Genomic DNA, 288,358 nt, shown 5'->3' on the forward strand with positions numbered 1-288,358 from the left:
ACCACCTAGTAGCTGGAGAGCTCTTCTCAAACCCAAAACAGTTCACCCCTGTTAGGGCTCTGCAGGCCGGCTCTTTCTCATTCTTCAGGTCTCAGCTCAAAGGCCACCTCCTCCAAGGGGCATCCTGACCACTCTCTATGAAACAGCACCTCTCAATCGTTCCCTCTCATAGCACTCATTGCATTTCACCCCATCTGGAATGATCTGGTTTCTTTACACATGCCTGGCACATAGTAGGTACTCAATGGATGTTTGTTGACTGACAATGTTTTTCAGTGGTTGTTGCATTCAAATTAGAGTTGGCTCAGAGAATCTATATTTCATTGTATTTCAACAAATATTACTGGCTACAAAGTGTGTGCCAGGGCCAGGAAGCAAAGCAGTCAGGAATTCCACTCATTCATTCATTCGTTCATTTGGAAGATAGAGCCCTAAGTAGATAGTGATTCAGTCTGCGGTGTAGGGGGATGAGGGGCAGAGACCCAAGAAAGCTTCAGGAAGGAGGGGATTTGAGGTGGATTTTCCGTCAAAAGAGAAGCCAGGTGGAGTGGGGGAGAACGGTTCAGCATGAGGGAGCTGCGGAGCTAAGGTTTGGAAATGTGAATGTGAATGTGTTTGGAGAAGAAAGAGAGCTGTGGAGTGTGGAATTTAATTTATCCCCCCTTTGGACCTCCAGGGAAGGCAGAGAACTGGTTTTCTCTGGGGCTGCAAGGGGGACACTGTGCTTTGTTTGCTGAAATGATGGAGGCATGGATGTGAAGGGCTGAAGTGAGGGGGTGAAGTTGCTCTGTGGCCATGGAGGCCTTGAATGCCATGCTAAGAAGTCTGGATTTTCATCTAGAGGCAACAGAGTCTAAGAAAAATAGTGATGTTGAGAAGTCTATTTTAAGAACCTAGATGTCACTGACTCCTGAATTCTAGTTCTCTAGTGATGCAGGATGCTTCTGGAAAATACAGTTGCTTAGGCCCCGTCCTGGAAGAGTCTGATTCTCTGTAAGATGTAATTGGAGCATGGTCATCTGCATTTTCACAACCTTTCCACATGTTCCCATCATTCACCAGGTTTGGTGAGCACTAAGGCTCAGAGAGGTGAACGCATTTGCCCAAGGTCACCCAACCAGACAGTGGCAAAGGGGGCATTTGAGCCAGGCCCATCTGGCCCTCCATGTTTACCAGCTTCATCTGCAACTGCCCTCTGGACTAGCTCCTTTCTCCAATTTTTTTTTTTTTAATTAAGATTATGAAAACCATAGAGGATTTTTAATGCAGTGAAGCTACTCTGCGTGATGCTATAATGCAGGCACATGTTACTACACATTTAACAAAACCCGTAGAATGTACACCACCGAAAGTGAACCCTCATGTAAAAATGATCTTTCGGTAATAAGGACGTGTCAGTGTAGGCTCATGGGTTATAAGAAATTTACCACTCTAGCTCTTTCTAGTTCAAGATGTTAATAGTAAGGGAGGCTGTGCGTGTGTGGAGCTGGGGTGAGGTGTGTGTGAGTGATGGTCTAAGGCCACATCGCCCGCCTTTGGTAGAAGGGTGGCAGGCAATTTTCCGTCCTTATCCAAGGGGACACTTGGAGGGCTTTGAAGTGCACTTCCTTAAGCTGTGAGACATAGAGGACTCGTGCCCCACTCACGTCTGAGACGCTAAAGTGCACCGTGGTCAGGGATCTGAGTCCTGCCCAGAAAGTCTCGAGGGAGAGATCAGCACTGATTAATTGCTTTGGTGGTGCTTGCTGCTGCTTTGGGGTCAGGCTGCCTCCAAGACGTTGTCCCGGTGGGGGGTGCGTGAGTGATTCAAATGCAGCAGATGTGACTCCCTGGGAGCAACCAATGTGAGACTCCATCTGTCCAACAGGCCTCCCAGCGTGGGGAGGAGTCCTCAGTTGAAAGAGTCAGGAGGTGTACCTGAGAAAGGAGGTGTGTGACCACCTGCAAGAGAACACATCCTTCTGGGTAAGGGGCCTGCAGGAGGGAGGGGCACGGTGGTGAGTACTGAGGATCCCACAGAAGCCCCAACACCAGAGAGAGGGGTCAGTTGAGCCACCTGCCCGGCTCATGGGGTATGAGGCCAGCTTATGAAAAGTCAGTCCTTTCATGCCCCTTTCCCTTCCCCCCTCCTCTGATCAGGCCCCAGAGGGCCAAGTGCCCGTCATCCAGCTGGGGAAGCCATGCACACTATTAGAGAAGAAGCCAGCCACAGGCGCCTTCCTCACTGCACATTTCCAGCCCGAAGCCGAAACTGGGGAGAGAGAAATGAAAAGCAAGTCAAGTCTGGAGTTTTAATTATTATATGAGATGGGACATTTAACATTTGTATATGGGAACCCACTGTGCTTTCTGCTCAATTCACTGTGAACCTAAAACTGCTCTGAAAAATCAAGTATAAAAAAAAAATTCTTGAGGATCCCAAAGAGCTTTAGATTTTGTGGGATATATATATCAATAATTATTGTATTAAACATTAAGACAGAAATCTTTACAATATTTATTCATTCATTTAAAAATAACAATAATCAACCCATTATGAGTAAACTTAAGTAGTATATTTCTGGGAAAAATAACTGTTTACTAAGACAAAAATTTAATCAGAAGAGTAGAATTACTCTGTTTTGAAAAGCTCTTTAATATCTAGGTTGATGGAAGTCAGCTGCGTTCGCATATCCGCTCTGTATCCGACCTGTTGCACTGTGATATTGTCATTGAAATAGGGGAATAAAGCCCAGCCTCATACAGAATTGTAGCTGGAAAAGGGAGGGTCATTTTAACCATCTTTTCAGATAGTCAGGGCTATTCTTGTTTGATATTATCCCAGCACTTGACAAGTGGTAGTTTCTTACAGACTAGGTGCGGAGTGGAACCTGAAACCCGATATTAAAGAACTTCTCACTTTCTGTTGCATTTAAAATCCATTGGTCTGTCTTACCGTTTGGATGCCTTTTGACTATGCAAGATTTTGTAATGGCATGCATTAGTCATTTGGAAAATATTGGTTCACTGAATTAACAGAGGTTTTCCAAACTGACACATTTCATTATGCAATATTTTTAAAACATATTAATTAACACATAACCAATATCATCAGAAAATGTCTTTAAATATTAGGAAGCTGTGGAGGTCATGGTAGCAGAATACAAGTTTTCCATAATTCTTATTTTTACTTGAACCCTCAAATTTACTGTTGGCTGATATGTATTCTAAATATTTTTAATTTTCTGTATGTTTAGATTTTTGACATCTTAAAAAACCCTTCCGGCTGGAGAGATGCTCCAGCTTCTGGGCCTAGCCAACTCTTAGACCTGGTAAAGGGCCCACCCAGTGCAGGCCTCTTTTTTCCTCCCCAAATCACCCCCTGCACATAGTTGTGTATTTTTAGTAGTGGGTCCTTCTAGCTGTGGCATGTGGGACACCACCTCAATGTGGCCCGGTGAGCAGTGCCATGTCTGCGCCCAGGATCCGAACCAGTAAAACCCTGGGCTGCCGAAGCGGGGCGCACAAACTTAACCACTGGGCCACGGGGCCGGGCCCCAAGAGCAGGCCTTTAACAGGCAAACTAACCAGTGCAGAGCCCTCCCTGCCCATCTGGCCCGCGCACCCCCGAGGCAATAATCTTCTGCCTTAAGCATCCCAGGGCAACTAGGGACCATCCTCATAGCCCCAAACCCACCAAAATTATTCAAATCCTAAACAGTTTGCCCTGCCTGCCTGGCCTCTCCCACGGAAACCCCAATAAAGGCAGGGTCCTAAACCTTCCCCTGGCTCCTGTCTTCTACCTCCTGACGCCCTACCCTCGTGGCTTTCCCACACGGCCCTGCCTGGGTGTCTCCTGTCTCTCGGACTTATGAGTACAGTAAATTTGGTTTTCCCTGAGCCTCTCCTCCGTCGTCTCTTGTGACCACACCTTACTGACCATCTCATGAAAGAAAACAAAGCTGCTCAAATTCCCAAGTCTAAATAGTCATAGTTTTTCTGTCTGCTCATTCAAGTAAAAATGGTGTCCCACAAAAAAACAAGGTCAGCTCTTCAAACAATGGCACAAGGAGTTCTGAAACAGTCATCACGCTTAGGTGTGCAGCAGAAAGGCGTCACGCATCCTTGCCATTTTATCACAAGGATTATTAAAAAGATGTGTACTCAAGGGTCAGCATTTAATAAAATTAGTAATGTTTACTGCTTCATCAAGAACAGTCTTAAGTGAAACTGACACTCTCCCGCCAGAGGGTAGTGAGGAACTGAACGATGACTAGTACAACGCAGCTAACCACCTAGGTCTGTGCTAACATGACAGCAGTTTTACCCTGTCTTGACTTTGCACCACCGGGGCAAACGTCAACACAGTGAAAAGGCAAATAACTTCATATTATGATGAAAATAGTTTTGACCTCGCAGACCCTCTAAAGCGACTTGAGACTTCCGGGGGTCTGCACCACACTTGGAGGTCAGCTGCCCTGGAGCTCTGTCTACATCCCTGTGGTCCAGGGGAGGCAACCTCCACATCAGCCTCTTCTAAGGAGAAGAGCTAGTGAAGCAAGGCATGTATGTGTCACTTCTGCTCACGTGATACTAGTGAGAACTTGGTCACTTGGCATTAATTATTTCCAAGTAATATTCCCCCACTGAAACTCAGTGGCTTAAAGCAACAACCATTTAATGCAGCTCATTATTCTGTGGGTAGGCAATTCAGGCTAGCCACAGCTGGGTGGTTCTTCTGGTCTCTGTTGGGATCTCTCTCGAATCTCTGGTCAGTTGCAGGTCAGCTAGGCGGTTTTGCTACTGGAGGTTGGCTAACTGTCAGATGAAGAAATGAGGTGACTAGCCATGTGCCTCTCACCATCCAGCAGGCCAGCCCAGGCCTGTTCACAGACAGCAGCACAATTCCGGGAGTTAGTGATGGCACAAAAGGCCTCCTTAGGCCTGGATTCAGAACTGACACAGCATGATACACCTTGTGTTCTATCAGGCAGAGCAAGTCATGAGGCCAGCTCATATTCAAAGGGTGGGGAGATAAACTCCACCTATTGAATGGAGGGCAGCAAAGTCACACATGGATCCAGGGGAGGGAATAATTGCAGCCAGTCTGCAAGCACTCTATTCCAAATGGCCAAAACTGGCTGCCAAGAAGGGTGACAGAGTCTCAAAGGGCAGCCATAAGCTTGTGAATAGGAAGAACAGATTTAGTAGGGACAAATTAGCAGTATGTAAAAACTTCAATTCTTCCCTAATTGTAATCAAAATCACTGTAGAGTTCCTTGGGGAACTTGACAATTTGATTATAAAATTTATATAGAAAAGCAAATAGCTTTTCTAGATAAGAAGAGCCAAGACAATGCTAAAGAAGAACAAGATGGGACACTTGTCCTTGCAGATGTCAAAGCCAATGGAACAGACTAGAGGCCAGAAACAAACCCGTGCATATACGGAAACTCGATTACAAAGGAGTATGTGTTATGCATCTTTGGAAAATTAAAGACTAAAAACTTCAATGTGAAAGGCAAAGCCAGAACAATTTTAGAAGGCAATATAGAGTATCTTTATGATCTAGAAGAAATGAGAGAGCCCTTACTAAGACTCAAAGTTACCGTAAGGGGCAAGGAGGAAGGCTCTCTGTTCATCAAAGACACTATAAAGAGCTGGTGTGGAAATGGGGGAAATGGGATCAACAGATGAATGGGATAGAGCAGCAAGGCAGAAATGGCTCAGACTGGTCACAAGCCACAAACTGGGAGAGAATATTGACAGTACAAAGAATCAATAAGAGATTGTTATCTAGAATTTATGAAAAACTCATATAAAGAAAAAAAGATGGATGAGAGACAAAAACAGGCATTTCAGAGAACAGGAAATATTTATGTTGGAATAAATATATAAAAAGATGTCTAGTCTCATTCACAATTAACTGAAAAAATTAAAATCAAAATCAGATGGCATTTATGCCTCCCTGATTTTGCAAATTTTTAAATATCCCACAACGTCAAATGTCTTCATAACTAAGATGTTTAGCAACAGAAACACTGCCAGTGGGAGCACAATCCTCGTGGAAAAGTTTGACAACACATAATAAAGTTGCACGTGGCCTATTCTATACCCCAGCAATTTCTCTCCTAGGTATATGCCCTAGAGGAAGTCTTACACATATGCATGAGGAGACAGAGAAAATATTCTTAGAAACATTGCTCGTAAGAGCGAAATCTAGGGAAAAAACAAATATCTAATAATATTTAAATGGATAAGTAAATTATATTTTCATACTTTGGAACTCTATATATAGTAATTAAAAGTAAAGGAATCAGCAGGAAGGAATCTCAAAAAATGATGTTAACAACACAACAAAAAAAGACAAAAGCGAGTCATAGAAAAAATATGCTGCACAATTCCTGTCAAGATAAAGTGCAGGCCAACCTGAACCGTATATCTTCTAGGATTCACTCATAGGTGGCAGTGCCGGTTTATTCTAGTGCCAACTTGACTAAGCTAGGAACAGCAAATCCCAGAATTCCCTTCCTGTATGGTTTGACGTTAGACTTGGCCAAAAGAGAAACTTAAATAAGATGCTGGAGGCAGAAGTGAAGCAGCAACCCATGTTCTTGAAAGGTGTGTGCAGTCAAATGCGGTGAGGGCCTGATGCAGAGGCGCTGAGGGTTTCCAGCACACACGTCCTCTCTTCCACTCAACCCCTGGCCCTTCTTTCTCACCGCAGCCTCTCACCAGCTGCAGTTGGCAGTGGACTCACAGAGTGGGCAGCTACCCCGAGGCCCTCACCTCCCATAGTCTCCTCCAGCTCCGTCTTTGCAGCCCCCTCCAGTGGCTGGACATACTCGGATTCTTAGCTTTGCCTTGAGATTCTAGCTTGCCCGTCCACACGGTGCTTCAGCAGGCTGGGTAGTGGCTTTTCCTCCATTTCTCTCGCAGCCTCTTCCAGATCGTCACTGAAAGGTATAAGGTGTAATTCCTATTAAGAAACCCTGTACGCCACGTCACTCCCAGGGGCTCTGCTTTCCTGATGAAATCCTGACTAACAGAGTGACAAAACTGTAAAGATGAGCAAGGAAATATCTCACACAAAACTCAAGATATCCTCCTCTGCTGAGGAGGGGAAAGGATAGCACTGAGGGGCACACAGGGGATTCTGAGGCACTGGAATGTTCTTTCTCTTAAGATGGATGGTGGGGACACAAGTATCCATTTTGTTAATATTATTTTGTTAGAAAACAAGATTCAGCTGAGTAAATTTGAAGATCTGATGGGCTTCGTCAAACGATTCATGACTCATGCAGCATCTCATCTAGCAAACACAGAGATACTCCAAGGAGTTTTATGAAATGGAAGGCTTTTCTAGAAAGGAGGATGGGGCAAGGAAGTTATTAGCAAAGGGAAAATGAAAGTTCACTGGAAGAAAGTAAGAGTTCAGGGTGACCAGGGCTTCTCACTGGCTCAGCTGCTGTGTTTCCCATTGGCTGGGCTTGTTGCTGGGTGTGAAGAAAATCTTCCTTCCTCCTGCCAGGGTAGTAAGTAGAGACACTTTCCTGGGGGAGACACATGGTACATCTCGTCCCGGTTGAGGTAACTGACAAGGAGTGGTAAGGTGTGAAAGCTGCCTCTAAGGCCTCCCCAGCTCCAATTTTAGTTGAGCTTTCCGTTATTAATTCTCGCAATTTAAATTGTACCACATATGATACATTTTAAAATTAAAAGTTAAAAATAAACAAAAACATATAGTGAGGGGTTTCCAACCACAGTCTAAATCTTCAGGGAAAGTCAAGATGCCCTAAACTCGAAGGAGGAAAAATATCTCACTGGTCAAACAGAAAAGTAGTGTTAGCTGCCTGGGACACGGTCTGTGCGCGGAGTGAGGCAGGAGGAGTCAGGTCCAGACACCCGCGAGGTGAGATGACAGACTGCTCACTCCCCAGAGTATGGAGTGTGGGCGGAGGGGTGATCTATGAAGACAGGGAAAGGAGTGGAGGGGACTCTCCCCAGGGGACAGCCATGTACTGAAATCAGCAGAGTACCTTGATTTTACCCAGGATGGGAAGCACCGTCAGGAAAGGCAATGTGGTCCCAGGTGGATGGCCACAGCCAGAAATTGTGTTTACGACTGCAGCAATGTCCTATAGAGAAAGTGAAAGATGCAACAGAAGGAGGGATTTTTCCAAATGGCCCCTTATTAGAGACATGGAGAGGTCGGGGAAGCATGTCTGGTGAGCTGGGAGTGAGGATGAGCTGGAGTGAGGGGTGGACCTCAAGTAGGGGGAACGGGGAAGAATTATGATAATAAGACTAGCAACTACCATTCACAGAATGCTTACTTATCTGCCTGACATGTAAACACTCGTCTCTTCTCTGCTCCAACTAAACTCACTTCTAGACCATCTCGTTTGGTCGCTTGACTTTGAACACCAGCTGCTGATTTCTATTCAGCTTCAACCTTTTTCCTGAACTCCAGGTTTTCACATCAAAAGCCCTCCTCAACATCTTGCCTTGGGTGTTTAGTTGGCGTCTAAAGTCAACATGTCCAAAACGGAGGTTCTGACTGTACTACGTCTACCACCTGCTACCCCAGCCCCAGCCTGCTCCTCTGACCATCATCCCCGCCTCAGTAAATGATGATCGCATACTGACTATTGCAAAGAACATGGCACCTTTGTTGATACTTCTCTTTCTCTTTCACCCTACATGTAGTCCCTTAGCAAATTCTGTTACTCTGCTTAAGCCAGACTGGTCTCCTTGCTCTTTCACTAACCCACCAGATCCTCCTGCCTCAGGGCCTTTGTGCTGGCTGTTCCTTCAGCCTGGTATGCTCTGTCCTGAAAAAACTGCCTGGCTGGTTCCTTTGCTTGGTTTAGTCTTTACTCAAATATCTTCTTATTGAGGAGGCCTCCTGAACTACCCTAATTAAAATTGCAAACCAGCCCCTCCAGGACTTTCTATTTTTCCCTTGCTTTATTTTTCCTCTTAGCATTTATCATCATTTACTATAACATATATAAGTTCTTATTTAACTTGTTTTGTTACACACATGCACAATAGAATGCAAGCTCCAAGAAGGTAGAGACCTATGCCTGTTTGGTTCACTACTGTAATCCCAGAATAGAACCCACCTGGCGCGTAAGGGGCTCTCAATGAATACTTGCAGAGTGAATGAATGAATGAGTGAGTAAAGGCTTACTATCTGTCAGGTACTCTAAGTGCTCTGCATGGATTACCACATTGTACTCTCACGATTCCCATTTAATCATTCCCATTTTAGAGATGAGAAAACTGAGGCTTCTGGAGAGTTCATTGGACCTGCCCAAGGTCACACGGTGGTGAGTGGCAGAGCTAGAAATAAACGCGAGCGGCTTGATTCCAGAACCCTCACTCAACCACAATACTACCCTTTCCCAGGCCGACGGAGGAAGTCCAGGACACGGTCCTGAAGAGACTGAGTCAGGTGCCAGAGAGACCAGACAGAAATAAAGATCAGCAGCAGAACGATGAACGAGACACAGAGCTCCATCCTTAGAATCAGACGCGACGGGGTGGTGAGGATGCAAGTCTGGCACAGGGGACGTGGGAATGGGGCTGTGACCAGGGGCCACACCAGATGCCACAGCTCATCCCCAGAAGCTGAGGGAGATGTGTTCTCTGCATGTGTTGGGAAAAGAGCTAAAATGAACTGGATCCGGAAGCTCTGACAGATGTAAGGAGGTGCAGACTATGGATTTTGTACCATTATTGTGCTACCAGCACCCCTTCCATCGTCCCTTGTTAGGCTGTTGGCCAGGAGAAAATCTGATGTAGAAGAATGACTCGATTCACATATGAATGATCGAAGCCAGACACAGAATCCCATATAAGGGGCTAAGATTGTGTGTCTGTCTTTGTTTTTCTTTAAATAGCTTTGATTTAGAACACAATTAATATTTATTACACATATATTGGTTCTGCTGTATCTCGACTCAAATGACATGACTTTGGGAAAATTGATTACCTCTCTATGCTTGTTTCCTCATTCCTCTCTGTACCTCATCTGCATCATTAGTGGGAACAATCATAGTACAAACTTGTAGGGTGGTGAGAATTAAAGGAGAGAGACATTTAAAGCCCTTAGAACAGTGCCCAGCATTTAATAAGTACACCATAGATATTTACTATTATAATCATAATTATTATCATACGAAGTTAAAACCATGCATCACAGATATAAAATACAAAGCTGCTTTGTCTTCTGTTACACTGAGCACACCCCCCTTGAGCACGATGAAGTAACCTGTGTCATGAATAAGAGAAAAGAAGTGTTTGATGAAAATGAAGTTAAGCAGCACAACAAGAACTCAGAATAAAGTATGTAGCTAAAGTTTCATCAAACAGAGAACCATTATTTGAAAGAACATCAAAGGTTATGTGGAAAATCAGAACCAGTAAACAAGGCCATGTGGCTGTCAGGATATTTGAGACAGAGAAACATAATCCGAGAAGAATGACAAAATATCTGGACACATTAAAGGCCATCCAATCCAGACAACAGCGTGTGTCATCTGTTTGAGGGTGACATGAGCGGTCAGACTTTCACCGTGCCTGAGGTTGAGTCATTCTAACACTAACTGGCAGGAGACTAACCATTTGCATCTCCCACCAAACAGAATGTAAAAAAGAAATGTATCAGTGGGAGTCTGGAGGCTCAGAAGAGGGCCATCCAGGAAAGGAAGTCCACCCTGGCTTCCAGAAGAGCAGATCTGTGAGTACATCAAATAGAGGGAGCCCACCCAGGTCACCCGTCTTTGAGACTGCAATCAAGTACCACTGCCTACACATCCCCTGAGAAGCTGGGCAGGAGGAGGGGTGGAAAGAAACAAGGAGCCACTTGAGGAGAGCCTTTTTGAAAAATATTGCCTGGAAGCTCATTCAGAATTAAAATTCCGTGATAATTATATACTACTGCACAGTGGAACATCTTCCTACAGCAAAATACTACTGAATATGTGCATTGAGTACATCTTTGTTAATTGAGGACTAATAAAATCTGAAACCACAATCTGTGATAAAGATTAAAAATATGGTTTGGGGGCTGGCCCGGTGGTGCAGTGGTTAAGTGTGCACGTTCCGCTTTGACAGCCCTGGGTGCGCTGGTTTGGATCCCGGTTGAGGACAGGGCACCGCTTAGAAAGCCATGATGTGGCAGGCATCCCACATATAAAGTAGAGAAAGATAAGGCATGATGTGAGCTCAGGGTCAGTCTTCCTCAGCAAAAAGAGGAGGATTGGCAGCAGTTAGCTCACGGCTAATCTTCCTCAAAAAAAAAAAAAAAAATATATATATATATATATATATATATATATATATATATGGTTTTGCAGATGGATTTTCATCAAGAAAATGAAATGGCCACAGGATGGCAGTAAAAGGTAAGAGATAAGCATAGGCCATGCATTTTTTATTAACCCTTAAAAGCCCTTAAAAGTGTTTTAAGATATACAAAAGCTTTGAGTGTCTGAATAACATGTACACCATCCTTAAAATTAGATATAGAAACAACCCAAAAATCCTCAATAATAGAGTTCTTTGACTAAAATTGGTATCCCCAAGTAAGATGATGCCCAACTTATGATGATGACGTCTTCAAGATTCTGTACCGCCTATGCCTCTGTCTTCAAGTTTGAATCAATATTATTACAAGTAAACTGTAGAGTAACTAAGTTGTATTTTAAAGAGAATTCGAAAGCATAACCAAGCTTTCAGTCTCAGTTTTCCTTGATTTCTCAACTTGGTGTCCATCCTCTGCCCTCATCCCATTTCCAGTGAAAGTCATTAATCATCTCAGAAAATGTTTTAAAGGCCCTCTGCTCACTGAAAATAAGCCTTGAATTCAAAATCTTGGTTAAAGCCATCTGCTTGGTGAATTCTCCACACTGGTAAGTGTAAATGAAACTCACTGATGTCCTTCAAACTTTAACTCTTGTGAAGTTGTCCCTTCAGAGTTCATGGGCAATTAGCCAAGGAAGGAGCTTTAATTCAAAGGAAATCTTGCCAAAGAATATCAAGGACGGCCTTGACGGGGGAGCCAGGCCTCAGAGGACAAAGGTTGGAAGAAGCATGCATGTTCACGAACTCGCTCTACATAAATTTGTTAGCGTTCGCCATGTGCCAGGCAGTACACGGTGTGCTGGAAATAGTGGTGGGAAGGAGAATTTGCCCTCCAGGAGCTTGTAGTCTACAGTCAGGCGCCGCATCACGACGTTTGGGTCACTGACAGAGTACGTTTACGATGGTGGTCCCATAAGATTAGTACTACATTGCGTAGGTGTGTCGTAGGCTACACCACCTAGGTTTGTGTAAGTGCACTCTATGAAGTTCATGCAACGACAAAGTCAGCTAACCAGGCATTTCTCAGAAGGTGTTCCCATCCTTAAGTGACGCATGTCTGTGCAGCTGGAACGATAGGCAGGTAGACAGGCAGATACTACCCAGGGTGACAACTGCCAAGGCAAGAGGTCAGTGCACAGCAGGCACTCGAAGGTGAGCGCCATGAGGATAGGGATCTGGGTCTGCTTTGCTCATTACCCCAGTACAAGAACAGTATGTAGTTTGTGAGACCCAGTACAAAATGAAGATGTGGGGGTCCTGGTTAAAAACTTATTAAGAATTTCAAGACAGCAACAGCAGAGCATTAAACCAGTCCTGGGACTCTGCTGTGCCCAGGGCCCCGTGAGCCCGGCCCTGCCCCATGCCTAAAACTGCCTGGTGTACAGGAGGCCTTCAACAAATATTTCTGAAAAAAAGAAGGAAGGAAAGGAGGGCGGAAGAACAGGCGGATAGAGTGCAATAAAGGTCTTAGAAAAGGCCTGAGCCAGACTTGACAAGCCAGCCAAGATTCCTGAGACCCCTAGTGAGGGAGAGAGGGGAAGGCGAGGTAGGAGCCCCCCGGAAACAGTGTAGACCAGAAGGCTCCACTCGGATGGAAGCTTATGCGAAGTCCAGGAGAAGAGAGAGAGCCTGGCTCACGGAGGAACCAGCGGGCATGGTGGGTCATGAAAGTAATTTGGTAAGTGTGAACCCACATTTTTAAGAAAGAAGAGGAAAAAGAAGGGAAAATTGCACGTATAAGAGTACATCCTCCATTTTCCCATAAAGCTTTTATCTGATAAATTATACATATATGTGTGTGTGTGTGTGTGTGTGCGCACTGGATCACAACGTAAAATGCTGAGAATTAATTACTGGGTTAAGATCAAAAAAACATGAAAGGCCCTAGGCTAGAGCAGGGGTGTGTGTGATGGGAAGAGGAGTGGGGAGAGAAGGGGGCAGGGAATCAAAGATGAGCCTGGAGAAGCAGCAGGAAGTAGTTCAGGAGGCCTGGCAAACCTTACTCAAAATTTGGATGGTGGGTGGCCGGCCCGGTGGCATGGTGATTAAGTTCCCCCGCTCCACTTCGGGGCCCAGGGCTCCTGGGTTCGGATTGGGGGCGCAGACCTACACGCCACTGGTCAAGCCATGCTGAGGCAGCACCCCATAGACAAAACAGAGGAAGATTGGCACAGATGTTAGCTCAGGGTCAATCTTCCTCACCAAGATAAAGAAAACAATTTTAGATGTCATTCTGATGGCATTAAGAAGTCACCAAAAGCTTTTAAACAAGAGTGACATGATCAGATTGCACTCAAAAAAGATTAGTTACCACTTGGAGTAAGTTCCCGCTCGGCAGCCAATCTTATCACTCCCAGGTTAAAAACCTGAATTGCCTTTCAACAGCCCTTAGAATGAAAACGTAAATCTTCACCTGGTTTACAGGGCCCTTCTAGATCTGAGACTGAGGCCAGATCTCACTTGGGCTCCCACCTAACCAGCCTGACCCCTAAATGCTGGTCCTTCCCTTTCTTCTGCACCGTTCGGCCCCTCCCAGGGTTGTCCTGGGAACATTCTCGTCCCGCTGCCCTTCTGCTTGCCCGCTGCTTTGTGAATTCCTCCTCAAGCCTTGGCCTCAGATTAAAGACCCTCTGGGCTCCTCGGGGAGCCTTTCTCTGAGCTCCCAAGCCTTCTCTTCCCCTATAATAAGATCCTGGAAGCCCTATCACACTCATCATTTGAATGACGACTCAATCTCCTCCCTGTCCCCACTGGGCTGTACCCTCAGCGGAGGCAGAGACCGTCTGTGGGGCCCCATTGCAGCATCCTAAAGGAGCAGCCCACAGTAGCACTGGACAGATAGGTGTGTTCAAAGAGTGGATATAAACGAGTGGAGGGGAACACACCTCCTGGAAGCACGGGTTCCATTTAAAATCATTAGAGCAATGCAGGCTGCAGACCAGACGAAAGGAAGTAGGGAGGAACCGGCAGCTGCAGGAGCCATTGGGACATACAGGTGACGGAAGGCTCTTTGTCTTTCATGTTACCTGGCGGCTAGGTGCTTTCTCTGGCATAGGTTTCTCCCTACAGAACTGCACTACCAGTAAACTCCATTTAGCTAATGCAAAGGGAGAATTGTGACCCTAAAGGATTTATGAGTCAGGAGCTACTCCAGACTAATGCATCTCCTTTATTATTCTGGTGAGCCCCCAGGCAAAGCAGGAAAGAGGCCATGTGCTCCTTCTCCTGCCTCAGAAGCTAATAGCAGCTCTGACTTTGGGCTAGGGCTGGCTGCCTTTTTACTTGAGAGAGTATCTCCTTTCTCAATACCCACCCCTTGAGATGTAAAGTGCGTCCTTGAGAGATCTCCCTGTGCTTAACTGGCTCGTAATCAGAGGAACCAGAAGGAACCGAGGTACGCAGCTTGCCCTGATGAGACTGGCAGAAGACCCCGCCCCAGGACTCCGTCTGTCCCCGCGCGGGGCAGGTCTGTCTGCTCGCTGGGCTGCAGGAGCCCAGCCTCCACCTGGGACGCTCAGAGAACCTTATTAACTCCAGAAACAGTGCTCAGGTTGGCTTTGCTCCCAGATTCTCCAGCCCCCTCGAAGTACTCCACACTTTCTTTCTTACCAAAATCCCCTGAAACTCTTTCCACTCCCCCCAAACTTGTGACATTCTTTTTCTCTCCCTGCTCCTTTATTCCGTAGACTTCGCTCCTCTCGGTCTTCCCCCTTCTCTTCTTGCCCCTGGGGGCCCGTTAGCCTCCTCCGTGGTGGGGGCCAGTGCACCCACTCAAGGCTTAGGCAGGCCCTGAGGCCAGCTTGGGCCCCTGTCGCGCCGGGCGCCATGTGGGCAGCTCTGCCACCGTGGCCTTGTCTTTTCCAGCTCTGCTCAGCAGAGCCTCTTTTTGGGTTTGGGGGAGGGGAGCGAGCAGAGGTAAGCTAAGTGAGCGGACAGTTTTCCCTTTTGGGGGTGGGGGCAGGACAAAGGCTGGGAATTCTCACGTGAATCATATTGTACCTAAAACTAAGTATAGACTCCTCAAGCTTATACATTTTATGTAATAATAAAGCCAAACTTACAAATTCTGTTTTAAACACTAAAAAGCAATAAAATTCAAATTTACCACATTCATTTAATGTGAAAATTAACATTTTTTTGCTGAATGTCAGTTGCTACATCACACTTCTCGGTATGTGATGGCCGTGAGTGTGGGATTTAGAGCTTATCCCCGGGCGAGGTGACAACTCCATGTGGTCACCACGATTCTCTATTCAAACTACTGTTCTGCAAAATAATTATTCCTACAGTGCACGAAGGATGCCTATTGGCCTTCATTTGACAAGAATGCTTCGTTCACATATTGTCTACTTCTGTGTTTCTTATTACCCTAGGATGATTAAAGTGGTACTATTTAGGGCGAACATAATTATAAACACAAATATAAAAGGAGGCAAAGAAAACGAGAGGAGCCCTCAGAAGATGATTCAGGGGACCCCCAGTGTGCAAATACTAACGTTTCAGATTAGCATCAAGAAGAAAACTTAATGTTTCTCAATTTCTTATATATAACTTATGATTCCTCAGAGGCCTCGAGACCCCATTTGAGAAGCACGGCCCTTGAGTCCTGCCGGTGACTCCTTGCCCTGACGTTGATATGGCCCCTGTCTTCCCCTCCTCCAACATGACTTCCCCAGTAGTAAAAGTCACCAGGCCTTATTTGGTTGTGGGATCCAGCTTTTAGGCAGAAGGACTGTCTTCAAAATGTTCTCCAGAAGTTCAAAACTTCCATGTGGTGTCCCTTCTCTCTCTGATCTCAAAGCATTTATTGACCCTAACAGCTGGCAATTCATCATTGAAAGCTGGTCTATTTATTGCATGACCTCTTGTTCTTCCTGCATGAGTCAATGCCTGGTGGCTCCTGGATGCCATCTCTACCCGTCCCGAAGACGAGTGACCAGCCTCTGGTTCTGAAGTTTACTTGGGCCATCACACTATCTAGGGACATGACACCCATGCTGACTGATAGGGAAGTTTGTCATTTTTCATCATTTTGTGCTTTTTTGAAGGCGCCCACAGTCTTCCTCAGGGCGTCATGCAATATTGCTGTATAATTCCTCTTGACTGTGCTAATAATAATTAGCCATTTGCAATTTGGATCCTCTGAGAAGTAGACACCAAAACAGGACAAGAAGTGTGAGAGATTTATCGGAGAAAATGGCCTGTGAAGGGAAGAAGCAAGAGAAGGCAGGGAGAGCCTTCAGACCGTGATGTAAGTCTGACATTTGTGAAAAGAGAGAGAGAACGGGGGAATGGGCAAGAAGAGCCTCAGACAGAAGTGCGGTTCTTAGGAAGTCTCAGCTGGCCAGTCGGGGTCCCCACACTGAATCTGAGCTGCCCCTGGTACCCACACCATGTCAGTGATGGGCAGGGGGCAGCCTGGGGGAGTTGGGGAAGTGTGGTGCGTCCAAAGGCGTGACAGCTGGGGGGCCAGTCCACTATGTTCCCCATGGGAGGTTCTCTTAATGCGACATGGAGTGGAGCACCTCCATGGCCATCGCATACAGCCTCACAGGAATGAGTGTAACCAAAGTGTTTATGCTACCAAGGATGTTTCCATGTAACTCTTTACAAACTTCTGCATGTTAAGCTTTATCACAAATTATAAAACAAACATTGTAAGTATTTCAGAAATCTTTGAACATACGAGAGACTTGGACAAAGAGGAAATTAGAGGCCTTTAATAAACTCCTAAGACTCTAAAGACCTCCAAGGAAGAAAGAAAGCAGTCTCCCAGACTTCCTCCCCAGCCTGGAAGCATCTCCAGCCTGTGCCTAGCCCGTCTGGTCTTCTCAGCCTCCTCTTCAGGCTCTCACTCGCCAGAGTGTAATACACAACAGGTCACGTAAAGCTCAACCAGACAGCGCCTCTCCGAGGGAGAAGGAGGTTTGGGGATAAATTATTCAAGTTTTTCCCACACCAATTAAATTTACAGAATAAGTTCCGTGCCTCAACTTGATTTTGCTGCGTTGTTCAGGTACAACTACAACATGTTTCCAGTCGAGATAATTACTCAGCACCTTGGGAAAACTGACTCAATTCGTCAGCCTAAGAAAAAGTGAATTTCTCTGGCACATTTATGTGTGTGTATGTATTTGTGCTAGAAATATAAATTGTAAGAGTTTTTGAGTGAATGCTTGAGGGAAAACGTATTGGAAATGCATATTTTATTTGTTTGTTTTCTTTGACTTGTTTATTTTCTGATAATAACCCAAGGGGAGAGCGGGTCAGTGTGTTAATCAGTTGGATGCTAAAACAGAACACCATAGCCTGGATAGTTTAAACAATAAACATTTATTTCTCACGGTTCTAGAGGCTGGAAGTCCAAAGTCAGGCCCAGCATGGTCAGGATCCTGGTGAGGACCTTCTTCCTGGTTTACAGATGACGCGCCTTCTGGCTGTATCCTCACAAGGCAGAGAGCAGAGCCAACTCTGGTCTCTTCTTCTAAGGACACTAATCCTATCATGAGGGTCCCACCCTCAAGACCTCATCTAAACCTAATTACCTCCCAAATACCTTCACTTTGGAGGTTAGGATTTCAACCTATGAATGGGGGGTGGGACCTAGCATTCACTCCATAGCAGGCAGGATAACAGAAGAAAAGAGGCAGGGAAAAGTCTCAACGGTCCGTCTTAGAGATGAAGGCAAACCTAGGCCAAACAAAGCGGATGCTTTATGGGCAGCCCCTGAAACAGCACAGTTACCGAGGCTGCTCTGTTTTAGCAGCAGGAGCCAGGGGTGTAAGTAAATGAGTGAAGAATGCCTAAAGAGGTGCTTCTCAGTTCATGGTGGGAGGGGTGGAGGCTGTGACAAATTAGAATTTATCCCATTTAAATAAGACAGCAGCTATTCGGTTCCAACTTTGTGAGAATTCAGTTTTGCCACATTCCATGTTGTTTAATAATAAGAGTAATGTATGTTTCTATGCGAAGTCTCCTTATGATTAAATGTTGGTTCAAAAAAATATATAAACCACTCTTCAAGCCAAACAAACATAGCTACAATCCAGTTTTATTTCACAGGCCACTGAACTTCAGCCTCCCGCCTGCTGTGGTGCCTTCCCAGAGGTCCTTGCATTGTCAGGGCTTGTAAAACCTCAAAGGGGAAACCTCTGGCCAACTTTCAGACTAAGGAAAAGTGAGGATATTGGACATTGGATGCCTTCTCAGGGCTCCCAAATGTCAAATGTACACTACTGTCCATTCTAACTATGTTTACGACTAATCTTGGTTGGAAAAGATAGTTCAAATGAACACTTTGATTTTCTACAAGAATTACATCCATATCCCATAATAGTTTTATTCCATCACATGTAAAAAAAGTGCATAGTCATGATTTTTTGTAAGTACTCCAATTTTATTTAAAAAGTAAAGCCCTTGGCTTAAAGGAGCTTCTCCCCAGTTGGTGTATTTTAAGAATGACAGGCCTCCCAGTTTTGCCCTAGACCTCACATTTGGCTGGTCACAACTGTGCTGCCAGTCGCCAGTCACCACCCCTAATTTAAAAGGTGCCAGAATACAAGAAAAAGTAATTATCTGTTCAACGCCTGATTCTATTGCTTAAAGGCTTGAATGGCTCCCCAAAATTCCACTGGGAACCCCAGGCACAGAAGTGCTAGAACATCTCATCTTTTCTGTTGAAAAGTTAAAACAGGGCATCTTATCATCATGGTTACAGAGTTCTGTGGGTAGTCTTGGTCCCTTACCAACCAAAAGATCAGTTAAGTGACCAACAGGGACCCTGACAAGCTGCCCTGACAAGCTGATGATAGCGGGGGAGTCCACAGGCAACTCGAGGCAGCCGGGAGCCCACACACGTGCTTTCACAATACAGCACCACACAACACTCATAATCGTAAAAATCAGTGTGAATCTGGGCTGGTTTTAAAAATTAATTAGAAGATACAAGCATTCATTAAAAACATGTATAGAAGGATAATTAGCATTAATATTCATTACCTGTATTTAAGACTAACAAAATTAAATTGAACTAAGAGAAGCAAAATGTGTGGTCTTCCTTTAAAAATAGAAATGTAGATGACTGCGTCCCTTCAGCTAACTGGCACTGGGCACCTTCTATGCACTGACATGGTGCTGACGCTGCGGGTGATGCAAACAAGAAGGGGCGGCACCCCCACCTTCAAATCTCCCCTCAGCTAATGAGAGACTTGTAAAGGGAAGTTGTTAGCCAGCATACTAAGTGCTGTGTACATGTTATCTATACTTGTCACGGGGCCCAAGAGGAAAGAATTGTTTGGAGGAGGCTTCCGAGCGGAGGGGCGTTTGGGCTGGCTCTCCACCACGAGCAGGCGAAGAGCCTGTCCGAAGGCCCGGCTGGGAGGGGCGCCGCCTGGAGGCGGAGACGCAGGCAGGCCGCTGGCAGGCGCCCGGAGCCCGCACCGCCGGGGCGACGCTGGGACGCGGGGAGCCGTCTGGAGCTGGAAGACGCAAAAAGCCTCTCGCGCGGGATTTCATACCGTAGGTAACAGGGAGCCAGCGGAACTCTAGTCCGAATGCCAGATGATCAGATTTGATCTCAAAGGTCTCCTTGGCTGCCGTATGGAGACAGAACCACATCCGATGTAGAAAGCACACTGCACTGATGCACCAGCCTCCTTGTTGTTCAAAGCACTCTTCTTTCATTAAATATGTATTCATGAGAAAACTTCTGAAAATATACACAGCAACTTTCTAGTAGAATGTATCCATATCCCCAAGGATTTTATGGCTAGAGAAAGAATCTAATGTGACAACTTTCTATGGTCTCTCATTAGAGGATGGGTTTAATCAACCACTCTTTCAGAATTCTGAGACACATAGATTTGTTTGTTTGACTCTCATGCATTTTTTGAAAAGATACCCCAGCACGCAGCTCAAAGAGGCTGGGGATTATTTTAAAGACTCCTCTCTCCCCCAAATCTACAGCACTCCCTTGGAAATAAATTAATTCTGGCATTTATAACATATTCTTAGGAAGAGAAATGCAAAAAAGAGAAATAATTCTCCAGAGTGAAAAGAGGGGAAATAAAGAAAAAGAACAAAAAGGAATCCAAGAAGAGTTTGAAACTGTGCTGTGCAGTGTTCCCCGGGTAACAGTAAATATTTCTTACTTCCCTCCTCTGCCGCCACTGGCAAGTCAGGAAACCTAGACATAAAGCCTAGACAATACTTAATCACAGCTACAGTCACCACTAATCATCAATAGACACAACCCCAGCAGCTTCTGTCAGCCACAGGAGCCCGAGGCAGAAAGAATCCTCGAGAGTTACAGGAAGAGGACTGCATTCACAGCCCCGTAATCATTTCCTGCTGATTTCACGAGAGAAGGTTACTGAATTTACTCTGGGAAAAGAGACAGGGTCATGACCATATCTCCAGGTAATATGCTAACCATCCACACGCATTATCTATCGTAGCAATACAACACCCCATTTTTCCTATTTTACAGATAACGGCCCTAGAGAGCTAAGAAATGTTCCTAAAGTCACGGTGCTGGTAACTGACCCAAACAGGATTGGACCCATAACTTGATTCCAAAGCTTGTGTTCTCAATTAAGGAAAACTACCAACAAAAGGAGGAATGTCAAGTGCCAGCTGAGTAAGATGAGCAATGCATTCCACAGTTTTTGGAAGAGGGAGCCCCTGTCTGCCCTGAAGGGTCGAGCAGTCTTCATGGCGAAGGTGGCACTTGACTCTCATGTATGGACCAGTTGAAAGCTGAAGAAAGCCCATTCCAGGCTTGGATTTACTAGATCTTAAGATCTGAAGTGACGTAAGACACAAATTTGTAAAAACTTTTCCCGTCAGTAAATGTATCATGCCCTATTCTGTGGAAGATCCTGTGCTGGAGATGCAGTGGTGAGTGGGAAGTAAGGTGAGCGAAACATTTCTCTAAAAGTTGTGTTAAGAGTCCCTTCGTGGGGCCAGCCAGGTGGCGCAGCAGTTAAGTTCGCACGTTCAGCTTCTCGGTGGCCCGGGGTTCGCCGGTTCAGATCCCAGGTGTGGACATGGCACCGCTTGGCACACCATGCTGTGGTAGGCGTCCCACATATAAAGTAGAGGAAGATGGGCATGATGTTAGCTCAGGGCCAGGCTTCCTCAGCAAAAAAGAGGAGGACTGGCAGTAGTTAGCTCAAGGCTAAGCTTCCTCAAAAAAAAAAAAAAAAAAAAAAAAGACTCCCTGCCTTACCGGTTACTAGGTTGACCAATATAACTGTAGCAAGCAACTGGTAGAGAAAAAATAAGACAAGGCTGTCAACATAATTTGGAGTGAAGGTTGTGGAGTAATAAATTTGTAATTGTGATGACCAATGTACTTTTATGTCATACTTCAATATAAAATAATTGTGAAGTGGCTTACGAAGATACCATAGTGAACAGAATGAAATATAAGAATCCACGGAAATTGGAGTAAAGAAAAATAAATGTAAAAAAAAAAGATGAAGCTGGGATAGAGTCAGTCAAAAACCAAATACCTGCTGGAAAGGGCTATACATTTGGCTCTATACTTCCTAGAGTCGGTACCCATCCACCCACGGCAAAAACCATCAGTTACATGAGCCTATAAGACAAACAAACTACTTGATTAAGAAAATAAAATTTAATTTCCAGTAGTAGGCATCACAGTAATAATAATAGCTAACATTTATTGGTTATCACATGCAACTATCAGATCTTAATTAATTTACTTGTATTTTCTCATTTGATGATCACAATAACCCCATGAGACTGGCACTGTTATGGTCTCCATTTTACGGAAGAGCAAACTGGGCCTTGGAGAAGTTAAGTGGATTTTCCAAAGGCACATGACCAGTAAGAGGGTCTGACAACGTCCAAATGAGGCAAACTCTTTGCCAGCCCCAAGCCCAGGAACTGAGCCATTAGGTTATATCTGAAATAAATGTCCCGGTAAGTTTTCAAGGAAATAGACCAAGCATTGGAGAGGAGTGCAGCTCAAACCTCAGTGTGCATATAAACCGCCGGGGATTCTAAAATGCCGATTCTGATTCAGTAGATCTTGTACTGGGGGTCGGGGGCTTGAGATTCCACATCTCTACCCAACACCCAGGAGACAGTCATGCTGCTGGCCTGGACCACACTGCAACTGGCAAAGCTGTAGCGAACAGTATTCCTAGTTTCAAGGGATGCTATCTTATAGCATCCTGTAAAGAACGTGGGTGGTCTAAAACCAAAGCATTTCAGTAAAAGCATTTCTTTCTAAAATCAAAACTATATGAGAAATGTAGCACAGGAAGGGTCTGACCTAACCAAGGAATTTAAAGTATCCATAGAAAAAAATGAGTATCCTGGGGTCGGCCTGGCGGTGCAGCGGTTAAGTCCGCACGTTCTGCTTCGGCGGCCCGAGGTTCGCCAGTTTGGATCCTGGGTACGGACATGGCACCGATTGGCAAGCCATGCTGTGGCAGGTGTCCCACATATAAAGTAGAGGAAGATGGGCACAGGTGTTAGCTCAGGGCCAGTCTTCCTCAGCAAAAAGAGGAGGATTGGCAGTAGTTAGCTCAGGACTAATCTTCCTCAAAAAAAAAAAAAAAAATGAGAATCCTATTAATAATACACCTTAAGTTCATATTAGTCTGTATTCAATTGCAACAAAATTGTGGCTAATCACTTTAAGTAGGGACAGGTCCTGATGGCTGGATCTCAGTGAGGTGAGTCTTAATTACACACATGGCTGTGATTTCTTGCAAGAAAGTAAAAAAGGCCAAAGCAGAGGGAGATTTAGAGGGATAGGGAAATGGCCTCCTATTTTCATGCCTAGAAAACAGATTTTTCTAAAATAATTGCTACATGGCATCATCCAAGATAAAGAATTCTCTTTTTTATTTTTTATTTATTTTTTTTAGGAAGATTAGCCCTAAGCTAACATCTGCCAATCCTCCCCTTTTTGCTGAGGAAGACTGACCCTGAGCTAACAACCGTGCCCATCTTCCTCTACTTTATATGTGGGACACCTGCCACAGCATGGCTTGCCAATCGGTGCCATGTCCGTACCCAGGATCCAAACTGGCGAACCTCGGGCCGCCGAGAAGTGGGAGGTGCGAACTTAACCACTGTGCCACCAGGCCGGCCCCAGAACTTCTCTTTTTAATTAATGGAGAATGAGAAGGAGCTTCTGAGACTGCTGCTTCAGAACCCACAAGTTTTTAGCAAAACTGCATGTCTTCAAACACTGTTTTCTTTTAATTTAGAATCTGATGCCAAGGAAACATCAATATCTAAGCACATTCAAGGTAAATCTTCCTTCTTGTTTTTGAAGTGAATAATTTAGCAAGATAGCAATGAGTTATAGAGTTTAGTTAATTCACTAGTTTGTTGGGTTTAATCCCAATCACTGTGTTCTTGATAAGTCAGCTGGACTTCCTTATGCCTCAGTTTCTTTACCTATAAAGTAGCTATGATGATACTGTTGTACTTTCTTGCAATTTAATTCTGGGGCATGGCCACTTTATCTGCAGTATGGTTAGTCATCTCGTTATGCATGGTCAAGAACCTATAGACTCAAAGTCTTCTGTGTGATTATACTGTGTCAGGGAGGTGGAAATTCTCCCCCACCTCTCGAGTTCTTGTGGCTGGACTAATAATAAAATTGACAAAAGACCAGATTAACAGGAGAAAAGCCAATTTAATACATACGTATGGGAGATCGTAAAACTAATGCTCTCCAAGATTGGCAAAGCAAGCTGCTTTTATATCTTTTCCACAAAGAAACAATAACTTTGTGACGATTTGAACAAAGAAACTTAGGTTTGGGGTATGTAATTACTGAGGAATACAAGCAGAGTTTAGGCTTGAGGTAGTAAATTAATAAGAGTAACAAGGTTTGTTGATATATCATTTTTTGGCCCTGAATTCCTTATCACTGTTGATAGGGTGCCTCGGTGTCCTGGAGCAGGAAGGGTACCTTTCACGTGGGAGATTTACTTCCTGCTTTCACGGAGAACAGAGAGAAGAGGGTCAAAACTTTAAGTCAAAACAAGTAACTTTAATTCAAAATAATCAATATGCTATTGTGGGATGTTTGGGGGCAGCCTGCCCTGGGCCCCAACAACTGGGAAGCAAGGGGACTAGGAACCTCAATTTTCTCCCTCAGTTACACAAAGCCAATACTTGGCTTGCCAAAAGGAACCAGAGCAATGTGAGAGCAGAATGATATTTTTAAAAATCCTGTCCCTAGGAATATTATATCTTTCATGTTTCTCAGTTCCATGGTGCTTGAGAACTCAGACTCAAGGAGAGCCACAAACTGAGATGTGTCTACCAAGGTCACGCTGGGCCATCGGCTGTAGGGTAAGTGGCCACCAATGGGTGGGTTCTGGAGTGTGTTCCAGAAGTTTATACAATTTGAAAGTTCACCTTAGGAAAATAAAGCAAACTTGTAACTCCAAAAACAGGTACAAATGTATCAGGGAATAAGAAAGAAATCACAACAAATAAGTTAAAAGCTGACAAATACTATAAATATTATAATATTTATAAATATAAAAGAAAGGGGCCGGCCCCGTGGCCGAGTGGTTAAGTTCGTGCGCTCTGCTGCGGCGGCCCAGGGTTTCACTGGTTCGGATCCTGGGCACGGACATGGCACCACTCATCAGGCCACGTTGAGGCAGTGTCCCACATGCCACAACTAGAAGGACTCACAACTAAAATATACAACTATGTACTGGGGGAATTTGGGGAGAAAAAGCAGAAAGAAAAAAAAATAGATTGGCAACAGTTGTTAGCTCAGGTGCCAATCTTTAGGGAAAAAAAAAAAGAAAAATAACATAACTTTATTAACTTCCTGACATACTTCTATTCTGTTTTTTGGACTTCATGTTCCTTGAGCACCTTTTTGTATGACAATTATTTTATAATTTCTATAGAGAGAATACAAGGACTTCAGTATCTCTGTAAGTGGGGTTGTTCAAAATTTATTTTACTGATAGTTTAGAAAAGCTTTTTTTAGCTTCACAACTCATTATGGGTAACTTCATATACATTTTTAGGATTGTAGCCAAAATTGGGAAGGCTTTTATAACATTTCTTTAACGTGAGCTCTAGGGTTTGGAAGCGTTTTCTACCAGTTGCGTCTAGTTTAGTCCATATCAAACCAGTTCCTCCCCCGCCACCCACATACTTCTGATGCTGGATGCCGTCCGCATCTTCAGCAGCTTGACCACACCTATGGCTTTAAACCTGCACATATCACACTGGGCAGCTGGAGTTTTTCTAGACGCCATTCCAACACCGAGACCACCAGCAGTAACTCAGCTGTAGAAGTATGTAGAAGTGTGAGTCAAATACGCCCCATAAACCCAAGCTAAACATATTTCCAACTCAACTCTCCCACACCTGAAACCCAAAAATGCCTGCAGCCCTTCAATGCCAGTTGATGCAATGGCATATGTGATCAAGAGGAAATCAAAATGAGAAAAGAAAGTGATCGCAGCCAACTGTAGCTAAAATATCTTATTTGGAGCATGTTTGTGAGGGGTCGCTGCTTAAACGTCATTTTAAATCCACCTCTGACAGAAATGACAACTAATTTTCTCATGTCAGACAACTTCAATACATCCACCTCCAATCTGATTATTTCATGCAAAAAAGTTATGCTATGTTATTTTTAAACATTAGCTCATTTAATCCTCACAACAACACGGGGTAGTTATTATTGCACAAGTGAGGAAACTCAGGCTTTGAAAGTTAAGCCACTCATTCAAGATTGCAAAACTAGTGCCATCGTTTCCAAAGCTGGCACGCACACAAGTCCTCTGTCCTGCTTCTTTGAGAGAATAGAGTGAGTTTAAGGTGGAACAGAATGAGAACAAAACTTACTATGCTTTCTTTGGCACAAAAAGAACGTGGATAGGTATCAAAGTCTCATTAAGAATTTTAAATGCTGCGTCACTACCTCCTAGCAGTAACTTGGACCCTAGGCTAAGAATCCAAAAAGTTTATGCAGATATTGGTGCCACCTTTGGGTAAGCCATTCACCAACAGTTTAACTCAGTTTTACATGCCAAAGAGCATTTTCTCATAAAATTAAAAATGTTATTCTCATTTTTGAATCAAGATTCAGTGGACCTTACTAAATAGCATATATGTGGCCTGATGTGATATTTCTTACTAGGGCAGTATTATGGATTGTACCCTGGAACAGTCTGTGTAATAAAGCATAATTATAATAAAATTATCCTATTTGAATCCAAGGAACTAATACTTAAAATTCTCTTTGGTTTCGGCTAAGCTTATATCCCTTATACCAGAAAATCTTAAGGGGACAACGTACCACCAAAACCCTAGCTCTGTTCGCATCATGAAAGCCACCTATTTACTATTTAGGTTTGCATGTTAGTCTATTCCAAATCCCTCTGAAAATGTGGCCACACCGGAAAGCTCGCCTCCAGGAAATCACAGACAGACTCTTTCTGAGGATCTTAAAGATGGTATATGCTGCATCATGCCCCAATCCCCTTTCACAAACATTCCCAAACAGATGTGCTCTCCCTTATTATTCACCAGAGAAATGCAAATTAAAACTAGAACGATACCACTCTATACAAGGACTGGAAAAGCTTAATGACTGACAAAACCGAATGTTAACAAAAATGTGGAGAAACTAGAACTCTCAAAACTGATGGTGAGAATGTAAAATGGCACAACCACTTTGCAAAAATATTTGGAGAACTCACTAGAGCTAAACATACGCATACCTTACAACCCAGCAGTTTCATTCCTGGGTATATATCCAAAAGAAATGAGTGTTTATATCTATCAAAAGACAAGTACAAGAATGTTCATAGGCGCTTTTTCGGTAATAGCCAGAAACTGGAAACAACCTAAATGCCCATCAAAAGAAGAAAGGATAGATTGTGGTAAAATTGTGCAATGAAATACTATGCGAAAATGAGAATAAACAGCAGGCAACAACAAGGATAAATCTCACAAAGAAGCACAAATGAAAGAATTCAGACACAACAGACTGTGTAGTATAATATTTGCAACCAAATTTACAAAGAAATATGACAGCATTCACAAGCAGGCAAAACTAAACCGTAGTGATAGATGCCAGGATAATAGTTACCTGGGGGTATTGACCAGGAAGCAATGTCGGAAAGTGACATCTTCATCTGAGTGGCGGCTATTCAGGTGATATATATGTAAAATTCATTGAGTTGTAGACCTAAGATTTGTGTACCGTAAATGTCTGTCATACTTTAATGTACAATATTTTTTATACTGACATCAAGGCAGACCTGCCTTGAAAAGAAAAAGAATCAAGATGTCAACCAGCTAAACAGGAAACCTGGGAGTATACAGGAGGGAGCAGAGTTCCAACTGCTGCTCCCTGGAAGGAACATGGAGGAAGAAGGAAGGAGGGCAGCAGAGCCTGGGGTACCTCTGAGTCAATGAATATGTACAAGTTCATTCTCTCTCTGTCTCTCTCTGTCTGTCTGTCTCTCTCTCTGTCCTCCAACTTCTTTCTTATTTCTTGCTGTTTGCCCTTGAATTTGTGCCCAACTACAGAAAGAAAAGGTAGAAGCGGTTTTGGCTTCAGGGGACTCCTTATCCATCACACTCTGGTTTTGCATGAAGGGTTCTGCTTCAACCCTAATGGATGGGCAGGTCATGTTGTACTTAACATTCAAGTAGCATGAAAGTCATAGTTGAAGGGGTTTTATAGTGCATCCTTATATAGTGTTTCTAATTGTGGTTAGGCTTTATCAATTACTTTAACTACTTTACTATAGCTACAAAGAACTGTTAGAAGACTGTTGATGCAAATAATCCATAATCAAGCTATAAATCAAAATTTGGGGTGAATTTATTATGAGCTAGGTCTGAGGACTATAGCCCAGAGGGCTTCCTTCATCAAGGAAGGAAGGGCACCAAAGAAGTAGGGTGTACAGAGCAGTTATATACGGTCTTGGAACAAAGAGCACACATCACATATGACGGGAACGTCCCTTTTACAGCAGTCATGAGCTTGCTTTGCTAGCACAGCAGGTCAGTAGTCAATCCCTAGTTTCCAGGGAAAGATGCTTATCTTTAAGGAAATGTCGCTATGGGGGGAAGCAACATCCCTATCTTTAAGGGCATCATTCTTGTCTTTGAGACATTGTAAATGTTTAAAGCAGATGTACAATTCATGCTCCACAGGCCACATCAGGCCTTTCTGGAAAAACAAAGTCAGGCCAAAATGGCTTCCTCATATACTCTAATATAACCTACTGCTTGTCATTTATTTATCAAGACGTATTAGTACCCTAAAACAACCTGAATCAATGTTAGTTGGAGACGTTTATAGAAATCACCTAAAAAAATCTTTAAAAATAAAGAAATTTAGTGTCATGTAGTGGTTATTCCTATGGTATATTTCACAGTGGTAGGTTTTGTTTATCACTGTAAACAAGCCTTTCAAGTATTATTTTAAAATGCAATATGGTCAAGTGGGTGAAGGTAAAAAGTCCAGATTTACACAACGACTGAAATTATTGTGCTAGTGTTATGCAAATGATTTTTGAAAGTATTCCTGGCTTAGGATAAAATTTCTAGTGATATCTCAAACAACACAGATTGAAATGAAGAATGTGTCCTCTGAGAATATGTAAGAAAACTTGAAGTGGTTCTTGGGATGACAAAAATACTTACCACAGGTTCAAGTAAACAATTTAGTTCATGGATTTTGGATTTTCTACATCAAAGAATTTTGAATTGCTTCATAAAACATGAAAGCAGAAAAAAAAAATCCTTGACCATTTCATCTACATCCTTAAAAGTTTATGTGTTCCAGTATGGACAAAGAGAAGATTGCCTAAGATGCAGCCATCTTGCATATGCATGTAGTGTAAACTGGACACTCAAACCTAACAGTGAAACAAGTATTTAAACAGAGCTTAATCATGTTATTGCATTCTAGCCTGAGACTTCTGTCATCCTCACATCGTATTTCTGAATTTATATTCCCAGGAAAGAATCGTGCTATAATTTAAATGCAACAAGCACAGTTAACTATATTTAAGTGGTATTTTAAAACACCACTTTCATGATGTACATCTGAAAGCTATATATTGTTATAATCCAATGTTACTGCAATTAAAAAAATAATAAAAAAATAAAATACCACTTTGGAAGAATAGAAATATGTGGCTCATGTTTAAAAAAAAAAATGCAATTAGAGAATGTGGCTGAGTTATTGACTAAGGTCAGTTCTCACTATGTACTAGTAATAAACCCAAGTACCTGCTCTGGGAGCATCTTTGAATTTGTTGGAGAGGACATGTTAATGAATCAGGATAGTAATGTTAACAGAACTCGTTAAGAAGTTCAGACCCTATGCTTCTCCTCACTCCACAACCCTGCACACATTACTTAACTTCTCTGCACTTCTGTTTCCACATCTGTCAAATGGGAATGATAATACTGCCCACCTTGTAAGGCTGTTGTAACTAGTCAACGCTAGAATACTGTGAAGCAGTTAGGAAAATACCTCACATGTGGGGGCCAGCCCTGTGGCTGGTTAAAGTTCCGTGTGCGGTGGCCTGGGTTCAGGGGTTTGGATCTTGGACACAGACCTACTCCACTCATCAGCCATGCTGTGGAGGCATCCCACATACAAAGTGGAGGAAGATTGGCAACAGAGGTTAGCTCAGGGCTAATCCTCCTCAGCAAAAAAAAAATAAACTAAAATACCTTACACGTGGCAAGTGCTCAATAAACGTGAGATCTCATACTTCATCGTTTTCCCTTTTGTTAACAATATTCACAGCCTTTTAATTTTTCTCCACAAAAGACTTTGTAATACAAAGAGTGAATACAATAAGATACCATAGAAACCTAATAGAGAAGAAAATTGAAATGTAGAGACATGAAAACAAGTTTATTTTAAGCAGAATACCACATGTCATAGATTAGGCTAATGATGAGTTTAGCTCCTTCACAGTGGATCTGTGGGTGCCAGCTAACACATCCAAGAAGCCAAATCTCTGGTGTGACAGGTTTCTTCCTTCTTTCCCTCCCACTACTTCCATAATGCTCGCTGACTTGAAATTTAGCTAAGGTGGGCAGTGATGAAATCCTCATGAAATACTCCTCTCTCCAGAAGAGGTCAAACTCAGATCCCAGGGAGACATGCAAGCAACGTCTTACCTAAAGGGTTTTGAACAGCAAACTGATGATGCAGCAGCATATAAAGGACAACTAAGTCACTAACAGCAGCTTCAATCAGCAGTTCCACAAAGCAGTGCAAGGCCACAGTGGACAGTGAGAGTGAAACCCCTGTGTTCCCAGGGGGAGCACGCGGGACACATTATAGTTTATAACTCCCCATTTTTTATTTGGCAAGAGCTTGCTTTTAGTCTAAACAACATTCTCCAGAAGTTCCTGGGCTTCTTTGCATCCCATCTTGCAGCAACATTAAGGAGCATCTCTACGTCCCTGGGAGAGGCAAATAGCAGCGTAAAGAGAGTAAACCAAACCACCTGTGTGTGCACGTGTTTGGCCAAGGGCCAGGTGAACGCGTGTTTAGACTCAGTCTAAGTTCCTGAGGGAAGCACATGCTGTTTCATGTGGGTTTCATCCTGAGAGTCTTCAGAATACAATCAGAGTGACTCAGAAAAAGAGTCTCACAACATCAGAGTCCAGCTGGATTCTTTTGCCCGATTTAGAGGAGTTTTTCTCGCCAAGACTCTTAGGTAATGTCTGAGAAGCCCCTCTCTTGCAAGCCAATTCTGTATTTTGGTTTGGGAGCAGTAACTGGAGAGGGGCTTGATTCAACCTGCCCACCCATCACTTGTAAAACTGCCAACCTTCAGCTGTAAAAGACAACATATTGACTACGCCATTTTGACTTGGCTGCCTTAAAATGGTCATTTCAAAATTTCATTACAAAGTAATGCGTGCAACTAATATCCCCGAGTATTAAACCAATTTCAAGACTCACCCCATCCCTCAGCCCCTCATGGAGACTCCCTCCGAGTTTTCTCTACCCCACAGCCTGAGGTTGATTAAGGGATGGAGCTGGGAGGAGGGGGTTGTACATGTGACATGGTAATGGAATATATGTCAGTTATATTACTTAAAAAAAAATGAGCTGAAAGTTTAATGGTTTATTTTTGGGGCTCTATCAAAATGTCTCTGACTCAAAATAGCTACATAAAAATGTCACAGACTGTGAACTATTCAAAAACGTGAAGAAAAACTTCTCGAGACAAAGTAGTAGTATTTCTCTTGATGACTATGAGTAATCAGAAAAGGATTAGTCCAACAGCACAAGGGGAATTTGTGCCCAAAGGGAGCTGTCTACCTTGTATTCTTACCTTTTCCAATCTGTTTACAAGAAAATGTGGTAAGGCTGTAAAGGTGGTACTCCAGGGAGCCTTAGAAATTCACAGGAGACCACAAGGACCATGAAATAACCTGGCCTTTCATCTCAGCCTCATGGAACACCTTAAGAACTTAATCAGTGGCATCTACGCACATGTATGAATTTTGGATTCCCCTGCTTTGTGACTTTTATAACTCATAGCAATGTAAGCACACAAAAAGGCAAGAGCAGGAAGTGAGCTATATATAAAATGCTTTTGTCTGTCAATTGCAGGTAATATATGGGGGCAGCTTTAGAAGGAATGACTCTCAGCTGGAAGGGAAAAGACAGCTTAATTTCATTACCCTGCTTCCACAGACCCAGTCATGCTCCTCATTTTTCCTATGCAAGGTTAGAGAGAGCGCAGGGATGGTCCTGCTGGGAGGCTCCTCTGAAAAAGAAGAAAAGAAAGAGGAGCTGGTGATGGGGGTTGGGGCGGGGGGGAGAAGGGGAGGCAGTATGCAATAAAAAACAAGGAAATAATCCCATGAAAGAGCATCCCCGTAATAAAACCAGGGCAGAGCCAATACAAATATGTAACCATTACTGGAATCCATCACTTCCATCTTATCACATATCTAGATAAATGTTAATAAGCCTCTTTCAGTGAAAAATGTCTCTTATTTGCAACAAGTACAGTACTTCTTAAAAAACTGATGTTGTAAGAATATTTAAATCAGTTATTTACTCCAGACCCGTTCATCAGCTTTTCCAAATGTTAGAATAACTATACTCTTCTCTCCAAAATATACAGGAAATCAAAACGCAGGAGAGGACTGTCCAGGAAGGTTAGGGAATCAGTAACACGTAGCCCGATCCTTAAGCACTATTTCCACTTGCTGACAGGTCAATGTGCTGTGCTGTCCTTTCCAACAGAACTCTCTCTGAAGATGGAAATGTTCCGTATCTGCTGCCTAATACAGGGGCCACTAGTCACACGTGGCCCCTGAATACTTGAAATGTAGATAGCACAACTGAGAAACTGAATTTATTTTAATTTAAATTTAAATGGCCACATGTAGCTGATGGCCATGATATTGGATAGTAAAATTATATAATTATTGCCTTGTTATTTTGTTCTTTTCATATTAACTATGATTAGGGAAAACGGTTGCCAGAAAAACAAGAAAATGTACAAAAATTTACTATTTTTAATGCATAAAAATTTTGAAAAGTGAGTTGGAAAATAACAAAATCCAGTGTAAAAATGGACAGACTGCAAGAATGGGCAATTTGCAGGAAAAGAAATAAAAATTACAATAGATGTTTAGAAAAAATTGTTCAGCTTCACAATTGATAAAAATGAAAAAATTTAAATGAGACACCTTATGCTGTTACTCAAGTTGGCAAAGATCAACGAATGATTAAAAACAGTGTTGATAAGTCTGCGAGCATTTACACTAGAGTGAGCTTGGACGATCTCTCAGTTTGGCAATATGTATCAAAACCTTTAGAAATGATCCTTGCCTGACCCGATTATTCCATTTTTAATGAATTTTGTGGTAAGGAAACAATCAGACATGCAAAAAGATGTCTATGAAAGTCTCTTCCCAGAAGCAGTTTATGATAGTAAGAAACTAGGAAAAGGACCAAACGGGAAATAGTGAAATCTTCAAGTGAATGAAGATACATTAATACATATATTGAATGAAAAAAGTCTGGAAGAAACTCATTGAAACATCAAAAGCAGTTGTTACTATGCTATGGGATACAGGTGATTTGGGGTTTTTTAAAATGTTTTCTTCATTAGGAATAATTTATTTTGTAAGTCATAAACTGTAAATTCTTTTTTTTTCTTGGTGAGGAAGATTAGCCCTGAGCTAACGTTCATTGCTAATCTTCCTCTTTTTCTGCTTGAGGCAGATTAGCCCTGAGTTAAGATCTGCACCAATCTTCCTCCATTTTGTATGTGGGATGCCTCCACAGCATGGCTGATGAGTGGAGTAGGTCTGCACCCAGGATCTGAACCTGTGAACCCAGGCTGCCAAAGTGGAGTGTTTAGAACACTAACCACTTGGCCACAGGGCCAGCCCCCATAAATTCTATTTTTAAAATACACAGGGGCAAATCTTGCCTTTGCAATGCTTTCCCCACCCCATTCCTGACAGTGGAAGCCGTCACTGAAAGAAGGAAAGATTTTTCAAACTGAGCTTTAATTGAATTGTCCCATGTAAGGGCCTGGCTTACACAATGTTGTTTAGGGCAACACTTCTAAAACTTTGATGCATACACTAGCCACCCAGAATCTTGTTGTAATGGAGATTCTGCTTCAGTGGGGTTGGCTTAGGGCCTCGGTTGCTGCGCTTCTAACCAGTGCCTGACTAGTGATGCCAATGCTGCAGGTGTGTGGCCGACACTCCCAGCAGCAAGGGTTTCAGCCAAGCATAGTTAATCACCAACCACACTTAGCCACTCTAGAACCATGTCATCCCCTTCCTGCTTCTCAAAGGTATTTCCTCTGTTGGCAGAGGAACTTGATCAGAATATCCATTTTATGCTTCGTGTTGACCTGTGCTCCTGCAGCGGCTTCCTCTGCTGGTTCTGTGTACTCGGTAAACCTTGGTAGACTTCCGGAGGAGCGCTTTGACCTGGCTGCACGCTGCAGTCACCTGGAGAGATTTTCTGCTCAGTTAAGTCAATCTGGAGCTGTGCATCAGTGTATTACAAAAGCTCCCCAGAGGATTCTAATCTGTAGCCAAGTTTGTCAGCCACTATTCTAGAAGGAAGGAAGAGAACACCTGAGAAGGCTGAGCTCATCAATACGTGAGTAACAGCAAAGCCATAGCTGTGCTCACTCTTCTTCAGATCACCAAACACTGCTGAGGAGTGGAAGAGGCTCCGTACATCAGCACGATCCAACAGAAATACAACGCAAGGCATGTGTAATTTTCAATTTCCTGGTCGCCACATTAAAAGTTTTAAAAGAAACAGGTAAAATTAATTTAAATAATATATTTTATTTAATCCTATATATCCAACACATTACCTTTCAACATGTAACCAATATAAAGAATTATTAATGAGATAATTTATATTCCTTTCTTCATATGAAATCTTGGAAATTCAGTGTATGTTTTACACGTGCAGCGCATCTCCATTCAGACTAGCTCCATTTCACGTGCTCAATAGCCTGTGTGGCTCGTGGCTCCCATGCTGGACACTATAGCTTCAGAAAGTACTATAGAAAAATTCCATTTCAGGAGATTTCTACTTTTGAGTAAGTTGAGACTGCGTGAACCCAAAGCCAGTTGTGCATATTGAGAGAATCTGGCCTTGCACCTAACTTGTCCATATCTTCTACCACAGTGTCCATGCAGAACGGAGTTTCTAACATCTCAGAGCCTATTCACTTCCATTATCTAACCTCCAGGGCGTGAGGTGGGTGTCCAAGTGCATGTTCCCAAAGTTAGTCTTACTTCCTAAAACCACAAATAGAATATGAGACATTTTTCTGTGAGGACTCATCAGGCCGATGCTACACAATCAGTGTGGAAGATTCAGCACACTGGATACAAATCAGTTGAATAAAATTTAGGCCCCAAAATGGACTAAACAATAAGTAAGATGTATTTCTACTTTTAATTTTTAAATAATGTGCCTTTTATGGCCAAGAGCTCAAAACTTTAATAAACAAGGTAATGCTAACACAGAGCACTGTTAATAAAATGATGGATGTTCTGAATCTCGATCTAGAATGGTACACGTTCTCCAGTTTAGTTCTTTTAAAGCTAATCTGTTGTTCGCTTGCACTGTGTGGACTGTTTTTAAATGTATCAGCCACATCCCCTCGACCACTACTCCTACCTCATCATCAAGTGGAAAAAGTTGAAAAGGTACCAAGACTTTAATATTAAGAGAGCTTCTATCTCTACCTTATTTATGTTCTACGGAAAAAGCACCAAAATCATAAAGTTTTATATTTCAGCACTTGCTAAAACGATAACTCTGGAGTTTTGCTTTTGGTAGATGTCATCTTTCTTACCTAAACCCATGCATTGCCGTCTCTTCATCCTTCACCACTCCAGCTCCTGGGAAAAGCCAAAAGATATCGTAGACAAAAAGGGATTCAGTTAACTGCTTGATGCCAAAATCTTCTGTAAACGTATAGAAACAGAAATCTAACCAACAAACCCCTCCCCACCTGCCTCTCGCAGGAGGGTGAGCACCAGAGGAACAAAGAAGCTACCTTTCAGGACCTCTGGCCAACAATATGCTGGGCGCTGCAGCACCCAGAGCAAGCACAAAGATGTGCCACACGGGAGTGGGAGCTCTGGGAGTACAGCCAGATGTCAAGTAGAGAGAGCACGGTTTCTGTTATTGCCAGGAGTTGCAAAAGAGAAAAGAAAAAAGGGAACAAGAAGAAAAGTGTAGCGATCTATTTCAGATGTGGAAGGAATGAGTATATTCTATGAGAAAGGCATTTCAGGATGAGATGCATATGATCTAAAGATGAGGTGTATTCTTTATGGGTCTCTGTTGGGGAAAAAAAAAATTCACTGTCACAAGTCTTTTAACTGACTTTTAGTCATTCTGATATGTACTCTCCCCGGGTTATGCAAGACAACCGGACTGTATGATTAATTAGGATGGGGTGCTGACCAACAGGATCTTGGCAGCTTAAGAAAGGAAAAAAATGGAGGCAGAAGCAAAAGAGGAAGTAGAGAAAAGAATTTATCTGTTTGTTGTTTGGGCAGGAACACGGAGGGGGCTAAGAAACACGGAGGTGGGGGGTTCCTGCCCTGCTCCGCCACAGTCTGGAGAATCCACAGCCCTTGCCTGTCTCCACCGCCTTCTGCTGCTATAGAAACAGAAGACCTTCCGGCTGCATTTCCCTCTTCCTCTCCAAAGAGACCCAGGGAGCCAGTGGGCCTCCAGAAGATGAAAGAGGATGAGGACTCAGCCCAGATGGTCGCTGGGCTAATCTGCCAGGGCTGCCATGACAAAGCACGACAGGCTGGGTGGCTTCCACAAGACATTAGCTCAGAATCATTGTAAGTTAAATATTTGTGAAAGGTCATACTGAAGATATAAGAGAGGAGAAAATTATTATGTTAGCATAATCCAATGTGGACAAAATTTTAAGTTATAATTATAAAGATACTTATAAATATAATTATGAATTCCATATTACTTTAAGTAATATCCAGAGTACAATTTCAGTTTTGATGACATATCTCTCCCATCATTAGGGAATTATTGGTTATTCACACCAATGTATGGCAGAGTCTGTGTGTCAATCTTTTTGTGTGTATGTATGATGGTAATGTGGTTCTTTGTTTATTGTTGGAGGCGGGTTTTTTTGTTTTTCTGGTGTGTGTTAGGAGGCTTGCTTTATTTTAATTTTTTCATCCTCTTATTAGGGTATCCAAAGTCACCTCTGTTGATTCTGCTTCATGAATAGATGGTCTTTCACATATTTCTATATGTCACCAGATTTCACAGCAGACAAATATCTGTTTGGAAAGTCTTCAAATCCTTTTGAAATTATTTCATTTATTCAGTATTTATTTTGAATGTGTCCAACACTGTTCTAATCACTGTGGATAAAATAGTGAACAAAACAAGCAAAATTCACTGCCCAATTGTAGCTCATATTATAATGGGGATGGAGAAATGAGGGAACAGACAATACATAAAACAAAGTAAAACTTATGATATATTAGATGGTAATAAATGCCATAGAGAAAGAACAGGAGAATAGGAAATTTTGCAAGGCAAGGGCTACAAATTTTTAAAGGTTGAATGAAATGGGTGGGCAGAGAAAAGCAGATATGTGGTTGTGGCTTTGTTGAATGGAATGAACACAAAGAGTTTCACAGGATGCTCAGAAAGATTTGGGAGAATTATATCAGGAAAAACACTCCCGACTTTACCCAAAGGGACAGAGATAGTACAAAATGAAAAGAGGCCATTGGACCCCCAGATTTCTACTTGCAGGAAACTGGCTAAGAAAACTACTCAGCTGCAAACACATGTTACTTGTCATGAAAAAAGGAAGGACGAATCCAAGAGTGGAAACAAGAGCTCAGAGGGCAGAGCCGAGAACCCTGGAGAATTATTACAGGATCTTGAGACCCAATCAAGGAACTTCCAGTCTTTGCTGGCTGGATCTCAGAATTGCTATGGACTGAGGACACCTTCGTGACCCCCATATCTCCCCCTTTTTGAACTAAAATGTCCATGGCAGTTTTCCTATGCCTGTCCCACCATTGAATGTTGGGTGTATGGAGTCGGATAACTGTCTCTTTAGTCTCATAGGTCACAGACAGAAACTGTATTCAAGGAGTCACATTTCAGGAACAGTACATGCAGCACCTCACTCACACCTGGACCTGATTTAGAAGATGAGATTCTGAACTTTGAGGTGATGCTGTAATTGGATGCGATTTGGGGGGACCTTAGGAAGTGGTAAGTATCTTTTACACGTAGGAGGGATGTCAATTCATGGGGGCCAGAGGGCAGAATGTGGTAGGCAGTCTCAAATGGCCCCCAATGATCACTGCCTACTGATACTTACACCTCACGTAAGCCCCTCCTCATGAGTGCGGGCTGAACCTAGTGACTCACTTGTAGCCAAAAGAATACAAGAATGATAGGATGTCACCAGGACCAGCTACGTAATTGTAGGGCCTGGTGCAAAACGAAACTGCAAGGCTCTTGGTTGAAAAATTATTAGGAATATCAAGATGGCATTAAACCAAGTGTGGGGCCTTTTGAAGCACAGTGCCCTATGCAAATGCACAAGTCACACACCCATGAAGCCAGCCCTGGATGTCACTTCTGAGATTAGATTATAAAAACACAATGGCATATGTCCTTCCCTCTCTCTTCTCTGCCAGGGCCTCAACATGTAACCCTATTTCTTCTTTGGAAATAGGATCTTTGCAGATGTAATGGGTTAAGATCAACTCATACTGGATTAGGCTGGGCCCTAAATCTAATGACTGGTGTCCTTATAAGAGGGCCGTGTGAACACACAGAGACACACAGGGAAGAATACCACGTAACGACAGAGGTAGAGATTGGAGTGATGGATCTGCAAGCCAGGAACACCAAGGATTGCCAGAACCCCCAGAAGCTGGGAGAGAAGCATGCAACAGATTCTGCCTCAGGGCGTGCAGCAAGAACCAAACCTGCCAACAACTTGATTTTGGATTTCTGTCCTCCTGAACTGCGAGAGAGTACATTTCCGTTGTTTTATTTTCTGGTACTTTGTTACAGCAGCCCTAGGAAATGACTATATCTTCCAAAGCAAAGGCTAGACAGGCTTACTGTTATAAAAGATTTAGGTTCCCAAATCTCAGAGTTCTTGTCCTGTAATACAACCCACTGCATGTGCAGGTGTCACCTGATTCTCTTAGCATCCCTCGGTGGGAACTAGGGCTTGGGGAGCTGATGCAAATGCTGATTCTCTGGTTACTGCTATTCATAAACTGTCCTTGATCTCTGACCCGGCAGTCTTGTGCCTTCTGCCAGCATCCAAGAAACTGTAGCAGGCTAATTTGTTAGCTTGTAAGTAGGATAAAATCTCAGACACTTCATAGTTCTTGACAGGGCTGACAGAACATGCTGATGAATTAGATATGAAAACTAAGAGAAAAGGAAGAATCAAGGAAATCCTCCAGGCTCGTGACCTGAGCCATAGGGTGATTAGTAGTCCTACTTCCTGAGGCTGGGCAGATTGTGGGAGAACAAGGTATTTCATTCTCTTGTGCAGACGAAGCTACAGAGCGGTTGGAAAATTGCTGACAATGAGACAAGTCAACTCTTGAGCATAGAAGGAACTATATTAAAGATAATGAAAACCACATTTCTTACTATCTGAGAAGGAATTTACAACATATAAAGAGCCTGCTAGAAAGAACCCCATGGCATAGGATTGAATTAGAAGTTTCAGCATGAAATCAAGTTTAAGGCATACACACACATGCAGATAGTTACAACTGTACGGCTGTGTATGCACACACGTGTATGCAGATATATACATACACATAAATTAACTAGCTCTCTCCTCTGAAAAGGCCTAGATGCAACGATACCTCAGAAGCAATGAGCACACTGAGCACCCGGGTCTTTATTTCTGAATATGATCCTCCACTAAAGGAGACTAGGGCTTCTTCAAGAAATGACTAATTGCAGGGCTGAAAGATGGAGTGAACATAATGTTCCTGGAGCATCTTGTTATCCCTGAAAGTAATGTTCAATGAATGATGGGGATATATGAAAAGGATACAGAAGCCAGCTTGAAGGAACTCCCATTGGCCAAATCTGGGGCAATGTCTGCAATAAATAATGAGATTACCATGTTAAAAGCCACTAAATAGGGGCCAGCCCCATGGCTGAGTGGTTAAGTTTGCACGTTCTGCTTCGGCAGCCCAGGGTTTCACCAGTTCGGATCCTGGGTGCGGACCTAGCATCACTCATCAGGCCATGCTGAGGCGGCATCCCACACAGGACAACCAGAAGGACTGACAACTAGAATATACAACTATGTACTGGGGGGTTTGGGGGAGAAGAAGAAGAAAAAATATATATTGGTAACAGATGTTAGTTCAGGTGCCAATCTTTAAGAAAAAAAAAACACTAAATAAAGTTGGAATCCATGAGTCCATACTGAAACAAAGAAACAGAGGGAAAAGGGCAAGCTCTTCCTACAGTAGAATGTCAACTAATACATGTAATACTCCAGTGACGGTCAAGGTCAAGGAGAGAGAGGAAAGAGACAACAAATGCAGTGAAATGTTAACTGATCACCCACCCAGATGACGAGGATGCAAGGGTATTTGGTTTATTCTGACAACATTTCTATAGATTTGAAACTAGTTCCAAAAAACTTTTTTTGATGTAAAAAGCAATATTACGATTCTTTAAATATATATATAATTGGCTTATTAACCCAATCTGCAAGCTTTTTCTGTTTCTGGTATATAATTCCTTTGAACCAAAAGAATATATAGGCTAACCTATGGAGAGCAGCAAAGCCATTTCCACAGTCTGCTTACCCAAACGGTAATAGTGATAAAGAAATAAAAGTCAAAGAGTTTTGCTTTGTCACTTTCCCCTGTAAATTTATACCATCAGCTCAAAGCAGAGAGTCTGTGCTTTTCTCACAAGTAAATTTATGACCATTTCTATTGTCTTTTTCCAATTTTAAAAGGCCTCTATTTTCTTCTTCTTTCGTCCTTAAGGAAGATTGGCCCTGAGCTAACATCTGTTGCCAATGTTCCTCTTTTATTTTTTCTCCCCAAAGCCCCAGCACATAGTTGTATATCCTAGTTGTAAGTCCTTCTAGTTCTTCTATGTGGGATGCCACCACAGCATGGCATGATGAGTGGTGTGTATGTCTGTGCCTGGGATCCGAACCCGTGAACCCCAGGCCACCAAAGTGGAGCATGTGAACTCAACCACTACACCACCAGGCCAGCCCCTATTTTCTTCTTATAAGCACATGTTACTTCTTATATTTTCCCTTTACTATTTGACCCTTTGGTTTTTCTATATGTCCTTCTTTTATCTGGGTTCATTGGCAAATGCCCAATGTAAATATCAATCTCTTGAGAAAATACTTCACCATCTTTCTCTTCTGGATCATTAAGTCATTAAAAAAAAAGAAAGAAAGAAATTGAGCCAGGCACTAGGCTAGATATTAGGTAGTGAACAAAAGCTGATCGAAACAAAAACATACATAGCTAACGGTATGGGAGATGGATACTAACAAATAATAAAATATGCAAGTCAAATCACCACTGTGGTAAGTACTAGAATGGAACCATATCATAGGGAAGATCATAGTGTCATTTCTTTGTATCAAAAAGCAAGGACTAATTTTGGTAAGATGAGGCAGGAGAGGGAGACAGAGGGCAAATTATGAAAAGCGTTGATCGAAGGCCACGTTAAAATTTTTGGCTTCATTTTAAGAGCGAAAGGAAGTCTCAGAAATGTTAATATATACGGATGGGAGAGGATGAGGCGAATGTGGTCATTCAGAGTTTCAAGAATACCACTCTGACTGCAGTGTGGAGCTGTGCCCTCCAACGCAGAGGACGCAAGATGTTCCACTGGGAGAAAGGGAAGTCCTTGAACTTCTGTCAACACACTGTATTACAACCTAACCTTCACCATATCACGCCCAGGGGTCCCACTTGGGCTGTCATGCAATGGTCATATGTCACTTCGAGCAGGTGAGGGGGAAAGCATGAGCACCCCAGCATCGACTGGGGAACCCACACCCGTTCGTGTGTTCTCCCGTATTGGCTGTGATCGGCTGATGTGTGCCAGGTTATGGAAATAACACTAGCTTAGTTGAAGCAATCTTCCTACAGTGAGCACAATCTCAAAAAGACTCCTGTAAGAAACCATGGAATAAATACTAACATTTTAAGGCTTAGTAATCAAGGAATCCCTCTGGGTTTCTGACTTGCATGACTCCAGTCACTGGAAGGAGAGGACCAGGTTTGGGGCATTGAAGGGGAGAGGGCACAGAGGGTTGTAAACTGTTTGGATTATACTGGGCTTAAAGAAGTTCTGCAGAGCAGGATTCGGACATAGGTGTTGGCAGTTTTAAGATGTCTAGACTAAACACTTGAGTCTTCTGAGTAAAGGTGGTCATTCAGGTTACATATAGGCTTTGACAAAATCAACTTGAAATATCAAAGTCTCAATTTTTGAAAGCCTCATATTGGTCTTCCCCTGTTGCCAATAATTAGAATTTCTTACTTACTCTGATATTTTAAAAGTTACCCTTTCTAAAGTTAGGGGCAAATGTTTCCAAGCTGGGATCTTAGAAGAGAGGTCCACAGTAATTTTTTATGAGTAAAAGTATTAATGACTTTGTATACGGGTGATTGTTTAAAAGAGGCAGTTGAATCAGCTGTTGCACTTTTTAAAGTATGAAATTTCTAAACACACAGAAAATAAGTTAGATACCCATGCACCCAACCAGCCATATTTTGTAGGTTTATATTTTGCCATATTTGCTCCAAATTTTTCTTAAGGAAGTAAAGCATTGTGGAAATAAAAGCACATTCTCCATCTCTTCTGAGAGGTAACCACTGAGACGGCAGTAAGAGTGCGACATTCAAATGAATGTTTTTCAGCAAGAATAGGCTCTAGTTAACTACATCATCAGCTTTATCAAATCCTAAAAATAAACGTTAAGGAGAAAGAGGGGGCCAGCCCCGCAGCCGAGTGGGTAAGTTCACGCCTTCCTCTTCAGCGGCCTGGGGTTCACAGGTTCGGATCCTGGGGGCGAACATGGCACCGCTCATCAAGCCACGCTGAGGCATCCCACACAGCAGAACTAGAAGGATTTGCAACTAGGATATACAACTACATACTGGAGCTTTGGGGAGAAAAAAAGAGGAAAATTGGCAACAGATGTCAGCTCAGGGCCAATCTTTCTTACCAAAAAAGCAAAAAAAGGAAAAAGAGGAAGTCTGAAGTTATTTCAGCATTTCACATAGTGGGATGAAAATAATATTTAACTACAAGAGCATCTCTAAGGCTAAGCAAAACATCAAATTGCTTTACTCTTGGTTGGCAGTTTTTTCATCCAACACAGTATGTCTTTATATCATCAATGATCAGAAGACAGAGATTATTTTAAAACTGCAGTTTGTTTGGTAGAAATGTTAAAATATGAAATTCATTAAGGGAAAAAGTTTTAAAAAGATCCTTAGTGATGAAAAGACTGGAATCATTTCTGGCTTAGGATATATGCCTGATTACTCATTATTTCAGTCCTTGACTATGGTCAATTCTATAAATTTGAGGATGTAATTTGTGCCGGATTCTGTGGTTACAAAGACAAACACATGACCTAAACCTTGCTGTCAAGTATTTCAAACCTGTGGAGCAGAGATAGGAACAAATTGCGAAGCAGCGTGATAAGCGCTTTAACAAAGAGGCAGAAGGCATAAACTTCCAAGGGAAAAAGCATGGTCTCCAGCCTGCATAGCGGATTCCTTCCAAAGGTTCCGCCACTGAAATGACCAACATTTTTTGGCCTACAGAACAGTTAACACAGAAAATCACAGCGCTCTTTTCACCTGATCTCGGGGCGGAGCGCAGGGCCCGGCGCTGGCCGCAGGATGCCGCGGGCCGCGGAGCAGCCTGAGACATGGGCTTCAGCTCCTAGACAAACACGCAGGGAGCTCTCAGGTTCTGGCTCAGAGAAGTGAACAATTTTCATATAAAAAAAAAATGAACCAAATTATGAATGACTGCTAAGGCTTATCATTCCTTTATGACTGAAATACATATTTTATTACTTATGTAACAATTTTTTTTTTTTTTAAGATTTTATTTTTTCCTTTTTCTCCCCAAAGCCCCCCGGTACATAGTTGTGTATTCTTCGTTGTGGGTCCTTCTAGTTGTGGCATGTGGGACGCTGCCTCAGCGTGGTCTGATGAGCAGTGCCATGTCCGCGCCCAGGATTTGAACTAACGAAACACTGGGCCGCCTGCTGCGGAGCGCGCGAACTTAACCACTCGGCCACGGGGCCAGCCCCACTTATGTAACAATTTTATTCTCAATCCTTAGCTTTAAAATAAATTACAAACTTTGATATACACAGTTGAATACATTTCTGATTAAGCATCTGAAACCCTTTTAACTCTCAACCATACAATTCCTATATGGGTGTATCAGGGCCCCGGAGTGTCTGGTGAACATTTTAAGCAGTTGGTTCCAAATATTACAATTACATTAGCAAAAGTCTTAGCATGGCTGTCACTTCTCTACACCAGGATGCCCTGCCTTGACGCCGTTCCTAGAAGCCTCATTCTAACTCAACCCTTCTTGTCAGCAAGGAGGCAGGAGGCCAAACAGAAAAGAGCAATGGAGGAGAAAAGAAAGAGAAAAGGGGGAGGAGACAAGGGGTGGAGCCAGCAGGGAGGAAAGGTAGGAGGAAAGAGAAAAGAGGAAAAGGAAAAGGATTTGGAGCTAAACGCATTTGAGCTGGAATAACAACGCGGCCACTTTTTCATTTGCACAAGTTACAAAAGTCTGGGAGTCAGTTTCCTCATCTGTAAAGTGGGGGTGATGTGCTTTCCCGTCCCGGCTGTCATACAGAGAGGAAAAAGCACATACAAATTATTTAGTTTAGTGCCTCAGACACAGTAGGCCCTTTAAAATAGCTATTATTTATTACGATCTTGATCTTTATGCAGCCCTGCAGTATTAGCAAGGAAGACAGGCACCGGAAAGCCTTGCCGATGAAACACTCTCCTACACAGTGATGGAACTGCCAGCACCTGGGCCATGCAGCCGGCAGCCCTGGCTTCTTGTTCTGCTTCTGCCATTTACTACTTGTGTGACTTCAGACGAGCTATGTAACCCCTCTGAGCTTCATTTACTTGACGTGCTAAGTGGGGAGGATGATGTTAACCTACAGTGTAGACGTGTTAACTGAGACCACACCCAGAGCAGTCGGCACCGTGCCTGCCACGTGGGGAGCGGTCAGGCATTAACCACGGGGCTTCGCAAGCTGGGCACTCCACTCTTCTTCAAACCAACTCATAGACTCTGGAATCTGTATTTAATACCCGAGTTTGCCTTAAACTTTTGTAATCTTGAACATATCAGTATATTTCTGGGCCTCAGTCTCCTCATTTAAAAAATTTTACAAAAAGTGTAAAAATCGCATAGATTAGACAACTCGTTAAACCAATACAGAGATTAAATGAGAAAACACATGCAAAATCCTAAAGCTCTGTGCAAATGTAAGACGGCATTTGATGATGCTGGAGGGGAGGAAAAAGTTTTCCTCCGCTCTCTTAGGGTCCCTGGCTGGGTCTGAAAATTAAACTGACAAAGACAGATTAACAGGAGAAAAACATACATATTTATTAATATAGATTTACGTGACATAGAAGCCTTCGTAAGGAAAGGAAGACCTGAAGAACCAGTTAAACCTGAGTGTTTTTACACTCCGTTTGATGAAGAGTGGACAGTTATGGAGAAATATGATAGGACAAAGGGGAGTAAACCGGGGAAACTTGGCAAGGCTCGTTTATTCCGATGCTTTTCCGTGCCCCTCAGTCTTGGAGATGAGGATGCTCCTGTCCTGCGGGTGGAGGGAGGGCACCTCACATGAGGGTCACATGATCTAACTCAGGGCAGGAGTGTGGGGAAGGTCAGAGAGGCCTTCCTGCTTCTGCTGTTTTCTCAAACTCCTTCAGCTTAAGACAGTCAGTATGCCAAGGTGCCATATTTTGGGGTAGCCTGCGCTGAACCCCATCAGCGCTAACTACTCATTTCTTGAACCGTCTCCTCCCTCAATATACACGACAAAGTCTTCTTTTGTTACCCCGTAACTTTCCACGCTCCCTCAGATTCCATCAACAAACCTCCTCTAACCCCCTTCACTTGGTTACTGTCCCCCACGACCTCAATTCACACGGCTTCAGATATTACCCACACGTGAACGACACCCAAACATCTATTTCCAGAGCAAATGTCCCTGACTCAAATCTCCACTTAAAATCCCACAGGTGAATAAAATTCAACTTGTCCAAAGTTAAATTCAGCATCTTCTCCCTCACAACTCACCCCTCCTCCCTGCCCCTATTCAGTGAATTCCAAGTCCTCCCTCACCGTCCTAGACTAGACTCACTGTAACTCTAATATTTGAATGAGGAAGTTTGAGTGGAGCAGAACTTAAACTTTATTTCTGGAATTCATTGATTATCTCTAGTTCTTAGCTTTACTTCTTGAGGAAAACCAGTTTAGGACATTTAAACATTTATTGAGAAATATAAAAACATAAAATACATTGGTAGTTTATAAAACTGAAATAGCTTAAACTTACTAAAACTGATGCCAATAACTAAACGTAACGTGAGAGAGCAGTTTCGCCCCTCCCTCTGCAGTGCCACAGCGGCTGCTCCTAGTCCAAGCTGACGATCAGACACACGAGCCACAAATAGGCTTTACCCGAATGCTACATTTACTCAGCTTTATAGGAGGAAACAGCCAGGAGATACAGTAGGTGCAGCTTCCACATCTCACCAGGAAGCCCAGAAGCTGCCCCTCACCCTGTAGGGCAGGAGGTGGGTGTGGTTCCTGGGCCAGAGCGAGGCTGCCCTGATTTCTCACCTATCTTTGAGACTCTTCCAGTCCTGTCAGCCTACGGCCTGCCTGCCAATCACAGACCCCAGCCCAGGTGCAGTTGCACAGATAGACCAATGGTAAATAAAGTAAAACAGACACAAGCTTCCATGTGTTATCTTAACTCTGTAGTGGCCAAGGAAATGGTACTGTGAGGAGACACTCGTCACAGGCCAGGACCAGCCCTAGTCTGGTGCTAACCCTGTACTCACAGCCCTGTGATCCTTTCATGTCCTCAGTTCTGATAAATAGGAGATCAGCAGACAGGTAAACTGGGAGAGAAAAGATGATCTGGAGTAAATTACAAAACAATGGGGACTTATGGCTTCTCCAGTTAAGCGCCTCGCTCTCTCAATGGCTGCTGCTGTGTCTCCTACAGTACCCTACATGCCTGATCTTCCTGCGAGTGCTCTGCCCAGTAGTGATGGGAGGCACCCTGCAGTTACTTCTTGAATGACAGACCTGGTCTTCACGTTGGAGGAGGAAGCTCCCAGCAGTGCCTGGATCCGCGCTGCGCGTGCGCCCATGCAATAGAAAAGCCTGGTCCTGGTTACGGCTGGGGAGTGAACGCTCAGAGGAAACAGACAAGGCACGTTGAAAACCACTATCAGCTAAAAGGGAGCTACAATAATCAGTTACAGGAGCACTAATTCTTCGATGTCCCTTGAATCGCAATTATACTGGAAGAGGGCTAAAATATGAAATTTAAATTTGGCTTTCTCTTCTCTTTTTTTGTTTTTTTTTTTAATTTTTTTTGTTTTTTTTTTAAAGATTGGCACCTAGGCTAATAACTGTTGCCAATCTTCCTTTTTTTTTTTTTTTTAAGGATTGGCACCTGGGCTAACAACTGTTGCCAATCTTTTTTTTTTTTCTGCTTTATTTCCCAACCCCCCCCGTACATAGTTGTGTATCTTAGTTGCAGGTCCTTCTAGTTGTGGGATGTGGGACGCTGCCTCAACGTGGCCTGACGAGCGGTGCCATGTCCGCGCCCAGGATCCAAACCCTGGGCCGCCGCAGCAGAGCGCGTGAACTTAACCACTCGGCCACGGAGCCAGCCCCTCTCTTCTCTTATCTATAAATTAAAAAGTAAATTCTAGTGACTGTAGCACTTTCTAAATCACGTCAGTAGTAAAAAGGACATGTTTGTATTTTGTCTGTTGGGTGTCTTTATGGCAAGAGCATGCTACTGACATTGGAGACCAGTTTAACATTGGAGACAGGGAAGTTTCACACAAGGGATTGATTTTGTTTCTCTTTCACTCCCTTGGTAACTGAAATCATTTCCTTATCTTAAATTCTGTGCATACATTTCTAGACTATTTAATAGGTATTAATTCAGGCAGCCTTATAGAAAGTTTCCTGTAACATAATTTCATATCTGGATAATAAAAAGGACAATCCCACATCAATTGCCTATTTCCCACTGGCCTCCTATGATCTTCTTAGCCACTAGCTTTTAGGAGCAGTTAGTTCCCTCCAAAACTTCAGCTCCTTTATAACTATGAGACTCTTGCTTAAATATGGTGTAACAAACATATATTTATGTAAGCTCCCTCCTGAAACCCCACTAAATTGGCAGGAAAGCAATGAGAGAGAGAGTGAACAGAAAAACAAACAAGATAAAAGAGAATCCAAGCATCCTTCCAGGAAATCTAACTTTTGAATAATAAAGAAAGCAGAGAAAGTCAAGAGGAGAAAATTACCAAACAAATGATTCAAGAAGATTTCCCAGAACCGAAGGACAGGAGTTTCCAGACTAAAAGGTCACACCAGGATGAAAGAAGGTGTCCAGCGCAATAGGAAGAAAAAAATGTAGATAAATGTGTATCACTGAGAAACTTCAGAACATTGGCTATAGAAACAAAGATTCTAAAAGCTTCCAGGGGATGGGATGAGGGGTGGTAGGAATAAAAGAAAAGAAAAGTAGGTCACAGCAAGAAGCATGAATCAGAACACCAGCTGTCTCAGCACCAAAGCTGGCACCTGGAACATAGTAGGACGATACCTTCAAATTTTAAGAGTAAAGTGTTTCAAATCCAGGATTCTACACCATTCTAGTCTTACCATAAGATAAGTGTGATGGTAGAATTGAGACATTTTCATTTTTAGATATGCAAAGGTCTCAAAGTTGACCTCTCACACAGTCTCACAGGAAGCTAGTAGAAGATGTCCCTTCTCCACCAGAACAGGAAAGTCATCCAAGAAGGAGAAAGTCCCGGATCCAAGAATGAGGGATGCAGGACAGGAGGAAGATAAAGGAAATTTCCAGAATCATGTGACAGGAATTCCCAGGAAGGCAGCTGAGGAGGCAGTAGATAGGACAAATAGTCTAGATTGGAGCAGGAGGATGGAAGATGTGTCCTCAAGAAAATGGGGAAGCTGGGGGATTATCTGAAGTGTTAGAGTACATTAAGAAGTCAACACTTTGCAAAGCAACATGGGATGAATTAGATATGGGCACAGGGAAAACTAAGCAAATGAAAAAAAATATGTGGAATTATAACTACCTAGAAAACAAAGTTGTAAAAGAAAACAATTATAATCACGATATTGATGGGATTCAGGACATGCTACCCCAAAATATGTCACCTTGGCATACTGAATATCTTAAGCTGAAGGAGTTTGAGAAAACAGCAGAAGCAGGAAGGCCTCTCTGACCTTCCCCACACTCCTGCCCTGAGTTAGATCATGTGACCCTCATGTGAGGTGCCCTCCCTCCACCCGCAGGACAGGAGCATCCTCATCTCCAAGACTGAGGGGCACGGAAAAGCATCGGAATAAACGAGCCTTGCCAAGTTTCCCCGGTTGACTCCCCTTTGTCCTATCATATTTCTCCATGACTGTCCACTCTTCATCAAACGGAGCGTAAAAACACTCAGGTTTCACCATTTCTTTGGGTCTTCATTTCCTTATAAAGGCTCTTGTGTCACGTAAAACTTATATTAAATAAATATGTATGTTTTTCTCCTGTTAATCTATCTTTGTCAGTTTAATTTTTAGACCCAATCAGGGACCCTAAAAGGGTGGAGGAAAACTTTTTCTTCCCTTGCAAAATTCCACCTGGGTCAACTATGAATAATATTTAAATGGTCATAATAATGAAAACTGAATATTGATTTAGCCAAAAATGAAGCTGGAGCTACACTGGAAGAGGCAAAGGTAACTTTCTGTCTGAGGGGCAGGAGGGCAGCACTTAGAATAGGCACTCCATCGCTCGTACCTGTATTGAACCAGATGGCATTAAACGGATGTTATTTAGAAGTATGGCAGTAAACACCAAGAAAAAGATCTAAAAGAATTGCCAGTGGTTTTCTCTGAGGAGCCATAATCAGGGGAAGCAAGCAGAAGAAGACTGCCATTTTTCAATTATAAGCCTTCTGAAATACTTGCCTTTTGAAGCTATGCTTCTGTATAGCTTTGAAAATAAAAATTTAGCTTAAAAAGCAGAAGAAATATGATTGCGTTATCTTCACAAATTCAAATTTACTTTATAAATAATGACAAATTTATGTCTCTTAGATGGCTGGCCTAGGAAAATGAGCATAGGACGGTTTAGACATGCATCTTCCTGCTGACACATGCTAAGGGCATAATAATCCAGAGTTACCAGTCCTATAGGGATACATTGTGAGACGTGACGTGCCCGTCTTGAACACCGTCACTGCATGACCATTCTGCCAAAATTAAATGGTGCTGCTAGCTACAGCCCAGCTTGCACCCAGTGGTCTACCTCTTGGGCCCTACCTGGACCAATTTAGGTGTGAGCAGGGGATGAAAACAGTGTTTGCATCACTCACTGTCCTCATGGCATGTTTGTCACAATTGTTCCAATTTCATCCCACATTTCTAGCGATGAACTCACATAGTGCTGGCATTTAGTTAACTCTGCTGTAAATGCCAAAACAAAACAAAACTTTGGCGTTATATGAGCCATGGATATTTTGATGAGGCCTTTCTGCTGCACCATCCTGGTAGGTTTTAAATGGTTGCAAATTATAGATATCTTGGACACATTATTGATTTCAAAGAGCTTAGAACTCAAAAAGATCTATTGCCAAATTATTAACAACTGGTATTTAGACAGGAAACACAGTCATATAAATTTATCAGCACTGCACAGGAGGGAGATGAATAGCTTCTCCAGGTCTTTTTTTATCTGTGTATTTTCACGTGGCTGGTGATAACTCACCCAAAGCAGACAGGAAACCTTGGATGAAACAACAAAAAACAAAGGGTAATCTGTTTCCTTTCAGAGGCCAGGGCCACCCATATCATTCAACCTACAGGGGGGAATCACATTCACTGTACATTTTCATTTGGATTCAGCTGTAATTCCTCAACCATGACCTAATGAAACCGAGCCCATTAAAGGCGGGGCTTCCAAGGAGTGGCTATCTATCTCTGGAGGAAAGCAGTCTCTCCTACAGCAGCAGGACCACTGTGGTGTATCCAGCAAGTTCTCCGTCATCTGAACTGATAAATGGAAGCTGTTTTTCTGATCAGAATCAAAGAATAGACTTCCATTTTGTCGTTTTAGGTTGATGGAAAACTGAACCTCTTAAGTTCCAACTGAGGGGCAGAGGAGGGACTTTCTTGAATTTTGTACCACTGCATATATTACTGAAACCAGCAAACAGCTAGCCATGGATGATTAGTTGGCTAGCGACTAAAGATTTTTTGCAATTACAGCTTTTAGTTGTGCCCCCACCCGTTGTTAACTGTGCTGCTTAGGCAAGATGCTATCTGACTCCCACGGATTCCCATAGATGACATTTCCCTGGTGCCTGGGTCACCATGGTAACAGATGTTTGAGCTGTTTTCCAGGAATTAGGACCCTTTGTCCAGTTCAGGCTGGTTGAGAACACCAACCCATCAACTGAGCCTGTGCAGATGCTTGACAAGTGACTTTTTTGATGTCGAAGAACTAAAATTCCACCCTCAGGTCAGGAGGCCACCACCATTCCGTGAACATGCATCCTGTGAAGAGACATGAAGCTTGACTACGCTTGCACAGATCATCAATTACCTCACCTCGCCTCACCTCCAATCATCTATTCCCACACTTCAGACCACCTTGCTCCCTCCCCCATAAATATCGCTGAATGCCTATTTTCAAAGAGGCGGATTTGAGACTCATTCTCCAGCTTCCTCACATGGCTGCCTTGTGATCCAAATCCATTCTCTGTTGCAATCTTGTCGTCTTGGTAATTGGCTTTCTGCATGGCAGGCAAAAAAGAACCTGGGAGGGTAACGTTAACTTTTTTTAAAAGCTAAGTTTTAAAAACGTTATATGGGAGGGTACATCTTATAATCTTCATATCATTGCTTTCGCTCAGACAGTAGTGTTGCCTATTAGCACAGTAATTACAATAGTTTCTGTTCAAGAATATTCTGTAAAACTGAGGCTCTACATTAATATATTCGGTGGCTTTGTTTTCTTATGAATGCGTCACATCTTCTCCCTAACTTCTTTTGGTTTCTGGTGTGTTTGTGTGTGTGTTCACAGCTGAGAGCTGAATTTTTACGCTCCCTAAAAGTCCTTCCAGTTTCATTTCTTTGGGGCATATCAGGTGTGCAAAGTCCATTAATCATCAAGTAAGAGAAAAGAAATGCAGAGAGAGAGTGGTATCTTTATTTTTTTTTTTTTTAATTTTTTTTTTTTTTTGAGGAAGATTAGCCCTGAGCTAACTACTGCCAGTCCTCCTCTTTTTTGCCGAGGAAGCCTGGCCCTGAGCTAACATTGTGCCCATCTTCCGCTACTTTATGTGTGGGATGCCTACCACAGCATGGCGTGTGCCAAGCTGTGCCATGTCCACACCCGGGATCCGAACTGGCGAACCGCTGGGCCGCCAAAGCGGAGCGCGAGAACCGGACTGTCCCTTTGGAGAATTTTTTTAATGTGTATAATCTTGAATAAATCTATCTTCATTATATTTTCCAAGAAAACGAAAATATTTGTCTATAAACTCTTAAATCTGGAGCACGTGGAAAAACACAGCGTGGTCCTATTTTACGTAACGGTGACTTACAATTGGAAGCATTTCTCCCTCTCCCCGGGTTCTGCCTGCGTCCTGGGCTTGAGCGCCTCCCTCCCGTTTGTTCACGAACCCGGAGCCTGCGCCTTGTACTCCGCGGCAGGTTTGCTCCCGGAGCACCTACGTCGCCTGCCTGGGATCTTCTTTTCTGGATGGAGACATCAGGGCTTCCCCCGTCTCCTCCCTGGTTGGCATCTCCGTTCTCTGCGGAGGATTTTGTTTGTTGTGTTTGGCCCGCACCGGGTCTCCAGGGGCCTTTCTTCTTCCCTCCCCTGCTCTCAGTTCTGCCGGCTTTCATCCTCCGTCCGCCCAGGCGCCAGTTGATAGCTGGTTTTCCTCTTCTGAATTCTGTCTGTGGTGATGCAGCTGTCTTTTAAAGATAGGAACTAGAGAACAGAGATATCAAACAGACATAAAGAATAACTTAGAAAAGACAAAAAAAAACTCCTTTCCCTAAAAATAGCTTTGTCTTTAGCTCTTTTATGCTGAACACCTAGGTTTGTTTCTCCTTGTCCCTCTGTTTAAACAAACCAAGTCAGTCAAACTACCTCACCTGAAGAAAAATACAATAGTGAGGACACCCTCGTCTCCAGGCAGGATTTACCAAAGTAATATAATATGAAAGGGGGCTAACTTGAATCTTCTTTTTTAGTACTGTTAACATTATAGTATAATGAAAAAGGAAGTCCTTTTGCATAAAAAGAAAGAATAGGATAAAAAGACGAATCAGAAGAAAATGAACCATGAACGCCAAGGAAAATGGAAAGCAAAGTAAGCAGGAAGCAAATAGGATCCGTGGTTAGATTACACTGATGAAGTTAGCTCGTGCATCAGGACCACAAAACGGAGCCTCCCCAGGGGCCGGCCACGCCACAAATCTAAACCTAAGTCAGCCTGCATTTAGGGAAACAACTCCGTGTCTGGAAAACCTAAGGTACACTATCACAGTCCTCCAACTCCGCTTTAGCTGGCTCACCTGCCCCTGGAAAGGAGGACCTGTCAGCCTTACCGGGAAATCCTGGCCCCCAGCACCTCCCACGCTATTCCCACGTCTCCTCGCCTAACTCTAACCCAAACCCTACACCTAACGAATAAATAACTTAGAAAAACTCTAGAAGACTCACTCTTGCTTAGAATCCCTCTGGAGGAGCAGTGAGGACTGCACTCCGCACCAATCCATGGGTGGTTTTCCCTCGAATAAAGGACGTTGAACTCATTACTAAATTGTTTTAGTTTTGTCATTTGACAATACATACAGTCATGCATCACTTAATGACAGGAATTTGTTCTGAGAAATGTGTCATTGGGTGATTTTGTAGTTGTGCGAACATCACAGAGTGCACTTACACAAACTTAGGTGGCACAGCCTGCCGCGCAGCTGGGCCATAGGGTGCAGCCTGTTGCTCCTGGGCTACAAACCTGTGCAGCATGTTACTGGACTGAACACTGCAGACAGTCGTAACACAGTGCTAAGTGCTTGTGTGTCTAAACATATCTAAACATAGCAAAGGTAGCGTAAAAATACGGTGTAAAAGATTAAAAAAATGGCACACCTGTATAGGACGCTTATCATGAATGGAGCTTGCAGGACTGGAAGTTGCTCTGGGCGAGCCAGTGAGTGAGTGGTGAGTCATGTGAAGCCCTAGGACATCGCTGGACACTCCTGTAGACTTTATCCACCCTGCACGCCAGGCTACACTAAATTTATTAAAAAAAATTTTCTTTCTTCAATAATAAATTAACCTTAGCCTACTGTAACCTTTTTACTTTATTATAAGCTTCATTATAAATGTTTAACTGTTTTTTATAAACTTTTAAATTTTTTTCACTTTTTGACTCTTTTATAATAACACTTAGCTTAAAACATAAATGCATTATACAGCTGTACAAAAATATTCTTTCTTTATATTGTTATTCTATACGCTTTTTTCCATTTTTAAAATTATTTGTTTTTACTTTTTATACTTTTTTGTTAAAAACTAAGACACAAACACACACATCAGCCTGGGCCCGCACAGGGTCAGGACCATCAATATGACTGTCCTCCACCTTCACATCTGGTCCCACTGGAAGGTCTTCATGGGCAGTAACAGCGCGGAGCCGTCATCTCCTACGACGACAATGCCTTCTTCTGGAACACCTCCTGAAGGACCTGCCTGAGGCTCTTCTTGAGGGGCTGTCACTCTTTTCAGAAACACATCCATGTGGTTTGCTTGGTTTGTATTTTTTCCTCTTAGATTTGCTTGTGAGCAGATAATGCACCTTGACCGTCCCTCTCTATTAATGAAAACCTTTTGGTGTTGGGATCCATGCTTTCAAACTTTTTAAAAAGCTTTTTGAGGTCTGCAAAAGCTTCTGCTAAACGCTTTACTGTGAAGTTTCTTGCGAGTTTTTCTTCTTTTTCTTCTCCTGCAGTTTCCTTTTCTCTTGCCTCTTCTTCAACTATGCATTCCTCTTCCAGTTCCACCAACTCCTCATTGGCCAAATCCTCAGGAGCCACTCTAGGAGCTCTCAACATCATCCTCACCCACACGCAAGTTACAGTTGTTTCCATCTCAACCACAGCCTTGTTGATTTCTGCAACCTCCTCATCCTTGGCAAATCCTTGCAAGTCATGGACGAACCTCTTGAGTGTCTTCTTCCAGACGCCATTCATACACTCCCTGGAGACATCACCCTCAGCCCAAGCAAGGTTCTTGACGCCATCATAGATGTTATAATCCCTGCAAAATTGCGTGAGTGTCTTCTCTGTGTCTTCCTCAGTTGCAGCATTAGCCTGGGCAAAGGTCCTCCTCTGGTCCACTGGTTGGATCACAGAGGTGGTGTTGGAGGGAGAAACATCACTCTGATATTGGGATGAAGATGACCAATAAAAGGAGGATGTCTGGGAGCGTTATCAACAATAAGCAAAATCTTGAAAGGCTTGTTATTCTCCAAACAGTGCTTCTCCATTTCACTGGCACAGCAATTCAGGAGGGCATCTTGGAAGAGGAGCTGGGTCATCTATGACTTCTCACTGCTCCTGTAGTGCACTGACAGTGTGAGCTTACCGATGTGCTTGAAGGCCCTGGGGTTCTCACTGTGCCAGATCACAAAGGGTTTCAGTTTGTACCCTTTGACACTGCCCCACAAGCAGGACTGTTATCCTGTCCTTAGGAGCCTTGAAACCTGGCATTGTCTTGGTCTCCTTATGGAGGAAAGTCCTTTCAGGCATCTGTTTTCAGAACAGGGAAGTCTCATCCATACTGAATATTTGCTCTGGCAAGTAATTCTCCTCCACAATCAGCTTATCTAGAGTTTCCAAAAATTCTCCAGCGGCCTTCACATCAGCACTCACAGACTCAACTCTCACTTTCACATCATGTGATGAATAAGGATTCTTGAATCGGTTAAACCACCCAGAGCTAGCAGTAAATTCAACATGGTAGTTGGAGCCAGTCTTTTCTTTCAACATTGCAAACTTTTTGCTTTGGCGTGATTGTCGTGGTGTTGAGATGGATACGCTTCTGTGTCTGGTCTTCAATCCAGGTCATTAGAAGTTTCTCCATGTCTGATATAGGCCCTTCTTGAATTTTTGTTAGTCTTGTTGCCTTCAATGAAGCAGATCCTTTAATAGCTTCCATCACTTTGTTCTTATTTTTCAAGATGATAGTATGGTGCAAAGGGACATGCTTGACTGGCAAACAATACTATCACTGATTTTCCACATTCATAGTCCTTAATCACTTTTAATTTTGTTTCCAGGTCAACGACTCAATGTGGCCTCTTACTAGCAACATTAGCGTGGATTTTGTATGGTTAGGGGCCACAATGAACAAAACAACACAAGATTAAATCAAGCACAAAATGATGCAATCAAGAGACACGGTAAACACAGATGTATGAGGCTGCTGCTGGTGTAATACGGCACACTGTTTTACAGTGAACTTTTCTTCATAAGTAGAAAGCATACACTCTAAAATAACAATAAAAAGGATAGTATAACAAATACATAAACCAGTCACATAATCATTTATTATCAAGCGTTATGTACTGTACATAACTGTATGTGCTATACTTTTATATGACTGGCAGCTCAGTAGGTTTGTTTACACCAGCATCACCACAAACACGTGAGTAACGCATTGTGCTACAACGTTACTATGGCTATGACATCACTAGGTGATAGAAATTTTTCAGCTCTATTATAATCTTATGGGACCACTGTTGTATATGTGGTCTGTCATTGACCAAAAGGTCGTTATGGTCACATACTGTATATAAATTTTATATATGTATATACTTGGACGGGGGGAATAAGTTAGAGTTGAATGACTTCATTCATTGAGTAGGAGAAATCCTGTGACTCAAATGGGTAAGCAAGGTGACACTCAGGAGCAGTGGCCACAGAGGAGGCAGATGTGGAAGAGAAAGCCACTGGGGTGAGGATGGTCCTGTTATCACTTTGTTTCCCTGGATATTCCCCAAGGGAATACATGCATGTGGCTGGACTCACTCCCCTATCTGCAGGACATAAATTATAATGTAATAAAGAGAACAGTCAACATGTACTCTGCATAGGGGTGAAGTGCATGGGCTTCGGTGTCAGATAGCTGGGATTAAGGCACTGCCTGCCTGACTGCCTGCTGTGTACTATTTCATGATCTAGGATCTTGCTACTCAGTGTGGGATCAGCAAGCCAATAGTGTTGGCCTTCACCCGAGAGCTGGTTAAAAATGCAGAATCTCATTCCTCAAAAGATTAAAAATAGAACTACCATATGACCCAGCTATCCCACTACTGGGTATCTATCCAAAGAACTTGAAGTCAGTAATTCCAAAAGTCCTATGCACCCCAATGTTTATTGCAGCATTATTTACAGTAGCCAAGACATGGAAGCAACCTAAGTGCCCATCAACAGAAGAACGGATAAAGAAGATGTGGTATATATATACAATGGAATACTACTCAGCTGTAAAACAGAACAAAATCATTCCATTTGCAACAACATGGATGGACCTTGAGGGAATTATGTTAAGTGAAATAAGCCAGATAGAGAAGAACAATCTCTGTATGACTCCACTCATATGAGGAATTTAAAAATGTAGACAAAGAGAACAGATTAGTGGCTACCAGGGGAAAGGGGGGGTGGGGGGTGGGCACAAAGGGTGAAGGGGTGCACCTACAACACGACTGACAAACAATAATGTACAACTGAAATTTCACAAGATTGTAACCTATCATTAACTCCGTAAAAATTCAAAAAACAAATGCAGAATCTCAGGGCCCACCCAAGACCTACTGAAGCGGAATTTGCTTATTAGCAAGAATCCCAGGTAATTCTTTTGCACATATAAGTTTGAGAAACATTGGTCTAAGGTGGATTACCTAATCTATGCATGTCCCAGCTTCCTTATTTATAAAATGGGCATATTAGTGATACTGAACCTCTTAAGCACAAGTTCGTGTGCCCCATGCACAGCAAGCCAAACGCGGAGACATCGGCGCCTGGAGATGGAGAAAGATTTATTTGAATTGGTCAAAACGAGTAGATAGGAGCCTGGGTTTGTTCAAAGCTGCCTCCCCCAAGAGCAGAAAGCAGGGCGCTTATAGAGCTAAGGGGCTTGGTGGGAGGAGCTTCGGGGAAACAAAGGGGTCGCTCCCCATAAGCCCCTGGGCGTTCTGACTTCTGGGCGTTCTGACTTCTGGGCATTAACGGCTTCTGGAGGCCAGCCACTCGGTCCACTTAGAGGGATAACAAACGTCCATTAACTGTCAATAAAGGTAAGTCAAAAAATAAGGTTCAAGATTCTGAAATTGAATTCTAGGCTCTAGTGCACACACAGTTAAATGTAACTAAAGCTGAGTTTTAATTCTACGTGCTAACTGACTTTTATGACCATTTCACCAAATGAAATAGTCATTTTAAAATGAGTAGTTTCAAAAGGGCTATCGATACAAATGCCTGGCTAAGCAAGTCATTTTACTTTTCTGGAAATCTGTTTCCTTATCTGAGCATGACAGCAGTTAGGCTAATGTCCTTCCTGATTCTAAATTTTGATTTTACAGTATTTACTATGAAAACTAATACTCTTATGCACTGATTAATTTGGAAGGTCACGAATTAGATGGAATGGTGGTATAATTCTTGGCCTTTCTAATTTATGAGTATTTTGACTTAGAGGAAAGAGAAAAGAACAGAAAAGGGAGGATGACCAGTGTAAGACACATTCTGAAGGAGCGACTGAGAGGAGTCTTGTGGACCTCTGATTTCTTCTCTATAAATGTAAGATCTCTAAGGCTGCATGCAGTTAAATATGGTAAGCCAGTGATTCTTTTTTTTTTTTTCTTCCTTTTTCTCCCCAAAGCCCCCCGGTACATAGTTGTATATCTTTAGTTGTGGGTCCTTCTAGTTGTGGCATGTGGGATGCCGCCTCAGCATGGCCCAATGAGCAATGCCATGTCTGCGCCCAGGATCCGAACCGGTGAAACCCAGGCCCGTCAAAGCTGGAGCGTGCGAACTTAACCACTCAACCACGGGGCCGGCCCCAGTAAGCCAGTGATTCTTAATCGTCCAGGTGCATAAAAATCATGGAAGCCTCTTGGTTAAAAATACTCATTCCTAGGACCCCACCTCTTGAGATTCTGATCCAGGGAGTCTGAAAGATGAAGCCCTGGAATTTGTATTGATAACAAACACCCCAGGAAATGATGAGGCAGACAGACCACAACTTGAGAAACACTGTGCTCTGGTGACTTTTCTTATGTCGAACACAGCTGGATTATTGTATATTAGATCACGTAACACAAACGTACTTTTTACTCACGCATAAATAAATCCTTTCAGCACCCCATCCCGTTACATATGCAGAACTATTGCCATTGGGAGCGATGAAAACGATTTCCGCTGTGATTAAGTTCTATGTTGGGCATGATGTCCAGCAGGTAAGCAGATAATTTAGTGCTTATGTTTCTCTTTATCTTTAACTATAAAATAGCACTGACCTAAAAGTCTTCTTATAAGGATCACATGAAATAAGTATTTCAAAAGCTCTAAAGCAACTTTAAATGCAATGTTGATGATAACATTTCTTCGGCTCATGATTATTTTCAAGTTTATAAAGTTCTTGGGGGCAGGGGCTGCATCTTGTAAACTTCTGTAGCAGCAGCCTATTGTTTCTCCCTGCCTGACCTTCCTTCCCCCTTATTCTGGGAAGACAATCCTGACCTTCCTCTGGGAAACCTCTGTTCTTGCATTCTCGGTCCACGTTGTTAGCGGCGAGGAAAAGGCACGCACAGCCATGGGCCGTGACTGGCCTAGCAAATCAGAGCATGGCTTCCTGGCTGACCCTGTGATGGCTTCAGGACTCTGTAAGTGCCCCACGCCCGGCCAATGGGACCCAGCCCCAGATTTTGCTGAAACCATTGGGAAAGACAACCCTCTTTTTGAAGTCGCTGCACCTCCAGCTGAACAAAACCCGGAGTCATGTTTGCCATCCCAAAGAAAGCCTGGCTGAAAATGAAGCCAGCGTCAAAGAAAATAGAACCAAGAGTTTGAAAGACAAAGACTTGTCTGACGACAGGGTTTGGGGCCCTGAATCACTCACACCCAGACTTTTCCAACACGAGAGCCACCCTTCCTCATTCTCTCTCCTACCTAGGCCATTAGCCCGTGGTTGGAGGTTTTCAACAAATGTTGACTAATTTGTTTGCTAATGAAATAAAAATCCTTAGTCACAGGTCACAAGGCAAGGAGGTTGTTCAAATTCATCATTGCAGTGTTTTGGCTATTCATTCAAAAATACATAACACGTACACATATGGAATCATGAAGTTTTTTAATTCAATCAGCAGAGCAACCAAAAACATTAAAATTAGGCACTATCCATAAATTATTCTTCTTCTTTGTACAATTCACCAAATAACTTCCTTACTTGTTACCAAAAACCGTGCAGCTTGAAGGATGAGTCATAGTCCGATTGTCTGACTCTAGCTTAAAATCTCAGAGCTCAGAGCTCTCTACTCTATTGTTCCTTACTATTTGTGAGATCCGGAAACCGTCACTTACCCTCAGCTCCTGCCTCTGTAAGAATCGGCTAGAATAAGGTGTTCATTAACCAGGTAGATTTGAGGTTTTCCTCTTGTTCATATAGATTTTTGAAAATTAAAAGGATGGCTTCAAGTGAAGAATTCTTTATTCTTTTAACATGCTGCCATCATGTGGTTGCTGTGTTCATTCACATTCAAATATTTCAAAGATAACAATGTTTATAGTGACCCCTCATTCAGCAAAGTGCAAAGGAAGAAGCCCCAGAAGAAAATGAAAGGGAATCGAATACCTTCTTCCCAGAAGCTTAGTCCAGAGTATGGGAGAAAATATGTATAATTTGCCAAAGTTGTGAAATATATGTGTAATTTGCCAAAATGCAAAATGGAATGTGGTAGGAACCTGAAAAGACAGAGACTAAGTGCAAAGGAGACCCAGGGAGAGTCAGCCATCTTAGACTCCAGTCTCTTTTTAAAATCTTAAGGCTGTAATTTTTAAAAAGCTATTTAATGAAATTTGACACTATTTGTTTATAGTATTAATCCCTTGCAACATCTCAACAGTCATGTCCATTTTAATTCTGAGATGCTTGAGACCAATAGAGAATTTGCCACATGTCTGAATAACCTAAAAGCAAAGAGAAGCTCTTTGTTCATAGTTGAGTGTAAAAATACCTTGGACTTGTAGAGCTTTGTATAGTTTGCATATTTGTTTTTGAGTCCTTGGAGGTAGATAAGGCAGATGGATTAGAGAAGTTTCCATCAAAATTTTCTGGCTCTAGTACATTTCTTTACTGCATTTTGCTTTATATATAGGTACTCAAAAAATGGAGCTTCATTTGCTTGGATGAATCCATATGAAAATGCTCATGAGTTTTGAAATTTTATATATGATTTCCTATAATCAAAGAAAAATTCAGTAAAATTAGTAGGATTAAATTCTATTGCAATATTAATTGCCAAATTGTTTCCAGAATAAGTTTTAGCACCTAAAGAGAATTAGGGAACTTGTGCTTTTGTACATTACGACAAAAAAGGGGTTTTAGGGTTGAATACAGCACACATATGTACCAAATCCTACTTATTTAATTGCCCAAATCATGTCTGCAAATTATTCCTTAAAAATATCACAACGTAGATTGTGTGCTGAGAGGTCTTCTCGGGCTTGCCCACATTTGGAAATGCCTTTATCTCAGACTCCTGGCCCTCAACTTTCCTCCCAAATTAGAAGCCAATACAGCCAATGGAGTCTTGCACTGTCCTAAACAGAAATTTATCAAGTTTAGCAATGAGATTAATGTTGCTTGTGTCCCCCTCAAAATTCACATGGTGAAGTCCTAATCCGTAATACCTCAGGACGTGACCTTATTTGGAGACACGATCTTGACAGAGGTTTGTTGTTAGTGCCGTTGAGTCATTCCGGCTCCTGGCGACCCTGTGGGCAGCAGAGCGGTGCCTGCCCGGTCTTTCTGCACCACCCTCTCCCCTTCTGGTGCTGTATCAGACGATGCTCCGCTGCTATTCATTGAGTTTTCGTGGCCAGTTTTTTTTGGAAGCGAGTAGCCGGATCCTTCTTCCTACTCGTTGTCTGGGAGCTCCACTGTCCAGCGTGAGTGACCCTGCCAGTATTTGAAATTCCAGTGGCATAGCTTTCAGCCTCACGGCAACACACAGCCACTATAGTGTGACAACCAACAGAGGGGTAGTGACCAGGAAACAAACCTGGGCTGCGGTGGTGAGAGTGCAGAACCTTAACCACCAGACCACCAGGGCTGGCTCTTTACAGAGGTAAGCAAGTTAAATGAGATCATTTGGATGGGCCCTACTCCAGTATGACTGGTGTCCCTATAAAAATGATAAATTTAGACACAGAGACACACACAGAGGGAAGATGTGTAGACACAGGGAGGAGACAGCCTTCTACAGGTCAAGGAGAAGTCTGGAACAGATCCTTCCATCATAGACCTCAGAAGGAACCAACTCTGCTGATGCCTTGATCTTGGACTTCTAGTCGCCTGAACTGTGAGACATTGAATTTCTCTTGTTTAAGCCATCCAGTGTGTGGTACTTGATGACAGCAGCTCTAACAAACTAACACAATTAGCTTCGGGAAAAGGGGTTATATTAACTTTCTTTCTTTTTTTTTTTTTTTTGGTGAGGAAGATTGGCCCTGAGCTAACATCTGTTGCTTGAGGAAGATGTTGCGGAGCTAACGTCTGTGCCAATCTTCCTCTAATTTATATGTGGGACACCTGCCACAGTGTGGCTTGACAGCAGTGTTAGGTCCATGCCCGGGATCCAAACCTACGAACCCCAGGCTGCCGAAGTGGAGTGTGCAAACTTAACCACTATGCCACCAGGCCAGCCCCATATTAACTTTTTTTTACGCCATATGTGTCTTTGTGACTAGCCCTAACTTAACTGTTATAATTCTAGAAACTACAAAAACAATAAATCGCTATTTTCATCCAGAAAATGTTCTTGTGTTAAATAATTTTTGAGAAAAAATAAGTAGATGGGAAGAGATCATATAACTTAAAAATCAGAGTAAAGGATTAAAGATTGGTAACTCTAGTCATAAATTTTGGCTTTGGCAACTATTTCTCCAACTGTATCCTCCTATTTCCTGTCCCAGCCAAACTCTGATCAGGCCATGTGAAGAAAAGACCAATTATTTTCCATCTTAGCCCTCAATACTTCAGGCCAAGAAAAGAAATAAAATATTAATCTTCCTTCTTAAATGGCAGTCTTTTAAAGATCTCTGCCCAAAGAAGAAGAAAATCAGTTGAGAACTGCTATTAACAATTGTCAATCTTTTTGACCGTCCAGAATTTGAACACCCTTCCAATTAGAGAGCCTCCCCAGGTTCTGAGGCAGAGCCTGCCTCTGACTACAGGAGTGCAGAATGCCTGATACTGGCTTCCAGAGCCTCCCTCCCAGGGGAGCGTGGACACCTAATCTAGGCCACGACCAGACACAGCCTAGACTGACCACGTCAGATGCTGTGGGCCCAAAGAAGCAGGGATTGTTCTAAAGCCATGCTAGAGAAGCCGATGGCAGCCACATCCAGTTTCTGGGGTAACAGGAGCAGCTGTGCTAGCAGCAGCCCCTGGGGCTATTGTCAGTAGTGATAAGCAACAGAGGACAGTGCTCACCAACTGTGACGAGTCACAGGTCTGTAACATTACTCTAGTCACTATGTGCAGATGAGTAGCCTGGTCACTGGTCTGCCAGACATTCCCCAGCTACCTAATTTGTGCTTAAATCATCCATAGTTTCTGTTGCTTCCAGCTAAGAACTCTGACATAAAGAACGTGTATTTTTAATTTACCTTTTAGTAAACATAGAATTATCTAATTACTTTTCTTTTTAGACAATAGTAAAATCACAAAATTTTACTCAGTAAATAAATGTATATTTAAATTCTTCATGGGGGGAGGGAGGAGGGCAAAAGGTGTGACAGGGCACACGTGTGTGGTGAGGGATGGTAATTAGCCTTTGGGTGGTGAACGTGATGTAATCTACACAGGAATCGAAATATAATGGTATACACCTGAAATTTATATAGTGTTATAAATCAATGTTACTGCAATAAAATAAATAAAAAGTAAATTCTTTATGAATAGTTAAAAAAGAGAGAAGAGACAGAGGTAAATAAGAACAGGAAGATAGAGAATGAAATGCAGAAGGAGGATAATCATTAAGAATTCCTCCAAATTTTCCTTTTTAATTATTTTAAGATTAAAAACCTTCTGTCTTGACTTCTGATCATTACTTAGCCCTTATTTTACATAATTTTAAAAACCTGTGACAAACTTATCTTTAAGATACCTAAATAGAAATATTGGCAAATGATACTAACAGATAATTAACAAAAAAGGAAAAGCAAATAGCCCTTGAACACATGAAAACATGGTCAACCTCTCTCACAATAAGAGCAAGCCCAGTGAGATACTGTCTTACACCTGTCAAATTAGCAAAACCCAAAACGTTTGACAATACATTGTGTTGGAATGAGTGTGGGGAAACAGGCTGTTTCCTATTGCCTGTGGATATATGAGTTGGGACAGACAGCTTTGGCGGGAACTTCAGAAGTATCCGTCAAGATCACACATGCATCTGCTCCTTGACCCAGCAATTCCATCTCTAGGAATTGGTCCTGTGGATGGATACATAGATCCACAAAATACAAAAAGTAAGAGTGTTAATTGCAACTACGATAGAGAGCTAATCAAGTCAATTCTGATACATCCGAACAACGGAATACCGTGAAGCTGTTAAAATAAACTAGGAAGCTCTCCAAATGCTGCTGTGGCAATCAGAGTCAAGACTTGCTGGTAAGTGGGGAAAACGCTTTATTACATAGTATGTTATCATTAGTGAGAAAAACAATAATTATAATTCTCTTTATATCTATGACTATATTTGTATGTATATGCTTGTGTATGAAGGGTAGAATATCTCCAGAAGGTCTCATTAAAAAAACTGCTAATACAAGTAGTGATTGCTTCTGAATAGAGAAAATGTGTCCAGGAAACAGGGTAGACAGGTAGACTAGATGGTATGCATGTCTTTTTGCACCTTTTGAATGTTATATTTCTGTGTTATCTATTTAAAAATCATAAAAAATACTAAAGCGTACACATTCACAATATGCATATAAAATACAGTAAATCATTTTTATCTAACCATAAAGAAATGTAAGTATAAAAAGATCTATCAAACCACAAAAATAAACCAAAACTTTATCAAGAATTGGATTCATGCAGAAAATATCCATAAACTTGTTTCTAGGTAAATAACCCAAGTCTGTTGTTTTTTGCTGATACAACGTGGCAGGTAAAGTTTCCTCCCTGCATCTTTCCCTCTGACGCTAGATTTCACCCTAGGCCCAGGAGGATTTGACAAAGCAGAAATGGACTTGTGCAAAGTTGAAGAACAAAGAGGAAGAAAGTTTGTATGTGTTCAGGGAGGAAAAAGAGAGGGATACAGCTTGGAGACGGAGAGGAAAGGTCTTGAATCCACGAATCATGGTTACCCACCTGTGGCAGTCTTGGCTCTCTCAGGACTTTGGAGAAATATAGTTCAAACACCCAAAGCAAAGCAAGGATAAAGAAGGCTCTCCAGGGAATGGCAACGTGGGGCTGTGCATGCAATGCCAGAGGCACACGCAGAGCTGACAGTTCAAGCTGAAAGGGACCTTAGATTATATATAATCCATGTAACTCTAATTTTTACATGTGAAAGAGTTGAAGTCTAGGCCAAAGGCTAGCCCAGAGTCACACAATGTTAATGCCACAGAATTAGGATAACAGTCAATGTCCCCTACCTCCAAGTCCATGCTTTTCTCCCATATACACATTCATTGCCTTCTCCCCATAAATGATCCTTTTACACAGTTGCTTCTTCCATTTTCTGTCCAAGAGAGGTAAGACATAGAGGAGTATTTTCCTCCTGTTCTGGCAGTCATGTAGTCAAGGCTGCTACAATTCTTCATCTTTCAGTTTGGAACAACTCCTTAGGCTGGCCTCCAGTCCTACAGAGTGAAGTTGAGTGAAGTGAGCCCTAGTTGGGTTAATGCTGCGTTCCAGCCAAGGCTGTTTTGAGTGCAAATATCAGAAACCAGCTCAAACAAGCTCAAGTACAAGGAGAGCCAATACTGGGGATACAGGAGCACTGTTCTTGGATTTTACATAATCCAAGGACAGGAAAGAAGTAAGCATTGGTTTCATAGGAAATGGAAATTGAGAAACAAAAATGTTTTCTATACTCTTTCACTTTTGCATCTGACAGAACAAAATCTACAAGGAACAGATTAAATTCCTGCAGTTGAATCTTAAAAAGCCGTTATAGGAAAAAAGAATGGGTAAAACATGGCTCAACCAGCAGCTATTGTAAAAAAGAGTCAAGATTTTAGCTAAACTTTTAATATGAACTTAGGACATATTAATAGAAGTACAGGGCTTGGAATAAAGAAAGTAATTTTTTTGTATTACTCATACCACATGTGGAATATTGTACACCATTCTGGGCACCATGAGAGAAATAGAGAAACTAAAAATATCCAATGAGCAGTGGTCAGACTGGAAAAGATTTTGAAAACCTCATCTAGAGGAAAGACAACAGCAAGCGGAATTGATAGTTCTCTTCAAATATTTGAGGAGCATTTAGTTAAGGATATGCTGTGTGGCTACGGGGAACCAGGATGGATTAGTGGAAGTGCTGGAAATAGAATAGTCTGTGCTGGGTGGCGTTCAGTGTCACAGAGGGCTCGTGTGCAAGGTGGGATGGATAGCCATTTGCTTTATTGAATCTTTTTAACACATGGCCCAATTCAGGAAAAACAATATTTGTAGGACATATATTCAGTAGCTTTATTGAACTCCATTGGGGAAAAAGTTTTACAACTTAGGTCACATTCTTTAACACACAGCAGAATGTTGGGAAATTTGTGTACTTCTGTGTAGCTCTTAAGATGTTAATATACGGACATGCTTGCAAAATAGCAACTTTTTTAACCCCTTGCATTGGTACAGGGCTTGAGTTCACAAAGTGCCCTTACATGCATTACCTCATGTCATTCTTGAAGCATCTATGCAAGATAAACATTACTATCCCCAGGAAACAGGTTTAGAGAGGGAGGATGACTGACCAGAGAGCTTAGCAAAGGAGGTTAATATTCAAGCAGTGCTTAGTTCTTTCAAGGCAAACTGTAGTAATGAAGATGGGTAGCCTGCAGACTTGTTTTCCTTTTTATCACTGCTTAATATGAAGCTGAAAAAGAACCAACCACTGCATCCCAAGCTAGATGTGACTGTTCTTTCCATCCCCCAGAGAATTTTCAAATGAGAGTGTATTTAATGAAATAAATGAAACATACTTTGTACAACTAAAAGAAGGGTCTGCTTTTAAAAAGTGCGTAATTGCTTAACATGCTAAATAAAATCTCTGTAATATTGTGATTTTTTTCAACATTTTATGAGAAAATATTTTGTGTTTATTTTACATTTAATCCTCAAATATATTAATATTGGCACTACGCATTTGGATGGCTGGATGGCTGTGTTCCAACCAACTGATGATTAGTTTTTTTATTAACCTGGGTTCCAAGAATATGGAATACATCCAAGAAAAAAGAGGAGTGGTGATGAGCTCTAAGATTTCCAGGGTGTACTCAGCACCTAGCACATTGCTTAGCAGGTATTAGACATCATGCTAAGTGGAATAAAGCCAAACACCAAATGACAAATATTGTATGATTTCACTTATATGAGGTACCTAGGGTAGTCAAATTCATAGAGACAGAAAATAAAATGGTGATTGCCAGGGGCTGGAGACAGAGGAATGGGGAGCTATTGCTTAGTTTAGGAAGATGAGAAAGTTCCAGAGGTGGATGGCAGTGATGGTTGCACAACAATATGAATGTACTTAGCACCACTGAACTTTACGCTTGAAAATGATTAAAATGGTAAATTTATGTTATATATACTTTACTACGATTTTTAATGTAAAATAAATCATTTACTTTAGTATTATGTAATTAGAAGTTATACCCCAACGCTATGCTGACATCTTTGAGATTTAATGCAGCAATGTAGCTTAAGTTTTTAAATAATCTTTAAAAAGGAAAAATCAGTTGAGGGGCTGGCCCAGTGGCGTAGTAGTTAAGTTCTTACACTCGGCTTCAGTGGCCTGGGGTTCATGGGTTTGGATCCTGGGCACAGAGCTACATAGTGGTCATCAAGCCAGGCTGTGGTGGCGTCCCACATACAAAATAGAGGAAGATTGGCACAGATGTTAGCTCAGGGACAATCTGCCTCAAGCATAAAGAGGAAGATTGGTAACAGATATTAGCTCACAGCCAGTCTTCTTCACCAGAAAAAAAAAGAACATCAGTTGAACTTCAGGTTTCCAGTCCAGCATGTAAGAAGCATAGATGTCATCTCTACATCCTAACAACAAGTAAAAAGCTGAGCAAATGGAAAAAACCAAGAACTCTTCTTAGCTCCGTAAGAGAAGTGAGATCCCAGGGTAAACCTCTGCTCCCAAAACTGAAGAGACAGACAGGCGAATACAGAGAATCACAACTTACCAGAGCAGAAATCTCTGTGGGAACCAGGCAGGGGTAGGAAAACCTGAACTGTAATTGACTAATTACTGGAGCCTCAATGTGGACAATTCTGAGAGTTAAAAACTCCAGGGGGACCGAGTCACAGGGACCCCACATCCTTTTGTGAGTTTCACCTCCAGGAACTTGATCTGGTTCTCACAGCAAATACCAGAGAAAAATCTCCCCAAGCTTCCAGTAGTAGGAGGAAAGAAACCATTTTTAAACAGGCCAGAGGGTTCTGTTCTTCTTAGCATGGTCTGCCTTCAGGAGAAACTACTTAACCAGAGCCCGAGTGGACGGAGGGAAGGGAAAGACCCAACTCCAGCCCACTCTATCCATCCTGTCCCACCTAAAAAGAGGAAAACACTGAGACTCACATGTAAAATTCACAGTACAGAGACACGGGCTCACTAAAAGGCTGAGCTCTAATTATAGGACTATAGGACGCTTCCCCCATCCCAATACCTTGCCACCATATTACTTAAAGGCCCATTCACAGTACTTCCTTTTACCCAGTACATCATGTCCAGCTATAGAGAAGAAATTACAAGGCATACTAAATGGCAAAAAACAAAAACAAAAACAAAAAAACAGTTTTAAGAGACAGAGAAAGCATGAGAACCAGACAAAGATATGGCAGAGATGTTGGAATTATCGGAAGGGGAATTAAAAACCACTATGATTAATATGCTAAGAGCTCTAATGGACAAAGTGGGCAGCACGCAACAGCAGATGGACAGCATAAGCAGAGAAATGGAAATTCAAAGAAAGAACCAAAAAGAAATGCTAGAGATCAAAAACACTGTAAAAGAAATGAAGAGTCGCCCAAATGGGCTTATTAGTTGACTGGACATGGCTGGGAAAGAAGGTCTGAGTTTGAAGCTATCTCAATAGAAACCTCCAAATCTGAAAAACAGAGAGGAAAGAGACTGAAAAACCCAGAATAGAATATCCAAGAACTGTGGGACAACTACAAAGTGTGTACCATATGTGTATTAGGGATACCAGAAGGAGGAGAGAGAGAGAAAGGAATAGAACAAGTAATAGAAACAACAATGACTGAAAATTTTCCTAGATTAATGTCTAATAACAAACCACAGATCCAGAAATCTCAGAGAACACCCAGCAAGATAAATGCCCCCTAAAATGACATTTAGGCATATCATCTTCAAACTACAGAAAATAAAGATGAAGACAAAATCCGGAGAGAAGCCAGAGGGAAAACACTTAATTACAGAAAAGCAAAGATAAGAATTAACTCTGACTGCTCCTCAGAAATCATGCGAGCAGGAAGAGAACGGAGGGAAATTTTTAAAGTGTAGAGAAAAAATATTCCATCAATGTAAAATTCTGTACCCTGCGAAATTATTCTTCAAAGTGAAGGAGAAATAAAGACTTTCTCAGACAAACAAAAATTGAGGGAATTCATTGCCAGTAAACAAGGCCTTCAAGAAATGTTAAAAGAAACTTTTTAGAGAAAAGAAAAATTATGTACGTCAGAAACTTATCTACATAAAGAGGGGAAAAGCATCAGAGAAAGAATAAGTGAAGGAATAATAAAAACTTTTATTTTTCTTATTCTTACATGATCTAATAGTTTATTCAAAATAATAATAGCAACAATGCATTTAATTATGTAGGCATATTTATATGCTTATATATAAATGAAATGAATGACAGCAATGACACAAGGGATGGGAGGAAGGAATTAGGATTATTGCTCACACTACACATAAAGCAGTATAGTGTTACTCAAAAGTGAATTTGGATTAGTTGTAAATGTGTACTGCAGACTCTAGGGTAACCATTTTGAAAAGCTAAAAAAAGAAGTGCAACTGATATGCTAAGAAAGGAGAGAGAATGAATCATATAAAATGCTCAATTAAAACTACAAAAGACAGAAAATAGTGGAATACAAAATGGGAACAAAGAACAAGGGCAACACGTAGAAAACAGTTACAACTATGTTAGATATTAATACAACTATATCAATAATCATTTTGCACATCAGTGGTCTAAATGCCCCAATTAAAAGACAGATATTGTCAGAGTAGATCAAAAAACAAGACCCAACTATATTTTATCCACAAGAAACCCACTTCAAATATGTAGACACATCTAGAATAAAAGTAAATGGATGAAGAAAGATATACCACGCTAACACTAATCAAAAGAAAGCAGGAGTAGCTATAGTAATTTCAGACAGAGCAAACTTTAGAGCAAGGAAAGTTTTCAGAAATAAAAAGGGTCATTACGTAATGATAAAGTGGTCAATTCTCCAAGAAGATATAACAATCCCTAACATGCATGTGCCTAACAAGAGAGCATCAAAAGATGTGAGGCAAAGACTGACGGAACTGCAAGGAGAAATAAGTAAACGGATGAATCCACTATCATAGTTGGAGACTTCAACACCCTTCTATCAGAAATGGACAGATTCAGCAGGCAGAAAATCAGTAAGGACATAGTTGAACTCAACGACACCATCAATCAACCAGATATAATGAGCATCTATAGGCTAATTCATTCAACAACAGCAGAATACACGTTCTTCTCAACCTCACATGGAACGTTACCAAGATAGACCACACTGTGGGCCATAAAACACACCTTGACAAATTTAAAAGACTAGAAATCATACAATATCTGCTCTAAGTCCACAATGAGATTTAATTAGACACCAATATCAGAAAAGTAGCTGGAAAATCCCCCCAAATACTTGGAGATTAAACAACATACTTCTACATAACACAGGAGTCAAAGAAGAAATCTCAAGAAAAGTTTAAAAATATTTTGAACTAAATTAGAACCCAATTTATCAAAATTTGTAGCATGTAGCAAAAGCAGGGCTTAGAGGGAAATTTGTAGCATTGAAGGTATACACGAGAAAAGAAGAAAGGACAAAGATCAATCATTCAAGCTTCCACCTTAGGAACCAGGAAAAAAAGAGCAAATTAAATCTGAAGTAAGTAGAAGAAAAAAATCATAAAAATTAGAGCAGAAATAAATAAAATTGAAAACAGGAAATCAACAGAGAAAATCAATGAAACCAAAAGCTGGCTCTTTGAAAAGATCAATGAAATGAATAATACTCTACTTAGGCTAACTAAGAAAAAAAGAGAGAGGACACAACTTACTAATGTCTGAAATGAAAGATAGAACATCACTACATATCCCATGGACACTAAAAGGATAATAAAATATAAATATTGAATCATTACGTTGTACCCCTGAAACTAATATAATGTTGTATGTCAATTATACCTAAATAAAACTAACAAGAGAAACTGGCATGGGAAGAAATAAAGAATCAAACAGAATAAATTAGAAACAAGTCAGTTCATGGTAGAAACTTAGCGTTTGATTAAGATTAAATTTCAAATTAGTGGTGAAAAGAAGGCAAAGTAAAAATTTTTTCCTTCCTCTTTTTCTTTACTGAGGTATAATGACATATAGCATTATATTAATTTCATGAAGTAAAGATTTAAACATTAAAAATAAAACTACAAAAATACCCAAAAAAGGATAGTAAAGGAATACTATGAACAACTCTGCCCACATATTTGATAACTGTGATAGAACAGACCAGTTCCTTGAAAAACACAATTTGCCAAAACTCACACAAGAAGAAACAGACCATATGAATAGGACCATATCTATTGAAGAAATTCAATCAATAATTAATATCCTTCCAAAATAAAAGCACTAGGCCCAAATGGGTTCACTGGTGAATTACACCAAATATTTAAAGAGGAAGTGCTATCAATTCTCTACAATGTCTTTCAGAAGATAGAAGCAGAGAGAATACTTCCTAATTCTTTCTATGAGGTCAGCATTATCTCCACACCAAAACCAGACATATTATAAGAAAACTACAGACCAATACCTCCCATGAAGATGGATGCAAACATTTTCAAAAAAATATTAGTTAATTAAAACCAACAATGTATAAAAAGAATAATACACCACAGCCAAGTGGGATATTTCCCAAACATACAAGGCTGGTTCAACATTCGAAAATCAATTAATGTAACCCATCACATTAACAGGCTGCAGGGAAAACAATCGCATGATCTTATCAATAGATAAGAAAAAGCATTTGACAAAATCCAATACTCACAATAAAAAACTCTCAGTTGGCTAGCAATGGAGGAGAACATCCTCAACTTGATAAAGAATATCTACAAAAATCCTTCAGGTAACATACTTAAGGCTGTGGAACTAGAAGCTTTCCCACTAAGATTGAGAAAAATGCAAGAATGTCCCCTTTGACTACTCCTTTTCAACACTGTACTGGAAGTCTGAGCTAAAGCAATAAGACCAGCTACCCACCCACGCCGCCACAAAAAAAGAAAAGGCATACAGATTGGGAAGAAAGAAATAAAATTGTCTTTGTTTGCAGAAGGCATGATCGTCTATGTAGGAAATTTGAGAGAACTGACAAAAAACTCCTGGAACTAATAAACAATTATAACAAGGTTGCAGGATGCAAGGTTAACATACAAAAGTTAATTGCTTTCCTATATGCCAACAATGAACAAGTGAAATTTGAAAGTAAAACAAAATACCATTTACATTAGGACCCCCCAAAATGAAATATTTAGGTATAAGTCTAACATATATAAGATGTGTATAAGGAAAACTACAAAACACTGATGAAAGAAACCGAAGAACTAAATAAATGGAGAGAGATTCCATATTCATGCATAGGAAGACTTGCACTTGTCAAGATATCAACTCTTCCCGACTTGATCTATAGATTTAATGCAATCCTCATCAAAATCCCAGCAAATTATTTTGTGGGTATCAGCAAACTAATTTTACGGTTTATATTGAGAAGCAAAAGACTCAGAATAGCCAACACAATATTGAAGGAGAAAAACAAAGTTGGAGGACTGACACTATTTGACTTCAAGACTTACAGTAAAGCTACAGTAATCAAGACAGTGTGGCATTGGTAAAAGAATAGGCAAATAGATCAGTGGACCAGACTAGAGAGCCCAGAAGTAAACTCACATAAATATAATCAGCTGATCTTTTACAAAGGGGTAAATGGAAAATGGGGAAAAAAATAGTCTTTTCAAAAGATGGGTGCTGGAACAGCTGGACATCCACATGCAAAAAGAAAAAAAAAGGAATCTAAACACAGACCTTACTCTTCACAAAAATTGACTCAAAATGGACCACAGACCTAAATGTAAAATGAAAAGCTTTAAAACTCCTAGAAGATTACGTAAGAGAAAATCTAGATTACCTTGGGTTTGGTGACGACATTTTAGACATGACACCAAAGATCCAATCCATGAAACGAAGAATTGATGAGGTTGACTTCATTAAAATTAAAATTTTCTGCTTTGTTAAAGACACTGTCAAGAGAATGAAAAGACAAGTCACAGACTAGAAAAAAATATTTGCAAAAGACATATTGGATAAAGGACTGTTATCCAAAAGATAGAAAGAACTCTTAAAACTCAACAATAAGAAAACAACAAACCAATTAAAAAGAGGCCAAAGACCTTAATAGACACGTCACCAAAAAAGATAAACAGATGGCAAATTAGTAAACAGAAAAGATATTCCTCATGATACGTCATCAGGGAAATGTAAATTAAAACGATAATGAGATACCACTACACACCTATTAGAATAGCCGAAATCCAGAACCCTCACAACTCCAAATGCTGACAAGAATATGGAGCACAAGGAACTCTCATTCATTCCTAGTGGGAATGCAAAATGGTACAGCCACTTGAAAGACAGTTTGTCAGTTTCTTATAAAACTAAACATACTCACTGTATGATTCAGCAGTTGCACTTCTTGGTATTTACCCCAAGGAGTTGAAACATTCTGTCCACACAACAACTGGCACACGGATGTTTACAGCAGCTTTTTTCATAATTGCCAAAACTTGGAAGCAGCTAAAATGTCCTTCAGTAGGTTAATGGATAGCTAAATTGTGGTACATCTAGACAATGGAATAGTATTCAGTGCTAAAAAGAAATGAGCTATCAAGCCATGAAAAGATATAGAGGAATCTTGAATGCACAATACTAAGTGAAAGAAGTCAATCTGAAAAGGCTACATACTGTATGATTAGAGGGGAGGAAGGGATGAATGGGCAGACCACAGACGATTTTTAGGGTAGTGAAACTATTCTGAATGGTATTTTATTGGTGGATACGTTACAATTTGTCCAAACCCATAAAATGTACAATTTCAAGAATGAACCCTAATGTAAACTATGGTCTTTGGGTGATAATGATGTGTCGATGTAGGTTGATCAGTTGTAACAAATGTACCACTCTGGTAGGGGATACTGATAATGTGGGAGGCTGTGCATATATAGGGGCAGAGACTATATGGCAAGTCTCTGTGCCTTCCTCTCAATCTTGCTGTGAACCTAAAACTTCTCTAAAAAAATTGTTTATTAAAACTAGTCAGTTGAATTAGAAATAACTTATTACCAAGATAAGTAGAAATATCTGGCTATCAAGCATAAAAGAAATAATTATCTTTTTCCATAACTAAAAATCAAATTCTCAATATGCATAAATGCCTAATTAATTTAACATTTTTATAATTATTAAGAATTACATGTTAATACGTATTTATGGAGGGGAAAGTAAAAGCTATTTACAGAACTTATGAAGAAATTTGGAAAGAACACTTCACTTTGACGAATTGTGATTTAGTAGCATTTGAAGAATTCTCTCAATCTAATAGACATGGACCATATTTGGGTCCATGGGAAATAATCTGTTCTTCTACCTATTTTGGAAAAGGAAAAAAAGCTCCGTAGAAAGGCAGAACCAAGCGCAGGTCCAGCTTTAACACACAATAAGGTACTTTACAACAATGTGGATGGTAGGAGTGCGTGGCGTTGCTCATAGCCTTAAATAGATTGGTTGAGTTGGAAAAATATGACCTACAGAGGAAAATCAAGTAGGACAAACAGTATGCAGATCAAAGTTTCTCAGCTGGTGCCACTCAGAGGCGTGCACAGGGACTCTCCATGCAATACGGTGCTTCCTTAACAATTCAGCAGAAAGTGCTCCTCCTTCACATCCGTGTTCACCACAGATGACATGTGCATTTTCTGCAGACCCTGCCAGTCATCTATATCCACCCGTGACTTGTGGCCCGCGTGCAGTAACAATGGACACTAGGTTATTGCATGATTCTTAGCTTTCTCCGCCCAACATTTACCTGAGTCCCTCGCAGTCTAAGCTTCCTGCTAAGGATTATCTTTTCCTCTCCATTTCCCCCAATTACCTTAGCCACCGATAGTTATTATATCTCATAGTACTTATGTAATATTATGTAATCTATCATTGCCATGGCACTAAAATATATATTTATTATTTTCATCTTTTAATAGAATTTCTGAATTGTGTTTTAAAGGTATAACAATAAAATACGTGCTCAACATACTATTATTATTTAATGTCCTTAAAACTTACTGTAAATAATAAATAATTTCAGGGAAAAAAAAAGTACTGTTTCCATCATGCCACATCCAGGTTTTTGATGGGTTAGTGAAATTTGCTATAGACCAGGGGTTGGCAATCACTTTCCGTAAAGGTCCAGATAGTACCTTTTATTTTTAAATAGGTTGTAAGTAGATAGTAAATATTTAAGGCTTTTTGTGCCATATGGTCTCTGTTGTAACTGCTCAATTCTATCTTTGCAGCCTGTCATAGGCTGAGTTCCAATAAAACTTTATTTACAGAAACAGGTTGTGGGTCACAGTTTGCTGACCCCAGCTACAGACAATGAGAACTAACAGCAACTGGAGAACAAAACTCATATTTGTAGACTATACTTGGAAGGGTAGGCAATGGATAAAGTGTATTCTAGGCAGGGGCAACTGAATGTGGGGTAAGACACAGGCACAGAACTGACCGTTAGTAAAACCCCCAAACACGTCTATATGGAGGAAGAATTCACTCAGGCCCGGGGATAATAAAGTTGGCATATGTTTACACAAATATTATAAGTCATGGTAGACAAATTATTAATGGCCCTGAAAAGCTGTTTGAAGAATTTCGACATTGCAGTTTATGAAATTCTCTTTATGCCTTCATTTCATTCTAAGCATTATCAAAGCCTATGGCATCTGTTTGGAATGCCTCAGTGGACAACTTTTAAATCATAACTAAAATCTCAAGAATTCAACAGCTCCACAGATGGGCAGTAGTATATGGCAGTAGAAGCATGTGAAAATTCCAGTGCAACTGCTCTCACACACATTCTCATTTTATTTTTACAGCACCCCTGTAAGAATTAAACCGTATGAAATCATGCATCAGTGTCCCTTTATAAACTATAAAATATATAAGAAATAAGACATTTATTTATGTAGTATTAAAACAACCCTATGAAATAGGGCAAGGCTTGTGTTGTAACTCCACTTGACAGACCTGGAAACTGACACTCAAAGAGCTTGACTTTCCCAGCGTCACAAGGCCAGTGGCAGAGCCGGTACTGTCAGTGCAGTACAGAAAGAGAACTAGCTCAGAGGTCAAAAGAGGGCAGTTCAAAAATAATTGTAGTAGTAATTAACCATGTGACCTTTGGGAAATAAGTCATTTACCCTTCTGAGTATTAGTCTTTTAACTTATAAATTGCAGTTGGTAGTAATAATATGACACTACTTCTCAGGAGCCGTGAAAGTAAATTAAGATAATACATGTGTCTTTGCTCGTCCATGCTCATTTCCTTTCTCCTCTCTCCTTAACCTTTTCATTTATCTGTACCCAATAATCTGAGCAGGCATGTGGCCTGTCACTTTTCAGCTCCACCTCCTGTGATCTCTTCGTGCAGTCTTTCTTTTTAAATTTCCACTTATCTCTAAACCTGTGTTTGTTGTTGTTTTTTGTTTTTGAAGAAGATTAGCCCTGAGCTAACATCTGCCAATCTTCCTCTTTTTGCTGAGGAAGACTGGTCCTGAGCTAACATCCATGCCCATGTTCCTCCACCTTATATGTGGGACCCCTACCACAGCATGGCTTGCCAAGTGGTGCCATGTCCGCACCTGGGATCCAAACCAGCGAGCCCCAGGCTGCCGAAGGGAAACGTGCTCACTTAACCGCTGCGCCACTGGGTCAGCCCCTAAATCAGTTTTGATACTCTCTGGTTCAACATCCCAAGTGAGGAAATATGATTGGTCTGAGTCAGGGAAAAACACACCCAAACCAAAACCTTAAAGCTATGTCCTTGAACAGCCAGAGTGAGGAAACGGACTTTAGGAAAGAAGGAGGAAATTGGGGCTACAAGTACTTGTATGGAAGTACCTACAAATCAACCTCAGTTATTGTTCTGACTCGTAGTCTAGGGTGCCTTCTAGTGGCCCAGACCTTGGGAAACACAAGCTGCAGTGGGAAATTACTTTCTGGGAAATTCCAATAGCTGATCTCTAATGCAAGTCTCAAATGGTAAAGTTGTGAACTCCGTACTCCATTATTCAAATTTCTACCAGTTGAGAGAAAACCACACCTTGTTCTTAGACTTGTGTGGGTGTCTTGTGAGTGAAGATATCATTTCTAATCAGTCTTTTTTGCCTCGTTGGGCAATTCCCAACATAAAATACTTTCATGACTTTAAGCTCTTTTTAGGAGATAAAAAACCCATATCTTAATCTGCCTTAAGATATAGGATTTTAGAGTTGGCAATTATCTTTGAGTTAATTCAGACCAACTCCCTAATTCTATAGGTGAGGAAGCAGAAGGTCCTAGGAGGAACAATGACTGTCCGAGATCCAGGAGCTGGCTGGAGGCAATGACAGTGTAGGACCTTGAGTTTGGCTGGCTCTAAGACAAATAATAGAACTTTATTTTTCCAATGATACTATATAAATGAAATGGAGCTTTTCCACATGCAAATTTTCCGGATAACTAAAATTTAAGCACCAGAAAATTGTCAGCCATTTTTTAAATCTGTCCTACTGTGTGTATTTTACACTCTTCTGCCTTTTGTAGATGACTCATTCAGCATTATGAACATTAATTGCTGTGTTATCATATAAGGAAATCCTAAGAGACTATTGAAATACGAAAAACTTGATCAATAGTGATTCTCTGTGTCTTAGTAGCAACTCCAGAGGTATTTGTTAACGGATTGGTTCTACACTTTTGCTATCATATTCTTTACTTGTTAGTAAACATTACTCTTCAATGGTTCAGCTTGTCCTCATCCTCCTTCACACCCCTATTTCCTCAGATGTATAGTCTAAGGCTTCCTAAATCACTAAACTTGATTTTTCATGTAAATGTTAGTCCTTGGGGCTGTGGGGTGACTTCAATCCTCTTTTTACAGCAGGGGATTGAGGTTCATGGCAACTACTCTCCTCTGGGGCCTAAAAACAGCAGTCGGAGTTTGGTTCAAATTGAAGGCTAATTCCAGATTGGCATTGCTATGGTCTGAATGTTTGTGTCACTCTCAAAGTCATAGGTTGAAATCCTGATCCCCAGAATGGTGGTATTAGGAGGTGGAGACCTTGGAAGATGCTTAGGTCATGAGGGTAGAGCCCTGATGAATGGGCTCCAGAGAGACCCTTTGCCCCTTCTGCCATGTGGGAAGGACACAGCGAGAAGTCAGCAGTTTGCAACCTGAAGAGGGTCTTCCCCAGAACCTGACCATGTAGCCACCTGATCTGAGACTTGCAGCCTCCAGAAGTGAGAGGAATAAATGGTTGCTGTCCACAAGCTACCTAGGCTGTGGTATTTTGTTACAGCAGCCCGAATGGACTAAGACAGCATGGTACCATAACATATGTGGATTGGTTTTGTTTATTAAAAAATAATTACTCAACTTCCTCTTCTCCATCCTCTTCCCTTCACTTGCCCTTTCCCTTCTACTTCCCTTCCTCTTTCTGAACAATTCAGTCGTAAATATGTTAGGTGAGCAGATCAAGGCAAGAATCAATATAAAGGGGCTGACTTGCATGAGGCTTCAGAGCCCACAAGGAATGAAAAGGACATCCACATTGGGAAGGAGATGGTCCAGTTCATGATGTCAGGGTGTGAGAAGGATGAGGAGGGCATCCACGCAGGGAAACGGGCCTGGAGGGAGATGTCAGCTCCCAAGTGGAGTGAAGAAGGTCTCCACACAGGGACGGGGCCCTATCATCAAGACTTGGAGCCCAAAAGAATGAGGATGACATGCCTGAGTGAGAGAAATCTGGCATCAGATGTCAGAGCCAGAGCTGGATAAGAAGGGCTTTCAAATGGGGTAGGATGGAGGGAGATGTTAGACCTTGAGCAGAGTAGGAAGGTGTTACACAAGGGAAATAAATGGGGTGGAGTATCAGAGCTGAAGCAGAGTGAGAAGGGCATTGACCTGGGGAGGCAGTCCATGCAGACAGCCAGAGCCTGAGCAGAGTGTCAATATAGAGGGACAAGTTGGTGTGGTGTTTCAGAGCAAGAGTAGGTTGAGGAGGGAGTCCACGTGGGAAGAGGTGTCAGAGTTCAAGTAGGATAAAGAGGCCATCCACACAAGGAAAGGTCTAGTGCAGGGTGTTAGAGCCCAAGGGAGGCGAAGAGATCATCTAGGCAGGGAAGTTGACCTGGAGCAGTGCAGAAGAAACTGAGTGAGGCAGGCACAGGTACAGATGCAGCGGGGAGGAGGCAGCCCAGCACAGAGACGCACAGCCAAAGCATGGGGTGGGGTGGGGGAACCTCCATGCTGGGCACGGGCTGTAGCAGACTGAGTAAATAAACATGAAAAGGGAGAAAACTAGAATGAATTCTGTGCCGTTTGATTGGAATTGAAGGTATCAATTAAACTCATGAATTTCAATACTTATAGATGGATGTGGAGATTAATGCAGTTGTAAATGTGTATATGTGTGTTTATACATATGTGTGTATGTATGTGTGCATATGTATGTGTACACATACATATATTCCTTACCTCTAACCACTGATAGGGCCTTGGAGCAGTGACCTCCTCTATTCCCATCCCCAATAGCAATGAGCACACCAAGCACCCAGATCATGGCTTATACATCACTCTCCACTAAAGGGAACAAGGACTCCCTGAAGAAATGACTGATTTCAGGGATAGGATCAACAAAGTATGAGATAAGTCTGGGTATCTTAGACTCCCAAACAAGGAAATGCCCCAGAATGATAGGGACATGTCAAAAAACACCAGCAGCAGCTTGAAAGGGCTCCCACCAGCCAAATCTACACCACTGAGCATGGCAGTAAGTAATTGCATTAAAAATTATAATGCATTGAATAAAATAGAAAATCACGGATGAGAGAGAGAAAGAGAGAGAGAAAGAAAGAAAGACAGAGAAAGAGAGCGAGAGAAAGGAAGAAAGAGAGATTGATGAGAAATAGGATGAGGAACAAAGTTTCAAAGTGCTTCTCTGCAAAACACTTATTAATTACAAAAAGAAAAGGAATAACTTCACAGTGGAGAAGACTGGCAGACTATACGTTAATCAAGTGATCCAAGCTAACAGCACCAATAATGGGACAAACTGAAATCACCAGCCACTGGTAGAATGCAATGAGAACAAGGCATCAGTTCTATGACATGTATTCCTACCAGAGAGGTAAAATCTGAATGTAATCATGAGGAAACATGCGACAAATTCAAACTGAGAGGCATGTTACAAAATAAGTGGTCTATAATCTTGAGAAGTGTCAAGGTCGTGAAATTCAAAGAAAGGCTGATGGATTATTTCATGAAGATGAAAAAGACATGGCAACTGAATGCAATGTGTGATCCTGAACTGGACCCTTTTGCAATAAAGAACATTATTGGGACAAATGGAGAAGTTTGAATGGGCTCTGTGGACTTGATGTGCATTTGATGGTCATAATATAGAAACGGTAATTTCCTGATTTTGATGGTTATACTGTGGTTATGTAAGAGAATGTCCTGGTTTGTAAAGCCCCAAAGTGTTGGGGATGGTGGGTATCAGGTCAGCTACTTATTGTCTCATGGTTTAGGGGAAAAAAGCTCCTATTGTACTCGTAACTGTTCTGTAAGTTTGAGATTATTTCAAAATTTAAAACATAGATATGTGTATTTTAATACTTCCTCTTTCATGACTTAAATGTCACCTTCTCAGTGAGGAATTCCACGACAACTCCTTCAAAACTGCAGCCTCCACTCGCACTCATCATCCTCCATGCTGGTTTGTTTTCTTCACAGGACCTATCTTCAAACACTTGATATAAGTGGCTGGTTTGTTCTCAGTCTGTGTCCCACCCTACTCCATCCCATGACTAGAATGTAAGCTCCTTGAAGGTAGTACTCTGTTTCTGTTCACTGTTGCAAACCAGCATCTAGGACAGTGACTGGTATAACAGGGATTCAATAACTATTCATTTAGTTACTGGATAGAGTTGGTTGTTCAGGGACAGATTCTATTTTTGCTCTATAAATCGATGGCTCTTTGGTCATCAAAAACGCAGACGCCATTTTGTTCCGTTAAGTTTAGGTCTCACTATACTAACTAAGGTAGGAGGTTAAGGATCCTTAGAACTCAATTAATTCCCTCATCCCAACATCTAATCAAAAATAAGGTTCCAAAAGTAAACATGCGGGTAGATATCGATAAAGCAATAAGACAGATCTCACAAATTTGTAATAAAATATGTTGCCATACCTCAGGTATTAACATGTGGTTCATTTAAAATCATCCATATCTTATACATGGATGGAGGAATGGATAAAGAAAATGTAATATATACATACAATGGAATATTACTCAGTCTTAAAAAAAAAAGAAGGAAATCCCACCATTTGTGACAACATGGATGAACCTAGAGGACGTTATGCTAAGTGAGACAAGCCAGTTACTGAAGGACAAACACCGCCTGACTCCACCGATATGAGATATCTAAAAGAGCCGGACTCACAGAAGCAGAGAGCCGAGCAGTGAGCGCCAGGGGCGGGGGACAGGGAAATGGGGAGTTGCTAATTAACAGGTGTGAAGTTTCAGTTATATAAGAGGAATAAGTTCTAGAAATCTGCTGCACAACATGGTACTTACAGTTAGCAGTACTGTATTATACACTTAAAAATCTAAGAGGTAGATCTCATGTTAAGAGTTCTTACCATGATAAAATAAAAATTAAAAGATTAAAAAAAATATCTTGCTTCTGTTCAGATTTTGCCACACAGTTGATGGTATATACTACTTCCTGAATATCAACTATTTCTTAACATTCCACAGATGACTCCTCACTAAATCAAAATTTTGCCTAATATTTATGAATTTCACTTGTATTGAAAATGGTTGTTGAATACATTATTGAGTCATAGAAATTTAGTGCCATTATGCATATTTAAGCCTATTTTGAGTAAAGTTGTTCCAAAAATTGTCACTTAATTACAAATTAATATCAATAATTTATGGCAACTTTAAACCTCACTGGTGAGTAGATATGTAGTTTTAATTCACTATCTTAAACACCTGTGACATTTTGAAACCTCTGCATTCCCCCCTACCATTGTCTAACAAAATAGAGATTTAGCTTTGTTTTCATGTCCTAGAAATATACTTCTTTGTTTAGAAACAGGGCTACTTGTTGACAGCATTGCATATACACAAGGCATTCTGAAACCAAGGCAATGCAACAGTTTCCTGCATAACAAAATATTTTTTCCCAGTAGTGCTCAGTGTCCACTGTTTTGCTTTTTTGTGTGTGTTCCATTTGTGGTTCCAGAAATATTCATAAACTAGCATGGTAATCACCACAATTGCACATGGTAGCTGAGGAACAATTTTCAGTAATATGTCTTTCATATTATAATTGAAAAAATGTCTGGATATAGCATCAGTTAAGTGTGCTATCAATTCTTTACATTACTATAAAGATTTAGATATTGCCTTAAGAGACAGCATAAATTGTAACATAGGTGATAGCAATGAAATTTTAAATAATTTGTAAAATGTTATAGGGTAACAATAATTTATCACATGCAAATCCACTACAATGCTTGAAGATGACATGTAAAATTTGTGATTCACTACCGAATCTAAGTATTGCTTTAAGAATTGTAGGAAAAATCCAGATGTTATTGCCTCAGCAGAGTGGTTTTGTCCAATTAAAATTAATTTTAGAAACTATCAAAAAGTTTTAATGAATCAAGAAATGTGTAATTTGGTATACTGTCAACACATATTAATTGAAAATCTTGATCATAACATAACTGGTGATTTTTCTAAATCAAAGAAAAATAATTCTTACAGAATAAATATATAGTAATGTATTAATTCCATTTACTTTTATACTATCCAAACATCATGGGTCCATCAACAGGAGGCTGGACATGCCAACCATAAGTAAAATAAGTTATCCCTTACATTTTCTAACTTGGACTTATATAAAAATAATACAGCTCTTCACGTTTTTTTATTGTCATTATAAACGTATTTTTGTCAATGTAGGAGGATAAAGCATATTTTATTTAGTAATGTTAGCTTAATTTTTAACATGTAAATATTCAATAATGTAGTATATGAGCCTCCACAAATGCTGGGGATGATTTATTAAAAATCACTACATAAATGTATAAAGTAGGTATTGTTTCATTCTATTTTTATTTTTTAATTTTATTGTGGTCACATTGGTTCATAACATTGTGTAAATTTCAGGTGTCCATCATTATATTTTGGCTTATGTATAGACTGCATTGTGTTCATCACCAAAAGTCTATTTTCCATCCGTCATCATACATATGTCCCCCTGTACCCCTTTTGCTCTCTCCTACCCCCTTGCCCTCTGAACCACGAGTCTGTTCATAGCTATGTGTTTGTTTGTTGATTTGTTTATCTTCTACGTATGAGCAAAATCATACAGTAATTATTTTTCTCTGACATTTCACTTAGCGTAATATCCTCAAAGTCCATCCATGTTTTCACAAATGACACAATTTCATCTTTTTTATGTCTGAGTAGCATTCCATTGTGTATATATACCACATCTTCTTTACTCATTCATCTGTTGATGAGCACTTGAGTTGCTTCCAAGTCTGGGCTATCGTGAATAATGCTGCAGTGAACGTAGGGGTGCCTATATCTTTTCAAATTAGTGTTTTCATGTTCTTGCTTCATTCTCAAGGAACTGGGGATTTATATTTTATTTACCTGCTTCACTTACAGTTATCAGCTGATACAGTTTGTGACACTGAGAAGAGATGACTCCCTGTACTAAAGAATCTCATTGAAGATTGCAAAACAAACAAAACCAAAATTCAGTAATAGGATACTAACAGAAATTGGTTACTCACTAAGATATTGACATCTGTACTGTTTTATTTCCTGTCCTACAGAGACAGTATTTTTTAATCTTTATGATAATCTAATAAATATAACCTGTAGATACTGATAGAATTATTAGGTATATCATGTCAGACCTTAGTAGTATGAGTTTAAAAGATTCTAACAGAATTATTAGAAAATAGTTTTATTATATCAGACCTATTCTATTAGAATCTTAGAGAGGCAAATCTAATAGTTAGAGTTATATGTTGACAACACTTAGTCCCATTAAATACTTAAATAAATTGGGGGCCCGGCCCCATGGCCAGCTGGTTAAGTTCGCATGCTCTGCTTCGGTGGCCCAGGGTTTGCCGGGTTCGGATCCTGGGCGTGGACATGGTACCGCTCATCAAGCCATGCTGAGGCGGCATCCCACACGCCACAACTAGAAAGACCCACAACTAAAATAGACAACTATGTACTGGGGGGCTTTGGGGAGAAGAAGGAAAAATAAAAAATAAAAATAAAAAAATATTTAAAAAGAGTTTAAATCAATTGGTGATAAAGATGACAGCTTTGATCTTGACCAGGTGCTTTTACGACTCTGCTGCTCCCAAAGCTTCCCAACGCTCCTAAATATGACTTATTCTAGCCTTTTAGATAATAGAAATGTTTGCGATAGACTTTATTATTGACATACCTTTTTATATCGTTTTATTGCCACATCTCTTTCTTCCCTAGAGTATCTCCTCTATATTAAGCAAATTTCTTATGGCTTCCTTGCAATGTATATATTCCTTATTTTGAAGACTTTCCTGTCAGGTGAACCCTAACTTCTCAATAATCCAGGCAGTTTCAGTACAGCGTGTGCAGAAGCTCAGCAGCGAGATGTGTTTCTGCTGGCGGTGAGTGGGGAGGGGAAGAATGGAGGCAGGAAGCTGGAGAGCACATTCGGGGGAAGCTAAACAAAAGGAGACCTAACTGTTGATGGGGGGCTTTGGAAAAAGTGAAGGTAGCTGCCATGTGGAGAAGAAATTTAGGAGAAGAAGAGAAATGTGTAAAGCGTGTTTTATGAAGTTTGTTATTTGATTTGCTATTTGAACTCCTCCTCCTTCACTTTATAGCCTTAAAGTGAATTTGATTTGTAGGTTGTAGTCTTTTCTAATATCACTGAAAAGAAATACCTATCTATTAAGGTAAAAAATTTTCAGCAATTTACTATCTGAAACCATCTCTATGTACAAGTTGTACATGGAAATGGATAGGGAAAGTAGAGGACTTAGGACCAAACCCTGGGAAACTGCCATCCTGAAGTCAAGCAGTGAGAGGCAATAAAAGGGGAGAAGGCAATAGAGAGGAGACGGAGCGGCACGTCATCTCTGGGAAATCAAGAAAAGACAGTATTAGCTGCTAAGAGTGGTCATGCTGCTGATAGGTGAGAAGACAGCAGAAAACTGATGCTTGGGTTTGGCAACATGACAAATAACACCAACAAGAACATTTTGGGGGCCTGATGAGAATGAAAGCCAGATCCTGGTGGGTTGAACAGAGACTAGGAGGTGAAAACGATGACAACCATCTGCTTAGCAAAGCATTATGAGGTTTTTGGTGAAGGGGAGCAAAGAAGATGTGGCTGCTGGCAGGAGGCCTGGGGGAGGAAGAACTCTGTCTTACCTGCAACGGGAGCACAGCGGAAAGGGGCACGTTTGACATTGGTAGGAAGAGCATGTTTTCACGAAATGAGGTCGTGAACGAGACCGAGGCCATGGAGGTGGGTTAGGTTACTAGTGCTTAAACTTAGCTGCACGTTGGAGTCACCTGGTGAGTTTTAAATAGTACTTATGCTTAGATCTCTCCCCCAGAGATTCTGATGAAATTGGTATGGGGTGAAGCCAGGGCATTATGAGTTTCCAAACCTCCCCAGGTGATTCTCATAGCAGCAAATGTTGAGTCACAGGTAAGGTTCTTGAGGACAGAGAAGGTATTAGGCTTCAGCTGCTTGCATCAGGCCAGGCTAACTGCTCCATGGAAAACAAAAGAAATAGGAGTCATTTCTTGCTTTCAAGGAAGCTGCAAATCTGTAAGCTATTCAGAAATCTAAAATCTGTTCAGGAAATATGAAAATAATTTAGGAACATTAGCAATTTTAAGCATATTAAAAGAGGGTATAAACTATGTTCAGTTATGCAGAATAAGGGAAATAAGGGATCAGTTTTAGAGATGATGGTTCAGGGAAAGCTCATTAAAGGAGAGTATTGAACTACACTCTGAAGAAGTGAAGGGCAAAAATTGAAAGACGTTTGAAAGGCATTTCAGATGGGGGAAGCAATGTGAACAAAAGCAGGTGATCAAGGAAAATATGGGAAAAACTTATTTCTGGGTAACCGAGGGGCAGGAGTGGTAAAGAGAATTTTCATTATATCCCCTTTTTTAACCTTTTAAATGTTGAAATATGTAAAAGTTAAATCTTTTCCTAAATGAATAAATAATTTTTTAATGGAAAAAGATCAATCTGGATTGAAAGACAATTAAGAATAGTGAAAAAGGAGGGTGAGGAAGTGCGGAAGAGCCAGTTGATAAAGGTGGTAGAAGTGCTAACGACATCCACAGGAATATACCTAATCTGTTTTCTCTATTATTTCACCTGAAAAGACAGAGTAACAGTTTAGCTAAAGAAAAGTCTAACGTCACTGTAGTGAAATGGGGCATAGCAGGCTCAAAGTAAAGGTCCCACGGGGACCTCTGCATTTGTTGAGCTGATCTGATCCTTTTACTGATGGGAATACATAGAGTCGATGAAATGTGGTTTTTACTGTTGTTTATTAGGAAGAAAATCTTTTTTGTGTTTGTTTTCAAAGTAATTCATAGCCCTGAAGTCCTTAACTACTTTAAAGAGACAATCAGGTTCTGCCATGTGGCCTCTTTTCCTGAAGAGAGGATAGGAGAAAAGGTCATGTTTTCTTCCATTCTCTTCTCATGACTCACAATTATATTGTAAGAATGACTTTTCATTAAGGCAGGATGTATCAGCACCTTAAACAATTTAGAGAAAACTGCGTTCAAGGCTGTAACAACACTGAGCATTGGCTGCAAATTAAAATTATCAATGACTGAAAACAATCTAAGTCACAATTAATGTTGCCTCAGTATGGTACTTCCTCAGTATGGTACTAAATTTACCTATAAATTTTTGACAAGGTGGAACTGTGTTAGGTGCTGAAATAAATAAACACACCAAGAGACTTGATATATTAAACATAAGGCAGAAAACAGTAAAACTGAGGTAATAATCTGTATTATGAAATTATTTCTTTACTCTGGTATCGTTTAATGGAAATTTTCAGTGTGTCTATTTGATTTATTTTTAAAAATAAATTTAGATCATTTTTCACTTTTGTAAAGTGGAAATAGTCATGAAATACTACCAGTATTCATGCTTCATGCTAGTAATGTTTTAAAAAATCTTGGGGTGATGCTTTAGAGTTGAAAAACTACCTCCCGGCAGCTCACATGGTCTTTACACTAGCCCTGTCGGCATTCACATTTTGCCCAAGAGAAGTATAATGGGACTCAGAGAGGTTGATTTGACCAAAGTCTCCTAGCTGGGATGGATCAATGCCAAATTCATGTCATCTGAATTCAGTTTTCCTCTTTTTTCCACCACTGCCTCATTGCTCCTTATCTTTTGTGTCCACGTTGGTACCCTATGATCTCATGTACAAGTTCCATGCGTGTTATTTTGGTATAGCCAAAGCAAAACAAAATTAACAACAAAAACATTTATATAGATAAACTTATCTGTTAAAGACAGCTAAGCACAACCTCAAACAATAAAGTATTCTTTATATGGTGAAACCAGAGTAGCTGAGAAGCCAGCCTGGTTTGTTCAAATCAAATATTGGGGTTGCCTTTTATAAAAAGATTTTTTTAAAGGGCAAACTATGATGCAAAACATAGTTTTGGCCCCAAACAATGGGCAAACTCCATAATTACAAAGCAAAGTTTACAATTTTTTTCCTCCCCTACATAAAGATACCATTTCTAGCAGTTTCATCACCATTTGAAAAAAACTTTTGAAGTTTTCCTAAGATTTTCAAAACGTGAATACCCAATTTCAACAATCATCAATATTTTGCCATATTGTTTATGTCTCCTGCACTTAAAAAAAAAATTCTGTTTTGGGCTGAAACATATTAAAGAAAATTCCAGAAATCATTTCATCTTTCCCCTAAATATTTTAGTGCGCATCTTTAAAAATAGTAAAATAAGAGACATTTTCTTACATAACCAAATGCCATTATTTTATCTGATAACATTAACACTAATTCCTTAATATTACCTAATTCTAAATTTTAAAAAAATTGAGGATTCAAAGACATCAGCTTCCAAACAGGGTTCACACACTTTATTGGGTTGTTCTGTCTCTTAATTCTTTTTTAAAATCTCTTAATCTAGAAGAGCTTTCCTCTCTCTCTCTTTCTCTCTCTCTCTCTTCTCCTTCCTCTCTTCTCAATGCTATTTCCTTATTGAGGAAACCAGGTCCATTTCCCACATTCTACATGTGGCTAATACTCCCTTGCATTGTCTGTCTGGTGTCCTTTGATTTTTGGTGGCCAAGAAGTTAGTTCTAAAGACTTGAATAGTAGATATGAAGTGAACTACACAACACCATCTATGAAATATTCTTTTAAAAAAATTATTCCAAATAAACTTAGAAATAGTATTACTCTCAATCTTCAGTGGAACATACCATAAAGACAAGATGTTTTTACTATAGATTGATGACATTTAAATGATTCACGTGAAGGTTACAAAATGGGAATTTTTGTAACTCTATTATTTCTACTGTATTTATTAGCTGTAATTCTTTTGTTGAGAAGAATTTTTCCTTATCAATTAGTTCAATATAAACTGAAATACAGTTCACAGCAGAGAGACAAGATAAATGTTCACTTCTTCACCTTTAATTATCAGTCTTTAGAGGAATGAATTGATGCTGTGGACACTTCCAATGGCATCCAATGAATTTTCTTTTCTCTCTGTTTCTCTCTTTCTTTCTCTCCTCTTATCCTTTCCTTTCTCCCTCCCCCTATCCTCTCTCTATCCTCTCTCCTTTCTCTCTTTTCTCTTCCATTTGGACTCATTGCTTTTTCTAAATTAAATGTGTTTGACTTAAACTTATGGTCATTCTTTTGATGTTCAAATTACCCCATTTTGGCCACTGGGAGATTCTTCAAACTTTAACACAATAAAAGTGCCAGTCAGGTGTTCCTGGTCGGCAGGTGGCCTTTTGTATGATCCATCTTGAGGATCTAACCTCCTCTCTTGCTTTGGAGTCTCCTGCTTTGTGTATCACTCTCAAATACAGAAAAAAAAGGGTGGAGAAGGCACACTTACTTTTTAAAGCCTTGATGTAGAAATGACACATGTCACTTCCACACATCTTGCAGAGAACCCATCACACGGCCACCCCTCCCTGCAAGGAAGCAGGAGTTCTGGTGGAAGGCTCAGGAAGAAGAAATGGGTTTGGTGAACAGTGAGCCCATCTAGGCTGTTCAGGGCTCTGATTACCTACATCATATTTTTCAGTATATTTACTCCAATTCTTAGACACAAATCTATAACCCATGTAAAGATCATGTCAGTGAAAAAATGCTGTGTCCTGCTTTCAAAATAGCCTTTGGAAGTGTGTGCAGCTAATGGAGCAAGAGAATGTACAGCAGGTGTGATCTTCCAAATGTCTGCATTTTCACATGAGCTCTCCTTCCAGGCAGTTTCAGCACCTGGGGGTGGAATAAGGAGATTGGTCGGCTCCAAAAGATGCCATCTGAATAAAAATGTGATGCTTTGTAAATGTAGTTTGGAGTAGATTCTGACTCCTGGCCACCCTGTGGACAGCAGAGCGGACATTGCCTGGTCTTTTTGCGCCATCCTCTCACCTTCTGGCGCCACATCAGACAATGCTCCACTGCTGTTCATGGGGTTTTCATGGCCAATCTTTTTGGAAGTGGTTGGCCAGGTCCTTCTTCTTAGTTTGTCTTAGTCTGGAAGCTCCATTGAAACCTGTCTACTACAGGTGACCCTGCTGGTATTTGAAATCCAGGTGGTATAGCTTTCAGCATCACAGCAACAGGCAGCCTCCACATTATGACAACTAACAGATGAGTGATGTGTTTTCCTGACTGGGGACCAGATCCAGGCTGCAGGACTGAGAGCTCCAATTCTTAACCACCAGACCACAAGGGCTGGCAACTTCAGCTCCTATTCACCTGAAATTTTCAATATGTCATTGGAAATTGAACTAGAGTTTGAATTAAATAATGCTTATAAACCAACTTAATAGAGAACACAAAATATAGATATTTTCAAATATATAAATATATAGGAAGATTAGCCCTGAGCTAACTACTGCCAATCCTCTTCTTTTTTCTGAGGAAGGCTGGCCCTGAGCTAACATCCGTGCCCATCTTCCTCTACTTTATATGTGGGATGCCTACCACAGCATGGCGTGCCAAGCGGTGCCATGTCCGTACTCGGGATCCAAACTGGTGATCCCCAGATAGCTGAGAAGTGGAACGTGCGAACTTAACTGCTGCGCCACTGGGCCGGCCCCCAAATATATATTTTAAAAGTTCTTGAGGAGCTTTGATACATTTACAAATAAATAATGCTATTATAAATTTTTTAAAAGCAAATCTACCATATTTGTTCTCGGCAATACTGTTTAGCAGCCACTTGGAATGTTATACACATTCATATGTAAAAGTATTATAAATTTGTTATACATTTATATTTATACATAGCATATATGTACTTACCTTTGATATTGTATTTATCTCCAAGTGCTATAATTCATAATATTCATTAATTTCAAGTCCTCTCTGCATATTAATAAAGTTTTACTACATTACAAAATGAGTCACGTGAAACAAGCACTTCTGCATCATAACAACATGCAGTAACACTGATTTGCCGGGCTTTTCCCTCTCCTTTCAGATTTTGTAAAATTCCTGAATTGTCAGCCTAGTTTGAAGACAAAATGACTTGTTTCACTTTTGAGAATTAAGATGAGTACACTGTTTCAATTTTAAAACAGCAAATAAAAATCTAAACAAAGAGCCAGCATGTAAATTTCCAAGATGTGTGGTGAAATCTGATAAACGATTGGACAGCTCCCGCCGAGAGTTGTGGGCTGATCTGTAAATGGTGGAAGAGATCGTCCCAGACTGTTTGCTGCTCAGATTCTGAGCAGTCAAGAGGCTTATTGAAGAAATCAATGACTATTTCATGAAACATCAGGACATTAGGAGACAATTAAAACAGTATTCATCTAGAAAGAATAACATTATGTCTTAAAAGTTGTTCCATTAGAGAATTTGCATATTCCATTCAAGACACAGAGAATCACAGGTATGTGTGGTCATAGGTGCTAACTAAATCCTCTCCTGAGAAGTGCTTCATTCAGAAGTACAAAGAATAGAGAGCACGGGCAACCCACATCTGATCCTTTTATCCCTGAATGTCCACTAAGTCTATTTCTTCATCTTTTAAAATGAAGATAAGCCGTACTTATGTCTACCTCAGATATTTTCAAGTTGAAATGGGCCTATAGGGGCCTGCCTGGTGGCCAAGTGGTTAAAGTTCGGTGCACTGAGTTTTGGTGGCCCAGATTTGTGGGTTCGGATCCCTGGCAGGGACCAACATCACACACCAGCTATGCTGTGGTGGTGTCCCACGTACAAAGTAGAGGAAGACTGGCATGGATGTTAGCTCAGGGACAATCTTCCTCAAGCAAAAAAAGAGGAAGATTGGCAACAGATGTTAGCACAGGGAGACTCTTCCTCAGAACAAAAAGAAGAAAGAAACGGGCACAAAGGTCAAATTCCATTGAAAACTCATAAAATGCCATGTGAATGTATGGAATCATTAGGAAGCACTTTAGAGCAGTTAATCTTGCTAAATATGATGTCTCAAATGTACTGACTTGTTAATCACCATCTGATAACCCTATATCTACTCCTGAGAGCAAAAGCATTGCTCTTTCATTCTCTGCCTGGGCCCTGACAATATTAAATCTCAGTAGGAGTAATTCTATAACAAACTGAGAAAACTCCTTAAAGCAGCTACACAAGCTAACAAGAGGATGCTCAGATAGATTGCTAGCTGTATTAGTTAGCTTTCACTAGGTTGTTCTGTGCTAACAAACACTTCCAGAGTACCCACCCCCTCCCACGCACACACCACACAAAACACAGTTGGGAAAGTCCAAGGGTGTGGAAAAGCCCTTAGGTTCTTCTCTGCGCCATTTCCATCCAATTGAGAGGACTGGGGAGTCCCACTTACCTATAACAATGGATGTCGTGGCCACAGCTTTTAAGAGGTTTTTACCCTGGAGCTGAGTCTGTGGAGAGGTGTGAGGTATAAATTGTGTGGTTGTAGACTCTTGTCTTTTTTTGTGGTGCCTCCTCTTCCTTCTCAGGATGAAGGTGGCAAGGTGGCATTTGGATTCCCTCTAGTACTAAGATAGCTGTATGGAATTTCAAACTTAGAGAATTTAGCCAATGGGCTTATCTCAGTTATCATCATCTTGTAACATTAGGCAAAAGAGATTTACATAGCAACCAAGAGTTTTGATAAAACCAGATTCAGTCTCAGAATCTATGGCAACATCATCATCTTTAGTAAACAGAGGAGAGTAATGAAGATCAAAAACAGATTAATGTTCATTACCCAGAGCTGCAATACACATCTGGAAATGTTCTGAACATCCTCTTGTTAGATGTTACAACTACAGGGAGTTTTCTAGTTTAGTATGGAATTGTTATGCCTAGTTAGACACCACACTGCACTTCTTTGGGTCTTTTTCTTTGCCTGCTCTTCAGCTTTCAGTTGTATTCACTCTTGGTGTTATCATCTGTGGTGTTAAACTAATTAAATAAGGAGGCCATTAGACTGAGGCGGCAGCCTAAAATCTAAGCCTGTAAGTGCCTTGAGGTTAAGAAATGGAAACCTAAAGACAGTCACAAACAGCCAACTATGCTTTACGCTATAGCCAATCAAATAATTTCCTTCCTTTGCTTCCACACCTTCTCTACGCTGCATGTCCTCTCCCCCAGCTCGTGTCAGTGGAGCACTGCTAATCACTTCCAGTTTGCTGCTGTCTGATTCCAATCAATTTTTGCCCAAATAAACTTTTAAACTTTTTAATGTGCTTCAGTTTATCTTTGAACAATTCTGACATCATCACCTAACTTTTTTATTAGAAATACTCCTCGGGATATAGCTTCAAAACTTTTTCCTTTCACAAGCTCCTGCCCTTATTGCCAATATACCTACTAGAAAATTCCACTTGAATTCTCCTAATGTCAACTTAAATATTTCATAACTTTCCTGACTCACCTCTTATCTCCCCTCTGTCCATCCACATCTACCCTCGCGGCTTCTCCATTTCCAGAGGTGCTAATTTATATCCTAGACCACCAATCTAAAAAGCCCAGGTACTTCTTTTATGGCCTCTCTCATTTATCCATGTCCACCTCCTACGCCTTCCTAAACGTCATACCAGTCAGCCACTAAATCTTACGGATTCTTCCTTCAATGTTTTACATCCTTCTCTTGGTTTCAGTGTTACACTGGTTTTAGGCTTTATACCTAAGCGATGTGCATTATCTCTATAAGCCTTCTAACAAAAATCTTCCCTTTTATGATTTGACTTGTACCCTATGCTAGATTAGTATCCTCAAATCAAGGAGCACTGGATTCTCCCTTCTAAGAACTATTAATTGGTTTCTCAGTCTCTCAGGGTAAAGTCTGCTATCTCTCTCCAAGATTTAGGGTGTTGACTTACTGTAAGGGTTAAGATCAGGTTCAGCTGCAAGTAACAGATAATCAAAAATGAAACTGGCTCAAACACAATAGATGTAAAAGTTCGGAGAGATCCAGGGCAGGTTTGATGCTCCATCGTATCAAAGACTCTTGCTCTTTCTATCTCATTATTCCTTCATATGTGACCTACATTCCCAAGTTCATTTAATGGTCCAAAATGGCTTTCCAACTCTGTCTTCATTCCACTCAGCAAGAAGAAAAGGACTTGCTTTTTTGAAGGAAACTTCCTGGATGTTGGGCCTACCACTGCTGCTTACACATTTAGGTCAAAACTTATTTCCATGGCCAAACTGAGTGAGTTCTTGAAGGTACATCCTTTCCTGGATGCTCTAGGTAGAGAGAGCCAAGATTCTAACATGGATTTCCTGAAGAGAAGAATTCTGCCATTATCTATCCTAGGTGAGCATCCTTTGAAATAACTGGGAAGTCTGTTTGTATTTGCTTAAAAATAGATGTTTAAAGCAAGGCATATTTGAGAAATTTGAGATTCCCTAGTGTGAGACTCTCTTTCAAATTCTCAACATAAAAGGTCAAGAACAACAGTAGTTAACATATATGCTAACGTTTGAAAAGGAGGTAGTAACTGGTCAGAGCAAGTCTGCCTGAGTTAGGAAAAGGCTTTTTAGGAGAGAGTCAATAATTTGGGGGCCATCAAATTCTTTGTTTAGTTTTTTATAAGAGAGCACTTATTAAGTAGCTAATTGGGTACGGCATTGAACAAAAATAATTATGTAGTTCTGGCTATGTATATTATATACATGTATTCATATAAACACAAATACAGGAGAGATAAACCAAGAACATTAACATATTTGCACCATGCCTTTTCCAGTGCTGAAAAGAGAGTAGAAAATCTTCACACAACTGCTGTAAAAAGTAGAGAAACTGAATATTGTCCTGTTCTCCAAAGGAAGAGGAAAGCTGTTGAATGTAGTAGTAAACCAATTTTGGATTTTACTCTGGAGGTTGGATGACTTGGGTGTGTATACTTTGGGCAGGTTTCAGGCTTGCTGCTTCCACATCAAAGGAAGATAATGTACTAGACAGGAAGAAAGATTTAGGAATCAAAGACACTTCCTTTCATCCCCCCCCAGCATCCAGTGTAGAAGATAGTAGTAGTTATCGTTGAGTGCTTACTGTGTGACAAACACTTGCTGGAGTGCACACTGCATACCTTCTCCTTTAATCTTTTAACAACCACGTGAAAATACGTGTTACTATACCCTTTTCACAGAAGAGGAATTGAAGCTCCAAAAGATTAGTAACTAAGACGACACGGTAAGAAAGAAGCAGAACAGAATTAATTCACGTCGACCTGCTCCCGAGCTTGTTCTCTTAACCACTATTCAGTGAGACAGCAGGGAATTCCTTTAGTTGGGCCTCATAGCAAAGAGCACATGTGCTTTAAACTGGAAAATGTATTAAAGCTAGTTTATGAGTTATCAGGAAGCCTCAGTGGAGTCCAGGTTAACTATTACCTCAGGTTTCATAGCTTTTTATTGTCATTATATCAGTTCAGTGGCGGAACTGATTAACTTTTGTTATTGAGGATATCATAAGAATTCCTCAGTTCCAAGGGCAAGAACTAATAAGCCTTAATGTCAAAACTGTTGGGAACCTCTTCTCTAGAATTTATCTCCCTCTATAGGGAGGTCCTCTAATTTGATAAGATGTTTCAAATTGTAACCCAATCTAAAGTACTTAAGAGTACATATTCCAAATTTCTTCAGGTTGGAAATATTGAATTAAAGTGTAACACACTATTAAACACTATAAATATTAAAGATTTAAATCGCTATTTTCTCTAACCAGTTGGAGACGTACACAGGTGTTATTAATCTATTAGTTGGAAGACTGAGTAGCTGGCATTATGATAGTACTGTGTGTACAGTACCATTTTTTAAGCCCACCATTTGCAATTGATTACATGCACCATCTGTAACTGCCTGTGAATCATGTGAGGACTTACCCCACTGACATTTACCGAACATTTGTCATGTGGCAAAATGTTTAGCATAGAAAAGTTGACACATAATAGCTTTGAGGTTTCACTAAATCAACTTTATAGACACCAGGCTATAGGTACAACCCATTGATGTGTAGTCTCCAGGAAACTATGGTTTAAGATTTGATTAAAGAAGAGAACACCGCCTCAGCCCAAGCCCTCCCTGCGCAGACCAAAAGGTCTTTTGTGTCCAGCGAGACGACTCTGCTCGCGTTTGTTGCCGTGGAACTATCCCGTGGGGGGTTTCAAAAGTGAAGAGGAAAGAAGAGGTGGGAGATACAGTGGAAAATGAAGAAGGAGCAGCGGGTGGTCCTCAGCAGGTGGCTCGGGACTGGCCGGGGAGAAGAAACGCGGAACCTCTCTCAAGGCTGTGGTTCGCCGAGGACTCGCGGATCCTTCACTGGACGCGTTCGCGCCACCTGTCACACGGCAGGAGCCGCGGGGGGCGGGGAGGGGGGGGCTGGAGGGGGGCGGGCAGGGCCCGGAAGGAGGCTGTGGTCGCAGGCGTCCGCCCGCGAGGCGCTCAGGTCGCAGGGGCTGGGCGAGCCGGTGGGAGTCGGGGCGCGCTGGACCCCGCGGAGACTTCGCGTGGTCCGCGGAGCCCGGTCGGGATGATGCTGCCTGTCCCTCCCCGGCGCCTCAGCTCCTCCTCCCGATACGTGACCGCGGCCGGCCGGCCCGCGCCGCCGGAGCCGAGCTCGCGCCGCGGCTTCCCTCCCGCGCCGTACCCTTCTCCTCCACGGTCCCATCCCTCCGCCCTCCCCCACTCCCTCCCCACGCCCCAATAGCGGTGGAGCCTCGCAGCGCACGCCCCTCCGCCCTTCTCTTCGCTTGCTCATTGGCTGAGACCTCAAGGACGCGTCCCGAGGGCGGGCGGCGGCCATTGGTGGGATGAGCAATCCGAGTTCCCGGATGAGGGAACATTCTGCAGTATAAAGGGAGCGGGGAAGGCGGGAGACAGCGCAGTTTGAATCGCGGGGCGGCGGAGCGGTCGGCGCGGGGGCTCGCAGGGCGGCGGACTGGTCCTTTCTCTGCCTTGCTTGTCTGAGCTTCAGCAGAATTCGAAATGGTAAACTTCGCAGAGGCGCTCGAAGCCCCCGGGGGCTTCGGCGGCGGCGGGGAAGCCCGTTAGGCTCGGAGGTGGGGGCGAAGTGGCGACGGTTGGGAAGGCGCGGAGCGGGGCTTGGGAGCGCGGGGGGAGGCGCTCTGTCGGCGGCGAGCGGAGCGCCGCGGCCTCGCGGCGGCGGCGGCGGTTAGCTGACGCGCGGCGCCGCTGGGGGCCGCGGGCGGGAGCGGGCGGAGGCGGCGCGCGGCCGCGGCGGGCGCGGCGGGGGGTGGCGGGCGGGGGGCCTGCGGCGCGGCGGGCCGGAGACCCCGCGACAGGGCCGCGCCGGGCCGCGCGGCGCTCGGCGGCCGCGGGGGGAGGGGCGGCCGCGCGGTAATCCTATCTCCGCTTCGCCCTCGCTCGCGGGCGTGCGCGCCGCAGGCTGGCGGTAAGGCTGGGAAGGACTCCGGAAAGGCCAAGACAAAGGCGGTTTCCCGCTCGCAGAGGGCCGGCTTGCAGGTCAGTGGCGGCTCGTGCAGTCTGGGGATCGCGGCGCTGCTCCTTCCCCCGCTCTTGTTTATCGTCGCTCTGGGTGGGCGGCTCGTCTTTGCGTGGGTGATGCGGTGTCGCGACTTGGTTCGCCGACACAATGCATATCGGGGAGGGGGCGATCACGTGTGTCGGTGCTGGGGCGCTTTGCTGCACCCGCGTCCCTGCCCCTTGCTTTGGCGCGCTTGTAATTTTATCGCCTTTGACTCTTTGTGCATTTATGTTTATGCTTAAAATTAAGTTCCCGGTGGGCCGTATTCATCGACACCTGAAATCTAGGACGACCAGCCATGGACGTGTGGGCGCGACTGCCGCTGTGTACAGCGCAGCCATCCTGGAGTACCTCACCGCAGAGGTAAATGGGAGTACGCCTATAATCTGGAAGGTTTGGGGGGGTGGTGAGAGGGAGGCGGTGAGAGGGAAGGAGGAAAGTGATGCAAGAAAACTCCCAAGCCCTAAACGCGGCGAGAAGCATCTGAGAACGCTAGAGGGAGCTGGTGTTCATTAAGGGATCCCACTGAGCTTGAGTTTGCTGCTCTTGGAAATAAAATTGCTGCATGCGCCTTTACAGCTTTTGCGTGTCTTGCCATTCAGGTAGTGGGGGGAGGCAGTAATTGGTAGATTGACGTTTATGAAGGTTTGATCCTACTCTCTCGATCTTGTCCTTAAGGAAAGATGGATGGAGATTGATTAGAGTCTGCCTTCTAGGTACTTGAATTGGCAGGAAATGCATCAAAAGACTTGAAGGTAAAGCGCATTACTCCTCGTCACTTGCAACTTGCTATTCGTGGAGATGAAGAATTGGACTCTCTCATCAAGGCTACAATTGCTGGTGGTGGTATGTAAATACTAAAATTTTACTTTAAATTTCTTTAGAGAAGAGAATTTTCTTTTTCTCATTAGTGGTTTTTAGTCTAGAAGAGGACACAAGTATTACACTCATCTGCAGTTTGGTTGCATCATGAAATTTTCCATGAATATAACGATGAATTTTTACTCTCAATTCTTGAGCTACTCGTTTAAAGACATCTTCCAAGTTGAACACTGAACTGTCTTGGCTTTAAGTACCGTGTGCAGTAAAGAGAAGAATTAATCTCTGTCCCTCTCCTAGGTGTCATTCCACACATCCACAAGTCTCTGATTGGGAAGAAAGGACAGCAGAAGACTGTCTAAAGGATGCCTGGATTCCTTGTTATCTCAGGACTCTAAATACTCTAACAGCTGTCCAGTGTTGGTGATTCCAGTGGACTGTATCTCTGTGAAAAACACAATTTTGCCTTTTTGTAATTCTATTTGAGCAAGTTGGAAGTTTAATTAGCTCTCCAACCAACCAAATTTCTGCATTCGAGTCTTAACCATATTTAAGTGTTACTGTGGCTTCAAAGAAGCTATTGATTCTGAAGTAGTGGGTTTTGATTGAGTTGACTGTTTTTAAAAAACTGTTTGGATTTTAATTGTGATGCAGAAGTTATAGTAACAAACATTTGGTTTTGTACAGACATTATTTCCACTCCAGTGGATAAGCTCAATAAAGGTCATATCCCAAACTAGTTGTGCTTTAAATTTCATTTGATTGTAATAGGAACGCCTTTCTTTTGAATAGGTATTTCATCGAGCAATAACTTAAGCATGTTTCTTTCCTTGAAATTAAACTGTTAATTCTGTCGATCAACCAAGTCAGAAGGCCCAAATGTACTGTTTTTGTTTTAATGTCATGTAATGCGTCATTAAAGATTTAAAATCTTTGCCAGGAGCTGGAATGGGACAAGTTACTGTTTTTAGGCTGTTTGACCATCTCCGTTTGTGGGCTATGCTTGCTGTATGTGACAGCGCTACCCCAGCGCACTACTGCTGTGGTGGACTTGGGGAGGGGACCCGGCAGGTAGGGACGTCCTGTGTCTAACTCTCTACCTCCACAGAAGGAACTTTCAGGGTAGACTCATTCCGAGTGCTATTCACTGTTAGTCTTACCTCAATGGTTCAAAACTCGGTAACATCTTTAGGGTACGTACTATTCCCATTTTACGGAAGAGAATCAGGATCTTTTTCAAAGTGCCATGTTATTTGCTAGCATGGCTACCAGTAGCTTCACTGAGAGTTGTGTATAAATGTGTTTTGTGATTGGGTTGAGTGGATCTTCTTGACACTTGGATTCTGGCAAGTTATTCTTAAAAAATCTAAGTGGCCCTTTTCCCCTCACCAAGGAGACCAATGTGAAGTGGCACGGAATTTCACAGGGCGATGTCAGGAAAATGGGAGAAGGGAGAAAAGCAAGTAGTTTACTTCCATGATGGGACTGCGTTCCCAGATAGCTGGTTCCTGCCTTGTTTTGGTCAGAAAGGATTAGAATTACGGTTTTTCACCAGAATAACTGTGAACTACAAATTTAAAACTTTGTACCTTCAGGACGTACTGAGCTGCAATTTAAGGAGATCTGTTTGGAAAAATGGCGCGTAGCTGAAATAAGCAGACAAACGAGCCCCGGCCTTGGGGTCAAACGCTGCTCCTGCGTGTTCCGACACCTGCGCTAGAAGCCGCGGAGACCTCGGCACGGCCCTCGCCGCGCGACCCTCCGGGGCCGCCTGCAGTTCTGCGGTGGGCGAGCGGCGCCGGCGCCGGCGCCGCCACGGACGTCAAGGGCTCGGCTGCTGCGGGTGGCTGCCCCCGCCGCGGCGGAGCTCCCAGCGAGCCGGCCGGCTTCGCCCGCCCGCCGGCCTCGCTGGGCTCACTGTGTGCCACGCCCGCTCCGCGCTCCGCCCCGCGCCCCACCCCGACGCCCCCGCACGCCCGCCACACTCCGCTCGAGACACGCTCACTCCGCCCCGCGACCCGGACCGCCCCGCCCCGCTGCCCGGCTCCGCCCCGCACCCCGCTCTGCTCGCCCCGCTCCGCCCTGCGCCCGGCCCCGCTCGCGCCCACACGCACGCCTCGCCCCGCCCCTCGCCCCCGCCCCACGCCCTGATTCGCTCTGGCCCGCTCGCCCCGCCCCTCGTACGGCTCCGCGCCCCGTTCCTCGTCCAGCTGGCCTCGCCCCGCCCTGCTCCGCTCGCCTCGCCCCGCGGCCCGCCCCGCGCCTCGCCCCGCCCCGCTCGCCCCGCCCCTCCCTGCTCCTCTCGCCCCGCCCCGCCCCGCTCGCCCCGCCTCGCTCCGCTCGCCCCGCCCCACGCCCCGCTCCGCTCCGGTCCGCTCGCCCCCGCACGCCCGCCCCGCCCCGCCCCGCCGTCCGCGCTCGCCGCTGCGCTCCCGGAGGAAACGGAAGCCGGCTCTGGCCATGGAGGGGAACCGGGACGAGGCGGAGAAGTGTGTGGAGATCGCCCGGGAGGCCCTGAACGCCGGCGACCGCGAGAGGGCCCAGCGCTTCCTGCACAAGGCCCAGAAGCTGTACCCGCTGCCCGCGGCCCGCGGTGAGGCCCTCGGCTCCCCGCCCGCCCCGCACAGCCTGCGGCGGCCCGGCGTGGCTGCTCGGTCCCTGGCGGCCTGCGGCGCCGGCGCCGGGCCAGAGGCCGCCCGGCCGTTGTCGTCGGCGTCCGCCGGCTGCAGAGCGGGCTTTGCCCCGGGAGCCGGGTCGCGGGGCCCGTCCCGCCCTCTCCCCGCCGAGGCGGGCCCAGCCCCGGGGGCGGGGGAGCGGGGGCGCGCGGCCGGCGCCGGTTCGGGCCGCAGCGCTGCTCCGGGGCAGCCGTGCCGAGCGCCGAGATGACACTGCTTTTCCCGGGAGCGCTCCTCTGGCAGAGAGGCACACCTTCGGCCGGGGTGCAGGCGGCGCTGCTCCGCTAGATGGGGTCTGACTTGACAGCGCCGTGGTGATCCTCCAGCTAGGCCGCCCTCTGAGGAGCGGGCTGCTGCACCTCCCGGGTCGGATTCGCCGTCTCCCTGTCCTGACCCCAGGCTTCAAAGTGATAGTGACAGCCGGCCTTGCTGAGCGCTCACCGAGCGCCAAGCCTGTGCCTAGTGTTTCGTAGGAGTGTTTCCTTCACTTCTCAGAACAGTCCTCTGTGCAGCTACAGGATTCATTTGACCAGGTTGACCCATATGGAAACAGTTTTTGATGACCAAATGAGTGAGTGAATGAATGAAATTGTCTTTCCCAAGGTCACAGGAATTAGTAACAAAGTCAGAATAGTACTTGAGCTTTCCAGCTCCAAATGGCCTTTAACCCACTACGCTCTATTGTCCTGCTAATAAGGTATTGTCTCACTTGAGGTTCAAGGTATTTTTAGGTTAAGAAGAAAGTTATTAATAAGTTAATAAGAATGTGGGGCTGCCTGTTTTATTTTGTTGTTTTTAAAATTTTTTTCTACATTGAATACATTGAAGCCCTTGTATTCTTTGCTTTTCTCTGTCCTTTGCATTACATGTTGAACACTATACCAGGGAGGACGGGAAAGTGAAAGAAAAGAAAGTTGTTGGTTTTTTTCATGTGACAAAAAAAAACAATTTACCAACTTAACTATTTTTAAGTGTACAGTTCACTAGTTAACCATTTCACATTGTTATGCAACAGATCTACAGAATTTTTCATCTTACAAAACTGAAACTCTGCCAATTAAACAGCATCCTATTTTCCCCACCCATTAGCTCCTGGCAACCACCATTCTATTTTCTTCTAAAAATTTGACTACTTTCGATACTTTATGTAAGTGGAATCATATAATGTTTGTCTTTTTTGACTGGCTTATTTCACTTAGCATAATGTCATTGAAGTTTATCCATGTTGGGATATGTGACAGGATTTCCTTTTTTAGGGCTGCATAATATTCTATTGCATGTATATACCACATTTTCATTTGTCAACATTTAGGTTATTTCTGTGTCTTGCTCTTGTGAATAATGCTCCTATGAACGTGGGTGTGCAAATACCTCTTCTTTGAATCCTGCTTTTGGTTCCTTTGGATGTATACCTAGAAGTGGGACTGCTGGATCATATTGGTAATTCTATTTTATTTTTTTTGAGGAACTGCCATACTGTTTTCCATAGCAGTTGCACAATTTTTCATTCCTGCCAACAGTGCGCAAGAGTTGTGGTTTCTCCAGAGTCCTCACCAACCCATGCTATTTTCTGTCTGTTTTTGATAGTAGCCATGCAGACAAGTGTGAGGTGATACCGCGTTGTGGTTTTGATTTGCATTTCTTTAATGATTAGTGATGTTGAACGTCTTTTTATATGTTTGTTGGCCATTTGTATATCATCTTTGGAGAAATGTCTATTCAAGCCCTTTGCTGTTTTTTTAACTGTTATTTTTGTTGTTGTTGAGTTGAAGGTGTTCTTTATATATTCTGGATATTAGCCCCGTATTAGATAGATGATTTGCAGTTGTTTTCTCCTGTTCCGTGGGTTGTCTTTCACTCTGTTGATTGTGTGCTTTGATACACAGAAGTTTTTAAGTTTAATATAGTCTCATTTGTCTGTTTTTGATTTTTTATTGTCTGTGCTTTTGGTGTCACATCCAAGAAATCATTGGCCGGAGTTGAAATGTTTTGAATCTGCGTACTGTCTGAATACATGATTTCATTTAGTCATTGTCTAGTCCTCGGGGACAGTTTTAACATTATGCAACTAACCACTTGAGACGGAATACCTTGGCTTTTGAACCCCAGCTCTTCCACCTCCTACCTTGTAACCTTAATTTTGGGCAAGTTAGACAATCTCTCTAACCTTTAGCTTTTTCATCTGTAAAATGGGACAATAATTTATGGATTGCATAGGGCTGTTTTAAGGATTAAATGAGTAAATACGTGGAAAGCATTTAACTGTATCCACTGTTGTTTTGGTATCATTTCCATTTAACAACTGTGAGGCTCTGAGAATTTTTAAACTTGTAGTCTGTCAGTCTTTATCATACAAGCAACTTGAATCAGTCTACTAAAGGATACTATAAGATTTCAAAGCACAACACAGTTGTCAGTTTTAAAGTCACGAACATAGGAACGATGAAGAAATAGAACAGTGAACGTTAATAGCAGAGTGTCTTGTAAGGTGGTATGTGATTACCAAATAAAGTGATAGGGTACAATTGTGATGTAGTCCGAAAACCTAGTTCAGATGCCAACTTTGCCTCTGATAGCTTTGCAACTAGGGACGAGTTACTTAGCATTTCTAAGCCTTGTTTAGTTATGTGTAAAATGAAGATTTCATCACAGGGTTGATGTGAGCATTAACTGAAATAAAGTTACATGCAAATACTTAGCGAAGTGTATTTCACATAGAATGTTCTCAGATGTTTATTGGAATAATTTAAGAATTCAGGGGAGGGAAAGATCTAGAACACTGGTGTAAGCTCCTGGTAAAATATTTAGTGTAGAAGGAAAATGAAGCTGTTGGTTAAAGTGACATTTAAAATTTTTATCCTTGAATTTCACCTCTTCTAGACTACCATCAAACCCTTATAACTCAGAGTTTGTTGGGTTTTTTTTGTGAGGAAGATTGGCCCTGAGCTAACATCCATTGCTAATCTTTCTCTTTTTTGCTGAGGAAGAGTGGCCCTGAGCGAATATCTCTTCCTGTCTTCCTCTATATTATATCTGGGACGCCGCCACAGCATGGCTTGATGAGTGGTGTGTAGGTCCATGCCCGGAATCTGAACCAGTGAACCCCAGGCCACTGAAGTGGAGGGTACACACTTAACCACTACACCACTCTGCTGGCCCATAACTCACAGTTTGGATTGAATATTCCTCTGGCTGTGTCTTCATACTAAGATAGGCCAAAGAAAACATTACATCTTGATTATCGTTATTCTTAAACAGTGGATGGGAAATGTTAGACTAAATTTCAGAACTTTCCTCCTCTTTATGTTTTATTCTTGCTAGGTGGGAAGTCTGATTGATAAAACACTTTTAAAAATTGGCAAGAGTTTTCTTTGAGGAAAAACTTGATCTTCAAATGAATCTGGGACATCGTTGCTTTCTAAGTTTTTAGTTGAGAATATTATTTTATGGTTTCTTTATTGCAGTGGACTGCTAAGTGAACTGTATTTTACAGCTTTCAAGAATTTTCATATTATGAGTTTGGTTTATGTTTGAAAGGATTGATGTATATGAATAGGTACTAAATAGGAAACATAAATATTCTGAAAAAATAGCATCAGTAGACGGAAAGTAAATTACGTTTGTTTCTTAAACTGTATATTTATTGAATTATTGATAAGTTTTGAACTTTCACAGAGGCATACAATTTCATTGGGTTTTTTTTGGTCAGGAAGTTTGGCTCTGAGCTAACATCTGTTGCCAATCTTCCTCTTTTTGCTTGAGGAAGATTGGCCCTGAGCTAAGAGCTGTACCAGTTTCCCTCTGTTTTGTATGTGGGATGCCACCGCAGTGTGGTTTGATGAGGTGTCCACACCTGGGATCCAGGCCCATGAAGCCTGGGCCCCCAAAGTGGAGCACAGGAACTTAACCACCATGCCACGAGGCTGGGCCCTACTTTCTCTGTTATTGCTTTACATTGCTATTTTAGCATGTTAGTGTTTCATAGTAATCGGGGGACAATTTGGAGTATATTTTTTTTCCCCAAGAAAAGCATTTTTAATGTTTTCAAGAATTTCATAGTAATTTGAACCAAACGGTGGCCTACAGCTTCAAAAACGTCCGTCCTGGGGCCTGCCCCATGGCCTAGTGGTTGAGTTCAGTACATTCTGCTTTGGTGGTCTGGGTTCAGTTCCTGGGCACAGACCTACAGCACTTGTTGTCAGCGGTGCTGTGGCGGTGACCCACATTCAAGGTAGAGGAAGATTGGCACAGATGTTAGCTCAGGGCCAACCTTCCTCAGGAAAAAGAGAAAGATTGGCAACAGATGTTAGCTCAGGGCATATGTTCCTCAGGAAAAAAAAAAGCCATTCTCAGTCTGCTTTAATGAATGGATAATTCATGTGCAGTGTGCAGCCTTATATATATTGCTGTACAATAGCAATTAAAATAGTCATCTTTTTATTTTTTTCCCTCGTGAGAGATATGTATAAATTTTTCTCCTTTATTTACTACATTATTTTAAAATTTAAATCTAATAAAAAATTCAAAGTTCTCTCCCCTTTTGTCTCATTTAAAATAGTAAAGTAAAGCTTTTTAAACTGTCATTACATGTCTGTAGTATTATCCAACCTATTCCTTTTAAGACAATTCCATTTCTTTCTATTTCTGACTTAATTAAAATGTAGTGATGAATACAAATTATACATTCTGAACAATTATTTCGATAGCACCAAGTTTTGTTGTAAAATGATTTTCAAGTTTCAGCTAATAGCCAGACTGTTTCAGACATTATAGTTAAGGAATGCCAAATTTGGTATTGAACCTTAATTTAATAATTGTGTGACCTTGCATACATAACTATCTTTTTGGGCCTTAATTTTCCTATCTATAAAATGGGAATATTTTTATTCAACAGATATTTACTGAATCTACGCTTCTTTGTGCCAGGCACTGTTCTGGGAACAAGGGAGTCAGTGAAAAAGAAGACAGTGTCCTTGCCCTCTTGGAGCCCACGCTCTAGAGGATGAAGTACAAAGCGTTTGCTGGACGTTGTAGTGGCTCAGTTTGGGCTGTTCCCCTTTCCCTCCCGGAGCCTCAGTTTTCTTATCCTCTGGAATCTTCACAAGACTGTTAGAAGGATGTTTTATTCAGTGCTATAAGAACATCATGTATTATTACTGTGGCAAAAGTCTTTGGATGGTGCCTTGGAGCTAACAGTATAATATTTGTCTCTTTTCCGTCATTTTTTAGTTACCCTTTTGAGCACTAAATATTTGCTGTAAGTTAGGATTAATCTCCATTTGGATTCAGCTACTCATTCTGTGCTTAGTTAACATGTAGCTCCCCCTGCCTGGCTGCGTTCATTCCTTATGTTGTCTATATATGTAGCTGTCCTGCTTCTAGATTAAAAAATCCTTTGCCGTCAGGAACCATTTTAATTTTCATCACCCTTTTTTAATCCCCTGGTGCCTAATAGTTTTTTGCATATACTTGTGGCATCTTTAAGCCAGTATTTCTGGAACAGTACTTGTTTATGTAATTTTATTCCCCTCAATAAAGATGACTTGTTAAATAATTAAGTGAAATATATATAGCTGTAAGGCTTTTTCATGCTAATATATTCACAAGTGAAGCTTTTCCTTAATCAGACAAGTATACCCAAAGGTAATATATGAAGATTGTCACCGTAGCAAGAATTTGGAAAGAGTATAAGTGTCCATTGGTAGGAATTGATTACATAAATTGCATTGCATTGGTATACGGTGCACCTGTTAAAAATAGTGATGTGCTTCAGTAGTTTTCCATCCGCTGATCCCTTCACCCTGCTTGTTGGCTATACATTTGCAGCTGTCTTTGCTGAATTCGGAGTTCAGGCTGATCTTGCTCCCCTATTGCAATAGTCCTGAATAAGGTCTTCAAAAAAAAAAAAAAATAGGACGATGGGGCCAGCCCAGTGGCATAGTGGTTGTTTACACTTTCCACTTCCGTGGCCTGGACTTCGCAGGTTCAGATCACGCATGCCGGCTTAGCACTGCTTGTCAAGCCCCGCAGTGGCAGCATCCCACATACAAAATAGAGGAAGATTGGCACAGATGTTAGCTCTTCCTCAAGCAAAAAGAGGAGGATTGGCACTGGATGTTAGCTCAGTTACCTCACCAAAAAAAAGGATGATGTGGACCTATATTTATTGCTATAAGATGATATACATAATGTATTATGAATTAAATAAAGGTAGACTACAAACATATGTAGATTTTTCTAGTTTTATTTAAAAATATCTAAAAAGCTAGACAGCTAGCTAACTAGAGTTAAATATACCAAAATGGTTGAGTAACTTTTTTTCTTGTGTGGGATTTATAAGTGATTTTTACTTTATTATGTCTTTTTTAATGAGCAGAGCAACATTACCTTTATAATCAGACAAAAACTATGTCTAATTTGTGGAGGAGGGGAAAAAATCCATTTGTTTTTCAAATTAGGTGTTCTTATTTTAGATTCCCCTAGAGATGGGCATTATATATAACAGGTGTGTGGCAGAAACATATAAAATAAAAATAGATCTCGGTTCTTCACTTTTGGATTATCCACATAAACGTTTTTAATACTATATTTACTTTTTCACTGGTCCTTAATATGGGATATACTTAAATTAAATGCAGATTACATTAAAACCCCAAGCAAAGCAATATGCGTAAAATAAGGTTGGATAGTGGGGCTGGCCAGTGGTATAGTGGTTAAGTTCACGTGCTCAACTTCGACAGCCCGGGGTTGGCAGGTTCAGATCCCCACGCCGACCTACGCACTGTGTGTCAAGCCATGCTGTGGCAGCATCCCACATATAAAGTAGAGGAGGATGTTAGCTCAGGGCCACTCTTCCTCAGCAAAAAGAGAAGGATTGGTGGCTGATGTTAGCTCAGGGCTAATCTTCCTCAAAAAAAAAGAAAAAAGAAGGTTGGATTATTTTAGAATCAAAAGTAAATGTAGTCTGTTTTATAAGTACTGTATCTGTCCAACTAATGTTTGTAATCCTGCACATTATTGTAAATGAGATCTCAAGTGATGGCTAAGACATTTAATCAGAAAAATCTAATATGTTCTAAATTCTGGCAGTACTTGAAGGGAATCATATTATCTTCTCAGGCGTTGGTTCTCTTGGTTATTACTGCAGAAAACCTAGCTGATTCCATTTTAGAGATGACAAACCTGGATATTGAGACCCAGAGGTAATGGAACTTTTCAAAATTTTCACTCTTTGGAACCGAAGAGTGGTGTGAGCACATGTACACCCACAGCTATAATTAAACAGAGCCCCCATACATGAAATTATAGAAAGATTTTTAGTATAATGTTGAAAATCTAAAACAACTATATGATCTGCTTTAGCAATATCCAGCATCTAGCAATTAACATTGGAAAATGTCCAGAAAAACACTGGGAGAACATAGTTGTGCTAAGAATGGAGAATATACAGATGACTTCTAACTAGCATGCATCGGGACTTTGTGGCCACCTGTAAAGACCAAACACATATAACCACTTCCATATCTGGCTCCACAATTTTTGAAAAATAATTTCTTCATTTCTTAGCTGCAGCAGTTCTATAAAGGGACACTTGCCCCTCACCTGTCTTAGGGTTACACAGTGGTGCAGCTCCTGTTGGAAAGACAGGGTAAGGAGCACTTGATTGCTTTTGTCAGTTTTCAAGAAAAGGAATTGGTTCCCTTTCTTCTCCAAAAGCAGCTAATTATTATTACTTTTTGGGTCTGGCCAGTGGGAGCCCCTGAGGTTCGCTCCTGAGTCCTGCAGACACATCCTTGGTAGTCTGTAATAGTTACTGTGCTCTGGTGTGATGGAAGGTCTCAGGCTCCTCTCATACATTCCCTGTTCGAGACCTGGAATCGCCCCTCTCTCCAACAAGCCCTGGTTTCTTTTAGTGGAAGACAGTGTTTCAGCATCACCATCGGGCACTAAGGATGCTGTGGCTGCTAGATTGTTCGTTGTTTTGGTTCCTTTTCAGTGTGCAGACTAGGAAATATTTTTTTTAAAAGCTAAAACAGCTTATGAGTTTATATTGTTACTTCCAATTCAAGTTAAGCACTTTGGAGTGTTTACTTAAACTTTTCTAGCTTATATTTCTATCTCCTTCCTTCCATAGTAGTTATCCTCATTCTCAAGGCCATAGAAAGTCGTCAGGTTTCTCCACTCTAAATGTACTTTTTTTCCTCCTTTATAATAACTAAGCATTTTGTGGGAAAATACTTTGACTCTGTAACAAAGTGCCCTGTTCCACAACAAGCTTTTACCAACTCCTGTTAGCATCCATTGATGTTTCTTTCCTGAATAAATTTCTGATTGTTGCCAAATGATGGTTTTCTAATTCCGTCGTTCCCTCTGTAATTTGTTAGTTCGCATTCAACTTTATTTATTAGTACGGATGCATAGATTCCTGTTTAATTTATTACTATCATTATTTACTTTGATGCTGATTGCCTCAGGTTTAGTCAGCGGGTGCCCCTTCAAGCTGGCTTCTGTGTCTTTTCGACATGTCTTCATCGTTCTTTCAGCTTCCTTGCTTTCGGGCACAAAACATTTTTCAGGCCCACTTTTTACTTTTTCTGCCTTGGGAATCAGCTGTTTCTCTAAGGAGCTCTAATTCTTTTTTTTTTTTTTTTTTTTTTTATTAATGTTATGATAGATTACAACCTTGTGAGATTTCAGTTGTACATTTTTGTTAGTCATGTTGTGGGTACACCACTTCCCCCTCTGTGCCCTCCCCCCACCCTCCCTTTTCCCTGGTAACCACCAATCAGATCTCCTTATCAATATACTAACTTCCACCTATGAGTGGAGTCATATAGAGTTTGTCTTTCTCTGACTGGCTTATTTCGCTTAACATAATACCCTCGAGGTCCATCCACGTTGTTGTGAATGGGCCAATTTTGTCTTTTTTTATGGCTGAGTAGTATTCCATTGTGTATATATACCACATCTTCTTTATCCAATCATCAGTTTCTGGGCATGTAGGCTGGTTCCACGTCTTGGCTATTGTAAATAATGCTGCGATGAACATAGGGGTGCAACGGACTTTTGAGATTTCTGATATCAGGTTCTTAGGATAGATACCCAGTAATGGGATGGCTGGGTCATAGGGTATTTCTATTTTTAACTTTTTGAGAAATCTCCATACTGTTTTCCATAGTGGCTGTACCAGTTTGCATTCCCACCAACAGTGTATGAGGGTTCCTTTTTCTCCACATCCTCTCCAACATTTGTCACTCTTGGTTTTGGATGTTTTTGCCAATCTAACGGGTGTAAGGTGATCTCTTAGTGTAGTTTTGATTTGCATTTCCCTGATGATTAGCGATGATGAACATCTTTTCATGTGTCTATTGGCCATATTCATATCTTCTTTTGAGAAATGTCTGTTCATGTCCTCTGCCCATTTTTTGATCGGGTTGTTTGTTTTTTTGTTGCTAATCAGTGTGAGTTCTTTGTATATTATGGAGATTAACCCTTTGTCAGATAAGTGGCTTGTAAATATTTTTTCCCAATTAGTGAGCTTTTTTTTTGTTTCAATCCTGTTTTCCCTTGCCTTGAAGAAGCTCTTTAGTCTGATGAAGTCCCATTTGTTTATTCTTTCTATTGTTTCCCTCAACTGAGGAGTGACAGTGCCCGAAAAGATTCTTTTGAAACTGATGTCAAAGAGTGTACTGCCTATATTCTCTTCCAAAAGACTTATTGTCTCAGGCCTAATCTTAAGGTCTTTGATCCATTTTGAGTTTATTTTGGTGTGTGGTGAAAAAGAATGGTCAATTTTCAATCTTTTGCATGTGGCTGTTCAGTTTTCCCAGCACCATTTGTTGAAGAGACTTTCTTTTCTCCATTGTAGGCCCTCTGCTCCTTTGTCGAAGATTAGCTGTCCATAGATGTGTGGTTTTACCTCTGGGCTTTCAATTCTGTTCCATTGATCTGTGGACCTGTTTTTGTACCAGTACCATGCTGTTTTGATCACTGTAGCTTTGTAGTATGTTTTGAAATCGGGGATTGTGATTCCGCCGGCTTTGTTTTTGCTCAGGATTGCTTTAGCAATTCGCGGTCTTTTGTTGCCCCATATGAATTTTAGGATTGTTTGTTCAATTTCTGTGAAGAATGTTCTTGGGATTCTGATTGGGATAGCACTGAATCTGTAGATTGCTTTAGGTAGTATGGACATTTTAACTATGTTTATTCTTCCAATCCATGTGCAAGGAATGTCTTTCCATCTCTTTATGTCATCGTCAATTTCTTTCAAGAAAGTCTTGTAGTTTTCATTGTATAGATCCTTCACTTCCTTGGTTAAGTTTATCCCAAGGTATTTTATTCTTTTCGTTGCGATTGTGAATGGGATTGAGTTTTTGAGTTCTTTTTCTGTTAGTTCATTGTTAGTGTATAGAAATGCTACTGATTTATGCACGTTAATTTTTTTACCCTGCTACTTTGCTGTAGTTGTTGATTATTTCTAATAGTTTTTCTATGGATTCTTTGGGGTTTTCTATATATAAGATCATGTCGTCTGCAAACAGCGAGAGTTTTACTTCTTCGTTACCTATTTGGATTCCTTTTATTTCTTTTTCCTGCCGAATGCTCTGGCCAGCACCTCCAGTACTATGTTGAATAGGAGTGGTGAAAGTGGGCACCCTTGTCTTGTTCCTGTCCTCAGAGGGATGGCTTTCAGTTTTTGTCCATTGAGTATGATGTTGGCTGTGGGTCTATCATATATGGCCTTTATTATGTTGAGGTACTTTCCTTCTATACCCATTTTACTGAGGGTTTTTATCATAAATGGGTGTTGGATCTTGTCGAATGCTTTCTCTGCATCTATTGAGATGATCATGTGGTTTTTGTTTTTCATTTTGTTGATGTAGTGTATCACGTTGATTGACTTGCGGATGTTGAACCATCCCTGTGTCCCTGGTATAAATCCCACTTGGTCATGGTGTATAATCTTTTTGATGTATTGCTGTATTCGGTTTGCCAGAATTTTGTTGAGGATTTTTGCATCTATGTTCATCAGTGATATCGGCCTGTAGTTCTCCTTCTTTGTGTTGTCCTTGTCAGGTTTGGGGATCAGAGTGATGTTGGCTTCATAAAATGTGTTAGGGAGTTCTCCATCTTTCTCAATTTTCTGGAACAGTTTGAGGAGAATAGGTATTAAGTCTTCTTTGAATATTTGGTAGAATTCTCCAGAGAAGCCGTCTGGTCCTGGACTCTTATTTTTGGGGAGGTTTTTGATTACCGTTTCTATTTCCTTACTTGTGATTGACCTATTCAGATTCTCCATTTCTTCCTGATTCAGTTTGGGGAGATTGTAGGAGTCTAGGAATTTGTCCATTTCTTCCAGGTTGTTCAATTTGTTGGCATATAGTTTTTCATAGTATTCTCTTATGATCTCTTGTATTTCATTGGTATCTGTTGTGATTTCTCCTCTGTCATTCCTAATTTTATTAATTTGCGATTTCTCTCTTCTTTTCTTGGTGAGTCTGGCTAGGGGTTTGTCAACTTTGTTAATTCTTTCGAAGAACCAACTCTTTGTTTCATTGATCCTTTCTACTGTCTTTTTAGTTTCAATATCGTTTATTTCTGCTCTTATTTTTATTATTTCCCTCCTTCTACTGACTCTGGGCTTTGTTTGTTCTTCTTTTTCTAGTTCTGTTAGGTGTCGTTTGAGGTTGCTTACGTGAGCGTTTTCTTGTTTAGTGAGGTGAGCCTGTATTGCGATGAATTTCCCTCTTAGGACTGCTTTTGCTGCATCCCAAATGATTTGGTATGTCGTGTTCTCATTTTCATTTGTCTCCAGATAAAATTTGATTTCTTCTTTAATTTCTTCAATGATCCATTGTTTGTTGAGAAGCGTGTTGTTTAGTCTCCACATTTTTGCGCCTTTCTCTGCTTTTTTCTTGTAGTTGATTTCTAGTTTAATAGCATTATGATCAGAAAAGATGCTTGATATTATTTCAACTCTCTTGTATTTATTGATGTTTGCTTTGGTTCCCAAAATATGGTCAATCCTTGAGAATGTTCCATGTGCAGTTGAGAAGAATGTGTAACCTGCTGTTTTTGGATGAAGTGTTCTATATATATCTATTAAGTCCATCTGGTCTAATTTTTCATTTAATTCTATTATTTCCTTGTTGATTTTCTGTCTGGATGTTCTGTCCATTGGTGTTAATGGTGTGTTGAGGTCCCCCACTATTATTGTATTGTTGTTGATGTCTTCTTTTAGTTCTATTAAGAGTTGCTTTACAAATTTTGGTGCTCCAGTGTTGGGTGCGTATATATTTATAAGTGTTATGTCTTCTTGGTGGAGAGTCCCTTTTATCATTATATACTGTCCCTCTTTATCTTTCTTTATCTGTTTTGCTTTGAAATCTACCTTGTCTGATATTAGTATAGTGACACCTGCTTTCTTTTGTTCATTATTAGCTTGGAGTATTGTTCTCCATCCCTTCACTCTGAGTCTGTGTTTGTCTTTGGGGCTGAGGTGTGTTTCCTGGAGGCAGCATATTGTTGGGTCTTGTTCTTTGATCCATCCTGCCACTCTGTGTCTTTTGATTGGGGAGTTCAATCTATTTACATTTAGAGTGATTATTGAGATGTGGGGGCCTACCACTACCATTTTGTGTCTTGTTTTCCAGTTTTCTTCAGTTTCCTTTGTTTCTTGTCCCATGGTTTAGTCTGTTCTGATGAAGAGCTGCCACTCTCTGTTGTTGTCCTTCTACTTATCTCCTCTGCTCTTGGTTTTGTAGCCCCTTTCCTTTTTTGGATTTTTCAGGAATGAGGGTTTTCCTGAGGATTTCCTGAAGAGGAGGTTTTGTGGCAATGAACTCCCTTAATTTTTGTTTATCTGGGAAAGTTTTTATTTCTCCATCGTATTTGAAGGATATTTTCGCTGGGTAGAGAATTCTCGGCTGTAGGTTTTTGTCCTTCAGATTTTTGAATATATCATTCCACTCTCTTCTAGCCTGTAAAGTTTCTGCTGAGAAATCTGCTGATAGCCTGATGGGGGTTCCTTTGTAGGTTAGTTTCTTTTGCCTGGCTGTCCTTAGTATTTTCTCCTTGTCGTTGACTTTTGCTAGCTTCACTACTATATGCCGTGGAGTTGGTCTTCTTGCATTGATAAAGTTTGGAGATCTATTGGCTTCTGTCACCTGAAGATCCATCTCCCTCACCAGATTTGGGAAGTTCTCAGCCATTATTTCTTTGAATAGGCTTTCTGCCCCTTTCTCCTTCTCTTCTCCCTCTGGTATACCTATAATCCTTACGTTGCATCTCCTAATTGTGTCTGATAATTCTCGGAGAGTTTCTTCATTTCTTTTTAGTCTTGCTTCTCTCTCCTCCTCTGCCTGCAGCAATTCTATATTGCCATCTTCCAAATTGCTAATTCTTTCCTCCATATTATCGGCCCTACTGTTCAGAGCATCTAGATTTTTCTTAATCTCCTCTATTGTGTTCTTCATTTCCAATATTTCTGTTTGGTTCTTCTTTATCGTATCAAACTCTTTTGTGACATAGCTCCTGAACTCGTTGAGTTGTCGGTCAGAATTCTCTCTTAACTCATTGAGTATTTTAATGATGGCTGTTTTGAAGTCATCATCATTTAGGTTATATATCTCATTTTCTTTGGGATTGTTTTCTGTGTATTTGTTATTTTCTTTCTATTCTGGAGATTTAATGTATTTTTTCATATTGCTTGATGTTGTTGATTTGTGCCTCCGCATGGAGATAGAGTTTAGTTGCTCCTTTCACTTGTTTCAGCTGCTGCGTTGGGGGAGCAGCTGTTTATACTGCACCAACCAGGAACCCTGTCCGCAGTTGCTAACTGGGCCTGGGCCCCTTCTCGTAGCCATAGTGGTCCTTTGGATTCCCTCCTCTGCCGTGGGGGCCGTCACAGGGGGGCTTCAGGCTGCTGGTGCCTACTGTTGCAGCCCACCTAGATGTGCTCCCTCCTTGGGGTCTGCAACGGTGTTATGGGCTTTTCCAGCGGCCAGGGGTGGGATCACTTATATTTGTCGCTCCGTTGCTGTTGGCACTCACAAAATCTCACTTGTCCTCTATGGGTCGCAGGAGAGCTATTGGCATCTTCTACAGTCTGTGGTTAGTTCACCTAGCTATGCTGCTTTTGCCCTGGGGTCTTCCAGCCTTGTGGCTGCCGGCTGGGTCCCTTCTACTGGTGCTGTGCAGAGGCTTTCCCTAAGGCTGCTGTGAGCCTGTAGGGTTTCCCCCTAGGCTACGGAGCTGGGTCGCTGGAACTCCCCCCAGCCCCAGTCCTCTCCGAGATCTCCGGCTATCCCTAGTCCCACGGGGCGGGCAACGGCAGCTGGGGGTCGCCCCGCCCTCTGGGATTCTCTCCGGGCCTCTCCCGGAGCCGTGAATGCTGGGCGTGGCCCCTCTGCTAATGGCAGACAGAGAGTTTTGTCTGTTGCCTGGGCGGAATGGAACTCCGGAGCTTCCTCTCTGGGTCGCAGAGCCGGCCTTTGAAACTTCCCCCAGCCCCAGTCCTCTCCGAGATCTCTGGCAATCCCTAGTCCCACGGGGCAGGCAACGGCAGCTGGGAGACCTCCGTACCCTCAGCGACTCTCTCTGGGACCCTCCGGGCACCGTGAACACCAGGTGGGATCTCCCCGCCAATGGCGGGGAGAGACTCTTCCTGCGGGCTCAGGTGTGCAACTCCAGAGTTTCCCTCTGCGTTTAGGAGTAATTGCAGGGGGTTTAGGTAGGGTTCTGGTCACCTGTTTCCACCGTCGCTCCTCTGTTGTGTGCTCGCTCCTGCCCTAGATGTGTGTAGATCCTCTGGGGGCGTCCGTTGGAAGAAAGCCGCTTGCGGGTACTAGGCTGCTCAGTCGGGGTCAGAGAATTTTCACCTATTTCCACATCCTCCCGGAGGAAAGTCCGTCCGCCTTCCGATGTATAGTCGCGTGGGTATCTCAGACGTCCTGAGATGCTGTCTGGATATCCTTTGTCAAGCGATAAGTGTCCAAATAATTGTAGACTCGAAGGGGGAGAGACAAAGAGGACTACTCACGGCGCCATCTTGGATCTTCCCTCCTGAGACACTCTTCTTTTTCCCTGTTTACGATCACAGTGGGCCAGGGGCAGTCACAGTGTGTGGTGACTGCCCGTACCAGCACGAATTTCTTGTTGTTCCTGGCGGCTTCACAGGACAACCGCAACCCCTCAACATTTCAGGCAATGACCCATTTAGGGACTATCTCAGGAAGGAATGTGTCAGGAGCTCTAATTCTTTATAGTGTACAATGGTACTTAGAAACTAAGATACAGACAATAGATAGGCTCATTGCTACAGGATGTCATGCCAGACAGATCTAGGAAATATATGTATGTTTGAATGCATGTATGTATATGTATAAGTATATATATTTGTGTGTTATGTGAGTTTTTATGTGGGCACACACACATCTATAGTAATTTATATTAATTTTGATATCTGTGTGAGACTCACACACCTTCCCTTTCAGTCCACCACAGAGTTCATTCTAGCCTTCTCCATTTTCATACTTGTAATTCCAGTTTCTGACAGTGAGAAACATGGCTCCTGGTATCGTCAGTTAACTTATCTGTTTATTTTCCCTTGTGTGTAATGAGTTGACTCCAGTGCAGGCCCTCTCAAGCTCAGCCATGTTTTTGGCTTTGACTGCCTCCTTGGTTCTGTGAACTTCCTAGGTTCAGGCCTCAGCTGCCAAAAGGAAGAGAAGGGAAGGGAAGACAATTTTTTTTTCAAGTAAAAGGAAAGACAGGACAGCTAGTGTTTTTAAATACTCAAACCTATCTATAGTGTCAGAACCTATTATCATTACGTACCATATGCTCTCTCTTTTAATCATCATTTAGTCTTATCTCTATAGGTCACTATACATTTATCAGTCCTTGTGGGGATGTATCTCTAATTATTTTGGATTCCTGAAGCTTGTTCTCTAGTAGGTTTCTAGGAAGGGCTTGTGGAAACTATGTTCCCTAAGATCTAGAATGTTGAAAACAGTTCATCTGTGGTCTTAATGCTTGAAGTTAGTTTCAGGGATACAAAATCCTTGGCTCAAATTTTCCTTCTTTTTTTTTTTAAAAAAAAGATTTTATTTTTTTCCTTTTTCTCCCCAAAGCCCCCTGGTACATAGTTGTGTATTCTTCGTTGTGGGTCCTTCTAGTTGTGGCATGTGGGACGCTGCCTCAGCGTGGCCTGATAAGCAGTGCCATGTCGCACCCGGGATTCGAACCAACAAAATACTGGGCCGCCTGCAGCGGAGCACGTGAACCCAGCCACCCAGCCACTCAGCCACAGGGCCAGCCCCCTCAAATTTTCCTTCTTTGGATATCTAAATATGTTATTCTGTTATTCTTTGCAAGTAGTACTGATGAGCAAAATCTGATGACAATCTAATTTTCTTTGCTTTATAAGTCATTTGAGCTTTTTGCCTAGATGCCCAGCTAATTTTACTAGCATATATCTTGGTGTTGGTTATTCTGGGTCAATATTCTTAGGTATGTGGTTTGCCTTTTCATCATATGGTTTCAGATGTTTTTGTATTTATATCAAAAAAGTTTTCTCCAATTATTGTTATACAGATTTTATTTCCTTTATTTTTCTTCTTGGAGACTCCTATTATGTGTATGGTGGGTCTTCTTTAACTGTCTTCAGTATTTGCCATTTCCTTTCTAATTTTTTTTTCAATTTTTAAATTTTCCCTCTTTATATTTTCTTTCACTCTCACATCTGTTGTGTTTATTAAGTCTTTGTTTTTTCTAGTTCTGTCTTTTTGAATTGATTTTTTCTTTTATTTCTTATTCTTTCCTGAGTTTTATCACGTAAGCTCTGGATAGATAAGTTTTGGAATTGTTCAGATTTTAGTTTATGTTGTTCTTTATATTGTGTATAATTGCTTAGTGTCTTTCCAGCTTGTTTTGAAGTAGTAGGTTATAGTGTGTGCCTCTTTTTCCGGCAGGTCTTTGTGTTGTGCTTTCACTGTCTGCAGAGATTTATTCTCTTCCTATTCTCTTTTTTTCTCATAATAACCTTGTATCAGATTTCACTTTTATCATTTCTTTTACTCGTCTATATGTGAAGTTAGTTAGCCTTTCTAAATACACAGAGATCCTTCTCCAGTTTTTTTTTTTTTTTTTGAGGAAGATTAGCCCTGAGCTAACTACTGCCAATCCTCCTCTTTTTGCTGAGGAAGACTGGCCCTGAGCTAACATCCATGCCCATCTTCCTCTACTTTATACGTGAGACGCCTACCACAGCATGGCTTTTGCCAAGAGGTGCCATGTCTGCACCCAGGATCTGAACCGGTGAATCGTGGGCCACCGAGAAGAATGTGTGCACTTAACTGCTGCGCCATCGGGCCAGCCCCTCCTTCTCCAGGTTTTGTGTAATGTTTGGAAATATGTCACCTTGCTATGTAAGATCTCCTCACTCCTTTCTCCTTCCCCACTTTATCTAGAGGTTTTCATTTCTTTTTTTCTGTTGCCCCGTCCTCTTCAGTTTAGATCTTGTTCCCAGCAGTTTCTCCTTCATGTAATTTTGTTCTGGAAGAGAGATTTGACTGATTGGTTTTGAGAGTTTGTAGTGACTGGAGTGTTCTATGCCCTTAAGAGTTTATTGTGGACTCTCACTCATGTGCTCCTGTAGTAAGCAAAACCCATTACTTTTTATGCACTTTTCTCAGTTTTGCGTACTGTGCTGTGTTGTGTCCCTGTTGGTTAATATGGATTTCTTTTGTTCTGTGGACTGGTAAATGCCCTGTTAAATCCTCTACTCCTTCCCACACAGAGGGTAATACACTAGTCCTCAGTAGTCCTTTCTTATCCGCATTTCACTTTCTGTGCTTTCAGTTACCCGGGGTCACCTTTGGTCTGAAAATATGAAATGGAAAATTCCAGAAATAAGCAATTCATAAGTTTTAAATTGCACGCCATTTTCAGTAGTGTGATGGCATCTCCCATTGTCAGGCTCCGTCCTGCCTGGGACATAAATTACCACTTTGTCCAGCATATCTACAGTGTATATACACTACCCACCCTTTCGTCACTTAGCCTACTCGGTTATCAGGTTGACTGTAGCAGTACTGCAGTATTTGTGTTCAAGTTACCTTTATTTTACTTAATAATGGCCCCAAAGTGCAAGAGTAGTGATACTGGCAATTCAGATATGCCCAAGAGAAGCCATAAAGTGCTTTCAAGTGAAGTGATGAAAGTTCTTGACTTAAATAGAAAAGAAAACAAATTGTATGCTGAGGTTGTTAAGATCTATGGTAACTTTTATTGCAGTTTATTGTTAGAATTGTTCTATTTTATTATTGTTGTTAATCTCTTACTTGCCTAATGTATAAATTATAAACTTTATCCATTGGTATGTATCTATAGGAAAAAACATGGTATATATAGGGTACTGTACTATCCACAGTTTCAGGCATCCACTGGGGGTCTTGGATTGTATCCCCCATGGATAAGGGAGGACTACTTACTGTACCCACATAGACCTCCTGAATGCACTAGCTGGGGAAAAGATATAGTAGAAAGAAGTTCTCTTATGTATATAAAATTAGATGATAAATATCTCTATGTTTGAAAATTTGCCAATGTACTGCTGCAATTTAAAATATATATGTAACACCTTTATGGAGCTATAATTCACATACATACAATTCATTCATTTAAAGGATACCATTCAGTGGGTTTTAGTATATTCACAGAGCTGTGCAACCATTACAACAATCAATTTTAGAACATTTTCTTCACCTCACGAAGAAACCCCCTACTCAATAGCAGTCACTCCTCATTTCTCCCCAGTTCCACCCTTCCCTTCCCACTAGCCTTTGGCAACCACTAATTTACTTTCTGTTTCTGCAGATTTGCCTGTTCTGTACATTTCATATAAATGCATCACACAATATGTGGTCTTTTGTGACTAGCTTTTTTCACTTAGCATGTTTTCAAGGTTCATCCATGTTATAGCATATATCAGTACTTCATTTCCTTCCTTTTTGTTGAGGAAGATTAGCTAACATCTGTGGCCAATCCTCCTCTTTTTGCTAAGGAAGACTGGCCCTGAGCTCACATCCGTGCCCATCTTCCTCTACTTTATATGTGGGACGCCTGCCACAGCATGGCTTGTCAAGCAGTGCCCTGTCTGCACCCTGGATCCGAACCGGTGAACTCCGGGCTGCCAAAGCAGAATGTGTGAACTTAACCTCTGCGCCACTGGGCTGACCCCTTCATTTCTTTTTCTGGTTGAATAATATTCCATTCTATGGACATACCACATTTTATTTATCCATTTATCTGTTGATGGACATTTGGATTGTTTCCACTTTTTTTCTATTATGAACAATGCTGTTTGAACACTTGTGAACCAGTTTCTCTGTAGATGTATGTTTTTATTTCTCTTGGGCATAAACTCAGGGATGGGATTGTTGGGTCAAATGGTAACTATATGTTTAATCTTTTAAAGAACTATCAGACAATTTTTCAAAGTGGCCACGCCATTTTACGTTCTCACCCACAGTGTATGAGGGTTCCAATTTCTCTACATCCGTACCAACACTCGTTATTGTTCATCTTTTTGATTATAGTCATCTTAGTAGGTGTGAAGTGGTATCTTATTGTGGTTTTAATTTCATTTGCCTAATGGCTATTGATGTTGAACAACTTTTCATGTGCTTGTTGGCCATTTGTATGTCTATTTTGGAGACTGTCTATTTAGATCCTTTGCTCATTTTTTAATTGTTTTTGGTCCTTTCGTTATTGAATTGTAAGAGTTCTTTATATATTCTGGGTATATGTCTCTTTCAGATATATGATTTTCTAAATACTTTTTCGTATTTTGTGGGTTGTCTCTTTACCATATTGATGGTATTCTTTGAAGGGAAAAGGTTTTTAACTTTGATGAATTCCAGTTTCTCTATTTTTTCTTTTGTCATTTGTACTTTCGTCATATCTAAGAATGTTTTGCCTAAATCAGGGTCACAAAGATTTACTCCTATATTTTCTTCTGAGTTTTATGGTTTCAGCTCCTACATTTAGGTGTGTGATCCGTTTTGAGTTAATTTTTGTGTGTAGTATGAGGAAGGTATTCGTTGTGTTGCATGTGGATATGCAGTTGTCCCAGCACCATTTGTTGACCCACAAGTGCTGATATGTAGTATGTTCATTTTTATTCAATTCTATTTTCTTATTTCTATTATGATTATTTCTTTGATACATAAGTTGTCTAGATTTTTTTTTCTTTGCAGCCCATTTGTGATCTTTCCGGTTAGATTTTTGTGATTGATTTCTCACTTAAATGCATTGTGCTCTATATATGATGCTAACTCTTTGAGATTTGAAGAGGATAACATTACAACCTACCTATAATTTAGTCAACTTTCATTCCTTGTGTACCTGTAAAGAATGAATATTCACCAGTTGTTGGATATAATGTTGTGTCTCATAGATCAAGCTTGATAATTTAGATGTTTATATCATTTGTATCCTTAGTGATTTTTTTAGTCAACTCGATGTCAGTTATTGACTGAAATGTGTTAAAATCTACCATCATGGTGGATTTCTCTTTTTTTCCTTTTAGTGCTCTTGTTTTTTTTTTTTTTATGTTTAGTTTTAACTTATGGGAAGTTTCAGACATACACAAAAGGAAAGAGAATAGTATAGTAAATTACTACACCCTCCTGTCTGTAACCATTATGAATATATACGGCCAATTTTATTTCATATAGTCTCTCCATCCCCTTTTTTATGCCCCTCCAGCATCTTAAAGCAAATCCTAGACATAACTATTACTGTTTTATAGACTCAGTGTTCAGATTTACTCACACATTTACCACAGTATTTGCTCACCATACATCTCAGCCTGTCTGGAAGCATTTTCCTTCTGCCCAAAATATACATATTACAGTATCCTCTTGTGAAAGCTTAGTGGTAAATTTTCTTAGTTTTTGTTTGTTTGAAAACGTTTTTAATCTTGTGCATTTTCTAGAAAATTGCTGCAGAACTCAAATTGTCAGTTATTCTTCCTGAGCGTTTTGAAGATAGTGTTATTTTAGCTGCCATTGTTGCTGTTGAGAAATAAAATGGGAAGTCTAATTTCTGTTTCTTTGTAGATAATCTCATTGGCTACTTTAAAGACTCTCTCTTTTTTCTTTGGTATTCTGCAGTTTCACCATGATATAACAAGTAAAAGTATGTCATAAGTAATTGAATGATAGTAATTTTGAGTTATTAGCTTTAAATTTCTTAACATTCTACTTTTACATGGTGATTAAATGTCTGTAAACAGTTATGTACATAAGGGAATGCTTGCTCTTTAAAAAGGTCCTATCGTAAATCTTTTTGGAATACACGATTTTTAATTTGTCGTCTTTATGACTTTCTTCTCAAGATCGTGTCTATGTACCTTCATGTAAACAGGCATAGTATGCTCTCTGTGTCTTTCCACAGCACTGTTGGAAATAATTATGAAAAATGGAAGCACTGCTGGAAGTAGCCCTCATTGCCGCAAACCCGCCACAAGTGGAGATCAGGGCAGGCCTAACTGCACGAAGGACAGCACGACTGCCGGTGGGGAAGGTGGGAAAGGCTACACCAAAGACCAGGTGGATGGAGTTCTCAGGTAGGAAAAAGTCTGACTTACCTCAGCTGTAATTGATACTAATGCAGTTTTTAATGTTAGAACAGCTAGAAAAGGTGTTTGAGTTATATTTCGATAGAACAGACATTGAGGAATTCAACTCTGGGTGTCTTATGCTTTATATTCTTTGTAAAATCAGTCTGTAAAGTACTGACTCTGTGGAAGTTTCCATCTTTTAAAGTAACTATAGGCCACAAAGGCACTTCCAGATAATTTTTTCTTTGAGGAAAATTATTTCAATTTTTTGACACAGTGAAGTGTTTTGATAATAATATTGAAAGAGGATAAAGAATTGTGTTGTTTTATGTATACGTGAAAACAGGAGAATTCCACATGATAGGAAAATTGAGGGCAAGCAACAACATTTTCTATTATAAATAAAGATATATAATATCACATATTAATGAAGTTTTTTTTCTATTTATGTTCTTTCTTTAAGGCTATTTTTATATATATGCAAACACTATAATGTCCTCTCCTTTTAATATTTTTCTTATTCTAATGATTCTCAATGTTTTAGTTTTACCTCATGATACACTTCTACAGAAGAATTAGGTAAAGTTGAAAAATTATGAACTAGGTTTTGAGGATCTGACTTTACTAATTTTATACTTAAGAAAAGATTTTCTGAAAATAAAAGGAACCTGTGAGTCTGAAACACTAGAGAAATAGTGTTTTGTTTCCTGCTACGGCTCAGGAAGCTGTGCTGACGTGGCACTGATGTTCTCTAGGGAGACCAAGGCGAGCGCGCCAGGCTCTGCACAGGCTGAGTCGGGAATGCACGTGCAGTCACTTAGCACGTGTGGAACTAGCTCAAGTGAAGAGTCGGTAAAACTACTAGGTCGTCTTTCTCTTTTGCCCTTTCTTACCTGTTTCTCTTTTAGTCTTATTTCCTTTCTTTTCTCACCCTTTTTCCTCCATTTTTGCTTTTTAGTTCATTTTTTTACTCACTATAATTTGGAATTAAAGCCATTTTGAATCAAATATTAATGTATTTATATTTTGCTTTTTTTCTTATGTATTTAGATGCTAAAGCTTGATTGTAATATTTTATCTGAGTGTGACCACAATAGTAAAAGAAGACTGCCTAGTCTTGGTAAAGCCATGGAAAAGGGTATTTGATTAGCATGAATGGTACTGAAGCACTTTGAGAACATAAATAATGTTGCTAACCACTTTTATAACTATAGTATTGTGTCAGAGGTGGCTGACTATGTGAGATAAGTGAATAAATGAGAGACTTGCTGGAGAATTTCTTTAAGCAAAAACTTTAATTAAACAGTGTGCTGAGATGAGTTCCAGGAAACCACATCTATCCGAAAACAAATTGTCTTTTCTGGTAGACATTATTTTGGTTGGGAGAACATGTTCTCAATGAAGGGCCTAAATAGTGTTCATTGTATCATATGTGAGTTTTACTTAGAATCATTTTGTGATTTCTTTTTTGAAAGACTATAGAATCACGTATATATTTGAAAATATCACCAAGAAAATATAGTTGACAGTTTTGGAGTATAAGACTCTCCTAAATCTGATGTTATTTTTAAAAAACCTTCTTTCTCTATTTCTTTTACCCTAGCCTTGAAAGGAAAAGAGGAGTAGCTCAAGGTGTGGTAGAAATGAAGAAAGAGCAGCACTTTGCTTTGCTATCTCTGTTTTGGTAGGTAGGCAGGGGGATGTTTTGAGAATGGAAGAATGACAGATGCTAGTGGGTGCAGATACACTTTGTATATGGGCCGAATTGACAGATGGAAACATAAAACCTTGAGGGAGTTTCTGTTGGCTTCTGTATTCTCTGTGAAATTGGAGATAAGATTTTCCTCTGAGAGTCTGAAGAAAAGAGATGAGAGGGAAAGCTCGAGCAGAGTGGGGAAAGGCTGGGCTCTGCAGAGGGGGAGGGCGGAGGGGATAAGGGTTGCTGCTGAGCCTTGAGGTCCTAGCCAGGTCCGAGACTCTGAGTTCTTATCGGGTACAAGTATTAGCTTAGTAGTACACCTGTATTAGAGATTGTTTCTCTGGTCAATAATTTTATTAGACCTTTTTTTATTAAATAAATGTAGTTTTTTTCTTTGGGGACTAAATATGATTGGAACTTTTTTTTCTTTTTAAAGATTGGCACCTGAGCTAACAACTTGCCAATCTTTTTTTTTTTTTTTTTTTTTTTGCTTTTTCTCCCCAAATCTCCCCCAGTAGATAGTTGCATACTTTTAGTTGTGGGTCCTTCTAGTTGTGACATGTGGGATGCCGCCTCAAGATGGCCTGCCGAGTGGTGCCATGTCCGTGCCCAGGATCTGAACCGGTGAAACCCTGGGCCGCCAAAGCAGAGCACGTGAACCCAACCACTGGCCCACGGGGCCGGCCCCGGAACATTCTTTAATCGAATCCTAAGTTGTTCGAAATACTTCAGTGGGTACCTTATATAAAAGTTGCTAAGCTGAATCATGTAACGCTTATCCGCTATGTTAGCCTTCAGAAGTGTTGCTTTAGTGAGGTGACAGATCGCCAGCAAATGCTTACATGTTGTATGTTGTTGTGTTTTGTTTTACTTACACATAGGGGATTTTCCTGAAGACAGCCGTGTTGTCTTGGTGGCACGATTATGCACATCAGTTGCTCGGTGACAGTTTGGCTCCATGGAGAAGCCATGCAGTAACACTGCATCCATTGCGTTAGGAAGAGCTAGTTTATAGTCACTGAGGAACGTGTGTGACTTTGTAAGATGAATTCTCTGTGAAACTAAGCACTGTTGTCTTTGTGTTGAAGTGTATTAAAAAATTGGGAAAAAGGTGTCATAGATCTAATTTGAAGAGGTTTTTAATATCTCATTGACCAAAAGTCCATTTTTTTATTTTAAAAATTTATAGGATCAGTGTGAAATCATTAACTGGACCCACCGTTATATTTATTATTAGGAGACTTCTGGACTACAGCTACGTCATTTGAATTACAGGGATTTGATTAGGATTTGATATAAGCTGTAGTTCCTTAAATGAAAGGAAAATAAATCATTGGCTAAACTTATAAAATCATCCCTTGTCTCAGGAATAAAAAGTATTTCCTTAAACACCAATTAAATTTAGAGTCTCTTAAATAATTAGCTATGACACGAACAAAAGACTCTCAAGAGGGCCTTCCTCCCGTGCCCACGGCGCTCTCTGGCACTCCGAGGAAGACGCCAAAGGCTCAGCCATACACGCTTCTCCTTTGCTGAGCTCCTGACGGGCCTTTCGGGCCCTGTTGCATAATACTTTCTTCCAGCGTAGGTAATGGGTTACATCTTTTTAATTTATTTTCATTTTTCTTTGTTTTTTAAAAAATTATTTGATGAGGATGGAGAAGAAAGTTTGAATCTTTCAGTAAGAAGTGAACTGTAAAAAGTGTGACAAATGCATTTAGCTGGTGAAAAGGAGCACGATGAGCAAAATATGAATAGAAATAAATATGCAAATGGTAATTTCTCATTCAAGTGTGAAAAATTAGGTAAATGAGTACATTTGGAGCATTTACTGAAATATGTAGTCTTCATCCTGTCCATTGGTGATGTCGACTGTATACCTCGCTGCTGGCTTCTCAGAGAATTTCTCCTCTAATCTGTGATGAAAAAGTCAGTGCAGGGAAGATATGGTAGAGCTCGATACAGCTAAGAATTAGTGAAATAATTGTTTTTCCTACCTTTTTTCTCTTGATGGCAATTCTTAGCTTTATGACCCATGTCTAGAGGATTGCGAATGCCAACCAATTTGCCTACACTGTCAGCAGCCGCTCCCGGGCTGCCTTTTTCTGTTGTCTAGCCTTTTGTACTCAGGAAATACCAACAAAACAATTTTAGAAGGTTAATCTCGTACATAATTAAACATCTTATGCATTCAAACCAAATAGTAATGACTTTAGGATTGTTCAGTGTTTTGTTTATCACTGCCTTTTTTTCCTGCATTCAGATAGTGTCTGTCATATTCTTAGCTCTGTTCCCTGTCCCACAGTCTCTCTTCCTCTATTCCAAATTGATTTTTGGTGCCAAATACATTTTCATTACAGCACTTAGCATCTTTGGTCCGAAAATGACTTTTAGACCCTCACTATTTCTGCCCTTAAATTGAACCAGTGATCCATCCTTCTGTCATGAAAGGTGGTGGCCAGGCCCAGTCCCTGCCTTCAGGGGCCTGTAGTCTGGAAGAGAGGTCAGACAAGTAGACAGGCAGCTGCAATAGGCGGAGGTGATTCCTGGGACAGGGCTAAGTTCAGAGGGCTTTGGGAAGGTATGAGGGCCATCAAACTTAGTCTTGACGAATTTGAGTTCTGGAGAAAAGGAAGAGCTAAGCTGAGGTCTGAAGAAGTTGTAGAAACTAACTGAGCAAGAAAGGAGGCAGAGAAGGCATGTTCTGGGCACCAAAACCAACATCTGAAAATATCTAGAAGAGGCGAGAGTCTGTTTAAACACTGGAAAAGCAAATAGAAGGGCGGAGGATGACTACTCTGGAGTCTGAAGGGCTCCTTTTCTTCTTTCTTCTGGTTCTGAGACTGCAGTAGGATTGTCAAGTCAAACTGAGATTTGCATCCTTAATTCTTAGATCTTTCCTAACCACTGTTCAAAATAGCATGCCTACCCTTGGCCACTTTATTTTTCTCTAAATATTTATCACCATATGATGTGCTTTCTGTTTTACTTGTGTGTTTACTCATTGCTTGTCCCTCTCCAATTGTGAATTTAATGTGAGCAGGGATTCTTCTACTGTTTATTCACCACTATAGTATCTGAAACAGGGTCTGGCAGAAAGCAGATGTTCAGTAAGTTTTTGTTGAAGATATAAATCTCAGTTCTCATCTATTGCCTGGTTCTATGACTTTCGGCAATTTACTTAACCACTCAAAGCCTTGATTTCCTCATTGGTTAAATGGGAATAATATCTACCTGATGAGGAGTAAATGAGATAATTTGTGTAAAGTAATCAGCATAATAAGAAATTTAAAGTTTTCTCTGTGAAATTGTTGTGGACTATTCAGAATTCTTCATATTTTAGAAGGGTAATAGGAAGCATATATATTATACATTATATCATGTTTTAGGAGGGTTTGGTAAGCAGCCCAAACATAATCTAAGAATAACATTTCTGCAGCAAAACGTACAAATATTCACACTGAAATGGGATAAGTGAAGATTCTATAGCAGCTTCACATCTGTTTGGGTCAAGTTTTTCCTCTGAAAGAGTTAAAATCAGGTTTTTGCAGTCAAATTAGTTATAGAATAACTCATTTTTCAGAGCTTTATGAATATTGGAACATGGATATGGGATTGTGGACCTGTGTAGGTGTTGTATAAATGGCCCCTCCCCTTTTTTTCTATCACATAGTTTCTAAACGTATCTAGGAGAGTGGGTCTCTACAAACCAGGATCTTTCTCTCTTTTGTTCGCTAATGTATCTCAGGTGCCCAGAACACAGTCTGGGATGTAGTTGGTGCTCAATAAATACTACTGACTAAATAAAGGAAATGTCATGTTTATGAAATAAAATTGACTTGTGTTAATATTTATTATCTAAGGTAGAAAAATCCAATTTTAATTATTATTACTATAAAGAAGACTGCATAACAGATTTTTGTTGATGTGATTATAAGAAAATTTCTATAATGTTATACAGTAGCTTCTCTTTTTTTTTCCCTTGTTGCTATAACAAATGATGAATACTTTCATAATGAAAGGAGAGCTAAAGCTCATTTATTCCAGAAACATTTGTTGAGATCCTGTCATGTCCCGAGCACTGTGATGGTTAATAGGTTCAGTAGTAAAAAATGATCAACTAGGGTTCTTTTCTTTGACAACTTTGAGTGAGTCTTTTCCATTGTTTAGCTGCCAGTGAACAGTTATGCCTCAGATCCTCTTGCCTGTTACTGCCTCTATCACCAAGCACTCACTCACAGAACACATCTAAAGTCATAAAGGACTCCACAAAAAATATTTAAAATGTACCTGGATTTTAGTGAAGGAAAATTACTAGGTCATGGGAGAATGTTAGCATCCAAAAGTGTTAGTGTTCTCTGCTCCGTTCAGAGTATTTCTTTTCCTAACATACTTTAAAGACCCCAGGCTTAAATCTGTTATGTCTTTAGGGTTATAAACTATGTAAGTAATCTTTAAGAGTATGCTCATCATCATGAAAATCGTGTGTAACAAACATTTTTGAGTCCCATGATGTATTTTATTGTGATATTTTATCTTTTTCAGAGACTGATACAGATGAATTCTCTTTAGCATAGCCAAGCTGAATTAACTTGCCTCGACACTGAAACCATAGGGTACTGTAATTGTTGTACATGCACTAAACTGTTGCTTTGATGTTTGGGTAGGTCTAGGTTATGCGACAACAAAACTGTTGGGATGCAGTATGTATTAATCCTTAGCTGTGACATACTTGCGAGGAGTTTTGGAATTTCTTTATGCACTTGAGTACTATAAAATTGTTCTTATCCTCTCATTTTGGTTACAGTGTGTGCTGCGTCCTTCACCCACAGCTGTTAGGGGCTTTGCTTTCTTCTCTGTAGTTGTGATAAATTATACCAAGGACATTCTCATGGCCGACTCTCCTTAGACTGAAAAGAGGTTAGAGGAATGGTCTGTGGTCAGAAAAGAGAAGGAAACAATAACCCTTAACAGTAAAAGCTATCATTTGGTATTGAGAAAATGATCCACAGACGGTCCTTTATACTATTCTAATCAGTACAAAGTTAGATATGTCATGTGAAATTCTTCCTTGAAATTTACATTATAACATACTCTCTTGTTCACAGCATAAACAAATGTAAAAATTACTATGAAGTACTTGGAGTTACCAAAGATGCTGGTGATGAAGATTTGAAAAAAGCTTATAGAAAGCTTGCTTTGAAGTTTCATCCAGACAAAAACCATGCACCTGGAGCAACAGATGCTTTTAAAAGTAAAGTAAACCTTTTAAAGCAGTTTTACTAAGCTCTTTTTAAGGTCCGCTTTGTTTCAGAATATTAAATTCTGCCTTTAGACTGGTGCATTTGGAAGCCAGCATAAGCAAGGGTCCTCAAAATCCTTTAAAACTTCACTATTAACTTATTATACCAAAAGCCAAACAAATGCACTTTGGCTTTACAAAAGGAACATGCCAGCTTTGGCGAAGTCCTAAGTAACTTGTATAGATACCCGTACATGCTTTCTAGCTTACCGTGTACAAGTGATGTGATGATTATGCATGAGCTAGCATATTACCAACTGGTTCTAAGGAAACTAAAAGCAAAAAAAAGCTTTTGAGATATTGGAGACTGTCTAGAATTGGAAATTACTTGGAATCACTATCTGCCCAGTGTTCTTAGATTTGTATTAACTCTGGCCAATTTTTGCATTTTTTGTATGTAGTTTCAACTAATGGGATATTTTTTCTTTTTAAGAATTAGTTTCTTTCCTTCTGCCTACTATTCACTTTTCTTCATTTTCTTTCTCAATATTATTTTAGTTTTTTGCCATTTTAGTAAAGAAATGTTAGAGAACTGATTTTGTAATTTCATGTTTGTTACATACCATTTATTCATAATAGTTAACTTTTAGATCATAGGAAAATGCTGAAGTTTGTGATGTTCTTGTGAATTTGGCATTCATAGAGCCAATGTATAATATTTACAGTGAATTGCTGGAGTCTTGGAATAATAAGAAGGAGATACTCATTTTTAAAATGTTCCTAAAAGATAGACAACTCAATTGGTCTTTCAAAAAAAATATTGTTAAAATTGTTTCAAAAATAGTTTTATTTCTTGAAGGAAGTTGCCAAGCAAAATCCATTTGGGGATTATGAATATATTCCAATAAAAGCAGCCGCCAAAGTGGTGCTGGTGGGAGTGAAGTGGCGCTGTGCACTGAGCGCCTTCTCTGTGTTTCCCTCAATTGAAAGTGGTATGTTGAAAGTACTGGAAAAGTTTCTTCCCTCAAAAACACTAACTTTAGCACATAGTCCCCTAAAAGGTAAAAAATGTTTTTCACATTATGAATTAAAATAATTTAAAGTTTTTGGTGTTTTTAAACACGTTTAAAAGCATTTTGGCAGTGAATTGTTTGCATGTTTGTGATGTGCTAGGTGATTTCAGTATTAATTCTTCATTAATGCTGAGAACATTAAACTGCTTCTTTCTCCCACTTGTATTGAAGTCATGGTAGCATTATTGGTCTTGGAATAACAGTAAGTGGATCTACCAATATTTTTATAGCCTGTGTTACGTTTGGAAGAGATGAGCAGTGTACATGTCCCCCCAGCTTGACACTCAGAAGGGGTTTTACAAAGTGATTGTACTTTGGGGTGATACATTTCAGTTTTATGCTGTGCTTTGCAAAACCAAAAACTTAATGTTTATCAGTGTGCTAGGAGGTGATTCATCTCTAGAGGAGAGGCTCAAGCTATTCAGTACACAGAGGTTATATGTAAATCAGAAGGCTAATTTATTAATCCCAGAGAGGGTCAGAATAGGGAGTTGGCTGATGAGCCCATTTTTCATTAAGTGGAAACTATGTAGAAAACCCAGGTTGCAGTCCACAGATGCTTGGTGAGCAAAGGTAGTTAATTAGAGAATATTACAGCTTGTGTCATCATACAGAAATGGTAAGTTTCATTCATTCAGCACACAGGGTCTTTTCATTACCTCCTGAATCATCTTGTTTTATCTTTAACAAATAGATCTTAACCTCTGTTTTTGGGTTATCAGGCTGTTTATTCTAAGCAAAGACTATAGTTTTTTCTTTTGTGTAAAAGGTAAGTATGGATTGATTGCTCTGTAATTACCAAAACACTTTTTACAGAAGATGGAGAACACTTGCTTTTTATTTCCTCCAAGAATAGAAAAAGAGGAGATAATTGGTTTCCGGAATTAAATTAAATAGATATTTTCATTTGTGTGTTTTGTAAAGCTTTAAAAATAAAGAGTTGTTATCAAGGAGGGTATACTAAATGAACTCTGAAGCTCTTTGTCCTTTACAGTTAGTATTGTAAGTTTCTCTAAGCAGGGAATATCTTACTGACATCTACAGAGGGACTCTTTGTCCTTTACAGTTAGTATTGTAAGTTTCTCTAAGCAGGGAATATCTTACTGACATCTACAGAGGGACTCTTTGTCCTTTACAGTTAGTATTGTAAGTTTCTCTAAGCAGGGAATATCTTACTTACATCTACAGAGGGACTTGCGCAGGATATAGAAACATACTTTTAAAAAAGAGTTGAATGAAATGGATCTCTTTTCTTCTCTTTGACATCTGTGTCTTCAAAACATACTCAGTGTGCATTATCTTCAAAGACTTCAAGTATTTCAGAGACTGTTTGAATTGTACCTGGGCCTGTTGACATCTATATGAATGTTATAACAAAGGGCATGGATTAGCTGTTAATGTGTTTGCTTGATAAATAATAATGGATCAGATGCTGTTGCCCATGTTAGGTCTGGTTGTTCAGTATTCTTAACATCTGGAATCTGTGTCTAAAAACAAAGAAGTCAGTTCTGCCCTTTGGGCTAGTGTCTATAGAGAAATACAGTAAGAGAATATGAGATCCTCTTACTCAAAGAATTTTTAATTTATAAAGGGGAAACAAGTCTCTCACAGAACATTTGGAAATAATAATAATACCTAACATTTGACAAGCATTTCATAGTTTTCCATTACCATTTTTAAAAATTTAATGCTTGTTAAAAATCTTGTGAAATAGTCAGGGGACCCATGTCATCCTCTTTTCACAAATAAGAAAATTGAGGCTCAGAGAAATTAACTGATTTACCCCAGGATCTCCCAGAAGACTGAATATAAATAAATACCAAAACATAGAGTAAAGATTTCTGAAGAAAAGTGAGAAATGTAAAGTAGCATTATGATCAGAGTAACTGGAGAAGCCTTCATATAATAGGTGACAATTAAGAGTTTTCTCGAGATGAGTATGATTTCTGTGATTGGAGGAGAAGGAAGATGGCAGAAGCTTGGGTATGAGAATGAGGCAAGTGATGTAAAAATGAATGAGGACTTCCACTTTCAGGAAGATGGAACAGATGTACTTATCCCTGAAAGGGGTAAAACTGAGTGTCCTAAGTACAACTGAATATTATATATAAAACAAAACAAACATAAGAAAACTCTGAAAGGTGGAGAGAAGAAGGTAGACCAGCTAGGGACCTTGGCACCCAAAGAACAACATGGCAGTGAGTTGCTTGGGTTTTCATTTTGCCTTTTATATGTCAGACTAGGTGCTGGAGAAGCAGACAACCCAGAAACACCAATGAACACAGACAATCTCCAAGAAAAGCATGCTCTCTCTAGTCAAACAACCAGGAGAGGGACAGCCTAGCAAGACAGAAAACTTTTAAGCAGTGGCCATTCTACTACAACCAAATACCACGGAAAAACCTGTGACTGCACCCATACCCACACCAGCAAGGCTGAGTAGAGAACTTAGGCTGCCACCCTCTCTGAGCTGTAATGAGATGCCCTAACCCTCCAGTTGGGGTGGTAACAGAGAAGATCGAGTAGGGAGCTGATACTTCCACTCCTACCTGGCAGTAACAAGGCGTCCCTTCCTTTCCCCACTGGAGTAGTGTCATAAGTGACCTGGTGGAGAGTCAGGATTTTCACCACCATCCAAAGGTAAGCAAAGCCATATCCTTACTACACCTGGGGAGCAGTAATGAGGCACCCCTATTCTTGCCAGCCAAGGGAGTATCAGTAAGGACTTGATGAGGGACTGGCAATCGCATCCCTGCCCAGCAGTAATGAGGTTCCCCTCCCTTCAGCTGTCATCAGAGGCCAAGGAGGAAATCTGGACTCTTTTTCCACCTGGGAGTAACAAGGTGCTATTCCCTTTTTCTGTACCAGAGTAGTGTCAGAGGAGGACAGTTAAAACAGAAGCTTTAGATAAGATTCAGAGTCTCATAAGGTAATACCTCAAATGACCACATTTCAGTTGAAAATCACTTGTCATACTAAGAACTAGGAAAACCTCAAACTGAATTTAGAAAGTCAGTCACTAGATAGGCACATGGAGATGACTGAGATATTAGAATTGCCTAACAAAGATTTTAAGGCATCCATCATAAAAATGCTTCAATAAACAATTACAAAAAATGTTTGAAACAAATTTAGAAAAATAAGTGTCTTAGCAAAGAAATAGAAACTCTGAGCTAATAAACAAAAGGTGTAATGAGTCAAATGGAAATTTTACAAGTTAAAAATCCAAAAGCTGAAATAAAAACTAGCAATAAATGTAATAAACAGCAGAAGGACAGAAAGAGGAAAGAATCAGTGAACTGGAAAATAGAAAAATAGATATTATCTAATCTGAACTATGGAGAAAATAGACTGAAAAAAAGAAGAAAGAACATAGCCTCAGGGACAAGTGGAATCACAACAAAAGATTGAACAATCGTATCATTGGGGTCCTGGAAGGATAGGCGAAAGAGAGCATAGCTGAAAAAGTACTCAAAAGATAAAGATCGAAAACTTTCCAAACTTGGCAAAAGATCTAAGCTTATATAATTTGAGAAGTTGAATGAATCCCAAACAGATAAACCCAAAAAATCTACACCGAGACACATCACAGTCAAACTTCTGAAAACTAAAGACAAAGGAAAAATCTTGAAAGCAGTAAAAGAAAAATGACACCTTCCCTATAAGGGGAAACAGGTCAAATGACAGTGAATTTCACATCAGAAACGGTGCAGGCCAGGAGGGGATGGCACATTTTTCAAGTACTGAAAGAAAAGAAATTCAGAATTGTATACCCAGCAAAAATATCCTTCAGGAATAATGAGGAAATCGACATTTTCAGATGAAGGAAAAATAAGAGAATTTGTCCCTAGCAGACATGCCCTAATAGAATAGCTAAAGGAAGTTCTCTAAACAAAAGAAAACAATAAAAGAAGGAATCTTGAAATATGAAGAAGGAAGAAAGAACATGGTAAGCAAAAATATGGGTAAATGCAATATTTTTTACTGCTTCTCTTGAGTTTCTCAATTATGGTTGACACTTGAAGCAAAAATGTTAACGTTGTCTGATATGGTTCTAAATGTATGCAGAGAACATATATAGGGCAATTATATTATAAATGGATAAGGATAAAGGAAAATAAAGAGAAGTAAGGATTCTGTAGTACACTTGAAGTAGTAAGATGATGATACCCGTAGGCTGTGATAAGTTATATATACAATACCTAGAGCAGCTACTAAAAAGCAGGAAACACTGGATAAATCAAAATGGAATTCTAAAAAGATGTTCACGTAACTCACAGGAAGTCAGGAAAGAGAACAGAAAACAAAAAGTAAAATGGCAGACGTGAGCCCTAACTTATCAATAATTATATTACATGCAAATGATCTAAATATACCAATTAAAAGATTGACAGAGTGAATTAAAAAAAAACATGACTATGTTTTTCTACAAGAAGCTCAGTTCATTTATAACAATATAGACAGGCTGAAAGTAAGGAGGTGGAAAAAGATATATCAAGCACACATTAATCAAAAGGAAACAGGAGTGACTATATTACATAAAGTAGACTTTAGACTAAAAAAATGCCAGAAAGGGACACTGTATTATGATAAAAGGGTCAGTTCCTCAAGAAGACATCACAGTATAAACGTGTATGCACTAAAAACAGATATGCAAAATATGTAAATCAAAAACTGATAGTACTGGAAGGAGAAATAAATAAATTCACAATTATAGTTGGAAATGTCAACACCTCTCAACAACTGATAGAATGAACAACTAGACAGAAAATCAGCAAGAATATAGAAAAATTAAACACCATTAGCCAGCAAGATCTGATCACCATTTACAGAACACTCCGCCCAGCAACAGCAAATTATAAATTCTTTGCAAGTGCCCACAGAGCACACTCCAAGATAGAGCGCATCCTGGGTCATAAAATAAACCTCCAGTAAGTTAAAAGGCTGAAATCATACAGAGTGTTCTCTGGCCGTATGAAATTAAAGTAGAAATCAATAACAAAGGTAATTGGAAAGTGTCCAGTCACTTGGAGACTGGACAACACACTTCTAAATAATCTATGGGTCCACGAAGTCTCGAGAGAAATTTTTTAAAAAATACGTTAACTAAGTAAAAATGTAGCATTATCAGAATTTGAGGGGACCAGCTAAAGCAATGAGGGAGGAAACTTATGACACGAAATGCGTATATCAGAAAAGAGGAACAGCCTCAAATCAGTCATCTAAGCATCCACCTCATGAACCTAGAAGAAGAGGAAAATAAACCCAAAGCAAGAAGAAGGAAGGAAATAATGGTGAGAGTGGAAATCAATAAAATCGAAAACAGAAAAACAACACTGAAGATTAATGAAACAAAAGAACTAATTCTTTGAAAGATCATTGAAATTGACTGACAAAGGAAAAAAGAACAGTTCTACACACAGATTTACAACTTAGATGAAACGGATCAATTCTTTGAGAATTACAAATGATCAGGACTCAGTCAATCTGAAGTAGATAATGTGAACAGCTAGCTCTGTAACTGCTAAGTAAATTAAATTTGTAGTTAAGAAACTCCCAAAAAGAAGCCTCCAGGCTCAGATGCCTTTTAAAAGTTTTAAAGAAGAATTAAAACCAATTCTACGCAGCCTCTTTGAGAAAATAGAAGAGAAGGAAACATTTCCCAATCCATTTTACAAAGTAAGTATTACCCTGCTATCAAAACCAGTCAAAGACACTATGAAAAAAGAAAACTACAGGCCAGTATTCTTCATGGAATAAACTCAAATACCCTTAACAAAATATCAGAATTCAGTAATATGTAGAAAGAATGATACACCCTGACCAAGTGGAGTTTATTCAAGGATGCAAAGCTGGTGCACTATTCAACTATCAATCAGTGTGATCTTCTATACGAATAGAATAAAGAAGGAAAATCTCATGATTTTATCAATCAGTGCAATAAGAACATTTGAAAAATTTCACCACTCATTCATGATAAAAACTGACAGAAAAATAAGAATAGAAGGGAACTGCCTCAAACTGATAAAAGAGCAGCTACAGAAAACCTTCAGATAACATTGTACTTTCAGTGGTGAAAGACTGAATGTTTTCCCCCTAAGATTGGGATTGAAGCAAGAATGTCCTCTTTCACCATCTTATTCAACATAGAGTGGGAAATTCTAATCAGTCCATTGAGGTGAGAAAAGGAAATAAAAGGCACACAGATTGGAAAGGAAGATATCAAACTGTCCCTATTTGCAAATGACTTGATTATGTATAAAATCCAAAGGATTATACCCCCACCCCCCAAAAAATCCTAGGACTAATAAGTGAATTCTGCAAGGTTTCAGAATACAAGATAAACATACAAAAGTCAATTTCTGTGTTTAGAAATATTTAGTATATTTCTATGTACTAGCAGTGAACATGCAGACACTGAAATTAAAAATATATTACCATTTACAGTCAAACACACAAGAAATGCTTAGGTGTAAATTTAACAAAACTTGTATAGGATGTGTTTACTGAGAGCTTTACAATACTAATGAAAGAAATCAGAGCAGAGCTAAATAAATGGAATGGTATATCACGTTCACGGATTTGAAGACTCAAGACAATAAAGATGTCAAGTCCCCCCCAAATTGGTATGCGTATTTAACACAATTTCTGTCAAAATCCTAGTAAGACTCTTTTACAGATAAAAGCAAGTTTATTCTAAAACTCATATGGAAAGACAAACAACCTGAATAAGTAAAAAGAAAAGAATGGAGTAGGATTAATCACTGTACCTGATTTCAGGACTTACTTTACAGCTACAGTTATCAGTGTGGTATTGGCAGAGAGGTAGACACATAGATCAATGTAATAGGATAGGAAACCCAGATATTGACCCATACAAAGAGACCCAGCTGATTTTTGACAAAGCTGCAAAAGCAATTCAATGGAGGAAAGATAACCTTTTCAGCAAATGGTTTTGGAGTAATTGGACAGTCATAGGCAAAAAAAATTAACTTTGATCTAAATCTCACAGTTTATACAAGAATGAACTCAAAATGAATCATGAACGTAAATATGAAACAATGTAAATATAAAACAACAAAGAATCTAGTAATAGAAACTTGAAACTTCTTATTTACCAAGATTTTAAACACTTAGCAGAAAATCTTGGGAGCAAATCTTTAGGATGTTAGGCTAGTCAGTGATTTCTTAGACTTAACACCAAAAACATTTTATGAAAGGAAAAGTTGATAAGTTGGACTTCATCAAAATTATTTAATTTTTTGCTCTGCATCCTGTGAAGAGGATGAAAAGACAAGTGATACACTAGGAGAATATATTTGCTAAACATGTATCTGACAAAGGACTAGTATCTAGAATACGTGAAGAGCTCCTCAAACTCAAAATTAAATAAACAGACAATCCAATTAGAAAATAGGTAAGAGACATTCCACTGAAGATGATATACAAATGGGAAATAAGTATTTGAAAAGATTTTAAACATCATTCATTAGCATTAGAAATAATACAAAGTAAAACCAAAATGAGATATGACTACACACCCATCAGAATGGCTAAAATAAAAAATAGCAACAACACCAGATACTGGTCTCGATGCGGAGAAACTGGATCACTCGTACATTGTTGATGGGATGTAAAATGATATAGTCACTCTGTGAAAACAATTTGGCAGTTTCTCAAAAAACCAAATATTTGGCTACCATACAATCCAGCAATTGCATTTCTGGGCATTTGTTGCAGGGAAATTAAAATTTATGTTTACCCATAAACCTGTACATGAATGTACACAGAGTATTATTCGTGATAGCCAAAAACTAGAAACAACCCACATTTCTTTCGGTGGGTGAATGGTGAAACAGTGCTACCTCCACACCATGGATGTGAACTGTTGGCTTCCTAACAACCTGAATCAGTCTCCAAAGAATTATGCTGACTGAAAAATGCCAATCCCAAAAGCTTTCATTCCATTTATGTACTGCGTTATTCTATTTATGTTAACAGTCTTGAAATGCCAAAATTATAGAAATAGAGAATAGATTAGTGGTTGTCGGGGGTTAAAGAAGGGATGGAGGGGAAGGAAGTAGGTGTGGTTCTAAAACAACAAGAACAAGGTGATGGAAATTCTTTATATCCTGACTGTACCAATGTCTCTATCCTATCTGTGATACTGTCCTGTAATTAAAAAGATATTACCATTGGGGAAATTAGGTAATAGGCTCAGGGGATCTCTCTGTATTATTTCTTAGAATTTCATATGAATCTAAAGTTACCTTAAATAAAAAGTTTCATTAAAGAAAAATGAATAAAGTGGCAGGTATCTTTTGGTGAAGTAAGTGAGACACGGGTAGCAATGTATTTTGTAAGGCTTTTGAATACCAAAATGAATTTTGGATTTAATTCCTGAGATCATAAGAAACTGGAAAAAGTTCTTGATTTTGAGTGTAGCACAAAGTAAATGTATAGAAAATTACTGTAGTCAGTCGATTAAACAAATTTTCTTACATACATAATTATGGATTATTACAGTATTTCACAAATATCTTCTAAAATATCTTAATGTTTGGAAATTATATTTTTTAAAAAAGAAAAATCTTGGTTAAGTTCACAGGCTCCACTTCAGTGGCCCAGGGTTCACAGGTTCGGATCCTGGCTGTGGACCTACATACTGCTCTCCTCAAGCCACACTGTGGCAGCATCCTACATACAAAATAGAGGAAGATTGTCACAGATGTTAGCTCAGGAACAATCTTCCTCAAGCAAAAAGAGGAGGATTGGCAACAGATGCTAGCTCAGGGCCAATATTCCTCACACACACACAAAAAAGAAGTCTTGAAGATAGAATTGGGTTGCCAATATAGTAATAGTTTAAAAAGTAATAGCATTATTAAATTACCTGAAATAGTCCATTACTATATAGTCGTTAAATCCTGAAACTGATATTATTACTGGAAGTGTAACTTTAGGAGATATTGAAATATACGCTTCGTTTTTATAGCTATGGGTTAATACCTTGCTGTAGTTTGTAAGTACATTGATTGGATCTTTGATTATGCTTTCCCATTGGAGCAACATTATAAGTGATGACTATAATTTCTGAGTCATAGATCTACAGTATTTGAGAATCTGAAGAAAGTTTTGGACCATCTCCTCAAATAAATGGACCGTCCACCTGATTTTTCTTTTTCTTTTTGTTTTTTTTTAAAGATCTGCACCTGAGCTAACAACTGTTGCCAATCTTTGTTTTTTTTTCTCTGCTTTATCTCCCCAAATCCCCCCGGTACATAGTTGTATATCTTAGTTGCACATCCTTCTAGTTGTGGCATGTGGGATGCCGCCTCAATGAGCCCTGACGAGCGGTGCCATGTCCGCGCCCAGGATCTGAACCGGCAAAACCCTGGGCCACTGCAGCGGAGCGCGTGGACTTAACCACTCGGCCACGGGGCTGGCCCCATGATTTTTCATACAATAGGGTTCACAAGCCACTTGAAAGCTATCTCTGTCCCAGGTTTAAGAAGCCCTATGAGAAGAAAAGTTCTAGATTATCTGTATATAATTAATTTCAGTGTGATATATAATCATCTAAAAACAACTACCTAATGAGCATCTGTTTGCTTGCACGGTACCTATGGCAGCCGCCACATGGGATCCAGAAAGTATTTAAAAAATATCCCATTTTGCAAGAGGCTTACCATCTAGTTTAAGAAGCAAGCTGTGTTTATGAAATGATTAATTATTAGAAGTATCAGAATGAGAATAGGGTAGTTCCTGCTTTTAGATCAAAGCATTACTGCTTTTGTAAATCATGTCAAGAAGACATTTTGGTAATCAATTTACTACTGCCTCTCTTGGACACAGGAGTATGAGATTGGAAATAGAATTCTTTGTAAATAAATATCACAGTAGTGGCAAAGTGAGATAGGAAAACTAGAGACTATCTGGATTCATTGAGAAACAATTCAGACTTTGTGCTGGCCCTTGGGGACATTGCAGTGAAAACATAGACACAGTCCCTACGCTCATGGAGTTTACAGTTTTAAGAGCAATAAATTGTTCTGGAATAGAATAAAAAATAGCTCATTCTGGGCTGGAGTGTGCAAAACAAGGTTCATGGTGTAGGTTTCACAGTGTACTTAACGCTGCTAAAAAAAATTTGACCTTGAACAAATTTCTTAGCTTTTTTGAGCCTCAGGGGGCTCATGTGTAAAGTGGGAATAATAATGGATGATGTAGTAAAGTAAAGAGGGTGGCAGTTGGTAGCCACTGCTGTATCATTGGTTTGAATGGAACTAATGAATGACTAGATTAGGAGACTCAAAAAGGAAGAAGCAGGATGTTAGGGGATGGAGTACAATAGTATCGAAGGATGGACATTCCTTTATGTTCAAGGCAGTAGGGAGACTTGCCTGTCTAGGATAAAAAATTGTGTTGGGAGCTAGTAATATGTATAATTGCAAACAATGTATAATACCTTTAAAAGAAATTGTTACTGTTTTACCGTTTTCTTGATTAGTCTCAAAGTAATTTTTTTCTTGTTATTAACATGACAGTGGCTTTTATATGGGACTGTCTTAATAATATAAAAACTTTGCTTACCAACTTTTACTCATTACTTTTTCAGAGATTGGAAATGCTTATGCTATTTTAAGCAATCCAGAAAAACGAAAACAGTATGACCTCACAGGCAATGAAGAACAAGCATGTAATCACCAAAACAATGGCAGATTTAATTTCCATAGAGGTTGTGAAGCTGATATAACTCCAGAAGACTTGTTTAATATATTCTTTGGTGGTGGATTTCCTTCAGGTATTTTAATGTTAATTATAAATATTATATTTTATCAAGCTAGAGATCCTCACCTCCAGTTAGGCTGTTTAGAGATTTATCTACCTTCTCCCCTATGTTTTTCCTAGTATTATGATCCTGTGATGGTTTTTCATAAAGGTAGAAGAAAAATGTTAGATTTATTAGCTTTACTGTAAGTCTCTCTTTCACTTACAACACCTTTTAATAATAAAAAAAGAAATGAAGAGCACAGATATTCTGTATTTTATATAAAGCTGAAGAAAGGATGTGTAAGTAGGAAAGCCAGTGGCAATGTCTTAGTTAAGTGCTCATACAGGTACAGGAGGTATCCTATACCCTGGACAACTATTTGACGTTGGTTCTCTGGAGCTCTATGTAGATATTTCATTAATAACATTATAAATTACTAATTTGGATGTATGCGGAGGTACTGTCCATTGAAATATTAAAATATCTGATTCATAGGTTATATATAAAGTAAGTGGGTTTTTAAAATTACATTAAGATAGAAATAATTACTTGAACTAGGCTATCAAAGTAAAGTATTCTAGAGGAACTACTAAATGAATGGATTTTATAGTACCAGCATGAATATTGAACTCCACTTAGATTTACTGTGAGTTGTTTGTGGGGAAATTAATTTTCTTTCAGAGTAGCTCCTCTAAGGTGGTTAAAATTATAGCTCCAGTCTTGTTTACAGCATATGCTTAATGTGCTAAGTTAAACATTCTATTCAAAATTAGGAGAATCTTTATGCATGTAGCAGTATAATTTGTCCTGGTGGCCCTGTCTGAATATTATTCAGAAAGATTGGTCATTGATAGGACATTTTATAAAGCATCCTTGAAGGAAGGAGAATGTTAAATACAAATTAATGACTGAAAATATAACCTGTATTTTGATGTATTAGGATACATAATTACCTTTCACAGAAAACTTATTCAGACTAATAATTTTGACTGAAAATATGCTAGAAACAATCAAAAATCTTTCAGATTTTAGTGAATTTTCTGATAGTTGATTTATAGTTCTTTTGTTTGTTATAACGTTGTTTACTTTGTCATTGGTAGCCATTTCTGGTTGGTCACCTTATTTGAAAACAGCTTGAATGTTTATCAGCAAGAGAATATTTGAATAAATTGTGGTCCACCCATACCATAGTATATTACGCAGCTATGTTTTCAAAAATGAGTTAGAGCACTATCTCTTGATTTTCAGAGATATTTGTTATTCATTGGTAAATGCAGAAGGCAGAGTTTCAGAGTAATGATCCAAGGTTTGTAAAAGCAACCTACTACAGCAGAAGTCCTCTATGCCTGCAGTGTTCAAGTTCTCCTGAAGAGGGAGCTTTACTTTAAAGGAAATAGGGTCCGGCGAGAATCGTCCCTGTTTCCCTCCATGCGTCTCTGACAAGAGGAGAGGGCCATAAGCATTCACTACTTAAATATGCATTTTTTCAGTTAATTTAAAAAATTAAAAATGTAAAAATAGGATTTTTCTGATCATAATTGCTATCCCTAATTTAACCTTGTTTTTTATTTTCTAGGTAGTGTACATTCATTTTCAAATGGACGAGCTGGTTATAGCCATCAACATCAGCATCGACATAGTGGACATGAAAGAGAAGAGGAAAGAGGAGATGTATGTTTATGATATAATTAGAAATCATAAAGTGGCAAATCTCAGCTCAGGAAAAGTAATTAGAGTTGTCTGAAAATAGGGCAGTTTGTTTTAAAAGGAAGTAATGAATTTTCTCCCAGCACAGGTGAGGGGTAGAGACTAGACAATCCCTCAGGGGTATGAGGGGAGCAGGGTAGAAGTCACGGTGGAAGGTGGTTGGGCATATGACACCTTCACATTTGGTGCTCTGTGATTCTAATGAAGATAACACCTGCAGTGGGCATGTTTTGAAGGTAACTTCTTATTGTTGGTCCTAAAGGATTTAGAATTAATACTGAAAAAGGTAAATTGGAAGTAACTCTCCTTGTTCTAATACAGTTATACCTAATTGCATGTAGCAGTTAAATTACATAAAGTAGAAAGGTAGGTGGAAAGAGCACTAGACTACAAGTTAAAAGGCCTGGGCCCCCGCTCTGCCACTCATCAGCTTCCACGGTCCACCCTCAAATCCAAGGTGAAAAGAGCTTTGCAACCTTCTGCATAGTGGTGGTGTCTCTCTGTGCATGAGAGAAAGGAGAACGTCCTCATCTGTAAGATGAGATCAGGTTAAATCAGTGTTTTCCACATCAGGATCTCAGGTGAAGCAACTGGAAAGTGGTATTTTGAAGACTCACCCCAGGAAGTTGTTAGATCAGGCAGATTTGAGAGCACTGAACCAGATGATCTCAAATCCTTTCTGCCTCTCAAAATGTGTGACAACTGTTGGATTCTTGACATCTATGGTTATATTACAATTTGTTATTCTTTGATGATTTTTTATAGGGAGGTTTTTCTGTGTTTATCCAGCTGATGCCCATTATCGTATTGATCCTCGTGTCGTTATTAAGCCAGTTGATGGTCTCTAGTCCTCCTTATTCCTTATATCCCAGATCGTAAGTAGCTAAGTGAAATTTTACAAAAAGAATTGTTGTTTCTTATATAGCTTCCTTTAAAGATCTTTGTGCTTTTTTAAACTTTTAAGTGCCAAATCTTCTATTACCCCAAGTGTACCAGATTTAAAAGTCTCTAATTTTAAAAATAGTTTCTCAAGTGATTAATTTGTATTATGTTGTTAGTTTACATTTTTCTTGCATTGTGGATAAAGACGGAAGTGCTGTCTTCGAACTTGATAGCAATTTCCTATAATAGGTAACATGTTGACATTGAAAACAAAAAATACTTTAAAAGATAAAAATACTTTAAAAACAAAAATAAAATTGTGATTGATCTTACAGAGATTTGTGTCATTAAGGGGGAAATCACTTCACTCCTCTGTTTGTAAAATATTGATTAAATAAAACCAAATATCACTTTTTTGTTATGTGAAGTCTTTTTCCATAATATACTTTATATATCAGAGGTCAAGACATAAAGGAAATTTAATGCAGCATCCATTCTAGAAAACTTTACTGTAATACAATGAATATAAAGGAAACTTTGTAAAATCGTATTGCCAGTGATTTTATAATATTAGAAACGGATTGGTCTAAAAACAAGAAATACCTTCTTATTTTTTCCAAATAAGATTTTTGTCAACTAAAAACTGAGAGAACTTATAAGAACATAGTATATTAAAATATGATTGCTTTTTATGACATGAATGGTGGTTTTAGGCAATTAGAGATAATGTGAATAAATGATTACCAATATTAACTTTTTAATTATTTTTAATTGCTTTTCTTAGCTTGGTTTGGAGTAGCAGATCAGAATGTACAATTTCAATTAAAAAAGTAATGATCAAGCATTTCTTTTACAGTGGATCAGGACAAACTATTAAAATGCAGACAGAAAACTTGGGAGTCGTCTATTATGTCAATAAGGACTTTAAAAATGAATATAAAGGAGTGTTATTACAAAAGGTAGAAAAGAGTGTGGAAGAAGATTATGTGACTAATATTCGAAATAATTGCTGGAAAGAAAGACAACAAAGTAAGTTTGTCAAATGTTTAACATTTAGAAACTTACTCAGAGTCTTTGGAATTGATAACTATAGATTTCTCTACTGAAGAAGTATTCTAGAACCGCCTGGCACATGATTGGAACTCAATAGTTAAATGAGACAAAGTGTTTCAATGTACATGTGGCCTAATAACAGTGTTTAGCACTTAGGAAGGACTTGATAAATGGTATTTGTGTTATTGTTGTATCAGTAAATATCTGGTTGAATAAGTGAATAATACCAAATTTCAGTGTATTTAAGATGTTGTCAATTGTAACATGCATCATTTTATGTGCCACTAAGAAAGAAAAAATCCTGGCACATAAACTGTGTCATCAGTTTTAATATGCATTCTGTTTCAGAGTTAAGTTTGAAACTCTTCATTAATTTAGCCTACACATTTAGCATTTAATGTACGAGTTTTATGGACATTTCATTTTCCTTTATTTATTTTGTGTGTAGAGAAGTCCTTGGGAACACTTAATCAAGTTGTTTAGCATTTTCCAGCCTCAGCTTCCTTAATTTAAGAGGCAGCTCCACCTATAAAAAGGTTGACCATAAGAATCTACTGAGATGCTGCATGTGAACTGAGTGTTATTATAGTTTTTGTTTTTCTGTCAGTTCGGAATAATAAAGTAGACCATATAGTGTAGACTTTGGAATTAGACTAAAGTTGAATCCTTGTTTGAAATTTTTAGCTGAATGATTAGGGCCAAATATTCATTCTAACCTCTGTGAGTATATTCTTTCATGTGTCAAATGGATGATGATGATGAGTGGGAGGAGGAAATAACTATCATTTATATACTGCTTATTGTTTTGGTCACTGTCCCAAGCACTTTATATATATATTAACTCATTTAATCACCACAACAGCACTATGAGGTTATTATACTCATCTTACATATGAGGAAACTGAGACAGAGAGATTAGTAAATTCTCAAGGTCATAGAGGTGTTCTATGATTCAAAACCAGTCAATTTGTCTCCAGAATCCAGGCACTATGTTCCACAGTCTTCTCAATAATACCTAAATTTATGGGTTTGTTGTGAAAATTAAATCAGGCAATAGCTAAAGTGTTTCTCATGTAGTAATTGCTCAGAAAATGGTAGCAGTTACCATAGTCTCTCACCCACTAGGGAAAATTTGATGAAACATAACCTTTGTATACTTCAAAGAGCATTCTTATCTCTGGCCTTGGTCTATATAATGGCAATTAGAGGAAGTACGACCTCCTTGGTCTCCAAGTCTCTGAGTCTGTGAAATCAGTCTGTTCCGTGTGGAGAAGATTACATTAGACTAGTGGTTTTAAACTGGGAATGATTCTCACCTGTCTCCCATGGGACATTTGGTAATACCTGGAAACTTTTGTGTGTGTCAACACGGGGTGAGGGTGGAAGGGATTACTCTTGGCGTCTAATGGATTGAGGCCAGGGATGCTTTGAACTTGCTACAATGCACAGGACAGCTCCCTATAGCAAAGAATTATCTGGCCGCAAATGCCAATATTGCTGAGGTTGAGAAACCTTGCATTAGCTGAAGGTCTTAATGGCAGTATGTACCAAATTTTATTTTGTTGTATTTCATTTCATTTCATTTCATTTTGTGTTCTGTAGTACCTTGCACAATTTTTTGCACATCATAGGCATATAGTAAATTCTTTATGGATGTATGAACAATTGGATGAATGATTAATGAATTTGTATGAATGAATGTATTAAAGACCTGTTTTATTTTGTGTTAAAAGAATGACTAGCGCATTAGGTGTATCCACTTTCAAATACAAGTTCTAGTCCTCAGCTAACTGGCTGATTTTTGGATTATGCTTACTTACATTCTATTTCCTTAAATAATTGATAATTGACTGTATAAATAGAAAGAAGGAAGGAAAAGGTATTCATATTTATGGAAGATAGTGTAATGCTATGGTCAAAGTGCAGACTTTGGGACTGCCTTGCAAGATCTTGGCTCCACCAACACATTATGTAGGCCACACTACATAACCTCTCTAAACCTGTTATTTCATTGTTAAAATATGGACATAACAAATAATGTATGTTAACACTTAGCATAATGCCTTGCACCAGTAAGTGTTCACTATTGTTACTCATTATAATTATTTTTTATTCCATCCCTACTATAAGCCAAGTGTTTTTGCTTGGCATAATTTAGTTTAATCTTTAAACAATCTGGTAAGATCAGTATTAATAGGTTTCATGGACCCTTCAGTCCATGTTTTCTCCACTACAGCAAGTTGTCTACAGCTATATTGTACACATTTATGTGTGTCTTTTAAAGTTAATATCAAAAGTTTTAACTAAATCTGATTTTAATAAGTCTTTTATAAAACAACTTGCTTGTGTTCAGAAATATTAAGGAAACAAGACAAAACTCTTAAAGACCAAAGAGATGTGACAACTAATACAATGTGTGATCCTGGCTGGGGAGGAAATGGCTATAAAGGATATCATTGGGACAGTTGGGGAACTTTGAATATAGACTACATATTAGATAATGGTGTCATATCGTTAAATTTCTGAATTTGAAAATTGTATTGTGGTTATGTAAGAGAATGCCCTTGTTCTTAGGAGAAACATGCTAAAGTAATTAGGAATGAAAGGTCATGATGTCTGCAACTTACTCTCAAAAGGTCTGCAAAATAATAACCACCACAACAGTAACAACAGCCTTTATTGTAGAGAGAGCTAAAGCAAATTTGACAAAATATGAAGAATTGGTCAATCAAGGTAAAGGGTTTTAGCATGTTCGTTGTAGTAGTCAAGTTTTGTGAAATTTTCAAAAAAAAAATTCAACAAACTTAGCACATCTAGAGGTTATGGGTTTTGAATGAAGGTAGAAGTAGGAGGAGCTCAGTATAACAATTTATTGATTGAATGTTTCACTTGTTGATTAGGATAAAATTATCTTGTTTCTTAAATTAATGTCATTGGAAAGATTGTTGGCCAGTGGATATTCTTTTGCCAGGTTGTTTTTTAGGGTCACTTCTAACACTCTCTAATGTCTAGATTGGTAAAAGAGGTGTTTTATAAAATAGAAGCAGTGATTTGAGATCATGGAAAGAATATTAGGCTAGGACTTGGAGGTCGGAATTGGAATCTAGACCCTGCAGTTTACGAGCCCTCTGAGCTTAGGTTATCTACTTTATTTGGGAAGAATCATCTGCAGATGGATTTTACAAGTCTTTACATTTGTAAATAAAAAGGGTGGAGTGGTTTTGATTGAGTTGTTAAGTCCTACCCTGACTGATTGAATAAACATCATTTCTGACAGATCCTGAGAAATCGCCTGCTCTCTTACCTCTGAGTATATTTTGAATGTGGTCCTGACTGATGTCCTCTACTTTAGCCACTGTTTTCCAGAAAGTAACCAAGTTTTTTCTCTTTTTGTTATATCTTCTCTAAGTGCTCCCAGCCTTTAGAAGTGTTAATAAACAGTGAAATGGCTGAGTAACAGGAAAATAACAAGGCATCCCTGAAGAATGTTTGATTTCTAGTCCATTTGTTTTCCCTTAGTAATGCTGTCCACATACTGAAGGAAGCCTCAGAAGTACTTATTTGCTGAGTACCACTACTCTGATTGTATAGCAAGCTTCTTTTCTCTTTTGTGTACCTTCAGTAAGTTTATTACATATTTTTTTAATTCAAGCAAACTCAGAACAAGATTTTAAATTTTTCTGCTCAAGTCTTGGCATAATTAATTAAGCTGAAACCTTAACAAAAGGTCACAGCAGAAAAGACCCACTAACGGTAGTGAATAGTCTATGATGTCTTTAGGATAAGAGGTCAAGATGATAAGTTAGAGCAGTCGCTTTTAAACCACTGGAGACGGGTGGAGGTGGAAGGGGTTGATGGGATTCTACCCTTATTTCTTCTCCAGAGCAGCTCTGGTATTTTACGTGCTAGGCTTCCAAATGGCTTTTAGGAGTAGGACTTGGCTTGCTTTAACTATTTTTAAAAAGTCAGTTAATAGAAGTATATCGAAGGGCTTCTATGAAACATTATTTGAGTTTAAACAACTAGGTGATCTCAATTATTACAGTAGGCACTCTGTATCCACCAGTTCTGCATCCTCGGATACAGAGGGCCAACTAAGGGACTTGAGCATTTGAGGATTTGGGTGTTCATGGGGAGTCGTGGAACCAATCCCTTGAGGATACCAAGGAATGACTGTATTTACTTAGCAAAATATGTTTATTTGTTAATAGAAACAGACATGCAATATGCAGCAAAAGTATACCGTGACGATCGACTCCGAAGGAAGGCAGATGCCTTGAGCATGGACAACTGTAAAGAGTTGGAGCGGCTGACCAGTATCTATAAAGGAGGATGAACTGGAATTTTATTTACACCTTTTAGCATACTCTGTTTTTTCTGTAAGTAAGTTTGGTTTCATCATGAGAGCTAAAGAAAAAGATTTGATGTTAAAAACTAAACTGAATAGTTGGTCCCTGAAATCTTGGACTGTTTATGACCTACTGGCTCCTTTAAATAGTAAGAAACTGAAGACTAAAATTAATATTTTAGTTACGCTTCTGCAGTTATTTTCACTTTAAAAGCTTAAATGATTCCTAACTAAAAATGTCTTGGGAAAGCATTATCACACCTGTAGCAGTTTCCAGTTTTAGTGATTCTCCGTTTTTTTCCTTGTCGTGTAAATATTTATGGGATGATCATTTTGTGTACATACCGGTTATTGCCTTTTTATTTGAATTCTTTTAGTGTTTAGTTCCATGAGACACGTCAGTTTAAATTGATGGAATAAATGTTCTATGACAAAATTACATCTTCCTTGTCAGATGTCAAATGTGTGGAATTTAAACAATGAAACTTTTTCAAAAAGAAAAAAACAAAGCCTGTTTTAACTTTATGTAAAATCTTGTAGCATTATCAGCTTAGAGGGAATTGATATTTTTAATATTGCCATTATATTCCAAAATATATATTGAGATAAATGAACTGGTGTAGAGTATCAGTTTGCTATTTATTTAGTTTTATGAATTGCTAAGCCATGCATACAAATGAAATGCTATACTGATAGATTTTAAAGAAAATATGAAGAAATGGCTATATAGATATTAAACAAAAAGGGTCTTCAACAGTAAACTGCAGTTATGTCGTTTGCAATTCTAATAATTAAAAGGCCCCCAAATGTTCATATGTATGTTTTTAAATGCTGCTAAAATTTATGGAGAAGAGGACCTACCTGTTTTTCCCCCCATGGAAATTTGCAGTTTCTTCTTAATGATCATTTAGGCAAGATCCAAAAGTAAATGGGTTCTTCTACAAATAAGTAATAAGAAACGTTACTACTAAAATAAAGCTTTGTGCCTTTTATCCTGATTGCCAACTCTTAAACATATGGACAGACTACAGCACACTTCCTGGGTCAGAGCATGATCTGTTTGGCCACAGGCAGCAGTGAGCAGAAAGCTAGCAGCAGGTAGAATAGTGATGTATAGCAAGTTATCCTTACAAAATTCTGAGCTGAAATCTATTCACTATTAATTCAATTAATCCTGTAGCAATAAGCTCCTTGTAATTAAATCCATAATATAAATTACAGAGATCAGCTGGAAATTGAGGTTTTTGGTGCCTGATATTGGGTATGAAACTATTTGATTTCTAGTCTTGTATGTTTACAGTTGTAATATTTTAATGATTTTGCTTCATACTCAGTTAATGGAATATGAACACATCTTCAGTAGTTTTTTGTGTGTGAGAGATGCTAGTTAAAGTGGCAGTGTTCTTTTGTTTAAAGATATTTTCGGCATGTAGTTAATTTATAGCATCTGTTGAATAAAACTTCTAAAATGACCATTCTTTTTAAAATGTTTTCTTGTATCCCTCTTTCCAGGTGAGTCAATAGAAATGCCTGATTGAATAAGTAGGTTAAACTAATAATATAGTATCCTAGGGAAGCTGGACAGCTTAACCAACTTTATTTTAGAAATGAGGCCTTTAAAAAAATAGCAATGCTTAAAAGAAAATACAATTTTAAATATTTTCTTGAGCCCATATAATGAGTTTTTAAAAAAATAAGGTCATAGCATTCTAATTAACCTGAAAGTTCATATTGCATCAGAAAACTTATAAAAATTTAAATGAAAAACTTTCATCTATATTTTTCCAGTTTTAGTGGAAATTTACACTATTGTGGTTGATGCTTGTGTGAATTGAACTCTTGTTGACTGATTCTTTTTCCCTTAATCCTGACTTTAAGGGGATAGATGAAATTATCAAGTTAAGTGAAGCTGTACACTCTGAAGTCATACATGGCTTTTGGACAGTATTATATTTCACTTGCATTGCTGCATCCCATTACATTCCATAAAATGTTTGGGGAAATGTTTTTGATAAAATGAAATTTTCAAACCAACTGTGGGAAATGAGTGATAGAGTGCCTGAAAATTTAAGCCACATAGAAAGTATGCAAGGGAAGATTAAGTCCTTACTGTCACCTATATAATGGGGCAAGGGTCCAACCAAGTGTCTTAGAATTTTGGGTTAATTCTGTGAAAAAGACTTCAGCTATCTTGAGATGTAATAAGATTTTCATGTTTGCCACTCTTTAATAAAAATTCCAACATTTTGCTGTCTTTCTTTTAGCTACATGAGCTTTGCGATTTCATTTGATAACTTGTACTATTCATTTAGTCATTGCTGAAAAGCCCTCAGTCTTTGAGTACTGCTTTATTAGCTTCTCTGGCTGGTATTTTAGAAGTTTGACAACAATTATATGTATTAATGCTTTACATTTTATCCCTTTTTAAACATACACAGACATCATTGCTTGTGAGGATTTGAGAGAAATAAGTAGTACCTTTTCTGCTCCTCTTTTGATTCCTTAGTTCCCAAATGGACTGGTGCTAATCATTTGTAACTTTCAGAATTTATTTTCATCAAATCTGAGAATTTATTTCAAGTTATAATCCATTTAATAAGTGAAAACAATATATTTTGGGAAGAGAGTGCATTGAATTTTTAAGTATTTGTTTCATACTCATCACATTCTTATTTATGACTTACAAAGACTTGGTAGAGAAAAGTAAGTCCTTAAGGTATACCTATGCCAGGGCATTAAGCCACTGCTTTTGTGTCAACTCAGGTGTTCACAGGACGGGCATGTGGAATTCCAGCCCTGTACTTTAACTGCACTTCTTTGCTTGAGTTTTCTTCTTAGTAAATCTTCAGTTATACTAGTATGTCAAATAGTTAGCGAGAGAAAGATTAATCTCTTGATTTCCCTTTGTTGATCTATAATATTTTTAAATGCAGCTGTTATTTAATTAATGTGACGTTAATCTTACTTAATAGTGTATTCCTACATATTTCATTAAAAAAATAAATCTCCCGCTTGTATTAAGGCAGTGAAATATTTCTTGACGTTGGCCTGAGGACCAAATGAGCCATCTTTCCAGTTAAGTGTTATGTCAAGGGACCACATGGTTCAGAAGGAGGACTTGTGCATTAATTTAGCTTCCGCATATGAAGCTGGGGTGTAATACTACTGATATTACTATCTGTCTTCACAAAGTGAGGCAAACTGGAAGGGCAGTCGTCGTCTTTTTTCTCATCTGAACAGAAAAACTTCTGAACAATAAATCTAAAGTTGAATTTTCACTAAATAGCTGAAAACCCTTATCTGTGGCCACATTGGACTACTGCCTAGGTAAAATCTATAAAATTTTCTATAAGCCAATGAAAAAGAAAAGAGTAGTACCACAGTAACTTCCAAATTTTTAAAAATTTTAATTACAAAGAAAAAGTGGATAGGATGAGGAACTTCAAGGAATTCTTACAAATCCCTTTAATAATCTGGCAGGCAACACAGTCCTAGAATTCAGGCATCCTTTTTTGTTTTGTTACTGTTAAATAGACATTTTCATGTAAATGGAAACATTCTCCCTCAAAACATTAATTCAAAACATACTCCTTATATTAAGGATTATGTAACCACATTTTTTGTAAAATCCCTGCGGGTAACTTTTTCCTGTTGGTACGTGATTCCTTTTCGTTTAATTTTATTATCTGCTGGTTTTGGGGCCAATAGATTTGTGAATATTCTGTGGATGTGTCCCTCTATAGGTGTATATATATATATTTTTCCAGCTAATACCTCAAATGTGTGATTGTTTAATATATACCACACTATGTTTGCACAGAGCAGGGCTTCCATTAGCAGTGGGTATTCTTATTTCTAATTTTGAAAATCAGCCCACAGAATTTCATCAGTGTGAATTCTTTCTGTTGATCTTTTTCATATTTTAAAACAGATTCCTATTATAAAGCCTATACTTCAACTATAATTGTATCTTTCTATAGCAGTCTCGAAATATGTAGGGGTAAGAAGTGTTTCTTGAATTGTCTTAGTGAGTTGTTATTAAAATTGGGCTTATTGGTTGCTGCACTGTCTAGTAATTGTGTAGCGGGTGACACCTGGCACGAATGTGAATAAGTCTCATTCGCTTCAGTAGAGGAGTCGGTCCATTCCACTCTTGACATTCTGCTTTGCCATTGAACGGCACCACTTAAGTAACAGAGATTTTTCAGTGACACTGGAGTATTTTAAGCATCAGTTTCAAAATGAGTTGTTTTTTAGTTGGATGACAGTACCAATGAGAAGAAACTCACACGTAAATGTTATTTTGTGATTTATTTGTATTAAGAAATGCCTCTTACCTATTTTTGTTCTGTCTTTGTTTTTTAGATTGCTACATAAGATTTTTTTCCATTTAAAGTTTAAATCATGTGTTTTTAAAAGCTGCAGGTAATTTTCAAGGTGTGATGGAATTTTAATGGAAGCCTTGTATAAGTTAAATGAAGTGAAACTGGTAAAGGAGATCTTACTTTATTTGTCTATAGTGCATTTAAGATTATACAATTAGATTTAAAAATGAAATGTCTGATTTGTAAAATATTTAGTGTTATATCAGACTTATATAAAAGTTTCTGTGTGAGAACTCTGTTAAAGAAAATGCATTTGATTTTTAATGAATGTTCTGCTGAATGATTTATGATGAATTTTCTGTCTTTCAGTCTTTGCAGTTTATCTCAATATATGAATAAAAAGAAGGTGTGTTCTCACTGTAAAGGATTTGTTTTTTATCATGTTTTTCTTAATATGCCCTTTATTTCGTTCGTTCATCCCTTCAACAAATGTGTGAACGCCTGCTATATCCCAGGCAGTGAGCATAGTGCTGGTAATTAATCACTGAACAAAACAAAAATCCTTGTGAAGTTTACATCTACCGAGGAAAATAAATGTCAAGTAAATAATTCTGATTATGATGATTGCTACAAATAAACTTAGAATGTACAACGAAAGGATGTATCTAGAAGACTTAACCTACTCTGGGGGGATCAGGGAAGGTTCCTCTGAGAAAGTGAGCTTAAGCTGAAACCCAAAAGATGAGGTCAGTAGGATTGAGGTGGTGCTAGAGAGATTTTTCAGGCAGTATGGTAAGTTGACAAAGTCATCAAAAGTTTATGGAAGTGAAAACAAACTTGTTTGATTATGGCATAAGGAAGCCAGGGTAAGTTAGAGAATTAAGATAGGGGCCAGATCCCATAGATCATATATACCAAGATGATGATAATTGGACTTTATCTTAAGTCAATAGAAAACCTTTGAGATTTTTAAGGAAGAGTTACACGATGAGATTTGTCTTTTTACAGTATCATTTTAGTTGCTGTGCAAAGACTGGAGGGCAACAGTGAATGAAGGAAGGATAGGAAGTTACTCTCAAAGGAAGGGTGATCATGGCTTGGACCAGAGCAGGAATATAGCTAAAAGTGAATGGTTTTGACAGATATTCAGGAGGCAGAATCAAGAGAATTATTTGATTGGATTTGGAATAAATGGAGGCAGCAATTAAAAACTTTCCAAAAATTTGGCTATGAAAAGGAGTAGAGAAAAAGGATGGGAGCTTGAAGAGGATGTGGTTGCTAAAGAAAGCTTTTGTTTCTTGAATTGTTATTTATTACATGAGACCTTACTACTTATTACATGAGAGATCTTACTAATTTTTTATCTGATGGAAAGGGGCAAGTAGAAAGTGAAAGAGTAAAGACAGAGAAAAAGAGGGATAATAGCAGTTAGTACCTGATATGTCCAGAGGATACAGGAACCTCCACAAAGATAGAAGAATTACTTTAGCTAACAGACACCACTAGCATTCTTTCAGAGAGGAATGCACAGAGGATGGGTACAAATGCAGGCAGATTTAAAGTGTTGGTGGCAAGATGTAATGGCTTGCATTTGCTTGATGAGATAGGCAGTTTATGTACGTAAAGTGAGGGAGGGGAAAGAATGATAAGCAGATGCTTAGAAAGAAGACAATTTGAAGGAATTGTTTTCACTGAGTCAGCTAACTAATGAAAAGGCTGGGTTTCTGCAGGTCCCAGGTTGGTGACAGAATATAGTCTGTTGAGTTGTATTTTCTCCAGCCTAACCCAGCAGCCTAGGCATAGTCCTGGAGAATACAACTCAATTAACTCCTCCAAATTTGGGGTTCTGTTAGGCAGGAAAGATGGTAGGGGAGTTTAAGATGTTGACAAGTTAGTGATTCCAATGATTGACTATTGGATGTAAGTTAGGAAAATCAGGGGATTTACTGATTTCTGAGCTGACTGCCTAAGTCCAGGGTGTGCTGACAATGGGAGGTAATATAGAAGAGAAAGTTACTGCATATGACCTTATAATTGTATTCCCAATGGGCCAAATGCCAGACCACAGCCAGAATCAAAATTAGCAAGACATTTTCCAGCTTGGCCAGTCTAAGTGATAAAATTTTCATCTTTGTATGTTGGAGAATCAGTAAGGCTCTCCTCCCCATATGGATTTGAATACCAACTAAAATTTTCACACAGACAGTGGTGCCAGCCTAAATCCATGATTGCTTTTTTTTTATAGGAAAGCATAATCAAAAAAACATTGAGAAATCTCTGCTGTATACAACAGCTAAGAGAAATTTAAGCTAAAGAGATGGAGAAACAAAATAACCAATAACGTTAGAACTTTAACAACATATACATGTTTAACTGTATAATGTACCAGTGTGCTGTGTACTAGAAACTTGAACAATGAGATAGACACTTTGTGTGCATGTGTATGTGTACAGTTTCTCCTAGTCTTCCTGAACCTCCGGGATCATCTGGCACTCCCCACTTTGGAGAAGTGGTACATAGTGCTGATAATCTTTTAGGTCAGTAGTATTTCCCCTAGTCCTGTACCAAAAGCAGTGGTATTCATGAGTAAATGCAAACAGATCCATTGAATACATGAGGAACTCTCTCACCGACATGCCATGATTCGGACACCACCACACTTGGAAATTAGAAATCGTAGTAGTTTTATCAATTTCAGGATGTAGTGATGTTTGGAGAGCTTGGAAAGCAGTGCTTTTCCTTTGTGCCACTCAAGAGGAAGAAGAAATATTTTCCAGGTCAACTACCATTTATTAAGGTCTTCAAGATGGAGAACTTTGTTAAAATGAAGAGTAGCACTTCCAGAAATTACAAGTTCTTGCTAGAGTTTGTATTTTTATTTGTCTCTAAACTTGGGGGCACATGGTACAGGGGCAGGGAAAATAAGAAATTTTAGTTAGGGCCAGGATTAATGGTTTCTTTTAATCACTTTTATTCCACAAATGTTGAACGAGTACCTACTGAGCGCAAGAAAGTTAGGCATTGTAAGAAACTGGAAAACACTCAGACATGACCCAGCCTTCCAGACCTTACGGTCTCATTGAGAAAACAAACCCAAACTGTGACATATAATTATGCACAAATAACTCTCAATCAGTCTTGGCAGTATATAGTAGCGTTCAAAAGAATGTGATGGGTGAGAAGATGTTATAGGGAAACAAGATTTAAACAGCTATGGTAGAGGATGAAGGAGTTCAGAACATGCCACTGCAAAATATGCCACTTTGACATATTGATTATTTTGAACTGAAGGCACTAAGAAACAGCAGATACAGGAAGGCCGGTCTGACCCTCTGAGGAAGGTGCCCTCCTCCCACCAGGAAGAGAGCGTTCTTACCATCCCAGACAGGATTGATGGCAGATGGACCTGTACAAACAAACCGACTAAAATAGCCCTTATCTTCCATTAATTTCCCTCATATATTTCATAGTCGCTGTCCCACAATTTACTGCCCCTAGCCCAAGCCTTTTTGTTTTGTGACATCCCCACAATTTGTCGTTCTTTGTGTACAAAGATATATAAGCTTTTGGGCCTACCGGCTTCTCTGGATCTTCACTTTCCTTCAGAAGGCTCCCATGTACCTGTAAAAGTATTAAATACATTTGTGTTTTTCTCCTGTTAATCTGTCTATGTCAGTTTAATTCTTGGGCTCAGCCACAGAACCTAAGAGGGCAGAAGGAAGTTTTTCCTCTCTTACAAGAGAAAGAAACATTTCGATTAAAGAAACGTTCAGAACAAGTATAAGAAGATAAAAGTCATGTTGATGGAAAGGTGAGGCAGTCAGTTTGACTGGAGTAAAGGATTCACATTAGAATGCATTCAGAAGTGAAATAGAATATGTTAGTGCCAGATTAAAGACTGTCCACTTCATCACTGTCTGTAACGGAGCATCACTAAAGACTCCTGAACACAGTAATGTGCATTGTTTCAGGTTTATCTAGCCGTTATTAAGTAGCTATTAATATAGTCTTGCTGAATAGAATAATGCTTTGAATGAAGAACTGAAAAAAAATGCAAAAATCATCAGGGAAGAAAGGAGGACAAAAAGGAAAGAGCAAACATGGTACTTGACTGATAGAATCCTGCAACCAAGCAGACGTAGGTCAGGAGAAACAGTTACAGAGAAGTCTTTACAGCGCTTGAGTCAGAGCTGACAGTAAGACACGTAGGTGGAAAGAGCCAGCATCCAACAAGCAACTGAAGGTGTGAACCCCGAACTCAGATGGAAGGTACAGATGAAGACGCGTTCTCAGGACACCGCGGAAAGAGAAAAACCACCGAGAAATCAAACGAGATTTAAATGCCTTTATCTAAAGAGTTAGGAGCCTAGAATGAGTGAGGACCTAAATAGCTTGTGCCGTGTCCCAGAAGCTAAGAAACCCAGGGGTTTAAATAAGGAAGAGGAAGTGATCGTCAACGATGTCAGCGGCTGTGGAACTGCTAAGATCGCTCGTAAGGATCAGGAGGTCGCTGGTAATCCTTGAGAGCTTTGTAGTTCTCCGTTTTATCCAACTCTCTCACCACGTCTTGGCTAGCGTTAATTCCGTTTGCGCTCCCACTTTTAGGGGTTGGAGTTGAAGACGACTGTAAGCCAGCTCCCACAGACTTCATGTACCACCTACTCTAAGTTTTTGTCAAATGTGCAACCCAGCAAGGCCCCAGACCCAAAATAACATGGGCGGCGCTTCCAAGGCACAGCCGCCCAAGAGGCAGGGAGAGAAGGCTGCCTGCCCGCCACCGGGAGGCGTTGGGAGTAGAGGCTGGAGGGGCCCGCGGGACCGGGGGCGCCCCGGAGCCCTGCGCCCCCGGGCGCGGCCTGGACGCGGCCCCGAGTGAGCGTGCGCGGGCGCCCCGCGATCGCGGACTAACGAGGGCATGGGTCGGAGGCCTCCTGACCCGGGCTTCTGATCACGGCAGCCTCGTGCTCGCTGTTCAGCCCTAACACCATCCCTTCAAGCTTTTCACCTACGAGGAGAGGCTTTAACGTTAAATCAGGAGCCCCGAAGAACTAACGAAACCTATGCACCCGCTCCACACAAAAGTCTGCCGCTGCAGGCCCGAGCCGGGGGGCTCGAGGGCCCGGCAGTCTCGGGAGAAGCCTCCACCCGACGACCGACGACCCGACGTCGGCGCAAGCGCAAGCGCAGGCGGAGGCGGCAGCCCGCGGAGGGCCGGGCCGGGGCGCAGGCGCAGCCGCGCCCTCCGGGTTGCCGCCCCGTCTGCCCGGAAGTCTCGTGTCACCGGGGGCGGAGGCGTAGGAAGTGCTTCCTGTAGGCCGGCGGAGGTCACGAGTCATGTGACGACGGCTTTCTGAGCAGCCTGTCTTTGAAGCTGTCCCCGAAGTGACAGCTGAGAGGCCCGGGCAGCCTAGAAACCCGGGTCGCTGGAGCCACCTAGCCCGGTGTCCAGGCCTGGGCCGCAGGAGCGCGGGCAGTGAGGCGGAGGCGAGCGGACGACCCTTCGCCCCTCCTTTGGGCCCAGACCCTGCGGGCAGAGGGGCAGTGGCTGAGGTAAGGCGCCCCGTCTCCCTGCGGCCTTCCTGCCGCCCGGGGAGCGCCGGCCGCGCTCGCTAGGTTGGGGTGGGGAGGGCGAGGCAGCCTTGAGGGGAGAGTCACCAGGAGTTTCTCTTCCAGGCGTGGAGCTTGATCCTGCGGGAGAGAGGGGCTCGTCATGGCGGATGTGAGTTCACACCACGCGGGGGAAGGAGGGTGGGGAGTTCGGAGGGGCCGCCGGCGGCCGAGGAGGCGCTTGCCGGGTAGCAGTTGCTTCGTTGTAGCCCTCCATGATTGATTTTCTCTAGGATCTGAGTGAGTGACTGATAGGAATAGATTTGCGGGGTCCTGAGGTTCTGCTGGAATGGGGGTGGAGGACACCAAGGTGCCTGAGGTCGAGGAATTGTATTCTTCCCACTCCTCAGTCCTGGGCCATAAGAGAGGCTCTGAATATTTACCGTTTGACTTTCTAAACGGTGGTTTGCTGCTCCGAAGCTTTTTTTCCAGTAAGTGGTCATGATGTTCCGCTAGGTTCATTGTAGCGACTTGAGATGATTTCTAATCGATGGCTCTTTAAAAGCACAGCGATAAAACCGAAATTCTGGGCTTAGGGAATTTAATTGTACTAGTTACTAGAAACATCAGGGAATTAATACTGTTAACTGCTGTTTATATTTAACATCCTGTTGTTGTTTTGCTTCATACATGCTGAGTGTTCTTCTAAACATTGAACAACGTATAGTCGTTTAATTCTTAGAACAGCTTTTCTGAGGTAGGCGGTGTTATTATTCCTGTGTTATAGATGAGAATGCTAAGGCACAGAGATCAAGTAACCTGCCTCAGGTTACACAGCTCGTAAGTTGTGGAGTCAAGATGCCAACCCAGGCAGTCTGGCTCCAGAGTCCATGCTCTTAACTGCTACGCTAAATGGTCATTCAATGTTAATATGAATCTGATTTTTCTTTTTAGCTTGCAAGATTGTGTTTCGACATTTAGCAACTTTTTATGCCTTTATCACTCCATTTTCTTGGGTGTCTTCCATTATATCTTTGAGACCTTATTATTCTTCAGGCATAATCAAATTACTAAATATCTTTAGTGCATCTGCCTTGCAAAGGTTTCTATAATAAAGGCTGTGGGTGGAATAAAGATGATTAAGGTATAATTCTGCTTAAGGGTTTTTAAAGTTTTAAAAAAAAGTACTTAGATGTCCATGCATTATTGTGTGAAAATTCAAAGGAGAGAGGAATTACATCTGGTTTGTGTTTATCAGGAAAGCGTATTTGGAGTATTTGGTGGTTGAGATTAGCTTTAAATAATGAGTAGCAGTTTTGTTAAAAGTAAGATTGAGACGGGGAATATTACTAGTAGAATGAAGAGCGAAAGCAAATTAGGGGGATAGGAAAGGGAACGATGTGTGTGGAGGAGCTGAGAGTAGTCCAGTTTAGCTGGGGCTGAGGCTGTGTGTGAGGCAGTGGTAAGAAGCAGGACTGTAAAGTTAGTTGTAGACCGTATTGTAAAGAGCCTCAAATGTGTAAAGAATTTTCGCATAATTCAGTAAACAGTGGAGAGCCCTGTAAACGTGGTTCTCAACCGTGGCTGCCCAGGGAATGGTTTGGGGAGCACCTCCAACCCAGGCATCAGTGTTTATTTTTCTCCTTCCCAGGTATCTTCCATACCAGGGTTGAGAATCACTGCAGTCATGGCTTTAGTGAAGGGACATGATGTGATTATTAGCACCCTGTAGAATTCTGTGGGATAGAAACAGGAGACCAGCATACCAATTGGGAGGCTAATGCAAATCATAAATAATAAAATGAACCTAAGTTATAATGTCAGTTGAAAAGAAGAAGGGATCAATTTAAAAACATTTGACTTCTCAAGTGATTTGAAAGTGACACATGTGATGTTAAGATTATATGTTACTCTATGTTTCAAACCCAGATAACAGGATTGGTATTGCCATTAGTGGAAACTAAGAAGGGACTGAGGAGATCTGGATTTCGGATGACACAGGATGAGTTGCGTTTTTTTGTGTGTGTTAAGATGAGAGCAAAGATAAGCTGGTGGTGACAATGTGAAATAAAATAAACATTCAGTTTTGGAGAATAGTGGGGATTAGGGACAGATATCTGATTTACTTCTCTAGACCTCATAATTGATACCTGGATTGTCAGTGAAATTCCCCAGATGAGACAGCGAAATGAGACAACATTTAAATAGTCTTCTGTTTCCTTAGTCCTGCTTAGGGTCTGTGCTAACACTTGACACATGTCGTCATTTATCTTTAGTCGTGAGGAAACTGAGTTTCAGAGAAGTTGATTAACTTACCCACGATCATCGAAGTGATGTTAGAAAGCCTGTCTGTGGACACGGGAAGATGTTCATAATATATTCTCAAGTGAATAGTAATAGGATGCAAAATAATATGAAAAGTATGATCTGCTTTTATAGCTAATCTATATTTGTCTTTCCTATTTCCGGATATGCTAATTACTTTACATGCATAATCTCAATAAACTTGAAAAATAATCTTATGACATAGGTTTTATGATTATCCCTTCTCAACAAATAATGAACCTGAGGCTTAGAGAAAAAGGTTGGTTAATTTGCTTTAAGTCACACAACTATAAGTATCAAAATCAGAAAGAGACAGATAAAAACACAAGCAAGAAAGATTATGAATGATGACTTGAGATACCCGAAATGTGGATAGGACAGTATCTAGAGAACCAGTTCAAGGCATATTATTATAATGTGATTTTTTTATATTCTCTTTCAGGATCTAAAGCGATTCCTGTATAAAAAATTACCAAGGTAAAACATTACTAATTCGTTATTAAATAATTTCCTCATAACATATGTTGATTTTATGTAGTATTTTGTTTCTGTTTATTTTAGACTAATATTATGTGTATGTTATGCTATTATTTAGCACTTTCAAATACCTAACATAACCCTACAAGAGATGTCCTTTGAATTTGCAAGTAAATAACACGAGGCCCAAAGAAGTTATGGGATTTGTCGTAAATTTAAACAGCTAGTGAATGCCAGAGGGCCAGATCTCAGATTTCTTGCCATTTGAATTTTCAAATATACTATCATAGTAGTTTACTGAATTATACTTTGAAGTAGTTAAGAGTAATTTTAAGGGAAAAAACCTAAGAACTTGCCTTTACTTTTAATATTGATTTGAAGACCTAATTACCAAGTGTATATAACCCAAAAATGCTAGACTTAGACAGTAGTTCATACTTTGAAAAATCACAAGGCTTTCTTTTGCCTGCCCATAGTCCATTTGATGCACCATTTTATAAATTAGGCTCTTGTGTTGAGGACAGCACACTTCCTTTTAGATATTTTACTGAGCCAAAGGACTGTCACTTTAGTCGAATTAAAATTCACATTTAGTTTGATGTGAAATGATACCTTAGAGTTAAGGGCATGAGAGGGGACTGTAACTTGAGACATCCATTTTCACATTCCGGAATAATTGAACAGCATTTGAGATAATACAGCAGAATATGTGATGAGTTCCTTGTTTTATTTCTTATCTTCCAAATCTGTTTGCAGTTCAAAAGGTTTTAGATGTCACTTTATTTCTGTAGGTAGGAAAAAAACACTCTTGTTTGGATTTTTGCCTGAGTTGTTTGGTGTGGTTTGCCTATTGGCTTGTGCCTTTAGGCGGATTACAGACGACTAGAAATAAATGTAATCTTCTGGTTTTATTATATCTGTATTTTTCTTCCGTATTCAGGAAGAAAACACTATTGAAGTGTTAAATAATTGTTACCGTTGATTTCACGTTCATGAAACACTTAAGTTCATTTTTGCCCCCTTCCTCCTGGTACTGGCAGCCCAGAGTGACAAGCTGCTGGTGCTGCTCTCAGCCTGGCCATTACCAGTACGGGCAGTGCCAGCTTTGCACGCTAGTGCAGGGCGCAGAAATGGCCTTTCAAGCCGAAAGTGTCTAAAGCAGTCTTAGAAAGCAGTGGGAAAATGACAGTTGTTTTGTAACCTTTAAAAAATTTTGTCTAAACATTAGACCCTTTCATGTTGTTGGTTATATTTAGGGGAATGGAAACAAATGCTAAAACTAATATTTGTTTAATACATTATAATTTAAAACTGTAGAAACATTGAGAATTAGAGTGTTTATTTCTTTGTAAAAAACTTAACAAGAGTAGTTTGGACACTCTTTCCTACTTGTTTTCATATACCATAAGACATATGAAAGATATAGCCTTAAGATATGAAACAGGCGTCTTTTCTGTGTCTTGGCAAATTGGCATAGTTTGGATTAGCTTCCAACCTTTTCTCCTGTGTCCTTTCAATGTTGTGAAATCTCTCTGAGGGTTCCTTTAATGTGAAGTTTTTTTTGCCGGTGTCACTTCCTCTGCTATGTCTTCATCCTTTTCATCATAGCCAGTTTCCTCATTTATGTCAATAAGTTCTCCTTCACTGAGTTCCTCTGGCTTCACATCTGGTGCACAACAGCGATAGTGTCAGCATTTCCACAGCTCACTCTTATGTACCTTCATTTACTCTCTATTCGAATTTCACTTCTAGCATTATCACTTTTCATTTCTTGGCTGTATTTCATCTTTAATGGACAGTTCCCTATTTCAGTTATCTTCTTGGTTTTTTTTATGTCACATGGTTTATCGCTGGAAGACAAGGAGATAATGAAACTACATGCTTTGCTATCTCTGCATAAACTGAATAGTAGATGCTCAGTGACCAGTCACCAACACACTTTGAAAGAAGTGATGTGATTGGTTGCTGACCACAGTGTGCATCTGTCATTTACAAAGTTATTTACATAGTGATTTGTGAACTAAAGAATTAGTGAAGTTTGTGCTTTATGCAGTTATTCAGTTAATATACCATAATTACTGAAATTTGGCCCATGCTGTTGGGAGAAGTTTTGTTATTTAACTAAACTGTGGTAACCAAAAGTTGACCATATTGGAACAGTAAAAGATGAGTGCTTTCTGTATTTACCTGTTGAAGGTTTAGCATCCTTTCAAGGATGCTAAATTGGCCAGGGGGGTGGGATGGGAATACCACACTGGCAACAAAATATGGGAACAGAGGCATAATTGACATTTGTAAAAACATAATGAAAGTCTTTTCATAATGGAAGGAAAGAGATTAGTATCATGTGTGTTGTGGTTTTTTTTTTCTGTAATGACCACGGCCAGTTTGATTCATATCCATGACCCTTCTTTAAAGTAGGCTTATTGAATGCCAAGAGCTGAAAGAATGAAGAAATAATGATATTGAACACTTACAAAGAAAAGTAGTGGGATATACACTTTGATTTGTTACTAGATGTATGTGAAGTTAAGGGATTTGCACACAGGCAGCCTGGCTTCAGAGCTGTGGGTCCATGCTTTTAGTAGTTATACTGCTGTTCCTCTCAGCAACCGTCAGGCAGCTGCAGATGTTAATGGGATGTGGTTTTGTTCATTTTTTTATTCTGTGTTAAATATAGTTCTTGGATTTGTACTTGAAAATCTAGTTGTGATCTGAAGCAGCCTCAGACTTTGTCACAATTGTATGTGTTTCAAAGTAGTCAAATGTTTCATCATATGAATAAAACATATTTAATGTTTTCAATTACTAATGTAACATTTGCTTTTTTGGAATAAAAATGTTTGTTGTAGTAAGCTTAAGGTTTAGAGTTCTTCAGAATATTTCATAAATTTTAAATTATCCCTTCTAAAAATGTAGTGTACCTATTAATGCATCATAATTATTTTCAATTATTCATGAAATCTGTTCATGTTATTCTTTGTTCAGTATTGGAAACACATTTTATATTTGTGACCTGATTTCTTTAAATGGGTAATGAAGTATGTGAATGATTTTTCTACTTTGTTGGACATTTATCTGTGAATTTGAAATCCATTAAAAAGAAAGTCCCTTTATTTCTAATTCCTCTTTTAGTGCCTTAGTTGGCTTTTAAATTAATTACCATGAAAATCAGAAAAAGGAAGCTACCTATGGTGACACAGATATTTCTAAACATCTTTGTAGTACTCTTTCCCTGTTTTTTAATTTGCTTATTTTTTGAGTAGGCAATACATTCTTAAAGTTCAAGATTCAAATTGGCTGAAGGATGTGGAGTGAGAAGCTTCCCATCCCTGCCCTCCAGCCACACGTTCTCATCTCAGGGGCACCTGTCGTTGCCTTCAGAGAGAGTTTATGCACCTACGAGCAGACATGTATATAAGCACACGTATTTACACCTATACATGTCTTAGTCAGTTCAAGCTGCTGTAACAAAGGGCCGTAGACTAGATTTCTTATAAACAGCCAAAATGTATTTCTCACGGTTGTAAAGGCTGGAAGTCCGAGATCAGGGTGCCACCATGGTTGGTTTCTAGTGAGGGCTCTCTTCCTGGTTGCAGATTGCAGACTTCTCATATCTGTACTCCCTGGAAAGAGGGCTGGCTAGCTCTCTGGCTGCTAATAGGGACACCATCTCACTCATGAGATCTCTACCCTCATGGCCTAATTACCTTCCAAAGGCCTCCAAATACCATCACATTGGGATTAGGGTTGCAACATAGAAATTTGAGAGCGACATAAACATTTAATCCATTGCCACATATGCACGCGTATGTCTACACATGCCTTTACATAAATTGTATCTTCATGTACACCCTATTCAAAATTATGGGTTGTTGCACTTAACAATAGAACTTTGAGATCAGTCCTTCCCAGTACATGAAGAGCTGCTGCTTGGTTTTTTATGACTGCAGAGTATGCCATTCATTGTAGATGTGTGTCGTAACTTATTTAACTTGTCCTTCTTGATGGACAGTTAGGTTTCTAAACTTTTCCTGTTTCAAACAGTTGACAACTGTGCAAAGTGATTTGTGTGTATACAGGTATTTGTAGAATATATTTTTGTATAATCTACTTTTTAACTTAGAAGAATATATTTGTTTTATGTATTAATTTTATAGAGTGTGTTTTAATCCATAGATAATTTCAGGATTGAATAATAATAGAAAATAATGCCAGTAAATATTTATACACAATTGTTTCATCATTTTTATTTTTATTGTGAGACAGGTAAATGGTTTTGTGTGCAACGTTTTCTCCTCAAATTTTAATAACACTTCTCTGACTTAAAAGTTTTTAACAATGGGATTTTTAAAAAATTTAATTGCAGTATCTTAAGTTAATATAAATATTCTTCATCCCTAAGTTAAAACAATAAGGTTAACACAATAAGGAATGGATAATTCTTGGTTACTGTAGGAACACTGAACATATGAGTTGCTTTCTACAGATATTGCAAGATAGTTACAAGGCTATAGATTTTCTGTAAAAAAGTTTGAATATGTGTTCACACTGTAATTAACACTTGTGCTCTAGGGAGTCTCACTGATAAGTTAGTACTTAGACCGCAGTGGTAAATTATGTCATTGTCGGTGTGAACAGATGACACCCTGGGGTTAATAATAATTAATAGCTTTGAGTGTTAATTATGTATAAGCCTCTACTTTACATGCTGCATTATTTTATTAAATTTCACAATAGCCGAATAAGAGTGTTGACTGAGGTTTAGAGAGGTTTCGTAACTGGCCCAAAGTAGCATAAATAGCAGGAGAGCCTGGACTGGAACCCAGGTCTTTCTAAGTTCAGATCTATAGTCTAGACCATTCTACTCACTCTTCTTACGTAGGCATGGCTGAAAGGATTACTGCGTGACCACCTTCTTTCTTTCCTGTTCCTTCAGCCTAGAATGATCTTTCTGCCCCTTCTGCCTTAATCAGCACTGTAACATTTCAGCTGAGGTATCTCCTCCTCAGGGAAGCCTTCCCTGACCTACCTGTCTAACTCAACCCCTCATTTGATAGGCTCTCATAGCCCCACTGAGCTTTTTTGTTTTTTTGAGGAAGATTAGCCCTGAGCTAACATCTCCCGCCAATCCTCCTCTTTTTGCTGAGGAATACTGGCCCTGAGCTAACATCCGTGCCCATCTTCCTCTACTTTATATGTGGGACGCCTGCCACAGCATGGCGTGCCAAGCCTGCACCCGGGATCCAAACCGGCGAACGCCGGGCTGCCGAAGCGGTATGTGCGCGCTTAACTGCTGCGCCACCGGGCCTGCCCCCCACGGATCTCTTGATGGCGCTTGCCACAGTCCTAGTGTTACATTTGGTAGTGTGAGATTGTTTAATTGATAGCCACTCTCCTTTAAGTTTGGTGAAGGCAGAGACTATGTTTATTTTTGCTTATGGTCTCATAAATATTAAGTGCTACAGATACTGAGCACTTAGTATTGGAATAAATGAGAGAAAGAAAAATATCTTTTTGTCACTGTATCCACTGCTGATAACCTGTCATAGTTTTGTAAACCATGGAATGATAATTAGCAATTTTAGTGGAGACTGAGCTATGTTTTAGATCTTCATTGATAAACTACATAAATTTGTAAAGATTATAAACATGTCACTAATACACATTCAGTTTCTGGAAGAGTTTTTGCAAACACATTAGAGGAGCTTATGATGTCAATAATTGAGTTTCCATGGTTTTTCAGAAATATATGTGAAAATTACCATTATGACTTTGAGGTGCATATTTTGAGATAATATTTTAATTTTTTCTTCTTTCTAGTGTTGAAGGGCTTCATGCTATTGTTGTGTCAGATAGAGATGGAGTGCCTGTCATTAAAGGTAAACTGAGCACTTACATGCTAGTGTCATGTTTGCTTTTGAATAAAAATGTGTTTATATCTGAATAGTGCAGAAGGCAAGCATATAAAACCTATTTCAGTAAGTTCAGTAAGTTAGTTTAGGGGGAAATGTTTGCTTTTGCGTGTTAAAGACTGGGTTGGAACTTATAACTTAGTACATGTCAAATGTATCATGTTAACATCCAGAGTTTAAGCATGGATTTATCACAGACCTAGTTTCCCTTTAAAGATGATTTATTAGTAAATCTAAGTGATGAGAGTGGGCATGTATGCCACTGGATGTATTATACACACATACCCCTTGCACTATATATTTTTTATTAATATCACCGGTAGTTTTAGGATAAACATCCATTCATTTGAATCAGCATTCATTGATTGTTTTGTTTAATCTTTCTTGGTTTTCTGCTCCCTTACTGGAAATAAGATTTTTTTAAACCTCACAACTACTTTAATCAACCAGAGTTGAACAGGAATTTTTCACCTAAACAAAAGCTTATTAACCTAAAAAAGAATTTTTCACCTGATTTTCAGCTTTTTTTTTTTTAAAGTATATATGTGATGCCACAGAGGCTTTGTATGAAGACCATTTTTACTACTTGTGTCTTAGGGTATCGTCAGAATGTATGTTCCTAATTATACTGGGATGCTGTAATAGCTTTACCAAAGAAAAATAACATTCTGCACATTTTGCTTACAATTTATTTTCCACCTGGGATTATCATATGTGTCAGATAATTTTAGAATTTAGAATTGAAAGGTAGTTTATAAGTCACCTGATTTAGCTCTTCAGTTTTATAAACCAAGATGCTTAAGTGCAAAGAGTACATTGTCAGCCAAAGTTGCCCATGAGTCAGTGACAAGATAACAGTAGAACCAGTTATCTCCTAATGGTGTGGTCCACTGTGCTTTCTAACCCACCATAAAACATAGGTGGCCTTGGGCAAGTCACTTACCGTTTCTCTGTTCTGTCATGAGGGCTTTGAACAAAATAATCTCAGAGATTTTCCAGCTGTAATGTTCTTTCTGAGGATCTCTGTGTTAAAGCCTTAAGCTCTACACTTATCGGTACAGCTAACTCCATTCAGACCTTTTAATGAGAGAAAGAAACTTAAAACAGATGACCGCCTGCAGAATTATTATCTATAAATGATACTACTGTGGGTTTTATGAGCACAAAGGTTTTTGAAACTTTTTTCATTGTTTTATTAGTTTGGCTCTCAGCCAAAATATTCAGTTTATTAAGTATACTGATTAATTTCTGTTTTAAGGTAGATATTAAGAAAATATAAACGTTTAGTATTCTTGTAAAAATAAAAAAAATTGTGAGAATCAGCATTTTTTCACTTCGTTATGGTCACTCAACTTCTGATTGAGCCGTTTTTTCCACCTAAATCGTTGGAGCCTCAGTTAGTGATAACGATTTTCAATATTGTGAAGCATAACACTTGTGCTTGATCTTTTACAGATTTATGTAAAAAAAGAAGGTGCTGTAAATTTTCTCCCTACCATATCCACTGCATAATTTTTATTTAAATCATTTGTACTTCCAGTGGCCAATGATAATGCTCCCGAGCATGCTTTGAGACCTGGTTTCTTATCTACTTTTGCCCTTGCAACAGACCAAGGGAGCAAACTTGGACTTTCAAAAAATAAAAGTATCATCTGTTACTATAACACCTACCAGGTAAGTTCGTTATTGAATGGTTTACTGATTTCCACTATTGTTGTTATTTCTTCTATGTAAAATAGTTACCATTCTAAATTTTAGTTTTGAAGGGGATGGAATTTTAAAATGTTAGCCTTCAAATTGGTTGTGTTAAACTGTAGTAATTTTTTTCACATTTTATACTAGGAATTAATTAATATGGAAAAGCAGTTTAAAAGATTGAATACTAACGTACATGTTATTGTGAAAAGCGTAAGTCAGGTCACTACTACCTCCAGTAGGTGGTGCCCTTAGCTTGCAACTGTAATTTCTCAAATGACACTTTTGTTGTAACAGATAAAAAATTTCTTGAGTCAAATGATAAGTTATTTAAATTTGTTATTGCTGCTAATTCGTTCATTTGGTTTGGAATATATATAATCAGTGATGTTGTTAATAGTGGGAAAGAAATTAGTTGCTACATACCTCTTGATTGCCAGCTGCATTTTTTTCTTCAGAATAAATTAGTCACTTCTGCTTTAGAGCAGTGTTTCTCAGAGTGTGGTTCATATACTACTGATGATACACAAGAAAATTTTTTTTATTTTAAAAGTTATGTATTTTTTTCAGTGTGTGTTAGGCAAAAGATAACCAACCCATCTGCCCTTTAATTTCACTGGTAAAGATTGGGTTGAAACTAAGGTTTTTAAAAAGATAGTTGATTTAAAGTTAATTTATAGTGGTACACAGGAGGCAGAAAAATCATGAAGATATAACTGTTTGAATGATTGGGAAATACTGCCTTTAGCCATTTGATTATCAGTTATTGAGCTCCTACTATGTAATTGACACTCTGCTGGGCTGTAGAAATAAAAAGATGAAGAAGACACAGTCCTACCTTCAAGACTTTCCAGGAGAAGTAGTATTAATGTCTCTAAGAGATAATCAGTAACTCTGTTTTATGGAAATATTTATTTTCAGCTCTTTCATATTTCAAGATGTAATTCCATGATGTTGGACTAGTATCTTACACATTGACCATTTACAAGTTTTTGGAAGATTAAGATATTTTATTTGAATTATACTTCCTTTTCACAACACGACATATTTAGATCCTATTTTCTTTTTAGGTGGTTCAATTCAATCGTTTACCTTTGGTGGTGAGTTTCATAGCCAGCAGCAATGCCAATACAGGTGTGTTTTTTCTCAAATATAGCTTTTAATTCTTTATAATACCGTATCTGAGCAGTCTAATATGATAGAAATAGTAGATTTGGGGTCAGAAAACCTGAATTCATGGCGCAGCTCCATCATCTGTTGCTTATCTCTGAAAAAGTAACTTCTCTGAATTCTATTTTTCATCTCTTTATAATGGAGCTAATACCTGCTTTCTCCATCTTATGGGGTTATTTTCTAGTTCAGATCAGACAGTGTTTGGGTAACTGATCCTTTAAGATAGGAGGGAAAATTAAATTACCTCTTTTTTTTTTTTTTCGAGGAAGATTAGCCCTGAGCTAACATCTGCCAGTCCTCCTCGTTTTTCTGAGGAAGACTGGCCCTGAGCTAACATCCATGCCCATCTTCCTCTACTGTATACGTGGGACGCCTACCACAGCATGGCTTGCCACCTGGTGCCATGTTGGCCCCTAAATTACTTCTTGAATGCTACATCTTGCTCACATTAAAACGGCTTAAGAAAACAAAAAGAGTAGAGAAGATAATCAAACAAAATACGTGGAATGATCAAGGATGAGTTATTCCATACAGACCATCTATTAGAGTTTTTAAAATCTGGACCAATATTGGGAAAGATGAATGTGAGTGAGAATTTAAAGAGTGTGAGTAAGATGAACATTCACCTTCTTGCGGGTTGAAGAATTTGAGCACAAACATGAGGAAGCTGTCCTTTCTGTGCAGGAGAGTAAGATCCTGTTACATCCAGTAGCTTTCACAGGGTATTTATGTTGTAAAATGGCAGTGTTCAGTTGAATTGTAATTTTTTAACTCCCTTTTGGATAAAGTGGGATTTTTCTAGGGCTGTCTCCTTCATATTTGTCTGCTGTTCAGAACTGTTAGACATTGCTTTTCTGTTTTTTTCTTTCCAAGCTGTTTGAGCATGTTCTGTTCCCAGCTATGTCTCTGAAACCTGTCCTTAGATTCTTCATCTTTAAAATGAGGGGTTAGATTTGATGATCTCTTGTAGCTCTTCCATTTCTAAGTGTTTCTGATCTGTACAATACTATTCGTGAAAACACTTTGTAAATTATCTAGGATAGCAGTGGTGTCAATATTTTAAGTATATTAAACCTCAGTTGTGATAATTCCCCATCACATACTAAGTCATCAGTTGTTATAAATGGACAGTAATGTACGGAAGTATATTTTAGTGCATGGAACATTTCCTGGAGAATCCAAGATGCTTTTAACATTCTATGAGAGAGGGGGAGATCTTCGTGTGCACGTAGAACAAGCAGCGTCTAAGGTGTATAGCCTTGCACTCTGGTAAACTAAGGAGAAGCTAGATATGCTCATTTCTAGACTAGTTTGTCTTCCAAATTGATCACTGAACTTCTTTTTAAACATGGAAGTGTATGTTTTATCCTCCCACCATTCATCTTTGAAAGTAATTTTTAAAATTTGAAATACCCATTTATGCTTTAGCTTTATTCAACTTATAAAATAAGTTTCTGATTTTTTTTTTGCTCAAGATTGAAGCATCCTATCTACCTATCTTTTGATAAAGTCCATTAAAATTTGCTCAGGAAAAAAATGTGCCATTTTTAGTAAAAATCATGTGTATTACTTCTGAATCAGTGCAGATTTTGAAACAATAAGGTATAAATTAAGGTTTTCCTTTCAAAAATAACGAAATTATAGTGTGTACAATTCATTTTTTGGTCTTCTAATACATATATTTTTCATTTGTCTACTTTAATAATAGATGAAAATAAACTGTATACAGAATATGGGTATTTTGGTTACTTTGTTAGAATTACAATATTTTGTTTAAGTTACAAGGAATAAACTATGTCTTATTTACTTTTTAGTGAGTAAATTTTGACAAGAGGGAGGTTAAGTCAGACTTTTTCAGGAACATTTTTCTAATGTTTTAATTTTTAAAATCTCTTTGTTTTAGGACTAATTGTCAGCCTAGAAAAGGAACTTGCTCCATTATTTGAAGAATTGAGACAAGTTGTGGAAGTTTCTTAATCTGCCAGCAGTTTCGATGTATACCCTGTCTTCATTATAACAGACACAATAGCAATCCAGCCATCTGTAGACCACAACAGTGCTTTTATCCGTGTACTCAAGAAAGGGTCCCCTTTTCCACCTTACACTAAAGAAGGAACCTATAGATATAATGTCTGGACAGATTATCTTTTCTTGTGTAGGGCCTTTTCTTATTTAGTGAGATCTGGGGATACCACAGAAATGGTTCAGTCTCTCACAGCTCCCATGGAGCTAGTCCAGTCACCAAATACAGAGGAGATTCTGTCCGTGCGTCAGAATCAAAATGTTACCTTGATCCACTTGAACCACTAAGTGCTCCCTCTTGTACAATACACCCAGGCCTGCAGAATGTGGCAAACCCTTTTTATTGTGAATAATAATGAGGACATATTTTTCTTCATATTGTTTTATTTCTTTGCTTTGAGTATAAGGAAGATAAAATGGCTTAGTAAAAGTAATAAAATCAGTACAATCACTAACTTTCCTATGTATATATTATTTTGCAGTATAGATGAATATTACTAATTGATTCTTCTCAGAGGGTGCTGCTCTTTAATGAACATGAAAATGATAGCTAATGGTTTTTTACCCCAGTCTGCTTTCTGTAACCAATCAGTGTTTTAATGTTTATGTGTTCTTTATAAAATTTAGATGTGATTCATTATGAAACCCTGTTTCCAATATTGGTATGTATGTAAACATGATAGTACAGCCATTTTTTTCATACTTGAGTATAAATAAAATAGTATTTTTAAAAGTATAGTTGGAGCACCATATAGGTTTCTTTTCACAGAATTCTTTCAAAAGTTTGAAGAATATAATTAACTTAATTCACACTTTGAACGGCCTGAATAGGTAGTAAGTGTTTCTTGTAGATGTTTATTGTTTTGGAGACTGTTTTACCTAGCATAAACTGTCAGTTGGAAAATAGACCTCATCCATGAACCTCATTTAATCTCTGTGAAATTGGGGTCACATTTCTAGAATATGCCCTTTGTATTTAAGAGTGCAGCCCATCATTCGAGCTTGTTAGTGTCTTCCTAGGTTCTTTGACAGTTTGTCATAGGTACGGTTTAGCACATATGTGCTGAGCACCTGCTGTGTGCCATTCACCAGAGCTACCACGTTGAAGAGTTCTAAGAGCACAGTTCACCTTGTGTTTCTGTGCTCCAGGAGAGCGTTTGACGTGGGGTGTGAGGAGGAATCCCTAGGTTTGTGCAGTGAGGTGGTTGGCCAGGCGCTGTGCCTGCCTGCGTCGCTCCTTCCTTCCCTGCTTCCTCCCTCCCTGCCTCCCCTTCTCCCTCCCCCTCTCCCTTCGTCTTCCCAACTTGTGCAGATGTGAGAGTAAAGTGTGGTGCCTACCTTTAAAGAGCTTACAGCTCAGTAAATGAAACAGGTTATAGGAGGTGCTGTGATAAAGCTAAGCGCAGGGTGCTATAGAAACACAGAATAGCGGCATTTAAATTGGGCAGGAACAGGCTTTACAAAGAAATAGAGGCAAGAGAGATGTATTACCTGCAGGGAGCTATAAATACTTAATTGTCACAACCTAATGAAGCACACACATTAAAATCTAGAATTCTCATTATCTGGAAAAATAAGGTGAAAATCTCTAAGAAATTTTTGAAAATGTAATATGAAACTAGATTACTACTATTAAAAGATAATATAAAACTAAATTAGGTGCACAACTACACAGATCAATAGAACAGACTACCTCAGAAACAGACTTTAGTACATACATATGAGGACTTAAAACATTTATAAAGATGACATCATAAGTTAATAGGGAAGAAATTTTTCAATAGGTGGGGCAGCCGTTTTTAATGCCCTGCTGATGGAAGTGTCAATTGTTATACCCTTTATGTAGGACAATTTGGCAGTCTCTGTCACACTTTTCAAATGCACATATCCTTTGACCCAGTATATTAGAATTCTCCAGAGAAGTGAAACCCACAGACACAAAATAATGTTAAATTTGGGTACCCCATATCCAGTCAAGTTGACAGAAATTAACTGTGATGCTCAGCAATTCCACTTCTAGACATTTATCCTACCAATGCATGTGGAATTGTTCAAAATTCTACATTTGCAAGTATATTCATTGTAATTTGGTAATATCAAAGGATTGGAAACAACATAAATATCCATCATAGGTAGATAGGATGACCACATGTTCTATTTGTTTCTAACAGCACCAGTTTATACCTCCTGTTCTTTGTGTAGCTATTATTTATTAGTGGTCCTTTCAACTCTCGGGTGTCCCACTTTACATAAGAAATTACATGGTCATCCTAACGTAGAGAATTGGTTAAATTGCTATATTTGACCAATGGAAAAAGGAGTAAAGATGACTTCAGGTACTGAGATGGGATGATCTCCAAGACAATATGTTCAGTGAAAAAAGCATGATGTGAAACTGTTTGCGGTATGCTACAATTTGTGTATAAGAAGAAAAAATGCATGTGTTCAGGACGTCAGCTCATGGCAGAGTGAACTTGCCTGGGACTCTCCCCTCCAACATACAACAAAAAAGGAGAAACCATATTACAACAAAAATTACCCTAAAAGCACAAAAATCCTCAGAGTCGCGGCAGCCACAGGACGGAGGGTGGAGAGGCTGGAGACCCCCTCAGAGGAGCTGGAACGGGGTAAGAGAGATCTTCGCTCCCTCCCCTAAAGACTGTGCTTGCTGCTGCAGGAGGCTCCGTGAGGGAAGGAGTGAGGGAGGGGTCGCGCATCCAAGGAATCACCCAGTTCTCCCTAGGGCCCTTGCAGCCCAGAGGGAAGCCCTCTAACGGGGCAAAAGCTTTCGTGCCAGGTGACCCCATCAAACCAAGACCCCAGGAGACCAGATAGCGAGAGCTGATTGGGAAACCTGGGACTGCACACAGGAGAAAGCATCCCTCCCCCGACCCACGCCACCCCATCTTGGCTGAAGGCAGAGGGGTCAGACTATGCAGCTCTCTACCCCCACCCAGTGGTGATAGGCTGTAATTGGAACTGAATAATATCAGAATGGGGAAGACCTGTCCTTCCAACATCATCAGGCACTTCATCCAATCTCCAGACCAGAGAGAAAATGACAAGCACCCAGAACTCAATCCTGAGGACGCAGAAGTAAGTAAACTAAATGACAATGAATTCAAAATAGCTATCATCAAAAACCTCAGTGAGGTAAAAGAATATAGAGAAACAATTCAACAAGTTCAGGAACTACTTCACAAAAGAGATTGAAACTATAAAGAAGAATCAATCAGAAATATTAGAGATGAAAGACATAATGGAAGAGATAAAACAAAATCTGGATTCTCTGATTGCTTGTGTGGACACCATAGAGGAGTGAATCAGCATAATCGAAGATAGACATGTTGAAATGCTCCAGACAGAGGAGGAGAGAGAACTAAGACTAAAAAGAAACGAGGAAAGTCTCCGAGAAACATCTGACTCAATGAGGAAATGCAACATAAGAATTATAGGTATTAATGAAGGTGAAGAGAAGGAGAATGGAGCAGAAAGCCTGTTCAAAGAAATAATAGCAGAGAACTTCCCAAATCTAGGGAATAAGAGGGAAATATGTGTGGAGGAAGCTTCCAGATCTCCTAGATTCGTCAATGTAAAAAGACCTACTGCAAGGCATATCGTAGTAAAACTGGCAAAAATGAAGGACTAAGACTACTCAGGGCAGCAAGGCAGAAGAAAATAACCTGGAAAGGAACCCCTATCAGACTTTCAGCAGATTTCTCTGCAGAAACCTTACAAGCTAGGAGAGAAGGGAATGACATATTCAAAACTTTAAAAGATGACAATCTTCAGCCAAGAATACTCTATCCAACAAAAATATCCTTCAGATATGAGGGAGAAATTAAATCTTTCCCAGACAAACAAAAGCTAAGAGACTTCATAGCCATGAGACCAGCCCCCCCCCCCGCCCCCAAGAAATCCTCAAGAAGGCCCTCACACCTGAAAAAAGAAAAAAAGGGAGAAAGGGGCCACAAAACACAGACTAAGGAGACAGATGGGCAGAATCAGAATAGGATAGCAAATCTTCAACTATAGCATTAGGCTAAAGGGAAGGAAAACACCAAAAACAATGACAATCTTGTCACTTTAACCATAAACTCACAACACAAGTTGGAGTAGGTATGAGAATAATAACATGAAGGGAGGAGGAAAGGGACTGAATCAGTTTAGACTAAGGAAATAAGGGGAGATCAGAAAATGGACTGTTATGCATGAGATTCTGAATACAAACTTCAGGATAGTCATTAAACTAAAAAGCAGAACAGAGAAACAAAAAATAAATAAGGAAAAAACAAACACGTCATAGAAAAACTGCATAATTCAATGGGTAGATCAAAACACACAGGATGAGAAACAAAGGAAATGCAGGCAAACTGGAAAATGAGTGACAGAATGACAGCATTAAGGCCTCATACATCAATAATCACTCTCAATGTAAACGGATTGAACTCTCCAATAAAAAGACACAGTGTGGCAAAATGGATTAAAGAACAAGATCCAACAATTTGTTGCCTCCAGGAAACACATGTGAGCTCCAATGACAAATACAGGCTCAGAGTGAAGGGGTGGAAGACAATATTTCAAACTAGTGGCAAACAAAAGAAAGCAGGTGTCGCCATACTTATATCAGATGAAGTAGACTTCAAGATAAGGCAGGTAAAGAGAGACAAAGAGGGGCAGTATATAATGATCAAAGGGACACTCCATCAAGAAGAAATAATGCATATAAATATCTATACACTCAACACAGTAGCACCGAAGTTCATAAAGCAACTATTAACAAATCTAAAAGGAGATATTAAAAATAACACAATAATAGTAGGTGACCTCAACATTCCACTCATATCATTGGACAGGTCATCCAGACAGAAAATCAACAAGGAAACAGTGAAATTAAGCGAAAAGCCTAAAACAGTTGGATTTAATAGACATATATAGAACACTCCATCCGAGAACAGCAGACTACACATTCTTCTCAAGTGCGCGTGGAACACTCTCAAGGATAGACCATATGTTGTGAAACAAGGCAAGTGTCTAAATTTAAAAATTTGAAATAATAACAAGCATCTCCAATCATAATATACTATAAAGCTAGAAATTGATTACAAGAAAAAGGCTGAGAAAGGGACAAAGATGTGGAGACTAAACAATATGCTATTGAACAAGCAATGGATCATTGAAGAAATTAAAGGAGAAATAAAAAAATATCTGGAGACTTGGGGCTGGCCCCGTGGCCGAGTGGTTAAGTTCGCGGGCTCCGCTGCAGGCGGCCCAGTGTTTCGTTGGTTCGAATCCTGGGCGCGGACATGGCACTGCTCATCAGACCACGCTGAGGCAGCGTCCCGCATGCCACAACTAGAAGGACCCACAACGAAGAATATACAACTATGTACCAGGGGGCTTTGGGGAGAAAAAGGAAAAAAATAAAATCTTAAAAAAAAAAAAAAATATCTGGAGACAAATGAAAATGATGATGTGCCATACCAACTCATATGGGACACGGCAAAAGCTGTATTAAGAGGGAAATTCATCGCAGTACAGGCACACCTTAACAAACAAGAAAAATCCCAAATAAGCAATCTCAAATTACGCCTAATTGAATTAGGAAAAGAAGAACAAACAAAGCCCAAAGTCAGCAGAAGAGAGAAAGAGTACAAATCAGAGCAGAAATAATGCTATTGAAACAAAAAAAGCAGTAGAAAGGATCAATGAAACAAAGAGCTGGTTCTTTGAGAAGATAAATAAAACTGGCAAACCTCTAGCCAGACATACAAAGAAAAAAAGAGAGAAAGCTCAAATAAACAAAATCAGAAATGGAAGAGGAGAAGTAACAACAGACTCCACAGAAATACAACAGATTATAAGAGAATACTACGAAAAACTATATGCCAACAAAATGGATAACCTAGAGGAAATGGATAAATTCTTAGACTCTTACAACCTCCCAAAGCTGAGTGTCGAAGAAAGAGACAATCTGAATAGACCAATCACAAGGAAATAGATTGAAACAGCAATCAAAAGCATCCCAAAGAATAAAACCCCAGGACCAGATGGCTTTCCTGGGGAATTCTACCAAACTTTCAGAGAAGATTTAATACCTATCCTTTTCCGGCTATTCCACAAAATTAGGGAGGATGGAACACTTCCTAACACATTCTACAAGGCCAACATCACTCTGATATCAAAGCCTGACAGCAACAGCACAAAAAAGGAGAACTACAGGCCAATATCGTTGATGAACATAGATGCAAAAATTCTCAACAAAATTTTGGCAACCCAAATACAGCAATACAGCAAAAGGATCATACAGCACGATCAAGTGGGATTCATACCAGGGACACAGGGATGGTTCAACATCTGTAAATCAATCAACGTGATCCACCACATCAACAAACTGAGGAATAAAAACCACATGATCATCTCAATAGATGCAGAGAAAACATTTGACAAGATCCAACAGCCATTTATGATAAAAACTCTGAACAAAATGGGGATAGAAGGAAATTACCTCAACATAATAAAGGCCGTATATGACAAATCCACAGCCAACATCATACTCAATGGGCAAAAACTGAGCGCCATCCCCCTGAGAACAGGAAGAAGACAAGGATGCCCTCTATCACCACTCTTATTCAACATAGTACTGGAGGTTTTGGCCAAAGCAATTAGGCAAGAGAAAGGAATAAAAGGAATCCAAATAGGGAGTGAAGAAGTGAAACTTTCGCTGTTTGCAGAAGACATGATCTTATATATAGAAAACCCCCAAAAATCCATTGGAAAACTAATAGAAATAATTAAGAACTACAATAAAGTTGCAGGGTACAGAGTCAACTTACAAAAATCAGTTGCTTTTCTATACTCCAATAATGAACTTACAGAAGAGAACTCAAGAATATAATTCCATTTGCAATTGCAACTAAAAAAATTAAATACCTAGGAATAAATTTAATCAAGGCGGTGAAGGACTTATACAATGAAAACTATAAGACATTACTGAGAGAAATTGATAATGACTTAAAGAGATGGAAAGAGATTCCTTGCTCGTGGATCAGAAGAATAAACATAGTTAAAATGTCCATAGTACCCAAAGCAATCTACAGATTCAATGCAATCCCTATCAGAATCCCAAGGACATTCTTCACAGAAATAGAGCAAAAGATATTAAAATTCATATGGGGCAATCAAAGACCCCAAACTGCTAAACCAATCCTGAGAAAAAAGAACAAAGCTGGAGGCATCACAATCCCTGACTTCAAAATGTACTACAAAGTCATAGTGACCAAAATGGCATGGTACTGGTACAAAAACAGGCACACAGATAAATGGAACCAAACTGAAAGTCCAGAAATAAAACCACACATCTACAGACAGCTAATCTTTGACAAAGGTGCCAAGAATATACAATGGAGAAAAGATAGTCTCTTCAATAAATGGTGTCAGGAAAGCTGGACAGCCACATGCAAAAGAATGAAAGTAGACCATTATTTCATGCCATACACAAAAATAAACTCAAAATGGATCAAAGACTTGAAGATACATCCTGAAACTATAAAACTGCTGGAAGATAATATTGGTAGTACACTCTTTGACATCAGACTAAAAAGGATCTTTTCAAATACCATGTCCTCTCAGACAAGGGAAACAAAGGAAAAAATAAACAAGTGGGAATTCATCAGACTAAAGAGCTTCTGCAAGGCAAAAGAAACTAGGATCAAAACAAAGAGACAATATATATATAAGGAACTCACACAAATGAACAATAAGAAAGCAAACAACCCAATCAAAAAGTGGGCAGAGGAGATGAACAGACATTTTTCCAAAGAAGATACACAGATTGCCAATAAACACATGAAAAGATGTTCAACATCACTAATCATCAGGGAAATGCAAATCAAAACTACACTAAGATACCATCTTATGCCTGTTCCAATGGCTATAATCACTAAGACTAAAAATAACAAATGTTGGAGAGGGTTTGGAGAGAAGGGAACCCTCACACACTGCTGGTGGGAATGCAAACTGGTGCAGCCACTATGGGAAAATAGTATGGAGATTCCTCAGAAAACTAAAAATAGAAATACCATATAACCCAGCTGTCCCACTACTGAGTATCTACCAAAACAATTTGAAATCAACAATCCAAAGTAACATATTCACCCCTATGTTCATTGCAGCACTATTCACAATAGCCAACACATGGAAGCAACCCAAGCGCCCATCAACCAATGATTAGATAAAGAAGATGTATATTTATACAATGGAATAATACTCAGCCAGAAAAAAAGACAAATTCATCCCATTTGCAATAACATGGAAGGACCTAGAGGAAATTATGCTAAGCGAAGTAAGCCAATCTGAGAAAGACAAACACCAGATGATTTCACTCATATGTGGAATATAAACAAGTACTGGGTCAAAGAAAACAGTTCAGTGGTTACCAGGGGAAGGGGCTTGGGGGGTGGGCACAGGGGGTGAAGGGGAGCATTTATATGGTGACAGCCAAGAAATAATGTACAACTGAAATGTCACATTGATGTAAACTATTATGAACCCAATAAAAAAAAAGTATGTGTTCATACTTGATATGACAGACTCGCTGGAGATACACAGAACGTGGTAACGTTGGTGACCTCCAGGGACTGCAGCTGGGTAGCTGGGGGCCAGGGATCCCAGGACTGATGAGCCTTTTTGCTGCAAACTTCATTGTATTTTTTGAATTTTTAATTATTTAAAAATAATAAAATTAAAAATAAAATATTTCAGCAAATAACAAAATTTATAGTAGAATGGCGATGAGATATTTGGGGAAGAAAGTTTTATCAGTCAAGGTTTGCCAAAGAAACAACCAACGGGATATATGCATGTTAGATTTATTTCGAGAGCTGCTTTACGTGATGGTGGGAACTGGCAAGTCGAAAAAATCTGTAAGCCAGGCCAGAAAGCTGGAGAATCCCAGGCAGGGGTGAGGCTGCAGCCTTATGGCAGAATTTCTTCCTCTTGGAAACCTCAGTTTTGCTCTTAAGGCCTTTCAATCCATTGGTTGAGGCCCACCCACTTTTATGGAGGATCATTTCTTTGATTTAAATTCAGTGGATTGTAGATATTAAGCACATCTACAAAATACCTTCATAGCAACGTCTAGATTCATGTTCGATTGAGTAATTGGGTAGCCTAGTGAAGCTGACGCATAAAATTAACCTTTGCAGTCTACCCTTGTCAGCTTGGCACCTGTGCACATCTTCTTAAACCATGTTTGATTACCAATTAAAGGCAATAACCAAGTCATACTTCCATCTAACATGATACAACTACCCTGCATACACTGAGAACATGGCAACCCTTTCCCCAGAGAGGATGCCAGCCCCTGGGTGAGGTTCCCTTTTCTCCTTGATATACTGGAGCTTGAGTACAGTGATGTAAGGTTAACCACCTTTTCCCCCTCTGAGGAAATTTGCCCTGAGCTAACATCTGTTGCCAATCTTCCTCCCCCTTTTTTTTTCCTGTTTGAGGAAGATTTGCCCTGAGCTAACGTCCTTGCCACTCTTCCTCTATTTTGTATGTGGGTTGCTGCCACACTATGGCTGCTGATGAGAGGTGTAGGTCTACGCCTAGGAACTGAACCCCAGCTGCTCAAGTGGAGCACGCCGAACTTAACCACTAGGCCAACTAGGCCACGGGGCCAGCCCCCTAAGGTTAACCATTTTTTTTTTTTTAAAGATTTTATTTTTTCCTTTTTCTCCCTAAAGCCCCCCAGTACATAGTTGTATATTCTTCGTTGTGGGTCCTTCTAGTTGTGGCATGTGGGACGCTGCCTCAGCGTGGTTTGATGAGCAGTGCCATGTCCGCGCCCAGGATTCGAACCAACGAAACACTGGGCCGCTTGCAGCGGAGCGCGCGAACTTAACCACTCAGCCACGGGGCCAACCCCAAAGGTTAACCATTTTTAATACAGCTTATGTTAGATGATAAGAAGATGAGAGGAAAGAAAAATGATATTTGCTTAATGTATGTGTGTGTATTTATAATACTTACATATTTGTATATGTATATATATTTGTAACAAAATAAGGAGGAAGTACAATAATCACAGTCCTTGTTTCTCTAACTAGGTTCTCTAACTAGCTGATATTTATAACTACTTTCCATTACCCATTCCATATTCCCTCTGCCCTCAGCAAGCACCTCAGCCGGTCGTGGTCCTTTGCCTGGTGAGGTGACCCAAACCTTCATTCCTGAAGAATCTGAGCCATTGCTTGTCCTGCCTGCTTTGTATTTTGTGGTTTTCCATGGACTTTAGTCACATGGCTTGGTGGTACTAAGTTTGTCTAGAGGATCTCTTGTATTTTGGACCTACTCTTCCTTACCTCCGTTGTGCAGTAGCAGCCCAGTTTCCCCTTAGTAATCAGGATGAGTCGCTCGAACCAGTTCGGTAATTCCCTTCTTTGTCTATTGATTCAGAGGCATGAGGAGACCAAAGTAGACAGGTGGCAGTCCTAATGTCCAGTTTAATAGAATCATCGTTGTGTCCCCTGGTGGAGGCAATCCTCCCTTTGGAATAAAGACCTCTAGACCAACAGAGCATAAGAACTTGGAGACAAGCAGCAGAAATTATGCCAGGAGGTCACTAGGGGTAAATAGTGGGTGTGCCATGCCCATTTCCACCCCTTGATTCCTGGGCCCGCGTATCCTGGCCATGGAAAAACAGCACCAAATATTGGATGCTGATTTACAGCATTTATAGCCTCCTGGACACTGCCCCAGTCCTGCAAGGGATTGCCAGCTAGGTCGTGCTGTAACTGAGTCTTCAAAAGGCCATTCCACCGTTCTATCAAGCCAGCTGCTTCAGGATGGTGGGGAATATGGTAAGACCAACGAATTCCATGAGTAATTTAAGAAATAGATTTCTGCCAAAATCCAAAAAAGCCCATTAGGCATTGTCCTTCTTTGGTTGTGGGAGGGGCCAAATGCCACAAATTATACCTTAGAAAAGATATCTTGACCTGTCCCACACCGTTGGACCCCTAGAATTTCAGTGAGGTAGAAGGCCCCTGAATTTTTTGCTAGATTTATTTCCCACCGTCAGACAGACAAATGTCTTACCAATAAGTCTGGAGTAGTTCCTCCTTCTTGTTCACTAGGTCCAATCAGCACAATATCATCAATGCAATGGACTAGTGTGATGTCTTGTGGAAGGGAAATGTGATCGAGGTCCCTCTGGACTGAATTACGACAAAGGGCTGAAGAAAAAATAAACTATTAAAAATAAGTGAAGGGTGTACTGCTGGCCTTGCCAGATAAAGCAAATTGCTTCTGGTGGTCTTTACTAACAGGTCTCAAGAAGAAAACATTTGGCAGATCAATAGCTGCATGCCAGATCTCAGGGATGTGTTAATTTGCTCAAGCAATGGAATCACATCTGGAACAGCAGCCGCAGTTGGAGTCACCATCTGGTTAAATTTGTGATAATCTACTCTCACTCTCCAGGATATGTCTATCTTCTGCAGAGGTCAAACAGGTGGGCTGAACCAGGATGTGGTGGGAACCACCACCCCTGCATCCTTCAAGTCCTTGAGGGTGGCATTCTGAAGTCCCTGCAGGAATGCGGTATTGCTTTTGGTTTACTGTCTTCCTAGGTAGAGGCAGTTCCAGTGGTTTACATTTGTCCTTTCCCGCCATAATAGCCCTCACTCTGCAAGTCAGCAAACCAATGTGAGTATTTTGCCAGTTGCTGAGTATGTCTATGCCAATTATGCATTCTGGAACGGGAAATAACCACAGGTTCAGGAACTCACCAGACCCACTTCTCTGGTTCCATCCTTGCTGCTTCTGTGCAAAATCCAGTCCCTCTCAGGTCTCTTCCAGATATTTCTGGGCATCCTCAGAGAGGCCTTTACATGTACTCCTGAAACCTGTCTGTTTTCACAGTCACCACATGGCACCTTCCAACTTCATTTGCTCTTGTTCTGCTCTCTGGGATGAACTCTGCCCCTCAAACCCTGGCCCTTGCCCCTGCTGCTGACTGGGAACGTGGGTGCTAGAGGCTGCTGAAGGCTAAGGGCACCATCTTCCCAGCGGTAAATGTGACACGACTTACAATCTCAATATCTGTCCCTTGAGACCCTAGAGAAACAGTTTCTTTAGATTTTGCTGAGAGGCTGAATAAGAGACAAGAATGTGCTCGGAACTGCCCTTCCCCTGTAACGGGCGTCCATAATCCATCAAGACCTCAACCCTCTCTACCTTAGGCGAACTCTTTCTCAAGAAGGCTCTTGGTTTCTTTGACACGCCAGTCTGCTGGATCAGAGCTACTCAAAATGTGGTCCACAAACTGGGCTGTTCTGTCTGTTAGCAGTACGTGACAAGGTCAGTACAGAAATTCAGAGAAAGTGTTTAAAAACTTGCAGCAATTTAACATAGTAACTTTATGTCTGTAGAACCTGATAATAAAAAATAAGACTGTGATATTCGTATTTTTTGGTTCAGTTTTCTAATTTATTTTTATTGGATTTTACAAAATCCTAGTCTGTGATAGATCAGAAATTTAAAAAAAGAAAATCTGGTCTTGCACTACAGATGATGTAAGAAACTCTGCTTGACACCACACCCAGCCAGCCTGGATCTGTACTGAGCAGAGTGGAGGTTCGAGCTGGAACTCTGCCATACAGCAGGCTTGGCTGGGAAGAGTTTGGCAAAAATGTAGGTTTCCTGCAGCCAACCTGCAGTAACGGAAGAGGAGCAAAGTAGGATTGATGTCCACCCTATAATAGCTCTCTTGCTCTCTGCCTGAAACAGTGACACAGTGTGACTTCCTGACCCTCATGCCTGGTGTGTGTGAGAGGTGAGGACCGAAGAGCCCACTCTCCTGCATCCCACATGGGTGAGAAGAGAAAGGCTCTGGCCCACTGAGTGTCCCAACATCCAGCGGCTTGGGAATAGGGGGCAAGTTTCCCTCAGAGGCAGTAATAGCCATCCCCACCATGGGGGTCACTTTCCTGGTCCAGAGGGCACAGTGCTGCTGTGGGACATGACATTCCCAGGGGGAATTCTGAGAGTAGCTGCTAATGCTTTGGCTGTGTCTTAAGAGGTACATCCTTATGATAAGCACATACCTGTGAGCAGCCAGGGCCTGACACAGACACCCCACCAGCTATTCTAAACAACCCCATTCCGATCTGCCATTGGCACAGAACGTCCTCCCCCATCTTGGACTTGGAGAAATCTTTGCGGGCCCTTCCCCAGGCTTCTTTCAGGGGCTGAAATCGTGACCACTTTTCAGAGAGAAAGTCAGTGTCTAGCGTCGTACATAGTGGGTATATGCTAGCTTGCCCTTTTCATGTCAAAACCCTCCAAAACATGGCTTTACCCTCGTTGAAGCATGCTCTCCATCATATGGCTTTGTGCCTCACTTGCAGTATTTATCTTATTCACTTCTGTACATTATCATGTATGTATTTCTTATCTTCTCCACATTCAACTAAGGACTCCCTGAGGGCCGGGACTATTTCCTCCACTCTGAATCCTCTTAGCTCTTAGTCTAACCAAAGTGGATCCTTTGTTGGCTCTTTATGATATTAGTCAGTTGTATTTCTTTTAAATTATAAGTATTAAAACTATATTTTAATAGCAAAATAGTACAGGCACAGCAAAATCATGCTCTTTTTAATAAACATAACCAAAGAATATAAATAAACATTATATATTTTACAAAAAGTAAAATCAATGTTACCTACACAAAGAAATATGCTTGGCTCTGACAAGACAAAACATGAAAGCAGACCTCTGAGTGAGGACTCGTTTGTAACTCCTTACTTTGCAAACTGGATACAATACCTTGACACTTGCTTTATCCTGTATGATACTAACATAACAAAATACATTGAAAACCTTGTTGAAATACACAAAAATGTAATGTAATTTCTGAGTCCTAGATGTTTAAATAACAGAAAAAACTTATTTAACAAGGTCACCCTTCAGACTGCAAGAGTGGTGTTCTGTCATAGCTTTGCACCAGAATCTTTTTATTTTGGGGTTCTTCCTCCACTTTTATCTCCCTTCAAACTTCAATCTAAAAAAGCAGTATTTGGGGCTGGCCCCGTGGCGCAGCGGTTAAGTTCATATGTTCCGCTTTGGCGGCCCGGGGTTCGCCAGTTCGGATCCCGGTTGCGGATGTACGCACCGCTTGGCAAGCCATGCCATGGTGGGCATCCCACATAAAGTAGAGGAGGATGGGCATGGACGTTAGCTCAGGGCCAGTCTTCCTCAGCAAAAAGAGGAGGATTGGCGGCAGATGTTAGCTGACAGCTAGCCTTCCTCAAAAAAAAAAAAAAAGCAGTATTAACAAAGATAATAGAAGGGATTAGAACCTATTCATGAGCTCTGGATGCCAGGATCTCATTCTCCTGTTTCAATCGCCTTACCCTAGTTTGAAAATGCCACGTGACAAACACCTCATTAGACATCGCATGCGCATTTAGTGTTGCTCCCTCAGCTGGCAGCAGAAGTTGCTCCTGAATAAGATGCAGGGTGCTCAGCATCTCAGTGCAAAGTGGTTCTTCCTCCTCTTGGGCCAACCCTACAGCTCGCTCCAGGAGAGATTGTCCTAAGACACTCTCCTTGAGAAGTCTCTTTCAGGCTGTTTGGGGAAATGTTGTGTGAAGATAACTTAGTGCTTACAAGTCCTCTATTATTGTTAGAGATGTAATAATAATTACTATTATAGTTATTATTAGTTATAATAATAATTATTATTAAACTTATCTACTACATTATTACCCTTCCATGATTTATGTTTTCTCAATCTTAAAACATTTCCCACAAAATGATTAAAAGAGGTGTTTTTTAGATTGTATCTTACTTTATCTTTATCATCCTACTTAATCACCCACAGGACATTTAGTTCTCACAGGTTTATCATTAGAAGGGAAGGAAGGACCCACTGGATTTCTGAGCCTTCTACAACGAGAAAATAAATAGCGCAAACATTTTCCATTTTAGTTTTGGAAATTGTTTTGTTTTTCTATATAAAGGATTAGAAAAAGCAAAAACAGACACTGCCCCCAAATCGTCGATGTTTGCTGTCTTGATGTACTTTCTGAAGAAGCAGCCTAAGCCTCACAGTGTGCAGCTGTTTCCTTCCTGCTTATCAGCACGACCTGGCCGTCAGGACAGCCACCCGTGCCGCAGAGTGGGACTTCGGGTAATGTCAGCCAGCTTGGGGACCACAATGAGGGAAAACAAAACCCGTTTATCTTACATTGTGTTCTAAGAGTGAGCACACCCGGCGTGGGGCTGTCGTCGGTTGCCATCAGAACGATGATGGCTGGTATTCTCAAGGAGATGACAACATCTCGAGGGGCAGCAGTTTTCCTTGAGCCAGCAAATGTGCTGTGTTCTGAAAGGTCCAAATCAGCATCTGCTTTTGATTTGTTTGTAAAGAAAAATCCTTAGTCAGCTTGGCTGGAGCCTGCTATGGATCACAGCATCAGGGAGCATCCCACGCTGCTCCTGGGCCAGGGCATCCGTCATCAAGAAAGATCTATTTAAAGATGAAGGACCGAGATCGGATGGTGCCTTCCCGTTGGTCAAGTTGTTTTCTTATTTGAGACTGTAATAAAACACACGTGTGTGTATTTATTATTGGGCAATTTTAAGCTAATGAACTCTGGCTTTTAACAAATATTAAATAAGACATGCTGATGAGTAAGGAAACCATGCAACTGAAAAAAAAATCATCACGTGCCCCCTCCCAGTTTTAATCTGGGGTTTTTGCATTTTTCTCAAGAGAAGTATTGTAAGTGGTTGCTAAAACATGTACAAATTGGGATTTAGCTTAATACAGTAATCTATAAAATGCAATAATACTATTCAATGAATCAGTGAAGATATAGATGTAAATTTATTGATATGCAGAGATGTTCATAGTATATTGTTAAGTGGAGTGAGCAGGTAAAGAACACTAGAGAATGATTAAATTTTGTTTTTAAATATTTATTTGCACAAGGAGAAGTCCAAAAGTGTGTGTATTTGATATATTTTTACCTTAATTTTTCTATAATCATTATATGTCACTTGCATAATTATCAAATAGAATGAAAAACTGATTCATATCTGAGCAAAGGTTTCATATGGCAAAGTATTTCCCAGTGAATAGCAAATACATTGGAACTATCTCAAAGCGAGTGGTACAGTATATTTATTTGGCTCTCAACAGAAAAGATAACCAAAAGCAAAAGTCCCAGAATCTAGAAAGGAGTAGTCAACAAGATTCTGGATATCAGCTAATTGCATTAAAAAACATATAGGAAAAATTGTGCATGTTTGAAAACAGACTTTTAAGATGGTATCTATAGGAAATTTCAGAAAACGTTAAGGGCACGTTCTTGGCTAACAACTCACTGACTTGCAAACAGATACAAAAAATGCGTGAGACGTAAATTTTAAGAAGCACTCCATCCTCCTGCTGGGAGGTTTATAGAAAGCTGATAAAATAAATTACCTTTTGTTCTTGAACTGCACAAAGTAACACACTGGAAACTAAGCGAAATTCCACTGGCGAGCATCCTTCTCTGACAGTTTAAAAGGATTTTCTCCTATAGAAAGATGTCAACTTTCCTCTGTCTGACCTTCTGGTCCCAAATGTCTTGCTCCAGGCAAAAGTGAATCAACTTACACGCTTAAAGGAAGAGGGGTAGCTGCTCGGGCAGGAGGCCAAAGTTCAGGGGCTGAGACCCCAGCAGCTCCACCCTTTTTCTCTTTACCCCTGACTCCACCCATTCCATGTCCCAGAATAACAAACAGACCATTCCACGAGCCTGCAAGGAGACAGCCCATTGATTCTCGGGGATAGTCTGACTCAACAGAAATATGTTTGAAGTCATCAACACGCCATTTCTGGGTGCTAGGCAGCCAGAAGACTTGTGTAACTCACCAATTTCCAGCGTAATATCTTGATCCACTCATCAGCTTCTACTCCTGTCTTTGCACAGAGATAAAATGTCCTGAATGGAAATACTAAGCTGATAAGACAAAAGAAAGGATGTAAGACATTCCAGATGGTTAGCTGAATATATATTAGTAGAACACTAATTAGAGTATTTCAAGAGAAAAAAGAATTGACAAAGAGCCTGGGGAAATAACTTGCAGAACTGGTGATGCAGAGCTCTCCCTGCCAGCAACCTGCAGAAATGTCAGGAAGTTGTACATTCATATTACTATTACAGGCCAGATTTATATTCTTTAATGAGAAGTCAAAGAAAAAAAAAAACATGTCCAGGACATCCCCAGAGCCTTTCATTGCTCATGTCTTAGACTGAATACAACACTTATGTGTTTATGCAGCTGAAAGGTCAAATGACTCAGGCCCTGAGCTGTGATTCGAAGAAGCAAGACAGATAAGAGAAGTTTTGCTGGAGGAACTCATTTGTATTCGCTTGCTTCAATGAAGAGAACACTGCCCTCGGTGGGCGGAGGCAGTCTTAACTATTTAGGACAGAAAAAGAGAATGAAACTTCTCAACTATTTATTTTGCCCACTTCCGGCCGTGAGTTAGTCTTCACTGGAGGGAGGAAGGACTTTCCCACTGGCACGAAAGACGTGTTCTAGGGGTATGCCAACTCTCCATTTGACTGTTGCTTTGGCTGTAGGGTCAAAATCACCTGACTAATAAGGTCAGCTCAACTTACATCTTGCGCCTACTTCTTGTCTAACAGTTGAGATGCAAAATACTAAAAATCTTTTTCCCTTTCATGAAGAAAGAAAGCCATGAACTGAAATTCAGACAGGTTTTTATATCCTAAAGCCTATGCAGCATATTTTGTTTATACCAGTAGTTGGTGTTGAATAGACAAGAGGCAAGTCTGTGTGCACAGCAGGTAAACCGGATGTGAGGTCGAGGTGAGGGGTGAGTGGACGGGGGCGTGACAGGGAGTCATGTGTACACACTGTACAGAACTGGTTTCTGGAAGTCTCATTGTTTGGTACTCCCTGTGGGAGGCAGAATTAATTGCCTATTTATACAGATAATTTTTTCCTTTCTTCTTGCTAACAGAACCCCAGGTGATAAATTATAATTAGCTGAAGCCAATTAAGATCATTCTAGTACCCTTTTCCAGCTTTCCCTGCTGCCAGCAGTGCCCATGGGACCCAGTGTTAGCCAATGAGATGTGAGGGAAAGTGTGATAGAAGAGTTTCTGGGAAAATGTCTGCCTTCCTGAGAAAACATGGACAGACGTGGCTGATGCCATGCCTACATCTTTCTTCATGACTTAGATGAAAGCATGAAGCCTTATGCGGGAGCAGCCATCTTGTACTCCAGAGTAGCAAGCACGGAGGAAAAGGCCCAGAGAACTGGAGACATTGGACCTGACCTTGTCAAGGCAGCTGCCTGCCTCCCAATTTTTTGTGATATGAGAAATACAAAGCCCTGTTGGCTCATTTTGTGCCTTTATGCGAATTTTAAAAAGATATCCATTATTGGTTGATATTATAGAATTAACATTCATTTTGTTAAATGTCATAATGGTATTGTAGTTCTACAGGTGATATTTCTATTCTTAGGAGATGCATATTCAAGTATTTAGGGGTAAAGTGCCATAATGTCTGCAACTTACTTTCAACTGGTTCAGGAAAAAAAGTGAATAGAGATAAAGCGAATATGGCAAATATTAACAATTGATGCATCTAGGTGAAAGGAATATGGGCATGAGTCTTTCAACTTTTGTAAGATTGAAAAACTTTAAAATAAAAGTTGGTGGGGAATTAAGATAGTTCTTTCTCAAGACACTTTACTTCTTCCAGTTAGAAAATTGTCATGATATATTGATTATGTTAGAACAAAACACTTTTGTGCCATCTGCAGAAATTTTCATAACAATACAAATCACCCATCATCGGAGTGAACAAAGTTTTAATTAAAACTCAGGAAAAAACTCCAAAGGAATTAAGCTGTTCAGGATGTAAATGACACCTCTTATGTATATCATACTTGTGCAGTACACAACCTAAACAATTGTACCCAGCAGACCTGCCTATTTTTTAAGCCACCTTAAACGAGGCATTATGTCCCACTCAGCTGAAAGCACTCTTAAACATATATGCCCTGAGCCAGGGTTAAATCCACACCACTCAGATCAAAACATTTATACACATTAAAAACATACAGTTTCGTATTCCTCAGCTAAAATAAATGTCTGGCAAGAAGACTTTTAAAAACACTTCCTTAGGGCCAGCTCCAGTGGCCTAGGGGGTAAGTTGGATGCACTCCATTTCGGCAGCCCAGGTTCAGTTCCTGGGTGCAAATCTGTGCCACACTGACATGTCTGTAAGGGGCCATGCTGTGGCAGTGCCACACATACAAAAAGAGGGAGACGGGCAGCGGATGTTGGCTCAGGGCAAATCTTCCTCAGAAAAAAAACACATTTCCTTGATAAATCAACTTACCAAAAACAGTTTACTCTTTCTTGTGAATAATCAAATTGTACAGCTGAACATTCTGTTAAGTCTAGGATCCGAATTGGTTCTGGTGACTAAAAAAAAAAAAACAACCTATGTCATTATAGAACAATATACAATTTATTCATCACTTAATCCCCTAACAAATCTTCCACTATGTGTGACTGTCAATTTGACTTTCACATAGAAAACCTTACTAATGGAGGTCCCACACCCCTGCTCTGGGAATTGGCCTGTCCTGAAACCGGGCATTAAGAGCCAGATTTGCTGATTTAAATTTGATGGAGATGGATTTTAACACGTGAAAGGGAGTCATATTTCTCTCTCATGTTTTTAAACTTTTACTTTCTCAGAAATTTTGTATAGAGAATGTGAGAAGAAATAAAATAGTTTTAAATTGGCTTAATGAAATGGGCATGGGAAAAGGACATGTTTTTAATAAAGGGGGAAATTCCTGTAAGAGACAGTTAACACATTGTGGCAAGAGGACGATTCCGTTGTCTACGCAGAGGCAACGGGGTGCCGAGGGGCGGCGGCCCAGCTGTCTGTGGCGAGGCTTCCGGGATGCACACCTCGTCTCTGCAGAAGCACTCCGTTCATGGAGGAATCCAGACCTCACGTCCCCAGTGCTCTGTGGGCACTGCAGTGCTCACAAGGGAGCCCTCAGGACCTCACAGGCAGGCGTCCCTTTCATCTAGAGAGCGGATCTTTAAAGGGAAAGTGTATTATGACGTTTCTCACCATCTGGTCTTTGAAGTACTTCAGTTCATTCCTGTGCAAAGTGAACCATCTTGTTTTCCAGGTCTGAGAAAAAAAATAATGAAAACATGTAGGTTTTGAATGTAGGAATGCAATAATTGAACTAGACAATTTCCTTTTGCTTTAAAAGTATCTAAAAGATTAAGTGCAATAAAATATTCTTGTGGTGTCGTTTCTGAGAAAAAAGTTTCAAAATTAAACTTAAAATGTAAAAGTTTCAAAAATTAAAATGACTCCATGCGTTAGGCTCATAACGAAGGCAGAGATATCATGAACATATTTAAACAATAAAAAGTAATAGTCCATCGTTAATATGAGGGTGATTTATAACCACTAAAATTGCCATCGTATTAACTCACTGATGACGATAGCTGTCATTCTGGAGCACCTATTGCAGGTTACACGCTATCCGTGGAAGTTTCCACATATTAAAGCTGACCCTCACATAATGCCAAATATTATTATTGTTGTTTTACAAAGAAGGACATTGAGGTTTTGGAACATCAGACCACACGATATGTTAACCTTCCTAAGAATTCCAGGGCCCTGGTGGCAAAAACTATTATTCCCCACCGTGTCCTTCTTATTTACTAACCCTGGATAGAAGCTTAATCCTATCCAGGGTGGCAATGAGCCCAGTTAAAGGAAGTACCAGAGGATTTGAAAATGAAGAGGCTATGAAAATGAATATTTCTCATCCTTAGGGAACATCCAGTCTAGCAGGGACACAAATAACTAAATATTTCGGTTGAATTCAAGCAGGCCGGTACCTGTGAGGGTCCCCATGGCACATTAACAAGAAATCGAGTAACTTCACAGGCACAGTCACATAAACGGGGGACAGTTGGATACCCCAGGCTAAAGTGTGAAGTCCTAAATTGCGTTTTCTTTGGGATTTTATAACATAGCTACATAAGTACCAGTGACGTTTTTGGCCTACTTTTAGGAAAACATTTTATACAATTTTGATTTCTTCTTTGTTAAAAAAAAAAAATTCAAAAGAAAAGAAATGTTCTGTATTTTGTGTGCTGCTTTCACCCTCACTCGCCGACCAGAAGGCCTGTCTGTCTCCTCCAGCATCACCTTAGGCTATGCTCACACACTTGGCTTTGCAAAGAACGGTCAAGTGATGTTCCAGAATTTTGACTAAAATTAGCCATAAAGATGAACTCTTCAAAAAGGCAAAAATTAGAACTGGGTCAAAATGAATAGGCAATTATGCTTTAAAAAAAGTGTTAAAGAGGGGCTGGCCGCCTGGCCTATGGTTATGTTCACACACTCCACTTTGGCAGCCCGGGGTTCGTGGATTTGGATCCTGGGCACAGACGTACACACGGCTCACAAGCCACGCTGTGGTGGCGCCCCACGTAAAATAGAGGAAGATGGGCACAGAAGTTAGCTCAGGGCTAATCTTCCTCTTACACACACAAGTGTCAAAGTGAGAACTGAGTCTCCAGGACGTGGCCTCTTTCTTTGGTGCCAGCACTAGCAAAAACTCGCCACTTACCTTGACCAGGCCCCCCTGTTTGGTGAGGTACCCTTCCTTGGTGCCCAGCTGAAAGAGAAAGAAGCACAGGTGATGCCCAGACTATCCCCACACGATTGCTGTCTTTCTATTTCTGTCCTGTTTAAACTGAAACATGCGTTTGCCTCCGATCTTTCACAGCCGCCTGTCCTTCCCTGGGCTCTGCAGATCCTCGCTGTGTTTAGAGCCCGTTTTCAGACCCGATGGTCTGGGGCAATTCTGTAGCAACTGACAGACTCTCTTCTGGCTGGAATTAGCAATTTGCGAACAATAAACCATGTCACATCACTTATAAAAGTTAGTGCTGAGCGTAGCGTGTCATGTGGCTCCCAGCTGCCGCGACTGCCGCAGGGCCTCACGCACGTAACTGCACACGCACTGACATTGGTCACCACATTTAGGGCACTCTGCATTAAGCACAGTAAAGGGATGTCTTTACTTCAGAGCTTCCCAGAGTGTCCGTATTATGCTGGTATGCCTTGTGAATTTTTAAGAAGGAACCTTAGAAACAGCATTTCCAACATTTATTTTATCACATGGTCCTTCCCCCCCCCCTTCTTTTTCACAGACCATCTCTTGAGACCCATATTCCACAGAACAGACTCCTGATTTATTTACTGATCATGTAAGTGCTGGCTTATCTACTCTTGACTTATCCAAAAGGGATTTGAAGTGAGAATGAGTCATTTCTTAACTCGCAAATCATTAATTCAGGGTAACAACGATATCCACACTTAGCTGCCACTTATGAAATGTAAGGGATGGTGGGGTACTGTGTAAACAGAAATTTGCATAAAACAAGGACCCTAAGCTCAAGAAATTTCTGAAGAAATAGAATTCCTGGTAGGATATTTTATTCTATTATGATATCATAATATATCTTAGATTAGTAAGAAAAAAATGAATAAAAACTGGGAAATGACTAGGTTGACGTCAAGGTTCTTTTTATGGGAGTTTCCAGAGTATTTATTTCTGAGGTGAATTCTCCCTTCCAGATAAAAAGAGGAACAACCACCACCTCAGGAAAAGGAGTTAAACTAAGAAATAATACACACTCACTTCTTTTAAAGTTCTTCTGGCATTAAAGTAAGGATGAAACTCCCAGGTGTTCACTTAAATAATGTTAACAATATTAGTGAATTTGATATCAAATAATCAGTTTGATTTATTTCCATGTTAAACTGAGCTGAGTGAATTGAGTTTAGGTATTATATTATGGAAACCGCAAGAATTAACATTTTGGGTTGTTGTAGGTTGACATCTGCAGAGGCAAAATAATTACGGGTAAATCGTTATCCAGAAGACCTGGAGAGAATTATTCACTGAGCTCAAACTGAAGAGCGATGTTACTAGTGCCATCTTACCTTCATCCAAACAGTTTACTATAAGTCTAGTATTTTTCTAAGGTTTTGATAGATAAGCAGAAGGCTGCAGAGGGATGAGCTGAGAATACTAATTTTATTTTGGTCTCAGGAGGTAAGAAAGGAAGTAATTATATGCAGATTTAGCTTTAAAAAAAATCTATGGTCTGTAACAGGAGAAATCTTTATAAGAGCCCCAAACTGGAAACAACCTAAATGTTTAAAAATAAAGAATCAACTTTCCTACCTTCCTCCCTCCTTGCCTGCCTGCCTGCCTTAAATTTAGTCCAAAGCCGTCGGGTGGGAGAGCAAGGCAGGTGTCAGTGTGAGGGTGCAGTGGGGAGCCCCACAGTGTGCAGACAGCAGCCGTGTGGACGGCGTGGGGGCGGCAGCCTGGTGTGAGGAGCTGAAGCCTGGCAGGGCGAGGAGCGCTTCCCCATGAAGGGGTGGAGCGGGGGAGCCCAGGCAGCTTGGTGGCGGTGGGAGGGGCAGTGGCCAGGCAGGGGCGGTCCCAGCAACTGGAGATTGCTATTTGATCGATCGACACATAAGTAAGTGTACTGAAGACAGTGGGATCCATATTTCTCACTGTGGGAAAGGGAGTTCAACACAGAAAGGGAAAGCACTAGAAGGAGCCTTGTGGAATTGGGTTAGGACTGGAGGGATCAATGTGAACCTGTGGATAGATCAATAGATAATACTTGATCGATAGATTGAAATAAAAACAAAGACGTCACCATGTATGTGTACATATGTACATAGATACATGTTTTCCCTATCTCTGTTCCCTGAGTGGGCCGAGAGTGACGTTCTGATAACAATAAGCATGTGGCACCCAGATCTTAATTTCTAAAGTACCATTCTCCAGAAAAAAAGAACAGGATTTCTTGGAGAAATGGCTGATTCTAGAGCTGGATGCAAGAAAAGTACAAGATAAGCCTGGAATATTCTGCTATACCAGAAAGTAAGGAAATTCTCAAAGAATTCTGAGGCTATATGAAAACAGAAGTCACGTTAAAAGGGCTCTTACTGGCCAAACCCAGGAAATATTGAAGGATGAAAATCAATAATGATAGTCATGATTATAACGCATTGATATAAAAATAAATGATTGGATAAATTTGGAGAATAAAAAGTTTCTCATTACAGTAGAATAACAACCAATAAATGTAAAAGGAATAATAAATCACAGAATCACCATTTGGCAACAATAATAGTAATAATTAAAACAGCCAAGAAATATCAATGAATGCTAAAATTGGTGGATAAAAGTTTAATGAGGAACAGGATATTTGCTTAGTCTCAAATAACTTCCCATCAAATATTTATTAATAACAAGGGGAATAAAGTGATTTGAGAGTGAAAAATCTGGCGAACACCAATTGATCAAGTAATTGAACATGCTGTACTGAGGCAAACAGAAATTGTGTTCCACCTGAGAGCGGGCAGGAAGCACAAAGCATCACTTTTGTGGTATTTCTACCAAAAATGTCAAACTTCAATCTAAGCACGAGGCGATGTCAGACAAATCAAAGTTGAGCAACAGTTCACAAAATAGCCCTTAGTTTGCAAACTTGTCAAAGTTGTGAAATCTAGGAAAAATTGAGTGAGTGCTCTCGAGAGAAGAATAGTCAAGAGGTTGGAGAAATCCACGTAGCCCGTGATGGCACATGGGATCCTTGGTAGGACAACCAGCAACACCGGAATGAGATCCGCGGCTGGGACGGTGGCGCTGTATCGGTGGTCCTTTCCTAATCTGAATGGCTGTATGCGGTCACACGGGCGAATGTCCTTGTGGGTAGGAAATACGCACTGAAGTATCTGGGTGCGGGACATCATGTTGGCAATTTACTCTCAAATGGCTCAGGAACAAATAAATTTCTTTGTACTGTTCTTGCAATTTTTCTGTAACTTTCGAATTATTTAAAACAAAAAGTAGCATGTAAAAGCATAATAGAGGATTCACTAAATAAATTATGATACATCCAAACTATGGCATACGAAGGAATTTGTTTTAATGATGTTTTTGGAGACTATATAATGACACAGAAGATGTTCACAATATGCAATTAATGAAACAAGCATATTGCAAGTCTACAATGGAGAGCTCATTATATATATTCACATATAGCAAATATATATTTATTCAAGAAAAAAGACTAGAAGGATAGACTCCACAATGTTAACTGTGAGATGAGTTTCAACGACAAAATACTGGAAGAGGCCATCTTGCAAGGGACCTGTGCCGAAGAGGAACTATAAAATGGGTTAAAGAGAGAACAGAATAGAGAAAGATGTCACAGAGGCAGAGGGAACAGAAACTTTAGAAGGAGAGAGTTGTTAAAAACGTCACATTCCACAAAAGGGAAGCTAAGGGAGCTAGCTAACATTTTAGACAGGACCTATCCTACGTGAGGCACTTGGAATACATTATCTCACTAATCACTACCAGCATGACTAACTGGTATTTCACACTTCCCAGGTCCAAAACAGAAGGAGCCCTCTTTCCCATCCTCCCGACCCCCTGGCCCTTCCATCGGAGCCGCGGCAGCTCCCTCTGGGCTCTCTGTTCGCTAAATCCTATCCCTTCCACCTGCAAACACGTCCTGAAGGCGACCAGTTCTTTCCTCCCGTTCTAACTAGCGGTCTAGGGGTCCTCCCCGGTCTCCACTCCCACCGTCTCTCACCTGGACTGCTCTAACAGCCCCCCAACTGTCTCCTTGCCTCCAGCTTGGCCCCACTGCATTTCCCACTTAGCAGTGAGAATGATCTTTTTAAAAAATTTAAACACCTAAACAGAAAATTAAGTTACTCAAAATTCTCATAATTTCTCATCAACACTTAGCACAAAAGTAAATTCTGGACCCGTCCTTCAAGGCCTCCGGCGCCGCGGGGAGCGACCCGACCCTCGGCCCTGCTTCGCTGTTCTGGGACAGCTGGTGGCCCCCGGCCACGCGGAGACGGTTCTGGGGGCTCTCAGGTGTCTCTTCGTCTTACGAGTGAGGCACTGACGGCCCTTTTTTCCAGACCAGCGTTTAAACATGTCTGGGTTGCCAACCACCTTAGAAACAGCATCTCCCTCCACATGAGAAGGCCACCCGCCAGGAATCCTGGCGTCTGCAGCTCCCATCGCCTGGGCGGACTGCCAGCTCCGGGCGCGGGGACGTCGCCGGCCTCCCGACTTCTCACCCGTCTCGCGCGCGCAGCGCCCCAAAGCGTGGCCTGGGCCGCAGGGGCCGCCCCTCGAGGCCTCCCTCGGCCCGTGCCGCAGGGGGCTCATCGCTGCCGCTGCCCGCAGCGGGCTCCAGGCCCGGCGAGGCCCCCCTGCCTGGTCTGTAGACCCTCCACCTAGTTCCCACCGCGGGGCTTCTGTGCCGGTCCCCGCCTGCGACCCTCTTCCCCACACTCGACGGGAGTCGTGGCGCCCCTTCAGTGCGGTCCCTGCTCAAAGGTCCCCCCCTCGGAGAGGCCTCCCCTGCTACCCTTTGCGTCGCTTATCCCACTTTTTCTTTCTGGGACATAGTACTGGCTGGTTTTACATTATTACACTGATCATCGTCTCAGACCCCCTCACCCCACCATGTGAGCTCACGGAGGGCGGAGCCTCTGCCTAATTTACCGCCCAACCCCCAGTGCTTAAAACAGCCCTGAGCCGATGGTCGGCCTTTAAAACAAAGTTTGTAAAATAAATGAATTAGTTAAATTTCATCCTGTCTCAGGAACCCAACCGTACATTGTTTATAAAACCTGTAAATAGTAAGTGCCCCGAATGCAGTTGCTGAGGGATGGCAAACAGGCTCGCACAAGCAGCAACATGCCTGGGCAACAGGATGTCTATTTTAATTTTCACTTCAAGCAAGAAGTTCTTTTTTCTTTAAATAGGACTTAATTCTCTTCCTCCGTGAGAGCTTGTGCAAGAACTGCATCCCAGGAAGAGAAGACAGAAGCCTGGGAGCCCTGGGCTCAGGGCGGGTGCAGGCACAGCCTCCTGCGGGCACTGGGGGCAAAGGGAAGGCAGAGAACTCTGTGCTCAGCAAAGGACAAGAGCATTCTGATCAGACCAGTCCTGTTTCCCAGCAGGCTGGTCAGTTGTTGGTCGTTCCTTAGTGAGGAGTAACGAGAGACACCTCAGAATCCACTAGAAAACCTTATAGTTTTCTTTCTATATGAATGCGCAGTAAACTCCACGGGCTTCGTGGCACATAGCGTGAGCACGGTCATTCTCAACCTGTCACTCGGCACTGTTGGAAAAGCCCCTTCTGTGTATGGTCATAGTCAGATACTTGGGCAGGTGAACCCATCTGATGCCTGGAGCAAGCAAAGGCTTCCGGAGTGTGGTCTAAAGAGGTCCCTCTCTCCCTAAGCGTGCTACAGCTCATGCTTGGACCAACTCCACAGATGAGGTGTTAGCTGCGTGTCACTGCTGTAAAGCACACGCAGGAGGGTGTGGTTCCATGGGCCTGAGTGGGGACGTGTAGGGGAAGGGTAACAGGAGAACGGTAAGGTAAACTGAGTCCCACGGAAGAGGAGTGGAAGTGACTGGCAGTGGAGTGAAGCAGAGAGGCCCCTTAGGAAGGGTCAGTGGCCTGGGAAACAGAGAATTGGTCAGAGGTAGGTCCTGAGCTGTTCCTCGGTCCCTTCTGACTTGGGGCTATTTATTGTCTTGCTTCCCTAAATTCCTCTAGTTCTGAGGTCTGATGCTTCCTCCTCCAACTCCAAAAAGCTAAAATATTTTTCTTAACAAGTTCCCAAGATTTTTATTTTCGAGTAACGTGGCACAGTAACAAAAAGGTAACATGTCAAGGCTGGGCTGTGAAGTCGTGAAGACAAGCTGTAGCTCCTGTCCTGGGAAGCATGAGGCCACGGGGAGGGCAGACACGAGGGCAGGACTTAGCCTCCAGCCTGAGGATTCCAGAATACAGAAGCAGAGGGGGCTTGGGAGCACAGGAGCGGAGCCTTGTAAAGGAAGCTAGGAGGGCCCAGGAAGGCTTCCTGGAAGGCAGTGATCCCTGACGTATGTCTTGAAGGATGGGAGGACAGCAGTGCTATGGGTAGCATTTCAGATGCAGGGAGCACAGTGGGAGAAACGCACGGAAGACAGCAGGTTGCACAGTGTGAGCGTGGCAGCAGCCTGACGTGAGCCCAGAGGGTCCGGCAGGGGCCAGGCTGGCTGGGAAGGGCCAATCTTTCTCACCAAAAGAAAAAAAGAAAGTGTGCTTAAAAAAAAAGAAAGGTCTGTATGGTGGCAGCATAGGAAAAGCACTCTGGAGACAGAAAGGTCATGCACATTTTAATATAAATTTGTAGCTGAAGATCTTCAAGTGATTATTTTTCAAGTGTAACGGTTGCCGTCTAGAATTAGTTCTTGATATGTCATTTGCGTGTTGTCCTCTTCATCATCTGCACAAATCCAGATGTCTTATACCAGGAGTATCGGCAAACAAGGAAGAGAAAAAGAACAGACGAGCCCGAGTGTAAGGAAGGGAAGTGGGTGCTGGAGCGGAGTCTGTGCAGGGTCACAGCTCACTGAACAGGAGAAACGGCCTGGCAAGAACAAGCTCCGGCGGCACTGAAACGGACCACGGCTCCACGTCTTCCTCTGCGCCCTTCATTCAGGGAGGGCGGAGCCACACCCCTGGTTATAGCAAAGGTGGGGAAACTCTTCTTCCATAGACAGGAGAGGGGAAAGGACATTTTTCTTCCTCTGAGAAACTTGTTGAAGAATGACAGTTTAGCCACAATGTGAACTTGACCCTCTCTCGCCCGTTCCACCATGAATTGTCCGGCTAAGAAGGACCGGGGTTTACACGCTGCCTTCTAAGTATTTAAAATCTGATCGCAAGCACCTTGTATTTGTTTATGATTTTCCCTGGACCAGAAGAACCGAGTGAGAGGCTTCAGACCTCATGTTCCTCTGCAGGTTTTATACCCCAAGTTAGAATTTTTATGTGAACAAACATGCTTTAAAAAGCATGTACCTCTCTTGGGGCCGCCCCATGGCAGAGTGGTTAAGTTCGCGCGCTCCGCTTCAGCGGCCCAGGGTTTCAGCGGGTCTGATCCTGGGCGTGGACATGGCACCGCTTATCAGCCATGCTGCGGGGGCATCCCATATGCCACAACTAGGAGGACCCACAACTAAAATATACAACTATGTACTGGGGGGCTTTGGGGAAAAGAAGCAGGAAAAAAACAAAAAAGAAGGTTGGCGACAGATGTTAGCTCAGGTGTCAATCTTTAAAAATGAAAGCGTGTAACTCTCGTTGCGTGTTATCACTCTTAGACAGTGAGAGGGCTGGGGTCAGGCTGATGGCCACTTACAGAAGGCGCAGTGGGCACCAGGTCATCTTCTGTTCTTCCTGTCTGCATCGCTGTGTGAACCCGGACGGACTCATAAATGGAAGGTTCTTCCACTTCTCTGGGATAGGGATGTTTCAGAACAATCAGCGTGCCTGAATGAAGACAGAAAAACACAGTCACATAGTATCCCCAGAAAGGCCCAAACGCTGACAGCCAGGTCACTGTGCTGGATCACAAAGGCTCTTGTTGTTTCATGCATTCACTTGCTCATTTTCTCCACCTGTGTCGAGTACTACCTGCGTGCCAGAGGCTGAAGCTGGACACTGGAGATGAAAAGCATGGTGAGATGACTTCCGGCCTCCTGGTGCTCAGACAGAACCAACAATGGTTATCACGGAACAGATAGTCATTTACATGAGCAGGGTGATGAGACCCCGTCAGCGACGTGAACAAGCATGCTGGTGGCGCCCGGGTGCCCTGAAGAACCCTACTATGGACACTGGGAAGAGCTGTCGTTGAGGACGTGACATTGATCTAGACCCTTAAGCGGTAACTGGAAGTTTTCCAGGTAGGCTTTCCAAAAGCCATGACAACAAAACCCAACCAATGCACTGAGGGAGAGGAGGCCCCTCTTCGTCACGAGTTTCAGAGCAAATGTGTAACAAATCAGTGGGTCTCACAGCAGTGGACTCCCAGCATTCTCCCTAAGGCCTCCTAGCACCCAATTAACAAAATAAACTAAATGAAGCCTTTGCTTATCTTAAGTGGACATGATGTGAACAGGCTGGTGCTGCCGTGTGGCTGCTCACTTCTGTCTGCGGGAGGGGTCCAGGCAGAGAAAGGGCTCAGCCCAAGGCCGGGCTCAGGGGCTCGCATGCCATTCTGGGGGCTGCAAGCAGTTCGGAATCAACGCTCTGACATTCCTCCTCTGTATCCCTCCTTTCCCCAACCAACCAGTCAATCAGAAACTGGAAACTCTGACTACAAAAAAGTAAGCTAAGGGTTTTTTCCCTCCTTGCCATGGCTGCTTGCTTTTGATTCTTCTAGGGTCTTCTAGGGATTGTACCAGACACTGGGGGAGATGTAAAGAGTTCAGTAACTCATTCAACAAATATTTACTGAGCTCTACCATGTGCCAGGCACTTGTCTAGGCTCTGGGGAGAGAACAGCAAACAAAGGGGATACAGCATCCACTTTTGCAGTATGGGAGACAGACAAAAATGGAAAAAATAGAATAGGTCAGGTGAGAGCAGCGTTATGATAAACTAATAGAGCAAGCGAAGGAATGGAGAGTGGAAAGGGTGGGCTTGGGAGAGGGTGGGGTTTGAGGTGGGGGTCAGGCAAGACGTCTGACAGATTTTAGAAAGTATGGACCTTGAACTGGAGTAAGAGAGACAATGAGGAAGGAAAAAGACCTCCACTGCAGTTCAAAAGCCCTTCATAATAATGACAAGCCTACAAATACAACAAAACTTTCCTACACTGCTTGAGTGTGTGCTCCGTGCTAAGTGCAGAAACAGCACAGTGGCTTCTGAGAGCTGAGCCCACGTGAGGCCCTGCCGCAAGTGGACAGGGGCACTGAGGAAAGCCGGAAGACGGCCTGCGATCTCGGCCCCAGGAGAGGGCGAGAGACTCTGGCCTCATCCTCCTTCTGCATCTGACTCATGTTAGTGGCATTGGCATCAGAACGGAAGATGGCTTTTGCAGTTGCTGGAAGCCCGGGCCCGCTCTCGTGCTTGGTCTGTGCTCTTCTGTCAACGTGGTCCTTTCGTGAGAACAGACCCAGTCATATCAGGACAAGCGCCGCTTGCAGTTTCACAGTCATAGCGAAAGCAGCGACGACTGAATCAGGAGCAGCGGGTGTGCAGGCTCAGGGGTTGCGTGAACAGCCACAGCACGGCCAATGCTTCGTGACTTTAGGACTGACTCTCGTGTGACCCACCCCAGAGAAACGCCTCCAGTGAGGTGCCTGGCATCCCCCTGGCATCACAGAAACAGCCTCCATTGCCGCTCTCGCACCTGCTGGGCAACCATGCCAGCTTCCGTTTCCTCCTCTGACAAGTGACAATCACTGCCCTCTCTTCACAAAGCTGTCTTAAGCACCATATAAAAGAGTTTGTGAAAGGATTACAAAATGTTAGATGTTACTATGCTTTGGTACAGAGTATTTTTAAATCCTTAAATGAAATTCCAATGATCACATCTTTGAGAACATGGATTTTTAAATGCTAAGTTAAAAAAGACGTGTAATATTCTGCTAAGAATGAAAGGGCAGCAGTCCAGTCGTCACTGATACGGTGCTAAGTCCACTGGTGCCTCTTAAAGACTTCCATCTGACAGGGCAGGTTGAAAGCAGCTCACGACTTAGAAAAAATTTGAAAACCTGTGTTTTATCTTCAAGGCTGATGCTAAATTTTCATCCTATTCCACATGCTTACTGTGAAAATGATGCTTTAAATGATGCTCTGGGAAGACGCACCTTGTCGCCCCCTGTCTGTCCCCATACAACCAGGGCCCTCCCAAGGCATACTCCTCCCAGAACCGTTTCCTACTGCCGCGGTCACAAATTGCCACAAACTCCGTGACTTTTAAAACAACTCAGATGTATTCTCTTCCAGTTCTGGCGTCAGAAGTCTGACATAGGTCCCCCAGGGCTCAAATCAAGGTGTTGGCAGGTCGGCTTTCCTTCTGGGGGCTCCAGGGGAGAATCCATTCCTCTGCCTTTTCCAGCTTCTAGAGGCTGCCTGCATTCCTTGACTGGTGGCCCCAGTCCTCCTCTTCAAAGCCAGCAACACCGGGTCAAGACCCTCTCATGCTGCCCTCTCTTTGGTTTTCCCTCCTCCGCCTCTGTCTTTCCCTTATAAGGACCCTTGTGATAACAACGGGCCCACCTGGACAATCCAGGATACTCTCCCCATCTCAAAGTCAGCTGATTAGCAGCCTTAATTCCATCTGAAGACTTAATTCCCTCTTGCCACCTGACGTAACATAATCACAGGTCCAGGGAGAGCTGAGGTCATCTTTGGGGACTGTTATCCTGCCCAGAGTGTCAGTCTGCGAGGCAGGCATAGCTGTAGGGGCCAGGTGTGCTGCCATGTAAGGATCTCCGGGGTGAGGGCTGCGGGGGAGGTGGCTGCTGCCTGAGCTGCAACACTGTAACCGCTGGGTAATAGAAGGCTATCCCCCTTCCAGCATGTGTATTTCCAAACCCTGTGAGCCGCTCCAGAGCAGGGATGGTGCCAAGTTTATCCTTCTACACCTACCTCCCGATAGAGTTTCTGAGACAAGGAAGGTTTGATGAATGAATGAATGAATGAATGAATGGGTGCCACAGTAATTCAGGTTCAGGGCATCAAAGAGCCTAGGATGGACCAGTCTCCCAGGTTGAGAGCCAACCTGGCCTGGGACAGTGACAGAACAACTTCAGGTACGCTCGCCAAATCTCCATTGGGGGGTCTAAATTCCATCTCAAGAACCTCTTCTAAAATGTAACCAACAAAAGCTAAACTGAGAGAAATGACATTGAGTCAATCAGGAAAGTAGAAATGACTATAGACTGATTTTAACTAGTAAGAGCATGAATGATGCCAGACTGAGTGGTGGAATGAAGAAAATGACAAATTACTCATAAAATGATAACTCCCTCTGATAAAAATCTGGTCTCCTAAAAAAAAAGACGGGACTCCTTAGACGATCATTCTGCCCAAGAAAGGGCCAATACATAGACTCTGTGGCACGGCTGCCCGGCTTACAACGATTTCCCCTTCTGTAGAGACTGCCCCACCCTCATCCAGAGGGAGATCCCCACAGACCCTGGCTCACGCCCACAGACACCTCCCGGGGCCTACACTCTTTGGACTGACTGCCCGAGTATTAGTTACTTCTCTAAGTGGAGAGAAGGGCCACTAACTTCGGTTTCTGAACCACATGAGGGAGAATGCTGTTTCCTGCCTCTGACATGAAACCGGTTTCAGAAACTCTCGGTGGAGGTAGTTTTTCCAGGTGATCAGAGCAGGACTGAGGCCAGCATTTCAATTTGCTGAAAGCTTCAGAGTCGCCATGATGGCTAGACTGAGTCCTTCTCATCTCTTGCTGCTCAGCTTGCCTTTAAATTCTGGGAGGGAACGCTAATATCCTTCCAAAAAACCCACTTCTCTTCCTGTACCCCTCTTTTTTTTTTTTTAATTCTGCTAGCTGGGTTGACTTCTGTCACCTGCAATCAAAGACACTTATCTAATGCAGCCCCACCACAGACTCATCATGATTTCCACCCAGGTGCCTTGGCTCCATCGGAGAGGGCTCCGGGTTAGTGATATTCAGACCACAGCAACTCCTGGACTTGGTTGGAAGATTCAGATGAAAGGCAACAGGGGGCAGGCGCTGGTACAGGGAGGAGAGAGGAAGGCCTGCAACCACAAGTCTTGGAAACTTGGCTGCAAGTTTCACTTCAGTTTCTGAACTACACGAAGGAGACTTGCTTCCTGCCTTTGAAATGAAGCCTGGTTTCAGACCCTCTCGGTGGCGGTGCGTTTGTGAGGTGATCAGAACAGGATTGAGGCCAGCATTTTGGTTTACTTCGGCTGAACCGTAACTTACAGGACCCCTAATCTGTGTGCAATACAAAGAGACCGCGTGGAAGGACTCCTGAGCTCGGGTTCCAGCAGAAATTCAGAAGAGTAAGAACAGCCTCCAGTTTTGGGCCCTGGTGCGCTATGTGAACAAACTAGAGCGCAGGGCAGGGCACCCGCAGCTCCTGAAGGGGAACTTCCATTTGGAGTACTTCTGTTATGCACTAGAGCTAGTGCTGCCCATCAGGTTCCCCCCCTCCACGGTTAGATGTCTGAGGGCAAGCCTGGTATCTAGTTCGTCACTGTATTGTCAGTGGCTAACAGTGCCCGGCTTATAGCTGGCACTCAATGCATGTTTGTTAAATTAAATTAAAATAAGCTCACATCCATCCACGTTTCATTAGTGCCCTCAGCTTCAGAAAACAGGCTTTGCAACTGGCTTATGCACGGTGTGTTCCACTGTCTCCTTCTGCCAATAGGAAGTGGCTTTCTAGGGGACTTTATGGGAAAATTCAAGACCTTTCTCCTTTCTTCTTTGCAACCTGCTCTGCAAATGGATTTAACTAAATGGTGCTAGTGAAATCAAGCTCATTTACATACGAAGGGGCTTTACTATCCATTCCCAGTCTCACAGGGAGGCAGAGCTGAGGTGGAAGCAGCTCCCGGCCAGGGCGGGAGAAGGCGTAAAATGGCTAAGTCATTGGATTCTGCCTGTCATATGAAGCCACAACGGAACTGGCTTAAAATTTGAAGAAGACATCATAAACATTTGATAAGTGCAAATTCACTTGTCCCTAAACTTATTCTTCATGATACACCCAAAAATGTACAGCTTTTGTGTATAATATGATGAAATGAATTACCATAAAAGGTCCTCATTAAACAATAGTGATTGCGTATTTATGCCATGCTAAGAATCATTCTGAATGTCACACACACCTAAACTCATTCAATCTTCACATAAAGTCAAACTATTAAGGTATGAACTGTTTATACTATCAGCTCAATTTTATAAGATGATGAAACTGAAGCTCAGAGAGGTTACATAATGTGACTGAGGACACACAGCTGGTGAGTGGCAGAGATGAGAGTTCACACAACACTTCACGAATGTTGGTTTCATCCTCTTCCTTGCCTGCTTTTCCCTTTTCAAACACACCTCATTACAAACTAAGAAGATTTATATTTTTGGCAAACATAAAGTAAAGAAGTGATTCCCGATTGTGGTTTGGCAAAATTCCAAGTTGTCACCAATTATTTTCAGAAACGTCACAAAATTCTCAAATTAAAATTAATTTTAACTTATTTTAAAATGCCACTTGAGTAAAATGGCTGGTGTCACAAAATAAAATAATAACCATAGCAATTATCAATAGATTGGGAATCCCCACATTAAAACAAAAAGAGAAGTGCAAATCTGACATTTAAGAAAGAACCAGAACGGATCTTCAAAACTGAGAGCCAATGATTACAACGCACAAACACAGACACAGCACTTGACTCGGATCACGCTCTTCCATGCCGGTTAGATGAGGAAAGTGACAGCACAGTGACTCTCGTAATAAATCATATATGACAATTCTAGATACAAAAGTATTGCAATAAAAACAAAAGGTGGTGGGAAAGGTAATTTCTACTCCAGGAGTATTTGGACATTTACATATAAAGATAAACGCTGTCTACACTTTCAAGACTATATGTATGAAACAGCTAATTGTAAGAGGATACAGTAAAAATTAATAATGGACCAAACATCCACACTAATAAAAATGTCTCAAATTTCCAAGTCTGCTCACATTTAATTTAGAGGCCAAGTACAAATGTGAAGAGGAGTTTTATATATCATTTTACTATTAGAAACGAAGGCAAATTCTGAATTTAATCATTATCGAGCATACATACAACACAAAAGAGAGTTTCAAATTATGCTTTGTATCAACTTTGAAAGTAGAAATTTTCTGTCATCGCTGGTTGCAGTGCTGCCTCGCAAGCTGCCGTGCAGGCGTTGGCGATGGGCCACCCAGCATGAAATGCTGGGGATGATTATTAGCATTTATTCTTTTAGGTGCTGGACGTATCAGAGAATAAACTGAAAAACTCCCTCCTCTCACAGGGCTTACGTACTAGTGCAAAGAATTTCTTTTAAAAAGTGAAGTACACAATATGGTAGAAGAGAAAGGGCCAGTGAGGACAATGAAGCAAGGGGGTCCATTGTATGTCTCTATGGGCCACTTGGGAAATGACTGGGTTTCGAGAATTAGAGATGTCTTCAGAGCGTTTCTGGGTATTACTCAGGAGACATTAGAGTGAACAGAAGCTTCGATGGGCGTTAGAGAGGAAGTGCAGACCACAGCCAGGGGAAGGGGCTGACACCGACAGCGTCCTAAGGGTGACAAGAGGCGTGGATCTTGTTTCGGAAATCTTTATTCTTCAGATTAGGAAACAGAAATCCTGAGAGTTTTTTAAAGAGTAGAGAATAGGAATAGAATAGGAAAAGAGATGTCTCAAAATAGCATTTATCCCTTAGGTTAACACTTTTACCTATCCTGAGTGCAAATATTTTCTTATGACCCAGAACCAAGTGTTCTGGGTTTCCTGTTACTGAAGACGTTTATTATGTAGAATTGTAAGGCAAAAGTGGAAGGCTGCTGGTTGCTTGGAGGTCTTCCCTGTTGCCCTCAGAGGTGATGCCATCCCTACCAGTGGACGTGCGTGAGAAAGTCTCTCTTAAATAAACTCACTCTCCAGGTGTTGCTGTGTGAGGCTGGCCCGAGCAGGGTCTGGGCTGAGAGGAGTGGCTTGAAATGCCCAATTCTAGTCCTACCCATTTTGGGCCTCGGGAGATGAGAACCCTGGCAGGGCCTCAGCCATTGAGCAGGCAAATGCTTCTCCTGGTGATCTTTAACTGAACAGAAGCTTTAAGAAGAACTTGCACTTCATCTGATAGTGAACAAGGAACCATCAGCCTGCAGGTCTCCTGATCACCAGGAGCCAGTTCTTAAATGAACAAGAAAAGGCCTACTTTTAGCAGGTGGCATCCCAGCTTCTAGTCAGCATTCTTGATAGGTCACAGTGCTGTCTCTGTGGCTTCTGAGGACCTTCTGGGCTTAAGAGTCATCATGACTCCAGCAAGTTATCTTGTTTCTTGAGGCCTATTACTCCCGGAGGGGCAAAATTGGAACACACATCTGTCATCGGTTTTGCCCCTTGTTCCCAGCCTCAGTGGCTTTGCCTTCATGTGGTTGGGACAGATAAGACGAATATTTCGTAGAGTTAGTGGGAAATTAGAGCTGGAAACCAGTAAGTCAAGTACATATCCATCAGTACCAGGAGCATGTAGCAGGGGCTCAAATAGCATCAAATTCCCTCTTGGATAATGAACAGAACAGAAGAGATGCAGTGGAGAGGATAAAAATCTTAGTTTCCTGAGTTTCATTGCAATACATCAACTAATTATAGCAATGACAATGATACGGCAAGCTTTAGCTTTGGAGGAAACTACTATGGGAGTCAGGAGTACAAATCCTTGCAATCCCGGGGGCATTAACCAGCACCTGCCTTCAGTTAGGTCAGCGTGTTTACAGGGAAGCTTAGCGTCACCCCAAAATCAATGTCACAGAGCCTTTCCTTTGGAGCAGTCTGAGGTGATCCTGTTGCCTGGTGACTGGATCTGTACCAGACAGGTTCACCCAGAAAGCGCTGCGTTCACGGTGATCTCACAGCGTTTTGAAACCTGTTGGTGAGCAGAATGTGTCCTTTTTTCTACCTTGGAGCAAGTCCAGGAAGGAGCACAGAGAATGACCAAGAGGCTGGAAAATAGAGTCTTGGAGGAGAATTTAAAAGAAAAGAGCCGACTTTTCCTGGAGAAAGAAGAGGAGGCTGGAAGATAATTATAATAGCTTTGAGGGTACAAAGATTCCTACTCACAGTCATTCATTCATTCATCCATTCACCCAAAGTGCCACACACGATACCAGGACCTGGGGGACACAGGAAGGACAAAAACAGAGGTAGACAAAACAAAGTCCTTGGCTTCAAAAATCTCTTCTCCACTGCCAGTAACCAAGAGCGGAACAAAGTGGAGTGTAGGGTTGGACATAATTAGGAAATAAGTCTGAAGTGAAGGGATTTGAGAAATTCATACACTTGCCGGGGCCAAAGGAGCAATGGAAACAAGTGCACCCCACCTGCCATTGGTTCATGAGAACCACTGCTGCTTAAATGCGAAGTAATTTCAGGGCCGACTGGGAGAATTTCCACCAGAAAAGAAATTTCAGCTTCAATTTTCTAGTTTGGGTTATTCTATTATAGGCCTGTGTGGTCCGTTAAAGTAAGGCAATGATTCTCTGGTTTCCACTGTATTTTCATCTACGCCCGACAGTGTATGATTCATATCAGGGCGCATCCAGGCCACAGAAACAGCAGAACAGGAAAAGCCAATGGTGGCATCTCCTTCCCACCACACTAAAGTTAACCAAAAGCCCCCTGGCCACGTTTACCAAGCAAACGAGCGCGCACAAATTCTCTACAAGTGGATGTGTCGCTAAGTCTTGAGCGCCTCTGGGGCTGCCAGTTCTTGGAATTGCCCGACTTTGGATTAACTGAGAATTATCGTAATTTAGGATATAAAAAATTGTGATTCAATATCACAGATATAGGGGTGATCTTTTACTTACTTTATTCAAATAGTATAGTCAAACAAGTCAGATAATTCAAATACCAAGATAGTATGTTTGTTTTTTGCTTTTTTACTTTTTATTGAGATTAGGACAGTTTACGACCTTGTGAAATTTCAGTTGTACATTATTATTTGTCAGTCATACTGTAGGAGCACCACTTCACCCTTTGTTCCCACCCTGTTTTGTTCGTTTTTCAGTTTGAATTTTCTAGTCTGACTAACCACTCTAACAGGAAAGTTCAGATGTTTCCCTCTTAAGTCTACGCTGAAGTCCAGTTCAAAAACTTACAAGAAACCAACACAAGAGACACAGAATTTTATATTGAAATGAAGGAACTGCTCAGGAGAATAGTTTCTAGTCAATATTTTCAATATTCAGTGATTTGGGTGGAAATTTAAATATAAATTTTATTCAAAAAATGCTCAGAATTATCTTTTATGGGGCTTCCTGATATGCAAACTGCCCATACCTAAAATTATGAGGAATCAAAAAGTTGTTCTTGCCTTTGTTCTTTCTTTGTTTATTGTATATACTATTATAAAACTAATAGATCATTTTAAAGAAATTGTTTGTGTGCTTTTAATCAATCCCTTAAACAACTCATTCTGAGAAAACTATCTACTTTGTACAAAGCACACTGTTTTCTCCTAAACATAATACTGAAATACTGAAATATATATATATATATACAATTTACTAATGTAGCATATGGCAAGTAATTGGAAAAAACTATTTCTAAACATAACCGATTGCACATCATATGCACATAATTCAACAGAAGTGACAGCTATTTAATTGAAATCCGCTTGTCCCTCCTCCAACCTGAAACAATGTCTCATAGGTCAAGCATCTATCCGTTCATAGCTTACCTGTCTCGCTTCCAATCAAAGGCTGATTTGCAAAATGCTTGACAAAATCCTTCAAAGATGAGAATTCGTTAAAGCCAAATTTAAATGAATATCCGGTATATTCAACATGAAAGTGTTTGACAGAGTCTTTGGCTCTGAAAAGGAAAAAAAAAAAAGGTTTAATGTTACTTAACTAATGAGTAACTTTTTTGAAGGGAAATTCAAAAGGCATTCCCAAGGTATTAGCATCACCATTAAACCCTTCTAAAAACTGAGAATTATGACACAATCATTGAAACCACTGGCCTTTCTAAAGCGCTGGTTTCTTTGGCAGAGTGAGCTCTTCTCAATTTCCCCTATGATAGAAGACAGGAGACAATCTCCCTGTGCTTTCTCTGGCTTCGTGGAAGAGCACCGACTGCAGCCCCTTAAGGGGCGTGGGTTATGGCGGCAGGGAACAGACACAGATAGAAACCGCAGCTCACACCCTCCCCAAGTCCTCCTGTGTCCTCCGCCATCCTATCTTCTTGTTTGGGAGTCAGTCTGAATTCTGCTTCTGTCACTTACTGAATTATGCGAGCCCAGCCCTTTGCCTCCGATGCCTGTTCCCCTGCCTACTGAATAAAATATCAGATTTCCTACATTGTCATTTTCCACCTCATTTGTGGAATGAGGCAGAGTGTTAAATAAACTGTAAATTATATATACATATGTACTTTGTTTGATTCTCACCCTGCCTCTTCTGCGCAAGGCACGCTCCAACTCGAGTATGAATTTGAAATCAGAATCACCTGGAGGGCTTGTTGAACCCCAGATTTCTCGGCTCTACCCCATGAATTCTGATTCAATGGGTCCAGGGTGGGGCCTGAGAGTCTGCTTTCCTAACATGTTCTCAGTGATGCTCCTGCTCTGGGACCACACCTGGCAACAGCTGCTCTAGTCCAACCGGACCTGCAATCCTCCCGGGACTTCCTGCTCTGTCCCTTAGCTCCCACCGTTTGGTTCCCTTCCCTGCAGCGGCTCCGCCTTTGTTTCCAGGCAAGCGTTGCTTCAAATACCACCTGCTCTGTCAAGTATCGCATGAAACTTCCAGCCTGCGTTGCTGGCTTCTTCTCTTCTCAACAACTCCCGCACTTCTGCTGCCATCCTTCCTGTCATTACCCCACCCGGCTTTCAGGGAGGCGTTTGTGTGTGGTCTGATGGCCCCTGTGAGGCGCCCTTCCTCAAGGCGAGGGCTCTGAATCTTCTACAACACTTGCCAAAGTGCTTGGTGCAGGGCGGATGCTCTTCCATAGTTATTATTAAGGGAGTGAAGGAATGAATGAATAAGAACCCTCTCCTGAGCTGTTCTGAGTTCTTGTCACCTTTGCTCATGGTTCATCTTTTTAAAAGCATTTCCAACGGCTTGTAATGGAAATTAATAATTTATATTTTTATATAGACGTAATATAATATATATACCATCTATTTGTAAAGGGCTTCCGATCTAAATGTTCAGATGAGACAGGCATAGGGAAAAAGTTGACCTTCTTTGACCCAATAATTCCACAGGTTTGTTTGCTATTTTTGGAGCTCCGTGCAATAAGGGACCCACAGCCTAAGCAATTGAGGAAGCCCAATTCCTGCTTCCACCCAGACAGAATTCTATTTCTGATTAGCAATTTTCCCAAAAATGCTATTTAGAAAATTTATAAACAAAACACAGCAGAGTAACTTGAAAAATGTCAATGAATGTGCTTTTTTCTCAGTGACCCTCTTATCTACCCCCTCACCCTCCCACTCCTTTCTCCCATGCCCCTTCCAGCAGCCTATGGACTTCCACTGTCCCTAGGAAGGGGAGTCGTGGAGTCAGCATTCTAACATGGCCTCCTGAGTCTCAGCCCCTGGCATGAACACACCTTTTCCCAATTATTCAATAAAATGCTGCTATGAAAGGATTTTGCAGATAATTAAGGCCCCAAATCAGTTGACCTTAAAAATAGAGAGATTGGGATGGCCCAGTGGTGTAGTGGTTAACTTCTCGCACTCTGCTTCAGCAGCCTAGGGTTTGTGGGTTTGGATCCCAGGTGTGGACCTACACACCACTTCTCAATCCATGCTGTGGTGGCCACCACATATTAAATAGAGGAAGATTGGCACAGATGTTAGCTCAGGGCTGATCTTCCCCACCAAAAAAAAAAAGAAAAGAAAAAAGGAAAAAAAAATAGAGAGATTATCTGGGTGGGCCTGACCTAATCATGTGAGAATTCTGGTAAAGGCAGAGAGTTTTCTCTGGCTGGTGGCAGAAGAGGAGATCAGAAAGACACATTCTAGCTAGTCTAGAAGAAAGCAAACATCAGTGTTGTGAACTGCCCAGGGGGCCACCTGGCAGGAACTGGGGGTGGCCTCCAGGAGCTGAGAGGGTCCCTGCTCAACAGCCTTATGGCAAATGAGAGTTATTCCTATAGCAGCAAGGAAATGAAGGAAAAGGAATGAAGAGGAAAGGAGAACACAACGGATCAGGACACCAAGCCCCAGATATGCCACAACCCCAAGCAACGCATTCATTTCCGCCCGGTGGGAGCAGAGCAGAGAATCCAGCCTGGACTTCTTCCTGCCTGGACGGCTGACATGCAGAAACTGGGAGATGATCAGCTTAGGTTGTTTTAAGCCACTAAGTTTTTGGGTAATTGTTATGTAGGATAGAAAATACAGGAGGCTCCCAATGCAAAGAAAAGATAAGAAGATATGTTAATTTTTGGCTTTGGAGCTTATTGAAGCCCGCCATCAATTACTTAGGGAAATACTTTTGTAGCCAGTTTTTCCCTCTATCAGAGGGAGAGGAGATTTAAACAAAACAAAACGAAACTCGTGCTGAGCTGGATGGAAAAGAGGATTCAGAGAGAAGGGAGTGTAGACGTTGTGGCTGAGTTAGTGATGAGGAGGCCTGGACCATGTGGAGCAGAAAAGACAAGACACAACCTCCTCCTGCCAGATCAGCATGAGGGACTGCAGCACAAAGGGAGCCTGAGACTTTCTTTCAAGAGTATATGGAAGCACCCTCAGAACAGTAATAAAGCAGTAAGGGTTCGAGGTTAATGGGTGGGTGGCCGAGGGCAATTTCATGGAGTCCTCACATCCCCAGTCTAAGCCAGGGGCAACTGCCCGGGAACCCAAACAGACGTGCTACGTGCCAGCAGAAGCCAAGGTGACAGATGCTGACTGAGGACAACGCCTCCACCAGTCACCACATGGCTAGGTCGATCTCTCTGATGGACAGGCCAGCAGGAGGGAGCGGGTGGGAGAGAACCCGGAGGGGACTGGACCATCAGTTTTCGGCTGGGTGTACCTGGTAGGGACTAGATTAACTTCATTAAAATGCAGGGGAAATGGAGCCTCCAGAAACAAGCTAGGTCCATTTATAGTAAAAAATGAACAGTTGCATTATTGACCACTTGTTTGTCATTATGAAAATTGCACGGCCACAGGTCATTCTGATTCTCTGGAGGAGGCAAGGAATAGGGAAAAGGTCCCGGGCCAGGTTTCAGGGATTTGGATTGTGGTGCTGTTTCTGTGGCTGATTTACTGGGTGCTAGACGCTTTACCACTTCGGGTTTGTGTTTCTTCATCAGTCAAACAAGAGGTCTGGATTAAACAACTCATCAGATCTCCTGCAGCTCTGACAATTTTTCCCTGCCCATGGAAGGAGCAAGAAGGTTTATCACAGTCTCACCATTCAGAGCTTGGGGTGCTCGTAACTGCTGATCTAACAGGAATTAAGAGAATTTTCTCTGGGCATTTGAGTGTGATGGCAAAGTCAGCCCCATGTAAGTAAGAGCCGGGACTGCACTGGATTCGTGGAGTTCTTGCGCATCATACCTCACAGAGAGAGAGTACAGCCCGATCCTTTCGTTGCTGTCCCTCAGAAGGTAGCTGCCGTCGCACCCGTTGGAGAGGAGGAGCGCCTCGGCCGCGTGCCGTGTGAGGTTGCTGTGGTACCACCTAGAAAGGACAGAACAGCACTTTCACTGGGGGCCAACCTCAGGGTGACTCCTCCTTCACTGGGTTTCCTGTCAAAGGTGACCTCAGCAATCACTTCCACCACAGGTAGCCCAGAGACCAAACTCTCAAACACAACCTCAGGACAAGGAAGTCACTGGGCAAGGCTGAAGGGGAGAGCAGAGAGAGTTGCCTAGCAGCAGAGTATTACGGGTTGAATGGTGTCCTGAAAATTATAATTCATATGGTGAAGTCCTAATCCCCGTTAACTAAAAATATGACCTGATTTGGACATAGAGTCTTTAGCAAGTTATAATGAAGTCATTGGGTTGGGTCCTAATCCAATAGGACTGGATTGTAAAACAATGTCCTCTTGTAAAAAGGGGACATATGGAAACAGACTTGCAAACACGGAGAACATCACGTGAAGGGGAAGTTGGCTATCTACAATCAAGGGGGCGGGGGGGGGGGTGTGAGGGGGTGGGCTGGAACAGATCCCTCCCTCACAGCCCTCAGAAGGAACCAGCCCTATTGACACCTTGATTTTGGGCTTCTGTTGTCTGGAACTGTGAGACAATAAATTTCTGCTATTTAAGTCACCCATTTTGTGGTACTTTGTCACAGCAGCCCAAGCAACCAAACGTACAACACTACTTTGTCAACAGAAATTTTTTTAAAAGTCCAAATCAAAAATAACTGCAAGAACAGGCTTTGGCTAATTTTCTCTCTTTCTTTTGGTCTCTCTCTCACTTGCTCTTTAGCGAGTGTGGCACCACGGCAGGCAGTGTGGGAATGACTGCACTGCCATACTGTAGCCTGTCGTCGTGAGTGAGGTGAGGTGTGGCACAGGCTCAGAGGGCTGCGCTGCCACGCAAGCTCATCAAACATCACGTCAAACTGACAAATATCTGAAGAGCTGTGGAAGCCCTCCGGACATTCAAATCGATCTATGTGTTAAAAAGAAGCAGCTTGTTTTAGAAAAGGTAACATGTATGCTCGGTAGAACAAAAATCCAAATAGTTCAAAACAGACAGTGAAAATAAAGCTTTGTTCTCACCTTAAGCCTCAGTTTTCCTGTTCCTCTTCTCAGAGGACACCAATGTTGGCCATTTTCCCATGCTTCCTCCTCAGGGCTATGTATGCACCTGGAGGCATCAGGTGTGCCCCTCCCACCCAAGGAAACAAGAGCGTTCTAGGCACACTGTTCTGCACCCCGCTCCTTTCCCCTACTGACAGGCCTTTCACGTTCTTTTTAATGACCAGGTAGGGACAGTCCACTGTGGTGATTAAGATTGTAGCCTCTGAGGACCTATCCAGGTGATTCCTCCAACGAGCTGTGAAAACTTGGGCAAGTTACATAACCAATCGGAGCCTCAGTTTTCTCACCTCTAAAATAGAATAATAGTCATACCTCATGGGCCAGTTATGATTACTGCTCACATTAACTCACATGAAATGGTCAAAACAGGCCTGGCCGACAGCAGAACTTAGTACACATGAGTGGCTAGCACGAAGCCACTGAGCTCCACGAGGCCAGAACTTGTGATGTGTCTTCTGTCGTGTGATTTTTCTTATTGCTCAAATATAACTTTTTTTATTACTTTCCATTTATTTCAGATAACAGGAAGATAGGTACCGGGAATAGTTGGAGCTGCGAGGGACCCATAGTCCGGGGGGGTGGAGAGGAAAGGGACACAGGCAATTACCCAAATGACCTCAACGATGTCAGTGAACTCAGTGCTATTGAAGAGGCGTGTGCAGTGCACAGAACTTTGAGGAAGAGCCTACTCTGGGGACCAGGGATCCTGCCTTCAGGAACCACACTGGTGTCCACTGTGACGTCCTTATTGCATGAAATTTCAGCCTGATAATGGAAAGTAAATGTTAAGACCATCTGGGGAAGGAAGTTTCTACATAGGTCCCAAGCTGTGTGTTTTCTAAATCTGCATTTCCTCATGTTTGTTTCTTTAGCATATTTCCTCTTTGGGGCAGAGGTGCCTCCATCCTATATTAGAAATACATTTGCTCATTGAACATAATGGCAAGGAGAAATATTTCATGAGAAAACCCTTTACCCACGAAGCAGCCCCACCCACTGAAATGACTGATCCACAGACAAGTTCAGATCTTCTCGCTACAAAATGCTTTCAAAGGACAACTGGAACCTGAAACTAATATAATGTCATATGTCAATTATACCATAATCAAAAAAAAAAAGGACAATCGGAGGAATTAGAAGTCAAGCAATAAAAACTTCAGGTTTGGCTATAGCCAAAATTGTAATTCTTAGTGATAGGTGAGATCTCCACAAGCTCTTAAATACATTTTGCTCATAATTAATTTTTGGATGAACATTTAGGCATAAGATTCAGCTTGAGCTGATACAGCACTTATTTGAAACAACAATATTTGATCAAAAAAATTCAAAAACGTAAAGCATTTGGACATTCTTTTGGATTCTTTTCAATGAGATCTGAAGTCTGTGTTTAATAAAGCATTTATAGAATTCTTCTCATAATTATAGTTTGATGGAAATTTTTACCAAGGACCTTTTTATGGTGATCTTTCATATAATAACCACATAATAAACATAATTCACATAATAAACACATGAGAAATGCTTGCATATAAAGCAAAAAGAATCGCACTGTGCTCTGAGTGTTAAATTTTGGTTGACCACTTGGTTGAGTCAATATTGCCATCTCTTATGGAGTCCCGGGCCTGGGCAAACTGACGACAGAGCCTGCCAGGCAGCCACCGACCCTTCATGGCGTCTGTGAGGCCAGGAGGATCCACATTCCCCAAAGAGCTCCTCCATAAATGCCTACACTTCCTCTTTTAATCGAGTTAAGCGCTCCTGTCTTAGAAACTTTGGACAGCACATCTTGCAGGGCAGGGACTATGGATCCAACAACATTACGTATCCATTGGAGGGGTCTGTCTCCTTCGGTAAGGAGGGTTCAAGACTGTCCACAAAGAGCTAAAGCTTGAAAACTCGGTAAAGTTGGTAGTTTCCCCATAATCAACCTTCTCTACCTTCTATCATTCAGCTGTTTAAATCTATAGCTATCACTAGGCAGTACATAGGGAACAAGATTGCAAAGGCCCCAGGCTAGGTTCCAAGAAGCCATTAATGTAGTCAGGAGAAGATAGTACTTTCCAAACCACGTCCAAGAGAGAGTCAGCACACAACAGAGGTCCCAGGAAGAAAGATCAAGGCTGTTCCCTGAATGAGCCAACATCTAAGTAGGCCTTGTAGGACATGTAAGGTATTTTTTAAAATGTGTATTATTTTTTTTCTGATTATAAAGCATATATAGTAAAAAGTGAAATATATCTACACACAGAAGAGAAAGTGAAAGTCTTTCACAAAAGAGGAAGTACATATTTCAAATAAAGTCTCACTACTAATCAGAGAAATGTAAATTGAAACAACAACACGATGTTTTCTTTATCCACCAGATTGGCTAAAATTGAAGAGTTAGACAGTTTTAGGGATTGGAGAATTTGGGGTCAATGGTGATTATGGCCTACTGTTGGTGGGGGTGTAAGGTGGAGGGCAGTTTAGCACCTCTAGTGTAACTAACCCCGCACATGTGACTAGCGATTCCACTTCCAATGTCTACCTAGTGAATCGCTCACGCACATCAGAAGGAAATATGAACAAAGGTCTTTACTACAGAGTTGTTTGTGAGAGCAGAAATGGAGCCATCCTAAATATCCACCAACAGTGAGATGACGACCAAGGCTGACTGTTGATAGCACGAGATCATGTGAAAAGTTAACCAAAAGCGTGGGGAAAGGTGTGAGAGCATTTTTGGTTGCGAAACGAGGAGGGCAGGGGGTCGGGTGCTCCCAGCACTTTGTGAGGGGTCCAGGAATGCTTAACGTCCTACAAAGAATGATGCAGTTCTGAAAACTAGAATCATCCAGCTGAGCGCCAAATGCAGCCCACTGAGAAACACTGCATGTTTGTGTGTGTGTGTGCGCGCGTGCGCACACACACACAAAAGTAAATAGATCCCAAACATAGTGTTAGCTTAGAGGAACTAGTGGCAGGTGCAGTATGAAAACAGTTCTACAACATCTCCTCCTCCCCAAAAACAATGCAACACATATACATTTACATATAAAGATACAAAAAAGCATAAAGCAAAAGTCTGAAAAAAATATACGCCAAACTCATAAGTATGGTTTTCTTAATGGAGGGAACAAGGATTGAGGTTGTCGTTAAAGAAGACTTTAGCTCAAATCAAATTTCCCTAATTTAGCTTGCTCTAATAAAAAAATTAAAAAATCGATTTGTATGTTAATTGGGTAACTCAAAATTGAAAAAAAGAAAAGACTTAATTTCTTCCTTAATCCAACTTCCAGAGATAACTCTGTTAATAATTTGCTTTATTCTTTCATTTGTTCAACTACTGTCTATTAAACACTGGAACTGACTGGGCTCTTGGGTGGGGGGAGAGAGAGAGAGAGAGACTTTTTCTCTACATAAAGTCTGGTGGCATTTGGAGGGACAGCTGTTCAGGGAGCTATTCCGTGGGAAGGGAGTAACAGGAGCGAAGGCCCAGAAGCAAGAGCGTGCGCTTGCATGCAGGCTCCGAGCACCGCACGGTGGTGTGAGGCCCTCACAGGGAGGGCCAGGGGGCAGCAGGCAGCGTGGGAGATTCTGGCAGGAGACTGATGCTGGGTTACACGTGGCGCCCGATACTGACGGCTCCTTGGCCGGTGTCGATAGGGCTTCTTATGGCTTAAAATGCCCATCCAACAGCTCATTACATACAGTCCTCATTGCATGGACGTAAAAGTTCCTGTAATTGGAACTGTGTTTAAAAAATTTTTTATTTCGTTATTCTGATTATTATGGGGAAAGAGTCAGATTTTAAGAGGCTTAAGAGTCAGAATTTAAAGAAGTCTCTTTAAGAAAATTAATACAAAAGTACAAAATAATAAAAAAGAATAATTATTTAGAATGAGAAATCACAGAACATTGCAAACTTAAAAAGCTGACAAATATCACATAACCAAGAAAAATAACTTATTTTCATTAATTAACTGTTTAATACACACCCATACTTTTTTCCTCTATATTTTTAGCTGTATTGTCTTTGGTTATTTCTTCATATAGTAACAATTTTATAATATAATTTTCTAGAGAGAGAACAGAACAATAATTCAGTCTTTGACCTAGAATATTTTTAAAAAGTATTGATAGGGTAGAAAATTTATTTTCAGCTTTATTGGTAATGAAGTTTTTAGGACTGTTAGCAAATTCGAGGACCTCTGTCAATTTCTCTCCAACATGAGCTGTGAGATTCCAGGACATTTTAAGTCTTCATGTGCAGAGACTAATCTTCGATACTCCTTGTCTCTTTTTTTTTCTCTGCCTTTATTTATTTTTTTTTGAGGAAGATTAGCCCTGAGCTAACTACTGCCAATCCTCCTCTTTTTGCTGAGGAAGACTGGCCCTGAGCTAACATCCATGCCCATCTTCCTCTACTTTATATGTGAGACGCCTACCATAGCATGGTGTGCCAAGCGGTGCCATGTCCGCACTGGGATCTGAACCGGCGAATCCCAGGCTGCCAAGAAATGGAACGTATGCACTTAACTGCTGCGCCACCAGGCCGGCCCTACTCCTTGTCTTAATGACATTTATCACCGTGTTGCTAAAGGTCACATCAGGGAGGCCCGAGGCTGATGCTTCCCTGGCTTCACAGTGAACTTACCTCTGGCGATTATAAAAGTCATACACGCTTTTAAGTTTTAAAAAATTAATTAAAAATGTTTAACTTAATAAATAAAAGCCACGTATAATAACCCATCAGCTTGATTTATAATTCTTTTCATTTTTGTTCAGTGTATGAATAAAGTGTAGACCCCGACAAGACTCTTATCCAGTCTCTACCTCCATAGAGACTGATGACGGGGAGCTCACTGCTATACAGGCGAACTCATTCCCTGCTTCTGTGACTGACGCCAGAAAACTCCGGCCTGCATTGAATCGCTGTTTCCTGCTGTACAGCTTTCAATGGGTGGTCCAAGAGCTGCTTCTGGGAGTTCCACAGATGATACTTAAACAAATATTTAAAAGCATTTAGAACACACTCTCTTCTCTTTCTATCATCTTCAACTTCCCCTTTTATGACAGGCTTTCAGTCCTTTTATCACCCAGGGACCTTATCACCCAGAGACCTTATCTCCTCTGAACTTTTCCAAATTTTAAAAATCTATCTTAAAGGTACGATCTGATGTGCAAAACAGAGCCGCACAGGCTCTCCCTTACTCGAGCTGCCGGGTACACGCTCAGGCGGCCCACGGCTGCGCTAGGTTCTTGACAGTCGCATCATGCTTCTGACTCACACTGGACCTAGTGGGGATGGCAACTCCAAGGACCCCATTTTCCTCTGCTGCTTCAAGTCTCCCCTAGCTGCACAGAAGGTTGACGTTTTTAGAATCAAGTGCAATAAGAAATCTTTTTATTCCTGGGAAATGCCAAGTGAAAAGGAAAGCCAATAAGCAGCTAACTTGGATCATAACCATCTGCGTAGTGTCAGTGAGAGCTGGGGAAGGAAAGAGCATGCTTTCACATCCAGTCATCTCCTCAGTGAGCCCGTCCGCTCCAGTGACTCCTGATGGACAAGCCATGTGACTGACACAAGCAGCAACGTCAGCTTAATCCACTGTCGGGGTGACTGATAACAACGCCTCATAAAAACACTCTTATTTTCATTTGTTGGGATGCTGTCTTCTTTTATAAACTTTTATATGATTCTTTAACTTTGCAGAAGAGAACAAGATACAAGATTTGCTAATTATACAACGTATTCTGAATATGCCAGACACTGCGCTAAGTGTTGAGAATAGTGTGGAATAAAGTTCATTTTCCTGAAACTAAAAAAAATTCTTTTGATCTCATTTCCCCTTAAGAAGTAAAAAAGAGCAAGAAACTACTATTTATAACAATACATTCAAAGCAACGTTATTTTCTCCTTTTCCCCCAAGGCCCACACATTGCCATAATTATGTCTCAAGGCTAATAGAGGCAACAGAGCAGGGACTCATCAAGCTTCAAAAGAATATCTGTACTGGGTTTATGAGATTATCAAAACCGGCAGTTGACCTTGAAGGAAACAGCAGTGTTAACCCTTCCATGATACAGTAACAAATTAGGAAACACCCACCCACTGAAGAATTTTCATAGCTGCCTCTCAGCAGCATACAGGAAACAAGCTCAACCACAGAGAAAGCAGACGAGCTGGATCCTGAAAGCTGGTCCTCAACCCAGCCTCTTCTCCTCTCATTTCAGGGCCCCTTCATGCTAGAACTTTCGGGAAAATTGCCCCAGCATATTGGAGCCTTCACAGATTCTTCTCCCTTTGGGCTTTATTGTCTTAAATTAATTTGCTGATATAAGTTTATATCTCATTTTGCTTTGTCCTTCAAAGGAGAAGCTTCCAAACTTTTTGAATTGGCCCATGGTATAAAACACATTTTTTCTCTCTCTCTCTCTCCATATATATATATATATACACACACATGCACATATACATTACAAACACACACAAAAACAAAAATTGTTACAGGAAACAGCACTACTGTTTTATATGCTGTTCACTATTTACTATTTTCTTTTCTGTTTCTTTTTAACAAATATTGATTGTGACCCACTAAATTGACTTTAAGAACACTAATGGGTTGCACCTGGTGTTTGAAAAACTGTTCTAAGCCTTGCTAATCCGTGCCCTGGGATCTTGTTAGAAATGCATGTCCTCAGGCCCCTGCGCCTGTCGAGCTATAATCTGTGTTTATCAAGAGCCCATTTGATAGACGTGCAGGTTAGAGTTTGTGAAACACGCAGGTGAAGGACTCTTGATCCTAAAAACTTTACTTCACTTGAATAACCTCAGTGGTTTGAGTTCACAGTGTGTGGCCTCTGAAGAGGAAGACAAAACACGGCAAAGCAGGGCACTAAGCGGCTCTACAGCACCAACGGGGAGCAAAGAGAAGGATTTGCAGGCTAACGGCGTCAGAAAACCCACCAGGGGCTGCCATCTTGGTGATCCGGACAGTAAATAGCACAGAAGGGGCAGCTCGCAGGGGGCTGGGATGATCAGGGAAAGCTTCATGGAGGAGGAAGATCACAAGCTGGAGACTGAAGAATGAATATAGGATTCACTAGGTAGTGCGAGAAAAGTGCATGAGACAGGAGCAACGGCATAAGCAAAGGCACTGAAGTGGACACATGCATGGTATATTCGGGAAACAGAATGCCTAGCTGGAGCAGAGGGTCTATGTTGGAGAGTAATGCAAAATAATGCAGGAAGAACAAGTGGGAACAGAAAATGACCCTGCATGGTAAACGTGAGCCACACATCTGTTTCGATTGTATATTTCTCAGTGAGAAAATGTGTTAGTAACCCATGTCTACAGATTATTCATATATTTAGTGACATATTTTTCTTCTTTCTTACAAAGAGAACTAACTTAGAACCTAGATTCTGTCCCATCAGAATTACAAAGAGGACACACATTTCAACCCAAAACAAGAACAGGAACTCCTAATTGTGTGAAGGCAGCTAAAAGGCCCTGGAGTTGAACAGCCGAAAAAGCACTCTATTTGAGAGAATTTTCTCTTTCTCCTTCATTTTAAAATTTTTCTTGCCTTTTTCTTTTTTTGAGGAAGATTAGCCCTGAGCTAACATCTGCCGCCAATCCTCCTGTTTTTGCTGAGGAAAGCTGGCCCTGAGCTAACAATCATGCCCGTCTTCCTCTACTTTATATGTGGGATGCCTACCACAGCACGGCTTGCCAAGCGGTGCCATGTCCACACTCGGGATCCGAACCAGTGAACCCCAGGCCGCCAGAAGCGGAATGTGCACACTTAACCACTGCACCACAGGGCCGGCCCCTATATTCTTACTTTTGAATAACACTGACACACTTTCTGAACTCTCTTGACCACAGATGGCAAATGCATGGTATATGATGCCACTCTCCTTTTGTAAGGCCATGAATAACACAGCCCATTGATCTGTCTCCTTTCTTGCTAAACCTATACCTGGCCTCAGAATCCTCTGAACACAATGTTGATGGAACATAAAATGAATCTATTAGGCAATCCCACTCTACGCACCTTACCTTGGGTTAATCAGTGCTGAGCACTTGCGTGCTTCCATGGGATTGTTTGGTTGCTGACTGCCTTCATGTTCATTTGTTCACAGGGTTGGTGCTAGATATTTCAATTTTGTGAAAAATGAAGTGTTTGGCTCTCTATGCCAGTGGAAATCCTGGGTTTAGGATAAGGAAATGTCTTATTTAGTTCAAGATGTATTGTCAGGCTTTGGCACGTCTAAGACAAGATGGTGTCCACAGACATTCGTTAATTCTTACATTCACAAATACGGGCTTATCTTTCCACTGATCACAGTAGTGGACCCTGTCCAAGCAGACAGAACCAAGCAGAGGCTCTGCAAAGGATTCTGAAAGTTCTAATGAGGGCTCAGACAGGCTCAGTGTAACGCACGGGGAGGCTGAAGGAAGCCCCACTGCAGTCTTTCTTATTAGTAAGGAGGTTTCTGCAACGGAACTGGCTTGTCTGTGGCTGTCTATACTGCCATTCTAAATGCCCACATATACATGCGCTAACAGCAGAGCTAAAGGGGAGGCCAGCTGCTCCAGGCTTTGGGAAGCATACCTGAGTGACACAGAGGCAGGCTATGTGAGTATCTGATCAAACAGAGAACTCAAGGCAGGCCCCGAGGGTTTCTGGTAGAAGTTAAGGCTCAGCTGAAGGGAGACAGGACTGAAAGGAAGAAGAGAATCCGTGGGAGTTGGAGACCAGGATAAACCTGTTCTTGAAGGAGTCTGAGGAATGAGGCAAGAAGTACTGAGAGGTGGAAACACGGAGATAGAGAGAGACAGAGCCTCAAGGGTTCAGAGACATAGAGTGGCACAGAGTCAGAGATGCAAAAGTTAACAGCTGTTGACAGAGAGAGAGACACAAAACTCAGAGACAGAGAAAGGCACATGGCTCAGACAGACAGCCAGAGCCCACAGGGACAGTGACTTAGGGAACAGAAATACAGACCCAAAGAGAGTGGTCCAGGAGACAGAGACAGAGACAGAGAAACTGAAGAGAGAGAAGGAGGTAGACACATAAAGAGAGACCAACAGAGCCTGACGCCGGGGTGGACCAACACACCCAGGAAGTCAGAGGCTTGGAGAGGCTGGAGGGGCAAAGCCACTGACTGGGAGGAAGGGCGGCAAAGTGCATCTCATCCTAGCAGAGGTCCTGCTGTCCAGTGCCCCGTGAGCCAGCACAGTGCAGGAATGGCTGCAAGACCAAAAGACACCACTGCTTCCCCAGAGGTTGGGGCCTAGGGAATGTTTGATTTGGACTGGGAGCCGGAGCTCAGAGACTGACTAGAAAAAATCCTTTGTGGATAAGAACTTGAGAATTAGAATGGCTGGGCAGAGGTTCTCTCAGGAGGGCTCATCGCTGAGTGGAGTCAAGCTTGACTCTGCACTTATTCAGGTTACTCTTGCAGCCTATACCTCGTCAAATGCTGCCTCAGGGTAACTGTCTTCAGACTATCGTTGCCGTTGCCGTTGCCGTTGCCTTTGCCGTTGCCAAGCTACCATTGTGGGCTTGGTACAGGAGACAGATAGGGCACATTCAGAAAGCTACAGCTACAGGAAAGAGCTCCAAAATTTAGGGGATGTAAAGAAAAAACCAGGAGCCAGCAGGTGTAGTAGTTAAGTTCACTCACTCTGTTTCAGAGGCCTGGGGTTGGCAGGTTCAGATCCCAGGCGTGGACCTACACACCGCTCATCAAGCCATGCTGTGGTGGCATCCCACATACAAAATAAAGGAAGACTGGCACAGATATTAGCTCAGGGACAATCTTCCTAAAGCAAAAAGAGGAAGATTGGCAACAGATGTTAGCTCAGGGCCAACCTTCTTCATGAAAAACAACAACAAAACAGACAGATCCTTGTTTCATTAGTTATCTCCTCTTTATTCCATTGTTCAGTTCATGCCTCTAAATTAAACATCATTTCGTCCCACCAGGAAAAACTTCAGGGTGTAAGGGGACTGAGTGCGTCTGAGGGTGATAAATGCAAATACGTCATCAGTGTTGCGGTGGTTGAGGGCTGAAGTCAGGGACCTTAAGTTCTGGTCTTGGCTTTGACTCAACTTGGGACAATTAGAACATTTAGACGTCTGCTCTTTGTCAAGTGGTGGGCTTGCAAGGAGCAGACAAAGATGAATAACCCACAGCCCTGCTCCTATGGAGCTCCCGGTCAAAAGGAGTTTACTGTGCTCGGCCTCGAGCAGGTGGTCAAACCTCTTAGTACTGGCACCTGCAAAATGGTTCTGAGATTATCTGAAGAATCAATCCAAAACAGAGACTCTGTTGGTGGTGAAGCAGAACCCTATGAGCAATAACAGGAGACCCAGGAAACTTCAGAAATTTATAACGATAAAGCAAACAAAGAACTAATTAGAAGACATTTGTAACAGCAAGGATTTCAAAATTTCTTTGATACCATTTTGAAAAACTACACAAAAGTAGTAGAACTTATTCTTCTTTGGATGTGTATCGCTTATCATCCTTAGCTCAGTGGAATTACTGGCTTCCGCCTCTGTTCCTTCCTTGCTATTCCCAGGTCCTCACTCTAGTTTCTTATTCACCAGTCCGTAGACTGCCTCACTTATTAGTTTTCTTGGCGCTGGACCCATTGCCACCTATTATGCTCAACTACCAGATTAGTCCACCTAAAAACAAAACATGATGAGCACTTAATTCCACGTTCCTACGAACATTCAATGATTCCATATTGTCAAATGGAATTTGATCAAAGTCCAACTCCTAATCTATTTAAGGCCTTCTGGAATTTGGACCAACCTAAATATCCAAACTTTGATGTAGGCAAACACGCTTGCCTGGGAAAAACCAGACCCAGAACCTGTGGTGCAGATGGTAAAAAGATATCCTACCAGAAAGCAAGAGCAAAATTATACATGTGGTACAACTAAATCTGTATGTGTGTGTCTGTATGTCCGTGTGTGTGTTTAAAATATTTTTAAAAGATTGGAGAGAAGTTGAACAAGATGTCATTCTGGGTGGTGGTACATGGCTGACTTTTTGGGTGCTTCTCTTTATTTTCCAAAATTTCGATAATTAATATATATTACTATTATTTTTAACTGTCTATTATGAATAATTTCAGATATACAGGGAGGTAGAAAAAAATAGCATAAGTAATAGTATAAATAACATCCATATTTAAAGAATAAGCATATTTTAGGTAGAATAATTTTTAAACTTTAGTCATATTTTCTTTACATATTTTTGGATGAGCATTTTTAATGTTAATTACAGATGTCATGAAACTTTATCCCTAAGTAGTTCAGGGTGTGTGTCTGAAAGATAACATTCTCTTACATAACTACACTTTAATCAAAACAAATTAACTTATTTCTCTTATGCTTTTTAAACTTATAAATACTTTTAAACAAAGAAGGTCCAGCAACATATAATAGGGGCAGGCACTAGTGGGCAAGGAGTTGGGGAGCACCTCCACAGAGGATCTGGAGGTGAGCGAGCCACACGGCCCACAGCAGGGAGTAGGAGGCAGGAGTGTGTGGGCTCAGAACAGAAATTTATCCTCTAGTGGAGTTGGTGGGAGTGAGAAATTAACCCAGGCTTTAAAAAACAACGGCTAAGAGCATGGTTACGACACTAGAAACTAGAAGAGGAAAGCCAGGTGGAAGCTTTTGCACAGATGGAGGCTGAGGGAGGGCCTCTGGAGGTAGAGACCAGAACCAACTGACCGAACACTGATTAACCACCGGGTCCCAGGGACTGGGAGGGTCCAAGGCTGTGTGGACTCTTTTTATTTTCTGAATACTCATGTGTTTTATCATTTTTTCTCTGTGGAAAACGTCTTCTTTTCTGACTTTTCTGAAAAAATCCCATCAGTCCCAAGGCTATCTTCTCTACATCTTGCGTTCCCCTTCCTTCCTGCCATAGGCTGTGTGCTTCGTCCAGACGCTGTTGTGGCCCTCAGCCCCTCTACCCTGCGTTCTAACTACCCGGACATGTGCAGTCTCTGTCCTCTGCACTGGGAACTCCTTGAGAGGCAGCCATTTCTTCTTAATTTCAGTATCTCCTACACTGCCTTGCACAATGTCCTCATTCAACAGATGGATCTGTGAATGAATGGAAGAGTGAGCGAATCAAAGCATGAGCCCACTCGACATGGAGAACCTGGCTGGACGGACGTCCACATGGAAGGAGAAGGAAGTCCCCTCACCCACAGAAGAACAGAAAGTACAGCTGAAGAGGAAATTCGCCTGAGTCGAGGAGGGATGGAGCTGCATTCTAGTGACACAGTCTCACACAGCCACAAAAGAGCCATCTTCTGTTTTCAGAATCCAGGTTTCCAGAATTGTACACAGAAGAGAAATAAGCTTTATTTCTCTAGTTGTTATCACAGCTCTGTAAACAGGTTCCTTTAAAGCTTTGACTTTATTGCACTTTTCCTAGCCTATTCAATTTGTCCAGCTCTGAAAAGTGGAATCTACACAAAATTCAATAAAATTCTGATTAATTAGGATATTGGCCTGGCTTTGTGTGCATGTGCAGGTGTATTATGCAAAGAATATGCAAGAATAATGTCTTTTAGTAACGAAATTTGTTGGTTGTAGTAATCAGAGAACTTTCTTCTTTTCTCTCAGTTCACACTAGCACTAATAAATACTGCTAGCATAATAAGAAGAGAGAAACTTGATGGAAATTAGAAGCTTGCGTTAATGGACAAACACAGGGGCTCTGGAGCAAAACTCCTGGACTTGAAGGGTTATGAGCATGTGACCCTGGGCATATGATACAAACTCTGTTCTTTACTCTTCTCATCTGTAAACGGGTATGACATTACTGACAGTGTCTACCACACAATGACATGTGAATGTAATAAATTATATGTGCAAAGGGCTTAAACTAGTGCTTGGCACATGGTGAGCATCCAATAGTTATTAATTGCCATTGTTAGAACACGTACCTCCTTTGATCATCGGGAAGAGCATTAGCTGTGGGGCAGACCCCAAGCATTCCCTCAGCTGCACCACTTGTGAGGTCTGGGACCCGGGCAGCTCACTTAACTTATCTGAAGTCACCCTCTGCACCCATGAAACGAGGATAATCACGCTATAGTAACAGTGTTATTATGAAGGCTAAATGACATAATGGATGTGAGCCCCACGGCGCTGGCACAGACTAGGTGGTCAGCACATAACGACTATCACAACAGGAAAGCAGCCTTGTTTGGTGGAACAAATATGGGCTTTGGATCCGCGTCCTCTGGGACTTCAAGCAATCTGACTTCCCTGCTAACGTCTCCTCGTATGTGAAGATGGAATAATAATAATTTTTGAAGACAAAGCTAGTGTATGCAAAATGTTTGCCTCATAATAGAACTCATTTTGGTTATTATTATTTATTCCCTAGGTCAGCAAACCACCACCAGCAGGCCGATTCCTGCCAGGGCACATGTTTTCATCTAAACTGAGAGCCACGGATGGTGTGACATTTTTAAATAGTTGGGGGGAAAAAAGGAGAAGAATATTTCGTGACTCATGAAAATAACATGAAATTCAAATTTCAGGGTCCATAAATAATATTTTGTTTGAACACCGTCACGGTCGTTTCCTTCTGTGTCATCTACGACTGTTTTCACACGACAACGGCAGATGTGAATAGTTGTGGCGGAAATCATAAGGCCTGCAACACCTAAAATATTTATTACCTGGCTCTTTAGAAAAATATTGCTGATCCCTGATCTATTCCAACGTTCTCTTATACGTGAAGGTTAAAGGGCAAGGCAATTAGAAACGTGTGCATTGCTTTACTTAAATATCCAGAGCTCAGAATCTAGTTTCTTGACACTGGCCAACACAGCCAAACAGCGACACGTTTTTATAAAATTTGAGATTTGGGAAAGTACATAAAAAGGGAATATTTATTATATTCCTCACTTGAGGGAATATGTATAAAGAGATAATTTAGACATTTAATTTGAAAATATCCTAAAATATTTTTATTTTGCAGTATCCCTTTTGTGTCTGTAGTTACATAGTTTATAAAGGCTTACCCCTTTACAAACTATATCACTATACTAGTCCCAGTTTAATCAAAACTGTCTTGTAGGAACTTGTGTCATAATCAAAGGATTGCTGGAATTTTAAATTATTAACCAACAATTCTACACCAGTTTGTTACTTAGGTGATGTCTCTAGCATTCACTACTTGTCTCATTTCCCCATCGCTGCGTTTTGAAAGCAGCGAGCAGGCAACCTCTGACCCAGCCCACTTCTTGCTTCTCACCCCCCCGCCCCCAACCCAGACCGCCAAGTGTGAGTGAAACTGAGGAACAGCCGAAGATGGTTTTATTTCCCCTTTGCTTTTGGACACATTAATACGTTTAGGATGAAATAAAACAAATGTTTTTAGATTGACACTGCAAAAATGAGACACAGAAATGCATCGGAGTTGCCTGATTTAGGTACTTTAGGAAAGAATAAACCTGTGCTCTGAGCAAGTCACCTGTGTCATGGAAAGGCACGCGAAGGATTTGCAGCAGTTCAGGGTTTAATTTACAGAACTTACAGATTCCAGAGCCTGAAGGAAAATAGGGACCGAAGAGCAAAGATGTATGATATCTCTCAAATTTAACCAACACGTTATCTGTTTTATGTCTATCAAAAATATAAACATAAAAATCTACATAACTGGTCAAATAACCTATTAAAATAATTTAAAAATTAAGTCATTAAGACATCCACCTTTTATCTATCAACTACATTAAATCATTTTGTTTTTATGGAGCTTTTTAAAATCTGAATTAATGAGATGTGTTATCTAACCAGTGACTAACAGTTTCAAAGAAAAAGTTTCATTTCTATTCAGAATTCTGCCAGAGGCAACTGGTCATTTTTCAGATTTCTCAGATATTACCTATAAGCAGTATATCAGTGATGTCTTGGAGCAGCAAGTACTGGCTCAAGTCCGTTGTTAAATTCTCAGGAATTTTACAGGCTGGTTGTTAAACTCTTGGGAGCCTGGCATTGCCCTTGGTGGGAGTATTTACACCAGGGAAATAGGCAGCTCCCAGAAGTCCGAGGTCCCCTGCCCCCAGGCGGTTTATCAGCACACCACTCAGGATTTTTAGATAAACCTGCTCCTGAGCGTTCTTATGGGGGGATAAAAATGTTCTAAAATTGATTTATCGTGATAGTTGTACCACTCTTTAAAGTCACTAAAAATGATTGAATTGTACACTTGAAATGAGTTTTATGATCTGTAAAGCATACCTCAATAAAATTTTTAAACAAAATGCTCCCAAACCAATGAACAAAATGTCAATGCTTATTAATGGCTTTAAGATTCAGGTACATACCCAAAAAATGAAAACTAAAGGCACATTTGCTAGTGCTTCCGATGCATTTACATTCTTTGCAGTGGTTGCCACCCTTGGCCTAGCCCTGGAATCACCTGGAGAGTTTAAACAAGAAAAGACCCCCGCCCTGAGAAACTGACATCACTTGCTGGCATGAGGCCTGGGCAGCAATTTTCAAAAACTCCTTGGGTGATTCTGGCACACAGTCAAGTTTGAGAACCACAACTATAGAGCAATTTCCCCTCATAAAAATTGCAGCTTGCCTGTTGTTACAGAACCACCCTCAAATGTTTAATAAATTTCCAGGCCTTCTGAAATAGAAAAGTCTGGACAAAAAGTACCTATTTTGGACGTTTCCGGGTTGTATTGAATGCCCATTCTTTGTACTTGGAGGGAAGACACAGTTCTGTTTCCTTGTGGGTTTTCCTTGTGCTCGCTTCCTGCTATGGGCATTTAATGGTAGGGAGAAGAGACATCATCTAGCTCACCTTGGTCATCCCAGCGAGGGCCAACAGTACTCAAGCACAGCCCAGGCTCAGGGGTCCTTTAACTAAAGGACTAGAATTGAGTATCTCCTTTGTCTCTCTTCTTGGTTGGGGCTTCCTACCGATGGTGGGCTGGGACGATAGATAACCAAACAGGTAAAGAATTATAGTTTAATAATTTAAGAAGGCTCTGAGTGAGAGTGCAAGGGTCCAGTTTTAGCACCTGGTCTTTGTGACACCCGTTTTGGATAACAGGGGGCATTTTATCTCTTCTGTTTAGGGATTCAATCTAGAAGGATAGAGATGTCCTGGAGCTCTGAGTTCCCGGTAAGGAGAATTTACTTTATTGAAAATACTTGCTGTTCTATCCGATTTACTTTGTGAAGGGAGAGTTCACTTCTGAGACCTCAGGTTTAAAGTCTAAAGACAGGACTTATTGAGAACGTTTACAGTGATACCACACAGAACGACACAACCTCTGCAGCCTTCACGCAGAGACTCTACCCCTCGTTCAGTCTTTCTCTGCTTAAGAACTCAGGCTCTGGCAGGTTGGAATCCCACTCTGCTGTTTAACTGATGTGCGGCTGTAGGCCAGTTATTCACTCCTTTGGTGTTCATTTGCTTCCTTCATAAAACGGAGGTGACAACTGGTCCTGTGTCACTGGATTGTTGTTTATTAAGACTGGAGGCACAGGTCTTGCCTCTCGTGAAGCGCAGGCGTCGAAGCCAGCCCCAGCAGGATAGGCCCAGGGCTTTAGGGAAAAGGTTCAGTTTCTCTAGGAAACCCCCTGCTCCTCTCTTGTGTAATACTTACGTCTTTTATTAAATATCCTGATGAGTTGTTTCATCTGGTCCCTTTTTAAAGACAGGACTGCGATGACTCCAACTACCTGAATTTATCATCTGTTTGAGGCGGAAATTTTATTCTCTTCCTGACTTGTTAGTACTTAAGGCTCAAAGTTGCCGCTCTGGACGTGGATACAGACAAGAGCTCACAAACGCAGCATCAGGAGAAAGACACACATATGGGACCTGGCCACAGGCACTTCCTCATTCTTTCTTGTTTGAAAAACTCCCTCTCCCACACTGTAGGGTCGGCTCTCTGTTTATCTACCGCAGTACAGTCCTGTCACTGCCAGCAGCTCAGAGCTCAAAACTTTCTAACAGCACCTACTGTATTCATAAATCAGGTCAGTACCAAGGACACCCTGCAAGAGCACCTCACACATCCCAACGCTGTCCCTATTCCCAAAGAATGTCCAGCAGTTGATTTTTGTCCCATTTTGTCCACCTACTGTTTTCACGTCTGGAAAAATAATACCTGCTTTTACAGCGCAATTGGCCCCAACAGCAAGATACCCAAATGAGTAAAGTGGAGAGGGGAGAGACGGGGTGGAGAGCGGCTCGAAGGTAGCCCTCGCGCGGGAGCCCAAAGGAAACGCTCACCCGAGCAGCACTCGGAAAAGGGTGCTGTCTTACCCCAGGTCCTGGAGCAGCTCAGTCTCTCCGTCCGATCTGCTCCACAGGTCTGAAGGGTCCTGGGAGCTCATCTTCCCTTTCAGAGATTCCGCTCTGCCCATTCGCGCTCCTCCTGTCCGCCAGGCCCGGCGGGCGCTGTGGCACGGGGCGACGGAGGCCCTGCTCCACAGCTCTCCCCGCAGAGCAGCCACTGGGCTGAGTCCCCACCGGCAAGGAAGTGAAACTTGGTTACTCCTCCCCCGCCACCCGCCACCCTGCCCCGAGGCACCAGCAGGCGTGCAGTCAGTCAGAAGGCAGGCAAACTTCGCAGCTGCCCTGAGAACACCCACGGGCGTCAGGCAACACGCAGTTTCTGTCAAAGGAAATAGAGATGGGGCCGCTGCCCCGCGATCGGGCGGCTCCTCGCAACTCTGCTCGAGAGGCCAAACCAGCGATGGCCTGAGCCCCCGCCTCGGCGCGCGGAGGAGGCGCGTGCACGCCCCACCCCGCCGCCCCTCGCGCGCGTCGCCCAGAGCCCTGAGCAAGCTTCTGTCCCGGGAACATCTTCAGAGTGGCTAAGGAAATGAGACTCAAACCACTAGCTTCAATCCTGAAGGACGGTTTTTACCACTTTCCAATATTTCTGCTCAAATGATCCAAGCTTTCCAACAGGCCCTTGACGCTCAGGTTGGGCATAATTCAGAGATGACTATCAGTTCCTCCCTGGAGAAGGTTCGGTGAGAAGTGGGGAAGCTGTGGGGCAGCCTGGAGCTCAACCAGTGGGCGTGTCAGAACTCCCAGAGTCTCCGGGTTCCACTCCACCCTGGGCTTACTCACAGCCCTATGCTTCCTGTCTCGATTCGAGTAGGGAATTCTCTCTCCCTAAAAGTCCTAAAGGGAAACTGCCGTAACTGCCACTGAATCTTTGGGATTTGGACAAAGTACAGTAATAAGTTAAAAAATAACACAAGTTGCTTCCTGCCTTCTCTCTGTCCGTCCCTGCGGGAGACAAGGTGCTTGTGGATTCTCTCTCATCACACCTGACTCGCTTGGGCTCACCAGGGGGCTCTGCGACTTGTTTCTCCCAGTGCCGTCTGCGACTAGCAGCCCTGGCATCGCTAGGAGCTTGTTAGCACGCAGAATTTGGGGTTCATTCCAGTCCTTCTGAACCAGGATCCGCACTTGAACAAGATCCCCAAGGTGACTCCCGCGCACGTCAAAGCCGAAGGACACTGCTTAACAGGGGGCCAAGACAGCGGAGCCGCGCCTAGAGGAGAGGCGGTCTGCGTCTGGTGTCCTTCCGTGTCCTTGCTTAAGCTTCTTTCCTCTTCCCTCTGTCAGTGATTCGTAAGACCCTGGCTTGCACTGATTGCCAGGGAGAAATTCCTGAGTGTCTAGAGACAGCTCGGGGGAGACTAAGCTCTGACGACACACACATAACTGAGGGTCATAAATGTCCACAAGTGTTTTGGCCACAGTTTGCTCAGAGAGGAGCGCAGTGTCCGCGTGCAACAGAGGCCTGGGAGGTGCGGGACGTGCAGGTGGGGCAGGTGGGGGCAGGGGGCAGCAGATTTCCTGTTCCCCTTCTGTGGCTCTTTGCTCAGTGTTTTAGCGTCTATTTCGTTCCTGTTTTAGCAAATTCTGGATTTTCTTTTTCTTAAACTTTCTTTTTCCAGGAAAGCAGCAGAATTCACTAAGTGGCCTCTTCCCTTTTTCAGTGTTCCTGCCCCCTCCATTCTGGTTTTGCTGTCTCACCTGTTGCCCTCTCCTCTGATGTCACCCTTTCCTTTGTCATTTATTCCGCTTTCCCAGGGCCCTCCCTCCCTGCTGCCCCCGCTCCCCAGCTACAGGCTCAGCATTGAGGGGTGCCAGTTGCTTCCGGTTACTAGGTAGTTTCCACAAAATGCTGGACGTTCATAAAAATATTTGGTAACATATTTTACATTAGATTGTTCAAATTTACATATATATTTTTTATTAAAGAAACTGCAACTTTTGCTTCCAAGCACCTTCCAAACAAGTTCAAGTTGTTTTTTGTTTGTTTTTTTGAGGAAGACTAGCCCTGAGCTAAGATCTGTGCCTCTCTTCCTTCACTTTATTTGTGGGAGCCTACCACAGGATGGCCTGGCAAGCGGTGCCATGTCTGCACCTGGGATCTCAACCGGTGAACCCCTGGCCACAGAAGCGAAACTTGCGAACTTAACCCCTGCGCCACTGGCTGGCCCCCCAAGTTTTTTATTTTTTATTTTTGTGAGGAAGATTGGCCTTGAGCTGACATGTGTTGCCAGTTTTCCTTGTGGCTTGACTAGTGGTGCTGGGTCCCTACTGGGGATCCAAACCTGTGAACCCTGGGCTGCTGAAGCAGAGCATGCAAACTTAACTACTACACCACTGGGCCAGCCCCAAGTTATATTTCTTAAAACCACAGAATTCACTTCCTACTTATTTCAATATTCTCCTTTCAGTCATGCTGGTTCATAGCACTGAGTTCTTTCCATGCTGGCATTGGACATAGAAATGGACACAATCAAGCTGTTTTAACAATTTTGAATATCTTATTCCTTGTTAGAAAACTATTTTATTTATCCAGAAATGTCAGGCTTTTATTGGAATGGCCATCACACTCAAATCATTGATTTTCTCATCAGGAGAATTCACAGAGAGCTATTTAGTCCAGGTTTGAATTTCTTTTTTAGAAGAATGAGCTTCTAACACTTGGGACTCCTCTGAGGAGAACTTTAAAAAGAAATGACTCCATTGTCATAGTCGAAGACCCTTTTTGGTTCTTTTCCTAATTTACTTATCTCTACAGAAAGCTCAAGTATGACAGCATCCGCTCTTCACCTAGTCCCCTGGCAGTGGCAGTCCCGCCCACGCCCTCCACAGACCGAGGACCGGCCCTTTGGTTCCCTTGGTTAATTGTTTGCTGTCAGCCAGGCATGGTCTCTTCCTCTCCATCATTGACGTCAGTGGGAAATAAAGGATACGTTCTGGAAAGGGAAGCCATGGCTTGGGTTCACCATGGGTTGAGGTGACCACAGATGGGGGTTGAGGGACCTTTATTCTGTTTCCCACTGTCTGTTCTCCTTACTCATGAAAAAGAAGAAATCATGATTTTATATTAAATCGGAAGAGAGGAACAGCAGAGAAATAGCTGACCATAGTTTTTCGGCTGCAGGCCAGCTCTCCATAGCGAGGGCTTCCATCTCTCCTCCTAATTCTGTGGCAAGCTCAGAGCTGCCATATTGCTTTTAAAAATATGCCAATTAGAGTTTTACTTCAAGCCACCACCTGTGCGTTCTCGGTCACAATCATGTGACCACTTAATACAATACCAAAGGTTCTTTTAGATTAACTGGGGCCCTTCATTTTCTTCTTTGTCTACATAAGCAGTCATGTAGCCCTGTGTTGAATAGGGCTGTCTCAAGATGGCGGCTATAACACACCAACTTCAAGGTGTTAAATTTACCCTAATCCCTTACTCTCTCAGGAGAGCAGGAAACTGGGAACAGAGAAATAAAGGGAGTTCCCACAGAAGGGGAAAGGAAAGATATAAACATTTTGGATTTTGCTTTCCTAATACATTCCTAAAAAAGCATGGTTTCCTGAATGACTTAAAATTCTGAAAAAATAAGCCCAGTAGACCCATGGTGTGAGCTCTCAGATGCTCAGAAATATTTCATAGACATGAATTTTAGTCATTGAGAAATAAAAGACAGCCAAGTGGGGATGTCAGCTAGGCAGATGGATATCCAAACGGTGGTGAGAAGGGAGTTCTGTTTTCCCTCTTTGAGCCCCTGTGGGTCACAACTGGTCACATATAATTCATGCCTCTGCAGTACCCTGCCACCCCACTGTTCTGGCTGCTATTCTCGTCATTCCTCCCGGGAGTCATTCTGCTTGCCTTTGGCCAATTTTCCTTCCACTAACTCATTTAGGCCATTTAGTGTGCTGACCTGACTTTGATCTCTGGCATGTGTTTTGGTGTCTACTCTCTTCTCTGCTGCTGCATGTGGAATCTTATTATTGTCTGCTTCCAGATTCTTCACCATTTAATGGGCTTGCACCAGGCTGCCATGGTCCATGCTCTGTTTGCATGGGTGGCACTGGTCCTTCCTGATCTTCAAAGTTCCTTGGGATAGCTACTCAGTCTGCTACGTCAGTCCTTATTTCTCTCTAGATCTGTGTCTGTACATGGCTCACTCTTTTTTGAGAGTGTGGGGTGGGGAGAGTGAAATCCTTCTGGCGTCACACTGGCTGGAGGTGACCCATTTCTTGAAGCTGGTGAGTTTTAGCCATATCCAGACAGCCTAGCATAGGTACCTCCAGGAAACTGGATTAGGCAATATTTGAGAATTCTCTCGTATTCTATCCAGAACCACTCTTTAGGCCCCGTTGTTAACTAATATTGATCATATCAGACTCCTCCCTTACTTGCGAATTTTCCTCACATTGATCATTTTAAGCAAACGGATTTCTGCTAGATTCCTCAGACCATTAGTCATGTCTGTGCATGTCTAAATCCCAACTCCAGACAGGGTCCCCAAGACCCCAAGCAAAACAAGAAATGACTGCAACTGGGTGAGGAGCAAGGAGGGGGAGGTTTAGGAAAACTCCACGTTGTATCCTCAGCTCCAGGACAACTCAGAGCCAGCCTCTGAGAAACCATGTGACCAGGTTACCTCCCTTCTCCTTCCCCGAGATGGAGGAGACTCAAGATCTCCTGAATTTTAGTCCTGTAAAGAATACATATGCTTTTGAACACATGTTTCTTCTGCTTGGAATGCCTTCCCCCATGCTCTGTCTGGCCAATTCCTTGTCATTTTTGGGTCTCAGGGCACATTTTACCTCCTCTTGCGATGGTTTTCTGGCCTGCCCCTCTGCACACTGGATTGAGTGTCCTTCATGCTGCTGGGCATCTGTACAGCCGGAAGATACTTTGCGTATCTCAATGATAACACTTTCGCCATTGTATTGAGATTAAAGTTTTTTTTTCTTGATGTATTCCTCAAGATGAAACTGTATTCATTAGTGTGAAAGGGCACTTGGGAGAGCTTACATCTTGTTCACTTTTATACACCTTCCACCCTGTGCCTGGCTAGTAGCAGCTGCTTGCCAATTCTTGTTGAGTTGATGATAAAGACCCTTTCTGAAGATTCTGATTGAAAACCAAAAATTGGGCTCATTTTTGGTTTTGGATATTGTGTCAGTTTAGGTTTCTGGAAAATAGATGCAAAGATGGAATCAAAAGTGCAGGGAATATCTTAAGTGGAAATGCCTGTGAAGGAGAAAGGAGAGAAGGAGAGTGGAAGACCGGGAGAGCCTCTGAACACAACATGGAGCTGTGTGTTAGCCTCCAGGGCCACCATAACAAAGCACCACAATCTAGGTGGCTACAAAGAGCCAAAATGCATTGTCTCACAGCTCTGGAGGCCAGAAGTCTGAAACCAAGGGGCCGGTAGTGTTGGCTCCTTCTGGAAGCTCCGAGGGAGAGCCTGTGCCAGCCTCTCTCTTGGTTTCTGGTGGTTGCTGGCCATCTTTACCATTCCTGGGCTTGTAGATGTGTCACTTTACTCTTTGCCTGTCTTTGTCTTCTTAGACATTAGAAGACACATTAGAAGACCTTCTGTATCTTCTAGTGGCCTTCTTACAAAGGCATCAGTCATTGGATTTAGGGCCCACTGTAATCCAATATGACCTCATCTTAATTAGTTTTATCCATACAGAGTCTACTTCCAAATAAGGTCACATTCTCAGGTTCCAGGTGGATATGAATTTTGGGGGGACACTATTCGATCCAGTACACACTGACATCTGTCAAAGAACAGAAAGAGAATGAAGGAGAATTGAGTACAAAGAACCTCAGATTACAGTTCTAAGAAAGTCTCGGTCAGGCCAATGGGGAGCCCCAGATAGAGATTGCCCATTAGAGGAGTTTGCACTGGGCAGGAATAACCCTGCTCCAGTACCCCAGCATGCTCAGTCACTGGCTGGGAGCAGCCTGGAGAGCGAGTGGCCTTGGCGTGAGTCACAGCAGATCCCGAAGTTCTGGCAGCTGGAGCTGGCTGCTCACCACACCCTTCACAGCGAGATATCTCCTGAAGAGAGTCTGAGAGCTGGGCTCTCGTAGCTGCCACGGGGGTTTTGAATATGAAAATTATGTTCCCTCTCTTCCTTTATACCAAATAATTATGACCAAAGCAAGGGCCTACTGTCTCTGGAGCAGCTGAGGGACGGCAGTGAGCATCTCCCAGTGGCCCAGGCTGCTGGGCGCCTTTGGAAGACAATCTATGTAACACTCAATCCTGGCTTCACTGAGTCTCGGCTCCTGGGGTCCGGGCACTCCAGCTCATCAGCTCTATCTCCAGACAAACCAAACACATCTGCCAGAAACATACACCCGGCAGAAATCTTCCCATCCTTTCCCCTTTTCTCTTCCTTATTTCTCCTCTTCTCTACTGTTTTCCCACTTTTCATTTTCAATACTCAATCTTGAACTCCATTCTCAGCCTTCCTTCTGTAATGTGAAATATTTGTTCCATTCACTAAGCTAGTCACTTGGTTTAATTCCTTCACATCAAGTATTTGAAGGTTTCACAGAAGTAGCACGGCTGTGTAGTTCACAAAACCCACTTCAGGGAAGGACGAAAATCAAGAGGCCCCTGCAGCAGTGGGGAAATCCTCGTCTTGCACTGAAGTTCCCTAGGAATCTCACTGTGGTATGTCACCCAGAAAAAGCTCCATTCTCTCCGCATTTCCCAAGGAGCATATGTGCCCTCATCCACTGTACATCCATCCGTATTTGCTTACTAGTTGTGGCAAATTGTATAATATATATAATTATATATTCTCTATATTATCTATCTCCCATTCCACATGATCTTCTGCAAGGTGATCTTGTCACTCCCCCATCAAGAGGTGGTACCTAATTCCCCTCCTCTGAATTTGGCCTGGCCTTGGAGACTCATTTGTGACCAATAGCATGTGGTGGAGGGGACACAGCATGACTTTTGAGGTCATAAGAAGCTTTTGCAGCTTCTGCCTGGGCTCTTGAAGAATCACTCTCCAGACATTCCCTCCATGGTGCTTCCTTTTGGAACCCAGCTGTCATGCTGAGAGAAGCCCAGGTCACATGGGGTGTTTCATGTGTGTGCTCTGGTTGACACATGATCCCAAAGTGAGCCATCTCAGGCCAGGTTCCAGACATGACTGAAGAAGCCTCCAGATGACTCCAGCCTCCAGCCATTTAAGTCACTCCCAGGGCTTCAAGTCTCACTAGCTGAGGTCCCAGACATCGAAGAGCAGAGACCAACCATTCCTTCTATGCCCTGTTTGAATTTTGGCTCTAAAGAACACACGTACATAATAAAATGGTTGCTATTTTGGGCCACAAAGTTTGGGAAGGTTTGTTACCCAGTCATAGATAACTGAAACACTTGCTTATCATCTGGGTCACTGCCTGGAGTGTGAGCTCCAGGAGGCGGTGACTTTAAGTGTCTTGATAGCTATGGATCTGTGATGGTTAATATTATGTGTCAACTTGACTGGGCCATAGGGTGCCCAGATATCCAGTAAAACGTTATGCTGGGTGTTTCAGTGAGGGTGTCTTGGAATGAGATTAACATCTACATTGGTGGATTTTGAGTAAGGTAGACTGCTTTTCATATGTGGGTCATCCTCATCCAATTAGTTGAAGGTCTGAATAGAACAGAAAGACCAGCCTTCCAATGAGCAAGACGTTTCTTCAGCAGACAGCCTTGACTTCGTCTGTATCATCAGCTCTTCCTGATTCTCCAGCAGGCTGCCTTCAGACTAGAACTGGAACCAGCATTCTCCTGGGTCTCCAGCCTGCTGGCCCACTCTGCAGATTTTAGACATTCCAGCCTCCGTAATCATGTGAGTCAATTCCTTCTAATAAATCTCTCTCTCTCTCTCCCCATCCATCCACACACGCACACAGCCTATTGGTTCTGTTTCTCTGGAGAATCCTGACTAATAAAATATACATAGGCCCTAAAACAGTGGTTCTCAACTAGGGGCAATTTTGCCTCCCAGGGGACACTTGGCAGCATCTGGAGACATTTTAGGTTTTACAACTCGGGGAGACTACGGGCACCCCACATGCTGCTGACCATCCCACAGGGCATGGGACACCCCACAACAAGGTGTTATCTGGCCCCAAACATCAAAAGGGCCAATGTGGCCATCAAGCACATTTTTTTCTCCTTCCAAGAGCATCCTACCATAAATCCACTGAGTGACTATGCACAGTCACCTACCTAAAGAGAGAGCTGAAATGGAATAAAAGGCCAGCCCTTCTCATCTGTTTCTCTCCACTTTACTGAACTGCCCCCCAAGAACCAGTGTGGCCCAGGGAATGGGGGCATGCGGTAGCTATAGAGTGGAGCTCTGTACACTGCAGAGAGCAATCTCATGGAGCACATGGCTAACGGGGCTTTGGTAGGGCCCCTGGAATGGAGGGTAGAGTAAGAGAACAGGAGGGGACTTGGTCTTCAGCACATGCGAAGCGACGTTTCTGGGAACTTCCAGAAATGACTGGGAGGATGTGAGGGATAACCGGCTGAGGTCCTGCCTCTTCTAAGAGGGGCTGAGAGTGAGAGAGTAGAAGTTAAGGAACATCAACCTGGGAAATGGAGGTCACCCTTCCTTGGTGTCTGCTATGTATTCTGTGCCCAAGGTCATTATTGGCATTCCATCAGTTCTGCATGGTTATGGGAAGAGAGGCTGAGTGGTTCCTTGGTGACATTTGCCAGAGGACAGTGTTGCCGTTGACTAAGAAGTGCCATCCCCTCAGGGGTGTGAAGGAACACTGTTGGCAGCAGGTCATGTTAGCGTTTTTTAGAGGAAGAAATAACTGATATCAGGCTGACAGTGGTCGTGCCATCTTTAACACATGGATTTCAAAGTCCCTCTGTTTCATAAATCCAGTCCGCATAGAGGAGCAGACCAGGGAGGTTTTTACGGGCCAGGCCAGTAAGAGATGCATATAACCACTTGTATTTCATGCGGCTCTACCCAACAGCAACGGAGCCTGGAAATGCAGTCTGCTGTGTTCCAGAAAGAGAGCAGAGTGCATGTTTTGTATTGCTGTCATGTCTGCCACACCTCCCATCAACGTAGAGATCTGCTTTCAGAGGCCTCAGATCAATCCTTTAAACCCAGAATGAAGACACCTGGCTTGAGAAGCGTTCATATGAAAAAGAGTTGGGGATTTTGATGGCCTTCTTATTCACTGTGAGACATCCATGAGATAGTCAGAAAAAAATGAAAAAGATTAGGGACATTTTAGGCAACATTTACAGAAACAAAGGGCACCAATACCAATGGAGGTCAAAGGCCTGCCCCACTCTCCCGATGAGAACAGAGCTCCATCATTGTGTTTTTTTCTGTCCGCAGCTCTAGGGGACTCCAACAAACTAAAGTGTGTCCAACTAGGATGGCAGAGCAGTAGACAAATCTGGGCAGAGAGACTGCAAGGGGACTGTGATGGTTGTCTCCAGGCCACCGCAGGGCTGTGCAAAGGGCAAGAGGCGCAGTGCGTGTGGTTGCAGGGGCCAGGAGGTGCTCGGCTGGGCTGAGGCTGCGTGGCGCAGAAAAGGCTTTTCAATGTGAGACTTGCCTAGGCCTGCGACCCTCTAAAAACTAGCGTTTCTCCAGTTTTGAGTAAAAAAGAAGTGCAAAAGAATGACTGTCTATATGGGCAAAGGACTTGAAAAGAAATTCATAAGTGAGAAAATGCAAATGCAGAATCCCACCGGTAATCAAAGAAATATAAGTGACATATTAGTGACTTACAGCAGTGACAAACAGCAGTGAGATACTGTTTTTTTTCTTATCAGATTAGCAAAAATGAAAATAAACAAACAACCCTCCCCAGGAACCCAACCACCTGACAATGTGCCCTGTAAGTGATGCCTGGTGTGACCAGTGTCTTCGTACACTGCTCTGGGTGTGCAAACTGGCCACTCAGCAGTACAATTTCTAAGGCCTTTATAAGAAGTGCTTAATCTTTGACCCTGTAATTCCATTTCTAGGATTTTTTTACCAAAATAATTAGACAAATACAATAATAATATGGTAATCTTCATCACTACATTATCTTATAAGAATGGTAGGTTGGAAGCAGCCTAAATGCCTAACATTCACAGAACAATGAAGTAATGTATGGCACAGCCATAGAGTGGATTATTATGTTGCCTTTAAAAATGTGATTTATTAAGGCTCTTCAGTATAAACATAGAAATGACCTCAATCATATAAAGAGAAAATTGACGGAAGGAGGAAATGCAGGAAATATGCCAAAGGTAGGCTGGAAGCAGCTCTGAATAGTGAAATTATGGACAATTTTTTAAATGCTTCTTTGTATTGTTTCTAAATCTTCTGAGTTATAAAATATCACTTTGATAATTGAGAGATATGAAGGCAAAAAGCTATTTTTAGAAAAATAGAAAGGAATATGCTCTCACATACATAATAAGTATTCAATCAGAGGCCAGATAGCTAGAAAGCAGGAGAGTGCACATGCGTGGGGCCCAGGGAGGGAGGGGTGCCTGGTCTGACCCGCGATGGAATTGCTGTGGTAGTGCTAATAAGAGCAGACTGACTTCTCTTCGCGTTTATTATTGTTTTCCAATGCTTACTGGCTATCCTTGGGATTAAATTGCTCCCAACCCCTCCATTAGCCCACCTTTGCAGCTACTGGTAAAAAGATTCTGATTATTTGGAGGAAATCAGTTTTAAGATTCCTTTCAACTTCGAGATATTGTGACTTTTTGGACCAATTACGCAGGGTTGCTGAAGCTATCCTGCACACGCACAACACACGTTATGCTTTGTGTCGAAGCCGGGGCCATTTGCATTTAAGAAAACACCTCTTGCCACAGTGACTCAACACGCCTTCAGACAGCGCGGTGTTCGCACATCATTCCAGGCGTTTTCAGGGAGAGCGTGCACCTGCGGCTTCCGCAGAGTGCCTTGTTTCACGCGTCTCCTAACTTCCTCGACCCACAGGCGCTTTCTTACCGAGGAACGCGAACAGATGAAGCGATATTACACTCCCTTCTGCAAAACCTTTCGCTTCAGCCGTCACTCCATCGTTTTAAGACGCTGTCTTAAAACTTGGCCAGCATCTGCATCCGAGGGAGAGCGTGGCAGGTGCCGTTTGCGCTGGTGAGCGGAGGCCCCCTGTGATGGGAAGGTCGCGCCTGTCTTGGCTTCTGAATAATGAAAGCACGGACTGAAATGAAACCCGAACACAGCACCTTTTGTTTTTAGGTTTGCAAAAGGTACGCGCTAACTCAACCAAATGAAACCATATCAGGTTACACGTTTTTGGATCTCATGGGCTTTGTTCAAATCTTTTTTGTCTTCTTGATGGCACATTGGAAAAGACTGCTATGCTAACCAATGTGTGCAAATGACACAGAGCAAAAACCCAAGAGGCCAGCCGAGATATTTCTGAGATATCCAGTGTCTCAGGGGGCCAGGGTAGAATGGGGGTCTGAGAAGGGGTCAGCCGTGAAACCGCCCATTACAATGTGGGGGTGTGGGGTGGGTGGGGGTGTGGGGTGGGTGGGGGTGGGGGTGGTGCAGAGCGAATGCAACAGCTCAGCTCAAATTTCAAAACGTTTTGGAAATTAAGAATAGGACAGGTCTTAGATCTTCCGTAGAGGGCATCGTAGAAAGCTCTTGCAACCGCTCTAACAGGTTGGGCGAATGGATTGGAAAAGAAGAAAGCGCTTCCTCAGGTCCTGGAGCTGGGCCGCGGGGGGCCGAGAGCGGGTCTGACTCAGCCCGCTGCTCCTACTGACTGATTCCAGCGATCAAAACTCAGCAGACTTCCGACCTTTTCTTCAATCACAAGGCGTTTTCTGGGCTAGAATTAAATTTATAGGCAATCTGAACCTCAGATATAGATTGTTTGCCCACTTGGCGCCTGCGCGAAATAAACTCCCTGAGAGTGAAAACCGCCGCTCACATGTCCTTACGTAACTTTCTTTGAAACCGCATCAACAAACATGTATGTCTGAAAACAGCTCGAGAAGCTCTGAAAGTTGACATGATAGAAAATGTAACATGACGCTAGTCATCCGGGATTTTCGTTACAGGACTCCCGCCGGGCGGGACAGCAGCGATGAGGATATCCTGTCACTAGGTGGCAGTCACACCGCACTGGGCTGGGGCTCGGACTGTTTCATCCAGAGAGGAGATTAGATCCACCGCTTATTTCCCTCCCATCTACGGAGGTATAGCTCTTCATTAAAGAAGCCGAATTTAAGCAGTGTTATTCAACCTCACGTTTACAGAAGGTGTATTAAAAACCACACTATTAAATGACTCAGGTTTAATTCATAACCGGCCTCAACAATTTTTAAACAGTTCAATTCTTAATTCTGCTCTCCTTCCCTTTAAAGCTTTGGGACTTTTACCAAAGGGATTGGAATGAGTAAAAGTGATCTGAATCTAAAACTTCAATTTTATACCTTAAAAAACATTTTTTTTTGTTCCTGTCATTACAATTTATTTTAAGGACTTATTTTTCCCCCTCATTTAGTAAATATAAATCTTCAAAGCATTTCATGTTTCAATTAAAATTAGGAATGTAAGTGACCGAAACTGCTGAAGTAGAGTCCTTTCACTTACGATGCCTGGGAATAGTGAGAAATCTTTAGGTTCTCCATCTCACCATGAGAGCAGTTTGAGAATGGCCACTGTTGACAGGGAACGCCATTCACCACAGCAACATCCTTTTTTTAAAATTAGTTTATTGAGGTCATACTGGCTTATAACATTGTGTAATTTCAGGCGTACATTATTATATATCAGTTTCTGTATAGACTGCACCATGTTCACCACCAATAGTCTAGTTTTTATCTATCATCATACATAGGTGCCCTTCTACCCCTTTCACCCTCCCCCACCTCCTTCCCTTCTGGTAACCGCTAACCTGTTCTCTTTGTCCATGTGTTTGTTCATCTTCCATATATGAGTGAAATCATACGGTGTTTGTCTTTGTCTGGCTTATTTCGCTTAGCACAATGCCCAAAGGTCCATCCATGTTGTCACAAATGGCACGATTTCGTCTTTTTTTTTTATGGCTGAGTAGTGTCCCATTGTGTGTCTATACATCTCACATCTTCTTTATCCATTCATCAGTTGATAGGGCACTTAGGTTGCTTGACATCTTGGCTGTTGTGAATAATGCTGCAGTGAACATAGGGGTGCATAACTCTTTGAATTGTTGATTGCATGTTTTTTGAGTAAAGCCAGTAGTGGGGTAGCTGGATCATACGGTATTTCTACTTTTAATTTTTTGAGAAATCTCCATACTGTTTTCCATTGTGGCTGCACCAGTTTGCATTCCCACCAGCAGTGTTTGAGGGTTCCCTTTTCTCCACATCATCTCCAAAATTTGTTATTTCATATCTTGTTAATTACAGCTATTCTGACAGATTTAAGATGATACCTCATTGTAGTTTTGATTTGCATTTACCTAATTAGTGATGTTGAACGTCTTTTCATGTGTCTGTTGGCCATCTGTGTATCTAGGATTTATTGCAGGGATGCAGGGATGGTTCAATATCCACAAATTAATCAATGTCACACACCATATTAATGAAATGAAGAATCAAAATCACATGGTCATCTCAATAGATTCACAGAAAGCATTTGACAAGATCTGACATCCTTCTATGATAAAAACTCTCAATAAAATGGATATAGAAGAGAAGTACCTCAAAATAATAAAGGCCGTATATGACAAACCCACAGCCAATATCATACTTAGTGGTAAAAAAACTGAAAGCCATTCCTCTGAGAACAGGAACAAGATAAGGGTGCCCACGATCACCACTCCTATTCAACACAGTACTGGAAGTTTTGACCAGAGTGATTAGGCAAGAAGAAGAAATAAAAGGGATCCAAATTGAAAAGGAAGAAGTAAAACTCTCGCTGTTTGAAGATGACATGATTCTATACATAGAAAATCCTAAAGAATCCACTAGAAAACTATTAGAAATAGTCGACAACTACAGCAAAGTTGCAGGGTACAAAATCAACACACAAAAATCAATTGCATTTCTATACACTAATATCAAACTAGCAGAAAGAGAAGTCAAGAATACACTCCCATTTACAATCACAACAAAAAGAATAAAATATCTAGGAATAAATTTAACCAAAGAAGTGAAAGACACATACATTGAAAACTATAAGACATCATTGAAAGAAATTGAAGAAGACATAAGGAAATGGAAAGACATTCTGTGCTCATGGATTGGAAGAATAAACATAGTTAAAATGTCCATACTTCCTACAGCAATCTATAGACTCAGTGCAATTCCAATCAGAATCCCAATGACATTCTTCAGGGAAATAGAACAAAAAATCTTAAAATCTACATGCAGCAACAATCTTTAAGTAGATTAAGTTTGTCACTGCTCCTTCCTGGCACGGGTCTGAGGTTTCTCTGTTAATCATGGAAATATAGAGTGTTTGGTATTTTAAATATTTTAATGATAGTAAAGAGAAGCTTCTCTTAAAATGTAAATGTGTTTTGTTTTTGGTATGTATAAAGGGGACTAGTACAAAGGTGAATTTTTTCCAGAAGTTTAGGTGGAAGGAGGAAGCAGAAGGGCAGAATTATGAGGAACTAGAGGAGATTTTAGAAAAATAAGAAAAAAATGTGAAGAGATCAGGGAAACTACAAAAGTTTCCTGGCTCAGTTGGTGAAATAGACGACTGCTGAGACAATAATATGCCAGAAGCAAAAAGGAAGACCCTCCCCTGCAGGGAATTTAAGGATCTAAAGGCTGTGTAGGGGCAAAAATTAATGGCTCCAGAAGGCCCTGGAGGCTGGGGAGCTTGGCATTGGGACATTGGAAACCGGAAGCCCAAGCCTGGGAGGAGGGATTCTCCCAGCATGGCCCACAGACCACCAGCCTTAAAAATCCCCACCAGGCCAGTGATAAACAAATGGCAAGCGATAGGATATATTGGAGTATATGAGGAAGCCATTTGGTGTGAAACTAATTCAGTGAATTAGTGTGAAACTGACCTTGTTTTTCCAAGTGGGCCCTCTGTGGCCATTGAGCATGCATTGTAGATCTGCTTTAAGTATTTACTATGTCCCAAAGACAAGAACAAATGCCCTTAAGATAAAGATGCAACTCCACCCATATTGGCATTTCTTTAAGGATAAGCGCCTCTCCCTTGGCTAGGAATTGATTGCTGCACCCAGCCTGTGACCACCCAGCTGGAGACAGCAAACATGCTACTTCTGTGTGAATAGCTGTGCCAGCCAGGCAATCTCGTGACTGTTACAAATGGGACAGTCCAATCATATGTGATGCATGCTCTTTGATGGTATGTAACCACTCTGTACACTCCACTTCTTTGGTGCTCTTCCTTCCTTGGGGAAGGAGGGCTCCGGGGTAGTCCTCAGATCTGGCTCATAATAAACTCATCCCAATTTTGATTTATAGATTGGTTATGAATTATTTGTGTCAATACCAGGCCCAGAATCTGTCTTTGAGAGCCACCCCAGGTGATTCTTACGCCCTCCAAAGGCTGAGGACCACTGGAGACTGTGGAAGAGCCTGCAGAACAAGAGTGGGGTGGTGAGAGATTTTCAGGTTTCTGGGCAGATGATGAGTGCTATCAGTCTGAGCCAAGAAAACTGAGCATCTAGGGACTGAACATGTTTGCAGCAGCCAGCACTCTGGCACAAAAGAAGGCTCAGTCATTCCCTTGAACCATCTGTGTGTGCTAGCTGGCAGTGGGCTGGGAAGGGAAAGAAAGGAGGACTTCCAGAAACAGGTAAGGCTGGGATCTTTCATGCTTCCATGAAGGCAGCTAAGTAAACTCAAGCTGTCTTGGCCCTGTGTCTCTCGGCTGCAGCTCAGCTGAGACTCCGCTGCGTCGGGACTTGCTGGCTCCCTCCAAGATCCTCCAAGTGAGCTCAGCAGACAAAGCCTTCGATGGGGTCACAGGTTTCTCAGTATCACTGGTGATTCTGGGGGCCCATGGGAGGGAACTTGAACTTTATCCAGACTAGAGTTCAGACACATACATGCCCGATAGACAGGGGCCGAGGGAAAAGGGACGGAAGCTGGACTTCAGAGAGTGACAAAGCGGTCTTCAGGGCTGGGGGCAGGCAGGGGCAGTGGCTCTTCCTGACCTCAACTCAACCTACTCTCTCTTACCCTCCAGCGCCTTTGTGTCCTGGAGGGAAAGGGCACTATTATACTCAGTAGTACAATTGTTTCCTGGGTGGTCCAAGTCCCTTCAGCGTTCTGGGGGCACTTACTCCTTTAACTAAAAAAGTGATCATTGCAGGCTCCCCATCCCATAATCTATGGTAGACCCAGTGATCTCCCTGAGATTTCTATGAATTCTAGGGGCTTACACTCCCATGGTTACTGTTCTCCCCAACTTTTGCTTCCCCTGAAATCTAGGTCACTTGGCCAGCTGGTGTCCTTCTAAGGTGGTGTTCCTCTCTCCACACGTCAGACTGGACACGATCCCTCTCACCTACCCTCTTGCCAAAGAGTTGGAGATGGCCGACGTGACTCCAGCTTTGCTTGGGGAAATGCAGGGATGTTCATGCTACAGCACAGCTCAGAAAGAACTTCACGTTGAACGGCAGCCTCTCTGTGCTGAATTTCCTCTTCAGCACCACCATAGAGCATAGCCTGGGGATCAGACTTGTCCTCTGGCCCCTACTTCCCACCATCTTGAAAAGGGCTCTTTCTTTTCTAGTCTTCTCACTCCCTGGCCTGCTCTCCAGAAAAGAGGTGGCCACTTGAAGGGAAATGTTCTCACCTGAAAGAGCAGAATTTTAGAGACCATTAAGCAGACGGTGAAGAGATCCAGGTGACAGCAGCCTAGAGTGCAGCTGTGGATGCCTGGAATATGTCCCCTTTCTCTGTGGGCAGTTGGAGACCATGTCTGCAGCAGTATTAAAGCTTCAGAGACCTAAGACAGAGACTGCTCCAGAACAGGGCGACAGCTGGAGCAGCGGGAGAGCAGAGCTGCAGGTAGAGGCCTGAGTGCATGTGAGATTCTCTCCCCTTCTGGGACCCTCTAGATGGACCAAAGGGTGGGAAGTGGCCGAGACCTGGCCACGGGCAGGTGGAGGGTACCTATGCAGCAGGCATAGCGGCAAACTGCTGAAGTGACTTTGCTTAGGACTGACAAGCTGATGCGCCTTTGGGACATTTAAGTAAATCTGCCAAGGAGTAGAATGGGGTGAGTGTCTTGTGTCTCATATCCTACCTCCAAATGCAATACAAAAAGAAAGACATCTACAGTACCCCAGGAGCCAGTGCTGTTAAATTTTCATGTGCACTTACATCATCTGGGGACCTTGTTAAGATACAGATGCTGATTCAGCAGGTCTGGGGCAGGGCCTGGGAGGCTCCATTTATTACAAGCGCCCAGGTGATGTCCATGCTGCTGATCCACGGGCTGCCCTTTAAGAAACAAGGGAGTAAGCAACATGGTGTCCTCAGTGGCTACTCCAGCCCCTACACTGCAAACAGTGACAAAAGTAGGCACTCGGGAAAAAAGACAATTCTTAGCCCAGAAGGCTGGATGTTCCTGGTAGACTGTAGGCTTGATGGTAAAGCAGGGCTGGTGGGAGGGGAAGGGAGTCGCTATCCTGACCACTCAATGAGAAAATCCATTTTACCCTCCTCAGACTGGCCCAGAAACAAAATGGATAAATAAATTCCCTACCGCACAGCTTTTCTTTCTTGGGGCTGATTTCATATTGTCTCCCTGTTGCATCTCCGAGGCCAGTCTGTGGCTCTCCTTAGAAAATGGTTCACTATGACTTTAGCAGGGAGTTTTAGGTTCCACACTTGACCTTTTAATTATAGAATGAAAGACTTCAACCATTTTCAGACAACGGGGTGGGCGGATTATTTCCGGGGAGTCCTTGGTGCCCCTAAGTCAGCTGGGAGAGGTAGCTGACTTCACTGTGCCCAGCTCTCCTTCCCAGCGCCCAGTAAAATATAACACCACATCGCAGTAAACCTTCGTCCCGGGGTTGTTTGTGGTGGCATCAGCCGCGCAGCTGCACCCAGCCCCAAAGGGACACATGTGTTCAGTCTCTGCCGGGGTTGGTCCCCCCCGCCAGCGCTTTCTTCACACAGCCCTTTGCAGAGCAATTCCCCAAAGAGTGAGAATTTTCAAAGCACATAAACAAAATTCAAGCCACGTATGTCTGCACACCCAGCTTCAGGAAAGCTAAAAGTCTCAGAGAAAAATCTCTTTTTAAAACAGAGTTTGCAGGAAGAAAACACAAAGGAGTTGACTTGGATTGAAAGAAAAACAGTCAGACAAAAAAGAGACAAACCAGTGGCAAAAAAAAAGCTGTTCATTGAGGGTTACATTTAATGTAGGAATTTGGGCGGAGAGAGTGGCTTTGATGACTGGGGAACTCAGCTTGTAGGTTGTGTCTCTGGAGAAACCCCCAGCAGTAGGTGGTTCCACGTGTGTCTGACAGTCAATCGACTAAGAGTTCCCTGCACGCCAGAGTTGCTAGACCAAGAAAGCGGGGATGAGGGAGGCGCGATATGGCTCCCGTTTCTGAGGCAAGGGAGATGTCCATGAAAATCTGGAAGCCCGCTGCCAGCAGATGCACCCACGAGGCGCCGGCCGGGCATTGCTGGGCTCCGTGATGGAAGGAAACCTTCATTCACTCGCCTGCTAGCAAGGAAGAAAATGCATTTGACTTCCAATTAGGAGTGAAATTAAAAATCAGGGGACATTTGAAATGTCAATTACGAAGAGAATCTTCCCTCTATATTTCTCCGCAGGTTTTTCCCCAGAACCACGGCCATTCGTAAAACCAACGCTGCCCCCAGTACCCTATAGCCTATACCAATTCACGTCTCACAGAAGCATTTTAGATGTAGGAAAGTAACGGCTGTCGCCTCAAGTTTTCAAGATGCTTGAAATCATCATTTAGCTGCTAAGCAAGGTCCCTCTGAAGGTGTACCGATGGCCTCGTGTGTCAGCTCCTTTGGTAACCACTCTGCTCCGTTCCCTGTTTGGTCTCACAGCTCCCGTAGGAAGCGGGTCTGCGTGTGTTATTATTTCTGAGGGAGGAACAGATAAGCGGAGCCCTGCGTGTGGAAATGGCGGTGAGGAGTGAACCGTCATTCAAACGCTGGGTCTATCTGGCTTCAAAGCCCTTTCTCCTACCCACTCTGTCCCACCGCATGCAGGCCAGCTGGGGCTCCCCTGGGCTCCTCGGGGCTTCCTGGGGAGTGGAGAAGGAGCTGGCGCCGCCAGGCTGCTCACAGACCACTCTGAGGTGAGGCAGCCGGGCAGTCGCCTCGTCCCCAGGCCTGGGGCAGCCGGGAACCTCAGATGGTCAAATACGTTCCTCAGGCTCCTACGACAGAGAGTCCTGTAAAGAACAAATAAATAAGTGTCTGTAAGAAATCTAAAAAGAAGAAGAAGGGGACCCACTCGTGGCCCTGTGGTTAAATCCGTGCGCTTGGCTGGCTTCAGGGGCCTGGGGTTTCGCCACTTCAGATACTGGGCGCAGACATGGCACCGCTCATCAGGCCACGTTGAGGCGGCGACCCACATGCCACAACTAGAAGAACCCACAACTAGAATATACAACTGTGTACTGGGAGGATTTGGGGAGAAAAGCAGAAAAAAAAAAAGAAGATTGTCAACAGTTGTTAGCTCAGGTGCCAATCTTTAAAAAAAAAAAAAAAGGAAGCAAGAAAATCGACTTTCAAAATCGCTCCACAGCAACTCATGGAATGTACCTCTGAGTTCCCCAGAATAACCACCTCTTCTTCCTCCTCCTCACCACTACCTCTTTTCATCCTGAATTTTAAAATGACAATACAACCAACACCTGGAGTTAGATTCATTAAAGGTTTATTTTTAGGAGAGATTTAAGAGAACTATGCAACCCAACTGTGACAATTAAGGATCCTAGAGTGTCTTGTATAAGCCCCTGGAGCGGGGCCCCTGAGCACTGGCTGTCTTCCAGTTTGGGTCACTATATTTAGCCCCACTAAAATTCTCCCCTGCAACTGAGCCTAAGGCCACATTTTCGTTTCCTGAGTTTGCATGTGGGGTGACCCATTTCTTCGGGGGCCCTACCTTCTGAACCTGGCTCTGCGAATGCCGTGTTAAGGATTTTCAGAGGGCCAGTCATTCAGTTCTTGGGACTCAGCCCGACCATCTATAGAATGGAGTGATTGGTGGACACCTGCCCTGAGAAATAGTTAATTACTGGAAATGACTCTGGAAGTCTGGAGCACTACATGTCATCAGTGTCTTCTAGCCGTGGAGGATGGGAAATAACACGTGCAAGTGGTATTTTCTACCGAGTGTGGGACCTGGTGGAGCTGTCAGATTTAGACAAGGTTCAGCATGAGAGGCCATGGGTTGGCAATGAGCCAGGAGGCCTGGGACAGAGAGGACTGACTTAACCTGAGATGGTGTCCACGGCTCGGAGGAGGGGTCTGTACTTTCTGTTCCTGATGCCACAGTGACCGTACATTGTGAGAATTCGTATCATGGCAAGCTATAATCACCTGAAATCTTTCTCATTAGTGGCAAGAAGGTGTTTTTATACGAAAATGCTATTGTTCGTTTTCCCTTGCTTGGCAGTTTGCATCTTGAGAGTGTTTGGTTTTAGTACCAAACACTGGGGTCAAATGCAGACTTGTTAAAACTTCTCCTTTGTTGTATATTTGTTCGTTTCTTTTGTAAGAGAAACAGCCACACACACGCACAAAAAACCATGTCAGCTTTGTGGAAACCACCTAAAAATCAAAGGGAGGCAGAGTGAATTTCCTAAGTGCATTTTTCCTTTCAGATGACATTTTCATCTTCCTCAAACTGTAAGGCGATGGGGTAACACAGCTCCTTTTGGATACAGATTGTTTCCTACCTGGCAGACTTACGCAAGTTTTCTGCTGTAAGGAGAGGCAAGCATCAAGCACACACATGCACACACACGCGTGCACACACACACTCACAATTGCTCAGGAATCCTAAGCTATGAATACTCCTTTGCAGGTACCAAGTGACATCATAAAATGTCAGTTGGGTCAATACACTGCTAAAATATGACTGTGAATGAACTTATCATCATTCCTACATCTGAGGTACCAAATTTGTTTTATATTTTTGATATTGTCATTTTCAAAATCATGTTTTGCAAAAGTGTTTCAGATGCAGTAAAAGCAAACATTATTACCTAAATTGTTCAAGTTGATTATCTAGATGCTAGGCAAGATCACCTAAAGGTGTTAATTCCAATGATCTGAACTTTTTAAAGTTTTCAGCCAATAAATATGTAATAATTGCTCTAAAAGTACATGAGGGCATTAGCTTTACTTTCAGAAGAGTTTGAAGCTTTCAGCTCATTTTCCATCTAACCACTTTTCTTTCAGTTACTGTTGAGTAAGCTGTTTGGTCAAAGTGTGGCTGCCCCTTCTGTTCCTGAGGCCAGGTGTGCAGGCTGAGCAGTGCAGAGGTGTGCTCTTAGGGTACGACTTGTTTGGAGCTCCCCAAGATCGTAAGTGAAGTCCCCCTCCTCAGAATCTTTAGGAAAGATGTTCCAGGATTGGATTCAAGGAAGGCATGACCCATCATAATAGCCAAAGGCAATTGCTTGTGTAAATAAAGGCCTGAGTAGAGGAAATTAAAATGAATGAAGCTCACTGTGTGCCATCAGGCCAAAGGCCTGGGTGCCTACTGAGAAGTTGGGTGATTGTGGGACTCATAGTTCTGCTATGAGATTTCCCCTAATGTTTGCAACAACGCTCTGATGAAATTTTGTAGACGAGGTTTGATCTCTGAGAACATTTTCCATCTTCTTGTCCTCCATTTGGAAGATTCACCAGATCAGAAACCTTCCCCAATAGTTAAGTTTCCAAACAAACAAATGCACAAAAACAAACAAACGATCACCCTAAATGTTCACAGTATCTGACACAGGAGTCAACATCCCTGTCAAGTGCTATGCGAGAACATCAAGTGAGCATTTCTCAAGAATTTCGGACCATCTCTGCATTGATGCCATCAGGCAGCTGAAGACCGAAAGTCCCCCCTGGCGTCTTCTTTCGTGACCTGTTTTTTGTTGTTTCCTCTTCCTTATTTGAAAGTATCTCTATCCTCCCAGTTACTGGATTTGAAGTCTGATCCTTTGGCAGTGTCAGTCTACTCATAGCTGGTTGTGGTCTGGAAGCTCCAGAAGAACTCTAAGCTGAAGTTTCTTTATTTGTGACTAGGGTAGGTAGAGGTCCTATTCCATGAGACGGGATGTTCGAGCAAAGTGTGAAGCAAGATGGCAGCAAACATCAACTCAAGCTAGGAACTTTGGAGCCAGCCTCTATTCTTTTCTGTTCTTTGGCCCACTTACTGAATCTACTTCTTTTTGGCCGTTTTCACCATCTCTGGACCAGGCCTCCATCACCTCACTCTAGGAATACAGTGATTCCTGGTCCTGACTAGCTTTTTTTTTTTTTAATCTTCAGTCTGTAATTCATATTGCTAGTAGTCTATGTATGGGAGGAACAAAATTATTTTCCCTCTGTCCATCTTAGGTTTATTGTCTGCGGCCCTGTAAATTGGACTGACAACAGGCGGATTAATAGGAGAAAAGCAAACAGAAGTTTATTGAATGCGCATTGTGCGTGCACATGGGGGCACCCAGTGGTGAGTAACTCAAAGGGGTGGTGAGAACTTGGGCTTAAACAGCATCTTAACGAAGAACAATACAATGTTGGAGAAGTGACAAGACAAAGGGAAAAAGGACTTTGAGCTTCTAGGGGAGCGAATTGTGGGACGGCAAGTGTATAGGGAACTATGGTAGATAAGGGCTTCTTTTGGCAGAGAATGTGATGTAGGTTCCTCTGCTGCTCTCTCAGGGCTGCCAATGGTCCCAGTTGTCTCAGTGATTAACTTCCGGTCCTTCCTGGTAGAGAGGGGAGGGGCCCCCTTTACAAATTTATGTCCTACTTTTAGAAATTGGGGAAGGGAAGGGAGCTTTCCTTGTATCTGTTTTGTCTCAGTCGCCTTCACAAAATAATCTTTATGCCAAAGTGGCACATTTTGGGGTAGCATAATCTGCTACATTTCACACACTGATACTTACATATGATCATGCTATATCCTCCTGCTCAAAACTTTGAGTAACTATTATTTGTATATGGAAAAAAAATTATACCTCTTAGCCTGGCATTCAACTTCCCCATCATCCAGCTTCAACCTACCTTTTAAGACACATTTTTCATTATATCCCCTCCAACCACGCTGGGCTCCTGATCATTTTCCAAATACATCATGCGTTTTCATATTCTGGTGCCTTTGTTTACACTCTTCCGGTATTGTGGAGTGTTTCTCTTCCCAGACAATCAGAATATTGTCTGTTCTTCAAAACGCAAGTCAAGAAACACCTCTGAGAAGTCACGCCAGAAACCTCCTGTGCAATGTCAACCCTCCTGCTCGGCGTCCCTGGCGTGCTCTGTATCTCCCTTACAGTTGCAGCCTCGCGCCACCCTATGGAGCTGCCAGACAGGATTTTGCACTGTTTGAGGACACACATTGCCTCATTCGTCTTTGTTTCCCTTCTTCCCTCAAACATTTGGCAGAGAGCCTCCCGCAGGGCAAATGCTCTGTAAATAGATTTTGACAAATAGAAAAAGTAATAGCACAGAAATAAGAAAGAATAACAAGTTGCACTTTGCCTAATTTACTAAGAGTTAAACTGGAGCTCAGAGAGACCCAGGAATGTTCCAGAAGTCACCAAACCTGAGACAGATCGCCTGGAGTCACTTTCTCCAGGTTCTGGCTCAATAGTGTTATACAATCATGACTTCATGATCCTTTCAGGGCAAAATGTCAGGCCCTGATGTAGCCACTGACTGTGACAGTTAATTAAGTATGGGTGTCCTTAAAGGCCATCTGCACAGAAGGCGCCCTGGGCCTGCTGCGTGCCCGCTCACCCCCTGGCTGGCGAGGGTTTGGCCAGCAGCAGCTTTGTTAGACACCTGCCGTCCTCAGTAAGCAAAGGGAACTGATCTGTGTGTCATTGTCCAGACAGGCTTCCAGCCCCAAACAGCCAGAGGAAAGTATCTTTCTGGAGGGATCTATTTGAATCTGACATTTGCTCATTTATTCTTTTCAAAATATAGCAGAGAAGCTAGGAGACTGCTCGAGCTACCCCAGGGACAGCCTTCCATGTGTTCTCTCACCAGAGGCACATGGGCTCGGTCTCGGGGCTTTCAGGTAACCATGCGTTTTGGAGGAGGAAGGAAAAGGCTGGAAGCTGGAGGTTTTTATCCTCCATTTTGAGCTCCTCAGGAAAGATGCCCCTGCTTTTGCCTGCGCTGTTTCTCTTGACTGCCGTGCCCTCCTCCCTGCCCGATCCGCCTGCACCCTGTGCACCCCTGGCCGTCAGGCTCAGATACTGCCTCCGCCCCTGAGGCCTCGACTCAGTGGACCACGGTTCTCCCCCTTCCCAGAGCTGCTCCTGAACTTCTGATCACTACCCCTGGACTTGCAGGTTTTGGCCTCTCACTATTTTAAAGACGTTAATTTGCTCTTCCCCGCCAGAAGGCAAGCGTTTTTGGGGCTGCCCGTGCATCTCTTTTACCTCCCGCCATGGCCTCACCTGGCAAATACTTCTTGGAAGCCATTGAAATCAAGTAGAAGAACATAATGCAACTGAAGCTTCAACGGCTAGAGTCATCTTCTCATGTCTCTGATTTCTAGAAATCCTTTAGAAACTAAAAAGCAGACCGAATTGTTGCTTAAAAACGTATTTCCTTAAAGACCAAAAATATCCCAAGAAGGGACCTTACACCAAGGACAGCTCGCATAATTTGTGGGCAGCTTCTTGCCTAGTGTGAGTGACATTCACAGAATCTCAGCGGAAGGGACATTAGGAAAGGCGTGGGCTTCTTCTTGTCAGTCACGTGGTGGGGAGGAAAGAAGCGGGCAGAGAGCCCTCTAACAGGACAGGCCCGGCTCAGGGCCTTCCCCACAGACTGAAGCAGAAGAGGTGGGAAGCTACAATTTGCTCCATGGGATGCTTGACATCATGCTGAGACTTTTCCAGGCCACACTTTTAAAAACACAGGGTTTCTAACTCTCTCTTGTCAAGTTTAGAATATGACTCAATCTTTGGAGATTAAGAAATCTATTACTATTCATCTCTGGCATTATGGTTTTAGTATTGTTTGGAATTCGTTTTTCCTGTTGAAAGCGTGACTCTATAGCTTTGCTAGGAAGCAGACATTGTACATTTGCTGCAGCAAGACACTGAGAACTTCGATGATTCAGTCCGTAGGGATAAAACCACGGACCTAGTCATAGCAAATCAAATTTGATGAAGTAAGGATAGATGCACAGAGTGATAGAATTTCATTACTGGAAGAAACCTTGTGAATGACTGCGAGGGGAACTTCGGCACAGCAAAGAAATTAGATTCATTAGGTTTATTTTATCAGAAACAAAGGATGAGAAATAGAGCCATTGGCAGTTATGAAGAAAAAAGACTCCTCATTCTCTTTCAAAGCTGATTAGGGGTTTTAAAATGATTTTATACAGTGGTTAAACATGATGTGGTAATTTAACAGCACTAGTAAAATTATCGAAGTTCTACACTACAGCGTGTCGTGAACTTATGGAAACGGAGGATGAAGTTAATATCACTGAGGCTTTTCGTTCAGGAAGAAGGAAGTGTTCGAATTGGTGTAAAGAACTTCTTCACTCATTGGTTCATTTATTTATTCAAGAACTATTTATTGAGCACCAATTATGTGTCAGGCACCGAGAATAAAGGAGTGAATAAAACAGTCAAAAGTCCTTGCCCTCAGTGGAGCTTAAATTCTAGCATGGTGACAGACAGTATTAAAGATAATTAAAATATACCCTATGTTAGTAACATGGGCTAAGGAGAATAAGAGTGCAGGCAAGGGAGAAGGAAAGTGGGGTGAAGGGATTGAAATTTTAGATAAAATGGCCAGGAGAGGCCTCACTGAAAAGGTTGGACCTCAGCAGAGGCCTAAAGGACGTGAGGAGACAGCGCCAAGTGAGTGTTCTGGGAGGACCACTCAGGTGGGAGGCAGGACAGTGCCTGGGGTTGGGGACAGCTCACAGCCTGATGTGGCTGCAGCAGGGGGGCTGGGGGGTGCTGTTTGTGAAAGGACTTGGCCTGGGGTAAACGTGGTTTGACTCACAGGGTCACTGGCTGCATGTGGAACAGAGAGCGAAGCAGGGTGTTTGAGTGTGCCCAGGCTGCCCTGATGAAGGACCACAGACGGGGCAGCTGGAACAATGGAATTTACTCCCTGACAGCTCTGGAGGCCAGAAGGCTGCCACCAAGGAGGCAGCAGGGCTGGTTCCTTGTGAGGGTCATGAGAAAAGTCTTGGTTCGAAGCTTCTCTCTTTGGCTTGTAGATGGCCATCTTCTCTCCCTGTGTGATAAAAGCAATATTGAAAGTCAGAAATGAAATATTTCTTTAAAAAGTGATGTATGAAATAAGGAAAGATATTCCATGAGATTATGGGAAAAAGGGGAGGACAGTAAAGATAAAGTGAACAAGGTGGAGCGTGAGAGCGTGTAGAGCAGAGGTCCCGCACTGGAAGCCCAAGAGTAAAGAGCTGAATTAATGGCCATCAGTGAGCAATTAGGAACTCTAGTTTAAAAGTATAACTTTCTGTCTCGTCTTGAAAAATCTGAAGGCGTGGGACACAGGCTGGCGTTCCCATAAGGAAATGATCCACTGGAGATCCATAACCCCTGAGCCCTCAGCCAGTGTCTCAGTCACTCTCGAAGGCTGGGTTTCTTACCCTCTATTTTGCGCATGGGTGCAGGCTCACAGTCAGTTCCCTCCACGTGCCCTGGGGGTAGGGAGGTCCAGCGTCAGCCTTCGCTCCATTTAGCACACACCATTGTGCTTCTGACACATGGCTTGTTTACTTCATTTTGTTACCTGCTTGGGTCCTGTAGGCATTTGAATTTACCCAATTTAGAGAAATTCATGAAGAGAAAGATTAAGGACATAAGAATCACAGATTTTCCAAGAGAAGTTGGAGCCAAGATCCCAGTGTGGTATAGAGAAAAGGAAACAGTCTTTCAAGTCAGATAATCCAGCTTTGCTATATGATTTTAGGGACTTTATTTAACCTCCTTAAGCCTCAGTTTCCTCATCTGTAAATGGAGATAAACAATATCACCTAGTATGGTTGTCCTAAGGATTAAATAGGATAATGCATGAAAACAGAGAGGTGGATCAAAGCAAGCCGTCAGTAAGCGGTCCCTGTAATTTTCTCCCAGGTCTCATTTCTCAGTTGTAACTAGTGACAGCGCCACCTGGTGCTCCGTTGTGAAGGTTAAATAAGACATTTTGGAAAAGCACTTCGTAATTCCTGGTTTAAGAGCCAATCAATATGTTCGTTTCCTTTCCTTTCATCTTTTCCCTGATAAATGTAAGAGAGAATTTGATTATAGAGTCTAATATTTGCCCCGATTATGATAGAATGGGATTTAATTTTGTTGTGGAAAACATTCAAATGAGACCAGAAATAACAAAAAAGGGACTGGAAACCCAATACTGAGAATCGACTTGCATAAATAGAGGCCTGAAGAACACAGCAGTAAAGAGTCAGGAATATTCTTCCAAAAAACAGTAACTGTCAATAGAATTTATGGCATTTATGTGCCTGGAAGAATAGAGATTATGAGAGATGCTGTACTTTCTTTTCTGATCCTGCTATGTTAATAGAAGAAATTAGTTTCTCAAGAAAATGGTAATTTGGGCAGAGGGAATGAGAGACGAAAAAAATTAACATAAATTAAGAAGAATGTTGGAACAACACGATATAAAAATGTAAGAGTGGCAATGTAACAAAATACTCGAGAGGGGAGAAGATCCAAGATGGCGGCGTGAGCAGACTTCTTGGTCTCTCCCCCTTCAAATCTACAACTAATTGGACATTCATTGCTTGACAAAGGATATCTATATAGCATCTCAGGACGTCAGAGAGACCCACACTGCTATACATCGGAAGGCGGACGAACTTCCCTCTGGGAGGAGGTGGAGATAGGTGAAAACTCTCCAACCCCGACCCCCAAACAGCCTAGAGCCTGCAGGCGGCTTTCTTCCAGCTGACGCCCCCAGAACATCGCCACACGCCAAGGGCAGGAGGGAGCGCACACCAGAGGAGCAACGGTGGAAACAGGTGAACAGAGACCTACCTAAGCCCCCCGCAATTACACCTGAGCCCAGAGAGAAGCTCCAGAGTTACACACTGGAGGCCGTGGGGAAAACCCCTACCCACCATTAGCGGAGAGGTCCCGCCCAGCATCCACAATGCCTGGGGGCCCCCGGAGAGAATCCCAAGTGGTGTGCCAGCCCGCCAGCTGCCGCTGCCGGCTCCTCTGACCGGGCTTTCGCCTGGGAGGGGACTGGGACTACCGAAGATCTCCTGGGAGAGGTCCGGGGCTGGGTGGAGCTCCAGCAGCCAGCTATGCGACCCGGGGGAGAAACTCTGAAGTCCTGTCCCGGTGGCAGGCAGGGTCTTTGCCTGCCATTAGCAGAGAGGCCCTGCCCAGCATCCACAAGGCCGAGAGGGTCCCAAAGAGGAGAATCCCAGGCAGGGCAGCAGCCGACCAGCTGCCACTGAACTCAAGGTATCCGGCTATCCCCCAGTCAGGGCAATGGGCTCCCCGAGATCCTAGGGGAGAGGACTGGGGCTGGGTGGAGTTCCAGCAACCTGGCTCTGTGGCCCAGGGGGGAAACTCTACAGTCTCACAGAAGCCTCAGCGATAGCCTCTGCACAGCACTAGTAGAGAGCACCCATCTGGCAACCACAAGGCTGGAAGACCCTGGGACAAAAGTAGCATAGCTAGGGCAGCTAACCACAGACTGTAGAAAATGCCCATAGCTCTGCTGTGACCCATAGTGGACAAGCGAGATTTTGTGGGAGCCAACAGTGACAGAGCTGCAAATATAAGTGATCCTGCCCCTGGCTGCTGGGAAAGCCCATAAAACCGCTGCAGAACCTAAGGAGGGAGCACGTCTAGGTGGTTTGCAACAGTAGGCACCAGCAGCCTGAAGCCCCCCTGTGACAGCCTCCACAGCTGAAGAGGGAACCCACAGGATCACTGTGACTGTGTGGAGGGGCCCAGGCCCAGTTAGCAACAGCTGATAGGGTTCCTTGTTGGAGCAGTATAAACAGCTGTCCCCCCACCACACCAGTAGAAACAAGTGGAAGCAGTAACTAAACTCTATCTCTATGCGGAGGCACAAATCTACACCATCAAGCAATATGAAAAAATATATTAAATCTCCAGAACAGAAGGAAAATGACAAACACACAAAAAACAATCCCAAAGACAATGAAATATACAACCTAAATGATGATGTCTTCAAAACAGCAATCATTAAAAAACTCAATGAGTTAAAAGAGAATTCAGATAGACAACTCAACGAATTCAGGAGCTATGTCACAAAAGAATTCGATACTATAAAGAAGAACCAAACAGAAATACTGGAAATGAAGAACACAATAGAGGAGATTAAGAAAAATCTAGATGCACTGAATAGTAGGGCTGATAATATGGAGGAAAGAATTAGCAATTTGGAAGATGGGAATATAGATAATGCTGCAGGCAGAGGAGGAGAGAGAACTAAGACTAAAACGAAATGAAGAAACTCTCCAAGAATTATCTGACGCAATTAGGAGATGCAACCTAAGGATTATAGGTATACCAGAGGGAGAAGAGAGGGAGAAGGGGGCAGAAAGCCTTTTCAGAGAAATAATGGCTGAGAACTTCCCAAACCTGGGGAGGGAGATGGAACTTCATGTGACAGAAGCCAATAGATCTCCAAACTTTATCAATGCAAGTAGACCAACCCCAAGACATATAGTAGAGAAGCTAGCAAAAGTCAACGACAAGGAGAGAATACTAAGGGCAGCAAGGCAGAAGAAATTAACCTACAAAGGAACCCCCATCAGGCTATCAGCAGATTTCTCAGCAGAAACTTTACAGGCTAGAAGAGAGTGGAATGATATATTCAAAAATCTGAAGGACAAAAACCTGCAGCCGAGAATTCTCTACCCAGCGAAAATATCCTTCAAATACGATGGAGAAATAAAAACTTTCCCAGATAAACAAAAATTAAGGGAGTTCATTGCCACCAAACCTCCTCTTCAAGAAATGCTCAGGAAAACCCTCATTCCTGAAAAATCAAAAAAAGGAAAGGGACTACAAAACCAAGAGCAAAGGAGATAAGTAGAAGGACAACAACAGAGAGTAGCAGCTCTCCATCAGAACAGACTAAACCATGGGACGAGAAACAAAGGAAATTGAAGAGAACTGGAAAACAAGACATAAAATGGCAGCGGTAGGCCCCCACATTTCAATAATCACTCTAAATGTAAATGGATTGAACTCTGCAATCAAAAGACACAGAGTGGCAGGATGGATCAAAGAACAAGACCCAACAATATGCTGCCTCCAGGAAACACACCTCAGCCCCAAAGACAAACACAGACTCAGAGTGAAGGGATGGAGAACAATACTCCAAGCTAATAATGAACAAAAGAAAGCATGTGTCACTATACTAATATCAGACAAAGTAGACTTCAAAGTAAAACAGGTAAAGAAAGACAAAGAGAGACAGTATATAATGATAAAAGGGACTCTCCACCAAGAAGACATAACACTTGTAAATATATACGCACCCAACACAGGAGCACCAAAATTTGTAAAGCAACTCTTAACAGAACTAAAAGAAGACATCAACAACAATACAATAATAGTAGGGGACCTCAACACACCATTAACACCAATGGACAGAACATCCAGACAGAAAATCAACAAGGAAATTATAGAATTAAATGAAAAATTAGACCAGATGGACTTAATAGATATATATAGAACACTTCATCCAAAAACAGCAGGCTACACATTCTTCTCAAGTGCACATGGAACATTCTCAAGAATAGACCATATTTTGGGAAACAAAGCAAGCATCAATAAATACAAGAGAGTTGAAATAATATCAAGCATCTTTTCTGATCACAATGCTATGAAACTAGAAGTCAACTACAAGAATAAAGCAGAGAAAGGTGCAAAAATGTGGAGACTAAACCACACGCTACTGAACAAACAATGGATTATTGAAGAAATTAAAGAAGAAATCAAATATTATCTGGAGACAAATGAAAATGAGAACACGTCATACCAAATCATTTGGGATGGGATGCAGCAAAAGCAGTCCTAAGAGGGAAATTCATCGCAATACAAGCTCACCTCACAAAACAAGAAAAAGCTCACATAAGCAACCTCAAATGACACCTAACAGAACTAGAAAAAGAAGAACAAACAAAGCCCAGAGTCAGTAGAAGGAGGGAAATAATAAAAATAAGAGCAGAAATAAACGATATTGAAACTAAAAAGACAGTAGAAAGGATCAATGAAACAAAGAGTTGGTTCTTCGAAAAAATTAACAAAATTGACAAACCCTTGGCCAGACTCACCAAGAAAAGAAGAGAAAAATCTCAAATAAATAAAATTAGGAAGGAGAGAGGAGAAATCACAACAGATACCAAAGAAATACAAGGGATCATAAGAGAATACTATGAAAAACTATATGACAACAAATTGAACAACCTAGAAGAAATGGACAAATTCCTGGACTCTTACAACCTCCCCAAACTGAACCAGGAAGAAATGGAGAATCTGAATAGGCCAATCACAAGTAAAGAAATAGAAACAGTAATCAAAAACCTCCCCAAAAATAAAAGTCCAGGACCAGACGGCTTCTCTGGAGAATTCTACCAAACATTCAAAGAAGATTTAATACCTATCCTTCTCAAACTATTCCAGAAAATTGAGGAAGATGGAGTACTCCCCAACACATTCTATGAAGCCAACATCACTCTGATCCCCAAACCTGACAAGGACAACACAAAGAAGGAGAACTACAGGCCGATATCACTGATGAACATAGATGCAAAAATCCTCAACAAAATTCTGGCAAACCGAATACAGCAATACATCAAAAAGATTATACACCATGATCAAGTGGGATTTATACCAGAGACACAGGGATGGTTCAACATCCGCAAGTCAATCAACGTGATACACTACATTAACAAAATGAGAAACAAAAACCACATGATCACCTCAATAGATGCAGAGAAAGCATTTGACAAGATCCAACACCCATTTGTGATAAAAACCCTCAATAAAATGGGTGTAGAAGGAAAGTACCTCAACATAATAAAGGCCATATATGACAAACCCACAGCCAACGTCATACTCAACGGACAAAAACTGAAAGCCATCCCTCTGAGGACAGGAACAAGACAAGGGTGCCCACTTTCACCACTCCTATTCAACATAGTACTGGAGGTGTTAGCCAGAGCAATTAAGCAGGAAAAAGAAATAAAAAGAATCCAAATAGGCAATGAAGAAGTAAAACTATCGCTGTTTGCAGACGACATGATCTTATATATAGAAAACCCCAAAGAATCCATAGGAAAACTATTAGAAATAATCAACAGCTACAGCAAAGTTGCAGGGTATAAAATCAACACACATAAATCAGTAGCATTTCTATACACATACAATGAACCAACAGAAAAAGAACTCAAGAACTCAATCCCATTCACAATCGCAACGAAAAGAATAAAATACCTTGGGATAAATTTAACCAAGGAAGTGAAAGATTTATACAATGAAAACTACAAGACTTTCTTGAAAGAAATTGACGATGACATAAAGAGATGGAAAGACATTCCTTGCACATGGATTGGAAGAATAAACATAGTTAAAATGTCCATACTACCTAAAGCAATCTACAGATTCAACGCTATCCCAATCAGAATCCCAAGGACATTCTTTACAGAAATTGAACAAAGAATCCTAAAATTCATATGGGGCAGCAAAAGACCGCGAGTTGCTAAAACAATCCTGAGTAAGAAAAACAAAGCCAGAGGCATCACGATCCCCGATTTCAAAACATACTACAAAGCTACAGTGATCAAAACAGCATGGTACTGGTACAAAAACAGGTCCACAGATCAATGGAACAGAATTGAAAGCCCAGAGATAAAACCACACATCTATGGACAGCTTATCTTTGACAAAGGAGCTGAGGGCCTACAATAGAGAAAAGAAAATCTCTTTAACAAATGGTGTTGGGAAAATTGGACAGCCATGCATAAAAGAATTAAAATCGATCATTCTTTTTCACCATTCACAAAAATAAACTCAAAATGAATCAAAGACTTAAAGATTAGGCCTGAAACAATAAGTCTTCTAAAAGAGAATATAGGCAGTACACTCTTTGACATCAGTTTCAAAAGAATCTTTTCGGACACTATAACTCCTCAGATGAGGGAAACAGTAGAAAGAATAAACAAATGGGACTTCATCAAACTAAAGAATTTCTTCAAAGCAAGGGAAAACAGGATTGAAACAAAAAAACAGCCCACTAATTGGGAAAAAATATTTACAAGCTGCTTATCCAACAAAGGATTAATCTCCATAATATACAAAGAACTCACACAGCTTAACAACAAAAAACAAACAACCTGTTCAAAAAATGGGCAGAGGACATGAACAGACATTTCTCCAAAGAAGATATAAGTATGTCCAAGAGACATATGAAAAGATGTTCATCATCACTAATCATCAGGGAAATGCAAATCAAAACTACACTAAGATATCATCTTACACCCGTTAGATTGGCAAAAATATCCAAAACCAAAAGTGACAAATGTTGGAGAGGTTGTGGAGAAAAAGGAACCCTCATACACTGTTGGTGGGAATGCAAACTGGTACAGCCACTATGGAAAACAGTATGGAGATTTCTCAAAAAGTTAAAAATAGAAATACCCTATGACCCAGCTATCCCACTACTGGGTATCTATCCTAAGAACCTGAAATCAGCAATCCCAAGAATCCCATGCACCCCTATGTTCATCGCAGCATTATTTACAATAGCCAAGACGTGGAACCAACCTAAACACCCAGAAACTGACGACTGGATAAAGAAGATATGGTATATATACACAACGGAATACTACTCAGCCATAAACAAGGACCAAATTGTTCCATTCGCATCAACATGGACGGAACTTGAGGGTATTATGTTAAGCGAAATAAGCCAGACAGAGAAAGACGAACTCTATATGACCCCACTTATAGGTGGAAGTTAACATATCGACATGGAGAACCGATCGGTGGTTACCAGGGAAAAGGGGGGGGGGTGGGAGGAGGGCACAAAGGGTGAAGTGGTGTCCCCACAACATTACTAACAATAATGTACGACTGAAATCTCACAAGGTTGTAATCTATCATAATCTTAATTAAAATAAAAAAAAATACTCGAGAGGATGGACTCTGGAGTTTGAATTCCAGCTTCATTTCTTATTAGCTGTGTGGCCTTAGGCAAGTTACTTAACCTGTCTGTGCCTCCGTTTCCTCTTTCCTCTGTGCCTCATTTCCACCTTTAAGATGGTGATAAGGAAAGTAGCTCTCTCACTAGATGGTTGTGTAGTAGAAGAATTAGCCTGATATATATAAGGCGTTTAGAACAGTGCCTGGAACGTCATAAGTGCTATGTAAGTGTAAGCTCTGCTGATTATAAGAGGCAAGATCAATGGGGAGAATTCTGATTCTCTTTTCTAAATATCAGAGACTGGGAGAATATATTATAAATATGTCAAAATTCTCTCACGTAAAAGAGTCGATGGCAATTCTTTGATAAAGGAGATTCTAAAAACAACTGTTTCCCCCATTCCCAACCACAGAAGTGAAGGAAATAGTAAAAATTCACACAGCAAGACAAGGATAACTGTGGAGATAGAACAGAACTGTTGGGAGAAGCAAATATTCGAGAACGAGTGGCCACCTTTGGAAAATTCCAATGACTTTCTTTGCCCTTAAGATAGGTGGTGGGTGTAGTGATGGTGGTGTGTAGAGAGGGATGTGGAAAGAGATGTTGTGGAAGGAGTTACATTATTTTGAGAGCTGATTTTTTAAAACGTGTATGAGTAATCCATGTTTATTATAGAGAAATTTTAAAATACATATAAGATAAAAGAAACAATAGCAACAAAACCACCCATAATTCTACTGTTGTTGGCACAATATGGCCCCCACAGATGTCTGTGTCCCAATCCTGTAACCTGTGAATATGTTAGGTTATGTTGCAAAGGGGAATTAAAGTTGCAGATGGAAGTAAGTTTGCTAGTCAACTGGCCTTAAGCTAGGGAAATTCTCTTTTATTTGGCTGGGCCCAATGTAATCACAAGATTCCTTGAAAGTGGAAGAGGAAATCAGAAGAACCAGAGAGGAGGCAGCTGGAGAAGGACTGGCCCGTCAGCACTGTCTTTGAAGGAGGAGGAGGTCATAAGCCAGGGGACACAGGCGGCCTCTAGATGCGGGAAAGGGCGAGGTCCAGAAAGCAACATAGCACTCCTGACATCATTTCAGCCCAGTGAGGCCCGCTTTGGACTTCTGAACTACAGAGCTGTCAGATGATAAGTTTGTGCTGTCTTCAGTTACTATGCACGTAGTAATTTGTTACAACAGCCATGGAAAACTGCTCTATGTACTATCCAGGGACAACCACTAGTATATGGTAACATTTTAGTTCATAGCTTTGTGTATACATATGTTTTTTTGTGCAGCTATATTTTTGAAAGCAAGGTTCCTCAAGGGACTGCTTTGGAAGGAGGAAAAGTAAAGAGAGAAGGGAAATAAAGCAGGTTGGGGTTCAGCTACTAGTCAAAAAACAAGCAATAGTTGACACCTGCAGATGGCCTGAGTCAGCCACGGTCCTCATAAGAAAATGTTGTAAATGGTACCCACAGGCCAGGCAACCGGACCCACTGGGATGACCCTTCAGAATCAAACTTACCAGAATTAATTACTAATAAATGGGGTGACTCATGCCAATGTGCCAGGTGGCAAGAAGAGAGTCACTTTTAAGCTGAATATGGCTGAGGCTAAAAGCAGCAAAAATCATCTTATTGGGGTGACACTTTCTTCCTCCAGTTCATGGTCCTCCCGGACTCCCTGCCAGCGCAGCCAGCACGTCAACGTCTGGGGCTGTGTGCGGGCATGTCTAAACACACCCGAGCTCTTCCTTTCTTGGTTTGCAAACCCTTTTGGGTCTCTCAGTTCACTTGATCTCAGCATGAGCACCAGCCTGTAGGATTTCATCTCTGATCTCAGGCTGGCGTACTGAGACATATGATGGTCCCTGTTTAGGGCCATTCCTTTTTTTCTCTCCTTGAAGCCGGACCCTCCTTTGTTAGTGCATTGAGTAGATTCCAACTCCTGGCGACCCCATGGACAGCAGAGCGTGCTCTGCCCTGTCTTTCTGCACCATCTTCTCACCTTCCAGTGCTGTATCAGACAATGCTCCACTGCTATGCAGAAGGTTCTCGTGGCTAGGTTTTTTGAAAGCGGGTGGCTGGGTCCTTCCTCCTAATCTGTCTTAGTCTGGAAGCTCCACTGCAACCAATAGAAGGCTGGTCTGGCTCCCTGACTAGGAACCGAACCCAGGCCTCGGCAGCAGGAACACCAGATCTTAACCACTGGATCACCAGGGCTGGCTAGGGGGTTGGTATGTTTATAAAAAAGAATTAGATGTCTCATTTTCTTTTTTTGAGGAAGATTAGCCCTGAGCTAACATCTCCCGCCAATCCTCCTCTTTTTGCTGAGGGAGACTGGCCCTGTGCTAACATCCATGCCCATCTTCCTCTATTTTAAATGTGGGATGCCTGCCGCAGCATGGCTTGACAAGTGGTGCCGAACCAGTGATCCCCGGGCCGCCGAAGTGGAACGTGCGAACTTAACTGCTGTGCCATGAGCCTGGCCCCGATGTCTCATTTTCTTGTAAAGATTTTTATTCTATGCTCCCCCTTCATGTTTCTCTTCCCCACTTCATGTGATCTAGAAACAGTCTTAATACAATGGGAATTTCACTCTCACACTTTTAAACATCTTAGCTCTTATCTATCTATGAAAATAACTTTTTCCTTTTCATTCGTGACTGATCATTTCCCTCTTGTCATCCTTAAAAGAAATGTGACAAATAAGTGGTTTTTATTCATGTTTCTTTATTCGCTTTATTGCTCTAGAAATACAGGACATGGATTGAAGAAAATGGAGTCTATTTTTTGCTACTGCTTTGTCAGCAGCTGAACCAGGACCAAATTCACATCTCTTCAACTCCGGATCTCTGGCTGACTGCATCACAGTCCTTCTGGGGACCGTGGGACTTCTTCCCTGCCAGCTGCCACTGCCTGAACCATGTTTGGAGCTCTGCACGGCATGCCTCCTGCCTTGCATGGCTTCTCTTTGCCCAAATGTGGAAGAGCTGGTCTGAAGGGAGGGCAGGCGCTGAGGCAGGACCACGGAGCCAGCCCCTGTTGGGATGGCGGGTCCCTGTGCCCCCTTGTGGCCCCTCACCCCTCGTATCCATCTCATCAGCTTCCCAGGCCAAAGGTTCTGCGCTCGTCTTCCCTGGCTTGTTTCAGGCCCCACTTCTTAGAGGGTGCGTACTAATGGGAGCAATGATGACAGCAGCCAGGCAAGGGAAGGGGCGGGAGCTGCGGGCTGGGTCAGGCGAGGCACGTAGAGGGAGCCAACGAGGGTGTGTACAGTGTGACCTGGGAGAGCAGAGCTTTCACTCTGTGAGCCACCATAGCGACTCTACCTTGAAGAACTTATTTTTCAGGCCCCATTACAACCAGCATTACTCTGGAAAGAGAACACATAACACTTCGCGTTTTAACATAAAATTGGTCATTAAATTAGGGGAGAATAATTAGTCATATAGGATAAAGGGAGCTTATTTCAGAAATAATAGCAGCAACATAATACTAAAAACTATACTTTGCTCAACGGTGAAACGAAGTTCAGAGCTGTTAGTTGGCTGTTCTTATGGGAATTCTTGTGGGCGGGCAATGTATCCAGGTCATTCTCTAGCCTGAGCAGCTGCTCACATGTTACTTACATTCTCTGGGCCTCGGCTTTCTCATCTGCGAAATAAAGGGTTCAGTCTAGATCAGGGTGGCACATTTTTTTCTGTAAAGGGCCAGATGGTAAATATTTTAGGCTCTGCCGTCCACACAGCCCCTGTCACTACTCAACTCTGCTGCTGTAGCATGAACGCAGGCAGGCGACAAGACAGGGAATGCCTGCACCTGTTCCCACAGGGCTTGATTTAAAAAAGCAGGCGGTGGGCTGGATTTGGCCAGAGGGTCATAGTTTTCTGACCTCTGCTCCAGATCACTTCTTCCCAGTGTTCCTCAGAGATTTCTGGGGCTGCCTTCAGGGAAGAAAAGGGAGTCAGGAGCCTGAGCAAGTGGGGTTCTGTGGCTCTTCTCTCATTTCAACCAGAGCAACCCTTTTTATATTTTGGACTCCTGAATGAGATGATTATTATTTTTTTAACAATTGGCCCTGAGCTAACATCTGTTGGCAATCTTTTATGTTTTCCCTTCTTCACCCAAACCCCCCAGTACATAGTGGTACATTCTAGTTGCAGGTCCTTCTAATTGTGGCACGTGGGATGCTGCCTCAGCGCGGCCTGATGAGCAGTGCCATGTCCGCACCCAGGATCTGAACCAGCGAACCCCTAGGCGGCCGAATCGGAGCGTGTGAACTTAACCACTTGGCCACGGGGCCAGCCCATCAAATGAGTTTATTTTTGAAGCTTCTTCAGTTAAAAAACATGTAAAGAGGGGCTGGCCTGGTGGCGCAGCGATTAAGTTCGCATGTTCCTCTTTGGTTGCCCGGGGTTCGCCGGTTCGGATCCCAGGTGTGGACATGGCACCGCTTGGCAAGCCATGCTATGGTAGGCATCCCACATATAAAGTAGAGGAAGATGGGCACGGATGTTAGCTCAGGGCCAGTCTTCCTCAGCAAAAAGAGGAGGATTGGCAGCAGATGTTAGCTCAGGGCTAATCTTCCTAAAAAAAAAAAACCCACCAAAAAGCATTAAAGAAAACAGCGGATCTGTGAAGTCCCCTTGCAACTTGTATGCTTCTAAGAGTGTGAACACTCACGCCTTGGACCACTGCCCCCATGCCACTGCCCCCTCACCGCACCGCCCCCTGCCCCCGATGATCTGACCACTCCCAGATCTCCAGCTCCATCCAGAACCCTCCCTGGATTAGACTCCGAAATTCGGTCTCCTTCTGGATAACTATCTGTTGGAGTGTTCCACAGGCACCTCATAATCAATGTGTCCAAAATGTAACATTATTTTTGCCCCATGCTTGCTCCTTTTCTCTTTTTTCATTTGAGTTAGTGGCTCCAAATTCCCTCTCATCACACAAATCAGAACCCTAAGATTTCTTCTCTCTCTTCCTCTCCACTGAAAGTCAGTCACCGGCCCTGACAGACTGTATCTCGTGATGACATATTCCAGCTGTCCCTCTGCACGGGAACCTCAGTCTTCGTCTAGGCCTCCACAGTCTGTCATCTGGGCCCTCACCAGATGAGAGAAGGTGAGAGGGAGAAACTGGAGATGAGAGATACACTGGTTTTGGCCACCTCCTTCACCTGCCAGGTGGCCTGTCGAAAATACAGATCTGAGCCAGAAACTCACCCAGGCAAAATTCTTCGTTAGTTTTCCAGCCCATGCAAGATAAAGTGCAAATTCTTCATCCTGGAATGAATGCAAAGCTGTCTGTACCTGATCCCCACTGATGAGGTGGAACATAGGAAATTGCCATTTCTGTAGGTCAAAATGGTTTAACCCAGCAATGTTTCACGGTTAACCTGAAACTTCTCTGACCTCGCCTACTGCCATCCCCTCACTCACACTTCACGCACGGGGGTCGATTCCTTTGCTGGAACGCAGAGGCCTGACTTCCTCACTGGTCCCATCAGTTTGCACACACCTTTCATGCCTTAGTTCTGGTGCACATTTTCTCCAGATCGTCTCCAGACTGCCCACTGGCAGAATGTCCCCTCTCTGTTCCCACAGCCCCACTGTGAAGGCCAGCCGAGCCCTTCTTTGGCATCGGGTTGAAATTATCGAGTGAGCTGTTTGGGTCCCACTGGTCCCAGGAGACCTTCAGGAGTTTGAGGGCGTCTCTGCCGCCCCTCCGCCTGGCATGGCACATTCTGTTTGCTGACCTGGACTGAATGGAATGGAACAAACCCAGCAGATTCCTAGGAAATAACGATCACTAATAAATTAAACTCATAGTTGGGTTTGAGGTTCAGAAGTCTTTGGGGGATTTAAGCCTGGCCAGTGTTTTTATATGCTAATAAATGCCATTTGAGGCATGAAGCAGGAGTTAAACGAACAGTTAGCCTTGAGAATTGAAGGTTAGAATAGGCCAAAGGCTAGGACTTTAAGGCACAATATTTATATCACAGTAAATGATTTGAGTAAAGGATTTCTGGAGTTGGATTGTGGGAGAAAATCATTTGTATAGTATGAATAATGCAAACTTTCACTTCCAAGTTCTCTGAATGTGCAAAGTTGCTTTTTCCTGGATCTCCTCTTTACATGCTGATCTGCATAGATGAAGATGAGACGTTTCAGTACCCACCCCCCCCCCCCGAAGAAAACATACGGAGAAGATTGTAGGCAAATACTAATATTAGTTCAGATCAAAAATAGTTCTCAATCATAATTATAGCAACCCAGCTGTAAAACTATATGTGATGTGGGAACAGACATATATACTGGGCTGTTGGGGAGGTAAGCAAACTTTTATTCATGCCAGGATAGAATGTTCCCAGATAAAGGTCTCCTGCCTGGTAGAGATGTAGACAACAAACCAGCCAGCAGACGACGGCTGCTAATCTTCACACAGCTGTGTGGGGCTCTTAGCGAAGAGAGCCCAAAGAGGAAGGCAGTAATTTATCAGCACATTCAGCACTGTAAGCTAGAAACAGGTGACAGCTCCACAAATCCGAGAACTGCAGCGAAACAACAAAAAATTGCAGGCTTACACAGGGGCAAATATTGACCACCCCTCCCAGATGCCGTGCCAGGTAGAGGCTCTCACAGCGAAAGCCTCACCGTGGTGTCCTCCCATTTCCTTGAAATGCCAGCCCCAAGCATTAGGCTATCTTGCTCACCCATATACGTTAGGAGCCTTGTTCCCAGCACAGCACCAGGCATAGCATTTAGTAAAGGTTTTTCGATAGTTAAATCTCTCTTGCACAGAGAGAGGGGGAGAGGAAGACAAAATGGGGGGAGGCGAGGCCTGTGCAGAAGCTACTTGAGAACAGCCAGGTTGCAACGTATCCTGTACCCAGAAAGGGCTTCATGCCCTGGATATTGAAGCTGCATGTGGAGGATGCAGGTAGGATCTCACGGCTCATATCGTTGTTAGGGTAAAATTTAAATGTGGTGGATACTGTGTTTTTCTCCCCCTCCTTCCCTCTTGTTTCAGCGTTGTGTGGCTCATCAGAGGAGGTAAGACAACCCTTCTAAACTTAACTGCCCTGAGTCTCATTTTACTACCCTTCCTGGGTCCATATCCATAAGGAACCCATATACACCCCCATTCCTTTTACCTTCACTCAGAGTTCCTGATGTGCTGGTTTATTTCCCCTTTTCTTTTTGGCTCTCACCTATTATTCTTGTGATGATCTCTGATGGCTTTCTCTACGTCTGAACCATGGACTTTTTTCTAGCTGTTTTTCAAATGCTTGCTGTCTTTTCCAATGATGGTGATGATGATGATGATGATATGTGTTGTTTAGCCACTGTTTACTGAACACGTATTATAGGCCATGTGCTACTGTGAGGACTTTACATACGTCATTTACTCATTATCTAGTTTTGACTAAATAATGCTTTTATTGCTCTCCAGTAAGGCTGAACTCAAAATTGAGGTGCGTTTTAACAAATTCAGCAAAACATATCTGACTACATATTTTTCTTCATCCCTGACAGCGTGACTATGATTCACGGCAAGAGAAAGTGCTGCCGTGAATCAAAGAAACTCCAGCTGGAACAAGAGGCCCGACCTCTGTCTTTCCAGAGAGTGAAATCTGAGCGAAGCTGGGAAGGGGCTCTCTGTCCACCCCTGGTCTCTGGGTCTGACGGCCAAACGTCATAGCTCCCTTACAGATGCAACACACACACGTCTTTTCTCTGTAAATCGTTTTATAAAGGCTCTTGTTTGAAAGATACCTGCATTTTAATTGGCCAGCATTCTATATCATTATGTTACATTCCTAACTGAAAAGGACATTAAACAAACAAACAAACCTATTACCCTGAAAACCCCTCCGGTCTGGACTTTCGCTCTCACCCCCGCGTGGATCTTCGTGGCTCTGACTTCCTTGGGGATTACTCACAGGAGCAAGAACAGTCTGCTCCATGCATGGAAAGACTGAAAGCCACTAATCTACAGAACTTAATATAGAAACAACCTGTAAAAGAGAGTTAGCAACTAATGAAGGTTAACTGAACCCTCCCTGGGGATGGTTCTCGTGGCTCAGCTACAACTGTGTGAAGGCTTTCTCCTGCATCTGTCACACTCAGGAGGCCAAGAGGGAAAGAAGACCAGCGTGAGACAGACAGAGTCGGCTCTTCTGCATGTCCCTGCTGACCCACTTAGGAACCGAGTTCAGCTCAGTCTCAGAAGCTTAACACGTCCTTTCTCAGACAGATGTTTTTGGTCATTCTCTCCAGATTAGAGCCCTGTGGTCCAGGAATTACCAGACTCGGTTGCTTTAGTCTTTCTAGGACAAACCTTGCTGCAGGCACATATTGAGCTTTAAAATAACGATGGTATCTTGCTCATTTAATTCATATGTTTTAAAGAAATTCCTATATTAGATCTCTTTTGTAGTGTAAGGAGTAGCTCAATAGTACTAACATTCTTAAAGTAATTAGTTCAACAAATTCTTGATAAACATCTATGACAGGCAAAGTAGGTTGAGCAATGCAAGTACCTTTCTCTCAAAAGAGCTCAGAGTCTGAAAAAAGAGTCAAAATGTAAGCAAATGACTGAAATACAAGGTAGAGAATGACGTTGTCACAAGGGACATAGAGATTAAGTATTACAGGATTTCAGAGGAGACGCAGATGATGGGCAACAGGTGAAATCAAGGTGAGTTTGCTGAAGGCAGAGGCATTTCGAATAGATAAGGACCTGCTGAGATTAAAGCAGAGGCAGGCAGACAGGGGAGACGGCTCATCTCTTCTTGGAAGTGTGAGCTGTTTTTTTGATTAGCATGTGTGTTGTGTGAGGAGGTGGGGATGTGGTGAGACTCAGTCCGGAAGGCACAGAAGCCAAATCACAGATATACAGAATATCAGCATTGCGAGGCCCGTTAGTCTGGCGTTGCTCTTATCAGCTTCCTCACTGATGTCTAAGGAAAATGAGTCCCAGAGAGGTGAAGTGACCTGCCTGAGATCACACAGCTGCTAAAGAGCAGAATAAAAATAATTGGTGGAGATGAGGGTTTTAAATGTCTCAAATTATATACAACAATGTAGTTGAATTTAACATAAGATAAAGTTTTAAACTATCATCACTATGACATATGTACACACACCTGTTTGGACTATACCTAAGAGAGAAATAGCTGGGTCAAAGGATAGCCATGTGATGCAAAAGTTCAGCTTTTAGTCAATATCACCAGTTTTCCAAGTTGGTTGCACGAATTTACACTTCCACCAGTAGTTTTCTACAACCTTCCCAACACTTTGTACTGTCTGTTATATTTTAGCCATTCTGATAAGTGTGTAGTATATCTCACTGTGGTTTTCATTTGCATTTCCCTGACGACTAATGAAATTCAGCACCTTTTCATATGTTTATTAGCCCTTTGTATATCCTCTTGCAAGAAGGGTCAGTTCAAATTTTTGCTCAATTAAAAAAATTATGATGTTTTAATGTTATACTACGAATTGGAAGTCTCTTAAACCACTTACGTCATCAGAGCAACTTAAGTTTTATTGGTTTATCCAGGACACGTGCCCAATAAAGATGACTTGAGAAGGCTGGGGAATGCGGGTAGCTTGGTCCCAAGCAAAGTTGTTCACTAAGTACAATTTGCCTCTCATATTCTTTCATTTCACCTGTTGGGTTTCCTCCCTTCCAACGTCTCTGTGATGACACAGCCTCCTCCACACCTCCTCCCCACCACCCCCGTCTCATTCTGTCTCCTGGGTGGGAGGGTGCGGCAGGAGTTGAATTTAAAAGTACCACTCCTACGTCTCCCTTTGTACTTTGTGCATATGAGCCCTTTCCCGAATTTTTAATGTGCAAAAGTGGGCCTAGAGCTGACTCTGACAGTAGAGACAAAAAGAGAGTTTAACTGAATTGGGAGCGAGGAAAGTCTAGATGGGAGCAGAAAAGGACTCAGCCCTGGAGAGGACAGGGGGACTTAGAATCCAGCAGGGGGCTGGCCCCGTGGCCCAGGGGTTAAGTTTGCACGTTCTGCCTCAGCGGCCCAGGGTTCGCCGGCCCCCATCCTGGATGTGGACTTTCGCACCACTTGTCAAGCCATGCTGTGGCAGGCGTCCCGCATAAAGTAGAGGGAGATGGGCATGGATGTTAGTTCAGAGCCAGTTTTCCTCAGCAAAAAGAGGAGGAGTGGCAGCAGATGTTAGCTCAGGGCTAATCTTCCTAAAAAACACAAAAAAGAATCCAGCAGGATGGCATAGCCACTGAGAAATTCCCCATGGAGGGAGGTCTAATGATTTTTTAAATTTAAATTTTCTGAAAAAGAAAAACAAACCACACTTACATGGTTCATAAATCAAAATAATATAAAGGAATACAGTGACATGTCTGAGCCCAACTTTTGTCCCTATCTAACCCATTCTACCCTCCCCTCAGGTAACTTTTTTCCATTTTCTAGAGTATCTTTCCAGTGTTTATGCAAATATAAACTAAAATTAACTTATACTTTTATTTTCTTCCAAAAATATTTTAAGAGTGGTGTTAATATACAATTTAAGTTATTTGAGGTGTGAGGCAAATCTTCAAAATTTAGTAAAATCTGCTTCACACAACAGTCTTGTATGAAGTATACATGTGTGGTTGTGTGGGTGCCAAGAACGAGGACAAGTTCCACATCTGGGTTCACAGGATGCGAAACAGTAACATGTGTGGGATGGAGAGAGAGAAGCCAGACACTGAATTAATTCAGCAGAAGCAAAATGAAGCCAGAGGTGATTGTGAGAATATAAAGCCACCAGCAATGATAGAAATCCTGATAACAGTGTTGGGTTTTCCACAGGCTGTGTAGCGTGGTAGGAGCCAATCTTATTCAGCCTTTGAGAGACAGAGCGGCCTCCGGCGGTATTTGAATTAGACATTGCCGCCTTCAACTGTGAACTACTTCTTCACTGGTATGCTGGGACTTGGTGATGAAGCATCATCCTTGCCAAGCTGAGAAGCTTAGTTTGGAAGGGCAAATGGGAGTCGTTGAAGGTTTTTGAACATGCAAATGACATAATCAGAACTATGTTTCCGGAAGTTTAATTTGGCGGCAGAAAAATTAGCAATACTACCCCGGACTTGGGAATACCCATTAGGAAGTATATTAGTTATCGCTGCATAAAAATTATCCCAAATTTACCAGCTTAAAACAGCAAGCACTCCTTATCTCACAGTTTCTGTAGATCAGAAATCTCGGCATAGTTATGGGCAGGATTCAGCTCTTCTCGGGCTATTGGACTGGGAACCTCAGTTCCTCAGTGGCCGTTGGCCAGAGGCCTCCCTCACTTCTTTGCCACATGAGCCTTTCCATAGGGCAGCTCATGACATCAGAGCCAGCAAGTGAGAGAGCAAGACAGGGCAAGCAAGACAGAAACCAGTCTTTTTGTGACCTAATCCGGGAAGTGACATCCCATCGCCTGTGCCGAAATCTATTCATTGTGCCTTGCTCTGTTCCTTCAAAGTGAGTTGCCAAGCCCAGTTAGCATGCAAGGGGAGGGGATTACTCAAAGGTGTAAGCACCAGCAGGCAGGGATATCTGGGGCCGTTTTAGAGGTTATTTCGGTTTAGTAAGCTAGAAGGAGTGAGGCACTGCTGTGGATGGTTCCAGTTGGGCAGAGATGGGGGAACAGCGTGAAAATGAAGACAGGATTAGAATTGCCAGGACTTGCAAACAGATTGCATGGGGGGATGAATGGAAGAAAGGCGTCAAGTCCAACTGGTTGGGATGATGGCCAGGGGTGTCAGAGAGAGAAGACTCACAAGGAGAAGCAGATTTGGGAGAAACGTCAATTAACAAGAGTAGCTTTTGGCAGATTCAGCATTAAGGAATCAGCAGAGAAAGAAACACGAACTCTTGTGGTCCCATTAACTTGCAGCAGCTGGTGTAGGAGCAAGACCATGTGGACTGGAGTCAGACAGACCTGGGTTCAAACAGCCACTCTCTCCATCACTTACAAGTCCTGCCCCACCGGATAAACCTCTCTGAGTCTCAGTTACCCTTCTGCTAATGTGAAGGCAAGTCTTACCTCTCCTGGTTGTTTTCAGAGCTACGTGAGGTAACCTCTTTAAAATTCCTCGTACAAAATAGGTGCTCAGTGAATAGTACTGAGTATCGCTGTCCTACGTATTCTCAAAAGCAGGTATGAAGATATCCTTTGTCAGCATCTCCTCACAACCATCGAATAACCCCACTTGCATCACGTTACTTTGCTAACTTTAACAACTGCATAAAGTTTACTCCTGCATGTCTGTACAGCTCTAAATCATTTTACATGTATAGGCTTTATATGTGTAGGTCTTAGTTGTGTCATACAAATGTCCCCCAAATGAGGGTACCTAACCATTTAGACGTGGGTGCCAGTAGCTTAGTATTCCTCATGTGCATAAATAGCATATTGCTTTCCTTCTCTCTCTCTCTTTTTTCTTTTTGAGCCCTCCTCCAATCACTAGCTAGAATGTTATTTTAGTAGCCTCTCCTTTTATTGTATACAAAGACAGGGTAGCAGGGTTAAAAGAAAAGACTAGACTACATTTGAAGACCTGGGTTTGAATCCTGGTTTTCTTTTTTGTTAGCCATGTAAATTTTGGGCTCCAGCTTCCTCATTCATAAAAATGGGGACAGTACTGTTATCTGTCTTACGTCCCTACAGAGGGAATGGCCAAGAATTATAGAAACGGAAGTTGCTGTCATCCTTGTCTTCCCTGCAGCAACTCAGAGTTCAGAGGTCAGGGTCTTGTCATTGTGTCTACGTACCTAAGCGCCAGAGCAGAGCGTGGATGGTGAGTACAAGGTGCCCACTCCCCGGCACGACAGGAGGTTGGGTGGTGGATTGGGCCCAATCAATGGTCATTGCCTACACTGCCCTCCAAATGCTGACAGGTGAGATGTGTGTAACACAAATGACAATCATCATCTTTACCACCACTTCATCAATGTTTCCAACATCCTCCATTCTAACATTTTCAAATAGTTATACTGAGTTTGAGTTTCAGGACAGGCAGAAAGTAATAATGAGGTATTTAAAAGATCAGTCAAGACAGAAATGGATGGTGATGTAAATTTTATTCTTTTTTATTGTACCGTAAATCTGTAGCACTACAAAAATCCACCAGGTTTGGGATTTCACATGTAGATTTTGCTAAACATTTTTTCAAGTGATATTGGTATGTGTTTGCGGTTAATAATAACTGCTAATATTAATTGAGTATTCAAACTGTGCCAAGCACTATACTTTTATTAACTTGTTTAATCACCACAAAACCTGAGTCAGTTGGGTACTATGAGCGTCTTTCACGGTCGAGGAAACTGAGGCACAGACTGACCCTGGAGACTGTGGGGAATGACAGAGCTGGGCGTTGATGTCCATGCAGCCTGGTTGCAGGGCCCACGCTCTTAACTGCTAGGCTACATTGTGAGTTCAAATTACTGTTTGCAAAGTGTGATCTGCCAACTTCTTGGCCTCAGAATCACCTGTAAGTCTTCTTAAAACACGGATGCCTGTGCTGCGCTTACAACCGACTGACTCAGTGTGCCTGGAGGGCCCAGAAATCTGCATTTCAGTGAGGACTTCACACTATTTCTAATGCAGACTCAAGCTTAGGACGCTTGGGACAAGGTAGTGCACAGCCTCATGCTCTCCATGGGTCGGGAAACAGGGGTGATGGTCCTGCCTATTTTCTCCCATCATGAGGACCACGGAGGAACCCTTCTTGAAGGCTCAGCTCATGAAGTCTCCAAATCGAATCCTGAAGGTCTCTGATTCAATTGAGGCAGCAGCATCCCGTCTGACTGCCCCAGGTCTGCTCTAACTTTAGGCTCCAGGACTATCTACATTTCTGCTTTGCTCTTGAGACATTAATTTCTAACAGATTAATTCCACCTTACTGGTCTTGTCTGGTCTGGGGGTGGCTTTCTATGGAGCTACTCGTTCCCTGGCTGGAAACTCAGGGATTTGCATGAAGGGCCATGTGTTCAGAGTTTGTGGGTTTAGCTTCCAACCCTTATCTGCGCCACATCTCCCCTTCTACATTATTCTCTTGACACTCTTGTCTGAGGACTCCTGTGTGCATTTCCTGGCTCATCCTCTCAGTTCACGTGCCTCCCTGCATCTCAGGGTCCTTCTCTGGTCCCCTCTCACTCCTTCCTGTCCCAACACTTTCATGGCGGTGACCACTCCTGATATGAACAATCACAAAAGACCTCCCATTTTAGATACTGCCTGAGTGGGCACAATCTCCCACCAGATGCCTGTCCCAGCCTCACAGTTCCTGTCTGGAGAACTCCTGAGAAGCCCTGTGCCTCCATGTCTGGGTCTTGCTTTTGCTCCCTTTTAACTTCCCCTCCCTTTGGGAGGTGGTCCTGCCCTTAACCCCATCTGCAATCCTGCCCCTGGAGTGCCACTCCATTCTCACATCTTGCTGTCCTCAGTGTTGCATGCTTAGCTCCAGGCACACTTCTAGTGGCTACAGGAGGACTTGTTCTTTCTCGCTCTAGGGTTATTCTTGCTCCTTGCTTTTTTTCTCTCCGTCCGGAACACCCTCTCTCCCTGTCTTTCACCTGCCAACTCCTTTTTAAGCTTGAGTTCCAGTGTCACTTCCTCCTTTAGCCCCTCTTGACTTCCTAATTCTTGGTCAAATGTTCCTCTTATGAAATCCCCATCTTTCTGCACTTCTCCTGTCACAGAACTCATCACATTAGAGTGACATTACCTTTTTACCGATACATCGTCCCTCTTAGGTTCTAAGCTTCATGATGACAAGGAGTCCATCTCCCCATTGTACCCTTAGTGCCCAGTGCACAGGAGTTGTTCAGTAAATATTTGCTAAATAAGTGAATAATAAATATTTTCCAGATGCTGGCTAAGTGCCTGTCTGAATCAAAATGCCTCCTGCTCTGATACTAATCGAGGCCATGTCCTGATGCCTGCTCCACACCCTTGTAACACTTTGCTTGGCCCTCTGCATTCCAGAAGTGGCATTTGTTGCTACCCCTTCCAGATACTGCATCTGGCCGGCGGGACTTGCCCAAAGAAGCCACATTTGGTCTCCTCGCCATGGTGTGTGTCTGTCCCACGGCCTCCTCCTTCTCACTCTCCCTCTCCCTATTCTAGTTCATGTCCTATGGTGCGCCACCTCCAAGATGGCCCCCAGGATCCTTACCTCCTGGCATTCATGCCTGTGTGCACACTGTATACAGTTGACCTCTGTAACCAATAGGCTGTTGCATATTGGAACGTGACTCCTGAGGTTAGGTCATGAAACGTATTGTGGCTTCTGCCTCATTCAGTCTTGGATTCCCAGCTCTGGGGAAGCTGGCTCCCATGTCATGAGGACACTCAGGCAGCCCGGCGAAGGAAAGGAGGCCTCCTGCCGAGAGCCGGGTTCACTTTGCGAACATGTGCACAAGCCGTCTTGGGAGCCGCTCTTAGCTCTACTCAGGCTTGCAGAAGACTGCAGCCCTGGTGGGCATCTGGACTGCAACTTCCTGAGTGGTCCTGAGCCTGAACCAACCAGCTAAGATGCTCCTGAATTCCTGAACCATAGAAACAGTGAGATAATAAATATTAATTGTTGTTATAAGTTGCTAGGTTTGGAAATACGTTACACAACAACATATAACTACTTAAATCTCTTTTTTGATCTCATTTCACCAATGAGACCGTTGAGAGCACTCAGCCTACCATGAAAGCACAGTCTTAACAGGATGACAAAGTTGACATAGATACACAAAAACCTGACTAAAAGTTTAACAATGTGGTAATTAAAGCCAGTGTGCACACACGCACACACACACACACAACAGGTGTCCCTCTTTACCTCCCATGGTCCTAGCCAAAACAAACTACTGTCCCATTTAAGCATAATACAGATGACAAAACAAGGTAAAATTTGGCTCCAAAGGAAAAGTGTTTGTGGATGTCTTGTCTATATGTGGATTATTAAAAAAGTATCCACATGAGGAAATAAACATGAATTTTAAAAAATAATACAGAATTTGCAGGTTAGAAATATAAACAGACTCATGTAAAGCTCCTGAAAATCATAGGCTTCCAGGAAGACGACATGGAAAGTACCACCCCATCCTCTCATTGACTAGTCCTTAGTCCTACCGTCTCAGACTGATAGCGGTGGAGAGCAGTCTTACGTTCTCAGAACATCCTCATCCAAATCAGCTTTCTAACTACTAGTTCCCCCCTTATCCACGGTTTCACTTCCTGTGATTTCAGTTATCTGTCGTCAACCGCAGTCCGAAAATATGAGATGGAAAAGTCCGGAAATAATCAATTCATAAGTTCTAAATTGCACAGTGTTCTGAGTGGCGTGTCGGAGTCTCTCCTGTCGCGCCCAGGCCGTGGCTCATCCTTGTGCACTGTGTCCCCTGGATGAGCTCCTCGTTAGGTGCTTACTAGCCCTCTGGGTCACCAGGTCGACTGCTGCGGAATCGAGGTGCTTGTGTTCAAGTCACTCGTATCCTACTTAATAACGGCCCCAAAGTGCAAGAGCTGTGATGCTGGCACTTCAGATATGCCAAAGAGAAGCTGTAAAGTGCATCCTCTAAGTGAAATGTCGAAAGTTCTCCACTAAATAAGGAAAGAGAGAAATTGTATGCTGAGGTTGCTAAGCTCTACGGTAAGAAGAAATCTCTCTGTGAAATTGTGAATGAGGAGAAAGAAATTTGTGCTAGTTTTGCTGTTGCACCTCAAATATGTACATATAAGAAAAAAACCAGAATATATGGGGTTTGGTACTATCCCCAGTTTCAGGCACCCGCTGGGGGTCTTGGAATGAATCCCTCGAGGGGAAGGGGGGCTACTTTAGTGCCCTTACTGTCCCAGGCGCCCCTTCCCAGTCCATTCTCCGCAAGGCAGCTGGCATGCTCATTTAAAAATACATCTCTCCTTTGCTTAAGCCCTTCAGGGCCTTCTCACTGTCCTTGCTGTAAAATGCAGCCAGACTGGCCGTGACTGCTCAGGCCTGCAGCCCTGGCTCCTGCCTCTTCTCTGACTTGGTCTGCCTGCCTCCTGGCCCGTCCACGCCCGCTGCTGTCTCTGGCTTTAGCGTTGGGAGATCCCCCTGTGGCTGAATCGTTCTGCTCCTTCAGGTTTCAGCCTCTTGCCTCCTAGAAAGGCCCTCACCGGCACTCCCATCAGAAGCATCGCTTGCAAGTTACATGCTATTTCATTACTTGGCTGCTTTCCTTCGCAGCATTTATCATTATCTGAAATTATATTTTTCTCTTACTTGTTTATTGTTGGTTTATATCACTAATCTGTAAGTTTCCAAGGTCTTGTTGGTCATGATACTCCCAACAGCTAGCACAGTGACTGACATTTATCGTCATCATCAGAGCAGTGAATGAGACCAAATAGACCCCTGAACTGCTGGCTATTTCATGGGAAATTTCTGTAACCAACACCATGTCACAAACTCTTCTCTCCTGATTTTCCTTCCTCCCTTTGTCCTTAGCCCAACCCCTTCTCCCTCTTGATTTCTCTATGGCTTGAAATATCTCAAGTTTCAGCTTTATGCTTTGCTGCTTACAGAGAGTGCGAGACAACTATACCCCACTCTTAGCTCCTGACCGAATGATGCTGTGACTTTACCTGCTGCCTCACCGTCTACCTTAGTTTCCCTTTCAGTACAGGGAGCATGCATTTTCTGTTTGGTGAAGACCTTTTAACATATTTAGCTCAGCGGTGTTTTTCTGTTGAGAGTTACTAACGTGTGACAGACAGTGCTGAGTGAGTGGAGGAGAGCGCCACGGCTGGCAGTGCTGTTAATAGCAGCTTGGGAAACTGAGACCTCCAGGACAAGACTCTAGTCCAACCTGAGAACTTGTCTGTGCCAGCCAGGAACCGCCAGAGCTTCCTGGTAGCGTTGCCCAGTAAAG

General features: G+C 41.7%; 4 protein-coding genes and 2 long non-coding RNA genes across 6 annotated transcripts; 4 read left to right on the forward strand and 2 right to left on the reverse strand.

The window, feature by feature from the left end:
- Positions 1 to 30,084: 30,084 nt before the first annotated feature.
- LOC111772838 (uncharacterized) lies at positions 30,085 to 36,126 on the reverse strand. Its single transcript, XR_011436796.1, has 3 exons — positions 35,739 to 36,126; positions 32,062 to 32,147; positions 30,085 to 30,828 (listed from the first exon to the last, which is right to left on the reverse strand). It is a non-coding gene; the product is annotated as an uncharacterized lncRNA (long non-coding RNA).
- Positions 36,127 to 97,597: 61,471 nt separating this feature from the next.
- Positions 97,598 to 100,294, forward strand: H2AZ1 (H2A.Z histone 1). Its single transcript, XM_023637659.2, has 5 exons — positions 97,598 to 98,219; positions 98,637 to 98,714; positions 98,986 to 99,099; positions 99,453 to 99,582; positions 99,856 to 100,294. The coding sequence occupies exons 1-5, from the start codon at positions 98,217 to 98,219 to the stop codon at positions 99,915 to 99,917; spliced, it is 387 nt and encodes a 128-aa protein (XP_023493427.1). The 5' UTR covers positions 97,598 to 98,216; the 3' UTR covers positions 99,918 to 100,294.
- Positions 100,295 to 101,741: 1,447 nt separating this feature from the next.
- On the forward strand, positions 101,742 to 155,385 carry DNAJB14 (DnaJ heat shock protein family (Hsp40) member B14). Its single transcript, XM_023637660.2, has 8 exons — positions 101,742 to 102,148; positions 123,693 to 123,864; positions 130,666 to 130,811; positions 142,491 to 142,676; positions 144,223 to 144,317; positions 145,119 to 145,228; positions 146,092 to 146,264; positions 150,500 to 155,385. Exons 1-8 carry the CDS (start codon positions 102,016 to 102,018, stop codon positions 150,622 to 150,624), a joined length of 1,140 nt encoding a protein of 379 aa, XP_023493428.1. The 5' UTR covers positions 101,742 to 102,015; the 3' UTR covers positions 150,625 to 155,385.
- A 4,747-nt stretch (positions 155,386 to 160,132) lies between these two features.
- On the forward strand, positions 160,133 to 174,851 carry LAMTOR3 (late endosomal/lysosomal adaptor, MAPK and MTOR activator 3). The gene is made up of 7 exons (XM_005608595.4): positions 160,133 to 160,511; positions 160,635 to 160,680; positions 163,276 to 163,310; positions 169,134 to 169,192; positions 170,766 to 170,899; positions 171,991 to 172,054; positions 173,997 to 174,851. Exons 2-7 carry the CDS (start codon positions 160,672 to 160,674, stop codon positions 174,068 to 174,070), a joined length of 375 nt encoding a protein of 124 aa, XP_005608652.1. The 5' UTR covers positions 160,133 to 160,511; positions 160,635 to 160,671; the 3' UTR covers positions 174,071 to 174,851.
- A 12,896-nt stretch (positions 174,852 to 187,747) lies between these two features.
- Positions 187,748 to 237,484, reverse strand: DAPP1 (dual adaptor of phosphotyrosine and 3-phosphoinositides 1). The gene is made up of 9 exons (XM_001498521.6): positions 236,011 to 237,484; positions 217,460 to 217,582; positions 213,623 to 213,756; positions 203,528 to 203,658; positions 195,831 to 195,878; positions 194,306 to 194,368; positions 193,553 to 193,638; positions 191,043 to 191,130; positions 187,748 to 189,719 (listed from the first exon to the last, which is right to left on the reverse strand). Exons 1-9 carry the CDS (start codon positions 236,109 to 236,111, stop codon positions 189,651 to 189,653), a joined length of 843 nt encoding a protein of 280 aa, XP_001498571.1. The 5' UTR covers positions 236,112 to 237,484; the 3' UTR covers positions 187,748 to 189,650.
- On the forward strand, positions 196,413 to 199,199 carry LOC138923434 (uncharacterized). The gene is made up of 2 exons (XR_011437028.1): positions 196,413 to 196,473; positions 197,102 to 199,199. It is a non-coding gene; the product is annotated as an uncharacterized lncRNA (long non-coding RNA).
- Positions 237,485 to 288,358: the final 50,874 nt, after the last annotated feature.

This window comes from Equus caballus, chromosome 3 (assembly GCF_041296265.1).
Source record: "Equus caballus isolate H_3958 breed thoroughbred chromosome 3, TB-T2T, whole genome shotgun sequence".
Classification (NCBI taxonomy): domain Eukaryota; kingdom Metazoa; phylum Chordata; class Mammalia; order Perissodactyla; family Equidae; genus Equus; species Equus caballus.

Excerpts from the sequence above, each read along its gene's own strand:
- H2AZ1 (XM_023637659.2), top strand. Across the intron at positions 99,100-99,452 it reads TGGAGTACCTCACCGCAGAG|GTACTTGAATTGGCAGGAAA; the intron begins GTAAATGGGAGT and ends TCTGCCTTCTAG. Across the intron at positions 99,583-99,855 it reads GGCTACAATTGCTGGTGGTG|GTGTCATTCCACACATCCAC; the intron begins GTATGTAAATAC and ends TCCCTCTCCTAG.
- DNAJB14 (XM_023637660.2), top strand. The coding sequence starts at position 102,016 with ATGGAGGGGAACCGGGACGAGGCGGAGAAGTGTGTGGAGATCGCCCGG. Across the intron at positions 102,149-123,692 it reads CCCGCTGCCCGCGGCCCGCG|CACTGTTGGAAATAATTATG; the intron begins GTGAGGCCCTCG and ends GTCTTTCCACAG. Across the intron at positions 145,229-146,091 it reads TATTCCTTATATCCCAGATC|TGGATCAGGACAAACTATTA; the intron begins GTAAGTAGCTAA and ends TTTCTTTTACAG.
- LAMTOR3 (XM_005608595.4), top strand. Across the intron at positions 169,193-170,765 it reads TGGAGTGCCTGTCATTAAAG|TGGCCAATGATAATGCTCCC; the intron begins GTAAACTGAGCA and ends TTGTACTTCCAG. Across the intron at positions 170,900-171,990 it reads GTTACTATAACACCTACCAG|GTGGTTCAATTCAATCGTTT; the intron begins GTAAGTTCGTTA and ends TTTTCTTTTTAG.
- DAPP1 (XM_001498521.6), bottom strand. The coding sequence starts at position 236,111 with ATGGGCAGAGCGGAATCTCTGAAAGGGAAGATGAGCTCCCAGGACCCT. Across the intron at positions 217,583-236,010 it reads GAGCTGCTCCAGGACCTGGG|GTGGTACCACAGCAACCTCA; the intron begins GTAAGACAGCAC and ends TGTCCTTTCTAG. Across the intron at positions 194,369-195,830 it reads AACAGGGGGGCCTGGTCAAG|ACCTGGAAAACAAGATGGTT; the intron begins GTAAGTGGCGAG and ends TTTTTTTCTCAG.